A 241,999-nucleotide genomic window follows, 5' to 3' on the forward strand; every position below is an offset into this window, starting at 1 on the left:
GGGCATGTCAGGCAAAGCGCAGCTCTTTGCAGAGATCCCCCCACCCCCCGTCCTTGGGGCAAAAGAGGCCCCAGCGCCCTTTGCCCAGGCTCCGATGCTATCGGCTCTGCTCCCCTCCTGAGTTTTATGGCCGGGCAGCAGGAGCCGCTGATAAGGCCAGAGCCAGCCCAGGAACAGCTTCAAGCAGGGACCACAGCAAGGGAAGGGCAGTAAAAGGAACGTGACCAACCCCCCCTCCTCCCCCGGGGCAGCCTCTGCCCTGCCCTGTACACCCCACTCCCCTCCCCTCCCTGAGCCCCAGAACCCAGGAGTCCTGGCTCCCAGCCCCTGCTCTAACCACTAGCCCCCACTCCCCTCCCAGAGCTGGGAGAGAACCCAGGAGTCCTGGCTCCCAGCCCCTGCTCTAACCACTAGCCCCCACTCCCCTCCCAGAGCTGGGGAGAGAACCCAGGAGTCCTAGCACCCAGCCCCTGCTCTAACCACTAGCCCCCACTCCCCCCCCCAGAGCTGGGAGAGAACCCGGGAGTCCTGGCTCCCAGCCCCTGCTCTAACCACTAGACCCCACTCCCCTCCCAGAGCTGGGGAAAGAACCCAGGAGTCCTGGCTCCCAGCCCCTGCTCTAACCACTAGACCCCACTCCCCTCGGGGCTGCTGGCAGTAGGGGGGGACTGACTGTCGTGGTCCCCTGGAGCCCCGATACAGAGCTCAGTGTCTCCCCATCAGGGAACCCCAGCAGACTGGCTGCAGCTGGCTGGTCCCGCTCAGCCTGGTGTCTCCCTGGCCGCGGGCTCATGGGAACAGAAGTGAACTGAGAGAGGCATCTGGCCGTGGCGAGACGGGAGGGGGAACTGGGAGCCAGGACTCCTGGGTTCTCTCCCTTCCTGGCCCTCAAGTCACTGGCTCCCTCCCCCCCAGAGCACAAGAGCTGTTTCCCCCCCTGCCCAGCCCGGGGCACTGCCCTCCCTTCCTGCTCGAACTGCTCACCCACCCTGGGCAAACACGGGCGGCTGGTTGTCGGGGACCTGCCGGTTCTCACCTTCGGGGCCTTCCCCAGGGGAGGGGCAGCAAGTGGTGCCGAGAGCCCCGACCTCTCCAGCTCTTTGCAAACCTTGGGCCTGAGCCAGCACCCGCCCTGCCTAGGGCAGCAGCGGTTCCCCCGCCCAGAGCACAAGCAGCCCTCTGCCCCTTCCGCCGGGAGTCCACTTCCAGCCCTTCGCCAGCCTGCCAGCCCAGCTCGGCCCAGTCCCTGCATCTCCCTGGGCCTGAGGTCTGCACCGGGGAGCTCCCTGGGCATCTGCACCAAGCGCTGTGCGATGGGGCCCCGATCTCGGCTGGGGTCTGGCGGCGCCCGGCCCGACGGGGCCCCGATCTCGGCCGGGGTCTGGTGGCACCCGGCCCGACGGGGCCCTGAGATCTCCCTGGGTCTGTGCAGCGCCCAGTCCCGAGCCCCTGAACTGAGCTGGGTCGAGGCTGTGCCCAGCGTCATCGGGGCACTAGGCTCGGGGGGGGCTGTACGCCCCCCTTCAAAGCACTGATCGACCCCCCATTGCTCAGCTCCCACACACACACACAGCGGCTCCCGGGGGAGCTCCCACAGCGTTTGCACCAGGGAAAGAAACTTTATTGGTTCAAAACATTTAAAAAAAAAGAAAGAACAGATGGACGGACCCCTGGCTTTGCCCACGGTTATCACAACAGCAGTGACAACTCCCCCCCACACACACACCCCCACTGGGATCAGAAACCAGCAGCCCTGGGGCAGAGCTCGGGGCAGTTCTGGGGGTAAGGGGCAGTTCAGCAGCCCACCCCCTGCTTCCCCCCCCAGCTTTTGCTAACACCACTCCCCCCACCCTGGGGCCAACTGGACCATGCTGCTGGTGGGGCGACAGATCTCAGCCCCCTCTCTACACAGGGCAGCCAGGTTTCTGCACCCCCAAAGGGGATAAAATCGCCCATTTGCCCTTTGCCGGCTGCCCGCAGAGCCCGGAGCCCCCCACCCCACTCCCGGTGGGAGGGCACAGGACGCCCAAGGGCACGGCTGGCACGGAAGGGGTTAAGGCCTTGGGAGGGGGTGAAAGGGGGATTTGTCATGGGGTTCTCATGCCATGGGGTGGGAGGGGACCCTGGGCAAATCCCCCGTTCGGCCAGGGATATTTTTATACTAGTGCAAACATAGCAGCGGGTGGGGGAGGACCCCGAGCGGGCGCAGCCCCCCAGAGACCGACCCCCTCAGCCTACCGCACCCACAGGAAGCTCCGGTCCGCGGCTGCAGCTGGTTCTGACCCCGCCTAGAGACTGCGAGGGGGAGGGAGGGTCCGGCTGAGCCCCCCACCGTACGCCCCCCCCCCATGCCCCGGCCAGTCCCCTCCGCAAAGTGCCCAGCGAGGGGGAGGGTTTAAACCCAGGCGTGGGGCCGGGCCGGTTTGGGGGCGCTGGTTCTGCCCCTCCCCAGTCCAGCGGGGCGATCCTCCTGCAGCGGTTCCCTCCGTGCCCCACACAAACCAAAATCCTCTGCAAAAAGGGCTGTGCTGGGGGGGCTTGTGCCCCACCCTCAGCCGAGGCAGACTGTCCTGCAGGGAGGCAGCTGGAGGGATGAGATTCTGGAACCACCCCCTGCTCTGAATTTGGACCCCTTTGGGGGGGCCAGGCAGCCTGACAGCCCAGGAGCACAACCCACATGGGCCAGGGTGGGGGTGTCCGGAGCCCGGCACAGCCACCCGCAGGGCCCGGGGCCTGTCTCCATCCCGCCGGCAAACACCCGGAGGCTCTTGAATCCACACCTGGATCGAGTTGTCTGTTCTCAGCCTAGCCCCCCACGCTGCAGAGCGCCCTTCAGCCCCCAGGTGGAGGGTGCCCCATGGGACACTGAGGCGGGGGCGCCGGCTACCGCACACAGACGTACTTCTTCCACCAGGCCTTGGAGAGTGTCCGCACCTTGCTGGCCGTGCTGCGCGCCCGCCGGCCCCGGGCCTCGGCGTGCCGCAGCCCCGCCAGGATGGCCGTGTCAAACACCTCCTTGAGGTTCTGCTGGGTCAGCGCCGAGCACTCCACGTAGCCCACGGCCCCCACTTTCTGGGCCAGCGCCCGGGCCGCCGGCTCGGCCACCGGCTTCTCCCGGCGCCGGGCTAGCTGAATGAGCACCTGGACATCCTGGCGCAGGTCGCACTGGGTGCCCACCAGCAGCAGGGGGGCAGCGGGGCAGAGCCGGCACAGCTCCGGCACCCACTTCTCCCCCACGTTCTGGAAGGAGGCGGGGGCCACCACGCTGAAGCAGAGGAGGAAGACGTCTGCCTTGGTGTAGCAGAGCCGCCGCAGCGTGTCAAACTCGTCCTGGGGGGAAGGGGAGGGAGAGCCCGCAGTGAGTGCCTCCAGTCACCCTCAGCTGGGGAGGGGGGGTTGTCCCAGTGTCCCTGATGCGGGGGCTGGGACCCAGGGAGAGAACAAACTTCCTCAGGGCCGCACCAGGAGTCAGAGGTGGATCTGGAAATAGAACCCAGGTGTCCTGGCTCCCAGCCCCCCTGCTCTAACCACTAGACCCCACTCCCCTCCCAGAGCAGGGACAGAGCCCCAGTGCACAGGGGGCCACAGGGCGGAGCTCGGCAGGTTTGCTACCTTCCCCGGCACCTCCCGGGCTGACGTGCTCAGACGTGCCGGGGGTTTGAACAGCTGCTGGGAAAAGGTTAAAGGGAGCTCCCAGCTGGACTCTTACCTGCCCCGCCGTGTCACAGAGATGCAGCCTCACGGGGGCGCTGTCCACCTGCACCACGGCTGCAAGGGGAAGAGACTGTTACCCCTGTAGCCAGATGCTCCCCCCTCCCCCCAGCCCCAGGGACATTGCGCTTCTCAAAAGCAGGTCAGTGGCAGAGCTGGCAGAAACCCCCCCTCCTCCTCTAACCGCTATCCCCCCCCCCCCCTCCGCTTCCACTGCTGGGACACAACCCAAGAGTCCTGGCTCCCAGCCTCCCCTGCTCGAACCACTAGACCCCACTCCCCTCCCAGAGCTGGGGAGAGAACCCAGGAGTCCTGGCTCCCAGCGCCCCCCCCCCCACTCTAACCACTAGACCCCACTCCCCTCCCAGAGCTGGGGAGAGAACCCAGGAGTCCTGGCTCCCAGCCCCCCCCCCCCCCGCTCTAACCACTAGACCCCACTCCCCTCCCAGAGCTGGGGAGAGAAGCCAGGAGTCCTGGCTCCCAGACCCCTGACACTGGTCTCCAGGGGGAGTATAACGGGGGTCCCATTCAGGGCAGTGAGGGGGGCAGAGCACTCCCAGACCTCCGAGGGGATGTGGGGGGAAGGACCGAGCGCTCCAGGGAGTCCCGGGGGCCAGGCAGGGGGAGCGCGGCTGGAGAAGGGGCCCCCCGCGGGACCTACCCGAGAAGCGGTCCAGCGCCGTGGGCACGTAGCGCGCCGGGTACCCGTTGGCGCTGTAGCTGACCGCCAGGCTGGTCTTGCCCACGGCGCCGTCCCCCAGCAGGACGCACTGGAGCTCCAGCCCGGGCGGGGGCCGGTGCGGGGGCACCGGGGGCGCAGGCGGGTACCCGGGCAGCAGCTCCAGGGGGGGCATGGTCCGGCCCGGGCCGGGCCCCTTGCGGGAAGGGGGCGGAGGCGGGAGCCGCGGGGGGGTCTCCAGAACCGGCTGCGCCCCCGTGCGCCCTGCGCTCCAAGCCGCTGCGCCCTGCCCCGCGCGGGGGTTTATACCCCGGCTCCTTTCCATAGCCCCGCCCCCAGGGGGAGGAGACTAGTCGGGAGGACACGCCCTGCATGCTGGAGGAGGTGGGGCAAAAGGAGGGGGGAGGAAAATGGGCTAACGCGGGGGGGGTCCCTGCCCAGACCTTGGGAATCCAGCTGCCCCTGCCCGGGCACTCCAGGGACCCTGGCTGAGCTGGGCACATGCCGGGCACCTGGTGGGGTCTGGGCCCCGTGTCTCAGCCTGAGCCCTGATACTCCCCCCCCCCATGGCTCTGGGGCCCAAGCCCCAATGCTCCCCACCCCTCCCCCCTGGGTGTGGGGCCTGCCCCCCCTGGCTGATTCCGCAGCGTGAGACCATTTGTCAATGCTGCCCGGCCCTGAGCCGCAGGGGGGCTGCTCCCCAGCCCGGGGACACCCTCCACCCTGTTGAACGTTAATAGAAAATGGTTCCTCTCTGCCGAGGAGCGGGGGGGGGGGTTGTCTGTGCCGAGCCCCCCTCCCCCATGAGTTTGGGACACGGCCGCAGTGTGTCTATGGGGGCTTCACGCCTCCTCCATGCACCAGGAGCAAAACCAGGAAGAAGCCGGACGCGTGTGCAGAGAGCGGCACCTGTTATTGGGAACAGGATCCGGTGCCGGCGCGATTCCAGGGCCGGGTCAAAAGGGCTCCAGGCAGGGCCCTGGCTTCAGAGAGCTGCTTATCGGCTCTGCAGGTCCCATAACCAACCCGACAACCAGCTGCCAGAGACGGGGGGCAGGTCTCAGCCTCCAGGGGGCCACTTTCGGGGTGGGGGCCCTAGCTGCTACCGTCATACACACTAAATCTACAACTCCCCCCACCCCCATTTTTTGGATTCCTTCCAGATTTTGCAAGGTGAGACCCATGCGCTGGCCCACCCAAAGCCCCAGCAGCCCAGAGGCAGAGGAAAGGCACCAGCTGAAGGGAAACCCCCCACCTTTACCCCCAGTTCTCCAGGCTGCTCTTAGTCCCCGTGCCAAGACCCAAAGCGGGGACCTGCCGGCTTTGTTGCTGGCGGTGCAGACCGGAAAGGTTGCAGGGACATTCGCTAAGCCCCCAAGCCCCCCGGGGAATTAGCAGGGCAGGGGTTGACAGCCTCTGGCCCCAGCACCAGGGCAGCCCAAGGGAGACCCCCACGTGCCCCCTGCCATGAGCTAGAAGGGACCCTGCCTCCAGGTCTCCTTCAGGCATGGCCTCTGCTGAGCCTGCCAGGTAACCCAGCCTCTCCAGGGCCCCGGGGAGGGGGGGGGGGCACTCTCTTTTCTGCTTTCACTTTGAGCAGGCAGGTGATAAAGGAGCTGCACTCTGTCCCACAGCCCCACCCCAGGGAATCTGAAATCCCCCCCAGCCACACCCAGCCCTTGCTGCGGGGGGGTGGGCCACGGCGCGTGGCACGGGCAGGGCAGCAGAGAATCTGGGGCAGGGTGGATGAAGGAGATTTCTATTTCCAGCCCGCTGCTCCGGGGGGATGGCTCTGCAGCAGGGCCCCGGATCCGAGGGGGGAAGCCAGAGGGGCCAGGAACGTTCCCAAGTGCCCCCACCCCGCTGGACCCTGGGGGGGGGGGGGGGGGAGAACCTCCCCTTAAGCCCCGGGCTGCCCCCACCCAAGCCAGAAGGGACTCACTTTTCACACCAGTCAGGTGGACAGCTGCAGCCCCCCCCCGGAGATCTACTGCTCCTGCTTCCTCCCCAGGGAAAGACAGGGGCCAGCACGCTTGCTGCAGGGGGGCTTTATTTAGGATCGGCCCAGGCAGGGGGTGGGGAGGGTGAAGCTACCAGGGGCTGCCCCAGGACCAGAAGCCCCAGTGCAAAGGAGGAGGAGGGGGGGGGGGGGGGGGGGGGGGGAGTATTGCTACAGCAAAGGAAAGTCACGCCTGACCCCGGGGCTCGGGAACAGTACCACAGCCTGGTGCCAAGCACTAAGTCATGGGGCCCAGGTGGGTGTGCCGGGAGCCGGAGCGCTGGCAGCTGGGCCCGAGGCAGGACTCACTGGCAGGAGAAATCCCATTGCTGGAAGGGAAGAGAGAGTAGAGGGATCAGACACGGGCAAATGGGGGAGACAAGCTGAGGGGGTCCTAGACTGGGGGGCTGGGAGCCAGGACTCTGGGGAACGGGAACTAATGGGTAGAGCTGGGGGGCCAGGACTCCTGGGTTCTATCCCCAGATCTGCCACCCCTGCAGTCTCTACTCCCAGCTCGGTGCCCTAGGCATGGAGCAAAGATGCCAGCCACCCCAGGGCCAGTCGCTCTGCAAGCTGTGGTCTCTGGGTGGTGGCAGCCCCCCTGCGGTGTGGGGAGCCCTCCCCCCCAGCAATACTTGGGTGCCCACCTGCTGCGGCTTGGCTACTCACATCGGTTTTGACCTCCACCTTCCCCGGCTTGAGGTACTGGTTCTCCTGGACTACGCTGCTGGGGAAGAAGCCCAGGCGGGCGGGGTGCTCCCCGTAATAATCTCCCTGCACCTGCGGGGAGGAGATTAAGCTGGGGTGCCAAGACCCCTAACATCAGCCCTCCCCCACAGAGCTGCAGCCTGGGTGGGGCAACCCCCACCCCCTTGCCCATGGGGCCCCTCCCAGGACCGGAGACCCAGCAAATGTCACACAGGAGCCCACCAGGCTGAGATGGGATCTGGTGCTGGGGGGCTGGCACTGGTGATTTGGGGTTGCGGGGGTCAGGCCCAGCCCTCTGCGTGGCCCTGGGTCCCGCTCCACCAGGGGCATGATACCAGGATGGGAGCTGATGCCCCAGCAGAGTCAAGGGAAACCCCCCGCCCGCCTCCAGCCACTCACGCTGCCGCCCCAGAACAGTCGCCCGCGGCCCTTCAGCTTGGAGAAGACGTAGACGACTTGCCCGCGCTGGATGGGGACGAAGCGGCAGTCGGGGGCGATGTAATCCTGCACAGCCACCGCAATGGAGATCGGATCTGGGGGGGGTGGGTGACAGAGCGGGGGGGGGGGAGGGGTCATTCCCTGGGCCCAGGCCCTGCACCTCCACCAGCACCCCCCAGTCCCCCCAAGCATGGCCCTGCCCTATCCCACCGCCACACCATGGCCCTCAACCCCCATGCCTGCCCTGTGCCACCAGCCAGGCCCCCCAGCACCACCCCACATGCAGCCCCTCGTGCCCCCCACACACACACTTACGGCTGCAGTCGGCGTCTGCACACAGCTTCTTCTCGGCCAGCTTGCCCAGCCGCCGGTCCCCCTGCACCAGCCCCAGCAGGGCGCCCAGCAGAGCGGCCCGGGCCCACAGCCGGGTGGTAGCCATGGTGGGCGAAATGCAGCCGCCCCGGGCTCAGACTGCCCCCACAGGGAGGGCAGCCCGGCCCACCCCAGCTGTGTTTCTAGTCACCGCCCTGAGCCCTTTTCGGAGTTCCTGGAGCAGCCACCCCATTGGGCAGAGCAGGTGCCAATTCCTCCGGCAGGGGGCCCCTTGCCCCCATGGCGGCGCCGAGCCTTGGCTGGCATTAGGGGGCGCCCTTTCCTGAGGGAAGGCTGACCCCCACAGCTGCTGTAGGGGGCCGTGCTGCCGATGGGGGACCCCCGCGGCTGTTGGGGGGGCCATGCTACCAGGAGCAGGTGCCAGGTTTTGGATAGAATGTCGCCCCTGCGTCCTGACCATTCCCGCTCCCCCAGCCCTCGGGGATGCACGTCCCAGACACCAGCCGGGGCAAAGCCATTCTCTGGCCTTGGGGCTCTCCCGGGATAGGGCCGGTTGCCTCCGACCGCGTACTGCTGCTGCACGGCTGCTTCGGTCCAACCCAGAGGTGGCTGCATGTCCACAACAGACCAGGAGTCTTCATGCCAGCCCGCGCAAGAGGGGGGGGAGACAGAATCCCATCCCCCGGCAGTGGGGCATGGCCAAGTCACCAGCTCCGAATTCTCTGCCCCCTTCCACTCCGCTTTTTAAAATAATCCAGTGCCACAAACTCAAGCCGGGAGCGAGGGCGAGCGGGGCCGGCCGGCTCTCGGGTAACATACTGGGCCCATTGTCCCAAGGCTCACTACAGCTGAGGCCCACAGAGGGGTAGGACCCTGCAGAGAAGCTGCACTGTCAAAGCTCCCCCGCACCCCCAGCCCTGTGTGGGAGGGGGAGGCCCCTGAAGCCCCCCCCCACTTCAGAAGCTCCTTGTGGCAGCGGTAGGATCCCACTTTGAGGCAGATGGCACCAGGTCACTACGTGGCACAAGTACTAGCTGGTGCCAGCGCCAGTTTCCTGTGCTCTGTGACTCAACGCATCAGACCCCCCCCTCCCCCCCGCCAAGAGCTGGGGATGCGTCCCACCCACGGGGGGCTGCTAGGAAGTATCTGACCCCCAGCAACTGCAGGGCTCTTCTCAGGCAGCCGGGGGGGAATAGACTAGCTCTGAAGCCAATGGAGAGGTAGGCAGTCACCTCTGGGGGACGGGGGGGGCACCTCAGTAGTCAAACCCCAGCCCCTCTTCCGCACTGGGCGCATGACCCCTCCCAGGCACCCGCTTCACCATGTTCTCTCCCAGCATGCGATGCTCCATGCAGCCGTGCATCCTCGCATCTCTAGGCTCCGTGTTAAAGGCAGCAGGGACAAGCTGCTCGGACCAGACAAGCCCCCCCCCAAAGCCTTCTGGGATATTGGTGGGGTAAGCCCAGAATTCACCAATTTCACAATCACTGGGCTGGGAGTAATTCCCTTCAGCTCCCGCCCCTGCCTGAGGGCTTGGCTCAGAGCCATCTCTCAGGACAGGGGTTTAAGGGAATCAGACTCCCACACAGAGAATCCGGCAGGTCGATTTCACCCCACCCCACCGGGGAGCCCAGCGAGGAACGGGCCAGCCGCGGCACAGGGGGTCACAAAGGAGCTTTTATTACAGAACAGAGAGCGCCAGGTGCAATGTCTGAGCAGCAGACTCTGGGTACAATGCTTCAGGAGGGTAGTAGCCGCCCCCACCCCCTGTACCAACCATCCCGCCATGAACCAGCTCCAGGCTCGCCGCAGACATCACCAGCTGGGGGCGCTCCAGAGTCACTTACCCACTCTGAGCAGCAAGGCAGCATGGCGTGCAGGGGGGACACTTCCACACCATCAGTTCCAAGGCTCAGGGGAATGGGGGAGTTTGGGGCTGGTAATCTGGCTGGCCCTGAGGGCAGACTTACCTTCCAGGGAACTGATAAAAAACGGGGGGGGGGGGGGGGGGGGGGGACTGGTTCAGAACAGACTAACGGGGGAGTGGGGAGGGACAGTTCTGGGCCCAGGGGGCCGTTCTGGGCGGGGGGGGGGGGGGAACCACACGCTTCACTTCTTGGCAAAGGAAATCTTCATGGCATTGCTCTGTGTGATCTTGAAGCCCTGGAGGGCGTCGCGGGCAGCTCCGGCCTGCACCTCGTTATCGAACTCCACGAAAGCGATGTCGTGCCGCCCGGGCACCAGGCGCACCTCCTTGAACCCCGGGAACCTGGGGGAGGCAGGACCTGGCTGTTAGAGGGGACAGGCCCCCAGATCACTAGCACCCACCCCCCCTCTGCTGGCCTCACAAGCACCATGCTCCCTGCTCCCTTAGACCGCCCACTTCCACCCCCTGCCCTGGGACCATCCGCCCCCCCGCCCAGGACCATCTGCCCCCCACTCGGCCCTCCCGGCTCCCTCAGGCCCCACACTCACTGATTGAAGAGCATGGACAGCATCAGCTCGTTGGTCTCCTCGGGCAGGTTGGTGAGGAAGAGGATGTGATTGGGTGGGTTCTCCGAGAGCTGCGAGGGGGAGAGAGAGGGGTCAGGCTGGGAGCCCAGACACAGCAAGCGCCGCCTGGAGGGGAGGGCCGGGCCGAGACCCCTGCAGGGCAGCTCCAGCCAGACGCACGCAGCAGAGGCCGTGCCCAGGCCAGGCCGCCCTCCCCCCTGCTCTCCATGCAGAGGAATCCCCTGGGACTCAGCATCTCGGGCTTCTCGGCTGAGGCGAGCAACGAGGACTTACCCCCACACAAGCTCGCGAGTGCTCTTCCGCTCCCCACTGGAGCCAGTACCGTGGAGGGGAAAGGCCCGGTTACCCCAAGCCCCACCCCCAGAGGGAGGTTTGCCCCACACAGCTGAGTCCGCTCTGGAAAGGAGCTGGAGCCAGGCCAAGCTCTGTCATACTCACCTGCTGGGTAGGCGGCATCTGGCCAGGCATCATCTGCTGAGGGGGCATGGCCCCTGGCGCGAGTCCTCCCGGAGTCATGCCGGGTGGGGGGATCATACCCGGAGGGGGCATGTACGGAGGCTGGCCGGCCATGTGGTGCATCATGCGGGGGGCCTGGTTCATCGGCGGCATTCCCTACAGGGGAGAGAGAGCCCAGCTTCACAGCACGATCCTGGGCGCTGACCTGCCCCGGAGCCTTCGTGGGCTGCCTGGGCACAGCCCTGGCATCCGCATCAGAGTCCGCACTGGCCGCGGAGCCTGGTATTCCCGGACGCTAACCACAGCCAGCTGGGGCCAGACTCAGTCCACTCCTGAGAGCCGCCCGAGAGAGACCATGCCGGCTGCGCTGGGAAAGGCTCCCTCAGGCCCCGAGCGCCGGCTGCCAGCCAGCCACTGCCCTGCGTGAGACGCTGCGCACGTTACTCACGGGGACAGCTCCTTGCACTGCGGCTGCCACCGGCGCTGCTGCCCCAGGCATCTGTTTCTTGACCACGGGCGTCTCCGGGCCTTTGGGCTTCCTCTTCTCCCGCTTGCGGTCCCGCTCCACGTAGGTGCCTTTCATTTTCGAGATGATGTCGGAGTCCGACTTGGCGTACTGGATCCTCTGGGGGCGGAGAGAGCTCGTCAGGGGGAGCACGGCCAAGCAGCCGCTCGGGCAGTTCCAACGGCACCCGCCAGACGGCCGCCCCCAGCACTCACCATCGGCTTGTCGTAGAAGGGGAACCCCTGCATGGACCTCAAGGCGTTCGTGGCGCTGCTGATCTCCTTGAAGATGACAAAGGCTTGTCCCCTCATCTTCAGGCTCCGGGACACCAGGATATCCAGGATCTGGCCGAACTGGGAGAAGATGGCGTAGAGGGATTTCTTCAGCTCTAGGGGAGAGAACTGGAGCGTTAGGTACACGATCAGACAGACACGGATCTGGACGCCGACCGGGCGACTCCTACAGCCTCAGACAGAGGCTCTCACCCCCCGCGTCAGTCGCTTTTATCCCTCCTCAGTACCCAGTCCTTCTCGGCCAGACAGCAACAGGCGAGCAGGAGCGGGGCTGGGAGAGCAAGTCCTCCAGACACGCCCCGGCCTCTCCCCAAAGCGCTGGGCTCCGGTACCAGCCCCTTAGCCCAGCCACCCACATGGCCAGCTCCAGGCGAGAACTCCCCCGGGAGCTCGCTCACCATCCTTCTTGATCTTCTCATTGAGGTTGTTAATGTAGATGGTGTGATTGGGGCGGGTTTCCGGGACGGCCATCGCCCTCGGCACTTCGCAACAGCGGGGTCTGCGGAGAAGAGACGAGAGGCGGTAAATCGAGGCGAGCGCGCAATGGGGAAACCGGCTGCCGGCTCCCAAGACCACAGCAGCCACGTGACCCGGGGGGTCTCGCAGCCTCAGACGATCCCCACCCAGCGGGCGCTGCCGGGGCGGGGGCGAGACCAGTGCGAGGCGCTGGAGGCAGCGATCCCAGCAGCGCAGGACTGGGGTTAATCCCACCCCGGAGCACCGCCTCCGGCCAAGCCAGACGCCATGTTCGGGGGAGGGTCTGGGGCCAAGAGACCTGGCGGGGGTAGGGGGGCAGCCTGGGGTCTAGGGCCCCTCCCCCAGCACCAGGGGACCCCCCCAGGCCGGTCCCTGGGGGCTACCAGCACCCCCAGCTCCTGCCACGGCCTGGCCAGGCGCCCCCCTAGGCGGCAGAGAACAGGCCCCCTCCCCACCCCCAGGGGCGCCAGGCCCCGCCCCCAGGGACACCGCCCCGCCCCCAGTGGGGGGGAAGGGGATACAGGCTGCAGCCCTGAACCGGAAGTGGGGCTCAGGGGGCGGGGCCAGGATAAGCCCCGCCCCCCAGGACGGATCCGGTGGCTGCGGCCCCGCCGACCCCCCCCAGCCCGGCCATAGTGGGTCACACAGGCCGGGGGCTGCCCCCCGGCCCGATCCCCCCCGGCCCCGCGGCCCGATGGCGCCGCCCCGCCGCGGCCCCTCACCGATGGAGTCCGCAGGCCCAGGCCTCGCAGCGCCGCCCGCCGCCACAGGAGCCCGCCGAGAGACAACCCCGCCCACTCTCCGCGCGGGCCAATCACGACGAAGCAGCCTCGGACTTATGAGCCTATAAAAAGGCGCCTCGCCGGCGCCGGCCAATGAAAGGCGTACGGCCTCGTGTGTGGCAGGCCAATCAAAGCAGTGCCACGGTCTGCACAATGACCAATCAGGAGGCGGTTCTCCAGCGTTACCCCGCCCCCCTCAGGCAAGCCGCATTCGGATTTGGTGTTCGGCTCGGCAGTTCCCGCCTTCCGCACAAGAGCCGGCCATTGGCTGACTGGAGGTGTCAGTAACCGCTGTTCTCACATTCGATTGGCGGTATTTGTCACGCGACCCGGAAGGGGCGGCTGAGAGGAGGGAAGCGGGTGGCTGGTATCCAATCACGTGATCGGACTCACCCCGCCGCTGCCCGCTCCGCCGGCGGCCGCCATTTTAGGAGGGGCACGAGCCGGACGCGGGGCGGGCGGGGCCCTGAGCCGCCCCCAGCAGCGACCCTGGCCCCATGACCTCCGACCCCGCCGGGCCACGCCCCTACCCCGCTCACCGTGACCCCTGACCCCCGCGAGCTGACCTGTGACCCCTGACCTCTAACCTATGCCCTGGTGACCTTGGTTCCAGTCTGTGCCCTTTCACCTCCTGCTGCCCCCCAACCCCGGAGCCGGGGGGGGGATGGCCCACAGGGGGGGGATGCCCCCACCCCCTCCTGCCCCCCAGCAGGGCCCTGCCCCTCCCCCACCCCCACCTGCCCCACCTCCTCCCCCTCCCCCGCCCAGGCCGCTGCCCCCCTACGGGCTCGACAAGGCCAAGTTCTTCAAGGCGGCCCTGGAGCGAGCGGCCCCGGCGCCCGGCAGTGGGGACGACGTCCGGCACCTGCTGAGCCGCAGGAAATCCAGGTCGGGCCCCGGGCCGGGATCCCCGCGCCGCCCGCTGAGCGGGGCTGGGGCCGGGCCGGCGACGCGCCGGGCAGAACCCAGGGGCCGGGGGGCCCATGCTGCAAGGGGCGGCGGCAGCGGGGACGCTCTCCCCTGGCAGGCAGGGCTGGCCCCAGGGCGGCGCTAGGGGGTGCTGTGCTATGGGGCGGGGGGCTCAGCAGGGGGCGCTCTCCCCTCACAGTCAGCCCTGTCCCTAATCCTCAGGGTGACAGTAGAGGTCTCTGTGTTGCTGGAGGTGCCCATAATTAAAAAGAAACATAAAACCTAGTTCCTAGCCTCCGCTCTTTGCCTCAACGTCCAGGTGTGGTGAACCCAGGAGTCCTGGCCAGGCCTTAACTGAGCTAATTCCATTTTGCCTCCCTAAATTCCCTCTGCAGGGACAACTGGGTACAGGGCCGTGGGCCACTTCCTGTCCCATAGTGGGGCATTGCCGTGTGGCCATCAGACAGCCCAGAGGTAGCCGCAGTCCCAGAGGCAGCTGAAGTCAGCCCTCCGCTTAAAGAGAGCGTCTTATTCATTGTGCAGAGGAGGAAGTGCTGGCGGGCGGGGGCTGGACGGCAAATGGCCAGTAAGTGTTTGCTTGGTTCTGTCTTCCAGCTTTAGCGGGCATTTCAAGTGGCTCCTCTACAACAGGGCGGTGCCTTCCTTAATCCAAGAGGGGCCTCAGTGAGTATTGCAACCGCTTCCTCTCTGTCAGGGCAAACGCAGCCGGAGGCAGCTTTACCCCGGGGGCTGGGGCAGGGGTCTCAGTCCCATGGATCTACAGCTTCCCCTGCTTGGTCCCTCCCAAGCACTTGCCAAGAGCCGTGCGGATGTTTACGGGCAAGCGCACAAAGGGCCAGGGGAACGTTACTCACTGCGTCAGAGGGAAAAGGATCGTGAGCAGGTAGCACAAGGGCAGACAAGTTGGTCTAAACCTAACGTCCGACTCGGGATCTGCCTTTAAAAACCCCACACCTGGCCTTTTCCATCTTAAACAGGTGCCCCCAGGCAAAGCGGGAGCTCCCCCGAACTCCAGCCTGGGGGGGGAGGGGCATAGCCTCAGCGAGCCATACCCTCCTCTGGAGGAATGAAGGCCTTGCTGGAGCTAGCATCTGTGGCAAGACGGCCCATTCACTCATGTCACCTGATCTCCTGGATGTACCGACGTGTGAGCCCAGCGAGTTGAGTTCGAGCAAAGCATTTCAGTCCTCGGGGCTAAGCTCTGGTGAGCCCAGGCAGGGAACAGGAGCCACCGAGGTGCCGCCGCTGCCCCAGGCCCCTGTGATGGCAGGGAATCGACTGAGTGAGACGTGCCCAGATGAGCCCAGCCGGTGACCCGCGCCCCAGGCTGCAGCGGGAGGCCTAAGGACACAGGAACCCAGGGAAGTGTTCCAAGGCTTGCAGAGAAACTCCCGTCTCTGAACCCAGCGCCCTGGGAGGGGGACTGGCTGAGCTCAGCCCGTGGGACCCAGGCTCCCTGCAATGTCTCTTCTCTCCCCCGCTAGGTGCGGGCTGGTGGCACTGTGGATGGCGGGCTCCCTCCTCAGTCTGTCCCAGGACGTCTCCCTGGAGAGGATCGTGCAGGTGGCACTGGAGAGAGGCTACACCGCCCAAGGGGAAATGTTCTCAGGTCAGTGACTGAGGGGGGTTCAAAACTCCCTCCTTGCACTAGGCCCCGGGAGCTGGGCTGGGCGCCGGGGGGAGCCTCCAGGGCCCGGTCTGGGTTGTGACTGCGTGAGGACGTGCCCAGAGGCAGTACATAGCGCAGGGCATGAGGGCTTTGCTCCTGCCTTGCTGGAGTTCGGTCTCTGGCCCTTAGAGCGTTGCTCGGGACCGGACGCCTTCCTGGAGGGGCTCGATGCAGGGAGAGCTGGGTGTCTGGGCTGGAGAGGAGGTCAGACTAGATGGTCTAATTGTCCCTTCCAGCCTTATTCTCTGAACCCTTCTCTCTGCACGGCAGCAGCTCCCAACTCTGTGCCCCCCGCGGGATTAGTTTGCTTGAAAACTTGCAAGCTCCTTGATTTAGGTGAAAACCCCCCGCAGCTGAGCTGTTAATTTCCCGCGAGGAGTGAGCGCTTGGAGGTTTCTGTCCGAGGCAGAAGGTTCCTCTGGAAGCCAGGGCAAGCGGCGGGAGCCTCGCTAATGCCGGCCCTGAGTAGTCCGAGACCATGGCGTATACCAAGCACTTGGGGCTGGGGATTCACCTTTTCTCCACAGCCTGCAGGGCTGGACACTTGTATTTTCAATGAAAGGTGAGGATTTTGTGGAATCCCGGGACTCCAGGAGGTGGAGCTTTGTCAGGAAAAACACCAGCTCTCGTTGGGCTGCTGATCAAATCCTGAGTGCAGGTCCCAGTGAGCCCGGCCTGTATAAATGCCGCGGGGCCAGGGGCCAGCGTTGTGTGTTCTCTCACTGGGGGGAGTCTCAGGCCGGCAGTGACCATTGGGAGCAGCTGGTCCGACCTCCCGCAGAACACGGGCCTTGCCTGAATTCGCTCCCGTGTGAATAGGAGCTTTCTGAAAAACAGCCCAGCTTGATTTCAACGGCTCCAGTGCCGGAGAACCCGCCGCGGCCCTCGGGAAATCGTTCCAATGGTTCCTTCCCCTCCCTGTTACAAATCTGTGCCCGTTTCCTGTCTGAATTTGTCCAGCTTCACCTCCCAGGCGCTGGGTCGTGTCCGCCCGTTGCTAGGCAGTAGAGCCCATGGCGGATGGGCAGCGCGTCTTCGGAGCGCTGCTTTGGGGAGCCGGAAGCCAGGGGCCATGAGCCGAGCTCGGGCTGCGCTGCTGGGGGTGGGCCTCGGAGCAGCTTGAATTCCTGTCCCTGTCCATCCCAGCGGCTGACATGGCCCAGCTGGCCGAGGAGCTGTTCCAGTGCCGGGCCGAGCTGCTCTCGGGAGGTCTCGAGGGAGAGAACCGAGGCAGGATCCTTCGCCATCTGACCGCTGGCTGCCCCCTGCTACTGCCGTATCCTTCCCTGCGCGGTGACCCCATGGGATCCGCACCGCAGCCTGCACGCATGGGCAGGGCTGGCGCAGTTCTGATACCCCTGTAGAGCGGGCCTGGTGGGGTCATTTTAGAGGCAGATGCGGCCACTTCTGGGGTGGGATGTGGTCACATCTCTCATGTCTCCTCTTCCTGGCTGCAGTGGGGCGGGGGGGGAATGAATGTGGGGCAGGTGCCTTCTCCCTCCCAGTGGTTAAATGCCCCACCCACGCCTGCCCCCCTGTGCCCCACCCTTCCGAGGCAGCCTTGCGGTGGCGTCCAGAGCCCGCAGGTACGGAGAGCAGCAGATTTGATGCTCCAGCCCCTCTCTGGTTGGAGAGGTTTAGCGGCCCCATGTGTGCCCAGTCAGCGCTTGGGGGGAGCGCACTTTTCCAGGGGCAGGAGCCGGGTGCCTGGAGCTGGGGCGGCCTGCTCTCCGCACGTGCCCCTGCCTCGCCAACCGGCCCGCCACAGCTCCCTTGGCAAACCTTAACGGCCCTCCCAGCTACGACGAGGACTCCAACCACGAGCCCTGCAGGAGACGCGGCTACAAAGCCCACTGGGCCGTCGTCTCAGGTACGTCCGGGCGGGGGATGGGTTCTGGGGCTGCAGCGAACGGGGCTTCGACCCCTCCTGTCCAGGCCGTTTGCGCTACTCCCAGGCAGCTCCCTGCAGCCACCGCGACCTGCCCCGGTCCACCCCCAAACTCCCCAATGGAAGGGCCTGGGGCGCCCAGCATCCTAAGGCTGGGGCATGGGGACAACCCCACTCAGAGCCGGGCTTCCTGTGCCCGCCCCTTGGCACAGGGAGAAAGAAACCAGGAGGGCGAGTTGGCCTGGCTGCATTTCCAAGGCTCGCCACAAGGGGGCGGCAGCTGGCCAGGCACGGGCCGACTCTCAGGGACCCGTCCGGAGGGGCTGCCCCCCGCACTGGCCCGGTGATCGCAGGGGCGTGGCGGGGCTTGGACAGGATGGAACTGCCCTGGGGAGACTGGCTAGCTCCTCTCCTCCTGCAGGACTCCTGCTGGGCCTCAGGGGCGGCGCCCTCAGCCCGGCCTGCCAGGAGGACGGGGAGATCGCCGGCCTCTTCCACCCCAGCCCAGCCTGCCCCCCGCCTGCCCCGGAGGACGTGCTGGAGATCTACCTGCTCTCCAAGCAGGGCAAGAGCTGGCGCCCCCAGCTGTGGAGCTACCGGCAGGCACACGAGAGCAACGCCCAGCTGACCGACTTCTGCCCCAAGCGGGTGGGCGACGGCAAGGTCTACGTGGTGCCCGCGGGAGGCGTGAGGGCAGGGCTCTGCGGCAAGACCGTGCTGCTGCACCCGCGGACCGCACCGAGCGCCCTGCCCCAGCCAGCCGGGCCCCCCCCTGCTGCCGAGTGCTAGGCGCCACCGGAGCACCCGCCTGCTGCAAACTCCCTGCCCATGCTACAAGGGACAGCGGGGCCTAGTGGGTGGAGCACTGATCTGGGACTCAGTGGGGCATGGCTCTGCCGCTCTTCCCCTCTCTGTGCCTCAGTTTCCCCTCTGCAAAATGGGGCCAATGATCCTGCCCTCCTTTGCAGGCGCCTGGAGACGGAGCGGTGCACGGGGAGGGGCAGAGCGTAGCATACTCAGACCCACTGAGGAGACAGCCGCTGGGGTTAAAGTGCCGGGTGCGGCCCCGGCCCCTTTTTGCTGATGCCCGCCGGCCTGCGGCCGTGGGGGAGGAGCAGCTATTTCAGGCCCTCTCCAGAGGCACTACTGCTCTTCTACCCAGTGACGCTTTTCAGAATGTCCCAGATTCCTGGTTTGGGGCCACGGCGCCAGGAAACGGCAGGTACTTGTGGCCGGCTCTGAAAATAACTTAACGCTTCCTGTCTGCCACCCGCCACTGTTAGCTCTTGAGAGCAGGGACTGGCTCTCAGTCGGGGTCTGGGCAGCGCCCGGTCCGACGGGGCCCTGATCTCGGGCGGGGTCTGGGCAGCGCCCGGTCCGACGGGGCCCTGATCTCGGGCGGGGTCTGGGCAGCGCCCGGCGCAATGGTCTCGGATCTCTAGAGTTGCTGTCATACAGCGAACTTGGGAACTTTAACCCATGCCCAGCAAACATGCATTAAAGACAAAGGCTGTTTGGTTTCCACACCGGCAGGTTCTGTTTATTGTGACAGGTTCCGGCCCCGGAGGCCTAGCCGTGTTCCCGTCTCCAGAGGGGCGGCAGAGCCCCACGCAGGGGAATGGGCCAGGGACAACGCTCGGTCCTGAGAACGTCCTGCCTTAGCACCCCTCGCTCCACTGGCTGGAGGGGCTCCGCTACCACTGGGGGACCTGTTCAGACCCCCCCCTCCCCCGCAGGAGCTGACCCGCTCACAGCCTCGGGCAGCAAGGTCGCGTGGGTTAGGTGCTGACTCCTGGGTTCCATTCCCAGCTCTGCCACTGACCCCGGGCAAGCCTCTGCCCCACTCCGTGCCTCAGTTTCCCCTCCCCGCCTTTGTCTGGACTGTGAGCTCTTTGGGCAGGGACTGTCTCTCGCGGGGTGCGTGCAGGGCCCGGATCTCGGCTGGGGACTCTTGAGTGCCGCTGTCGGTTCTGCTGCGGGGCCCCGGGCTGGCCGGGAATGGCCGGCAGGGACTAGCACCTGTGGCAGCTGCTCTCCGAGGTTGGAATCAAAGGCTCGGAGCCGGTGGCTCAGCCGGGGCAGCCGCATTTCCAGCGCTTGGCCTCTGCCCTGCCGGTGCGACCCAGCGCTATTGAGGGCAGCCAGAACCCCTGGCGACTGGATTCGGAAGGGCCCGTCCCCGCTGGCCAGCTCCACGCTGCGCTCCTGAGCCCGAGGAGGGTCCCCTGAACCACGCCCACCTGCCCCCACAAGCTCGTGGGTGCAGTGAGTCCGTGCTCAGGCAGAGCTGAACCTGGCAGGGGCTGCAGAGCTGACCGGCTCCCACGCAGGGCGGCCACGGCTCAGGCAGCTCCCAGCAGGGCCCTTGGTCGTCTCTGCCACTAGGGTCGGGGCCCAATGCAGCCAGAGCTCCTGAATCCAGCCGTCCCTTGCGCCTTGGAAAAGGCTCCCCACTGGCCAGGCTTGAAGCTGGGACAGGTGGAAGCGACTCCCAGGGGGTTGGTTCTGCCCGTGAGATGCTCACGCAGACGCAGCGAGCGCTCAGGAAACGAGGCCCAGACCGCGGCAGAGCAAGAGGAACCCAGGCGCCTCACTCGGGCCCTTGTGAATCAGGTGCGACACGTGTGTTCCTCGGCCCGGGCCGGGACCCTGGCAGAGAAGTGGCCTGCGACTGGCCGTGGCAGCGCCCTGTGCGAAGGGTGAGAGCCCGCGGCGAGCCCAAGGCTGGCTAGGAGACCCACACACAGCTGGCAGAGGAGGTGGTGGGGCCAGGGCCCTGCGCGAAGGGCAAGAGCCCAAGGCTGGCTAGGAGACCCACACACAGCTGGCAGAGGAGGTACCCGGGCCAGGGCCCTGCGCGAAGGGCGAGAACCCAAGGCTGGCCTAGGAGACCCACACACAGCTGGCAGAGGAGGTGGCGTCCCGGTTGGTTCTCAAGGGGCCGAGACCCCTGTAAAGACAGGCTGAGCGTTCCAGCCCGGCTCACCCTCCAGCAGGGCCACGAATGCTTCAGGGGAAGGGACGAGAACCCTGTAGCCGCAGCTGGGGGTCGACCCGCCACCCGGGAGGCTTGCGTCAGAGCCCACAGCCGCCCGCCACACCAGGGCCCAGTCGCTGTTGCCAAAAAGTCTTTTAAAGTGTCTCGAATTTAACCTCCCATGAATCGGTAAGGTGGGGGCGCTGCTGCCCCGCCCACGGGCAGCTCCCTGCAGATCAGGTCCCCTGGAGCAGCCCGGTGGTGGGGCTGGAATCGGGGCTGGGAGGCCTCGCCCCCCCCCGGGCCCAGCTGTGAAATTAAGCAGAGCTGAAGGAAAATGGGCCGTGAACAGGCGAGGGGCCCGGAGGATCCGAACCCCCTTCGGTTCGGTTCCAGCCGGCGTCACTGCCGGGGCCTGGAGTGCAGGATCGCCGAGACAATGCCCTCCGAAACGCGGGTGTCTCCCGTCGAGCGCCCCGAAGCTCCAATCTCAGCCTTCCCAGGGTTCCCCCGGCTGGGCGGGAAACGGCTCCTCTCCGAGATGGGACCAGTTCTCGCCCCTTCCCGTTAGCTGGCGTAAACCGGGTCCTGTGACGTCTGCGTGACAGGCCGGGCACTGCACCTATCCTCTCCCCGGCGCGGGGCCGTCTGAGCCGAGCCGCCGGAAGCTGGCCCAGGCAGACGGGGCGCAATGGGCCCCAGCTCCGAGCGGGGCTGTAGCATATCTGGCTGTATAAATAAGAGGCAGGGAGGGCACCGCACGGCAGTGCCCAGCTATTGCACAGAGCCGGCGCCCGGCTCAGTCCTGCTCCATGGTGCTGAAGATGGCGATGAGATTGTCCAGCCCCCAGAGGTAGCCGTCCTCCCGGTTCCCCTCCACCCACGGCAGCCGGTGCGTCAGCGTCTGTCCCCCGGCCAGTGGCACCGTCTTGCCGAAGTCGATCATCCAGACCTTGGCCAGCCCCGTCCGGTCATGGACAAACAGTAGAGAGCTCCCCACCACCTGTCGGGGGGCAAACACAGAGCTCAGTGAGCGGGGGGCTGGGAGCCAAGACTCCTGGGTTCTCTCCCCGGCTCTGAAAGGTGAGTGGGGTCTAGTGGTTAGAGCAGGGGGGCTGGGAGCCCGGAGGATTAATTAATTGCTCTGGGATCCACAGGAGGAAGGCGCTGTAGAACCCAGCGCATCCAGGCGTGGCCAGAGGGGAGACGTGTTGCTTCCTACGGACCCGGGGCTGCCAGGGGGCAGGAGAACAGACCCTGCATCCTAGCGCATGTGCCCAGATCCCCAGGGCGAGGACCACTGGCTGGGCCCCCTGCTCGGCAGGGAGCGCCTCCCCCCGCAGGCCTGCCGCCTCCCTCAGCCCCACACCCAGCCAGAACCTACCTCGTGGGTCTTGAAGAACTCGGACTGCTCCAGCGCCGCCCGCAGCTCCTTCAAGCGGCCCAGGTAGTTAGTCTGGGGAGGAAGAGGGGAGGTGGACAGGTGAGGCCGAGGTAGCTGCGGGAGGCCAGCAGGGGGCGATGGCGCTGCGGGACCCACCTGAGCATTAGCCAGGCCCAGCCCGTCTGGGCCCTGGCAGGGAGGGGAATGCGGCTGGCCCGATCGGCAGGGGCTGGCACCACGGCAGTGTTGGGGGGCTGTGGGATGGGGGCTCAGCAGGGGGCGCTCTCCCCTGGCAGGCAGGACTGTCCCTAGGAGGCGCTGTGGGGTAGGGAGCGGGGCGGGGGCAGCAGGGGGCGCTGTCCCCTGGCAGGCAGGGCTGGCGCTAGGACAGCACTAGGGGGCGCTGTGCTGCCGCACGCTGGTTGAAACAAAAGTCACACACATACTAGCCAGCTGCTGTACTGTACCCCAGAGCTGGCTGCATCTTGGCAGCGAAAAGCCCAAGCTCTGGGCGATGCCCCCCCCAGCCAGGGCCAGCAGCACCACCGGGGAGCCCAGCCCCTCACCAGAATGGTTCTGTCGCCGTCCACGAAGTCGCCCAGTGCCTGCACCACCTGCTCGGGCAGCCGCGTCTTCTTGAAGTTGGTGCTGCAGGTGCCGTCAGCTTTCTGGGGACACAGAGACCTGTCAGGCCGGGGCATGGGGGGGGCGAGGGGGACGCACGTGCCCCAGTCAGACCCGCTGCCCCTAGAGCCAGCCCTGCCCCAGCCAGATGTGATCTCCCCTCCCCAGAGCCAGACGCCCCTGCCCCAGCCAGACGTGATCTCCCCTCCCCAGAGCCAGACGCCCCTGCCCCAGCCAGACGTGATCTCCCCTCCCCAGAGCCAGACGCCCCTGCCCCAGCCAGGCTAGCTCTGCCCCAGCCAGATGTGACCCCCCCAGCCAGGCCTGCTCCGCCCCAGCTCGTGGCCCCCACCTTGATGCCCTCGATGCGGAAGCCCAGCGTGGCGGTGGAGCTGAGCGACTCCCTCCACTGCATGTAGCGGGGCTTGAGCACGGCGCGCTGGGCGTGCTCCTCGGGCGTGGGCGCCCCCGGGTCCACCGCCACCATCTTCTCGTACATGTCACAGCGCAGCCGGGGCCGCTGGCGAGCTTGCTCCAGCTCTTCCTCCAGGTACGTCCTGCGGGGGGCAGAGCGGGGATCAGCTGGGGGCGCTCACCCCACGGCCCATGCCTCAGCCAGCCCTTGGCTCTGGCACTCCCAGAGCAGAGCTCCTGGGTTCTACCCCGGCTGTGGGGGCTAGTGGTTAGAGGAGGGGGCTGGGAGCCAGGACTCCTGGGTTCTCTCCTGGCTCTGGGAGGGGAGTGGGGGCTAGTGATTAGAGCAGGGGGGCTGGGAGCCAGGACTCCTGGGTTCTCTCGCTGAGGCAGCTTGCCTGTGCCCCGCAGCCAGGTTCTCACCTGACCCCCATCTTGCAGTCCATGATGGAGGGCGTCTCGAAGCTGGCCAGCAGATCCTCCATCTGGTTGTAGCGCTCGCCGTCCCGCTGCGCCAGCCCGAAGTAGGTGGGCACATGGGGGCGCAGTGAGTCCCGCATGAGGTGCTCCAGGCACTGCTGCTCCCGCGGGCAGAACTTCTTCATGATCCGCCCGTAGTCCCCGGCTTTGAAATTCCCTGCGGGGGAGGGAGGGGATGGCTGGGGTCAGGGGAGCGAGGACACACCCCGGCCCGTGCCCGGTGGGCATACGGTGCTGCCTTCGCCAGCCACCATCAGGGCTGGCTGCACCCCCCAGTAGAGCTCCCCTCCCCGCACGGGCTTACCGTGCCCCCCGTTCCCACGGCCCCTCTCACCCGCATGGCCGGCCAGCTGCACCCAGGGGTAGCGCTTCTTGAAGGACACCACGAAAGGCGACCAGTGGACCATGCTCTTGAGTTTCTTCCACGGCTTGTTCTACAGAGAAAGGCAGGGAGGGAGTTAGTGCCCAAGCCACCCCCCGTACTGTAGGAGGGTCCCAGCTGAGATCACACCCCCCCCAGTTCCAGTGTGCCAGGTGCTGCACAGACCCCAAGTGAGAGCCCCTACCTGCTCCGCACAGCTCACAGGAAGGATTGTTCTCCCCATGTTACAGGTGGGGAAACTGAGGCCCAGAATAACTGCGGGAGAGCTCAGAAAAGAACAAAAAGGGAGGGACTCCTCCCCCAACCCCTGCTCTAACCACTAGACCCTGCTCCTCTCCCAGAGCTGGGATAGAACCCAGGAGTCCTGGCTCCCTGCTCCCCCCCGCCCCGCTCTAACCACCAGACCCCACTCCCCTCCCAGAGCCGGGGAGAGAATCCAGGACTCCTGGCTCCCAGCCCCCCTGACCCCATGCATGCGGCTAGTTCAGAAGCTCGGCTGGGCCCGACCATTGGTTATGGGGCGTTCCCGCCCAGGTGAGCCTGTCGCCCGTCTGGGCCTTCGACACCTCCCCCTGGCAGGCACCCAGCCCCTGCGCCCTCCCCCAGCCCCCTCCGACCTCCGGCATTGCCCCCTCCTGCATCGGCCCAGTCAGCTGGGGTCTGGCCCTGCTAACTGCCGGGGGCCCGGAGCCGGTTGGCCGGAGCCCAGGTCAAGGCGGGCGCTGCCCCATGGAGAGACGCTGGCTTGGCACCGCCGCTCGGCGCAGATCAGAGTCCCCATCCCCGCCCCCTGCCTGGACTTTCACCCAGGGCACAGGTCGGTGCAGGGGGGCGGGGTCCCTACCACCTGCTGGCACCAGCTAGTCCGGGAGCTGCTGAGACTGGCCCCCGGGCTGTCCCCTCTGCTCAGGGGCAGGAGGTGGGAGGGCCAGGCCAAGGCCACCCCACCCCCACCCCCATATGGTCCCTGAGGGACAAGCCCATGTGGGCCTCATGTCTGGGAGCCAGGACTCCTGGGTTCTCTCCCCAGCTCTGCGAGGGGAGTGGGCTCTAGTGGTTAGAGTGCGGGGGGGGGGGGCTGGGAGCCCGGACGCCTGGGTTCTAGGGGTTTCTCAAGAACACAACACAGCCAGGAGCCTCAGCCATTGTTACCAAACCAGTTCACGGCTGCACCAGCTTCACCCTTTCAACAGACACTCCCTCCCCCCGCACCGCTCAGCACTTCCCCCAGAGCACTTCCCCGGGCCCCGGCCCCGGCCTGACGCACATTTTCCATCACAAGCGCCTCGCGGTTTCTTGCTGACTCTGTGCGAGGCGGCTGTGAGCTCCGAGCAGAAACCTGCTGGCGTGACCAGGGCCGAGGCACAACCAAGCTGGGGGGGGGAAACTGGTCGGCCAGCGGCGAGGGCCTGGGACTGGAGTCAGGACACCTGGCTCTGCCACTGATGTATGGGGCGGCCCTGGGCAACTCCTTGCATCTCCCCAGGCCTCAGTCCCCCAGCAGTGACATGGGGAGAACAGCCTGCCCTCTGTTGCTCTGGGTGGGCGCAGCGCCCAGCCCGGGTCTGGGCAGCGCCGGGACCAACGGGGCCCTGATCTCTGTCAGGGTCTGGGCAGCACCCGGCATGACGGGGCCCCCATCTCGTCTGGGGTCTGGGCAGCGCCTGGCGCGATGGGACCCTGATTTCTGTCAGGGTCTGGGCAGCGCCCGGCGCGACGGGACCCCGATCTCAGCTGGGGTCTGGGCAGCGCCCAGCGTGACGGGGCCCTGATCTCTGTCAGGGTCTGGGCAGCGCCCGGCGCGACGGGGCCCTGATCTCCGCTGGGGTCTGGGCAGTGCCCGGCGCGACGGGGCCCCCATCTCGGCTGGGGTCTGGGCAGCGCCCGGCGCGACGGGACCCTGATATCTGTCAGGGTCTGGGTGGCGCCTGGCACGACGGGGCCCCGATCTCGGCTGGGGTCTGGGCAGCGCCCGGCGCGACGGGGCCCTGATCTCCGCTGGGGTCTGGGCAGCGCCCGGCGCGACGGGGCCCTGATCTCGGCTGGGGTCTGGGCAGCACCCAGCACGACGGGGCCCTGATCTCGGTCAGGACATCAAGGCGCTCCCCTGCTAACAGCTGGGTCTCACTTACCCGGGAAAGCAGCTTTTAAGGAATCCCCCCTCTCGGGAAGCCAATTTTCGCTGGATCTCCAATCCCCGTCCCAAGCTGCCCCATCCAGTAATTGCCCAGACCCAGCCGCGGCAGCGTGGACCTGCCCCGTCCCGCCCCGCGTCTGGGTGGCATCGGGGGGGCAGGGCAGGAGTCAGAGACTTGTCATGGGAAAGCAGAGGCTGGGCCTTCAGGTTTTCCATCCCAACAGGTTTGTCTGCTCTGCACGTGACAGCCGGGGGGGGGGGGCGGGGGGGCAGGTGCGGTCGTCGCTCGGCGTCCCGGACCATTTCCTCTTCCCCTTCCAAAGCACCGTGAAGCCACCCGCGCCCCAGGGAGCATCAGCCGGGTGCTACAGGGGGGAATGGGGAAACTGAGGCACAGAGCAGGGCCAACCCCCCCACAAGCAGCCGTAGACTGAACCTGGGGTCCAGGGAGGCCGGCCTTGTGGAGGCCCCGGGCTGGAACCCAGGAGATCGGGGTCTGCCTGGAGTCACTGTGGCTCAGTTTCCCCACCTGCGAGGCAGGGGTAACCTGCTAACTAGCGAGCTGCAAACAATGCCCTGGCACCAGCGTCGCCCGGACGGCTGCGAGGCCCCCAAAGGGTGTGGGAACAGAACCCAGGAGTCCGGCTCTGAAGGCCCCAGGCTCCTTCCCCCATTCTCACCCCGTTTTCAGGCGGTTCCGAGAACCCCTTTCAGGCTCGGAAAACCGCGGCTCATTCCCGACAGCCGGGACCCACCGGCCATGGGGCAGCCCCCCAGGGGCACGGGGCTCCCGGTGAGCCCGACGCTGCACACCCAGCCGGGGCAGTGGCCAGACACAGGGGCAGTGGGGGGTGATTTATCCCACACTGGCGGAGCACAGAGGGCTGGAGGGGCCAACCCGATCCACTCCCAGCTCCCCCACGGCCCGGCGACCCCCCCTCCTGCAGCGCCCAGCCTCCCCAGGGAAACCAGGCCGAGGGTTTAACCAGCCGGCGGCCTGGGACGTGGGGGACATTTTCCCATGAGCACCAGGTGCATTCGCTCCACGAGGGGCCTGGGGGTCCCGCCACCCCCACCCCAAAGGCTGGGAGTCGGGCCGGGTTCTGGGCAGGGTGCGGGGGCCTGGCTCGTGGTGACCAGTTGGCAGCTTTCCACTCAAACGTCCCCTGGGGGCTGCAAGTGAGTCCCTGGCTTTGCCATGGCGTGTCAGCCGGGGGCAGGGATCACACACGGGCAAAGGGCCCCCACAGGGTAACAGCGCTCGAGAACCTCGCTCATCGCAAGAGCCAGGACACCTGGGTTCTATCCCCGGCTTGGGGACGAGGGGCTAGTGGTTAGTGCAGGGGGATGGGGGCCAGGACTCCTGGGTTCTCTCCCCGGCTCTGGGAGGGGAGTGGGGCCTGGTGGTTAGAGCAGGGGGCAGTCGCTGCTGGGGGGGGGGTCCCCAGCTGTGTAACCCCCCCTCTGCTCATGCTGCGGCACCGTCGGGGGGGCAGAGCTGAGCCACCAGGGGCAAAGAGCCCCCCTGGTCTGGCCCCTGGGCAGGCAGCCAACAGGGGGCGGGGGCTCTGGAGTCCCCCCCACCTCCATGGCCAGACAAAGCCCAGCGCCTGGGGCGAATCGCTATGGCAACACGCAGGGGAGCCATTGTCCTCTGGATAAAAGGGCAGGACGCCTGGGGGCGGGGGGAGCTGGGAGCCCGGACGCCTGGGTTCTATCCCCGGGGGGAGGGGTGGGGCCGGGCTGGCGGTCGAGGTGCCCGGTAACCTCTCAATGTCCCGGAGCCCCCGGGAGCTGGGTCAGCCCCCTCGTGCCCACCTGGGGAAGCTGAGGCACAGAGCAGACCGGGTCCCTGGGCCGAGCCCTGGACCCACCTCGGGTAACCCCACATCCTGCTATTCGGGGTTTGTCTTCTACAGACACCTCTCCCGCCCCCCCCCCCCGCCCCCCCAAAACCCCCAACGTGTCCTGCTCGGTTGCACCTGCCCCGTGCGCCCCGCGGGTACTTACCCGATGGGGGCTCCTGTCTCGCGGCTTCATGGCCCGCCAGCCCCACGGCCCCACGCTTCCCCTTGGCGCCAGCTCCCTCTTTGCAAGGCAGCCGGAGCCCTCCCCTCTGGCTGGCATCCAAGCCTGGGCGGGGGGGCCCGGGGGGGTGACGACGCCAGGGGGTTGCCAAGCAACCGGGCCATCTGGCAGAGAATTTTCCATGACAGCGACAGGAGACAGGCCCTGGCGCGGGCAGGGGGCAGCCACCCGGGGGCGCTCCGCCCACCCCATGGGGGGCAGGGCTCGGATACAGGACACCGGGGTTCAAGTCCTGGCTGGGCCCCGGACTTGCTGTGAGACCTCGGGCCAGACTCAGTTTCCCCATCTAGTGTCTGGTTGGAGTGGGGGCCCTTCGGGACAGGGACTGTCTCGCTGAGTCTGCGGTGGTGGGGCTGGGTTCATTTCCCCCCCGCATGGGGATTTTTGCTGCAGTGTATTTTTAAAGCCCACACGTGGGTGAGTTCACGTAGGAGTGTGCGTGGGGGGCGGGGCTGGTTACATCATCTGTGCCCCCAAGGCACAAGTCAGCCCCCCCCTCCCCCAGTGAGCTCCCCTCTGCCCTGGGGCAAACAGCAAAGCCGGGCATTTACCCCCATCTCCTGGCACAGCCCAGCCGGGTTCATCTGCACCCAGGCTATGGGAAGGAAGAGCCGGTGCCCACAGCCTCTCCCCGGCGGGCACACGCTGTCCTGCATCAGCCCGGGAGACAAGAACACAAACACGCCCTGTTTATCCCCAAACCAAGGCCAGGGCGGTAAATACCAGCAGCAACACCAGTCACGGGACAGCCTGTCCTCCTTGGGTGGGGTGAGACAGCCGGCTGCAACCCAGGTGTCCTGCTCCCAGCCCCCTGCTCTAACCACTAGACCCCCCTCCCCTCCCAGAGCCAGGGACAGAACCCAAGAGTCCTGGCTCCCATCCCCCTGCTCTAACCACTGACCCCACTCCCCTCTCAGAGCCGGGGAGAGAACCCAGGAGTCCTGGCTCCCAGCCCCCCTGCTCTAACCACTAGACCCCACTCCCCTCCCAGAGCCGGGAGAGAACCCAGGAGTCCTGGCTCCCATCCCCTCTGCTCTAACCACTGACCCCGCTCCCCTACCAGAGCCGGGGAGAGAACCCAGGAGTCCTGGCTCCCATCCCCCTGCTCTAACCACTGACCCCACTCCCCTCTCAGAGCCGGCGAGAGAACCCAGGACTCCTGTTTCCCATCCCCTCTGCTCTAACCACTAGACCCCCCTCCCCTCCCAGAGCTGGGGAGAGAACCCAGGAGTCCTGGCTCCCAGCCCCCCTGCTCTAACCACTAGACCCCACTCCCCTCCCAGAGCCGGGGAGAGAACCCAGGAGTCCTGGCTCCCATCCCCTCTGCTCTAACCACTGACCCCGCTCCCCTACCAGAGCCGGGGAGAGAACCCAGGAGTCCTGGCTCCCATCCCCCTGCTCTAACCACTGACCCCACTCCCCTCTCAGAGCCGGCGAGAGAACCCAGGACTCCTGGTTCCCATCCCCTCTGCTCTAACCACTAGACCCCACTCCCCTCCCAGAGCTGGGGAGAGAACCCAGGACTCCTGGCTCCCAGCCCCCTGCTCTAACCACTAGACCCCCCCCTCCCCTCCCCTCCCCGAGCCGGGGAGAGAACCCAGGAGTCCTGTTTCCCATCCCCTCTGCTCTAACCACTGACCCCACTCCCCTCCCAGTGTCAGGGATAGAACCCAGGAGCCCTGACAGCCAGTTCTCTGCACTCACCATGGGACAACACCTCCCTCGCTGAGCGGAGAAGAGAACCCAGGCGTCCGGACGCCACAGGCAGAGCTCTAACCACTCGACTGCAGCACCTTAGCCCTCGACAAGGCCTCAGCAGCGCTGGGAGGTCATTGTAACTAGGGGAGAACAGCCTCCAGCCCGTGGCTAAGGGCCGGTTGAGGACTGGGGGCCCCCTCCCTGCGATCTCTGCCCCACGGGGATGTTCTGATTTCCCCGGCAGCGTCTGCGGACGGCAGGGCAGAGTGGGGCAATCGGTGCAGCTTCGCATGAAGCGTTTTTCCTTTCCCCTGCTGCAAGCGCCCCTTGGAGGATTCCTGTAACTGACAGACACGGGGTGGGGGGGCGGTGTGTGTGTGGGGGGGATCAGCTCTTTTTCCAGCTGGCGGGGGGGATTTTGGCAGCGCTGTGTGTCAGTTTCACCGCTGCCCTCGCTGTTTTGTGTGGGTCTTTCAGGCATCCACGGGGGTGGAGGGGGGGGAAGAAAAGTGATTTGAACAAGGAAGCCGGAGGTGTAAAAGCACCAGACTTGGCGGGGGTGGGGGGAGGCTCAGGAGGGAAATGTGGAACTTTACCTGGACTCGATTTCCAGCTGCCGGCTTCGCCCTCGGCAAATCTGGGAGCGCAGGGGAACGGAATGACTGCAGGGTTTACGTGCAGCGCCGAGCGCAGTGGGGCCCTGGTCCATGGCTGGGGGAGGGGTCAGCGGGCTGTACCTGATCAATCATAATACAAAGACAAATCGCTCCCGGGAGGGGGTCAAAGCTCCCACGTCAGCACCGTGAGCGACGTCCCTGCTTTACGGGGGGAGAACTTGAGGCCTTTAGATCAGTCGAAGAGCTGGGAGTAGAGTCCTGACCCACAGCCTCCTGCTCTAACCACGACCCCACAGTCCTTCCCAGAGCCGGGGATAGAACCCAGGAGTCCTGGCTCCCAGACCCCCCTGCTCTAACCACGACCCCACAGTCCTTCCCAGAGCTGGGGAGAGAACCCAGGAGTCCTGGCTCCCAGCCCCCTGCTCTAACCACTACACCGCCCCATCTAACTTCTTTTCCAAACCAGATGGGAAGTCCTTTTAACGGCACAGAGCTGCGTTCCTCTCTCCCGGCTCCCGCCAGGTTCCAAGAGAACCACCGGATTCCTTCCCCTAGGCCGGATCCTGCCCTCAGATCCCTTCGGGCTAAGCTCAGGGCCTCACGTCACCGGCTCCCTTAACCTGACACGCAGAGCCAGGCGGGGGGTGGGGGGGTTATTGCCTGTAACCCAGATACACTGAATCCCCTGCTCCGCAACCCCCCCTCACGGGAAATAGCCCCTTGATTCCTCTTCAATTTCTATGGCTTGTTTACTTCTATCTGTTTCCACCTGTCAGCTCATCTGACACCAAGGGAGCCTGCACTGCTTTTTGTACAGCGCCTAGCGCCACCTGGTTCTCTCTGTGACGTTGCACACCATAACGTTTTATGGAAATATGCTAATGAGGGTGAATATGATGTAACTGGAATATGCTTCATGCAAAAGGTCTCTTGTAAGGTATCATTACAAAGCTTATAATCTACTGAGTGTGGTCATCCTATTTGTATGTATGTATCATTCTTGTCTCTGAAACTAGGAATATGACGTTAACTCTGAGTCCTGTTGTAATTATGCAAAGTGTGGGCCATTAATGGTGGCTTGGAAGCTTGATGGCTCCCATTGACTAGGACAATTGGTTGTAAATGGCTCTGTTTGCTTGTAAGCCGTCCTGTGAGTCAGGCTGGGAAGAATGGAGGGGGGGGGGTGTCTCACAGGACATGTGACCATGTCACCTGGGACTGGAATCCATCTTTAACCTGGGGCTTTTCCATTGAGAAGGAGGGGTGGGGACCCAGAAAGACAAAAGATTCCTGCCTTGTGCCAAAGCTATAAAAGGGGGTTGAACAGAACAAAGGGGGCTGCAGTCATGAGAAATCCCCTAACTACCACCTGATCTGGAAGAAGGACTGTACCAGGGGAAAGGATTGGGCCCAGACTAGGAAGGAGTCTAGCCTGTGAAAGTTTATTGGAACATCTCTGAGGGTGAGATTTACCTGCATTTAGTTTCCTACTGTATTAGGCTTAGACTTGCGTGTTTTGTTTTATTTTGCTTGGTAATTCACTTTGTTCTGTCTATTATTACTTGGAACCACTTAAATCCTACTTTTTATACTTAATAAAATCACTTTTTACTTATTAATTAACCCAGAACAAGTATTAATACCTGGGGGAGCAAACAGCTGTGCATATCTCTCTATCAGTGTTATAGAGGGCGGACAATATATGAGTTTACCCTGTATAAGCGTTATACCAGGTAAAACGGATTCATTGGGGGTTGGATCCCGTCGGGAGCTGGGTGTCTGGGCACTAGAGACAGGAGCACGTCTTAAGCTGTTTTCAGTTAACTCTGTAGCTTTGGGAGCGTGGACCAGACCTGGGTCTGTGTTGGAGCAGGCTGGCGTGTCTGGCTCCACCAGGCAGGGTTCTGGAGTCCCAAGCTGGCAGGGAAAACGGGCTCAGAGGTAATTCCAGCACGTCAGGTGACAGTCCCAAGGGGGTTTCTGTGACCGAACCCATCACATTTCCCATGAACACCAGCCCCAGGCTCTGGACACTGCCTGGTTTCCCCCCCACCGCACGGGACAAGCGAGCAGCGGTGTTTTAGGCTGAACCTGGCCCCTCCCTTCCCAAGGAAAATCCATCCCAACACAAGTATCTCTGCACCAGCAACCGGCCAGTGATGGCTACGGGCCCGTGGTTTACTTCCCGGCAAGCAATGAGCCCTGGTCAGTCTCGTCTCCTGACTCTTCCATGGGCAAATCAGGAAAAAAATCTTTCGGACAGCTGCCGAGGAAAGGGAGATGCCCGGACAGGCGCCGGTCGGGCCGAGGACTGAATCGCCCGGCCCAAGTTGCAACTGGCACCAGGTGTCACCTCTCGCCCAGTGACACTGCTGCCCTCCCCACCGCCCGCCCCGCAATGGCTGGCAGAGGGACCGCGGGGGAAGGAGACGGGCGGTGGCTCACGCTAGGCTGCGGGTGCTCCCCAGGAGTTACTGCATTGGGTAAGGAGAGCTGCCGGGGGCACGTTAGTCACCAAGCAATGGGTCGGGCGTCAGACGGGACACGGCCACGTCGAGATGAACCCCCTTGCTCAGCGGCCTGCATCAGCACTTCCACCAGCGGCATCAGCACTTCCACGCCATCCCGGGCTCGACCCTCCCAGCGATTCACACGGGCCCGGCACGAGACGGCATCACTTCTTCCTCATTCCGAGCGGCCGGGTGGGTGGGGGCTTGGCAGCGAGCCGGTCCCCACCCTCGCCAGCTTCGGCAAACGCGGCCAGAGGCTCTGCACTGATGCAATTTCCATGCCCCAAACTCTGGGCACACCCGATGCTGGGTTTTAAATCTCTCTCGTCAGGAAGAGCCGGGCGCTGGCCAGGACTTCCTCCCGCAAAGTCCCTGGTGTCGCGGTTCTGAAATCAGGGCCGCAAGAGCCAGGAAATGCGAAGTTCCCGGCGTTGGCTGCTTCTGTCACCGACCTGGCCTTCCCCACACGCGGTTTGTGCCCCGTGCCAGTGGGAGGGGCGGCTTGGGCTGGGTTTTAACCGATCGAAGCCTGGTCTGCAGTTAGCCCGGCGCCCAGGGCTGGGAGAAATCCACGCCCGTGAGCGCCGCTGTTAAGCCGACCCAGCGAGGTCGATGGACGATTTCTTCCGTAAACCAGCTCCCGTTTCTCGCAACAGGGATGGGAGGAAGCAGTTGCAACAGGGGGCTACCCCAGTCTCCAACCTCCAGGCTTCCGAGGGACACCCAGACAGACAGACAGACAGACAACCCGGGATCTTACGATCTGAACCGGCTGGGACAGTTAAAGCCGTGCAACCTGTGTGTGTCGAAAAGCCCTTCGCGTCTCACGTGGGACGCCATTCGCTGGAGAAACTCACGGCCGATTGTTTAAAAACCTGCTGTCGTCACAGGTAAGAGCAGAGCTTCCTAGAACCGGAGAGGAGGGGAAATCCCGCCAGATGTTTTTCTGGTCCAGGTGATTTTATTTTGTGCACTTTCATTACACAGGGGAAAGAGTGAAGCTGACGGCACGGTTAGTCACTTGCCCGTGTTTGTCTGGCTCTTTCGTGGGGGAAAGCGGCAGCGTGTCATTAAAACCAGCCCGCAAGTGTCATTGGCAAACCACAAAAAGTGGCCGGGGGCTTGGAGTTTATTTTTAACTCTTGTTTGTCTGTTCTTTTTAGACTGACCCTGACCCGCTCTCCGGTTTAAAGGCCAGAAGGCAGGAGAGGATCGGGGCAGGGGAAGCCTGGAGCCTGTTTTGCTGAGCTGGCGACAGGAAAAGGGGGGAAGAACAAAGAAAAATGCCAAGAGGTGCCAGGGGGTGAACAGCGCTCGGTACCACCGGGAGCCCGGACGCTGGGCTAGGTGGTCCCTAGCGGAGAATCTCTCGGCCTCCTGGTTGGGTCCAGTCCTGCCCCCCGGCTGTCCTGCCGGCCCCACTGCTCAGCACGCGCCGTCCTGTGGCCCGGAACTTACCCACGCACAGGAAATGCCGTCCCAATGGCCCTTCGCCTCATCGCAGCCAGTGCTGGGTCCCGGGCGTCGCTCAAGTCCCTGGCTTCGCTCTCTCCTGGGCCAGGGCCTCGCCCCCCACGACAGAGCAGGAAACTGACGCAAAGAGCGGGGGCAAGGACTTGCCCATGGGCAAACAGGGAGCCAGTGGCAAAGCCAGGAACTCAGGAGTCCGGGCGCCCAGCCCCCTCCTGCTCTTACTTCTGGACCCTGCTCCCCTCCCAGAGCTGGGAGAGAACCCAGGAGTCCTGGCTCCCACCCCTTATTACCCTCCCCATTCCCTTGAGTCCACTCTGGAGCAGAGAAATGGGACTTGACTTGGCTGGGATTTTCCTCGGCTGCAGCAGGGACCTGACGCCTTCCCCTGGCTTCCCCTCAGGCCAGAGCAGGCCGCTGGCTCCCAGCCCAGCCAATATCCCCTGACCATCGCCCCAGAGCAAAGGGATGGAGGCATCTAGCCGGGAATCGCCCAGCCCAGCCCGCACTGCTCGGCCTGTCTGGACTGTCGGCTCCTTTCCCCCTTCCCCACCCGCCCGGCTTTCATTTGTTTCTCACTTATGTGTCATTTCCCTGCAGTGTCCGCCGGGTCGGGCCCAGCCCAGAGCTGGCGCTAGGGGATCTGCCCCCCCCCAAGGGCACGCGGATGGAGCCAGGCCCCCCCAGGTCAGTGCTACATTGTGCCCCGGCCGCAGGGTGGGGATAGAGATGGGCCCTGGCCCTGGCTGCTTGGGGAAAATGATCAGGGTTGAGGGGATTGAAAGGGGATGCAGGCCAGGGACACAACACAGGCGTATACACACAGACACAGAGATAACACAAACACAGGCAGACACAACATAGAGACACACAACACAGACACAGAGACAACACACAGAGATCACACAAACACAGAGACAGAGACGACCCCCAGACGCAACACACAAACACAGACACAAAGACAACATACAGATAACACAAACACAGACACAATATACAGAGACAATACAGAGACAGGGACGACATGCAGACACACAACCCAGACACAGAGACGACACAAACGCAGACACAGCAGAGATGACACCCAGACACAATGCACAAACACAGACACAACACACAGACATCATGCACACCCAGAGACATAAAGACGACCTACGCACACAGACACAACCCGTACACAAAGACAGGCAGATATCCGATATCCCGGCTAGCCCAGCCAAGGGACCAGACACAACAAACAAGACCTAACAAACCCCAGGGGAGGGGGGGGGTGACATGGCAAACCAGGCCACAACCCTGAAGCTACAACAGAGCTCCCCCCACCCCGCAGACCATGGCAGGCTGGGATTGCTCCACCATCAATCTCCCAACGCTTCCGGACGTCACTTACGCCCTGGTCTTTCCAGCATCCCCACCCCCGAGTGCGCTGGGGCACCCAACATCACAGGAGTCTGTTTAAAATCCCGAGATTTCGTTTCACGAAGCACACGCCCAAATCCCGAGGCGTTGTAACCACGCGTCAGGCTCCCCAGTCTCATGAGATGGGCTTTCCAATCACCATGGTTCAAATGACTATTTGTGATTCTGGGGGGGTCCTGTTGATTTGCCTGCTGGTTTCCCAGCCTTTGGGTACCGCTGAAGTCCCGTTTCAAAGCCCTTTCCTCTAGCCGCTCGTGCAAGAAACAGGCTGGATTCCTGATCCTGCTGAAATCAGTGACAAACTCCGCTGCTTTCAAAGGGGCAGGTTCTACCCCTTCCTGACTGGAGACTCTCACATAACCCCTGACCACAGGAGCCGGGAATCCAAGGAAACCCCCAAATCGCACGAGACTTGGGACAAAATCCTGGGAGTTGGCCGCACTGTCTTTGATTCGTCTGCCTTCTCCGGCACAGAGCGGCCAACTCTTGCAATTTTCACACTTGTCTTCTACTAATTGGGGTCTCTCGTAAAGCCCCAGCACCTGGAGTCACGGGGCAATCCCTGAGTCTCTAGGCTTTAATAAAAAGGAAGTGGCTAGCCCCGGTGGGCGTGGAGAACGGCTTGTAAACATGAAGCGCCTGCAGGCTCCAGGCTCCGAAACCAGAACCACAAATAAGAAGATTCCAAAATATATTATTCAAAACCAAAATCTCATGATTGTTGTGTGTCATGCATTTCTTGGGATGTCTCCTGGGTTCTGTCCGCGGCTCTGGGAGGGGAGTGGGGTCTAGTGGTTAGAGTGTGTGGGGAGGAGGGCGGGGGGGGGGGGCTGGGAGCCAGGACTCCTGGGTTCTCTCCTGGCTCTGGGAGGAGAGTGGGGGCTGGTGGTTAGAGCAGGGGGGCTGAGAGCCAGGACTCCTGGGTTCTGTCTCTGGGAGGGGAGTGATGTCTAGTGGTTAGAGTGTGTGTGTGTGGCGGGGGGAGTGTTCCTGGGTCTGTCCAACAGCCTTAGGCCTTGTTTTCATTAGGAGGAAAGGTTGGGGGAGGGGTAATTATGGCCTAATTCCACACATCTGGAATGAAAGTCCAGCTGTTCCTCCCTACGCAGGTCCAATAACTCTGGTGTCATCTCTCTCACACACACAGAGAGTAGGGCTCAGCCCCTTCAGCAGGGACACACACACACACACACACACACACACACACACTCTACTAAGTTGCTTCTTTCAACCAAACTGAATTCAACTCCAAGCCAGGGTCTCCATTCCCACCCCAGGGGTTCACCCGGCCTCACAGTGTCTCGCACAAGGGTGATTGGAGAGTGTTTTGTCTCTTCTTGGGTCCTTGTCTTGCTTTGAGGTCCTCAGATGAGACACGGGGCGCTGTCTGTGTTCCCCCCCCACCCGCCGGGGTGTGTAGTTTTTAACCTTTCAGCCCAAACCGTGCTGGCGGGAGTGGGGGGCGGGCACATCCCAGCTCTGCACAGGCCTGAATCCAGCCACTGGCCCCGGGGCTGACCAAGAACCCATGGGCAGCATCATGGAGTGAACAAGGAGCTGTACAAGTGTGCAATAGGCCAGTGAGTGTGCAATGAACTGAGCAGTGTGTGATTAGTGTGCAATGGAATGAGTGTGCAATGAACGGGGGAGTGTGCAATTAGTGTGCAACCGGCCAGCGAGTGTGCAATGAATGGGGGAGTGTGTGATTAGTGTGCAACCGGCCAGCGAGTGTGCAAGGAACTGGGGAGTGTGCAATTAGTGTGCAACAGGCCAGCGAGTGTGCAATGACCATGCCCTGTTGCAGTGGGTGTGGAAGGGGCCATCAAGTGTGTGACGAGTGTGCAATGAGAGTGCAAGGGGCCGGCGAGTGTGCAAACGCGCGTGCATTGCACCGCCCCCAACACACGTGAGCGCTCCCAGACCCGGGCAGGAGGCGGGGCCTCGCCCCCTTCTCGCTCCTCCCATTGGCTGTCCGTGGCGGCAGTCACGCGGAGCAGGGCCCTGATTGGCTCCTCTTGGCCGGAGGGGGCGGGGCCCCGCTGAACCTGGAAGCGGACGCGGCAGCAGGAGCCGGCGCGGGGCGGCGGACCCGGGTGAGAACCGGGAGCGACCCCGCGGGAGGGGGAGGGGCCGGTCCGGGGGGGTCGTGGGGGAGGGGCCGGTCCGGGGTGGGGGAGGGGCCGTGGGGGAGGGGCTGCCCCTGGTGGGAGGGGCCGGTCCAGGGTGGGGGAGGGGCTGCCCCTGGGGGGAGGGGCCGGTCCAGGGTGGGGGAGGGGCTGCCCCTGGGGGGAGGGGCCGGTCCAGGGTGGGGGAGGGGCTGCCCCTGGGGGGAGGGGCCGATCCAGGGTGGGGGAGGGGCCGGTCCGGGGTGGGGGAGGGGCTGCCCCTGGGGGGAGGGGCCGGTCCAGGGTGGGGGAGGGGCTGCCCCTGGGGGGAGGGGCCGTGGGGGAGGGTGCGAGGCAGGGCCAGTGACCTTTGCCCCCCCGCAGGTGCAGCATGTGGCCGGAGCTGCGGGGGGCGCTGCGGGGCGCCGTGGGCGAGGTGCTGGGGGGGGCCCCGGCCCGACGCAGGGTGAGTGACCCGGGGGCTGCGGGGCCCGCCGGCCTGTCCCCCCCATGCAGCCCCCGGCCCCCCGTCTGTGCGGCCCCCTGTCCGTCTCCTTCCGTCCCCCCCCCGTCCATCTGTCCGGCCCCCGCCCGTCCATCTGTCCGGCCCCCTGTCCGTCTCCTTCCGTCCCCCCCCCCGTCCATCTGTCCGGCCCCCTGTCTGTCTCCTTCCGTCCCCCCCGTCCATCTGTCCGTCCCCCCCGTCCATCTGTCCGGCCCCCTGTCCGTCTCCTTCCGTCCCCCCCGTCCATCTGTCCGGCCCCCTGTCCGTCTCCTTCCGTCCCCCCCGTCCATCTGTCCGGCCCCCTGTCCGTCTCCTTCCGTCCCGTCCCCCCCGTCCATCTGTCCGGCCCCCGCCCGTCCATCTGACCGGCCCCCTGTCCGTCTCCTTCCGTCTCCCCCCCCGTCCATCTGTCCGGCCCCCTGTCCGTCTCCTTCCGTCCCCCCCCCGTCCATCTATCCGGCCCCCGCCCGTCCGTCCCCTCTCCCTACATCTGCTCCTGGCCTTCCCGGCTCCATCCGTCCCCCCGCCATCCCATCCCCATTCAGCCGCCCGTACCCTCCGTCTCTCCCTTCGCCATACGTCTCCATCCAGTTACAGCATGTCCACCCAGCTCTCTCGCTTTCATCTCCGGCCCGTGTCCAGCCATCCCGTCTCCATCCATCCATCCGTCCATCCGTCCCTCCCTTCCCGGTGTGTATCCACCTGTCCACCCCATCTCCAGCCATCCATCCTCCCATCCATCCATCCATCCGTGTCTCTCTCTACTCGTACGTCTCTGGCTCTCCGGTCCCGCGCTTGGTGCTGTATCTCCTTATACCCGTCCAGACCCTGTGAGGGCTGGCCCAGTAGCCGGTCCTCCTCCTCGCCCTGGGGGGTGACAGTCCACCAGTGTTTCCACCCCGGACGCCCTCACAGAGGGTGCGGTGGGACACTGGCTCTTTCCCGTCACCCTCCGGGTTTCCGCAAGGGAAAGGGTGGGTGGGTTGGTCCAGACAGTGCCCATGACCTGCCGGGTGCCATGGGGTCGTGTGAAGGGAATTCAGGGCAAGCTCCTCTCACACTCGCACGAACGCACACTCGCACACACTTGTGCACAGACGCACGCTTGTGCACAGACACGCAGACACATTCCTTGATTCTCCTGTTTCAGGCAGGAGTCCGGGGGCCCCAGGAGCTCGTCCCAAGAGAGAGAGGTGGCACATCAGGTCCAAACGGGGCCCCCAAGCAGCCCCCAGACATGTCTCTGTTAGGGGCCCCCCCCACAGCTGCGAGGGCTTCTGGCCACTCGGCTCCTCCCCCCCTGCCCACAGCACACACCGGCACCAGGGGCTCCGGGTGCCCTGGTCTCGGCCCTGGCCGGCTCTTCCACCGAGACGCGGCGCTGGGAGCCCTTGCAGCCGACGACATCCGCAGAGCCCGGGAGGCCAGGCGGAAGATGGGCCCGGAGGAGTCGGCTCGGGCACCTAGGCAGAAGGTGAGGAGGGGTCAGTGGGAGATGCCGGGGGGACGCAGGCACAGGGAGGGAGTGCTGTCGGGAGGGGTGGGGTGTCTTTTAATTAGACTCTTGGTGCAGGACAGCCAAAAGGGACTGGGGGGGTGGTGTGTGCTTGGGACACCTTAAAGGGGCCTCAGCACGTACTAAAATCCTGGGCATTGTTTCTAAATATTTGCTGTGTACAAAGCTCTGACTGCAGATCTCGAAGCCTGTTATTAGGTGCATTACGGTAGCCCGTGTAGACCCTCACCAAGATCAGGGCCCCCCCAGACACAGAGCGAGAACCAGCCCTTGCCCCAAGGAGTGCGCAGATTGACACGGGGTGGGGGGAGAGGGGAAACTGAGGCACGAGGCGGGGCAGGGACGTCCCCAGGGTCACTGGGCAGGGGCAGTGGTGGAGCTGGGAACAGAGCCCCCACGTCACAGACCTGCACTCTCCCCCACTGGACACGATGCCCCCCCCCCAGCCCTGCCCCTCTTCTCTTCCCACCAGCTCAGCGAGAGAGCCCGGGAACGGACGGTGCCTGCGTCGCGCGTGGGTCGGCTCGCCAGCTTCGGAGGTAGAGTCCGCAAGAGCCCAGGGCTGAGACTGGGGTGTCCGTGTCCCTGCTCTGGGGGGGGAGGGGGAGGTGTCTGTCTGTCTGCTTCCCTACTGCCCCTGCTCTGTCTGTGCGTGGTGTATCACTTGAGTAGCCAGCAAGGGGCTAGCGCGCCCCACGTCTCGGCCTGGCCGATGGCTCGCCCTATGCGGGATCCCTGGCCTCGCCCACTCTGTCCAGCCCCCCGAGCAGCAGCCCTCTGACCCGTGCCTCTCTCCCCAGGTCTGGCGGTGGGGCTGGGCATCGGGGCCCTGGCAGAGGTGGCCAAGAACTCGCTCAATGGGAAGACGAAGCCAAGGGGTAAGTGGGGGGCTGGCTCCTGCCTGGCTGTCGAAGGGGCAGCGCTGGAGACTGGATCCCCGTGGCCCATACGCCACTGGGGCAGGGGTTAGAGGGGGGTGGAGGGGGCTGGGTTGCTGGCCCATTGGTCTCCCATGGGGGCTGTTGAGATGTGGGTGTCAGCCCCCCGAGGAACTAGCCCTAGGACATCCCCCCCCCTCACTCCCTGCCCCCTTTGCGCAGACGGCAGCGGCTCCATCCTGGGCTCCAGCCCCTTCCTGTCGGAGGCCAACGCGGCGCGGATCGTGGACACGCTGTGCAAGGTGCGGGGCGCCGCCCTCAAGATCGGGCAGATGCTGAGTATCCAAGGTAAGTGCCCGGCCCTCACCGACACCCCCTCAGCCCTGGCCCCTCAGCCTTGGGGAAGGGCCCGTCCCTGGAGGGGCCGGGTATGCAGAGAGAGCCCCGCACGCCGGGCACATGAATGATAGGGGCTGGGCTGCCTCTCCCGGGGGCTGAGTCTGGCAGGTGTGGGGGCGCGTCGAGCCCAGGAGCACCCCGCTGATCAGTCCGCCTCTCCCCGCAGATAACAGCTTCCTCAACCCGCAGCTGCAGCGGATCTTCGCGCGAGTGCGGCAGAGCGCGGACTTCATGCCAGCCTGGCAGACCAGGGTGAGTGACGGCCGCCCCACAGCGTGTATCCCGGGGGGTCAGGGAGAGCCCTGAGGCGTCCTGCTGGCGATGGGACTGAGAGCCCCCAGGCCTGTGGAGCCGGTGCCCTAGAGACGAGACGCTCCGGCGTGTCCCCAGGGCAGGGCACTGGCTGAGCGTGTCTTTCCCCTGCCCTGGCGTTTCAGAGAGTGCTGGCAGAGGAACTGGGGCAGGACTGGCGGGAGAAGGTGGCCTCCTTCGAGGAGACGCCCTTCGCAGCGGCGTCCATTGGCCAGGTGCACCTTGGGGTGCTCCGCGACGGGATGGAGGTGGCCATGAAGATCCAGGTGAGCGGCACTTGCCCCCCAGCACCCATGGGTGGCAGCTTCAGGGTAGCTGGGGCCAATTACAGAGGGAGCATGAGGGAGGGGTTAGAACAGGGTGCTGGGAGCCAGGATTCCTGGGTTCTGTCCCTGGCTCTGGGAGGGGAGTGGGGTCTAGTGGTTAGAGCAGGGGGGGCTGGGAGCCAGGACTCCTGGGTTCTGTCCCTGGGTCTGGGAGGAGAGTGGGGTGTAGTGGTTAGAGCAGGGGAGGCCGGGAGCCAGGACTCCTGGGTTCTATTCCTAGTTCTGTTACTGCCTTGCTTTGTGACCTTAATCAGCTCCTTTCCCTTCTGGGTACCTCAGTTTCTCCTGAGTGGGGCAGTGGCCCTGGCTGTTCTCGCGGGCGGGGCTTAGGAAGGGCTCTGAGCTGGGGGGTGCTTGGCGCTCCCCCCTCAGTTCTCCAAGCCAGCGCCTCTCTCTCCCTCCCACAGTACCCGGGCATAGCCCAGAGTATCCGGAGTGACGTGGAGAACCTGCTGGCGCTGCTGAGGGTCAGCGCGGTGCTCCCGGCGGGTAAGGGCCTGCGCCGTGCCTGGGGGGAGAGAGGGGCTGTGTTACCCAGCGTCTCGCCTGCCCCCTCCCCTGGGCGTGGCTCGCTCTTCTGGGGCCCCCTTCTCTCGGGGGTTGCAGGGGAGATTCTCTACCCCCCCCCCCCCGCAGCCTCACCCCCCTGTGCCCTCCCCAGGCCTCTTCGCTGACAACACGCTGCAGGTGCTGCAGAGAGAGCTGGAGTGGGAGTGTGACTACCGGCGCGAGGCCGACTGCGCCCGGAGCTTCAGGTACCAACCGGGCCGGGCCCCCCGTGTGCTGGGCCTCCGGGGAGGGGCTGTGGGCTGGCAGCAGGGTCCTGGCCCCCCAGTCCCCATTCAGTGCAACAAGCACTGCTCCTGTGTTAGCGGGGGGGCCCCTGGGGACTTTGTGTCCCAGCATGCACTGCTCCTGTGTTAGTGGGGGGGGGACTCCGTGTCCCAGCATGCACTGCTCCTGTGTTAGCGGTGCGGGCCCTGGGGACTGCATGTCCCAGCATGCACTGCTCCAACTGAGCTAAGCCACCTATGGGTTACTCCTTGGCCCCACTCTAGCAGGCTGCCCAGCCCCCTAGAAGCAGCGTCCCGCCAGCTCAGAGCTGGGGACCTGGTGGCTTCCCACCCCTGGGGGTGGGGGGCTGGGGGCTCGTGGCTGGCAGAGCGGGGGTAGCCAGCGGTGTCCTGCTGACCCCCCCAGGCAGCTCCTGGCCGGCGACCCTTTCTTCGAGGTGCCCAGGGTGGTGGGCGAGCTGACGACGCGGCGGGTGCTGACCATGGAGCTGGGGAGCGGCGTCCCCCTGGATCAGTGCCAGGAGCTACCCCAGGACCTCCGGAACGAGGTGAGGGGCGGGCACACGCGGGGGCTCGGTCTGACGAGCATGGCAGCCGGGCTGCCCCCCTGGGGCGGTGGGGGCTAGTGGTTAGAGCAGGGACTGGGAGTCAGGACTCCTGGGTTCTGGCTCTGGGAGGGGAGTGGGGGCTAGTGGTTAGAGCGGGAGGCTGGGAGCCAGGACTCCTGGGTTCTGGGTTCTGGCTCTGTCCCTAAGCTGCTGCGTGACCTGGAGCCAGTCCCTGCGTCTCTGGGTCTGCTGTGCAGGGATTATGATCCGGTGGGCAGGGCCTGGCACGGCAGGGCCCCCGATCAAAGGTCCCATACTGCTGCTGAGAATGGGGGTCCCCAGGCACCGCCCGAATACCAGTAATTCCCCTCCTCTCCCCCGCTGCCCCCCCAGATCTGTCTCAACGTCCTGCACCTCTGCCTGCGGGAGCTCTTCCAATTCCGCTTCATGCAGACGGACCCCAACTGGGCCAACTTCTTCTACGATGCTGGCAAGCACCAGGTGGGGCTTGGGCCCCTGCTGGGGGTGGGGGGCGGCTGTGGGGAGGGCACGCTCTGCAGGGCGGCACCGGAGCCAGGGGGCTGCAGGAGAGCGGGCGAGTCCATGCCTGGGGGGAGCCCCCTTTCCACAGTTCTGCTGGCTTGGGGGGGGGGGGGCCTGAGTCACCACCATAATACACATAGTAATCGCCCCCAACCCAGGGACTACCATAATACACAGTGTAATTGCCCCCCAGGACCCTGGCCTCTAGGAGCTACCCTAATATATGTAATAGTTGCCCCCCCAACCCTGGCTTTTAGGGGCTACTGTAATATACATAGTAATCGCCCCGCTGGACCCTGGCCTTTAGAGGCTACCAGAATACACGTAGTAGTCACCCCGACCCCTCCCTTGCCTCTAGGGGCATGACAGCCTGGAGCCCATCCAGCGGCGCGGGGACGGCCAGGCGCCGTTCTCCGGCGTGTGCAGGTCAGACGGGCTGATCGCGAGGGGCCCGTGGGAAGCTGCCCCGCCCGTTGGCCCTGCCGGCTGAAATACAAACTCCCCCACACTGCGATCTTGCCGTGGGGAGCCCGGGGCCAGAGCTTCCCACTACACGTCCATCGGAGCTGTCTGCACTCGGGCACGGGGGCCAGGAGCACCTCAGCTTCTCCTCTGGCACTGTCCCAGCCTCCTCCTTTACCCTCGGGTGATTCCCTCGCCTCTCTGCCTCTCCATTTCCCCCTCCGTCCCACGGGGCGTATCGATCCCAATCTAACCCGTGCTCTGCGGCTGAATTATTCATCGGGTCCGCTCTCTAGCGAGGAGCTCGCAGATCCGCTCCGTGGCCTGGGCAATAAAAAACACATCAGCTAAAAACCCTTCTGGCCGAGCGCCAGCCGCTGGCAAAGGCCAGCTGAGTATGGAGCGTTCTCAGGGCCCAGCAGCAGTGAGTTCCACAGGTGTGCAGGGTGGGGCCCTGCTCGAAATCAGGCGCTCCTGGCATTTCCCGGAGCCGGCCTGAGCCGCAGCCCAATGCAGGCTGTGAGCCGCTCTGTCGTTTGTTCCAGGTCACCTTGCTGGATTTCGGAGCAAGCCGGCCCTTCAGCAGGGAGTTCACCCATCACTACATCGAGGTATGGGCGCGTTCGCCCGCCCGCCCACCACGCAGGAGCCTGCCTGTCTGTATCGGAGACAACCCGGCTGCTGCCTCGGAGCCCGCGGGGTTAGAGGCAGCGGGGGCTGGGGGCTAGGGCGCTGCGTTGATGGAACACCTGGATTCCCTTCCCAGCTCTGGGCAAGTCAGCGCCCCTCCCCAGGCCTCAGTTTCTCCTCCCACTCTGTCTGTTCAGACTGGAGCTCTTTGGGGCAGGGGCCGTCTCTTACTCTCTCTGCGGTGCCTGGTGCTAAGGGGCCCCGATCTCGGATGGGGTCTGGGCGGCGCCCAGCGCAACAGGGCCCCAATCTCAGTCAGGGTCTGGGCGGCGCCCAGCGCAACGGGGCCCCGATCTCAGATGGGGTCTGGGCGGCGCCCGGCGCGACGGGGCCCCGATCTCAGTCAGGGTCTGGGCGGCGCCCAGATACCAGCAGCTGGGTCCTGATGTTACACAATTGCATCGTTCTGTCTTTTCATCCATGGAGCTAATGGTTCTTTACTCAGGATCATCGTCCGCCTTTTACAGGTGGGAAACTGAGTCATGGGGCGGGGACTTGCCTGAGGCGAATGGCACAGCTGGGAATAGAACCCAGGACGCCTGAGTCCCCGGCCGGTGCCCAGCCCACTGGTCCAGGATGTCGTCTGGGGCGGTGCTGGGTGCCTCAGGGAATTGGGGTTTATGGGCAGCTAGGAATTGGGCACCCTTGGGGCATGTGACCCTTAGACCTTCCTTTGTGTGGGTATTTGTGGAAACTGGCACCTGAGCGGCCTGGTGCCACCTGGCCTGGATCCTGTGTCCCCCTCACAGCCTCCGCAGGGCTGGCCCAGGTCGGGGCCGGGGGGCAGACCCACATGGGAAATCCAGCCGGCAGGGGGAACAAGTGTGGCACTAGGGGGCGCTGTGATTCGGGGCAGGGACTCAGCAGGGGGCGCTCTCCCCTGGCAGGCAGTGCTGGCCTGAGGCCGTAGGGGGCACTGTGCCACAGGGGGTGGGGGCCAGCAGGGGGCGCTCTCCCCTGGCAGACAGTGCTGGCCTGAGGCCGTAGGGGGCGCTGTGATTTGGGGCAGGGATGCAGCAGGGGGCGCTCTCCCCTGGCAGACAGGACTGGCCTGAGGCCCTAGGGGGCGCTGCGTCACAGGGGCTGGGGGCCAGCAGGGGGCGCTCTGTCGGTGCTGGCCTGAGGCCCTAGGGGGCGCTGCGTCACAGGGGGTGGGGGCCAGCAGGGGGCGCTCTGTCGGTGCTGGCCTGAGGCCCTAGGGGGCACTGCGTCACAGGGGGTGGGGGCCAGCAGGGGGCGCTCTCAGTCGGTGCTGGCCTGAGGCCCTGGGGGCGCTGCGTCACAGGGGGTGGGGGCCAGCAGGGGGCGCTCTCAGTCGGTGCTGGCCTGAGGCCCTCGGGGGCGCTGCATCACAGGGGGTGGGGGCCAGCAGGGGGCGCTCTGTCGGTGCTGCCCTGAGGCCCTCGGGGGCGCTGCGTCACAGGGGGTGGGGGCCAGCAGGGGGCGCTCTCAGTCGGTGCTGGCCTGGGGGCGCTGCGTCACAGGGGGTGGGGGCCAGCAGGGGGCGCTCTGTCGGTGCTGGCCTGAGGCCCTGTGGGCGCTGCGTCACAGGGGGTGGGGGCCAGCAGGGGGCGCTCTCAGTCGGTGCTGGCCTGAGGCCCTGTGGGCGCTGCGTCACAGGGGGTGGGGGCCAGCAGGGGGCGCTCTCAGTCGGTGCTGGCCTGAGGCCCTGTGGGCGCTGCGTCACAGGGGGTGGGGGCCAGCAGGGGGCGCTCTGTCGGTGCTGGCCTGAGGCCCTGGGGGCGCTGCGTCACAGGGGGTGGGGGCCAGCAGGGGGCGCTCTGTCGGTGCTGGCCTGAGGCCCTCGGGGGCGCTGCATCACAGGGGGTGGGGGCCAGAAGGGGGCGCTCTGTTGGTGCTGCCCTGAGGCCCTCGGGGGCGCTGCGTCACAGGGGGTGGGGGCCAGCAGGGGGCGCTCTCAGTCGGTGCTGGCCTGAGGCCCTCGGGGCGCTGCATCACAGGGGGTGGGGGCCAGCAGGGGGCGCTCTCAGTCGGTGCTGCCCTGAGGCCCTGGGGGCGCTGCGTCACAGGGGGTGGGGGCCAGCAGGGGGCGCTCTCAGTCGGTGCTGGCCTGAGGCCCTGGGGGCGCTGCATCACAGGGGGTGGGGGCCAGCAGGGGGCGCTCTGTCGGTGCTGGCCTGAGGCCCTCGGGGGCGCTGCGTCACAGGGGGTGGGGGCCAGCAGGGGGCGCTCTCAGTCGGTGCTGGCCTGAGGCCCTCGGGGGCGCTGCGTCACAGGGGGTGGGGGCCAGCAGGGGGCGCTCTGTCGGTGCTGGCCTGAGGCCCTGGGGGCGCTGCGTCACAGGGGGTGGGGGCCAGCAGGGGGCGCTCTCAGTCGGTGCTGGCCTAAGGCCCTGGGGGCGCTGCGTCACAGGGGGTGGGGGCCAGCAGGGGGCGCTCTGTCGGTGCTGGCCTGAGGCCCTCGGGGGCGCTGCGTCACAGGGGGTGGGGGCCAGCAGGGGGCGCTCTCCCCTGGCAGACAGGACTGGCCTGAGGCCCTAGGGGGCGCTGCATCACAGGGGGTGGGGGCCAGCAGGGGGCGCTCTGTCGGTGCTGGCCTGAGGCCCTAGGGGGTGCTGCGTCACAGGGGGTGGGGGCCAGCAGGGGGCGCTCTGTCGGTGCTGGCCTGAGGCCCTAGGGGGCGCTGCGTCACAGGGGGTGGGGGCCAGCAGGGGGCGCTCTGTCGGTGCTGCCCTGAGGCCCTTGGGGGCGCTGCGTCACAGGGGGTGGGGGCCAGCAGGGGGCGCTCTCAGTCGGTGCTGGCCTGAGGCCCTCGGGGGCGCTGCGTCACAGGGGGTGGGGGCCAGCAGGGGGCGCTCTCAGTCGGTGCTGGCCTGAGGCCCTGGGGGCACTGTGTCACAGGGGGTGGGGGCCAGCAGGGGGCGCTCTCAGTCGGTGCTGGCCTGGGGGCGCTGCGTCACAGGGGGTGGGGGCCAGCAGGGGGCGCTCTCAGTCGGTGCTGGCCTGGGGGCGCTGCGTCACAGGGGGTGGGGGCCAGCAGGGGGCGCTCTGTCGGTGCTGGCCTGAGGCCCTGTGGGCGCTGCGTCACAGGGGGTGGGGGCCAGCAGGGGGCGCTCTCAGTCGGTGCTGGCCTGAGGCCCTGTGGGCGCTGCGTCACAGGGGGTGGGGGCCAGCAGGGGGCGCTCTGTCGGTGCTGGCCTGAGGCCCTGGGGGCGCTGCGTCACAGGGGGTGGGGGCCAGCAGGGGGCGCTCTCAGTCGGTGCTGGCCTGAGGCCCTGGGGGCGCTGTGTCACAGGGGGTGGGGGCCAGCAGGGGGCGCTCTCAGTCGGTGCTGGCCTGAGGCCCTGGGGGCGCTGCGTCACAGGGGGTGGGGGCCAGCAGGGGGCGCTCTCCCCTGGCAGGCAGGGCTGGCACTAGGGGTTGCCCTGTAGCTTGTTCTCACCTGGCCCCTCCCTGCCGCAGGTGGTGAAAGCTGCAGCCGAGGGGGACAGAGCCAAGGTGCTCCAAAAATCGAAAGACTTGAAGTTTGTGACTGGCTTCGAGACCAAGGTGAGCGGCTGGGCTGGGGATGTGCTGGGGGCCGAGCAGAGACCCCAGGCTGGGAGGGTGGGGGCTGCGGGTCGGGAGTGAGGGGCACTGGCAGAGCTGGGGGGGCCAGGGCTGGGCTAGCATTGGCTGCGGGTCGGGAGTGAGGGGCACCGACAGGGCTGGGGGGGGGGGGGGCTGGGCTGGCAGGGGCTGCGGGTCGGGAGTGAGGGGCACCGGCAGAGCTGGGGGGAGCCCAGGGCTGGGCTAGCAGGGGCTGCGGGTCAGGAGTGAGGGGCACCGGCAGAGCTGGGGGGGGGCAGGGCTGGGCTGGCAGGGGCTGTGGGTCGGGAGTGAGGGGCACCGGCAGAGCTGGGGGGGGCAGGGCTGAGCTAGCAGGGGCTGCGGGTCGGGAGTGAGGGGCACCGGCAGAGCTGGGGGGGGCCAGCACTGGGCTGGCAGGGGCTGCGGGTCGGGAGTGAGGGGCACCGGCAGAGCTGGGGGGGGGCAGGGCTGGGCTGGCAGGGGCTGTGGGTCGGGAGTGAGGGGCACCGGCAGAGCTGGGGGGGGCCAGCACTGGGCTGGCAGGGGCTGCGGGTCGGGAGTGAGGGACACCGGCAGAGCTGGGGGGAGCCCAGGGCTGGGCTAGCAGGGGCTGCGGGTCAGGAGTGAGGGGCACCGGCAGAGCTGGGGGGGGCAGGGCTGGGCTAGCAGGGGCTGCAGGTCGGGAGTGAGGGGCACCGGCAGAGCTGGGGGAGGCAGGGCTGGGCTAGCAGGGGCTGCGGGTCGGGAGTGAGGGGCACCGGCAGAGCTGGGGGGGGGGCAGGGCTGGGCTAGCAGGGGGCTGCGGGTCGGGAGTGAGGGGCACCGGCAGAGCTGGGGGGGCCAGCACTGGGCTGGCAGGGGCTGCGGGTCGGGAGTGAGGGACACCGGCAGAGCTGGGGGGGCAGGGCTGAGCTAGCAGGGGCTGCGGGTCGGGAGTGAGGGGCACCGGCAGAGCTGGGGGGGGCAGGGCTGAGCTAGCAGGGGCTGCGGGTCGGGAGTGAGGGACACCGGCAGAGCTGGGGGGTTCTGTGCAGGGGCTTGGCTGTTCCAGTCGCTGACCCCCGCCCGTGGCGCTAACTCCCCCCCCCCGCCCGTGCCCAGGAGTTCGAGGAGGCACACGTGGACACGGTGATGATCCTGGGGGAGGCTTTCTCCGCCCCGGGGCTCTTTGACTTCGGCGCCCAGAGCACCACGCGGCGCGTGCAGGCCCTGATCCCCGTCATGCTGCACCACCGGCTGACGCCGCCCCCCGAGGAGAGCTACGCCCTGCACCGCAAGTTGGCCGGCTGCTTCCTGCTCTGCGCCCGGCTGCGCGCCCGCATCCCCTGCCACGGCCTCTTCCAGGAGCTCTACGGGCAGTACTGGGCCCGGGAGCGGGGAGCCTAGCACCGGGCAGGGGCCTGGCACCCCAAACAGGACCTCCCTGCACCCCGACCTGGGGGATCTGAAGCGCCGAAGCGACCGCAGCCCTCGCTGCCGTGGGCTGGGAACTCGGCCGAGCTCCGGGGGCCGTCTGTGCCCGCGGCCCTGCCAGGCCGTGCCCGCCAGCGTCGCTGTCCTGTCGCCGGGCCATGTGCATTAAATCCTACACCTGCGTGGGCCTTGTCGATTTCTTCTCCCGACGCTCCCCCCTCCCCAAGTCGGAGGTCCCGATTCCACGTGCTCCCCCTTCGCCCCCGCTACTGCTGTCCCCACAGAGAGGGCTGCGGGGGGCAGGGGCTGGCCCAGCTGGAGGGAGACGGGGTGGCCCAGCTGGGTGCGAGGCACTTGGGGGGCAGAGTCTTGCAGCCCCCAGCTGGTTCCTGCAGAGCCAGGCAAAGACATAGACACAATTCCCATGTTAGGGTCCCCCCCCCGTTGGGCCCCCTGTCTTTGCAGCCCCTCCCCCCCGGTTCTGCACCATCCCAGTGTCCCAGATTCCGGCCCCGTGACAGCGGCAGGCGCTTTTGGTCTCTCCAAGGCTTTGATCTCCCGTCTTCAGCCCCCCCCCACCCCGCTGCAGCTTCACCCGCTGGGCCAATCCAGCCCCAGAGCAGGGAGCTGCCCAGTGCCCCAGCCAGCACCTCCCAGCGCCGCGAGGAGCCGATTCCGGGAACCGCCGCGGATCCCCAGGGAGCCCAGCCTGCCGGAGAGGAGTTCCCGGCCGTGGGCCCCCCCGGGAAACCAGCTCCTGCTGCCGTCTGCTGACTGCGGGAGCTGGCACTTTGCCCCGCCGGGCCCCAGGCAGACTCCTATGCTAGAGGGGGCAGCCCCGGGCCCTTCCCTGCCCCCCTGAGCCAGCCAGTCCCCGCCCTGGGGCCGGGTCGGAGCCAGCGCCCCCCAGAGGGGACAGGCCCCGTGGCCCCTTCCCCAAGAGTCACGCAGGGAGCAGGCAGCTGGTTTTAATCTGAGCGTTTGTTTCCGGCTAACGTCACGGCAGCTCCCAAGAACACGGCAGATTTTCCCACCGCAAGGACGTGCAGAACCCAGCTCCAGATGGTTCGCTCTCCGCAGCTCCACCCGGGCGGCCATGGCCAGACCTGAGTGTCTCGTGCTGAAATAATCCCTTAGGTCACAGTTCCAATTGTCGCCCCCGGGCGAGATTGGGTCCCGTCGGGCCGGGCGCTGCCCAGACCCCGGTCGAGATCGGGTCCCGTCGGGCCGGGCGCTGCCCAGACCCCAGCCGAGATCAGGGCCCCGTCGCCCGGGCGCTGCCCAGACCCCAGCCGAGATCAGGTCCCGTCACACCAGGCGCTGCCCAAACCCCAACCAAGATCTGGGCCACATGGCACCGGGCGCTGCCCAGACCCCAGCCGAGATCAGGGCCCCGTGGCCCGGGCGCTGCCCAAACCCCAGCCGAGATCAGGGCCCTGTCGCGCCAGGCGCTGCCCAAACCCCGGTCAAGATCAGGGCCCCGTCGCGCCAGGCGCTGCCCAGACCCCAGCCAAGATCTGGGCCACACGGCACGGGGCGCTGCCCAGACCCCGGGCGAGATCTGGGCCACATGGCACCAGGTGCTGCCCAGACCCCGGGTGAGATCAGGTCCCGTCGCGCCGGGTGCTGCCCAGACACGGGGTGGGATGAGCCCTGCCCCAAAGAGCTCACCGTCTAACCAAAGAAGCATCTCAGTTTTTCAGATGGGAAAACTGAGGCCCTGGCAGAGCTGGGCAGGAAACTCAGCCCCCCAGTGCCCGGCTCGCGTCTCTTGACTGGGCCAGCAGGATGGGGCGTCACCCCCTAACCGTTCCCTCCCCCACCGAGCCTGTGGGGCTGGGGGCGAGCTGGGAGCTGGCAGCTGCTTTCTGGCCACGGGGTCGTTCATTGCTCTTTATTGTTAGTGGGGTGCAGAGGGTCCCAGCATGGGGGGAGGGGGTGGAGCCAGGACTCTCGGATCCTATCCCCAGCTCTGGCACGTTCATCCCAGGGCCACAGCGACCTCCCATGCCGCGCGGTGGAGGGTTCGTAGCCCAACCCCCCTGGGCCAACTTCATTTAGTGCAGCTCACAACTGGTTATCGCCTGTCTGACGGATGGCCCCCGCAATCCAGATTCCTGGTCCCCCCGCTCTACCCACCAGACCCCACTCCCAGAGCCAGGGAGAGAACCCAGGAGTCCTGGCTCCCAGCCCCCCCTTTTCTAACCACTAAACCCCCCTCCCCTCTCAGAGCCAGGGACAGAACCCAGCAGTCCTGGCTCCCAGCCCCTCTGCCAGAGGTGGGGAGAGAACCCAGGTGTCCTGCCCCGTGTAGGCTATCACGGTGCTGCCCGGGGGGTTGGAACAATGCTCTGGCCAGGCAGTGTTTTCATTCCTGTGCGAGCAAACAGCCCCATCCCGGCTCACAGCTGTGCCCCCCGCTCCCCGCATGAAGTCGTCCCCCCCCATGACATCAGAGCTGGCAGTGCCACGCTGGTTTAGGGAGACCAGACAGCAAATGTGAAAAATCAGGATGGGCTGGGGGGGTAATAGGAGCCTATATAAGAAAAAGACCCCAAAATCGGGACTGTCCCTATAAAATCGGGACATCCGGTCACCCTGTGCTGGTTACGGCATCACAGGCGAGCGAGCCGGCTGAGCAGAGGAAGCCGGGAGCCGCCGAGGGCCGACCTGTGGGGTCAAAGCCCAGGCGGGGCGCGGAAGCAGCTGCCGCCAGCGTGGCTTCCAAGGAGCGCGGGGGACAGCTCGACCTCAGCCCGTTGGCGTGGCCCAGCTGCAGGCCCAGGCTGGACACGGGTGCCCCGGAGTCAAACCCTGGCACTGGGGGGGCCAGCCAGAGAAGTGGCAGCGGATGGACCGAGCTGGTGGCCGCGGGTGGCTCCGTCTAGCTCAGCTACCCTCCGGCAGGTCTGAACCGGTTTAAGGGCGTCCACACACACAAAGCCACCCCCCTCCGTATCGAACAGCGCCACTAGCAACACCGGGGGTCCTGGCCGGGCGAGGGGCCCGGTTCTGATCTGCGCTGGCAGCACCCCGAGGTGGGGCTTTTCTCTTTGCGGGCGACAACCCCGCCCAACTCTGGAGGGGCTCTGGGGGGCTAAGGGGTCAGGTGGGGAGGTCCATCTCTCACTTGCTCTGGGCAGGGGTCTCAATTGGTTGGGGTGAGATGGGGGGCGGGGATGGATGCGGTCTGGGGGGGTCTATTCGGAGGAAGGTGGCCAAGGGGTAAAGGGGTCACATGCCCCCCCCGCCTCTGAGCACCGGGCCCAGTCTGGGGGGTCAACCCTTGTGCCTATCAACGGATGGGTAGGTGTATTTGCATATGCATGAGCCTGGGGGCCAATGGGAGCAGGCAGAGGGACTCTTGCACCAAAAAAAAGGGGGTAAGGTCAGCGAAGGCCTATCTGCATATTCATGACACCACAGCCAATGGGAGGGGAGCTGAGAGGCGCTGAGCAAGGGGTGGCAATGGAGGGGGCGTGGCTCTCTTTGCATAGTGGTGAGGCGGGGGCGTGGCCAGCGGCTGGAATGCTCCCGGGGAGGCGAAGGCGGCGCGTGCGCGTCACTGCAACCAGGGGCCGGGGCCGGGGCCGGAGCCGGAGCCGGGGGCGGCCGGGGGGGCCGCTCGGTGCCTGCGGAGCCAGCCAGCGCCCGGGTAAGGGGGGCCCGGCCCGGCCCGGCCCGGGGCCCTGGGCGGGGGGTGCAGGGCTCCGATCCCCCCCCCCGCGCCTTGTGCACGTTGCAAATGCCCCCCCCCAGGGTGCAGCCCCCCCCTGCAAAAATGTCTCGGAAAGGGGGGGCTCAGCTCCGAAACCCAGCCCCCCCCGGGGCCGCCCCCCCCGAGTGGCGGCTGCACAGGGGCTGGGGGGGCTCTACAAAGCGGGACCCCCCTATCCTCTCCCCTTCTTGCATTTAGTACAGATCCCATCTCGGGGGGGGGGCATGGCTGCTCTCGGGGGGCACCGGATGGGTTTATTAGCTGCGGTCTGCAGCATGCTGGGGGGGGGGAGAGTTCTGGGGGTCCCCCCCCCAGCCCTGGTGCCGGGTCCGGGAGGGAGGGGAACTGCTGCCAAGCCTGGGCTGTGGGCCTCGCTTCCCCCCCCCCCCCGCCCCGATTATTTTCTCCAAAGCCACAGAAATGAGAGTGGGGTCTGTGCCCCCCCCGCCCCCCAGGGCCTTTGGGTCGCTCCCTTCCCTAGGCCTGTGGAAACGGGGGGTCTGGGCCTTGGGTCGGGATGGGGGATTTGACTGATTTTGCAGAGCTGAAGTGAGGGGGGAGTCAGTGCTGGGAAAAGGGAAATTCCCCCCCCCCCCCAAAAAAAAAAAAGGTGGGAGCCGCACGGGGGAGAAATGTGTCATTTATTTTTCTAGCGTTTTGCAGATCTGGCAGGACTGTGGTTCGGGGTCTTGGAAACCAAAGGCAGCCGCGGAGGGGGGGCTGAGCGCTGGCAGATGGCGCGGGCTGGGCGATCGATCCAAACCACGCTGGCGCGATTGATCGCCCCGGGGCGCCCCTTTGCACAGCGCCCGTCTGGCCCGCTTGACGCTGGCGGGTCGTGCGGGCTGGGCCCGCTGATCTGTGATGCTATCCACTGGGGGGCGTGTAAACTCTTGGGGTGCGGACGGAAGAGGAGCCGGCGTCCGGGAGAACGGATTTAGGGTCTCCCCACGGCCGTGCCCCCTTCGGCTGCAAAGAAACCACCCGAGATCGGCGCCGGTTACCCGCCCGGGGCGGTTTCTTTCAGACACAGGAGACCAGGGAGTGTGGACAAACGGGGGGATCCCAGGCCACCCCAGAACGGCCGGGGGAGCCTGGCACCCAGGGGAGCTGCTTGCATGGGCCTGTCTGTGGAGCGCGTGGCTGGGGAAGGGGCCGAAATGCCCACCCCTGAAAACAGCTACTTCTTGGGGGCGGCCACCACATCTGGGGGTGACCGATCTCTTGCGGGGTGTGCCAGCCCCGGCAGGGGAGGAGCGGATATTTGTCACACCCAAAGCAAGGGGGCTCGTCCCAGTGCAATCCCCCCTCCCCCTTCCCTGACCCCTCTGATCTCTGGCTTCTTGCCCCGTAATTCCCAGGCTGGGGCATGTTTGCTCTGGGAACAGGTGGCGGCTGCAGCCGGCCTGGGGATGTGACAGATTTTGCTGGGGAAGGAGGATGTGGCGTATCCCAGGCAATGATCAAAAGACTGAACCCCCCCCCCCCCCCCGCTTGCCTTAATCATGCGGCCCCTGGAAGCTCAGTGACTCAGGAGCCCGGGGAGGGGGGCAGGGGAGCCGATGGGTCTGTATTTTGCAGCCTAGTGTCTGGCAGACTGCTCCTGGGAGGCCTGCGCCCAGCGTCACTGACGGGTTGGCTGCTGCGATACGAATTATTCCCCCGCCGCGGGGAAAGGCCTGGCTGCCTGGGACCCGGGTGTCTGCGTCTGGCTCTGGGGAGGGGCTGGGTGCAGGGCCCAGCACGAGGGGGAGCAGTGGGGACTGGGGCTCTGCGGCTCGACTTCAGCTCTGGGCAGGCGGGTGGGTGGGGGACCCAGGCCTCCGGACTCCTGGGTTCGCTCCCTGGTGCTCCACAGGAAGGGCTTGGGGATGAGTGGCTCCCAGCTCTCCGGCCGCGGAGCAGGGCTGGCGTCTGGGAAGTGCTTTGAGGGAACGTTCGAGGGGTCACATTGTGGCGCTTGGTCCTTGCCACGCCAGGACCAGCAGGGGAGAGCTCCCTGCATAAACAACTGCCCCGCCCCAGAGGCGGCTGCATCTTGGCGCCGGGTCCCCGCGCCCCACCCCAGAGACGGCTGCGATTCATCCTGTCTCTAGTCTGTGCGGAGGCTGGGATCTCGCGGGGGCCCCAGGTGAACTAGCAGAATCCCCTGTTGCTTCCGCAGTGCTGAACTCGGGCTACTGCGATTGCTCAGTGCCTTAGTTTCCCTACGCAAATGGGGTGCGAATCCCTGGCTCTCTGCCGTGGAGCCCAACCGAGGAGGAGGGGGGATGGGCTTTGGGGTTCTGGGGACCTGGAGCAGACAATTGGCAGCGGGGCTGATGGGGCAGGCTGGGAAGCGCTCGCCGCGGGGGCGTGTGCAAGAAGCACTCCCATTCCCCTGCCCCTGGCAGAGACAACCGCCGAGTTCCCCAGGGCCGACCCAGCCGAGCTCAAGGGGTCCCAGACGCCAGCCGGGAGCCGACAGGAAGTTGGGAAACAATCTGGAATTATGAGCATCCGTTAGAGCCACGTCGGAGGCCAGCTGCTGCTGGAGCCTCCAGCCAAAGGGGAACAGCAGGACACCTGGGTTCTCCCCCGGCTCTGGGAGGGGAATGGGGGCTGGTGGGTTAGAGCGGGGGGGGGGGCTGGGAGCCGGGACTCCTGGGTTCTCTCCCTGGCTCTGAGAGGGGAGTAGGCTCTGGTGGGTTAGAGCCAGGACTCCTGGGTTCTCTCCCAGCTCTGGGAGGAGAGCGGGATCTATTGGTTGTGGGAGGAGAGAGCCAGGACTCCTGGGTTCTGTTCCAGGCTGTCAATGAGTCATTGTGGGGTAGGCCACGTCCCGTGACTCAGTTTCCCTGTGACAGGCATAGCTCCCTCCCAAAGTGGGTCAGGAGCTTTGGGTCGAAGCTGCTTTGGGCCCTGGCAGGTGCCCACAGAAATGCAGCTCCGCCCGGCCCGCCCTGCGTGGCCACATCTGGAGCGGATCAAGGAGGGGAACCGGCCCCTGGAGCTGCCCCCGCCGGCAGGGCTGCGTCCCAGGCCGGAGCAGGTCCCCAAGCTCGGCTCTGCTCTGGGGTCCCCGCAGGCCGCCCCCAGCACTGGGATACGTGAGTGCCAGGGCAGGGGGGGGGGCACATGTGGCTAGAAATCCCAGTGTGCCACCAGCGGCAACTGGCACGGGGGGTCTCCTGTGGGCGAGGGCAGACGACACCAGCGGCTTTGCCGCATGGATCCCCGGGCGAGACGTCCGCTTGGCTCCGCTCCATGGGAGCGGTCGGGGCTGGGTCCCCCCAGCTCCTCCCCCACTTCCCGCAGGGCTGGGAGCCGGGCACCAATGGGGGGAGGTGAATGGGGAATATTTATATCCCCCTCCCGGAGCTGGCCTAAGCTCTGGGGAGCTCAGCCCTTCAGGGGGTGGACAGGCTGGTCTGTTATTGTAGGGTCTCTGGGCGTGGCGGCTCCGGGGGCTGGTCTGTTATTGTAGGGTCTCTGGGCCCTGCGGCTCCGGGGGCTGGTCTGTTATTGTAGGGTCTCTGGGCCCTGTGGCTCCGGGGGCTGGTCTGTTAATGTAGGGTCTCTGGGGGCTGATCTGTTATTGTAGGGTCTCTGGGCCCTGCGGCTCCGGGGGCTGGTCTGTTATTGTAGGGTCTCTGGGGGCTGATCTGTTATTGTAGGGTCTCTGGGAGCTGCGGTTGGTCTGTTATTGATTTGATTCTTGTTAGTTTCACTTTGAAACTATTCCAGTCCGTGCGTCCGTCCCCCACCCCCCCGCCCAGACACTGTCCAGCCTGCTCTGGTTTGTCTGAGCCAGGACCCCCGCCCCCCCAGGCGAATTCTCCCTGCGCGTGATTTCGCCCAGACTGTTGGGTGTGGGGAGAGACCCCCCACATTCCCTTAGCCTGCTTGGGGGGGTCTCTCCCCCTCCCAAAGGCTCAACACCCCAGCTCCCAGTGCCGGACACCCCTGGGAAATCCGGCCCCACGCTTGGGGCAGGGGGCATTTAGGGGGAGGAGATCTGGCGTGCAGGGGGGTTGGGGGCTGGGCAGGGGGGGGGGGGAGCAGCTGAGGAAACAAACCCCCTTGGCCAAATGTTTGCCTGGCCCCGACCTCCCCGCTCGGCTCCAGCTGGTGGGGGGGGGACCAGCTGTCGGGAGCTCTGTGCTGATTGGGGGCAGCTGCCTCCCTCAGGGGGAGGGGGGTTACCATGGGGCTGGCCCCCCACCGCGGCCTTTTGTTCTGGCTGCCACTCGGTTGTCTGGGGCCGATTTTAAATCAAGGCCCCGACGCGGGCCTGGCCCCTTCCTCCCCATCTTCCCCCTGACCCGCCCACCTCCCACTACCAGCCACGGCCCCCCAATCTCCAGCCCCAACAATCTGCTGGGGGGTTCAGGCCCCTGCCCCAGGGCACAGTCCGTTTGATGCTGGGTTGGGGGGGGGGGTTTCCATCTGGGCCCCTTTTGTGCCCCTTGTTAGGAGCTGGGGGGCATTGTGTGGGGCACAGGCCAGCTCGGCGAAGGGGGGCCCACAGCAGATGCCCCCTGTGTGCCAGGGCCCCGCAGTTGGTGCCTCGGGCTCACACTGAACCTCGCTCCATTTCGGGGCACCGGGGGCTGTCTGATGAGTGGGGAGAACCCATCTTGGGCAGGGAGGGGGGGTGAACTGGGGGTGGGGGGCGGAGAAGGGGTGCCCCTTCCCCAGAGCCGCCATGGACTAGGGCTGGCTGGGCAGAGACCTCCCTGCCCCCCGTGAACGATTCTTGTGTCTGTCCACATGGGGAGCTCCTGGGGGCAGTTGGGCTCCCAGCCCCCCGGCTCTAACCACTAGCCTCCCGTCCCAGAACTGGGGAAAGAACCCAGGAGTCCTGGCTCCCAGCCCCCTGGCTCTAACCACCAGCCCCCACTCCCCTCCCAGAGCTGGGGAGAGACCCCAGGAGTCCTGGCTCTCAGCTCCCCTGGCTCTAACCACTAGCCCCCACTCCCCTCCCAGAGCTGGGGAGAGACCCCAGGAGTCCTGGCTCTCAGCTCCCCTGGCTCTAACCACTAGCCCCCACTCCCCTCCCAGAGCTGGGGAGAGAACCCAGGAGTCCTAGCTCCCAGCCCCCCCCCCCCCCCCCGCTCTAACCCACCAGCCCCCACTCCCCTCTCCTCTCCTCCCCGAGCTGCGCAAGAACCCAGGCGTCCTGGCCCCGGGCGTCCTGGCTCACCCCCGTGTCCCCCCAGGCCCCGGCGGCGGCGCCATGAACAAGCTACGGCAGAGCCTGCGGCGGAAGAAGCCGGCCTACGTGCCCGAGGCCAGCCGGCCCCACCAGTGGCAGGCCGACGAGGAGGCTGTGCGCCGGGGCAAGTGCAGCTTCCCCGTGCGGGTGAGTCAGACGGGGGGGGGGGGGGCTCACGCACGTTGGCACGAGAGCGGGTGAGTCCCACGGGCTGGCACGTCTGGCACGCCCTCCGCTTGCACACCTGTACACTAGTATCTTTCACACATGTGTCACGCACGGGCTCGGCTCAGCAGGGTGCACGCAGGTCCATGGGCAGGGCTTTACTCACTCGGGTCGCACAGCCTGCAGGGTTGCACACTCGGCACACGTGGGTCAGGGGGTTCCCCATTCTGCTCTCACAGGCCGGGGTGTGCACGCTTGCCTTGCACACATGGGTCAGTGGGCATCCTTAGGCTGGGGGGTTGCACGCTTGGCTTGCACACCCATGTTTGCAGTAGCTCCCCTGCGATGCACACACGTGTGCACGGGATTCGCACACCCCCATCCCACACACATGGGCCTGCTCAGCTCCTACCCCTCCCTGCAGGGAACCCAGGCGTCCTGCACCCAGGGGTGGGTAATGGGGCGCTGGGATCTTGCCGGGGGGAGGTGGCCTGGCTCTGACCTCTGCTCCCTGCAGTACCTGGGCCACGTGGAGGTGGAGGAGTCCCGGGGGATGCACGTGTGCGAAGAGGCTGTGAAGAAGCTGAAAACAGTGAGTGCAGCTGGCACAAGGGGGGGAGGGCAGGTCTAGGCCTGATGCTCCTGGTGCCCCCCACTGGGAACCCCCAGCACCTCCTCCTTCAACCCCCTTCTCCACCCCGAGTTCCCCAGCACCCCCCCACCCCAGCCACCCATCATCCCCCGTTATCTTCCCGGGGGGCTGATAGATTTTTCCAGTCTCTGAACTGGTTCCCCCCAGCCGTGGGGGAGAGGGCTCAGGAGTGAGGGATGGGCTGGGGGGGGGGGCGTTCTAGCATCCCCCACTGACACACTCCCCCCCCCCCCCATTGCAGAGCGGGCGCAAGTCGGTGAAGTCGGTTCTGTGGGTGTCGGCCGACGGGCTGCGGGTCGTGGACGACAAAACAAAGGTACGGGAGGAGGGTGTGGGGGGAGGGACTGGGGATTGTGGGGGGGTTATGGGGCAGTGGGGAGCCGTGGGGGGTGTCACGGAGTATTGGGGGACTCAGGGCCCTGCACCCCCGACTTCCTGCGATTCACCATGACTCTCAGCCAGCCAGTAAAGCAGAAGATTTATTTGGATGACAGGAATACAGTCCAAGACAGGTCTTGCAGGCACAGACAACAGGGCCCCCCCCTCAGTTAGGTCCAGCTTGGGGTCCCAGGGCATGCCAGCCCACCCCCCTTTGGGGGGTCAGAGCCATCTCTGCCTCCCAGCCATCTCTCCAGCCTCCTTCCAGCCCTCTGCCTTCAGCCACCCCTCCCACAGCCTTTTTCAGTTTCCCGGCTAAGGAGTCGCCTCGCCTTCAACCCCTTCCTGGGTTCTCATGTTACACACTCAGGTATGCGCCCTCGGGCAGATCCCATCCTGCAATGCAGACTATCCCAGCACACTCCCCTGTCAGCATTCACAGACCACAGTGAGAACAGTCCCAGTTCGTCACATCTCTCCCCCCTTCGAGACCGAACTGAGCAGGGTCACTTTAGCCAGTGACCTGGGGAAGTTCGAACCTACCCCCGTTCCCATGGATGCCCCCGCATCCCTCCCATTCCTTGGTGAGAATTACACCAGGCCCCTCCAGTTTCACGCTCCCCCTTAGGTTGGGGGTGCTTGATGGCACTCGCAGTTCGCATGTGGGAAGGTTTATGCGTCCTGTGCCCTTTTCCCATCCCCATACCTCTGGGGCTCCAACTGGGCTGTGGTCTTCTCCCAGCGCTCCAGTCTGGAGGTCTGTGCGTTGGGCTCTCTTGGTTCAGAGCCGCCCTTTTTACCTTGGCCACCCTCCGAAAAGGCTCCTCTATGCTGGGCAAGGGTCCTAAAGCTGTTTTCCCCTTGTCCCAGGCCTTCCTCCCCCTCTGACAGGGGTCACAGGATCCGCAGTACTGTCGGACAGTAGCAAAGACCCCAGGCCAGTAAAAGCTCCGTAGCAGCCTCTGCTGGGTACGCCAGGTTCCCTGGTGCCCTGAGAGGGGAATGTCATGGGCCCGGCACAGCAGCTGGCGGCGATACTTCTGGGGTACCACCAGCTGCCTCCTGATCCCCCCTGACTCCATTTTCCCTGGGGGAGCCCATTCTCGGTACAGGAACCCCTTCTCCCACAGGAATCCTTTCCGGCCACCTCGTCCCATGGTCTGTACCGCATTGAGGTCGGCCAGGTCCCTTATCTTCCGCAAGGAGGGATCTCTCTGCAACTCGGCCTGGAACTCAGCAGCTGGGACGGGGATGGCCACCTGCTCTTTCTCGCCCGCTGGGTCCGAAGCTGCAGCCTCCCTGAGCCGCGTCCCTGGGCGTTCCCTCCCCACCAGGTTAGGGTCCCGCGCCTCAGGCAAGGCACCCCCCCCAAGGCCAGGGCGCAGTGCCCCTCGCCGGCTCTGACCGCGGGTCACAACTAAGGCGGTCTGGGGGCTGCTGGGCCAGTCCTCTAGGTCCCCCCCCATCAACACCTCAGTGGGCAAATGGTGGTGCACTCCCACGTCCTTGGGGCCATCCTTGGCCCCCCATTTCAGGTGTACCCTCGCTACGGGAACCTTGAATGGGGTCCCGCCCACCCCGGTCAGGGTCAGGAAGGTGTTGGGCACCACCCGATCTGGGGCCACCACCTCGGGCTGGGCCAGTGTCACCTCTGCGCCCGTGTCCCAGTAACCATAAACTTCCTTCCCATCCACCTCCAGGGGAACAAGGCACTCGCTCCGCAGGGACAGCCCCGCGCCAACCCTGTAAACGGAGAACTTTGAATCCAGAGCATCTGGCCCCCCAGAGAAGCTGGCCTGGGGCTCTCCTCCCTCCTTAGCAGGTGGTACTCTGCCAGCCCCCCTTCCCTGGGAATGCTGCCTCTCGCCGGGCTGGGTCTCTACCCAGTCAACCCTCTGTGGGTTCGGCCTGCTCAGTCTGTCCCTGAGCCTGGGGCACTGGGCCCGTATGTGGCCCTTTTGGCCACAGTGGTAGCAGCCCATGTCCCATGGGTCCCCTTGAGTGGGTCGGATGGTCCTGATGCCGGATGTTCCCCTCTGATGGGGTTTTTCTGTATTTTCCCACGGGGAGGTCCCATGGTGACTCTCTCTCTGCGTTGTGGTGGGATTGCTCCTTTGGGACTCCTCCCTGCCACCCCCTGACCGGCTCTTTACAAACTCATCAGCCAGCTGCCCGGCGTGTCGCGGGTTCTCTGGCTTTCTGTCCACCAACCACAGCCTCAGGTCGGATGGGCACCGCTCATACAGTTGCTCCAGTACCAGCAGTTTAATCAGGTCCTCCTTCGTCTGGGCCCCACCAGCCCACTTGCTGGCGTATCTTTCCATGCGGGCGGCTAGTTGCAGATATGAGATCTCAGGGGTTTTATCCTGACTCCGGAACCTTTCCTGGTACATCTCAGGAGTCAGCCCAAACTCTCGTAGCAGGGCCTTTTTGAATAGTTCGTAGTCCCCTTTCTCTGCCTCTCCCAGTTGGCGGTACAATGCCACGGATTTGGGGTCCAGTAAGGGGGTAAGGACCCGGAGTCTGTCCGCGGGCTCCACCCGGTGCAGCTCGCAGGCCGTCTCAAAGGCCTCCAGGAAGTCATCCATGTCCTCCCCCTCCTTGTATGGGGCCATGATGCACTTATCAAAGCTCCGTGCAGTCCCGGGTCCCCCCTCACTCACCGCAGCCGGGGGTTCGCTGCCCTTCAATCTCGCCAGTTCCAGGTCATGCTGACGCTGTCTCTCATTCTCCTCCCGTTCCTGCTGACGCTGTCTCTCTTCACGCTGATGCCGTCTCTCTTTCTCCTCCCGTTCATGCTGACGCTGTCTCTCTTCATGCTGTCTCTGTTGTTCACGATCCTCCAGCTCCCTCAGTTTTAGCTCTTTCTCCCATTCCAGCCAATTCCGCTCCCCTGATGCCGAACGTCGCCGGGAGGATCCTCTGCTGGCCGGCGAGCTTCGCCGGGAGGACCCCCTGCTGGCCGGGGGGGTCACGGTGCCTTCGGTATTTGCTGGGCTCCTCCCCACCCTTCCCCTAGGCATAGGAAGGAGGGGTCTCGGGAAGCCCTCAGCAGCCGGCTGACCACTCCCAGCTGGGACAGACACTGGTGCCTGCGCTGCATTTGCCAGGCTGCTTCCCTGAGACACAGGGATCAGTTCATTCGCGCGATCTTCCGCCTCCAGCTGGGCAATGAGCTGTTCTTTGGTGAGCCTCCCAATGCGCAGCCGCCTCTGCTTGCACAGCTCCACCAGGTCGCTCTTAAGCCGCTTGGCATACATCTTCCTGCTGGCCACTCACCGGCCTGTGTGCTCACAGCTCCCCACAGTTCCCAGGGGGACCCCTAGTGTGCCAGCTCTTCTCGAGGTCACCACCTCTCTGCCAGGGTCGAGCTGCAGACTCCTCCGCCCCTGGGACCACTCGCTGCGATCCCCCCGGGGGATCCTGTTACTGCAAAAGTCCTTCTCGCTGGTCACACACTCCCACGGGTAATAACCGTCTCTCTCCCACTCTTCAGCCGGCCTGGTCCCCGTCAATCCCCCTTCGTTTTACTGCTCCCCAGTCACTTACTGCAGGAAGCGCCGTCCACGGGGTGCAGTAGATCCCACCGCTGCCACCAGTTGTCACGGAGTATTGGGGGACTCAGGGCCCTGCACCCCCGACTTCCTGCGATTCACCATGACTCTCAGCCAGCCAGTAAAGCAGAAGGTTTATTTGGATGACAGGAATACAGTCCAAGACAGGTCTTGCAGGCACAGACAACAGGGCCCCCCCCTCAGTTAGGTCCAGCTTGGGGTCCCAGGGCATGCCAGCCCACCCCCCTTTGGGGGGTCAGAGCCATCTCTGCCTCCCAGCCATCTCTCCAGCCTCCTTCCAGCCCTCTGCCTTCAGCCACCCCTCCCACAGCCTTTTTCAGTTTCCCGGCTAAGGAGTCGCCTCGCCTTCAACCCCTTCCTGGGTTCTCATGTTACACACTCAGGTATGCGCCCTCGGGCAGATCCCATCCTGCAATGCAGACTATCCCAGAACACTCCCCTGTCAGCATTCACAGACCACTGTGAGAACAGTCCCAGTTCGTCACAGGGGGGTCCTGCCATCCCCCCACCCCCCATGGACTCCGTGGGAGCCCCGCGGACGTGCAGAGTGTCCCCCTGGGCTGAGGCGGGGGGGGATGCGCTGCCCCCGTCTCATGCCCCCCCCCTCCCCTCAGGATCTCATCGTCGACCAGACCATTGAGAAGGTTTCGTTCTGCGCCCCCGACCGCAACTTCGACAAGGCCTTTTCCTACATCTGCCGCGACGGCACCACGCGCCGCTGGATCTGCCACTGCTTCCTGGCCCTCAAGGACTCGGTGCGTGGCCCCCGGGTGTGTGCCCGCCTCGCCCGCACGCCTCGCCCCCTCACCCACGTGCTGAACCTGGCACACCTCGCACGCACGCTGCGCCTCGCACGCTGCCCCTCGCACGCCTCGCCTGCACACCTCGCACCCTTGCCCGTGTGCTGAACCTCACACGCCCGCTGCACCTCGCACGCTGCGCCCTGCACGCTGCCCCTCGCACGCCTTGCACCCTTGCCCGCACGCCTCGCCCCCTCGCCCACGTGCTGAACCTGGCACACCTCGCACGCACGCTGCGCCTCGCACGCTGCCCCTCGCACGCCTCGCACCCTCGCCTGCACGCCTCGCACCCTGCGCCTCGCATGCCTCGCACCCTCGCCCATGTGCTGAACCTGGCACACCTTCCACACACCCTGCGCCTCGCACGCTGCCCCTCGCACGCTTCACCCCCGCGCCCACGTGCTGAACCTGGCATACCTTGCACGCACCCTGCGCCTCGCACGCTGCCCCTCGCATGCCTCGCACCCTCGCCCATGTGCTGAACCTGGCACTCCTTGCACGCACCCTGCGCCTCGCACGCTGCCCCTCGCACGCTTCACCCCCGCGCCCACGTGCTGAACCTGGCATACCTTGCACGCACCCTGCGCCTCGCACGCTGCCCCTCGCATGCCTCGCACCCTCGCCCATGTGCTGAACCTGGCACTCCTTGCACGCACCCTGCGCCTCGCACGCTGCCCCTCGCACGCTTCGCACCCTCACCCACATGCTGAACCTGGCATACCTTGCACGCACCCTGTGCCTCACACGCTCCCCCCGCATGCCTCACACCCTCGCCCACGTGCTGAACCTGGCATACCTTGCACGCACCCTGCACCTCGCACGCTGCCCCTTGCACGCCTCGCACCTTCACCCACGTGCTGAACCTGGCACACCTTGCACGCACCCTGCGCCTCGCATGCTGCCCCTTGCACACCTCGCACTCTCGCCTGCACACCTCGCACCCTGCACCTCACACGCTGCCCCTCGCCCGTGTGCTGAACCTGGCATGCCTCGCACGCCCGCTGCACCTTGCATGCCTTGCACCCTTGCCTGCATGCTGAACCTGGCACACCTGCCTCGCCCTCCCGCCTGCCCGCTGCACCTCGCACCCTCGCACGCTGCACCTCACACGCCTAGCACCCTCGCCCGTGTGCTGAACCTGGCATGCCCACCTTGCCGCATACCCGCTGCACCTCACATGCCTTGCACCCTTGCACGCGTGCTGAACCTGGCACACCTCGCACGCACACTGCACCTCGCACACTGCCCCTCACACGCCTTGGACCCTCACCCATGTGCTGAACCTCGCACGCCCGCTGCACCTCGCATGGCTTGCACGCATGCTGAACCTGGCATGCCTTGCACGCCCGCTGCACCTCGCACCCTGGCACGTGTGCTGAACCTGGCATGCCCGCTTCGCACGCCTGCTGCACCTCACACGCTTCGCACCTTCGCCTGTGTGCTGAACCTGGCACGCCCACCTCTCCCGCATGCTGAACCTGCTTTGCCCATGCACCACACCTCGCCCGCATGCTGCACCTCGCACGCCTCGCCCACATGCTGAACCTGGCATGCCTCGCACACCTCACACACATGCTATACATGGCACGCCTCGACCCACCTGCCTCACCCGCATGCTGAACCTGCCACACCCCGCCCGCCTCGCTGTGCACTGCCCCTGGTATGCCCGCCTCACCCGTGTGCTGAACATTGCACACCTCGTACCCTCGCCCATGTGCTGAACCTTGCACGCTCACCTCGCCTGCACACTGCACCTGGCACGCCTGCCTTGCCCGCACGCACCTCACTTGCACACCGGTGCTCATGCGCACACGCCTTGCACACGCAGCCTCTCTGCACCGCCACGCTCGCTGGTTCTTGCACGTGCCCCCGTGCACTCTGCTGTGCCACCGCAGCCACTCGTGCAGGTCCCTGTGCGAAGGGGCTCGCCCAGTTGGCTTCCCGTGCACGCCCCCCATGGCCCGTGCGAAGGCTGCTCGTGTCCTGACCCGGCTCTGCCCCCTGCCCGCAGGGCGAGCGCCTGAGTCACGCCGTGGGCTGCGCCTTCGCCGCCTGCCTGGAGCGCAAGCAGAAGCGGGAGAAGGAGTGTGGGGTGACGGCCTCTTTCGACGCCAACCGCACCAGCTTCGCCCGCGAGGGCTCCTTCCGCGCCCCGGCCGCCAGCCAGCCCGCCCAGCGCCAGCTCGTGCTGCGCCAGCTGCAGGACAGGAAGAAAGGTGAGCGGGACGCGCCCGGAGCCACCGCCCAGCTCCAGCCGCCCCCCCGTGTCCTCCTCCCGCCCCCCAATGCCCTCAGCCCCTGAGCATCTTCCCCCCCCCGTGTCGCCCCCATACTCTCAACTCCTGACCATCTCCCCCATCCCCCCCTCGCCTGCCCAGCTCCACCCCTCCAGGCACCCGCCCCCCCGTGCCACCCCCCCCGCCATTACCCTCAACTCCTGACCATCTCCGCCCCCCCTCGCCTGCCCAGCTCCACCCCCCACCCCTCCAGGCACCCGCCCCCCCGTGTCACCCTCCCCCGCCATTACCCTCAACTCCTGACCATCTCCGCCCCCCCTCACCTGCCCAGCTCCACCCCTCCAGGCACCCGCCCCCCCGTGTCCCCCCCGCCATTTCCCTCAACTCCTGACCATCTCTGCCCCCCCTCTCACCTGCCCAGCTCCACCCCTCCAGGCACCCGCCCTCCCGTGTCACCCCCCCCCGCCATTACCCTCAACTCCTGACCATCTCCGCCCCCCCTCGCCTGCCCAGCTCCACCCCCCACCCCTCCAGGTACCCGCCCCCCTGTGTCCCCCCGCCATTACCCTCAGCTCCTGACCATCTCCCCCATACCCCCTCGCCTGCTCAACTCCACCCCCCACCGCTTCGGGTACCCGCCCCCGTGTGTCCCCCACGCCCCGTACTCTCATGCCCTGCCCAGCCCACTCGTGCATGCTGGGAGGGGACACACTTGGTCTGAGGTGGGGGAGCTTGAATGTGTTGAGGGAGGGATGGAGGTTCCTGGGGGCGGGGGAAGAGGGCGCTTGGAGGGCAGGTGCCAGGAAAGGGGGCTGTCCTGGGGGGAGGGGCAGAGGGCGCTGGGGGGGTGGCGAGGGGAACTACGGGGGGGGTCTCACCCCGACTCTCTCTCCCAGCGGAGGCCGCCCCAGCCGCCGCCCCCTCGGCGCCCCCCGGCCCTGCCCAGCCGGGCAGTGTCTCCCCGCCGCAGGGGGCTACGTCGCCGGCGGAGAAGGGGGAGGGGGGCCCCCAACGCGCCATCCCACGCCGCCACGCGCCCCTGGAGCAGCTGGTCCGGCAGGGCTCCTTCCGCGGCTTCCCCGCCCTCAGCCAGAGGAACTCGCCCTTCAAACGCCAGCTCTCGCTGCGACTCAGCGACCTGCCCTCCACCCTGCAGCGCAAGGGGGACTGCCCGCCCGGGGGCGCCGGTGAGCCGGGCAGGGAGTCGGGCAAGGGGGAGTCGGGACCGGGGGGCAGGGAGCCGGGTAAGGGGGCGCCGGGGCAGGGAAGCAGGGACTGGGGGGGCAGGGGTGTGGGTGAGCTGGGCACACGTGGCAGCTGGGGGGGGTAGGGGCATGGGGGAACTGGGTGTGGGGGGCAGCAGGGGCCACGGGAGCTGGGGGGGCAGCTGGACCCTAGGGGGGTATCTTGGCTTCCAGCCCTTTAAGAGATGGGGGGGCGTATTAACCGGGGGCCACACTGGAAGGGGGTTGTTCACTCCGAGTTCGCCCCCCCCCCCCAGTGCCGGAGCTGGAGTCGACCCCGACCGGTGACAGCGACGGGATCAGCGCCCTCTGTAGCCAGATCGACGCCTCCTTCGCTCGCCCACCCGCCGACCCCTTCAGCCCCACGGCCGCCGACGGCACCGCCTCCCCCCCAGCAGGGCTCCCCCAAGGTACGGGCCCCGCAAACCCCCTCCCGTGCCCTGTGCCGCGTCCCCTGTGCCAGGCCCCCGGGAACCCCTCCCCCCCGTGCCCTGTACCACATCCCCACGCACCCCCCCATGTACTGCGCCACGTCCCCTGTGCCACGCCCCCGAGGTACGCCATGTGCACCCCCAGGGGTGTCACCCCCAACTAGGCCAGGCCCCCTGGGGGCTGTGCTGGGGGTGCCAGGCCCCTCTCCTGGGGATCACCCCCGGGCACACCCCGTACCCACACGGTGCCAAGGGCACACGGACAAGCTGTCGCCCAGAGGGAAAATCTCTGTATAACCAGCCCTGCCCCCGACCCCAGAGAAAGCCAATCTCTGCTCTGGGCAAGAGGTCCCTGGGTAGCCAGCCCACGTGCTCCACCCCAGAGGCAGCTGCATCTTCGTGCCAGGCAAGGGCTTCGTAGGTAGCCAGCCCTCCGCGCCCCGTCCTGGCATTGCCACTGGGGTGTCTCGCTCCTGACATTGTTTTTCTCCTTGCCCGCAGGGCCGGACGCCTGGGGAGAGCCTGGGGCGGGGGCCCATTCGCAGGCCCCCCCGTTCCAGCCCGGACACAAGAGGACCCCATCGGAGGCCGAGCGCTGGCTGGAGGAGGTGGCCCAGACGGCCAAGGCGCAGCAGATGGCCGTGCCCGCAGCCCTGCCTGCCACGCTGCCCCCCTACCCCATGAGCTACGACGCCGCGCCCGCCCCCGTGGGCATGTTCCTGCCGCCCCACATGCAGCCGGCCTACGTGCCCGTGGGGGCCTACCCGCCGGCCGGGCCCTTCGCAGCCCCCAGCGTCCCCGTGGTGGGCATCACCCCCTCCCAGATGGTGGCCAACGTCTTCTGCTCCGCCGCCCAGCTGCCGCCCTCGAACTTGGGGGGCAAGGCCAGCCCCTTCCCCCCTGCTCTGCTGGGCCCCGCGCTGCCCCCTCCCCCCCAGGCCCGACCCAAGTCCAGCAGCGCTGCCCCCTGGCCCCCGGAGTCGGGTCAGCCGGGGGCCATGGCCCCGCCGCTCGCCACCGCCCGCCCCGGGCCCAAGCCGGACCCCTTTGAGGCTCAATGGGCAGCGCTGGGGGCCAAGCCCCCCGGGGGGGCTGACCCGGTGAACCCCTTCGCTGGAGACCTGCAGAAAACCTTTGAGATCGAGCTGTGAGCTGGGGGGGAGCGATTGGGGGTCCCTGAGCCCCCCACTACGGAACGGACTGTGGGGCCAGGTAGAGGTGGGGGATGTATGGAGACCCCCCAACCCCAGCGGGATGTGGGTCACCACCTCCTTGTCAAACGGGGGGACAGGCTGGGGAGGGGCCCCCAGGGCTGCTGCCCCCCCCCCCAGCATCAGCTTTGAGGGCTTTGCCTGGGGGCCGATGGGGGGCTGAGCATGGGTCCCGGTCACTGGAGGTGGGGCTGGGGAATGTGGGGGTGAGGAACCTCCCCCCCCAGTGATGAAATGGTTAACAGGCCCCTGGCTGGCTGCAAACGGGGAGGGACCCTAGGCTGGACGTGTGGGGGGGCTGGATGGGGGCACCCCCCAGATCCAGGAGTGATCAGGACTAACCCCCCCCAGTCTAATGGTCAGGCCTGTGTCCCTGGGGGGAGGGTTGGGGGCAGGTTCTGGGGGGCTGAGCAGAGGGAAAATGGGGGGGTCTCGACCTGGATTGCTCTCCTGCACGGAGCTGCTGTGGGGGGGGGGCGGATTGGTTCTGGCCTTTTCACCCTGTAGCGGGAGTGGGGGTGTCATGGGGCACCAGCGCCTCCTGCTGGGGGGTGCTGTGCCCCCCCCCTGGGTCCCACAGTGTAGCCCAGATGGGGAGTCTGGGGGAAGGGGCGGTGCCAACCCATGGGAAAAAACACCCCGCGCTGGAGCTTCTCCTGGCTTGGGGGGTCTCAGGGGCCCTTGGCCAAGCGGGGCGGGGGGGGGGTTGTCCCTGGCTCTAATTTATTGTCTCTAATTTTTGGTTTGGGGACGGGGATGGCCGGGAAGGGTCCCGGTGAAGAGGGGAGAGGATGGACGAGCTCGCCTTGCCTCAGTTTACCCCCCTTCCCCATCTGATCCTGGCACAAATCAAAGCTTGCCCCCACTGGGCTGATGTAGGGGGGATGCTGTGGAAACTGGGGGGGGGCCTGGAGTGGGGGGACCAGAAACCCCTCCCCCGGCCTGTGTGGGGCCAGGGGCAGGGCCTGACCCCCCCTGGGGGGGGGGGACACCTGAGCCCTCTGATCTGCCCCACGGGGCCAGAGCAGCGTGGCCTGGATTCGCCCCCCCACGTGGGCACCGCCCGGAGGCCGCAGGGGGGCAGGGGCTGCGTGCGGGCCTCCGGGGGCGATGCCACAGGGCCTGGTGGATGCCACCCGGTGGGTGCAGGGCAGGAGGGGGGCGCCTGGGGGCAGGGGGGCCGTGCCCCGTTGTAGGTGCACAGAGCCCTGGGGCAGGTGCTGGGGGGCGGGGAGGGGCTGGTCCGTGCCCTGCGACGCTGGCCCCAGTGGGGGAGGAGGAGATTTTCTATCTATTTCCAAAAAAATTTTGTATCTAAAATACGCCCCCCCCCCTCCCCTTCCCCCGGTTTGTATGCTACAAATAACTGCCAATAAACCATCCTCGCCTACCGGCTGTGCCCTGCGCCGGGGGGCCCTGCAGCGGATCGGGGCCGTGTCAGGTGTCACAGCCCGGGGGGGCGCTGCAGCTGGAATTGCCCTGGGTCCAGGTGCAGGACCCCCCCCCCGGCCTGGCCCAATTCCAAGGCTGCTCCCCTCCAACATCCCCCTCCCAGGGGTGGGGGGCTGGGAGGGGGCTCCGTCACCTCTTGTCCTAAACTGCGGTAGTGGGGCATTGCCTGGGGATTGTTAAACACCCCCGCGCCCCACCCCAGAGGTGGCTGCATCTCAGCACTGGGCAAGCGGGCGCCGTATAACCAGCCCCCACCCCGTCCCAGAGGTGGCTGCATCTCAGCGCCAGGCACAGGGGACCCCTATAACCAGCCCCACCCCAATCCACAGCCTCTCCCCCCCCCCCCACCCTGCGGATACCCCACGAGACCACAGGCAGGGGCGAGCCCACACTGGGCTGCTCCTTTGGGGGGGGGGACACTCGGGAGAGATGGGACAGCTCATTTGCACTGCCCCCCCAGCACCTCCCTCTCCTGGGACCCCCAGCCACCCCCCTCCTCTCACTCCCTGCCCCCTCTCCTGGGACCCCCCCCAGCCACCCCTCTCCTCTCACTCCCTGCCCCCTTGCCCCTCTGCATACCCCAGCTCCTCCTCTCCTGGGACCCCCAGCCACCCCCCTCCTCCCACTCCCTGGCCCCTCCCCCCTCTCCATCCCCCAGCCATCCCCCTCTTCCCACTCCCTGGCCCCTCCCCCCTCTGCATCCCCCAGCTCCCCCTTCTCCTGGGAGCCCCAGCTACCCCCTCTTCCCACTCCCTATCCCCTCTCCTGGGACCCCCCAGCCACCCCCCTCCTCTCACTCCCTGCCCCCTCTCCTGGGACCCCCCCTCTGCATCCCCCATGTCCCCCTCTCCTGGGACCCCCCAGACACCCCCCCTCCTCCCACCCCCTGACCCCCTCACCCCTGGTCACACGTGCCGAATCTCCGGCTGCCCCACGGAGCCCTGGGGGTCCTGGCTCCTGAACCAGTGGCTGTGGTAGCGTCTGATGCCCGGCAGCAGCAGTGGGGCTGGGGTGCCACAGGGCAGTGCCCACGTGGTGCTGCGGGGGTGGGAGCTGGGCCGAGGGTCCCATGGGGCTCTGGGCGCCCCCACGGGGTTCCGCTACGCGGCACGTGGCAGGGGCTGGGGACGGAGGTGCCACCCCCGGGCAGCCTGCAGCCACGTGCCGCACAGGGCACCGTGTAGCTCGTGGGACACGGATGGTGCCAGGCGGGCACAGGCCGAGCTGCCTCGGCGCAGCACACGGCCCCCCCGAGGTGCTGGGGGGGTGGGACTGTTGCTATGGTAAATGCCCCCCAGCGAGTGCTTGGGACCCCACGGTGGAAGCCGCGGCCCAGAGGTGGGCACCTTGCGGGTGGCTTTGGGGCAGCTCTGCAGGGGGGGTGTCCCCCAACACCCTGCACCCCTGAACCAGCCCCTGCCCTGCCCCCCCCCAGCAGTCCCTAGGGGGCAGGGCCCTGTGCCCCATTCCCTGCCTCCCGACCCAGCCAGCCCTGCTTTGGGGCCCCTGGCACCCCCTAGAGGGGAAAGGTGGGTGGGGGTCAGGGGGCGGAGATGGGGGGCAGAGACAGATGGGGGGGAAGGGAGAGGAGGGGGGGTCTGTACTGGGAGAAGGGGGACTCCCGGAAGCTGGGGTCGGGTCCCTGGGGTGCTGGTGGGGGGAGCTGGGGGGGTCGTTCCTCTCCAGCAAGAGGAAACGCCCCACTTGCCCTCCCCCCGCCCCCACCTGGCCCCGACCTGGACACGGCTCCACTTCCACCACCGCCTCCACAATGCACCCCCCTCCCCGCAGGCCTGGGCTCCCCAGACTGCAGGTGCCCCTCACTCCCGACCCGCAGCCCCTGCTAACCCAGCCCTGCCCCCACCCCTGCTCTGCCGGTGCCCCTCACTCCCGTCCCGCAGCCCCTGCCAGCCCGGCCCTGTCCCCCCCCCAGCTCTGCCAGTGCCCCTCACTCCCGACCCGCAGCCCCTGCTACCCGGCCCTGGGCTCCCCCCAGCTCTGCCGGTGCCCCTCACTCCCGACCCGCAGCCCCTGCCAGCCCAGCCCTGTCCCCCCAGCTCTGCCGGTGCCCCTCACTCCCGACCCGCAGCCCCTGCTAGCCCAGCCCTGCCCCCCCCCAGCTCTGCCAGTGCCCCTCACTCCCGACCCGCAGCCCCTGCTAGCCTGGCCCTGCCCCCCCCCAGCCCTGCCGGTGCCCCTCACTCCCGACCCACAGCCCCTGCCAGCCCAGCCCTGTCCCCCCAGCTCTGCCGGTGCCCCTCACTCCCGACCCGCAGCCCCTGCTAGCCCAGCCCTGCCGGTGCCCCTCACTCCCAACCCGCAGCCCCTGCTAGCCCAGCCCCCCCCCCCAGCTCTGCCAGTGCCCCTCACTCCCGACCCGCAGCCCCTGCTAGCCCAGCCCCCCCCCCAGCTCTGCCAGTGCCCCTCACTCCCGACCCGCAGCCCCTGCCAGCCCAGCCCTGCCCCCCCCCAGCTCCGCTGGTGCCCCTCACTCCCGACCCGCAGCCCCTGCTACCCTGGCCCTGAAATCCAGAGGGTCACTGGGTGATAGAAGGAGTCCAACTGGTGTCAAATCCGTCCCCCGTGGGGGTACAGTCCTGGCAGCTACGGAGCAACCCCCCCCCAACCAGTGCCAGGGAGTCTTGGATCTGCCCCCAGAAAGCTCAGCGCTCCCCCCCCCCCCGGTTCCAGTTCCAGCTCCTCCCCCGCCAGACACGGGGAGCGTGTGGGGCGATTCCTGCCGGCTGGGCTGAGGCCGGACTGAACTCATTGCACAGAAGCCAGCGGTTGGGTGCGACCGGCGCCCCCTGGGGGCACGATCTGTCCCTGCCATCCAAGGGATTTTTCTCAGCGTACGAGCAAGTTTTGACTCTTGGGGAGACCGCTGCTGGCTGGGATCCCTGGGGGCTTCCTGGACTGGACTGGGCTACAGAGAGGAAACAAACATGTTAACACCCTGCGCTCGCCCAGCCTCTGCCTCGCTGACTCCCCTCCCGCCAGGATCCGCCCGCTCCTGCTCAGTAGGGGGTGACATTGGTGTCAGCAGTGGGATATGGGCAGTGCCCCATGAGGGCTCCATCACCCAGCCCCTCCTCCCACTGCAGGGTCATGGGCCAGCTCGCCGGTGGGTGCAAACCAGTGCACGGCCCCCTCCCCTCGCCGATTTCCCATCAGCCCCCGGAGCTGCGCCGGCTGCAGCGGGGGAGGGGAGACAGATAGATATATATATATTTGCCTTATCTCAAATAAGGAAATAGATCACTTGTGGTTGCTAAGGTAACCAGCAGCCGGAGATGCTCACCGGCTCTTAAAGGAGACGTGCCTCTTGGGGGGAGGGGGGGCAAGGCAGCTGTTTAACCGCCATGTGCAGCCCCACCATGTATCACAGGGGAGGCCCTGGACTGGGACTCAGGAGATCAACGTTCAGTTCCCACCGACTCCCCAAGTGACCGCGGCCAAGTCCGCGCATCTATCCTGTCTCAGCTTCCCCAGGGGGAAATGGTGATAAAAATCCCACCTGGGAGCCCTTGGGGGCAGGGTGTGTCTCCCTTTGGGTCTGGGCCCCAATCTCGGCCAGGGTCTGGGCAGCGCCCGGCCCGACGGGGCCTGATCTTGGCTGGGGTCTGGGCAGCGCCCGGCGCGACGGGGCCCTGATCTCGGCCTTGGTCTGGGCAGCGCCCGGCCCGACGGGGCCCTGATCTTGGCCGGGGTCTGGGCAGCGCCCGGCCCGACGGGGCCTGATCTCGGGCGGGGTCTGGGCAGCGCCCGGCCTGACGGGGCCCCTAACCCCGGCTGGGCACTGCTGTAATCCCAATGGCAGAGGCAGGGCTCCCATTGGCTGGCTGGGCTCCTGTGTCACGCCGGGCGTGGGGGTCTGGCAGCTCGTCTCCGAATGCCCCTGAAGGGCAGCGGGGGCTTGAGGAAGGCCAGGGCCATGGGGGTTGCTCTCGCTAGGTGGAGCTGGGGGCGCTCGGATGGGGAAAGGAGCTGCAGCAGAGGAAGGTTGGAGAATTTCCAACTCCTGGGATGCCCCAAGCGAACCCCCCAGCAGGGCCAGGGCTGGCAGGAGAAACCCCCACGCACCAGCCTGGGCCCCACCGGGCCTAAGACCAGCCCGGGACATTGCTCCAGTCACAACACCTGGCACTCGTATAGCACCTGTCAGCTAGAAGCCGGGGCACGGGGCTGGGTGCCAGGACTCCTGGGTTCTCTCCCCGGCTCTGGGAGGGGAGTGGGGGCTGGTGGTTACAGTGGGGGGGGCTGGGTGCCAGGACTCCTGGGTTTTCTCCCCGGTGCTGGGAGGGGAGTGGGGACTGGTGGTTAGAGCAGGGGGCGGGGGCGGCTGGGTGCCAGGACTCCTGGGTTCTGTTTCAAGCTGTGTCTTTGGGCACACGGAAAGGGCCAGCAGGTAACAATTCCCTCACGGGACCCCAGCGTGCCGGGCATGTGCCGGTGCCGGGGTCCCGTCCAGCTGTGACCGGGGCCTTCCGGCCCAGGCCGAGCTTGCAGCAGGGGACGTCTTGGGATAAGTCCCTTCCATCCAGCGAGGGAAGGGGGTTTGGTGTCGGGGTGGGGCTGGCCTGGGGGCTGGACATTGGCTGGGACCCAGGTGACGGGGCCCTGGTCTGGGCAGTGCCCGGCGCGACAGCCGTGCTTTGGGCTGGAGCATCCGTCTAGATGCTGCCCGTCTGGCATGTGTCCCCCCCTGAGCTCACCCCCCCCAATCTGCCATGACCCCCGCACCTGTGCCCCCTGCCCTGTCACGAGTCACCCCCAGCCGGTGCTCTGGGGACCCCCCCCCGCAGTGAAGCCCCCGGGGGGGGTAATTGCCTCCTCCCGGGGCGGGGGAGGGCGCACGGGCCCTGCCTGCCTCACCTGGGGGGGAGGGGCTGCAGGCGGGACTACATTTCCCAGGATGCACCTGGAGTTTTGGGAGGGCCCCTGATTGGCTGCCCCTGCCCCACATCAGCCCCGGAGAATGAATGAAATTGTACCGAGCTCCGCCGAGCCGAGCGGCGAGCCGGGCTGCGGGGATGGCCGCGGCGGTGCACAACCCGCTCAAGTCGTGAGTACCGGGCCGAGCCGAGCCGAGCCGGGCCGGGCCGGGCCAGGGGGAGCGGAGTGGGGCGGGAGGCGCCTCTATTGTGCAGCGGATGCCCCCCCAATAACCCCACCCCCAGCCCAGCCCCTCCTGCTGCCCCCCACCCCCCGTTTGAATCCCGTCCCGGGGGGCGCGCGGGGCCTCGGGGCTCGCTTGTGCCGGGGGGGGGCTGCAAATTCCATTGTGCGGCGGGGGGCGGGGGTGTCACCGCTGGCGCCGGATTCAGGCCGGGGGGCGGGGCCGAGCCCCCGGCCCAGACAGCGGTGAGGGGGGGGCGGCTCTCGCGGTGCCAGGGAGACAAAGTTCCTTTGGGGTCAGGGGCCTGGGGCAGAGCCAGCCCCATTTCCCGCCCCCCCCGGCGTGCCCCACTCCCCCCGACCCCCCATCCATCCCCACATCTTTCTGTGTGTCCGTCTCCAGCCAGTCCCGTCCCCCCTCCGGCTCCCTGGGTCCATCGCCAGCCCCCCCCCACGTATCTCCATCCCTCCTGCCCTGCACAACCGCCCCCCCCCCGTCTGTCCATCCCCAGACACACCCATCACCGCCGCCACTGTCCTTCCGCCCGCTCAGGAGAGGGGCATTGGGTTTGGCCCGGGCCTGGCTGATTGGCAATGCGGGGGGGTCACTGCTGCTCTCACGGGAGGAGGCATTTGGGGGGCTGAGGGGGGCAGTCCCAGCCCCTCCCCGCTTGGCCGGAGATGGCTCTGTCCTAAGCACCCCCCAGTGACGTGTTTAAGGGTACTCGGCTCCTGGGTCGGGGGAAACTGAGGCACAGTGAGGCAGGGACTTGCTAAAGGTCTGTAGCAGAGGTGGGGCTAGAACCCAGGAGTCCGGACTGCCCGTCTCCCCATCCTCGAACATTGGACCCCCATCCCAGTGCCAGGGTAAAACTGCTTAGCCAGGACTCCTGGGTGGTGGTGGTCTAGTGGTTAGAGCAGGGGGCTGGGGGCCAGGACTCCTGGGTTCTATCCCCAGCTGGGGGGGGTCCTAGTGGTTAGAGCAGGGGGCTGGGGGCCAGGACTCCTGGGTTCTATCCCCAGCTGGGGGGGGTCCTAGTGATTAGAGCAGGGGGCTGGGGGCCAGGACTCCTGGGTTCCAGCCCCTGATGTAACCACGCCCCGCGCGGGGGAGCCGGGAGCCGGGGCCCCGCCGGCGGCCGAAGGGTTAACCCCTCGCGAGCGAGCGAATGGAGATGCTCAGGTGCCTCATCAGGCAGACAGCAGGGCCCTCATTAGCATCTCATTATCCCCGCGCAGCCGCCTCCATCTTCCCCAGCCCCGCCCCCCGGGCCCCTGGACCTGGGGGATCTGCACCAGGCAGGGAGGTGCCCGCCCCGGCCCCGCCTTCCCAGCGGCCCCAGGCTCCAAGGAGAGGGGAGATTATCCTGCTCTGGGGGTCCCCTGTCCCAGGCGCTGCCCAGACCCGTCACGCCGGGCGCCACCCACACCTCGACTGAGACCAGGGCCCCGTCGCGCCGGGCACCACCCAGACCCCAGCCGAGACCAGGGCCCCGTCGCGCCGGGCACCGCCCAGACCCCGGCCGAGACCAGGGCCCCGTCGCGCCGGGCGCCGCCCAGACCCCGGCCGAGACCAGGGCCCCGTCGCGCCGGGCGCCGCCCAGACCCCGGCCGAGACCAGGGCCCCGTCGCGCCGGGCGCCGCCCAGACCCCGGCCGAGATCAGGCCCCGTCGGGCGCCGCCCAGACCCCGGCCGTGATCAGAGCCCTGTCATGCTGGGAGCTGCCCAGATCCCGACCGAGATCAGGGCCCCGTTGCACCGAGCGCCGCCCAGACCCCAGCCGAGAGCGAGGCCCCGTCGGGCCGGGCGCTGGCCTGACAGTGAGACGGTCCCTGTGCCCAGAGCTCGCAGCTTGAACAGAAAAGGACAGGATCATTATCCCCATGTTACAGATGGAAAACAGAGGCCCAAAGACAAAGTGCCCAATGTCACACAGGGAGCAGATTTCTGGGTTCTCTCCCTGGCTCTGGGAGGGGAGTGGGGTCTAGTGGTTAGAGCGGGGGGGCTGGGAGCCAGGACTCCTGGGTTCTCTCCCCAGCTCTGGGAGGGGAGTGGGGGCTGGTGGTTAGAGTGGGGGGGGGGGAGGGGGCTGGGAGCCAGGACTGCTGTCCCCCCAACCTCATGCCATCCAGTGAAGGAGGCTTCTCCGACTGCTGGAGACTCCAGATGCTACAAGCGGGTGGGGAGGTCAGAGGTGGGGTCTGTCCTGGACCTTGGGGACCCCGCCCCCTCCTCTGAGCTGGGGGGTGGTCAGTGGGGAAAGCGTCTTGCCTGGATCAGCCTGGCCCCCCAGTGTAACCTGGGCCCCCCACCCCCCGGCACCATCCCCCCAGCAGCCCCCCGCCCTGAGCCTGGGGGGCTGCAGTTGCAGGGGGGGGCAGGGAGGGGGCTCCGCTCACAACCCCCATCTCCCCTGGTACCCTCCAACCTCCTGGCCCTGAGTGGGGGCTGGGCCGGGATGCAGAGGGGGGCAGAGGGGGGCTGTGCCTCCGGCTCCGCCCCCTTCCCTGAGCCCCCCAGGCCCCTCCCTCACTGACTGACCCCCCCCTTCCCCAGGCCCAGCCAATCCGGCCCCTCGGGAGGCGGGCCTGCCAGCTGTCAAACGCGCGGCATGCTGGGAGCTGTAGTCCCTGCCCCCTTCCAGCTGTGACCCCCCCGTACGCCCCCCCTGCGCCCCCCCCCCGGCCCAGCGCCGCCTCGCGCAGCCCGGGAGGGGCCCCGGGGCAGGGCCGCAGCCAGGGGGGCGCGGGGGGTGGGGGGGGGGGCTGCATCTCCCAGCGTGCACCGGGGCGCGTTGGGGGGGCGCGATGGGCTCCCCCCGGCTGGGGAATGAATGAAACCGGCCGGAGTCCGGGGCCAGCGCGGGATGGGATCGGCCCTGCAGGAGCCGCTGCGGGGGTGAGTCCGAGCCGGCCCGGGGCCCCCCCGCAGCCGGACCCCCGGCCTGGCCCCCCCGCAGCCTGGCTCCCCCTCCCCCCCGCGCCCCCCCGCAGCCGGGCCCGGCCCCCCCGCATCCGGACCCCCCCCCACGCAGTCGGACCCCCGGCCTGGCCCCCCCCGCAGCCTGGCTCCCCCTCCCCCCCCGCGCCCCCCCCGCAGCCGGGCCCGGGGCCCCTCCGCAGCCGGACCCCCGGCCTGGCGCCCCCCCCGCAGCCGGACCCCCCACCCCACAGCCTGGCCACCCCAGCGATCACTACCCTGCCTGGAGCGTCGGTGCCCGGGGTTTGGACCCTTCGCCTGCCGCCGTCCTGGGCTGTGTCCGGGGGCATCGCCGGGGAGCGGGCGACGGTTCGGGCTGCGACGGGGGGTGAGGGGGGAGCTGGGCAGGGCACTGATGCTCCTATGTAGGTGGATGGGCAGCGCCCGGGTCGGGCTGGTGGCGCCGATGAGCCGCGTGCAGATGGGCAGCGCCCGGGTCGGGCTGGTGGCGCCGATGGGCCGCGTGCGGGTGGGCAGCGCCCGGGTCGGGCTGGCGGCGCCGATGGGCCGCGTGCGTCTGGGCAGCGCCCGGGACTGGCTGGTGACGCCGATGGGCCGCGTGCGGGTGGGCAGCGCCCGGGTGGGGCTGGCGGCGCCGTTGGGCCGCGTGCGTTTGGGCAGCGCCCGGGACTGGCTAGCGACGCCGATGGGCCGCGTGCGTCTGGGCAGCGCCCGGGACTGGCTGGTGGCGCCGATGGGCCGCGTGCGTCTGGGCAGCGCCCGGGACTGGCTGGTGACGCCGATGGGCTGCGTGCGGATGGGCAGCGCCCGGGTGGGGCTGGCGGCGCCGTTGGGCCTCGTGCGTTTGGGCAGCGCCCGGGTGGGGCTGGCGGCACCGATGGGCCGCGTGCGGGTGGGCAGCGCCCGGGACTGGCTGGTGGCGCCGATGGGCCGCGTGCGTCTGGGCAGCGCCCGGGACTGGCTGGTGGCGCCGATGGGCCGCGTGCGTCTGGGCAGCGCCCGGGTCGGGCTGGCGGCGCCGATGGGCCGTGTGCGGATGGGCAGCGCCCGGGTCGGGCTGGTGGCGCCGATGGGCCGCGTGCGGGTGGGCAGCGCCCGGAACTGGCTGGCGACGCCGATGGGCCGCGTGCGGGTGGGCAGCGCCCGGGTCGGGCTGCCGGCGCCGGTGGGCCGCGTGCGGGTGGGCAGCGCCCGGGACGGGCTGCCGGCGCCGATGGGTCGCGTGCGGGTGGGCAGCGCCCGGGTCGGGCTGGTGGCGCCGATGGGCCGCGTGCGGGTGGGCAGCGCCCGGGTCGGGCTGGTGGCGCCGATGGGCCGCGTGCGGGTGGGCAGCGCCCGGGTCGGGCTGGTGGCGCCGATGGGCCGCGTGCGGCTGGGAAGTGCCCGGGTCGGGCTGGTGGCGCCGATGGGCCGCGTGCGGGTGGGCAGCGCCCGGGTCGGGCTGGTGGCGCCGATGGGCCGCGTGTGTCTGGGCAGCGCCCGGGTCGGGCTGGTGACGCCGATGGGCCGCGTGCGGCTGGGAGATGGGGGGGCTGGAACAGGGGAGGGACTGGGAGGGGAATTATTTAGGGATTCTTCGAGCATGTGAGCAGCAAGATTAAGTACCACCCAGTAACCCCCCGCAAACCCCGCCCAGCCCAGCCGGTGCCCCTCACTCCCGACCCGCAGCCCCTGCCAGCCCAGCCCTGGCCCCCCCAGCTCTGCCGGTGCCCCTCACTCCCGACCCGCAGCCCCTGCCAGCCCAGCCCTGTCCCCCCCCCCCCCCCCAGCTCTGCCGGTGCCCCTCACTCCCGACCCGCAGCCCCTGCCAGCCCAGCCCTGGGCTCCCCCCAGCTCTGCCGGTGTCCCTCACTCCCGACCCACAGCCCCTGCTAGCCCAGCCCTGCCCCCCCCAGCTCTGCCGGTGCCCCTCACTCCCGACCCGCAGCCCCTGCTCGGCGCTGGTGTCTGGTGCTGCACCTGAACTGGTGGAGGGGAAAGGCTGGTGGTGGGGTGACCTGTGCTCGGGGTCCCTCAGTTCTGACCCACTGGGTCCTTCCCTCCCCATTAGCCATAGTAGGGGTGGTGGGGGGCTGAGTGTGGGTGACCCTCGTCCCGGTGTCCGTGCCCCCCACCCTGCCTGGGACTCGCTGCCCCGGATGTCTGGGTCCCCGTGGGCGGGGGCGGGGGGGGGGGGATGATCTGGTCTCATTAGGGGCTTGTGTGGCCCTGGGGCGGGGGGGAGATGCTGGGATTTGGGGGGTGCAGATGCTCAGGTGTGGGGGGCAGCATCGGGGGATTGGGGGAGGCTCTGGCGGTCGGGAGGGGGGGTCGGGCCGGCCTCAGCCCCCCTGACCCCTCCGACCCCCCCTGTCTCGCCAGCCTGGGGGAGGAGTTCTACCGCGAGGCCATCGAGCACTGTCGCAGCTACAATGCGCGGCTCTGCGCCGAGCGCAGCATGCGTCTGCCCTTCCTCGACTCGCAGACCGGCGTGGCCCAGAGCAACTGCTACATCTGGATGGAAAAGACCCACCGGGGGCCAGGTGAGCTCTGCCGGTGCCCCTCACTCCCGACCCGCAGCCCCTGCCAGCCCAGCCCTGCCGGTGCCCGCCACCCCGCTCTGCCAGCCCTGGGCTCCCGCCCCCCAGCCCTGCCAGCGCCCCTCACTCCCGACCCGCAGCCCCTGCCAGCCCGGCCCTGCCCCCCCAGCTCTGCCGGTGCCCCTCACTCCCGACCCACAGCCCCTGCCAGCCCAGCCCTGCCCCCCCCAGCTCTGCCGGTGCCCCTCACTCCTGACCCACAGCCCCTGCCAGCCCAGCCCTGCCCCCCCCAGCTCTGCCGGTGCCCCTCACTCCCGACCCGCAGCCCCCCCTTCTTGGCCAGCAGCCCCTGCAGCCGAGCCGTGGGGCTGTGAACACTGGGGGCTGGGGGGGGAATCTTGGGGCTCATGTCACATCCCCCTCCCCCCTCCTAGGCCTGGCCCCGGGGCAGATCTACACGTACCCGGCCCGCTGCTGGCGCAAGAAACGGCGACTGAACATCCTGGAGGATCCACGTCTGAGGCCTTGTGAGTTCAAGATTGGTAAGAACTGGGGGGGGGGGGGGACGGGGGTTGGGGGAGGGGGAGCGGGAGGAGGGGAACAGGGGATGGGGACATGAGGGACGGGGGGGGGAAGAGTTTCATCCTGGTGCTCTCAGCCCCTCCCTGTTGTGGCCCCCAGATCACCCCCTCCCCCACCAGGGGCTTTGGGGGGGCAGGGGCGGCTGGGGTTGGGGGCTCCGTTGGTTTCCATGGTAACGCTGAGGGAGATCGGAGCCGGGGGGTGGGGGGGCGCTATCGGGGTCTCTCCCAAGGTGTTGGCGCGCCGGGGAGCCTGTATTTGGGGGTCCGGCCCAGCCGCTCTAACGTACCGGCCCCCCCAGACTGCGAGGCCCCCCTGAAGAAGGAGGGGGGGCTCCCGGAGGGGCCAGTGCTGGAGGCTCTTCTCTGCGCCGAGACCGGGGACAAGAAAACGGAGCTGAAGGAGGAGGAGCTGGTGCTGGACTGTCAGGTGAGGACCCCCGCAGCCCCCACAATCCCTCCCAGGGGCGAGCCCTCCTCAGGTTTGGTCCCTGCCCCCATCCTATCCCTGGGGGGCTCCCTGGCGGGGCGGTGCCGTGGGATGGGGGAGCCAAGGCTCTCATCCCCCCCCCCAGCTCTGACCCCCCCGTGTGTGGCAGAAGCAGCAGGCGGGCGAGTTCCCCCACGACCTGGAGGGCGACGACCTGGAGGACGACATCCCCCGACGCAAGAACAAGGCCAAGGGCAAGGTGGGGCAGGGGGTCTATGGGGGAGGGGGAGCTGGGGGTCTATGGGGGAGTTGCAGAGAAGGGGGCAGGGGTGCGGGGTGTATGGGAGAGGAGGAGATGGTGGGAGCCCAGGCCCCCCTTGGGCGCTCCCACCCCCGTTGGCTCTGTGCTGGCCCTGGGGTGGGAGCTGGGGAGCCTGTTCGGCTGCATCTCACCCCATTCCCGGCCCCCCAGGCCTACGGGATCGGGGGCATGCGGAAGAGGCAGGACGCCACCTCACTGGAGGACCGTGACAAGCCTTACGTCTGCGACAGTGAGTGTGTGGGGATGGGACCCAGGCGTCCGGGACGGCAATGCAGGGCACTCACCACTAGGGGGCCCCACAGCTGTGTGTGGGGGAGGGAGGGGGCGGATGGGACCAGGGCGCAGGGCACTAGGGGGCCCCACACCTACGTGTGGGGGAGGGAAGGGGTGGATGGGACCCAGGCGTCCGGGACGCAAGGCAGGGCGCTGGGCACTAGGGGGCCCCACAGCTGTGTGGGGGGGAGGGAGGGGCGGATGGGACCCAGGCGTCCGGGACACAAGGCAGGGCGCTGGGCACTAGGGGGCCCCACAGCTGCGTGGGGGGGAAGGGAGGGGGCGGATGGGACCCAGGCGTCCGGGACGCAAGGCAGGGCGCACACCCTCAGCTCCCAGCCCAGGGGGATTGGCCGTGGGGGGGCTGGTTCTGGGGGCTCTGACCCTGTCCCCCCCTCCCCAGTCTGCGGGAAGCGCTACAAGAACCGCCCGGGGCTCAGCTATCACTACACCCACACCCACCTGGCGGAGGAGGAGGGCGAGGAGAACGCGGAGCGACACCCCCTGCCCCTGCATCGCAAGAACAACCACAAGCGTGAGCCCTGGGGGCCCCACAGCCGGGTCACTGTCGGGGGGTCAGGGGAGAGGCCTGCAGGGCCCCACGGCCGGGTCACTGTTGGGGGGGGAGCAGGACCCCACGGCCGGGTCACTGTTGGCGGGGGGAGCAGGGCCCCACGGCCGGGTCACTGTCAGTGGGGGGGGGGGGGGGACTGGTTTCCAATAATTCAGTGGGGGGCACTTTGGGGGTGACCAGCCCCCTGGGGGGCAGCAGGATGGGGAACCAGCCTGGCCCCAGTCTATCCCGTGCTCCATGCCCAGCCCCCCCTCGGAGGTCCCTGGGGGCTCGTAAGACAGTGCCCCTCCCTCCAGGGCCCACGCTCTTGTCAGGGGTGCCTAGGTGGGGTGGGGGGCTCCCCCCAATCATCGGCTGTTGGTGGGGGGTGGTCCTGGCCTGCCCCTGGGAGCGGGGCTGGGTTTAACCTCCTTCTCTGTCTGGTTTGTGCTGTTCCTGTCAGAGTTTTACAAAGAACTGAACTGGGTCCCCGAGAACCAGCGCAGACACACAGGTAACCCCCCCAAACCCCGGCGGGGGCAGAGCCCCCCCCCCCAGGGCAGGGCCTTGAACATGACCTGGAGAGGACGAAAGTGACTGGGGCATCGGGGCCAGCCCGGGCAGAACGCCCCCAGCGCCTCCCACCAACCCCCCGGCACGCAGTGCCCCCCACCTCCTGCTGAACCCTCCGCCCTGCTCCCTGCAGCCCAGCGCCCCCTGGGGCTGGGGGGGGGGGGGGGGGGGGCTGTGATCTGAGACACGAAGGAGCCAAATCCCATTTGCTGGGGGTGGTTTGGAGAACTCAGATTGGGGGCCTGGCCAGAGTGGCTCTCCTGGCCCCCCGCCCCGACGCCCCCCTGGAGCTGCCCATGTCGTGTGCGGCTGGGACCCTTCCGGGGCTGGCCCTGGGCCAAGGCTGGGCTGCCCCTTCCCAGCCGGAGAGGGGAGCAAAACGCACAAAGCCGGATCCCCGCAGCGGCTGGGGCGGCGTCAGGCTGCCAGGGCACTGTGCTGAGGAAGCTCGCAGCAGTGGGAAGCTTGTTGCGTAACCTGGGGCTTCCCCGTTGGAACCAGGCCGTGTCGGGCGCCCCAGGGCCGGGGGGGGGGGGGCTGCTGCACCCCCTTCATCTCCAAGTCCCCTTGCTGTTTTCCAGCTAAGAAAGCTCCGGACGGCTCCGTCATTCCCAACGGCTACTGTGATTTCTGCCTGGGCGGGGCCAAGAAAACCGGCTGCCCCGAGGACCTCATCTCCTGCGCCGACTGCGGGCGCTCGGGTAACGCCACCGGGGCCGGGGGGCAGAGCCGGGGCGTCCGGTCGCGCTGTCCCTGCAGGAGGGGCTGGGCCCTGCTCTGCAGGGGGGTGACGGGAGCTGCTCGGGGACGCCCGTGGCTGGTGCCCTGAGTTTGTTGAGTCTCAGCCTGGCCTGGCCCCGCCCCGGCGGGGGGGCGGGGAGAATCTCTCGCTCTGGGCCATCACCCCCACCCCCCCCGACTCTCCCTGCTCTGTCGCCCCTGCAGGTCACCCCTCGTGTCTACAGTTCACAGTGAACATGACAGCGGCCGTGCGCACCTACCGCTGGCAGTGCATCGAGTGCAAATCCTGCAGCCTCTGTGGTACCTCGGAGAACGACGTGAGCCCCCCGGCTCCCCACTCCCTGCACCCGCCAGCCCTGAGCCCCCACCCCCATGTCCCCTCACTCCCTGCACCCCTTTCAGCCCCGCATCCACCAGGCCCCGATTCCCCCCTCCCACTGCTCCCATCCATCCCCCTCTGCCCAGCCCCCCGCCCCGGGCTGGTGTCGCTGCTCCCCACTGACCTGCCTTTCCTGCCCCCCCCGGCAGGACCAGCTGCTGTTCTGTGACGACTGCGACCGGGGCTACCACATGTACTGCCTGAGCCCCCCCATGGCAGAGCCCCCCGAAGGTGAGCTGGGCAGGGGGCGGGGGCGGGGCCGGTGGGGGAGGCTGGGGGGCTAGGCTGACGCTCTCTCCGCCCCCCAGGGAGCTGGAGCTGCTATCTCTGTCTGCGGCAGCTGAAGGACAAGGCCTCGGCTTACATCACGCTTACCTAGAGCCGCCTGCTGGGGGGGGCACCGTGACCAGAGCGAGAGACCCCCCCCCCCCGACTCCAGCACCCCCGGGGGGGGGCCTCCTGTGCAACCCCTCAGCCAAAATCCTCCTCAAAGCCATAACCGCAGGTGGGGGGTGGGGCCAGTGCTAGGCCTGGGTGCTCCGGGGGGGGGCTGCTCCCCAGAGACCCCCCCCCCCGACTGGCTGGAGGGGGGTCTAGGGGAAGGGGTATTTGCATGATGTGAAAATAGAATTGTTTTTTTTCCTTCTCCCAGGGCTGGGGGAGGGGACAGTCACAGGGGGGGGGGAAGGGGGGGGGAAGAGCACTGCCCCCCCCAGCTGTTCCAGCACAGGCCCTTAGTGCTGGGGGGGGGGGGAATTAGCACATCCACTGCTGCTCCCCCATTCCAGCCCCCCCCCACCAGGGGGGTATTTATTTTAGTGCAAGAGGAACTGTGGGGGGGCAGTGCCCCGCCCAGAAGCTGTTTGATGTGGGTGTTTATTTTCTGTTGTTCCTGGTTCAAAAAAGGGGGGAGGGGAAGTGTAAAACCCCCAAAGCTGCTGGGGGCAGGAGATGGGCACTTCCAGCCCCCAGCACTGCCCCCCCCCCGGCTTTCCCTCCCCCTTTGTGTTCATGGTGTCGTTCTGGTGCTGCCGTCTGCAATGTGCTTGGATTGTTCTGTGCATTAAAACATGGTCAGTGGCCCGGCCTCAGCGTCTTTTCTCCCAGAGCTGGCACAAGAACCCAGGCGTCCTGGCTCCCAGCCCCCCCACCTTTCCCCTCCCAGAGCTGGCACGAGAACCCAGGCGTCCTGGCTGCAGGGACGGGGGTGGGGGGTGCATAAAGGGCATTTGGGGTGAGGCCCGCCCCAGGCATCACAGCAACCTGGGAGTCAGCTGCCGGATTTGCCCCCCCAGCCCTGGGGGGAGGCTGGTGGCAGCCTTCAGCTGTGACCTACTTTTTACCCTGATTATACCCCCAGCTGCCAGATTAATCTCTGCCCTCCCCTGGGGGGGGGACCAAGCACACAACCCCCCCCCCATCCCAAAGAGGACCAAGCAATCCCTTGGCTGGGCCTGCCCCCACCCAGGGCTCCGGTGGGGGTCGAGCGGCTAGAGCCAGGCTGTGGGTCGGTCCCAGAGGGGAGTGTGATGAGGCCCCTACCCCCCCCCCCCCCAGGGTTACAGGTTACATGTGTTAGGGGAGCAGGCCCTGCTGAGGTCACAGTGTGTGTGCGGGGGGGATTTAAAGGGGATTTTTGTCGCTCTGCAGCAGGGCCGAATGCAGGCCCCCTTTGCGCCCGTCATTTCACCCCGGGGGGGGGGGGGGGGGTCGTCTAAGGCCTCCCCGCAGAGGGCAGGTCCCTGCTGCTAGGGGCACCCGTCCCATGGCAGATTCCGGCCCTGCAGGCGAGGGGCTGGCTGGAGCCTGGGGAGGCGGGGGGGACAGGGCTGAGGGCTTGGTTCCAGCCCAGGGCGCATCCCCCCTCCCCGAGGGGACTCACCCCTCCTCTGCCCCAGGTGGCTGGAGCCTGGTAGCTGCTGCCAGCCCATGGTGGGGAGGTCAGATCCAACCCCAGCTCTCGGGGGGCGAGTGGCCCCGGGCCCTGCGAGGAGCTCCCGTCCTACACCCCCTACTGCTGCTCCTGCCGGCTGCAAGCCAGAGCCCCCTTCGTAGGGAAGGCTGAGCTCCTTGTAAGCCTCCGACCTGCTGGGGGGGAGAATCAAGCAGGGGCCGAAGGGGGAACAAAGGCATTTAAAAGGCGGCTTTTTCTATCAGCAAATTGTGAGGTTTTAATCTGCAAGGAGCTTATCCAACAACGCAGACAAGTTACACCCCCCCGCCCCCGCCCCGTGCAAGGCCAGGCCCGTGACCCCGCCGGCTCAGCCGAAGGGGGGCGCAGGCCTGCGCGACCCACAGGGAGGGGGAACTACCCCGTGAGATCTGACACCAGCCCCGGGCGCTACTTTGCTTTCCTGCCCAAACGAGGAGGGGTTGCTGGATCCTGCAGATGGGGCCCAGGGCCCAGGCACTTGGGGAGGGGCTCTGCTCTGCTCTGCCCAGCTTCGCCCGCTACCCCCTCAGCCAGCAGGGGGCAAGCAGGAGGCTGCACGGTCAAGCTGATTTGAAGCGCCGCGGAGCCAGGATGCGCCGCGCCGGCCGGTGACCTGGCCTGTGCTCAGCCCGCAGAGCGGGGACGCGCCGCGCCGGCTGGCTGAGGTACAAGAGGTTTCATGCACCGATATGAAATTAGCACCTTCCTGCTCCATGCGCCTGGTGACCGCTCGGGCGTGAAGGAAGTAAAGCAGCCAAGCACCGTATCCGTGCGAGCCGCCGGGAAAGCCTCCTGGAGCCCTGTGGTTAGCGCTGGGCTTGGCTCCCAGGGCCGAGCTGTAAAAGGCAGGGGAAGCGGCTGCCGGTTGGATTCTGGAGGCAGCTAGAAAAGGAAATTCAAAGGTCGCCCTGTGTCAATCCAGCAGTTTAGCAAACCAAACCCCAGAGGCGGCGCTCACACAGCCCTGCCTGGGGTGAAAGACTGACCCCAGTCCTACGACTCTCCCAGCCCCCGGCAAAGCAGCGCTCCCCAGCCGGGGGTCTCAGTGCATCCCCTGCCGTAAGAGCAGGTTCATTCCCTCCTGCCGCTGCACGCGCCTCCCCCCTTTGACCTCTCGGCTGGTGCGAGCGCTGCCCCTCGCGGCCTGGCGCTAGGCACAGAAATCTCAGAGAAAAGCCTTACAAACAGTCTCATTTATACAAATATAGTGTTTTATAAAGAACATTTCCAGTGCAATCAATTTGCACTTCCTGAGCCGCTCTCAGCATTGCATTCGCTAGAAAATAATTTAGCTTTGAGGAAGTGCTCTCCAGAGTCGGGGGCAATTTTTAAATTCTCTCCAGTACGGATACAGTCCCATTATAATTATTTTACACCAGAAAAACCACCGCAAGTTCTGAACAGAGCCATGGTTGGTGACAGCAGCCGAGCCTGCCCAGCTCCGTATTGCTCTCCTGGGAACTGGCCGTAAGATGCAGGCTGTGTGTCGTAGTGCAGAAGTCATTTCACAGGGATTGTTCCTGAATTCGTCGAGGTTCGCGCCCAGGAGCTGGGAGATGCAGGGTAAGAAGGCGCTGTCCTGGCCCGGGTGTCCAGCAGCGCCCTTTGCATGAGGTTTAACGGGATGCCACGGCTCGCACTGGCACCCCAAGAACATCCTGGTGGCAGGGCAGAGAACAGACACGGATCCCTGCCAGCGCAGGGAGGGATACGGAGCTGTAAATCCCTGTGTTTAGCCCCATATTGCTGGGGACATGGTGCAGGCGTGGAAGGGCCAGCAATGCACCTTCCAAGGACAGGCCCCTCCCGGCACATCAGCAGCTTCCCCAGCGCCCTGCGAGTTGCTCCAGCCAACTGCACGTCCCAGGTCTCTGCGGCTGCCCCCACCCAGCCAGCAGCCGGGGGGAACAGCGCTGGGTGAGCGTGGCACCTGGCGCCCGCGTGCTCACAGCTCCTTATCCACGGGGCTGGAGAAGATCTCGGCACAGCGCTGGGTGAGCGTGGCACCCGGCGCCCGAGTGCTCACAGCTCCTTATCCACGGGGCTGGAGAAGATCTCGGCACAGCGCTGGGTGAGTGTGGCACCTGGTGCCCGAGTGCTCACAGCTCCTTATCCACGGGGCTGGAGAAGATCTCGGCACAGCGCTGAGTGAGCGTGGCACCCGGCGCCCGAGTGCTCACAGCTCCTTATCCACGGGGCAGGAGAAGATCTCGGCACAGCGCTGAGTGAGCGTGGCACCTGGCGCCCGAGTGCTCACAGCTCCTTATCCACGGGGCTGGAGAAGATCTCGGCACAGCGCTGGGTGAGCGTGGCACCTGGCGCCCGAGTGCTCACAGCTCCTTATCCACGGGGCTGGAGAAGATCTCGGCACAGCGGTGAGTGAGCGTGGCACCCGGCGCCCGAGTGCTCACAGCTCCTTATCCACGGGGCAGGAGAAGATCTCGGCACAGCGCTGAGTGAGCGTGGCACCCGGCGCCCGCGTGCTCACAGCTCCTTATCCACGGGGCTGGAGAAGATCTCGGCACAGCGCTGGGTGAGCGTGGCACCCGGCGCCCGCGTGCTCACAGCTCCTTATCCACGGGGCTGGAGAAGATCTCGGCACAGCGCTGGGTGAGCGTGGCACCCGGCGCCCGAGTGCTCACAGCTCCTTATCCACGGGGCTGGAGAAGATCTCGGCACAGCGCTGGGTGAGCGTGGCACCTGGCGCCCGAGTGCTCACAGCTCCTTATCCACGGGGCTGGAGAAGATCTCGGCACAGCGCTGGGTGAGCGTGGCACCTGGCGCCCGAGTGCTCACAGCTCCTTATCCACGGGGCTGGAGAAGATCTCAGCACAGCGCTGGGTGAGCGTGGCACCCGGCGCCCGAGTGCTCACAGCTCCTTATCCACGGGGCTGGAGAAGATCTCGGCACAGCGCTGGGTGAGCGTGGCACCCGGCGCCCGAGTGCTCACAGCTCCTTATCCACGGGGCTGGAGAAGATCTCGGCGAACCTGCGCAGCTGCTCGTGGGCCGTCTGCGATTCCTCCTGCAGCTGCTGGTTGTTCTGGCGCAGATTGGCCACCTCCGCCTGCAGCACCACCTTGTCCTGCTTCTCCTGAGCGAGAGAGGGGGGGTGTTTGGAGAGCTCCCGGCTGCAGCCAGCCCCATCCCCAGCCGGGCCACCAGCCTTCTCACAGCTCCACAGCAAACGGGAGCAAGGAGTGAACCCAGGAGTCCTGGCTCCCAGCCCACCTGGCTCAACCCCGCTAGGCACCCCAGCCCCCGGGCACAGACACTCCTGCCCGATGGCACTTTCTGAGAGGCTGCCCAGTGGCAGAGAGAAGGGGGTGCCCGGTGGGGCCAACAGGAGGGGAAGGGGGCAGCCCCGATGCGAGCCCCTTACTTTCTGTAGGTCGCTGTGTAGCTGCTTCAGCATGGCCTCCAGCTGACACACCTTTCCCGTCAGGTCCACGGGCAGCTCCTCGCTGGCGGGGGGGGGAAAAACATGGGTCAGTGCGTCTCGCCGGCCTGCCGGGGGAGGGGAGCTGGCAGGGCTGCAGAGACCTGATGCAGCCCCTGGGGAGCGCAAGCCAGGGCAGCACCGGGGCAGGGGAACAGTCTCCCTGGCCAGGCTGTGGGTGTCAAATGGGGAAGGATGAAAGGCTAGCGCTGCCCTACAGACACACGCAGCTGTGATGGGGGCTCCCCAGGCTCTCCGCTCACTGGCAGACGGCTCCCACGGCGCCCTGCCCCGTGGCGCTCTGGCTGCAGCGCCAGCTCCATGGATAGCCATGCCAGGAGACACGCTGAAAGGTTGGCTGGGTTACTGTCACCAGGAAGAGGTGCTGGCTTGCCTGAGCCCCCGCCCGCAGCCCAGGCCTGCTGCTAGACACAACTGCCCGCCAGCCTCTGCCCGGCCCCCCCATTACAGAGAGGGGCAGGAGCCAGGCTCCCGCGGGCTCCCCGCTTACCTCATGGTGGGCGTGGTGCGGGGCGTGGGCTGTCTCTCCAGGCTGGGCGCCGGGGGGGCGTCAGGGCTCAGCGTGGAGTCGTTGAGGGAGAAGAGGGAGACGGCTCTCTGCACTGCAAGGCAAAGGGATGGCTGTGTTTTGCTGTGCCCATGCTGCCTGGAGGGACCCGCGCCGCCTGGGCCCTGCCCGCCTCAGCCCTCGCCGGAGCACGAAGCTGTTTGCGGAGCTGTGGCAGCCCCTGAGTCACTGCTGCGTGCCGGAGAGAAGCTCCTCCCGGAGCCCCGTTACCAGGCAGCGCCCCCGGCCTGACTCACGCCTGGCCCGCGCAGCCCTCCGTGGGCGTCAGGGGCTGCCAGCCCAGCATCTCAGCCCCAGAGGAGTCGCACACTGACTGCCCGTCCTGCAGCATTGCCGGCTGGCGGGTCCGCGGGCAGAGACCGGGCCAGCGGGACTCCTGCTGCGCGGCCATGGCTGTTTCCCAGGCAGGGTGACGTGCCATGGCCAAAAGGCCACGGGAAAGTCTGAACCACGTCAAATGCAGGTAGGGGGAAACGCCCATGGCACAAGCCCCGCCCCTCCCCCCCCGGCTAGGGGCGCCAGTCTCCACCGGGGCCCTTGCAGGACACCCCCGCCGAGCCCATGGACCCGCTGCCATGGCCCCTCCTCACACACCTGCAGCTCCTTACAGAGTTAACCCTGCTGCCCCGCGGCTCTCTGGCTCCACGCCTTTCTCTTCCAAGCGGAAATCCGGGGGTTGAACGGGCACGGTTAGAAACGGGAGGGGCGCGGGGCGGGTATTTGTGTGGGGCTGAAGCAGGGACCCACCCCCACAGATCGGGACATGTCAATGCAGGAAGGGGGGGAGGGGGATGGGAAGAGACAGGGCGGTGAGAATCCGCGGGGGCTCAGATCTCCAAGCGCTGGCCTCCCGCGGCACTCAGCTCCTCTCCACAGGCTAGCAGCCTTGCCCAAACAGGGGCTGTTTATTTTGCCACGTTGGCTGGGAGGCTCCCTGGGGAAATCCCAGGCGAGGTGACGGGCCGGACCCAGCGTTGTCCAGAGTCGGCAGCCAGGTACGGTGAGGAGCAGAGGTGCGGCTCGCCCCACAGCGCCCGGGGACCTGGGGGCTTTTCAACCTACTTTGGAGACTGCCGTCTGCACAGCCCGCGAGAGCTGGCGCAGGGGGGTGTTGCGGATTGTGGGGGAGTTAGGGCCCTGCACCCCTCTTCCCGAGATTCACTGCGACTCTCAACCAGCCAGTAAAGCAGAAGGTTTATTTAAGGACAGGGACACAGTCTCAAGCAGAGCGTGTAGGTACGACCAGACCCCCTCAATTAGGTCCCTCGGGGAGGTTCAGGGAGCTTAGACCCCAGCTTGGGGTTCCCTGCGTTGCACCACCCAGCCCAAACCGAAACTAAACTCCCAGCCCCTCCCGCTGCTCCTCTCCTTTGTCCAGTCTCCCAGGCAGAAGGTGTTAATTCTCCCCACCCCCGTTCCTGGCTCAGGTTACAGCTCAGGTAGCTTCCTTCAAGGGAAGTCCCACATCCCCCCTGCAACATTCCCAGGTCAAATCTGCCCTGCTCCCTGCTCCGTCACAGGGGGCACCTCACCAGCAAAGCCCCCCCGCCCCCAAGACGCTGGACGTGGGGAGGGGCAGCAGTGTGAGCTGATGGATACGCTGGGCCCTGCACACAGCGCTGGCCCTGCTCCCCACCTACCGCGGGCCCCCCCCCCCGCTCTCCCACGACCAGGCCCCATTGCTTCCTGGGGCCCAGCTCTGTGCTCTAACCACTAACGGCGCTGCCCCACGCCAGCAGGCCTCGGGGCTGGCGCAGCGCCAGGGGAACACGCCAGGTAGACCCCCTACCTGAGGAGGGGTCTCGGTCACAGCAGGGTGCTGGGCGCCCGTATTTCTCCCTGAGCCGCACGACAAGGGCTCCCGTGCGTCTCCTGGGGTGGGGCTCCCAGCCACGTGAGCGTGACGCACAGACAGGAGATTCGACAGGTCCGGACCCATTGTGGCTCGAGGGCGCTGGGCGGAGCCGGCCCAGACGGAGCCTTTCGCCAGGCACTGGCTCCCAGGGCAGCCGTAGCGCTGCTGGGGTTACGCCGGCTGGGAAGGGGGACGGGTTCTACTGGATCCCAGTGGAACGGGCAATAGCAAAGCCACCAGCCCCTTGCTCACCCCACCTGTGGCAGGACAGGTCTGGGGCAGAAACGAGGGAATCCGAGCAGCGAGCGGGGGCCCTGCTCACAGGGACCGTTGTGACCAGCTGCTCCAAGCTCCTGCAGCACCGCGCCCAGACCCGTCTCCTCCTCGCACGCCTAGTGCCACCCTACAGACACCCCATGGCCAAGAGCCCATCACCCGCCTGGGCAGCTGCGAAGAGACCCGACGGGGACACCCCTTGGAATCCGCTCCCGCTCTGGGGGCCCACCCCTCCCTCTGGAGGACACTGACCAAGTGCTGAGCTAGCAGGGGACAACGTGAGGGACTCTGCCCGGTCCCGCTGGCCTGGGGCTCCCTGGCTCCGAGTCGGAGCTAGGCGGGGTGGCAGAGATGGAGCGGAGGGACAACAGCTCTCACGGGGAGGAGACTCACGAACGGTGCACAAATGACTCATGTTAGCCACGTGGCTTTGAAACCCCCAATTCATACCCACTTCCCGTCACTGTCCCAGCAACCCCCATGGCACGTCCCGCCCTGCTGCCCCCAGCCCCGGGGCGCTGGACCAGTGTGTACCGTGTGGGGCTGGGAGCCATTGAACCCAACTGTAAACCCTAGATAGGATGGAAACCACTTCAAGCCAGGGGGTGCTGCAGCCCCCCCACACTCCTAGTTCCAGCACCTCCCCCAGTCCCCCTGGCTCCGTTCTCAGACCTCTACGGCCAATGAGGCCACAGTCAGTATCAATCACCGTCACCTCCTGCAAAAGGAGGTCGTGCCTCAGTTTCCCTCTCGCTGCCATTAACTGGGCAATACTTTCCCCATGCTGCAGATGTCTGGGCGCGGCTCGGCGAACTGGCAGCCAGCAGCACCCCCCACGCTGTCTGGGTGCGGCACAGCACGGCTCGCAAACTGGCAGCCAGCAGCACTCCCACACTGGCAGGCCACGGCTCGGCTCCCTGGCCGCGGGGAGCCAGTGTTCTGCAGACGCCGAGGCTCCTACCTTCATAGGCCTTCGCAGCGTTGACCAGGCTGGACCATTCCAGGCCAGCTGCCGTGTCGGGCAGGGGCATCAGCCCCGGGTCGAGGCGTCTGGGAGGCTTGTCCCGTGCGTCGCTCAGTGACAGCTCCGAGGCAGAGATGGTGGCTTTGGGGAGAGCAGAGGGGTCAGAGGACGCTCGGAGCGCCGGGAAGCAGGCCCAGCACCCCCCAGAGCAGCACGCTGCCCTGCTGCCAGCTCCCCCCCACTGCCCTGTGGTTATGCCGGGGCCAAGTGTAGCCTGGGGGTGAGCACCCCAGCTCGTGGGTCAACCAATCATCCCCATTAGCACATTGGGGCTGGTTTGCAGAATCCACATGCTCCAGCCCTTGGATCCAGCCCCACCCCAGCTCCTGGAACCGACGCTGGGGCCCCGCACACGCCCGCAGACCCCACCCCGCGTGGGGCCCTTCTCCAGCACCTAACTGGAGCCCGGGGCGATCTGCCAGTGGGGCCCTGCCTCACGGCCGCTGGCAAGAATCGGGCCAGCCGTGGGAGGAGGGACGACGTGCAATGACACGTCCAGGCAGAGGCATGTAGGAGAGAGGGAAGGAAGGGGCCGGTCCCGTGACGGTTCAAGGAGACCCGCCTGGGGCTGGATGGAGATGCCCTGGCTCTTCCCAGAGGGGGACCTGCACCCGCCCGCGGGGAGAACCAGCTCTCATCAGCTAACAAGCACACGTGCAGCGCCTGACATCTCTCTGCCAGGCAGGCCCCTGTGTGCACTCCTGACGGACCGGGATCACGGCAGCACCAACGTCACACGCTACCCTGCCTCTCTCTCACATTCGTCACCTAGGGACCCCCAACCACGGTACATCACCGCCCCTTTCACAGCAAGGGGAAGTGACGCAGCCGGAGTCACACGGCAGAGCCGGGGAGAGAACCCAGGAGTCCTGGCACCCAGCCCCCTGCTCTAACCACCAGCCCCCATTCCCCTCCCAGAGCCAGGAGAGAACCCAGGAGTCCTGGCTGCCAGCCCCCCGCTCTTACCGAGACCCGTGCCATACTCACATTTCTTCTCGGGGAGGCCGCCGCTGCCCGGCTGCGGATGCTGCCGCCGGGTGGGCAGCGTGTTGGACGGATAGGTGCTGGTGAAGAGGACGTCGCTGGCCAGGGACTGTTCAAAGCAGGTGGCGTTGGCGAAGCTGGCGTCTCTCCTCCCGCTGCACAGGCTCTCGTCTGATAACGTCCGCTGGAGAGTCTTCTGCGGAGACTGTCGCAGAAACAGTTACTTCCCACGATAACCCGGGGTCACTACTGGGGGTGTCACATCAGCACCGAGCAGCCTCATCGGGGACGGCACAGTGAGCGACTGTTCCTGCCCCAAAGAGCTCAGTGTGGGAGGGGAAACTGAGGCACAGAGAGGGGAAGGGATTCGCCCAAGGTCACACACTAGGTAAGTGACAGAGCTGGGGATGGAACCCAGGAGTCCTGGCTCCCCAGCCCCCACTCCCTGCCCAGAGCTGGGAACAGAACCCAAGAGTCCGGCCCACTGGAGCCTCAACACTGCTGTTAGATGGATGGGCAGGGAGCAGAGTTCCCCTTGTTAGTGGGGCCCACCCTGTCGGCCTGCACCCACCATGGCTCTCTCTGGCTCCGGGCCCAAGCCGTCCATAATGATGAGCTTCTTTAGGTCGTCCTCAATGGTGGACTTGTAGTTCTTGCGGGGGGAGCGCAGGTCCCGGAGTGACGCCCGCAGCCTGGGCTGCCCAAAGACGTTCTTGGTGTTCATGTCGATTTGCCTAGAGCAGCGTGGGAGGGGACGTGCTCAGAGACCGGCTCCCGGAGCAGCCCCCGTTAGCCAAGAGCACGGCAGGCCCGATGGTCAATGCCCGTAGGCAAGAGGGGTGTCTGCCTCCCAAAGCCCCTGGGTGTTTACAGCCCTTGTATCGGGCAGGCGAGCCCCCACCCCCTGCTCCTTTGAATCCTATGGAAAATTCTGTCTGCCCCGGTGCTCCGGCTGGATTCGGGCTTCACTCGTCAGCTTTCTGGGGCAGGAACAGAGACTCCATTTGTAAAGCATCGAGCCAACGCAGGAGCGATGGAAACCATTTTCCTCACAAACTTCTGCCCAGTGCGAGTTATTTGTAGGACAGCTGTGCCCACTGACCCCGGCTGAGATTGGGGCCCCGTCGCGCCGGGCGCTGACCGAGATCAGGGTCCGTTGTGCTGGGCGCCACCCAAACCCCGACCGAGATCCGGGCCCTGTTGGGCCGGGCGATGCCCAGACCCCGGCCGAGATCGGGGCCCCGTGCACAGGACCAGTAAGACAGTCCAAAGAGCACATGGTCTGGACAAACACAGAGATAGGCAGGGAAACTGAGGAACAGAGCTGTGACTTGCTAAAGGTACAGCAGGTGAGATGTGGGGTTACAACCCAGGAGTCCTCCCCACTGGGCATGTCTGATTAGGAGATTCACGGGTGGTGCGATTCGACAGCCCGAGCTGGGGCCCGGCAGAGATGGGCAGGAAAAGCTCTGCCCAGGCAGTGACTGGCCCAATCCTGGCTTTTCTGAAGTGGTTCTCATGCCCTGGCCGGCGCGGGAGCAGCAATGGATCCAGTGGGGCAGGTAAGACCAGGGGCTGCGCCGTTTATTAGCCTTTTTAGGAGGCAGGGGAACGACGGAGCCTGCGAGTGAGAAGGGCAGGCCCTAAACCCCAGGAACGGGGCCACGGCTTTGGTCTCCTTTTCATCCACCAGCCTTGCTAGGCGAAAGGCCGGGAGGCACGGCTCCCGGCTGCCTCTTGCAGAGATGCATTGCGGCAATGGCAGGCCCACAGCGCGTCTGGCCACGCAGCAAAGAGCTGTGGCCCTCTCTGGTGGGAGCGCCACGCTGGGCAGGAGTGGTCCGAGACATGGCCGCCATCCTCTCTGACCTCTGACTTTAACCCCTGTTGTGCTGGAGGGGTTTGCGTGCATCCTTGTGGGCACAGCTACCCATGCCGAGATGCCAGAGCCTTTCTCCGTGCCCTGTGAGAGGTGGCCCAGAGCAGGGGCCCTCCTGCCTTCCTGCGTGGGGGGGCGGCGGGGGGGCGGATTCAGACCCCTCGTTCCAGCTCCTCCCACCCTGCACTCAGGCCCACGTGCTGGCGGCAGCTGCAGACCTGCACTGGTGCCCACGGGGGGCTGCCTATGCCCACCTCCTCAGGTACCAAGCAAGAGCTGCCCGGGCTGGGGACTGGGGCACCGGTAGGAGTGAGCTCGGCTCAGAACTCACGGCCCGACGTGCACCGAGGCAGCGGACAAGAAGCTACTGAAGGCTATCGCTCGAGGACCACTGACTTGGCCAATCCCCATGGCAGAGATCTCGCACGCCTGGCGCTCTGCTCAGCCCAACCCACCAGCCGGCGGCCCAATGAGAAGCGCTTACTTCTTTGGGTCTGTGAAGGCCACAGGTCTCGTGGGGGTCTCCTCGGCTCTCTTCCACCCCAACGCGGGCTTGTTCCTGCTGGTCTGTTTGGAAAAGAAGGATTTGGGGACAGAGGCAGACAGCTGGAAGGAGCTGGACTGGGACATGTGTGGGGGCCTGGGATTCTCAGCCACGGGCGTTTTGTAACCCTGAGCAGGGCGGCCTTGTCGCAAACTGAAATTACTACAAAGTAAAACAAACAAACAAAAAACTAAATCAAATCAATTCCAGGTCAGGCGGAAATCCGATTTCACCCCCAGCACCAGTCCCCCCTGGCTGGGAACACGCCACTCTGGGGTGACCCCCTTTCCTCCCCCCTTTTAAAACACCACAACCGGTACAAAACCCGGGAGGTTTCTGGGTTGGGATTAAAAATCTGCTGCTCCGCGGCAGCGCTGGGTTTGGGCCAGAGACTAGCACGTGGCCCAGTCTCTGGGCTTCAGCGGGTCTGAGCATTTAAAGGGACACTGGCACTTTACAAACCAGCCCTGTCTGAGAACATCTGACCTGCTGGTTTTACAACGGGGCAAGATATGCAGCTGTGAGCAGGGACTGGAGACCCTGTAAAGGGCCGGGATTTGGCTGGGGTGGAAAGCCCGACCTGTGAACGGGGACCCGGGACAGGCACCCCCAAATCACTCCCGGAATTGTGACCCCCAGAAGTTCGTGTGTAAAGTCTATTTGGCTCGGAGTTTCCAGTTTGTGACTCTGAGAAGGGAACGGTGCTTTGAAGAGAATCACTTTCCCGGCTGCCCCTCTAGTTGGGGTGAGGAAATCAAGCAAACACAGGGGCTGTAAAATCCCAGAACCTGGCAGGGGAGTCGTGGCTGGGGCAGGAGCTGTAGCTGCATTTCACTGTTTCAGTGGAACAGATCCGGTGTCCCTTAAACACGGCTGAGATAGCAAACCTGGCGAGGGGGAGATGAGCACTAGCGGACAAGCAGGGTGTTGCCAACTCATGAGATTTGGGGCGTTTTTCCTTTAGGGCCCAGCTGCTGGAGTCATGTGATTAGGGGGTTCTGTGCCTTGGTGGTTACAAGAGAAAGGCCTGAAAGTGACACCCCAGGAGCTCCCCCAACCAACAGCCCCACAGCGGGGGGGAGCCAGATGTAACCCCTCCCCCAAGCTGGGCCACAGAGAGGGCTGCAGACTCTGTCCCCAGCACGAAAGCAGTGTCTTTGCAGTGGTACCGGGACATCACCCATCCGATCTGAGCTACGTTTACGCCAGGCCTCAGCCCTTCCCCCACCTACCTCTCGGCAGTTCCTGGGTATTTTGCTGCGTGCTCAGACCTCCCCGGCCAGCGTCTCTCACCCAGCCTGGCACAGCACGACCAGCTCCAAGCACCGGCGGAGGAAGGAAGTGGCTGGCCAGGGAACTGGCTTTTCCCCAGTTCCCGCCTCTGTCAGCCTCCCAGCAAGAACTCAAGCAGAGCCCTGGAGCCTTCCTATCACTGGTGGTGGGGGGGTTCCCCTGCTTCCCTCCCATCCCCACCCAGCGCTCCGGGCTGCGCAGGCCGGGTTACCTTGGCTGCTTGAAGAGCTCACTGCCATGGTTGGGGGCTGCGGCAGGCCCGGCCGCGCCGGCCCCTGTGCCATACAGCTTGGGCCGGTAGCCTCGGCTGTGGCTGCCTGCGCTGACGGCGGGCGAAGGCTCCCTCCTCTTGCTCCCGGGCCTGGCCCCACTCTCATGCAGGCTGGCGTAGTGGGCAGAGCCCGGCGGGGCTTTGGGCAGCTGGTCTCGCTGCGGCCCCAGGCGGGAGGGCTTGGCGTAGAGCGTGGTGTCAATGCCGCTGTCGCTGGAGCCCCCCTTGGAGACGGGGTCTGGCTCACCCTCGGCAGGCTCGGGCGTGTCAAACCAGCGCTCGTCACTGTGGCTGCTGGAGGCGTTGCTGGACAGCGTGTTGCTGCTGGAGTGGCTGGAGTACTGAGCCTCACCCTGCAAAGACAGCCCCTCCGCGGGTCACCGGAGAACGGCGCCCCGGACTCCCGCTGCGCGCCCACCACTGGGGGGCTGAGCCCCGCCCAGCCCAGCCTTCTCCAGCCGGGGAGCCTCCCGGGAGAGCCGTGGGGCTCCAGGTAACTCGGCAGGGCCGGGGCCCTTTCCAATTGCTGGGTCTGGGGAAGGCGGGTGCAGCCCAGCGGGTCGGTTGGGGCCACGCCTGAGGTCACTGGCACACAGACCAGCAGCGGTGTACTCGCTGGGGAGATCATGGGGACGGCGCGCTGTCACCGGGGCATTTGAAAGCATCACCCGCAGCAGGACGGCTGTGCCCAGCGGGTTAGACAACAGCCGTGCCCTGACTATGCTGCAGTGGAGGCCAGCCTGCTTTGGGGATGTGACGGAGCAGAGCTCTTGTACAACGCTGCCAAGCCAGGACAGCCGCCGAGTGGCTCCATTGCTCAGCCATGGGGCTTGCAGCACCTCTCCTGCTGACAAATGGGTCTAACTGGACCAGTGACTGGCTCTGCCCCGGCGCCAAATGCTCCCGGAGACGCGCTCAGGTGGGTATTGCTCTCAGGACATAGCACGGCCCTTCCTAAAGCACAGAGGCCTGGGAACCATGCTGAGCACACAACCTGGGGCAGCGCTTACTGCCTGGCCACCACCCCCAGAACAACAGCTCCCCTTCAACTGGGGGCAGACGCTGACACAGGGGCTCCGCTTCCCTGGGGTATCTGCCCCCGCGCGGTCGCCTCCCCACGGGCAAGGCCTCTGCACGAGACAAACCCTACGAACCGAGCCGCCTGCTTCTCACCAGGGGAGAGCCAGGACGGCCCCACGGCTCACAAGGGCTGGGGCGGAGGGGCTTGCGTGCTGTAACAGCGCCCATACGGCGCACAGCCCGGGGCCAGGTGCGGGGAGAAGCTCCACTCACTTTGGAAGGCCGGTTGGGAGAATCCTTTCCTGCCAGCTCCTGTCTGCTGGGCCGCTTGCTCATGCTGCTCCCCGTCGCAGCAGGGAGCCTGGACTGCACCGGCACGTGCCACAGGGGCTCTGCAACAATCCACCACCACGCCACATCAGGAACGACACGCACAGCAGGCCCCGTGGATCCCCGCCCCGCCCCGCGGTGAAAGGAGCGCAGTGCCACCGCACGGCAGCACAGCGCAGCTTTAGGGAGCTGGTAATTAGCCATGGCTAGAACGTCGGCTCCTGCAATCGCAGCCACTAGGGGACAGGGCACTGCTCCTCCCTTGCCCAGGCCAGCCCCCATTGACGCAGCGCTGGGCTCTCCCAGAAGGAAGAGCACCTCCCGCTCAACACCGACGCTACTTCCCAGCCGCACCTTAAGCCATACCGCTGGAGGGGACCCTCCCAAGGAGCGAGCACGCCAGGGCCGCAGCAGAGCCTGCTGGTGGGCGCTCCGAGCTGGTGCGCTCACAGCTGCGCTGCCCTAGCCAGATGGTGGCTGGTCAGAGGGATTTGGCGTTGTTCATAATCCCACCGAAGGAAATCGCCCGTTGCTGACACAGACCAGCCGTGTGCGGCTGCTCCCCGGTGTCTGCGCTAAGGGCTTGTCGCTGTCTCCCCTTCCCGCTGAGTGGGGCTATGGCCCCATTCCTGCAACCCCCCGGCCTCACTCACGTTAACCTGCTCCTTGCCTCACCACCTGAGGGCGGGGAAGAGCGGGGACACAGAGAGGGGAACATTTTCCTAAATCAAGAGCACGGCAGGCCTAAGTCGCATTTCCAAAACATGCAGGGAGGAGCCTAAGTCCCCTAGGCGCTTGGAAAATGTGCCCCGGAGAGATTGAGGCATACCATGACCCAGGGCTGACTGGCCAGTCTGAGACCCCTCAAAGGGGCCCACTGCTCACAAGGCAGCGCTTGGCACCTCCACCTGGTCCCCAAACCACCTGGGCATGCCCAGGGCCAGCCCAGCGCCTCCCCAAGAGAAGCAAGCCATGAGCAAAGGATTCAGCGAGGGGTAAACCATCTGCCACAAAACAGCCCCATCCAAGGGGGAACCAATCCAGTCCTAACTCCCTGTTAGTGACGGGCACATGGAGAACTCGAACAGCTCCAGTCCCTCGGGGGCAGCGTTCCTGCCAGCCAAAACAGCTGCTGAGTCCGGCTGCATCCCGTAGGTTCTGGGTGTCTGACTCTGGGAAGGAGCGGGGTGGGCCAGGCAGACAGGACACCTAGTCTCTACTCCTATCTCGGCCCATGACCTGCCTTGGGGGCTGCCTCTATGGGCTCTGTTCTCCTCCCGCTCTGTGAGGCAGGGACTGTTCATGGGCTCTGGGCAGTGCCCGGCACAACAGAGGCCCTGACCTCTGGTGATAACTGGGCCCACGCATTCCTGGGGAGCTCTCTGTAAGGAGCATGTGAAAGTTCACAAGAGGTCCCAATACCTGGAACTTTTGGCCTGCTGGAGAATGAACACTGGAATAACAAATGTTATGAACAAGGGCAAGAAAACCCGACAGACTGAGCCAGTGCAAACCGCCACCAGCACGAGTGACTCATGGCCTGGGTTAACAGCACCATCACCTGCTAAAAACAGACCACGTGGAGCTGGAAATTACTGCACCAAAATCGGGGCGTGGGATATTAGGCCTAATTGTCGGCCGGAATAACGAGGGATGAACTATGCCCCCGGATTTTCCCCTTTTGGGGGTTCTTAAAAAGAGACCGAGAGTCTCGGCAGCTCCGGTCTCAGCCCCCGAGGCTGAGGGAGCAGATTTCCGGCAGGCCTCACTCCCGTGTAAGGAGCTTGGTGTTTTATCTCAGCCCATGGTGGGGACAGCTACTTGTCACACCGCAGAACCAGAGCAGAGTCTGTTCCCTTCCCGTCCCTGTTGTGTTACGCTCTTCCCCACCATTTCTTTCCTCCTGTCCTGTCTCTCACTCTCTGCTTCTAATCGAAGCCTGAAGCCACCTAGACGGCCTCAGCACAGCCAGATGAGATGGCAGACGACGTCCCTGAATGGAATGCGAACCGGGGTCCAAGCACCAGCTGCCCCAGATGACCTACCAGCCATCCAGTGTCCCAGAGACAACACCCAAAGCCGCCTTTCCCCCCTTTGCCTCCCGGCCCTCCTCCACCTCGGGTCTGTCTGTTACCAACAGGAGCAGCGAATACTATCAGCGCGGAGTCAAATCACCCCTCTCCTCTGCACCAATGCATGGTTATTAATGAAAAAAGGAGACTGCGATAGTCTGCCTCCAAAGGCAGAGAGGCTTAAATAGGTTTCAATGAGGTTTATCTGGTATAATAACTCGAGTTCAGTTTCACTATAAATGCTCATTTGTGTTTGAGCAATAAACTTTCAGCTTTAGAACGAATGCCAGCCACCCGAGGAACCCTCCCCCTGATCCCTTTCAGCACTGTTCTAATGACGGACAGCGAGAGAGTTTATCGCACCTGTATCTCCTCTGACCCTTGAGGTGAATACACCAGGTCAGTAACTTGGCTGGCCAAGCACTGAGGCTCCTCTAGGGAAGATATCACAGGCCGGGAATTTTAACATCCCTTCTCTAATAGCTTTGAGTTTCTGCCATGGTGAGGCAGCCGCTCCCGCACGTGTTAATGGCAGCTCCAGGAGACAGGATCTGCCTGGGCTGTTGTATCAACGCCCCACCTTTGGGGCTCTCCCCGTAGAGCAGGCCCGTCAGCGCCCTCTGGAAACAGGATCTATAAAGAAATAGTCTCCCACTTCGCTGGCGAAACAGAAGTGAACTAGCAGTCACCAACCCACTGTGGGGCTGGGGCCAGATCAGCCCAGAGAAAAGGTGGGAGAAATCCAGCGTCTGCTTTTCAGCATGTTTCTATTCATTGATTTCTCCTCCTCTCGAAAACAGCCAATTGAGTGTGGAGAGAAGAAAGGCACAGACCCCTTCTACAGAGCTGATGGCAGACCTGATCCGCGGGACTCCCCGCTGCAGGCTATTACCGAGGCCAGGATCTCAGTCAAGATTTGTCAGAATGGCAGAGTGGACACAGCACCGGCCTGAGGGTCTGGAAACCTGGGTTCTATTCCCAGTTCTGCCACTGACTTGCCACGTGACCGTGGGCAATTACGTGCCTCAGTTTCCCCTCCCACCTGTGACGAAGTGGGGGGTTTTCTTGTTTTCTGTGGAGTTTTCAATGGTTTGCATGCGGAGGGGGTGGAACTCAGTTTCCCTGGGTGTTACTGGTTTAACAGAGGTGAGGGGAGAGGGAGTTTATTTTGCAGAGGACCGGAGAGAGGACGTGGGGACCCAGCCGATGGCCGGGAGGATGGATACCCCAGCGAGCGGTGACCTGGTGACCCGGAGGCCCAGTTGAGGAGACGCAGCCGGTTCTGGCCAGTGGGCGGACAATGGGCTGCAGAGTGAGGACCCGGTGACCTAGGCTGGTTAGGAGAGGCGGCGGGTTTAAGACCCTGTTTACCTGGAGGGAAGACAATGGACAGAGGCGGGGCCTGGGGCCGGTGATCTCAGATGCCCAGCTGGGGGCAGGGGGGCTCGGGGCTGGGGAGGGAGAGCAGGCGGAGGCCAGCTAGAGGCAGAGAGACTGGGATGTGCTGGGCTGAGGGAGGCCAGGCCAGGCCTGTGGCCCTGAGAGTTTCCTGTGCTGTGTTCAACTCTCAATAACTTTCCTGTTTTATGCTGGCTGAGAGTCGCTCCGGTCTAGAGAACAGGGGGCATCAACCCCTTTGGGGGTGGAGGCCCCGGGGGTCCAGAGCGCGTGGACTCCCCGAGGGGGCCCATGGCAGAGACAGGTGTGCTAAGGCTCCGAGAGGTGCGGCTCCAGGAGGTGGAGGGGCCTAACCCCGAGAGAGAGCGGACCCCCGAGAAGGGCTGTCTCACTAAAAGGGGCACCCCCCACAGACCGCAGAGTGGACATCCCCATCTGCCCCAACCCTAGCGACCCCTCACCACAGCCAGGCTGAGGAAGCGGAGAGACCCCTCAGCGGCAGGGCTGCCGGCATGCACCAGGCCGAGCAGGGACAGCCAGCGGCACAGGAGACAGAGGCACTTCCCCGGCCCCGCACCACGCAGCAGCCGGGCAGGGCTCAACACGCCAGTCTGGGGTGCACAGAGCACAGAGGCGGCTGGGGAGTTTAGCTCCCAAATCAAGAGAAGAGAGAGCTGCTCCGGAGCCGGCATCATGCCCCAGGCTCCATGCCGGCTTGCAGAGGCCTCACTCCTTGAAAGCAGGAAAACCTCTCAGGGAATCATTACGGAGCCTACGTGCCCAAGTCGTTCTGCTGTGTTCAAATGCTTCCCACCCCACGGGGAGTGCACGGGTCCCCCGCGCCGGTGTGAGGGAGCCTTACCCGGCTTGTGCCTCTCCATGGTGCTCTCCTGACTGGGGAGCCCCCCGGACGAGGAATCGCCGCTCGAGGTCACTTCGGGGCTGTAATGCTGTTCCAACGGCAGCACAGGCCGCTGAGAGGTTGCGTATCTGCGAACAGAACGGGAGGTGAGACAGCTGAAGCCGGCAAACTCAGGCTGTTAAAATAATCCTGTGTTCTCATTAGCAGGTTTTTTCAAACCCAGGATTCAGGCTGGGGGGGGGGGGGGTGGAGGGGAGGGGGAGGGAAAAGAGCTGTGAGATGAGTAAGAGGCAGAACGTGCAATGAAAACCCTTGGACGTCTTGCCGCTGAACGCAGGCACCAGGCAGACAGCCCAGGAGGACGCAACCAGAGCCTGGAGTTGCAGGCTAGGGGATCCGAACTCACCAGACATGGCCTGGGGGCAGCGTGCAGGAAGAAGCCAGGCAACGCACAGCTGGGGATTCGGAGAGAGCAATTGGACAAGGGACCCCCCAGTGCTCTCTGAGGAGCAGGGTGCAGCTGGGCCTTTCCCCACCACATGCCCACGCCCCTGGAGTCACATGTTCATTAGCCGGTTCATTAGCAGTCTGCTTAGTCAGGGCTCGAAGGTTAGAGAGTAGCTGTTCCCACTGGGAGCTCTGGGGCAGGGCTGGGTCTCCTGATGGGCCCTCGCTCTTGGTCAGGGGGTGTCTGTGCAGCGTCTGGCCTGACAGGGCCCCCCCCCACACTCTTGGTCAGGGGGTCTGTGCAGCGCCCGGCCTGATGGGGTCCCCCCTGCTCTTGACCAGGGGGTGTCCATGTGTGACAAAGTGGGGATTTTCTTGGGTTTTTTTGTATTTTCCAGTGGGTTGCATGCGGAGGGGGTGGGACTCAGTGTCCCTGGTGTTACTGGTTTAACAAGGGAGGGGAGAAGGAGTTTGTTGTTACAGCCCAGGCGACCCTGTTTACCTGGAGAGAAGACAATGAACAGAGGCGGGGCTTGGGGCCTGGGATCTCAGATGCCCAGCTGGGAGCAGGGGGGCTCTGGACTGGAGAGGGGGAGCAGGCAGAGCCCCCCTGGATGCAGGGGAGACTGGGACGTGCTGTGCTGAGGGAGGCCAGGCCTGAGGCCCTGAGAGTTTCCTGTGCTGGGGTCAGACGCTCAATAAACCCTCCTGTTTTATGCTGGCTGAGAGTCACTCCGGTCTAGAGAACAGGGGGCATCAACCCCTTTGGGGGTGGAGGCCCCGGGGGTCCGGAGTGAATGGATCCCTGAAGGGGCCCACGGCAGAGACAGACGTGCTAAGGCTCAGAGAGGTGCGGCTCCAGGAGGTGGAGGGGCCTAACCCCGGGAGAGAGTGGACCCCCGAGAAGGGCTGTCTCACTGAAAGGGGCTGCCCCCACGGACCACACGGGGCCAAGAGTGGGCATGACCTGGGAGTCCGTGACACCATGTAGCACCTGGCCCGACAGGGCCCTGATCTCAGCTGGAGGGGTGTGCAGCACCCTAACTTGGGACCTTTCGGAGCTCGTGTAGCGCAGACTGTGACTGACAATGGTTTGAACGGGCCGTGTCTCCCTGGGAGCTGGCCAACGCACAGGCCCTGCGGATCCACCGGGAAATCGTTACTGATTAGCCAGAAGAGCCCACACCAGCCCCAGCCAGCAGGGTTTTCTAGCCCTGCTGCAACAGCCCCCTCGCCCCTGGCTACCAGGACGGTGGGTTGGGTTCCCGGGCTGGCCTGCTGGCCGGGCAGTGCCCCCTGAGGGGCAGAGAGCGAGATGCCAAGCAGCCAGTGGCACCTCCCGACGTCACACGAGCCCACGGGGCCGGCCGATGCCAGGAGGCTGGAGATCACGGCACCCCCCACCGCACGGGGAGAGGTGATCATGTGTCTCTTGGTGTGTGTCTGGAGCCCGGGCTCCAGGAGCCTCGGGGTGGGAGCGTCTGAGCTGAGCCCTGCAGCCCCAGTCGGCAGGCACACACCATTCGGGGCCCAGAACTAAACGGGGGACATGGATGGTGCGGCGGAAGGAAGCCCCATGCCACTGGTGGGGGGCAGCCGGCCTAGTGCAGCCCCTATGGACTCCCCCATGGCATCACCACAAACCCTGCATCGCCAGTGACTCCTGCGCAGGAGGGGGCGCAGCACCAGCAGCCAAGCGTGGGTTCACGCCCGCTTAGCACGTGTTCTGCACAGGCACCAGTGACTGCACCAGGCTCCTCTGCGCTAATGGGGAACAATCTCCCCCTGGCCTCCAGCTGGGCTCAGCACGGGCAGGTCCTAGCTCCAGACAGCTCAGGGCTAACCCTGGTGCAGAACACGCCTGTTCCAGGAGACCCTGCGGCAGCCGGCTACAGGCCAACCTACACTGCAGGAATTCGCAGCACAGCCAGAAGGGGTGCGCTGGTGCAAGGGGGCCCGGCACTCGGGGGGCGAGGGTGTGACGTTATTGACATGAACTGGGACCATATAGATCATTGGTGCAACCAAGGTCCTGTAATGGCACCAAATCTTGTATAAAGGAGGCCAAATAAGGTGTCTAAGGCAAGGTTCTGGCTTGCTGGTTACGATTATGCTGTCTATATGTGTGTGTATCATTCTTGTAGTTGAAGTTATGAATATTGGCTCTACACTGTCTGTATTTCACACTTGTGCTGTGCTTCTGGGAGACACCCCAGACAAGTTGGTGTCAGCTCTGCCTAGCCTGCTTGATGGCCCATTAAGGCCCATCAGCTACAACTGACCCACTGAGAGAAGCAGATACACCTTGTGACTCAGCAAGGTATGCAGGGACCAGGGCCGGCTTTAAGCCGATTCAGCTGATTCCCTGGAATGGGGCCCCCGCGCCTAAGAGGGCCCCGCAACGTCCGGGGCTGCCGGCGGAGCGGAAAAAAAAAAAAAAGCCGCGTCCTGCTTCTCCCCCCTCCCTCCAGCGCTTGCGCCGCCATACAGCTGATCAGCGCAAGCCTGGGAGGGAGGGGTGAGGAGGAGGAATGTGGCGTGCTTGGGGAAGAGGCGGGGCCAGGACAGGGATTTGGGGAGGGATCCAATGGGGCAGGGAGGGGGCAGAGTCGGGGCGGGGGGGGGGGGGGGGCACAAGACAATTCGCATCCCAGCGTGTCTTCAATCCTGTTTCTCTGGAGGGACTTTGCTACGAATGGAAGCTCTGAACAAAGGACTGAGGACCCATCCCAGCTGGGGATGTTCCAGAGACTTGATTTGAACCTGCAGTTTATTTCATCACTGCTACAAGCCTGAACCAAGAACTTTGCCATTACTGTATGTAATTGATTCCATTTAACCGATTCTAACTCTCATCTCGATCTTTTTCCTTTTACGAATAAACCTTTAGATTTTAGATTCTAAAGGATTGGCAGCAGCGTGATTTGTGGGTAAGATCTGATTTGTATATTGACCTGGGTCTGGGGCTTGGTCCTTTGGGATTGGGAGAACCTCTTTTCTTTTACTGGGGGATTGGTTTTCATAACCGTTTGTCCCCATAACGATGGCGCTGGTGGGGATACGGGGAAGCTGGAGTGTCTGAGGGAATTGCTGGTGTGACGTGTGGGTAGCCAGTGGGGTGAGACCGAAGTCCTCTCTGGCTGGCTGGTTTGGTGCCTGGGTGTGCCAAGGACCCCAGCCTGGGGCTGGGACTGCCCTGCTCTGAGCGATCTGTCCTGGATTGGTGCTCTCCGCTGGGTCCCGCCAAGGGCAGCATCGATACAGGGGGCTCTGCTCCAGATGAGGGAATCAGCTCAGGCAAGGCCCTTGCAAGCCCCCCGTGCCTCCCCGGACATCCCTCGGGGCAGGCTGGCTCAGGGGTAACCGCTCCAGGAAGAGTTCTCTTCCCAGAGATGCTGCTCCCTCCAAGCCACCACACGCTCTCTCCTGAGGGTACCCAGCTCCGGCACTTCTCAGCACGCTCGCTCCTTCTGAGGCCGTGCAGGCAGCCTACAGCCTGGGCCACCTGGCTGGAGAGGGGAGGGGGAACCTATGCCGCACGCTCGCTCCGTTTGCTACCCCGGCCGAGGTTCACCAGAGGAGGGGAACGCTGTTCAGCTACTGCTGAGGGGGCCTCATGTTCAGAGTTGCTGCAGCTGTATCGAAGGGTCCCCAGGGCCCCTGACAGCCGACCCCGGGGCGTTTCCCCGGCTGGATCGAGGGGTCCCCAGGGCCCCTGACAGCCGACCCCGGGGCGTTTCCCCGGCTGGATCGAGGGGTCCCCAGGGCCCCTGACAGCCAACCCCGGGGCGTTTCCCCGGCTGGATCGAGGGGTCCCCAGGGCCCCTGACAGCCGACCCCGGGGCGTTTCCCTGGCTGGATCGAGGGGTCCCCAGGGCCCCTGACAGCCAACCCCGGGGCGTTTCCCCGGCTGGATCGAGGGGTCCCCGGGGCGTTTCCCCGGCTGGATCGAGGGGTCCCCGGGGCCCCTGACAGCCGACCCCGGGGCGTTTCCCCGGCTGGATCGAGGGGTCCCCAGCGCCGCTAGCCCAAGCGAATGCTCCCAGTGAGGTGGCTGGTGAGTGGCTCTGTGTGGGTGAGAGCAGCAAGCCCGAGCCCATTATAAACACCCCCTGCTCTTAGGCAGAGCCAGGGGTACGTGGCTCTGGTTTCAGAGCTCAGGTAAAGGCTGCCAGGGCTGGCCAGGCGGGCAGAGGGACAGGGACAGCCCAGAAAGGAAGGGTAACTCCTGTAACAGGCCAGTGCACAGCAGCCACCTCTGGGGCAGCTGCTCCCATCTTCCTGAATGCTTAATATTCTACAGCCCCCGGCCGCGGCTCCTGTCCCGGCCGCTGCACTACAGAGCGCCCAACGGGCTCCCGCTCACCCAGCACCGACAGGACTCTCTGGACTTTCAACCGGGAGCAGTTTTGCTGAGGCAGGGCAGAGTAAAAGCTGCAGTCCCCGGCCATGAGAATGTCGTGACGCCAGCCCTCTCACGCCTCCCCTCCTGCTGAAACAGAGATGCCACTTCCCGGCTTCCTTGGCCTGAGTACTCTGACCTGGCCAGGGCTCAGAGGGGAGGATGGAGGTGTTCATTGCTGGCAATGGAAGATCCCCTCTGTGCAATACGGGACATAGCGAAAAGGGGCACTCCCCCTGACATCGCTCCAGGCTTGCCGGCGCTTGGACGGGCTGTCAGACTCATGCAGCGGGGTGGAGAGGTTAGCACCTTCCCCTGTTCCTTAGCCTACCTTTCTGGGGATGGCTTGTAGCGGGTGTAAGCCGTTCCTCCTGAGCCTGGAGTCGAGAAGCTGCCCGACGGCTGCCGATATGGCTGGACTCTCTCCGCCCCCGCTGGGGAGGAAGCGGCGGTGTGCGGCGTCTCAGGGAAGCTAACCGGCCTGGGTCAAAGAGACGCACACAGAGAAAGAAAGTGCTTGGTCTGCCCTAAAGATTCCAACATCCCCCAGAAACCCAGCCCAGCGCGGTGAGAGAGCAGAACCATCAGCCCAGAAAGGGCAGAGACTCGGGCAAGGCAAATACTGACCAACGCGATGGGCCGTGGAGCCGGAGAACATGGACAGTGCAGAGCCCGGTCACTGGGGCGCGTGCGTGTACATGTGCGCGCACGTTCATTCTTCGGTGAATGGCAGGTGACACTTCCTCACACAGGAGAGTCCCTGGCGAGTGGCACTGGAGGCTACCGCTGGGGCTGTCCCGGCCCAGCCCCTCACTGCGCTGCTAGCCACCCTGTCTAACCACATCCACGGTTCCTGCTTCCCGTTCTCAGCTGGAGAGAACGAAACACTAATGCAAAGGGGTCCTCAGAGGACCCGATGTGCATCAAAGCCGGCTGGTGCGATGCCGCTGGGGAGCCGCTGGTCCATTTCAGTTCTCAGGAGTCCGCACTGAACAGACACCCGCCCCCCCGCACCGGAAGGGAGCTGGAATGCAAAAGGCAAATGGCTGATCGCCGCGAGGAGCCTGAAACCCCGCTGGCTCGGCTCAGGGCGTGGCTAACGCAGGCTGGGGACTGCGCACCGGAGGTGTCCCTCGGGAGCGAGATCAAAGGCTGCTGGTTCAATCTGCCCCCAACAGCTGGAATCCCAGCGTTCAGGACGGGCCGAAAGGAGCCCGCCGCACCCTGCGGTAACCACCTTGGAAGAGGCAGATTTCCACCATCTCTTGCAAGTGCACACGGTAAATTGGGAGTGTCAGCTGCTAGGCCCTGTTTTCCCAGCCTGCTGCACCCACCGCAGGACCCTGGCCCAGGCAGGAGGGCGAACCTGGCGGTCACCCAGCTGGGGGGCACCGCAGGGCTCAGATGTACACACAAGCCATTTCTGGAAGCCACACGTACTGACTAGCGTCAGCCTTGTGCGCCACGGCTCTCACTCGCTCGGCGCTGCACCGGTCAGTCTCCAGCCACAGGTCACCCCAGCCGCTACACCCCACGGACTGCCCCTCGGCCTCCGCCCCCCGCAGCTCAGCCTTACCTCTTGCTGTGCAGGGGCTGCGGCTCGCGGTACGGGATGACAGACGTCTGTTTGGGGGGCCTCGTGAGGGGCAGGGGCTCTGCCCACTTGGCTGCCTGCGAGGAGTGGTGGGAGGCAGGCCCGCTCCACTGCCATGCTGAGTTGCTGCGGTACGGCGGGCGATGCCCCGCGGGCACGCTCTCCAGCTCTGCCTTGTGCTCCATGCTGCTCATTTCGAAGGACTCGGCCCATCCCCTGAAAAGCAAACAGCACTCCTTGCTGCCGGCATGCGAGCGTCTCTGCATGAGCGACGGGGAGGGCAGCTAATGCCACCTCTTCCCCTGCCAAGGGGCGAAGGACACTGTGTGCCCCCCCCCGCCCGTGCAGCAGTGGGGGGCAGAGGCGTTGCTCCTTGGAGGTTGTGCAGCCTTCCCCACACGGGCTCAGCCCGTTTAATCGCACACCATTGTGTCAGTGGCAGCATCTCCCTGCTACTTGCTAGGACGACGCACAGGCAGCTGGAACGGAGGAGGTGACCTACTTAGCCACACGTGGAGAAAACCAGGACGTAGGAGCCTAAAGACGGGTGGACAAACCCCTGCCCGCTAGGGTTCTTCTCAGGCCAAGCTCCCTCGTGGCCCTTGGAGGGGAGTGCGTTGCGCCCCTCCCACCCACAGCCCCCTCTCCGCGCCGGAAAGGCACCAGATGCACCCAGGCTGGAATCCCACTGAGTCTGATTTACAGCCGTCTCGGTGCTCGTGGCCCCGGCCTTGGGAGAGCCCCTGCTTGGCTCGGTGCTTCATCGTCTTGCTGCCCCAGCCCCCGGCTCTGCACATCCCATTTGGTGCAAAACCGTGTCCGGAGCAATTCCTGCCGCTGCACTAGTTAGGCGGCAGCCGCAGGCTGCCAGAGGCCCGTGCAGGGCCCTCAGCAGCTGGCAACGGCTCGGCCTGGTGGAGAGAGGCCTGCACCGGCCCCTCATTGCTTCATTTCATTATGGGCAGCGAGGCAGCAGAACCTCCTCGCTTCGGGGCAGGGAAACAAGCTGGAGCAAGAAGGTGCTCCAGATTTCTTAGCGTTACTGGGAGCTTTTTGTTCAAAAGAGCCGAGGGGGAAACCCTGAAGGACACCGGCTTGGGGCTTGGCTGCCTACCGACAGGGAGCGAGAGCCATGCTTAGGCTCCTGGACGTCTGGCTTGATTTTCAGCGGTGAGGTAACAGCCCTTCCCACTGAAACCCGGCCACTGATGGGGCCGGTCGATGGATTTCGCACCCGCCATGGGAAGGTTGGGCCTAAGGGAAATGGCAACAGCTTTGGAGGAATCCATCTGTAACGGCCAACGGTCCTAACTCCGCTGCTGCCGTTAAGAACCGAGGTTACAAACGCTCCCTGCCAAAGGGAGCGACAGACGAGGTAACCAATGGCCAGGGAGCGAACGCGGGTGGCAAATTCCACTGCACTTTAGTTGGGCCCCTCGGCTTGCTGAGCAAAATCCCTCTCAGCACAAGCAGAAACGAGCGCTGGCGCTGCGAGGCGGCCCAGGTGCTGACACCCCTGGGAGCACGGCAGGGCCACGCCCGCTCTCCAGGTATGCTACGCTGGAGCGCTCTCCTGGGAAGCACTAAACAGCAGTGCGGACGTGTGGAGCTTTGAGAGCCCGTCCTTAGCACGTCTGCCTAGCCAGCGTAAACAGGCCCGAAGAGACTCGGGGTTCAAATCCCAGTGACTCCGCCCAGCCCAGGCTCCATGCTGTACATCTCCCCGCCCCTTAGCTGCAATCCAACAAGCCCCGATGCTCCGAAGCAGTTCCTCGGCCCTGCGGCTAACTGGGGCCTGCGGCACAGTAAGGTCATTGCACCGCCCTGGGCTGCGTGTCAGCGCACGAGCCAGCCCCTCGCTCCTAGCGCAGGAACCAGCCTTCCCACAACTCCCCTTTAGCTGTGGCCATTACGATACCTGCACCCTGCTCTAAGACATCAGCCATCTGGCTTCCGAGCAGAAAGCACGGCTCCCATCCCTGCCACACGCTGCCGCTCCAGGAGCCACCCTTGGCGTGCAGAGCTCGGTCCACGGCCGGGTTTGGGGTTTGATTTGGGAGGAGAAGCTGCCTACAAGTTTAATCACTGTCTGAACTTGCCCTGCAAAGCTGCGGAGCAGGCGTGGCTTAGACGTCAAAGCACAGAGAAAGCTGCAGGGGCCACATGCAAATCTGTTCATAAATGGGCCCAATTTAACCCTATCAAAGCCAGACAACTCTGAGCAACGCTCCCCCATCAGCTCTCATGCGTCAGGGGTTAGCCAGGCTCACGGCCCAGCCCTCTGCCAGCCATTGCCCCAGGGGGCGGAGCCAGATCGCTGTGGGCCCCCCGCTGTTTGCACTCCCCTCAATATACTTTCCCTTTTAATGAACACTTAACAGCAGTTCAGCTCCTGCCAAGCCGCGGGGGAGCGGCGGGCCCGGGGGAGCGAACGCCCTGGCACCACAGTGCCTTGCTAAGCGAGGCCCCTAGCACGTTTCTAACACCTCGATCAGCCCTTGGGGCAGAGCGCCGGCGCCGGCACGCGGGGGCAGTACCTGCGAGGGACGCCGTCCTCATGGGGCGGGATGATGACCACTTTCACCGTGACCGAGGTCCGCAATAAGTCGATCATCTGGTCGTGGGACAGCGTCACCACGGCGACTTTACAGATCTCCACCAGCCGGCTGCCCTGCCGGAGCCCCGCCTGCCACGCAAAGCCGTAGTCCTCCACCTCGGCCACCGTCCCGTCGTACTTCACATGGAAGCCGAGCTGGCCCAGCCCGTTTCGCCGCAGGGTCATGTCGACCGTCTCACAGCCCGAGGTCATGACCTGCGGAGGGAGCAGTCACCAAACTGACCCCCACTGGAGCTGTCTGTCTGGCAGGCAGCTTGGGGTGAGGCTAGCCTGCGGCATCTCATTTGGTACCGGCTTTCCCGACACACACACACACTTCAGGGACAGGCTCTGCACCCTCAGCCACAATACGGGTGCATTTGTACTGGTGTTTTTCACTGAACGCTGCCCTGTACCTTCCTCCCAGTCGCCAGGCTCGACAGAGAGCCGACAGCGAGCGCCCCTGGGAACCAGGCAGCCGCTTTGCTGCTGTTCGCGCCGTGGGGATCAGCTGGTTGTGGGCAGCCCCTCTGACATGGCGTGTGCGAACCCACGTCCTGCAGCGCTCGCGGCCGGCATTCAATGCCCTGCCAGCTCTGCGCACAGGGTGCTCCCCTCTGCTGGACTCCTGTGTGTTTCACCTCTGCCTGCCAACAGGGGCCTGCTGAGCTCCCCCTTGCACCCCAAGATCTTGGAGAGGAAAACCGGGCCCATGGAGATGAAGTCCCAGGCAGATGGCCTGACCCTGGGCTGACTGTGACTGGATCAGCTGCTGCTCACTGCCCAGGAACCGGGGTCTGCATACGGTGGGTGAATGAATACGAACGGCAGCACCACGACGAGACAGGCGCCCGAGACAGTCACTTGGAATCCCGCAGCCACCTGGTCCCATGTGAGACCCCACCACACCCACTTGCAGCTGGAAACATTCGGCCCACGCTACTGAGGAGGCAGTTTGACTAGTAGGCAGTCAGGACGCCTGGGTTCCATCCCCAGCTCTGGGAGGGGAGTGGGGTCGGGTGGGTTAGAACAGGGGGGTTGGGAGCCAGGACTCCTGGGTTCTCTCCCCGGCTCTCGGAGGGGAGTGGGGTCTGGTGGTTAGAGCGGGGGCTGGGAGCCAGGACTCCTGAGTTCTATCCCCAGCTGTGCCACTGATCTGGCGTGTGTCCCCTTGGACAGTCTCTACCTCCCCTCTCACCCCCTTCGTCGGTCTCATCTATTAGGAGTGGAGGCTCTCTGCGCAGCTCCCAGCACAACCGGGCCCCCGGGCGTGACACTAAGACACCAGCCAGCTTAGCTCCTACCTTGAGTCGCTGCACGATCTCCTTGATGTCCTCGGGGCTGCTGTCCGTGGCCTGGATGGAGACGTGGTCCCCTCTGCCGTAGAAGATCCGGAGGGTGCCGGGATCGGGAGTCCAGCCGATCACATCCCCACAGAAGCAGTTGAACACCACCTCCTTGGTGCCGAGGTCCAGCAGGACGATGAACTCGTTGGAGATGGCCAAGATGCACTCGATCTCCACCCCCTGGGCAAAGTCCTGGGCCAAGACGCGCCAGGCGATGGCCCCGCTGCTGTACTGCTCCGCCCCCATCCGCGCCTTCATCTTCTCCTTCTTCTTAGAAGTCAGGGAGATCAAGTTGAATTTCCCTGTGGAATCGATGGGCGTGTTAGTGACGCAGTTCTCTGCCAGGTCCTTCAGGTACTCCTGCCTGGTGCGTGTTGCCATGGTGTGGAACTTGTCGGACTTGTGCGCGGCGTTCTCGGCATTGATTACCTTGGCTAGTAAGAAGTCTCTAAAGATGTCAGACTTGCGGAAGGTGACGCCGCTGGGGATGGGGGGGCCGAAGGGTGGAGCATCTTTGGATCTGGTCACAGCCACGCTTAGGGAACAAAGGGGAGGAGAAAAAACGGTTAGATGAGCTGTCTCCTGCTAGCGCAGCTGCTTCAGGACACATGTGTCTACCCGCATCGGGCTAGGTGTGAAAACCAGCTAGGGATTTCTGTGTGCCCGAAGGAAGACACCTTTTGGGGGGCAGGTGCTCAGCACTGGCTGAAACACAGGCCCCTGAAAAGCACCTCCAAGTAGGGCACCAGCCCCCGTGGCCCCAGTCTACGGTTCCTGGCAGCAGCTCTCGGGATGCTAGGAGTTGTCACAGCTGCAACTCCTTTCCCAGAGCAGAACGGGAGGAGAAACATTAACTCAGGCCACCGACACCTCCCCCACCCAGTGACTGCCTGTAGAATTCATCCCACAGCCAACCAGGTCAACCTAACCTGAGAGCTTGGGTCAGCGCCTCGCCAGCGCAAACAGGCATCCTTCCACCCCAGCACCTGCGGCCAGTTGAGCGGAGGAGCCGACAGCACCGTCCGGGGTGCGGACGGTGACACAGAACACAAGCTGGCAGGTGGGTTAGCAGCAGGCGAGGCTTACCTATAGCAAACGTTATCAGTGCAAGGGCTGTGGACTCGGACAATAATAAAGACATGCTGGAAGTGGGAGCGGATATTCTGGGGGGTGAAAGGCAACGCTCCAGGCTCCTGGAAGATGATTGTGACTATGTCGTTTCCTATGTGCCGCTTCCTTAGTAGCTACCGAGGTAAGAACAAACACGTGTTAGTGCCCGGGTGCCGAGTACAGACAGCGGTAACAAGCAAACGTGGGCGAGGCAGATGACAAAGGCTCCGGGGGACCTCGCCATCCGGTCAGACGGCGAGAGGAGAAGCGGGCAGGAAAAGCAGGCCTGACCCAGCACAGAGACGTAGCCACAAGATCTGAAACGTTCAAGCGAATTCCATTTGGAGAGCCTGGGCCGCTGGCAGATGCATGGAGAGCGGGATTGCCCGGCACCTCCCACATTGCTGCTTTCTCCCTGCCAGAGCCACAATCACCGCTCACTTTGTGGGGAGCCCGGCAGACTGCTCTCGAGCCGAGCTCTCTGTGCCCACGGCACGGCTCCCTTGCAGACGGGGAAGGGTATCGAGACGCACAGGCCAGTTCCTGACAGCCAGGGCAGTCGGGCGTCTAGCTCCGATTACAAACCCAGATCGGCAGGATCCCAGGTGCTAGTCACCCCCAGCCCAGCACAGAGGAGGGATGGACCAGTGGGCAGGAGAGCCAGGTTCTTTTCCCAGCTCTGCCACAGACTCCCCACATGACCTTGGCCAAGTCATTCAGTCAGGCTGTGCGTCAGCTCCCGGCAGCACGTCCAGGAGGGACGACAGCACTGCCCCCCTCCCGGGGCGTGTGAGGATGAATCCACTGTAGAGTGTGCAACAGAGCATGGATGCTTCTCCTTCCTTACGCATCTGCAGGATCCTGACCCAGACCACCCTTAACATCCTCCGCCGCCCGGGAAGTTTGAAAACACATTTGCCCGGGAAGTGAGAGGAATGCTGGTTATCGGAACAGCTGGTGCGCGGCAGAACTCGACTCAGCATGCCGGAGACCCACAGGCTCTGCCAGCCGAAGGGCCGTTTACCTGCTGCCGGTTGTTGAGCGTGTAGGGGAGCATAGTGGAGACGTGGAACATGATCTCGTAGTCCTGATACGTGGTGTACAGAGAGTGGGTGCCGGTGGAGTCAGCTGCGAAGAAGAGCAAGAGAAGACACTCCGTGAGGGGAGAGCCAGCCGACGCGCTCTGCGTGCTGAACCCACAGCAGAGCTCTGCTGTGCCGGCGAGCTCCGCCCACACCCTGCAGCCACGGGTGCCGCTGCCCCCACCGCACGCACCAGGACTTACTCTTCGTGTCCAGCTGGGCAGCGTACTTGCTGAAGGCTTTCAGACAGACCTTCTCCCCGATGAGGGAGAGGAACTCTTCGAAGGCTGGCCCCGCCTCCTCGTTATTGTACATCTCCTCCTCGGAGCTCTGCCCTGCTTTGCAGTACAGGATTCCCACCTTGTGCTTCCTGCAGAGCTGCGGGGTGGGAAGGGGTGTGAGACGCTGCCTGCTCATTCACCAATCTCCCACGTCTGGCCGAGCTCAGCCCAGCCCAGAGGATGGAGTGCTCAAGAGGGCCTAGGTGACTTAGGAGCACGAGTCCCATCAAAAAGGGGATGGAGCCCCACCGCCTAGCTCTGCTCTGAGACCAGCTCTCTACCTTTGCAGACTGGCTGCGAATGGCTGCATGCTGTGCCCCTCTTCTACCCGAGCTCAATGCCGATCCCCGTTCCAGCTGGCAGCAGGACCCCCAGAGGGCCCGAAGCACAGCTCAGCACTGCCCGTCTGCCGCACACGACTCACCCCCTGCTCGTCGAGTTTCAGGAGCTGCTCTGTGACTTTCAGCGTGTTCATGGCAAGCCGCAGACAGTGGATGTTCAGCTCGGAGACCACGTACTCCAGTACATCCTTCAGGGGGAGGCCACGCACTGTCCCGTGCTTGGTGGTGGTGGGAGTCGCGTCCTCCAGGATGGTGCCTCGCAGGGTCACGAGCTGCACCAAACACATGGAAGTGGGGAGAGGAGAAGATGCGTTAGAATCCTGTTCTCTGGGAACCGGCGTGTCTCTGTGCAGACCTCCTGGCACAGGACGCCAGCCACCAGCTCGCCACAGAAATCCTGCGTAGAGAACTAAGAATGAGATGGCTTTGCGTCGGGAGGTCTAGCGCGGGCTGTGCTTGCAATCCGGCACGCCAGCGAGGGTCTTAGCCAACCTGCAGGGATGAGCTCCTCCTAGGAAAACACACTGTGCTTTCTAGCCTCAGGCACCACTGCAATGTTACCGTCTCCAAACATACAAGCCAATGTAAAAAGGAAGCCAAGTGTCAGCATATAGCACACTTATGATTTGTACAGAGGTAGCACCTAGAGCCCCCAACTGTGCCAGGCCCGCCCCAGACCCCGCCCCAGGCCCCGTCGGGCCAGGCCCCCGGCCCCGTCGGGCCAGGCCCCCCCCCGAACCCCGATCCCGCCCCAGACCCCGATCCCGCCCCAGGCCGGGGCCCCGTCGGGCCAGGCGCTGCCCAGACCCCGACAGAGACAGTCCCTGATTCAGAGGCTCCCAGTCTGAATAGACAAAACAGGTACCAAGTGGGAGAAAGGAAGGCTCCTCCCCCCCACCTCGCAGACTGGGGGAAACAGGCCCACAGAGATGCAGTCGTGCCCAAGGTCAGACAGGGTCTCTCTCCTGGGTTCCAGCCGAACCCCTTCACCGTGGAGCCCCCCTTCTTTTACAAGTACAAATAGAAGAGTGCCACCCCTCTTCGGGGTCTCCCGCAGCACTCTGCCTGCCTGTCGGAAAGGTGGCGAATCTCTGGAACCGACTGCAGGTGTACCTGGCCCTTCTTTCGAGCCTCACGCCTGGCCTGGGAACGAGTCACCTACGGCGGGGTCCTCAGCACCTGCTGTTGCAGAGGCCAGACCAGGAGAGCACCAGGAATGGGAGCCCCCAGCCACGCCGGGCGCTGCACAGGGCCGTGGCAGGAGCAGAAGGGCACGGCCGGTCGCGGGGATATCTGAACGCTGACATCGCTCGGGCTGCGGCTGCGTGAGCCGGCTGCTTGTCGAGCCGATGGCAAGCCACGGCGCCCTCTGCTGGGGGCCAATCAGATTTCAAGGGCTGCTCTAAAAGTCCCAGGGTTAGAGGACTCGAGTCAGCTGACCTGTGTTAGGGAACCTGCGTCTACACTTGAACCCTGGGTTTTCCAACCGGTGCTCGAAGCAGGGCTCTGGCATGCACACTGCAGTAACCACGTCCCAGAGTCCGGGCCCCCTAGGACCGCAGTGCTCGGGGGGAAACCTCCCTGACCCATCCGCGGCAAAGCACTTACACAGCTTCTAGTAGTGCTCTGCTGAGTCCAGGCCTGCTCCTCTAGCAGTTCGAGCCCTGCTGCCTGCCCCACACCTGCAGGGAGGGACCCGGAGCCACACTCCACGTACCAGAACCCTGCTTGTGCCCCACGGGACGAGACTGGGGGGCCCTCAGACGCAGGACCCACAGCCCTGGTTTTAAGAGGCTGTTTCAAAAGTCCCCCTATATCCGGAATACAGACCCGCACGCACTCTCTGGAGGCCGCCCCGGACAAGATGATGTACCTCGCTGGTCCGGAAGATAATCCTGTACTGATACTGGGGCCCGTAGTCCTTATGATCCTCCAACTTCTCTCTCCTGATGCTCACAGCCACCGGTCCCAGCTTCTCATCCACTCCAAAGTAGTTGGAATGCTCTGAAAACACAAGAGAGGCCTTGCCAGAGAAGAGGGCAGGCACTGCTCTCTCCCGAGCCGGACACCGGGGCTGTTCGAGCCAACGGCATCCCGGAGACGAGTCACTGACGTGCCACCAGCAGAGAGCAATGGGTCTGTCGGGGCGGAGCTCGCTGTTACGGAGCCCTGACACTACGCAGTAGCGTATGGAAGCTAGTTTTAGAGCACGCAGGAATATAAACCTTAGTACATGCCACGAGGGACATCCTAGTTCTGGTGCAATGCTCAGCACCGTCAAACTCGGTAGGACCAAACTCTGCCCTGCCCACGAGCTACCCTAGGAGACATGCAGACGCCCATCCGCCCCTGCAGGGCTATTGTTATAAAAGCCCCAAACCCCCAGACCCCCACTAAGATAAATTCCATAAGCCCAGCCCCACATTAGACCCCTTGGGAACAACCCTACAATAAGAAGCCAGGCTGTGGGCACAGAGTCACAACGACAAACACGGTAACATTTCAGCCCCCCGGTGATCAGCCAGAGCTGTTCACCCCTCGCCTGTGCCAACACAAGGCAGAACACGGAAGGCTGATACAGAAAGTGACTCTCTCTACACAATTAGCATGCGGAACTCATTGCCACAGGTATCACGGAGACCAAAAACGTAGCAGGGCTCCGGCTTGGGTATCTACATCGTTCCAAAGAATGCCCAGAGCAAGGCGTTAGCAGCCCAGGCCTGGGGGAGGGCACAGCTCAGTGGTTTGAGCATTGGCCTGCTAAATCCAGGGTTGAGAGCTCAATCCTTGAGGGGGCCATTTAGGGATCTGGGGATTGGTCCTGCTTTGAGCAGGGGGTTGGACTAGATACCTCCTGAGGTCCCTTCCACCCCTGAGATTCTATGATTAACTAGTGAGGGTTCGGAAGACCCCTTCTCAGGGGGGCAGGCAATCCCATCACTACGGGGTCTCTAGCACTTCCTGCAGGCGCTGGCCTGCGTTGGGAGCCAGGAGGCTGGGCTGGTCAGAGCCAGTCCAGTAACGCAGACGTTGCCTGACCTTGGGGAGCCGAGCGGGACGAGCGGGGCTGCAGGTGACTGCCCGAGGCGCTGCGGGGCTGCAGGTGACTGCCCGAGGCGCTGCGGGGACGTTACCTTTGCCGTGGAAATAGAGCTGGTAGTAGCGGGCCCCCAGGTCGACGTGCTCCACGTTGTAGCGGGTTAGCCGGTTGGGGCTCCTCTGCAGCTCCCTGGGGACCTCCAGCACGGAGATGCTGGCGTTGGTGCAGTAGGCATTGAGGGTGGGCTCCAGGAAGCCTCCCTCGCCCGCGGCCCCGCTGGGGGAGCCGGCCGACGCCCTGGAGAAGCTGACGTTGCGCTCGCACATGCCGCCCACCTCGTTGCGGAAGTGGGGGCAGCTGAGCAGAAGGTCGTTGCTGTTGTTGTCCCCGAGGTCGTGCTCCAGGTTCTCCTTGTAGTTGAGGTCCTCGGTGCTGGCGAAGGCCGGGTCCAGGCCCCCCAGCCCGTACGCCCGAGAGAGGGCAGCCGAGACGGCAGAGGCGGCAGAGGCGCCCGTCGTGGTATTCCTCCGCTGTGCCACCACCGCCCGGTTGGCTGCCACCTGGTTGAGGTTGAAGAGCAGGCTCTGCACGTCGTAGTGGGCAAAGCTCTTCTGGCAGACCCAGGCCTTGCCACCGTCCTCCTGCTCCACCAAGGCCCTCCCGGGCTCCCCATCGCTCCGGCTGCTCCGCAGCTTCTTGAAGATGGAGTCTCCCCCTGCCTCCCCCCTGGGGCCCTTCTTGCGGGGCTTCTCCTTCGGCTGAGAGGGGGAGTCCTCAGGGGGGAGCCCCAGGCCATTCCTCACGTCCGCCTTGGCGCTGCCAGCCACGTGCAGGCTGGAGGCTGTGCTGGTGTCGGCCCGCAGCAGGTCGCTCGGCTTCTCGGGTGCCAGGCGGCGCTGGGCCGGCTTCTCGGCGCGGAGCTCGCGGAGCATGTCGAACAAGCTCTGCTCCGAGATGCCCTGCACGTCTATGGAGGAGGTGCTCCCGTACTCGCGGAAGAGGGGCAGGCCGCTCCCCAGCTTGGCCCCACGGGGCTCCAGGGTCTCTTCCAAGTCACACTCGCTGAGGGTGATCTCGCTGTTACTCCTGTTGCGCAGCGGGACGAAGGCCCTGCCAGGCGATCGAGGCCAACCCTCCTGGAACTCCACGTCCTTGGATCTCCTCCTGGAGAGCCGGTGCAAGCCCCTGAACCCCGAGGAGCCCAGGCTGGTGGGAGGCGGCTGCTGCCCATTCTGAAAGCCCTTGGGTGAAAGAAAAGTCCTGCTGATGCCCGTCGATGCTTCCATGTCCCTCAAGGGGCTTGGAGCGGCCGGATCCTTCAGTGCGTCTCTCTTGGGGGGCCAGTCGGCGATCCTGGCGCGCACGCCCATCTTCGGCATGGCAGGTGTGGTGGTGGTGGGCCGTGGCCCGGGCAGACCGTCCCCAGCTGGCTGCGAGATGCTGCCATTCTGCGCCCAGAACCCTGGCGAGAAGTAATCGCCCCGCGTGCCAGCCAGACCTTCGCTCCCCTTCAGCGCCGGTCCGCCAACATCCACGCTTGCATGCGGAATGGGTCGATAGGATGTCATAGTCCAAGGTCAGCACTAAACCCTACTTCCAGGGGGAAAGTTCCACTCATCTCTGGTGCGCCGTGGGCCCCTCAGCCATTGCTGGGTGCAGCGGGGGCAGAGCGGAAAGGCCAGGGCTTGCCAGAGCCAGCGTTAGGACTTTCTGCCTGCTCGTCCCATGCTGCCATCCTCGCTCCTCGGGCGCCTGCAGGCCACAGATTGGACGTGGTCTGAGGGGAAAGTCACTGCTCAGCCCTCGCTCCCAGCTGGTGCTGCTCCAGGGACGATAACTCCAGCCGCAGGCCAGGTGGGTGCAGTACCATTTTCCAGGCCTCCTAAAACAGGGAGAATAAAGGGAAACATTAGCAAGATGCTGGAGAAAGATTGAGTTTGTAAGTTCTTTGCAATGCTACTCTCAGCAGCAGGCCTGCGGCTTTACAAAGGGCCTCACTTCTCCCCTGGAGCCCCCTCACGCAGACAGCGGCTGACTCCTCCCCATTTCACAGGGCTGTTGTGAGGCGTCTGCAGCAGAAGTGGGGATTGAACCCACAGCCAGTGGGTTTTCCAGGCTCCGGGGCAATCTGCCTTGCTCGCTGCTCGGCAGCCTGACACCCAGGTCTTTCGATTCGGAATCAAACCCAATTAACCCCCACCCCTGCCAATTTCCCCACAAACGGGAACCCGGCATTCTGACCCGCTGGCGCTTTAATCACAAGTCCAGTCCCCTTCGGTGTGACTGCCACAGGGAGCGACGCTAGTGCGGATTAGGGGACAGGACTGGCGGCTGCTAGACCAGGCAGTAGTCACAGGCACTGGTTTCTTAGGCTGCATGTAAAATCTTTGCAGGTTCGGTTCCTAGTTTTGTCCTGATCAGAAGTTTGTGTATTTGAAGCAAAGTGCCAAGTGTAAGTGTAACACGCGTGAAATGCAGAGGTAGTGACTGTACTGAGGGTGCAAAGAACGAGTGCCACTGAAATGCACAACTGTGTGTCACATGCTCTGTACTGATACCAGCTAACTGGAGATTCCCCTTGAGGTCCAGGAAGGTTAATTTGCCCACTTGACTGACTGATAACAGTTCAGTCCCACACTCCGGCTCCACCTGTCCCATTTCACCCAAAGACCCCTCCTCAGGGAAAAGCAGGTCAGACCTTTCCCCAGGGGTAGAACAGCTAGACTGGGTAGTGCTGCAAGTATCAGATAAGCCATAAGAAACTGAGCGACAGCTGCAGCACGAAATGGATTTAAACCCACCAAAGCAAGGAAAGCCTTGAGTTCAGACAATCTGCCCAGGCACCAAAATGGAAAGGAGGCCACTGTTGGCCCTGCCAACCCGGGCCAAGCAAAGAGACCGCCGAGCAGACTAAACATGAGAGGACCTTCCCTCTTGTCCCAGGACTGTTTCGTTTCCCTAAGAGCCTTTGGGGAGGGACCTTGTCAGGCTTTCTGAAAGGCCAAGTACACTAGCCACTGGATCCCCCTTGGCCACATGCTGGCTGATTCCCTGAGAGAACTCGAACGCATCGGCGAGGTGGGACTTCCCTTGACTCTTCCCCGACCTGTCGGGCTCATCTGTGCGTCTGAGAATTCTGTTCGGACTTTTCACTGCTGTTAGCCGTACAGTGAAATTAATCATTTGACCCATTTTTATATGGCAACAACATTTAAGATGAATAATAAATGCATCTAATACTGCAGCTGGAACACTCCCAAGTCTGTGGAAGGTGGGCAAAGGATCTCGCTGGCTAGAGACCAACTGAGGATTGTAGATGTGAATCACCAGTGGCCCTGTCTCCCTCCCCCCCAGCCTCAAATGTCTTCTGAAATACCAATTGGATCTTCTGTCTGCAGCTGCAGAGTGCGGCCCATTGGATCGCATGGTGAGCCTTCGGCAGACCTCCAGCCGAAGGGATGCTTCAGAGATGGCATGACACTTCCACTCTGAGCTCCCTTGCTGCACTCAAGCAGAGCAGAGGATTTCAGCCAGTCGGATCTGTCAGTGTTTGCAGAGCAAGGCCACTGAAAGTGGAAATGTTTCTGGATAAGAAAAATATAGCACAGCACTGTTCCCATCTGGCCCTTCTTTGAAGCCAAGTGATTTGCAGAGAATCTCTTACCTGTCCTCTGGTGGCACACACAAGCCCCCCGGTGCCAGAGCTGTATGGTGCCCCACTGAGGTAGGTGCTGCACAGCCGCAGAGAGAGGCAGTCCCTGCTCTGAAGAACTCGCAGACAAGACACTCCACCCCCCCCCCCCCCCACACACACACAGAGCTGCAGAGAGGGGGAGGGACTTGCCAACGGTCACCTAGCTGGGAGCAGAACCTACGGCTCCTGACTAGCAGCTCAGCGCCCTAACCCTCAGGCAACGCTGCCTCCTCCCAGTAGGCATTGAGCGCTTATCTGGGTGCTGGGCAGGGCAGGGGCCATAACCAAACCCAGAGGGACTGGGAGTGAGAGCTGCAACTGAGTGGGCACCGTGCAGGGGGAGTGTATAAATCCGAGGAGAGGAGCCCCAGAAATCCCTGTGGTGATTTTAGCCAGGCTATGAGAAGTCGGCCCTGGCCCACTGGTTCCAATCAGGCTCTTTGCACAAAAGGCCTTTTAGACACCACTCCCCCTGTCCCTTTCCCTTACAAACCCTGCCCCACCGCTGGCCACCCCACAACTGTAAAAGAGCTGGAGGCTGCAGACTGGATCGACAAGGCAGAGGGGAGGCTGGAGACAGGATACACTACAAGAGGAAATTCTTGCTTTATCAACCTCCCAGAATCATCTGCAGAGCGGCTGAGCAAAGAAGCCACTCCGCCAACCACAGAAACCCTAGAGGAAGCCAGCCCCAGGAACCCGCACTTTAAACAGCTCCAGCCTCCCTTCCTCTCCCTACACCACAAAACACTGGGAAAGTGCCTCGGTTTCACTGCAAACACGCAGCCGGGGGAGAGGAGACATCTATCTCAGAGGCCTGGGCAGCTGCTTGGCATCTTACAAGTTCCCGGCCTCGTCTCTTTTCCGTCAGCAGCTTCAAGCGAAGAACCTGCCTTTCCGCGTTCTCCGATAGAAAGGAAGAAATAGGTCAGCCACTTAGCTACACAGAAGGGCAGGAGACACTACACCACCCTAGGCACTGGAGATCAGATGCCAAACAGACTGCAGGGCCCTGCTGGAGACTCATACTAGCGAGCTGTTAACCTCCACCGAGAGGTTTTCGGCGCTGAAGGCTGAGAGCAGGCGCTGGGTAAGGAAGTACCCAGATAAGGTGAGGAGAGTGCTCTGAGGTATAGATTTGATCAGACAGAAGGTGGCAGAGTCACTGTCCAACCCCCACCCCACACACACACACTCCCCCCCAGTGGCACCGGGGCCCCAATCAGGGATCAGGGCCATTGGGCTAGGCACTGTACGCCACCCAGTACAGTTCTCCCTTGCGCTACCCCTGGGGCAGTCACTCACAGCAGCGTAAAGGGATTGCAAAGCGGTACCAGGCCCAAGCGAGCACAAAGCAGGCACAAGAGGGAATCAGGCCACGGAGTTTAAAGCCAGAAGGAAGCATTACAATACTATAGTCTGCCCTCCTGCATAGGGCAAGCTAGAGACACCGCATGCAGCCCAAGAACTAGCGACTGAGCCAGAGAGATTTCACGTCTCCGCGCCCCTTGGGAAACTGCTCCAGCACTCCTAGAGACACGACGGATGATCACAATTCACTCCCCGCACGCTTTGCTGCAGCAACGTGGCCAGAACCCAGACGGAGAAGGACAGGGAGAAATACAGCTAGATCTCCACCTCGTAACTTCTTCAAGCCCAGGAGAGGGAGTGGCTGGGTCATTACACAAATTGAATCTATTTCCCCATATTAAGTACCCTCATCCCTTTTTGTCAACTGTCTGGAATGCGCCATCTTGATTATCACTACAAAAGTTTTTTTTCTCCTGCTGCTAATAGCTCATCTTAATTAATTAGCTTCTTATAGTGGGTCGGGCAACGTCCACCTTTTCATGTTCTGTGTGTATATAGATCTCCTTACTGTATGTTCCAGTCTATGCATCCGAAGAAGTGGGCTGTAGCCCACGAAACCTTATGCTCAAATAAATGTGTTAGTCTCCAAGGTGCCACAAGTACTCCTGTTCAGTACCAAGAAAGGATCTCTAGGGGCAGGACGGCAGCTCAGTGGAGCCTCTTGAAGGACCCCAAGTGAAAGAAGATTGATGGCTGCATCTCAGAGCACTGCCCGGCGTCAAAGGGGGGCTCTGGGTGAGCGATGGCTCAGGCCGCCCAGGGGAAGCGTGCACCACTGGAATTAAGCCGATTGCCCAAGTTGTCAGTTTCTCAGCCCTGAAGCAATGAAACGGCTGCACTCTCCCGTTCTTTGGGAAAAGTGGGTATTTCTCGGTGTCTCAGTGATCCCCTAGCAGGGATCGGGTCTCTACTGCAATTAAATACCCGCAGCTGACTCGGGCTAAGGGCTGTTTATTTGCAGAGTAGCTGTTCTGGCTTGGGCTGGAGGCCAGGCTCTAGGCCCCTGTGAGCTGGGAGGGTCCCAGGGGCTCCAGTCCCACAATGAAGCAGGTCCACCAGCCGAGTTGGCTGGCCCAGGCCAGCCGCAGGGCTCTAGCTGCAGTGTAGACATACCTAAGTGCCTGGTATTCTAGGAGGAGCGTGCTTCCCGAACGGGGCTAGTTGCTACTGCCCCGGACCCCGCAACGCTCCGATGTGGGCGCCTGCACGAAGAGGCGATCAGAGCAGGAAGGTGGCACCAGGCAGCTCCGGGGCAGGGCTGAGCTATGGAGAAGGGGGGACTGGGTGCATTTCACCCCTCAAATGGATTCCTGTGCTCCCGGGGACAACAGTGCACATGCTCAGTGAGCACGTGGTGGGGTCCCTTTCCCTCCAGGCAGCTCTGGCCCTCTGGAAGTAGCCCCCAGCTGAGTGAGGAGCTGTTGCATCCTTTCCCCAAGCAGACAGGCTTTGAGGAGGGAGGAGCTCCACAGAGGAAGAGCAGCCTGTGGGAATGGCATTGACCTGGCTCAATTCCCAGCTCCGCCAGGGACTTCCTGCGCCACCTTGGGCCAGGGCAGGGAGTGGCGAGGTGCCCGGCATGCCAGGGCCCTGATCTCAGCGGCCCTGCTGACACTGCTGAAGTAGTGCACTGCTCAGGGCCCAGCCAGTTGGTTTCAAGGACACTTGGCTAGAGCTCTGGAACAGACTGTGGTTGAAGGATTAGTACGCCTGTGTGCTCCTGCTGTCAGGTCCCCGTCTCCCTCTCTCCTATTCCACTGCCGTCTTGTATAAAGCATGCACACAAGCCTGGACCTCTACATTAATCTAAACCAATTACAAGAGAAGCCTACTAAGATCACAGCTGTTGAGAGTGGATATTAAATCAATATCTGAAAGTCTTAATTAAATGCAAGACACGGAATCCTAACAAGAGGGCATCTGTCAAGGTAGCGCGCTACAAGCCGCCACTGCAGACACTGCACGCGGCGCTACGCCCCCCTTGCCCCACGATTGGCAGATTCTCAGCAGGAGTCTGGGGGGAGCCCAGGAGTTGCCATGCCAGGAGGCTCGCTGCAGAATCCATCTGCAAGCCCAGCGGTGAGAGAGGCGGCAGAAACCTCCAGTCTCTTTGAATACAGCCAGCAATATCCTGTAGCAATGAGTTCCACAGTCTAATCATGGACTGAGTTAGACCTTGTTTACACAGGGGACTTGCTCTGGTTTTGCCATTGGTGTATCAGAGAAAACCTCTAGCATAGATGGGCAAAGCCACGATTTGCACTGAGCTAACTGCCCTCAGGTTTAACCAGGGGTGAACTGAACTGGTACAAAGTGCAGCCCAGGGCAGCTCTGCCCGTTCACCGAGGTGGCTGGGATCCCTAGCGTAGAGAAGGCCAGAGACAAGCAGAGAAGCTATGTTGCACAAGCAGGATTCGCTCAGCTGACAAAGTCCCGCTTTGCATAAACTTTAGCTCAGCTTCTCTTTACCAAGTCTCAGCATGGGACGGATGCGCTGCCCACGGGTTTCATTTGTCAAGCGGCGGGGTCAGAAATCCAGCTGTGCTGCTTTGCAAAAGACAGCAGGCGGGGATCAAAAAAGTGTCACTTCCTAACAGCATCTATGCCCTGCCGGTGCAATCTAAATGGGAGTGCAGTGCGGCCTCGCACGGCTGGACCCAAGCTGCACCCCAGCCCGGCTGGGCCCCCCCTGCCCCGGGAAAAGCCAGGCTCTGGAGGCGTTCGCTCACATCACCCAGCAGAAGAGGAAAGAACTCACTTCAGGCGATGGCAGAATCAAGTTCGCTCTTCAGTCACCCTTGCTATTTCCTCCAGCTGAGGGACGCCGAGTGGTTTGTTCTGTGCCAGGGCGAGCGTGACCAGATGTCCCAATATTTGGGGCTTTTTCTTAGATAGGTGCCAATTACCCCCCAGCCCCGTCCCGATTTTTCACACGTACTATCTGGTCACCGTAAGCGTGACAGGGTAGCTGCGGGGAGGCAGGAACCACGGAGAACTCCCGTACAACCACTCTTCCAACATGAACGATGCTGGATGGGGAGCCAGGCTGCCCTGCTGAGACGCTCCAGGCCATTCCTCTAGCTCCAGAACACCGCCCCCAAGGCCCAGCGTGCCGGTCACTTCCCAAACACGGAGCGGGCGGCACAGCAAGGTGAAGGGACTTGCACAAGGCCACCACAAGTCAGTGGAAAGTCAGAACTAGAACCCAGGCGTCCTGACTCCCTGCTCCCACCACTAGAGCCCATTCTCCTTCCAGGGCTGAGAAAGAGAACCCAGGAGTCCTGCTTTCCAGCCCCTCCTGCTCTAAGCACTAGACACATTCCCTTTTGCCAGGGAACACCTGAGGTAACTCAGCATTGTTCCATTACACAAGTGCAGTAGAGGGAAGCCGCAGACTTCCCCTACAGGTGTAGGTGTTTTTTATAAAGGAAGAACACGAGACTGAGCTGTCGAGAGCCAAAGAACCACCTTAGTAAAGACCACTTCCCCCCGCGCCATGCGGTCGCTCCTTTGAACAAAGCAACGGAGCCAGAAGGGCGTCTATGGCCAGCCGCCCTCAAAGCAGATCACACACTAGTATTTCAAACAAGCATTCCCCAAAGTTCGAGCGCACTTCAACTGGCCCAAAAAACCCGCTAAACCACCCTAGCTTCGCTCGTGTAAATGCTGCGGAGGGAAAGCTCTTTGGGTCTACCTTCACCAGTCTGGACGAAGGGGCTGGAAAGACGCCAGTCCGTGGGTTTTACAAAGCCTCTTTGTTCAGGAAGCCTTTCTGGGGGTGGGAGGAGACACAGAACGGGCAGACGTTGAAAAAGGAAGCACAGCATCACACCCGCCTACCTCCTGCCGGGGGTGCCGCAGTTGCTGCCCCTCTGCACATGCCCCTAAATCTGGGCAAGGGGCAGCAAGAGAAGGCGGGAGGGTTCCCTTGCTCACCAAGCAAGGAGCTGCTCAGGGCAGATGAGCAGGGAAGAGGAGCTGTTTGCAGCAACAGGAAGATTAGATGAGGTTCAGCTTGGCTGTTTGGATGGCTGCCCCAAACACAGACAGCGTTACGCCGGGGGGTGCGTGGGACACATTCCTGGGCCCAGCAGACACTATGGCGGGGCAGCATTGGGGGAAGGGGGGATTACCCAGAAAACCCAGCATGCTGCAGCCCCTGCATCAAGGGCCTAGGGTGACTAGATGTCCCGATATTGGGACCGTCCTGATATTAGGGGCTTTGTCTTATATAGGCAACTATACCCCCCTGCTCAAAAACAAAAGGTCCCGATTTTTCACACTTGCTGGTCACCCTCCAGCTCCTTGGCTACAAACACCTCCGCGGGACCTGTTCCAAGCCCTCGCTGGCTGCAGTATTTCTTGGAGCAGAGGGGCCAGGGGCTTTCAGGGCAGCGGAAGCGGAGAGCCTTGCACACTGGCTGCTCTCACCCAGCGCAGCGGATCAGGCTTAGAATTCCCGGCGGTTTCACCTGGGAGCCCCCGGCACGGCCCAGGACCCTACGGTGCTAGGCACGGTGCAAACCCAGGACAAAGAGAAAGCTCACGTACCCAGCGCAGCTCCTCCAGTTCTTCCCCCACACACGCTCCGCAAAGCGCACGCCCTCCTGGAGAGCTTCTCACATGCCACCCTGAGGTGGGTGTCCCCGCCTGGAGTCACGACAGCCCGCCGGGAGCTGTGTTCAGGCACAGGCAAGTGAAACACAGCGGCTCACAACAGCACACGGGCAGGATCTGGCCCTTTGGTTTCTGTTACATGTGCAATCTGGGAAGCACTAACCCTAAGCAAACAACAAAAATGGCTGTTAGCTGCAGTTAGCAAACATGAGACTGGGGAGGGGAGGTGGGGAGCTGGTGACAGAGACGCTCAGAAGTCAGTAAATGGAGATTTCGCCCGCCGCAGCAGCGCGGTGCCAGCTTTCTACGCCCCCGAAGGCGTTTTCCCAACTGGCATATTTGCTAAGGGTGCAGTCCTTAGAGGAAACCATCCAAGTCAAGTTACCGTGGTCCCATCCGGAATGTTGTTTACAGGCAGTGCAAGGAACCTGTTCCTCAGAGCCACCCGGAGCTGGGTTGTTAACACTAGAATCTCCTTTCTGAAGGGGAAGCAGAGGAAAGAGTCCATTCACCAGGGGACAAGACATCCAGCGAGCAGCTTTCACGACGAGCGGAGACAGCTGCCCCAAAGTTCACCTGAATCAGAATGGACTCCCTGTCCATGCTGCAAGGAGGAGGGAACAGGCATTACTTCATCTAGTAACCAGCGAGAGCTGCGAATCAGAGCGCGCTCTGCACTAGCAGCTGTGGGAGCTTTGCAAAGCTCCTTTGCTAGGTTTGTTGGCAAACAGGAGCCTTGTAGCCGAGCAATCAGCCCCACTCTGGTAAAGTTTCACTCTCCCTGTCAGTGCTGAAAGCAGCTGCATTCAGTGCAAACAGGGAGTTCACGGAAAGGCTCCACTTTGGGGCACTATATTTTCCAATTTTACACCGTGCTGAACAACCACATCTGTTTAGCCTAGAAATCCTGGCGTCTCAGGGAGGAAACTGGAGACAATGCTGCCATGCCTGCAGCTGCTGTGACCGAATCGAGGGAGTCATTTCCAGAGCAGCACTATCGCAAGATCAAACAGGACTGTGAGCTCGGGAACGTCCCCTGGGCCCGAGGCCCCAGTTGGTCGCTCTCAGGTGCTCAAAGCCAGCAGTCACTGGCTTCACTTCTCGCAGAGCAGGCATGCTAGCGGGGCCTGGGAACCTCCCTTCTCTCACTGTCACCCCACCCTGGAAGCTGGATGTGTGCGTCTCTCTGCCCTCCAAGGCTGCGGGAGGGAGATGTGAGAGGTGCAGGAGGACGCTAGCTTGCAGCCCAATAGCCAAACTGAAGCCTTGAGGACAATGGCAGAGGAAAGGCACCGCACCACGGAAGGAGCAGCAGCTGCTGGAAGGGACAAGGCCTAATACAGCTCCCAAGTGACCAGAGATGGCCCCTGGTGGCCCCTGGGGGGTTCTTTTGATTTGCCTCCTGGCTTTTAGCCTGCAGCGGTCCCATTTGCATTCTTTTCACCCCATCCAGGCGGGCTAGAAACTTACTTTTCCTTGAAACACAAGCTGAGATTCTCCCATTCATATGACTCCAGGAGCTGGGGCTTTAAGGTTGACACCCAGCGTGGGTGGTTCTCAGTAGCTATGGGGGAGAGGATGGGGTCCCAGGTGCCCAGACATTCCCCCATGTGCCATGGATGCCTCTTGAGATTAGTGCTAAAATCACAAGAGGTGGCAGCATGGGTCAAGGCGGACAATGATTAAAAAAGCAGAGGGATGCTGTTAGAAATGCCCCAAGCTGGCTGGGGCCTGACTCGGTGCGGTCACTCAGAGCAGCGCAGAGCCGGTGTCTCAGCTCCAGAGCAGCACGCGGACGATTCACACTTGATTACGGTGCCAGGCCAAGGTCCTGTAATAACTGGTTAGCATTCACATAGCACTCGCCAGCTTCAGAGCTCTTTGCAGCATGAACTGACCTTCAGCCCCGAGGGGAAGTCACTTTATGATCCCAATTCTGCAATGGGCTAATAAAGGCAGGGAGGTGCAGTGAGAGCAGGGACGGCTAGTTCTGCCTCCCAGCATCTGCACAGATTTCAGATTCCCGGGGCCTGATCTGCTGCCATGCCCCCTGCGCAGCTACACACCCCACAGCAAGATGTAACATGCCCCAGACAGGGCCTGTTTGCCCCCTGCCACTCATGCACACGGCTGCACGACTCCGGCCTATGGATCCTAAGGGCTGACCGGACCCCCAACAAGCGACCACTTTCCACCTGGCCTCAGCCAAGCGGAGCCATTGGGACTACTCAATGCACAAAGCCAGCACACACCACTTGTGGGTCGGGGTGAGGCCGTTATTCAGACAGCGCGCTGCCCCTGCCCAGCCCAGCCCTCCGTCTGCAGTCACCCCCGTGGGGGGTGAGGCTGGCGCTCTGCAGTCTCTCTCCTGCCCAGGGAGATGGGAGGGGCAGGGCTGCATAGCTCTGCAAACGGCGCATGACGGCTGCTCCTGGCTCACCCAGCGCTCTGCATGCCCCTTCCTCTGGGCTGGCCCTGCCAGGGCGAGGGCCTGCAACTCCCACGGACGTCAGGGGGTGCCACAGTGCTCAGCATCTCCCTGGACCACACCCGCTGCCCGACGGCCACTTTCTGCCCCACGCAGGGCACTCGCGGGTCTGCAGTGCCACACCAGGTACAGATGGGTGCAATGCCTCAGGCCCGTCTTGTACCCTCTGCGTTTGCCACTGTCCGCCCCTCCCCCTCCTCCCACCACACACACACACACACACACACACACACACACACAGGAAACCAGACTGGTGTGCCTTCCAGTCCTGTGAACAGGAATCGGAACCCAAGCAGAGACGACAGATCGCCTAGATCCAGCCCGGGTTGGAGCACCGTCAGGCACTTGTACGGGTGGTTCCCTGTCACACGGGCACTGCCCTGCCCTTTCCCCACGGCCACAACAGTTGATGGGGGTGCTAAGCGCTGGTACGTGGTGGCAGGCTCTGCAGCAGGGCGAGGGCGGTCCAACTCTGCTCCCTTCCATCAATCACCACCACCTGCTACTCAAATATTCCTCTGCACAGCGAACAGGCTGCTTCCCCCGGCACAGCTCCGCCCACCCCAATGCTCCGCTCCCAGGACCAGCCGGTCAGCGGGGAACAGCCCCCAGTGAGCAGAGGAGCCCCTTGAAAGCACCACGCCAAGCTAAAGGAAGGGACCCGATGCAGAGATGGGCCCAGCCACTCACCTTGCTGGGCCCAGGCTTTGCCTACACTAGGGTAAGAGGGCTTGGCTGGCATGTTTACACTAGACTTTCAGAGCTGGGCTGGCTAACGTGTCCCAGCCACACCCTGCATCCCAAGCGAGGCAAGGCCCAGCTGCCACGGAAAAGCCCTGCTGACTGGCCAGATGGTGCCTGCAGAGCAGAAGCCTGCTCTTGTTTGCACCACTAAGAAATCCTCCAAGGCCAGCGAACACATCCCAGAGCGCACCGCTCTGAAATCCCAGAGCAGAGCACAGTGCTGGAACATCTCTGGTGCATCTCTGGCCTTCACACAAAGATTGCACAGGGTTAACTACAGCTGGGGGTCTGTGTCCTGCGTGGGCTCTCTGCTCTATTTAACCTGGACTTCTAGCCATTCAGCCTACATCGGCAAGGAACAGACAACCAGGTATAAAGCGACTGAAGAGTGCCTGCGCAAGGCTTGCACCAGTTTAAATCCATTTACAAAACACACCTTTCGTTAAACTGGTGCAACTGGGGGTAGACGAGGCCTCGCTGGGTGGATCAGAGCGTAGCAAGGCGAGACAGACATTTACATCTATCTATATCTTGGCCCCAGATTTTCCTGAGCTCTTTTAAATTTAAATGGGGATTGCTCATCTCTCATTTTTTATTTAATGCAGCTGGAGTTCTGGGACTCTTCCTGCTGGGATCAGTGCAGACAAACAAGCAAACATGGAAAAAGCCAAGAGCAAAATTAACCCCAAACAAACATGTTTTATAAAGAAAACCCTTAAAACATGGACTGCCAGGCTCTTAATCCACCATCTATTATCTGCTCCACATGGCCTCAGGCCTTTCTGATTCCAGACGCCTTACCACGCAGCCGGGCTGCACCACCACTCATGTTACCTCTAGGATATTACACAGGAAGCAGCAGCATGAACCTCCATCCAAACTTATTCCATCTGACGCCCCAGGAGCTGTCCTTCAGGATTAGGAAAACACAGGGAGAAGAAACTGAGAGCAGTAGCTGCCAGGAGCTCACTAGCAATCCTTCGCAAGCCAGCCTACTGGCAGATCGGGTTAGCTGAACAATTCTGCGTGACATATTTTCAGCAGTCGCTGCATTGCATTTGCATGCCACATCCTCCGCGCTTCAGTCACAGCTGTAGAGAACTTCTGACAACTTTTGAAAAGCAGCAACACAGAAATCCAATAATGAGACAATAGGATCCCTTGGAAGGGGAAGCGCAACAGAAAACAAGACACGGTCCAGTTCCCGGCTCTGCCACAGACACCCTGGGTGACCCTGGTCTCTGTGACATGGGGATAACAGCCCTGCACTCCCTCACCGGGGCGCTGGTAATGACTGCATAGTACGTTGCCCCAGTGACCCTAGCAGCTGAGCAAAGTACCTAAGAGGAGATCGAGGGGCAAAATCCAGATTTCAGAGTCAATGGAAGTTTTGCCACTGAAGTCAATGAGTCCAGGATTTCCCCTAGCGAGTTTTATGACCCACCTGACCCTAAAAAGCACAAACACCTTCTCCAGGCAGACCGCTGTAAGGTGGGTGTCACGGAGTATTGGGGAACTCAGGGCCCTGCACCCCCGGCTTCCCGCGATTCACCATGACTCTCAGCCAGCCAGTAAAGCAGAAGGTTTATTTGGATGACAGGAATACAGTCCAAGACAGGTCTTGCAGGCACAGACAACAGGGCCCCCCTCAGTTAGGTCCATCTCGGGGTCCCAGGGCATCCCAGCCCCCCTTGGGAGGTCAGAGCAATCTCTGCCTCCCAGCCATCTCACCACCCAGCTTCGAAGACTCTGCCTTCAGCGACCCCTCCCACACCCTTTGTTCAGTTTCCCGGGCCAAGGTGTCACCTGGCCCCCAACCCCTTCCTGGGTTCTCATGTTACACACTCAGGTATTCGCCTTCGGGCAGACTCCCATCCCCCAATGCAGACTATCCTAGCCACACTCCCCTGTCAGCATTTACACACCACAGTAAGAACAGTCCCAGTTCGTCACAGTGGGCTATGCCTCTCGGGGTTGTGGAGGAAGAGCAATGCTTCTAGAGGCTAGGAAAGCAGCATCAGGAGAAGGGGAGACCGGGCTGGGTAAGGCAGAACTTCAGACGCCCAGCTGAAGAGAGCCCTACCTTGCATTATTAATGGCAGCTGACCCATTCCTTGAACCCAGGTGGCAGAGCCTCCTTTAGGAGGCTGCAGAGAGAAAAGGATTCTGGTGATCGACTGGCCGTGTCGGCGCAGGAAGAGCCGATGGCAGAGCCTAGCATGAGAACAGCAGGATTAGGGAGAAGGGAAAACTCAGCCATGCTTGAGCATTCCCTCGGGGAATCTCCCTTTCAACTGGCTGTTTGTTTCCGAGCAGTCGCCCCGGGTTAAAGTGGGATGTTATCTATTCTGTGCAGCCTTTATTAAATACTTCTGCACAATCACTAAAGTCAACTGACAGGTCCCCTGGAAACGTGCCAAAGACCCCTTGAAGAAAGCAAGCAGCACCCTGGAAAATGATATTAACTGCAGGGATCTGAGACTGCAGAAGTGGGTGAAGTGTTACAGAGATAATTAGAGATGACAACCTTCATGCAAAATCATCCAACACTGCTCTGACCTATTTGCTACATCCCAAGTAAGGAAATCACAGCGTCACATTTAATTTGGGACTCAAACTAATAGTCAAAGGAATTTGTGGCTCCTGATCATTAGTGGGCAAAGTACGAAGAGGCCCAAAGAACTGCAAGGAAAGACGACGGTCTCTAAAAACCAAGTGGAAACGTTTGGAGCTTGCCGATAACAAATTCCATTCAAAACACAAGCCTCCTGCAACTCCGCTGTGATGTGCAATGGCAAATACGTTCACAGGCCACCTCCTGCTGCAGCGGGACAACAATGTCCCCCCAGGGTAACTGAGGTGTCCCTCACCTGCTCCAAATATCATGACAATGGAGGCAAGTGGTTCAGGGTCATCTGGAGGGGGACTAGGTGCTTTCCAGACATAAAGGAAGAGATGGCTCCTGCCTTGAGGAGCTCGGAGTCGAAGGGTGGGCAGACAGGTACGCAGAGGTCCCAGAAGGGGAACTACAAACAGGATGGTCTATACAGATCCAGGCAGCGTGGCAGAAAGAGGTTAGAGAGAACCTGAGCAGGAGAAGAAAGGCCTTGCAGAGGAGCTCAGGGGTGCACTGAGCTGAATGGCCCATCAGGACCCAGCAAGCAGCCAGCTGACTGATTAGTAAGGGTGACCACCTCTCCTTTGGCTAGCTCTGGTGCCAGCACACCCAGGTCTTCCAGACCTGAAGGCACAACACCTTCCTCCTCCAGCAGCATCCAAGCCGTCCTGCAGCGCTACATGGCAGGCAGTAACTGGCCAAACCCAGGCACTGTCTCCAGCTGCAGAATCACTAAACCCTAACTGGATTATGGATCACTGTGGGTTTAGTCTGGACATGTAACAGTTTAAATCAGAGCCCTACCTTTAGGGAAGGAAAATCCCATGCCCCATCTATGACACTACTGCCCACTGTATTACGCCTGTTATCCCAACTGCGAGCTGCTCGGTGAACCTCCCGGCAGCTGGCAGGGAGCTGTGCTTTTCTCAGGAGTGCTGGAAATCGCTTCCAAGTACCCAAGCCAGGAAAAGCTGGGGGAAGGAAGCTAATTCTTGGGGCTGTTTGCAGCCAGGTGGTGGGAGTCCTGTCAGCTTGGCTGACATCCTTCACAGCAACGGAAATTCAATACACGTCGATTTGCATCTCTGACCTTTGTGAAGGAGCATGTCAGAGAATGAATTTCCAATCACTAACAGGCTTCCCTCAGCAACCTGGGGGCTGGGAACAGCCCCTGATTTTATCACGGCTTCAGTGTTACCCAGGTGGCAGCGCCGAGTGGCGCTGGCGATCTGAAGTCCTCTCCTCAGTGGATCCATTTACTCAGGAAGGGCACAAATACACTCCGGACTGGCAGAATTATGGCTCTCACGAGACAGGAGCAGCCCCGGCTCTTTAAAATGCCACCCCAACCGCTGACGGGCCGGCCCAAGATTTATTGTGAACAAACCTAGGGGCCCCATGTTAAACCCCCCCATTCCTGGCTAGGCACAGATTCGCAGATCATAAAGCCGACCTCCTGGGTAACAGGCCGCAGGACTCCCTTGAGTTAACTCCTGTCTGAACTAGAGCAGAGCTTTTCGAAAAAGACCTCGTCTTGATTTAAAAATGGCCAGTTGTGGAGAATCCACCACACCCCTGGGGAAATCGTTCCACCGGTTAATTATCCTCCCTGTGGAAAATGTGTGCCCCTTGCCTGTCTGAATTCTCAAGCTTAGATTTTCAGCCACTGGGTCTCATTTGGCAAAGAGCCCACGTTTCTGTTCCCGGCGTTGGTCCTCGGAGACTGGGATCTAGTCACACGCTTTGCTAAGCTAAACAGAGTGGGCTCCTGGAGTGTTGCGCGATACGGCAGGTGTGCCGAACCTTTACTATTTCTCATCACTTGTGCTGAAGCCACCCCACTGGGAAGTAACCCAATTGCTCAGAAGTGCTGTGCACGCAGCAGTTCCCACAGAATCAGCATCTCAGCCCAGCTCCTGACCGGGGTGTGAAAACGTTGACAGCCTGTTCTCCTCTGTGTGAGCCATATGATCAAAAAAGTCATTGCAATCGCAAACGCTCTCTACGGTTCCAACGCATTTGTGCTGGTGTTCACTGGAGCTTTCATCGTCAGTGGAAGCTACATGGAGTCAAACTGTACTACCTTCCCCTCCTAATGCGAACTCTGTAATGACACCGTTTTCGTGGGAGAGGGAGGTCCCAGCACTAAATTCAGCGAGTGCTTTTAAACAAATGAACAAAAGATAGAGTGATCAGCCTCGTCTATAGCCAAGGATGCAAATGCAGCCCTCACTCGGCGATTACCATATCCCACTGCAACCTTTCTCCAAATGCATCAAACATTTAAGGCAGAGGTTTTACAACCTTTTCCAAACAGGTACCCTCTTTCCATTTAGCAATATGAGAAGGGCAAGTTGACAGCCACACCTATTTGCAACCCCATCCTGAGACCCTATGAATCAAGGGATTTTTTTTGGTCACATGGGTATAGGGGTGGGACGATGAGAGGAGAAAAATGGAGCTAACTCACATCATTGTAAATTTCGGCAACAGAGCAGTTTCCTGACTGGATTAGATTGGAGGCCCATCTAGCCCAGTGTCCTGTCTCAGACCATGGCCAGAAACAGATGTTTGAGAGGAAGGTGTGAGAACCTCACAGTAGCAGCTGTGGGATAATCTGTCCCCCGACATTAGGTCTCATCCTGATCTCTAATATCTAGAGATCAACATAAGCCTGGAAGCAGGAAGTTAATGTTAACAAAATTTGGAAGGGATATTAACTAACAACTCTAGATAGTCTTGTTATGCATATAAATGTCCAATCCCCTTTGAATGGTGCTAAATTCTTGGCCTGAATGACTTCTTGTGACAAGGAGTTCCATAGTCTGGCTATACTTTGTGTGGAAAAGTATTTCCCTTGATCAGTTTTGAATTTGCCACCTTTCCCTTTGTCTTTCCCTCTCTTGACCTCTCTAGTAATATACACATTCCTGGGGAAACACACACTTCTGCAGCAATGGCCTATTCTCTCCCCCACATTGGTGCATGCATCAGATGGCGAATAAAAAACCTAAGCGAGACGAGCATGCGGTGCAGCTCAGTTTGCTGTGCTGTGTACAACCAGATGTAATGAAACAGACGGAACTAATCAGGCACAGCAGAAATGTCTCCGTACTGATGAGAAAGAATGGCACGGAGAGCTCGATTGTTCCTTGGTGTGCGGAGAAAAATACAATGGAATCATTAAAAGCAGCAAATGTGATGCACATGACCTGACAGTTCAGCACTGCCCCTCCGGGCAGCCTAACCACAGACGTGCTGGAACGCCCTCGCTGCAGTCAGTGTGCCCAGACCTTTGCACTTTGCAAATCTCATCCTGGCCCTCAGAGGTGCCCAGAAGTGGTAACAGTTCACATTTGTCTAATCAGCCACGAGGCATGCCCTCCCCTCAGCTCACAGGCTGGCACCAAAGAGAAAACCACCACGCAAGAGGAACAATTCTAACCTTCCTTCGAGACAGTCTTCTTAGTTTGGTAGCATGTCTGCTCAAAATTTAGCCTCAGATTAACAACATTCTAGTCCTGGAGATCGGCATCATAACGGAGAGCAAGCCAACCCCCACACGCCAGCAGGGGCGAGATAAGGCAGGGTTGTTGGCTGAAAAGAGCTGCAGTATTAAGGGCTGGCAGCGGCTCAGCACGCAGTATTTGGGGGGTGGGGGTCTATGGATGAGGGGATGAACAGAAGGTGGGGCTGAAAGAAGAGGACACTTGTCTTACCTGCTGAGTGGCTTCTAAGCATTAGCTGCCCAGAGTGGGGATAGGCAGGGCCGAGTAATGGGCCGCTTGAAGAACGGGTGCAAAGTCACCCAGCACAGGGTTGCCTGATGCGACTCTTACACGGGGAGAAGATTTGGATGGCAGAGGGCTCTGTCCCAGCGGCCCTACCCAGGGCACAATGGCCCCTTCTGGCCATAGAAACCATCACACAGACAGCACCCAAAGGCTGCACCTCTGCATTTCCCACGCAGCTGTCCTGTCCCACGCGCCCGTGCTGTGCAGAACACCCAACCTGGATGAAAGCCTCGGCTCTCCTGCTGCCTCCCACAGAGACGGGCTATTACTTGGGCAGGGCTTGGCCTGTGAAGAGAGACTGCAGGAAGCCAGTGAGAGCGCGTTCCCTGCCTAAACAGCTCAGGCACTGGATGGATGTACTTCCTCTACTCTTTACAGGCTTCCAAGAGAGGCCGCAGGATCCGAGCCTGCGTCGAGCCCAGTAACTCGGGGATGAATTGCGTGGCTCTTCCAGAGATCCCCAGTGTTCAGGGAGAAAGCGAGGGGCAGGGAGCAGAGGTGACTTGCCCAAGATTACCCAGCAGGCCAGCGATAGAGCTTAACTTAGAAACTGCAGCAATACGCTTTGCTACGCTGGGCACCTGCCCCTTGAACACTCATGCCGCTGATTTACTGCATTGCCCTGCTGGGCAGACGGCTCCTAGTTCTCTGTGCCTGGGCAGCCACTCCAGCAGCCTGCTGCTCGTTTGGGCGTTAACCGTCGTTGGCACCCAAGTGAGATGACTACAGCTGGTAAGTGGAAGGAACACGTAGGTTCCAGATACAGGGCGGTTCAGCGTGGTGCAAATTAGCAGCAGCACAGACTCAAACAAAGCTGCAGGTGGTGCAGCCATCGGGCACGAAGCACGAGAAGGATCTGGCACTTTTGTCTTGGGTAAACAGCAAACCAATAACGAGTCCCATGCTCCATGCAAGGCTCACTGAACAGAGGGGTGGAGCCACTCAATTCCGCACCCGGAGACCTGGAGGCCAGAAATTTCCCTTTAAAGAGGCATCCAAAAAGTCTGCTAAAAATTCTTTGTTAAAGGCTGGCAGGCTTCATCCATTATGCCCAGCAGCAGGTAGGCGGTCAAGTTTTAATTTCTCTGTATTTCTTCCATAGATAGTTTGAACCCCAATAAAAAGAGAGAGGGGCCATATTTCGAAAGCATCACAAAGCCAGGTGCGGGAGACCTCATCTGACTCTCCTGAGATACAGGGCTTGAGAGATCTGCATGCGTTATTGCAGCACTGAATCATGAAACAGGACCGGGGGGCGGGGGAGGGGGGTATTTTTAGGTATTTAAGGCCCCTGCATATTGCATCAATAATACTTCCTATTCAGAGAGGCGCACAATTCAATTTGTACTCTTAGAATCTCTCTGCAGCACTGAACCAGCCTTCTCTCATCACACAGCCACCAAATTAAAATGCGTTCCTGTGCTCAGTGCCTTAGCAGGGGGCCAGTTTGAACACTAAGGCTCTTTGAACACTAAGGCTCTAAGCAGGATTCTCAAGCACCCAACAGCTCTCACTGAGCGCAGTGCAGAATCTCCCCCCCACGCTGAAAGCAATGGGACCTGCTGGGTGCTAAGCTCTCTTGAGGGTCTGGCCCACTGTCTCCTCTGTCAGCTCGAAAGAGGTCGCTGCTTGCTCCGACAGGGACAGAAGGTTCTGGACGTGAATGGGATTTCGTGTCTATTGTCCCTTTGCCATGCGATCCATGCATGGCGCTTTGATCCATTCCCGTGGGACTCAGACTCCCCGGTTAAATGGGATGAACTCAGACAGGCTGGACCGGCGTATGGTACTCGGAACGCGGCTTACGTCCCTTCAGGGGAACAAACGATGCATGAGCATGTGAGCCGAGTGCCTAGTGTCAGACCAATGGAGTGACTTATTCATGCTAAACTGCTTCTCTTCCGTGCAGCAACACACTCGAAGGAAGAGGAAAACAGATCTGCACTGTAGAGGTAGCTGGATTCCCCGGTTACAGAGCTGGAGAGTCTCCATTTAGCTCAGTACAGTCTCACCTCCCCCCCCGGACTCCGGGCACTTCTACACGCAGCTGCAGAAGAGACGAGAGGGGTGACCTGTAGTAGACAGTTAGGGGTTGCTCCAAGTTCCGGCGTTCCCCTGTACAAGTTAGCACAGCTTGGGCTCAGGGTGGTTTTACTTGTGCTCCTTCGTGTTGGCTTGAAGAACATCAGAGCTGCCAGGCTGGGTCAGAGCAGGCTCGTCTTGCCCAGTAGCCTGTCTCCAACAGCTGCCGGGACCAGAGGCTTGGGGTGTCCAGAACAGGGCAATTATGAAGTGAGCCACCTGTCTTCCACTCCTGGTTTCAGAGGTTTAGGGTCTGTGTCCCTGACCATCTTGGCTTAACAGACCCATTCTCCCTGAACTCATCCAGTTCTTTTTTGAACCCAATTCTACTCTGGGCCATCATAACACGGCCTGGCAATGAGTTCCTGGCTAGCTGTGCTAAAAAGTATTTCCTCTTGTTTGTATTCAACCTGCTGCCGGTTCATTTCACTGGGTGACCCCTGGCGTTTTTATCCCATGAAAAGATAAACACCGCTGCTCTGGTACCTTTTTCCGTCAGGATTTTATAGACCTTTTTCTAGCAGGTCCATGCCACCAGGAAGATGAAAATACCCACTGGCCATTAATTTGGCAAGAGGAGATCAGAACAAGCCCCTGGATCTAGTCAGGAGAAATAATTATGACAGCGAGATTAGGGTGACCAGTCCTGATTTTGGGTCTTTTTCTTATATAGACTCCTATTACACCCCACCCCCGTCCTCATTTTTCACCCCTACGTGAGATATCGGTCTCCCCTCTTGTACAGCTCACAGGCTATATGCATCCCACCCCAGGGCACGCGGAAACACTGGCAAAGTCATTATACATGGTTTGTGAAGGGTTAATAACATAGGTTTTAATAAATGGTGGTGCAATGACTAGAGATTGTCAGAATCCAACAAGTCAAGAGGTTGCTTATAACCAACCAGAACCCCTTCTAGTGTGGCACTTGTAATCATCTAGAACATGCTACTCGTGTCTCTGACAGGCTAGTCATCGCGAATAATCCTTTATTGATGGATTGGCGACCCCTCGATTCGAGGATGATCTCTACCATGGATTTACAGATGGGTCCTGAGATGACTCAGGAGTCCGATCCCTGGAACCACAGATCCGCCCGCAGTAGGTACAGACATTTCCTGGCCGGTCAGCTGCCTGCTAGGAGAAAGTTCTTTCTTTTTCCTTCCTTCTCTCTCTCTCTTTTCAGCTTCAAGGGCAAGGCGCTTCTCGAAGCAGGCCACTGCCTGATGGAGGATCTGGCTCCTCCTAGCTTATGATGTCCACATCAGTTTGCTTAAGATACACTTTCAGTGCGTCTTTGTAGCGTTTCCTTTGGCCACCCCGGGACCTCTGGCCATGGGTGAGCTGAGAGCAGAGGCCAGAGTCTGGCATCCACACACAACGTCCAGCCCAGCGAAGCTGGTGCATGAGGATCATTGCTTGGCGTCAGTGAGGATGCTGGCATTAGCGCGGCGATCTTGCCACTTGACGTGAAGGATCTTCCAGAGGCATTGCTTTTTAACCCTTTATAAGCCATGTATAAATGGCTGATCGGTATAAAGCGAGACTGAAAAACCACATGCACTTTTGATCTACCTTCATTTTTCTGTTCTCTGTAGCATGAAGGGCTCTAAGCATTGTCATTTCACTGAAGTGTACGTTATGGAGCCCCTGGCTGGAATTCCCGCAGAGTCAGGAAGGTTTTTCTGAAGGAGGAAGAACTTAGAAGTGGATCTGGGAATCCAACCCTCTGAAATATCCCTTAATCTGAACAGCCAGTTACCATGACGACCCGATGATTTGAAATCCCAGTGTTCTCTGGAAACGTAAGGGCTTTGATTAATCTACCCAAGTGTCTGCACAAAGCAAGGATTTATGGCAGCGCGCTAGGGAAGGGCTGCAAGAGTTTGCCCTGAGACTGAAAGTAGGTTCTCTCCTGGAGTCTGGGGCAGCTCATTCCAGCAGCACGTGTGACTGCGCCCCTTTTTCTAATGTTAATCCTGCCTTTCATACAATGAAATAGTGAGAAGGGACCATGCCCAGGTGGTCTGACCTCAGGGAGTCTCGTTAGAAGCAGCGCACGGTGGTGGTAGCTCCTGAAGAGAGCACCATCACCCCGGGCAGGATGAAACGGGGGTTAGATGCTGGTCAGGTCCACGGCAGAAATTCACAGAAAGCTCTGCCCCAGCGTCACCAAGGCTGCGGGAGCCCCTGGCTACAGAGCACAAGGCAGACTGAAGAACACGGCGCAGAGCATACAGGGCCACACAATCCGTCCAGGCCCTGAGCCTGCCAGCTCTCGTGCACGTGTTTAGTTAACCGCAATGACAGCTTACGGGCTTCACATTAAGCACGTGCTATTGGGGAAGGTTCTCAATGGCACAGATGGGAGTCAGGCACCCAACTCCCATGGGCTCGGGCTGGGATTTTCACATGTGCCTAAGGGCTTATCTTCCCTTCTGTTATAGCTCAAGCGTTCACACTGACACCGGCCCCACACTAACTCCCCCCTCTGTGCAGCCGTTCTAGTAACATGAGTTGGCCGGCATGGAAGCTGGGGAGGGTCAGGCCTAGGGGTCGGAGCCGGAGTCAGAACTAGACTCAGGAGTGCAGAGCCGGGCTGGAGCAGGCGAAGGCTTGTGGAGTGTCACCATGCTCAGGAGGGGACATTGGGCAGACTGGGCGGCTCACAGGCCAGCCCTGGGAGTCACCAGCCCGGCTCCTGGCCTGCGGATTGGCAAGAGCCCAGCACAGGAGTACTCGTTCCTGCATGCGGCTCTAGCTGAGAGACGACACATCACCTTAGAGGTAGCGGCTAGTGCCCACTCTGGACACAGGTTAGCTCTGCGATAACACGGGAGGGCCACAGTCCTGCAATGCCTTCCCACAATTCCCCCGAGGGAATCCCACGCTACGCTGCCTAGCTGCCCTTGGTGCCTTTGAAAAATCTCCCCCCTGCACTGGCAGGATCAGGGCCAGCGCTCCTGTCCCCATATCTAAAGCAGGTACTGTGACATGGGAGCCAGGGCGTACTGCCTACCGTCCTGCACCAAGCAGACCTCTAACTGGGTGTGAAGCATTGCAGCTTTATTCACGCAGGCAAGGCTAACACATCCTTAGGCGATTCGACGTCCCAAGGGGCTCCAAGGTAGTAGAGACAAGCTATCTAGGTCAGTGGTTTTCAAGCTGCGGGTTGCGACCCAGTACTGGGTCACGGAATGCAAGGCCCAGATCGTTACAGACCGTCGCACGTCCCATCGGCGGTGCTACCCGGCTAAGGAAGGCTGGTCCCTACCTGTTATGACACTGGCCAGCAGCAGGTCCGGCTCCTAGGCAGAGCGGCCCATGGGGCTCCACGCGCTGCCTCTGCCTCGAGCACTGGCTCTGCACTCCTATTGGCCGGTTCCTAGCCAATGGGAGCTGGGCCTGCAGGCAAGAGCTGTGTGGAGCTGCTTGCGCGCCTCTGCCTAGGAGCCGGACCTGCTGCTGGCCGCTTCCGGGGCGCAGCGTGGTCTGTGGTGCCAGGCCAGGCAGGAAGCCAGTCTCTGCACCCCCGCTGCACCGCTGGCTGGGAGCCACCCGAGGTAAGCCCGCGCCCCAACCCCCGCCCCAGCCCTTAGACCTCCACAAACCCAGAGCCCCTTCCTGCACCCCAAGCCCCTCAGCCCCAACTGGGACTGTGTTCCTGTCATCCCCCTTCGTTTTACTGCTCCCCAGTCACTTACTGCAGGAAGCGCCCTCCACGGGGTGCAGTAGATCCCGCCGCTGCCACCAGTTGTCACGGAGTATTGGGGGACTCAGGGCCCTGCACCCCCGGCTTCCTGCGATTCACCATGACTCTCAGCCAGCCAGTAAAGCAGAAGGTTTATTTGGATGACAGGAACACAGTCCAAGACAGGTCTTGCAGGCACAGACAACAGGGCCCCCCTCAGTTAGGTCCAGCTTGGGGTCCCAGGGCATGCCAGCCCACCCCCCTTTGGGGGGTCAGAGCCATCTCTGCCTCCCAGCCATCTCTCCAGCCTGCTTCCAGCACTCTCCCTTCAGCGACCCCTCCCACAGCCTTTGTTCAGTTTCCCGGGCCCCGGAGTCACCTGGCCTCCAACCCCTCTGGGTTCTCATGTTACAAGCTCAGGTATGTTCCCTCGGGCAGACTCCCATCCCCCGATGCAGACCATCCCAGTCACACTCCCCTGTCAGCATTCACACACCCCAGCAAGAACAGTCCCAGTTTGTCACACCTATCTGTAAATTTCAACCACCACCGATGGAAATCTTTTTTCATTAGTTTGTGTGTGGGGTGAAATCAATGTTTATCAACATTTACCATTAAAAAAATCGAATCCTTCCCAGCCTACGTATACACTGCTACACCGTGTTAAGACTCGCGACTTGGGCCGAAGGTCATTTAAGAGGCCTATGTAGTTTTAGGCACTCGATATCTGCATATCGAGGCTTTCCTGCTGAATTCACCAGGCTCAGAATGCATGTCAGGAATATGTTGGCCTCACAGTAAATACATCAGGGAATTTCAGACTGGTTATAACAAGAAAAAGATCTGCAGATTTTCTATATCATTAAAAAAATCCATTCCTTTTCATTCCTGCCCACTCCCAACAAAACTCCCGCTAAACTATTCAACAGCATAGTTCAACCCATTTAACTCTCCCTTGGCGTCTTGTCCCACCCAGTAAACTCCCAGCACAGAAAATCTCCTAAACATTGGGTACAATGGTGGCAACAGCAACATGATTGATTGCTTCTGGTATTGTATATATATTATATTTCAGATTCTATTCATACACCTATGCACTATCCCTCAATGCTGGTACCATCCCAATTAAAACAGGCATTTCCCCCAACGTTAAACAGAAGGCCAGATATAAATGTGATAGACCCACATTGCTTCTACAGAGAATCACTCCTAGTTCTCCACAACCCCAAAGAAGAGGTCTGTGTAAGTGGCAAGGCTTGTCTCTCTCACCAACGGAAGTTGGTCCAATAAAAGATAACACCGCACCCACCTGGTCTCTCTAGCAACACTAACAAGGCACAAGTGGCCCTAAACAACCCTTAAGCCACTAGACAGAATTCTGAGGAGGCAGCATGGTGATCCGGGAAGAAAAGATTTAACATAAAACCGCACCAGATACAGAAACTTGCACAGAAACCAGTCTCACAGACCACCACACTCCTGTGAAATACTCTGTTTTCTACAGTCCCTCCCTGTGTGTAAGTGACTTCGGAGCACAATGCTCAGTTAATTCGATGCTTTTGGAATTAACACAGAGCAGTTTTCCTCAAACTTAAATCAAAGGCACAATGGAAACCCAAGAAGCAGCAGCTTTGTCATCACTGGGAAAGGTGAGCCGGATGCCACATAGAAACCCACTAAGCTAGGAGCAACCGATCCCAGACTAGCGGACACTACCTGCACGTTGTCACACCAATAATTACTCAATTGAAAACCCTAAGCAACAGGTTTTCCTATAGTGCATCCGTGTCAGATGCATGAAACCAGCCAGCCAGGTTCCCAAGAGAAACCATTGTTGTTCAGCATTCAAGGGAAAAGAAGAGTTTTCCATGCCCTCTAGCCGGCACTGTCCCCTTGACCAGATGGCTGTCGAGCAAAGGGCAGGCTGTTTGGTCAGATGGGGGCCAGAAGAGCATCAGACGCTGACACAGTTAAAGCAGGTTGGAGGGCTGTTCGCCATGACAATACATAAAGAAAAGGGAGCCCGATTCTGGTCTCATACCAGCTTTACCGCAAAGCAAGTGACTCGGCAACCCCCATTAGCATCAGGCCCAGGCTTTAGAAAGGGGGATTTCAAAAGCTCCTAAAGAAATCAGGAGCACAAGCCACCCTGACTTTCCCTGGGACTTGTGCTCCTAACTCTCCTAAGTGAAAACCTCACCCCGCTTTCTTTATGAAAGAGTTATAGCAGATCAGAGTCAGATTTCCAAGTGGCATAAGGGAGATAAGCACCTAATGCCTACAGGCTCCTTTGAAATCCCAGCCAAACAAAATCTTGACTGGAAATCCCGGGGCCAGATGCATCATGGTGGAACCCCTCTTCTCTCGCTGCTTTGCTGTCCTCAGAGGAGCCGCCAGCCATACAGACACATGCAGCCCTAGAACTCACTGCTGGCCAAGGATTTAAGCCACCGTAGGTTTATGGCCAATAAGAACTTTCAGAGGCGTTTGCAGTTCCATTGTTAACAGCAGTGAGAACAGGCAGAGCACCCTAATGAGATGTTCCCCTAGGTAACAGGTTCTTGCACTTGGTTACATCGGATACAATATTTTGTTTACTTTACGGCTCAGTCTGAAAGAGGGCAAAATATTCCACCAGCAATGCTCAGAAGCTGCCCGCGGACGCTAGAAACCCTGAAATTGATCACAAAGACAAATGTCTGCCACATAAGGCAATCAGAGATGCATTCTGACTTCTCCATCATCATGCGCTCATTAAGTCTGAAGTGCGGACAATATTGCTATCTTCTGCTCCTGTGAAAGTCTGACCCACCCCCAGTTAAACAAAAGCTACGTTTTGCTGCAGGGGTCACGGGATATGCAACTCACCTCCTTCTGCCACAGTTCAGGGAAAACAAACAAACAGAGACTGTGTTTTAATTGGCAGCCAGCCCTAATTATTTACAGATTCACAATTTACAACTGTGACTGAGTGGAGTACTGAGGCCAACCACAGAAATCAGCTTGGAAACGAACAGAAGTCCAAAGAAATGCCTCCTAAACACAAGCAAGGAAGAAGCAGGCCAAGCAATTCATGAGCTAGCTAGCTTTCACGTACAATTGGATTCCGAGGGCACAGACACACCGGGAATCGTCGAGCGGTGCTCAGTTTCATTCCAGTGGCTTTGCTTGGGTTTAGGACTAAAAGAAACTGTGAACTCTGCGTTTGCATAAACCGAGCAGCATTTCCGCTCGGAGAAAACCCATGCAGAAGGCTTTGATTCCAATGTTACAAATATACATGCGTGCGCACGTACATACATACTTGTTGAAGAAAGCGGAGAAAAGTGAGAGTGCTTGAAAGACTGACTTCATTTTTTCTGGATAAAAGGGATGTTTACAGTGGAATAATTACACTGAATAAGAGCCATTCAGTCAGTCAATAAAAAGAGAGCAACAGATGGCCTGGCAGATATTAGCATAAATTATGCATACTATTGATATAGGTGATGCTCTTTGGAGCTGCCAAGCCAACACGGGTGGGAGAGGATGGCAACTGAAGTAAATATTATGAGGAAAGGTATTCTGCCTCCTGCAACACGATAAAAGTTGCATGAACAGCTGGTGTGTGATTTTAGAATTCAAGTGACTGCTTGAATCTAATTAATTCCCAGTATAATTTTTAAAGAGGTTTTTAAAATAAAAATAAATCGGGCACGTCTCACATTCTGAACTGTGCAGTAACTCACAGAGGGGAGGAGAGCTACTCTGGTCTGACAGGGCTTAGAAGATTTCATTACATGTAACTGATCATTTTAAGTGCCAGTACAAAAGTATGCGCCAATGTATCAACAGGGAAACCCTCTCTGCCTTTTAACATCCTTCTCTTTTGAGGAAGCCCCTAGCGCTTTAGAGACAGGAATACCCTCTTTGTGTGTTTCTATTACTGCAGTGCCCACAGGCCTCTACCACCATGAGGGCCCTGCTGGGCTAGGAGTTGTACATAAGCCTAGAAAGCAAGTCCTCGACCCCAAGAGCTCACAATTTGAGGCCCCAATCCTGCAAACAGTTATGCACGTGCTTAACTACTGGGTAGTGTCACTGATCTGAAATCCATTTACAGTGATAAAGCTAAGCACGGGAATCAGGAGTGGCAGGATTGGGGCTTAAACAGTCAAGACAAAGAGTGGGAGAAGAAAGGCAGCACCCCGTGTTACAGCTGGGCAAGTGACCCTTGCGCAGAGCAAAGGTCACACTGCAAGTCTGTGGGAGAGCCGAAACCAAACCCCGATCTCCCAAGTCCAGTCCAGAGCGTGAAGCACCTTAGTCTAGAAGGTGCCACAGGACTCTGTCGCTTTTTACAGATCCAGACTAACACGGCTACCCCTCTGATCCTTGAGCCACAAGAGCTTCTCTAAATGATACCAATCAAGTAGCCATTCGTCAGGATATCCTGACAATCTACCCCTCCACTTCCCCACGCGCTCCCTTCAACTCAACACTTCCAGCTTTCTAACGGGCATGTAGCAGTGACCCTTTGCAATACAAATATTTTCAACGCCCGAGCAGAGAGAGGGCCAAATCCATCCCAACAGAACTACACATGTTTAAACCAACAAAGGTACACCCTCCTTCAATCCAAGTGGGAAGGGGCTAACAATCTGAAGGTTCAAATTGTCACAGTCAAAATTCCCTGCTTTTAAATATAGACTTCAGCTATTGAAAGCAATTACCAGAAAGTCATCCTGTCCCCGCGCCAAATGATTCACAGACCAAGCATCTAAACGTTAATTTCATTTGCAGGATTTGTAGCAGAAAGCACCTCCTTTGACTTATTCAAATGTACTTCACAATCCATGGATAATGAATTCCATGCACATTCCACACAGCGTTATGTAGCGACATGCTTAAGCATTTCAAAGGGACACAAATATTTCTTTTCCATTCTGAAAGACTATTCAACCAAGAAAACAATTCTGCCGAGGCGAAGGCCGCGGGCTCCAGTCTGATTTACAAACCCACTGCTCCCCACCTGCGTTACCTACATCTTGAGGCTCTCCTACCCCCTCCGTAGCTCTTTCAAGTCATGTATTGCACCAATAAATTCAATGCCGGGCATGTTTTCCTTGGATCCCAGGAGGAAAGCTGTTCACATGCCTATTGGAGCCCAGGACAAAATGGGTATCAAGTTCCAAAATCTAATCTGCACCGTTTGGTAACTGTCACAAAAGCAGAACAAAATCAAACTAAAGCAGAAGTAACCCAAGCCGCACCATGCCATCTGATCCAGCCGGAGCATACTGCACGAACAAGTGCCAGAGGGTTACATTCCAAAGGAGTTCCTCAGCCGCATGCCATCCCGGTCTGGACTGTCAAAGGAAAGCTTTGGTAGGAATCCATGCAACCCAAAACAAAACACTTGTGTCATCTATATGTACCTCAAGGAATTGCAATGTCAATTGGAGGCATCTCCAGGAAGCACCGGGATAACCCTTTATCCCGCCCAGGAGCCCCTTTAGAGACAGAAGTAAGCAATGCACCTAGAGATAATCAGGTGGCTTTTCTTCTTTCATTGCCATGTTACAAACCGGGCAATTCGCAGGCTTTGAGGCTTGTGTTTCCTGGACCAGCAGTTAATCCGACTGAAGCAGGCAGCTCTGGGTTCACCCGTCAGTGGGATGAGCTCGACTCCTGAACTCTTGACTAAGCTGTGACTCCTGCTGAAGAAGAAAGGCCCAGATTTCCTCTGACTAATCTTTTCCTCGCCCATCTCCATGTTAACATGTCTTGGAGGCACTGAGGTCGCAAAGCCAAGGAAACTCACAGCATGTCATTTCTCAGTTACTCATGATTCTCTCTGCAACGCGTTTCCTCCAGGAAATGAGAAATCATCAGTAAGAGTGAAAGCGCTGGACAGCCCAGCCGCTCCGAACTAGCTGAGCGATGATGCGGTGTCCCCTAAGTAACATTCCTAAACAATGAGCCTCTGAAGATAACAAAGGTCAGCAGATTCTGCTCAGTTTCCCCACCAGGGAATACACTGAACATCTCTACATTGACTAGTTCTTTATAACAGCTGTTCTCGGAATAATGCAGCAGGCATATGACCAAGAGTTACCAAAGAATTATTCATTACAGACTACCTCCGGTGTAGTTATTAAGGTCATTCATCTATCTTCTACACATCCCTCAAGCCCTTGAGGAAAGGCCTTTCCCTTCAGTCTCCAGCACTGTGGCCAACATTCCCAAAGCCAGGCTTCCAAGGTTATTTTTGGGAACCATAATCATCAGTGGAGGCTGAAAGCAATGGGACCCAACCAGTGCGCAACATAGTCACAAAAAGCCAAGCCATTTATTTAGGTGTCTAAATGCAGATTTAGGAACTTAACGGTGGCCTGCCAGCTACAGAGGCGGGTTTTCCAAGGTACAAATGGCAGTTCAGTGCCTGACTCCCAGTGAACATCAAAGAGAGTTCGGTGTCTGGGTGCACCTTAGAAAGTCTTCCCCAAAGTCAAATCTTCCTACTCTAGGGGTGGTTATAAAGTTGAGATCCCCACACTTGAAACAATGGCAGGCAGACTAGTGCTGAAATACAAACCCAAGTGCATGGAGCAGACGAGCACTGGGAGAAACAAACGGGAGTTCACAGGCGCTTCTTCAAATGCAAGTTTCAGTCTCTTGCCAGCTAAGCAAACTCCGAGTAGCCGCCTTTATGTGCACTGAGGATTAGCAAGAGCAGAGTAAATATTTGGCCAGTATGAACGATAAGCCAGTTAAAATTTTGCTTTTTTTCCCACATAAAATCATCCCCCAAAAGCAGGTGGGAAGTTGCAGGTGTCTCCCCCAACAGCTGCATAATTACAAAGCCAGACATAGAATCAGAGAACCAGAGGGTGAGAAGGGACCACAAAGGCCAGCTAGTCTAAGCCCTGCCAAGATGCAGGATTTGTTGGGTCTAACCCATCCAAGATAGATGACTCCAGCCTCCTTTTGAAAACCTCCAGTGACTGTTATCCAAGGAAGGCCAGCAAAGGAGCGTCTCTAGGCAATGAAAGGCAACTGGTATATAAAGAAAATTCCTAGAAGTAAAACCATCACACTATGGGGCACAGCGAGGAGTGGGGGGCCAGGTCCAACCCCGGCTACGCAGTCTGGGCAGTTCTCTTCCAAACATGGAGCTGCCGGGCAGGGCTGCCCAGAGGATTCAGGGGGCCTGGGGCAAAGCGGGGGAGCTGCGGTGCTTGTACTCACCCGGACTGCCGCCGGGCCAGGGCTCGCAGGACCTGGGGCAAATTGCCCCACTTGCTCCTCCCCCTGGACGGCCCTGCTGCCGGGCTAGCTCCACTCAGCGGGAGCATCTCCAAGAGTGGCCAGGAGGGAGGTGCAGGAAACCCTGCAAAGGGCACTGACCCAGATTAGCCCAGGGAGCACACATCTAGAACGGACACCGACTAGCCACGGCCATGGGCAAAGCCCAGCCCGCCTGCCCTTTCCCAGGGAGCTGGGTGTTGTCATGGGACCCTACACTCCGAGCTCAGATTTTCACATCAGTCACTGGCTCAGACACATCTGAGGAACCGGAAGTCTCCTCTCCTCCTGCGTCAGCTGGAAGATGGGTAGGGGCACGGCTCTGCTGCGGATCCCGCTCCCTGCCCTGTGCACACACCCAGAGGCACGCCCACGGACCCCGCTGGAGCCGCAGGACTCCTTTCAGAGCTGCTGGCCTGAGAGCTTTTGTTTAGGCACTTTGGTCTTGCCCGGGATGCGCGACAGGTCACCTGCTGAGCACCCCTATCTCTTGGCCCACCCATGCCCCAGGGCCAGGCAACACAGGATATTTGTAGCTGGATTGGAGGCCAGAATAACAAAGCCGCCAGTGGTGTCAACAGATTTGTGAAGCCTTTGAAGAGGCAGAGCAAGGTACAAGCGTGCAAAGGCAGTAATTGTTCCCCATTACGACATCAGATGTCAGGGCAGATCAGCATCGCTGGACACAGCAAGGCAAGAGCTAACCTGGTCACAGAGGGCCCTGGCTCCCTGCTGCCCACTGCCCAGTGAGCCGCTCTCCCTGGGGGCAGGGGGCAGTTTTTACTCCTATCACTGCGGTGCGATTTTCTAAGGGACTGTCTCCCTGCAGCCCGCGGCTTTGGCGTCTGAGTCAGAACAGCAGCTGCTGCATCTCCCTGCTCCCGTTCGCATGGACGAGAAACCCTTCCCAAAATGGTTTTGTAAACAGTCAAGGCAAGAGATGGAAAGAGCAGTTGCCTTTCGTCAGGAGAGGCAGAGCTCCTTACACAGCTGCCGAAGTCTGTGGATTAACTGCCCGGTCCAGGAAATTATAGCGATAATGCTGGATTAAAACCATGCTAGGGAAATGGGAGCCGATATCTGACTCCTGGTGCTGGTCACTCGGCTCTCTCAGAACTACCAGGGACCAGCCATTAAACCCTGTAAAACTGGGGAGAAATTGGCAGGCAAACCCTTCCAAGGCCCAGTAGCATCAACCCTCAGCATCTGCAAACTCTGTGTACATACAAGGCCTAGCACAATGGGGCCCTGCTCCCAGCTGTAGCCTCTGGATGTTACTGTAATACAAATATTAAACTATGGTTAGACTAAGGTTAGGCGGAAAAGAGAATGTCCTTTAATTAACCCGACAAAACCGCCTGCTTTCTGCTGTACACGTCTCCTGAGTTCGCAGAGAACACTAACACAGTCCAACACTATGACTTAATGTTCTCTTTCCCCTTGGGAAAGTCACTGACTCTCTCTGTGGTCGCTGCCCCTCTGCAAAATGGGGACAGTAACCCTTCGTCTGTCTTGTCTGTTTAGATTGTGTGCTCTTCAAGCAGGCGCTGTCTCTCACCGCGTGTCTGTTCAGCACCTAGCATAATGGGGCTCCGACCTGCGGGGGCCCTCCAGTGCTACTGTAATATAAATAATACATGTTGACTCACTAAAAAAAAGGGCATTGAGAGGAAAGACTTTGGTCCCGCTCAGTAATGCCCCATTCGACTGGCTTTCTGCTAGCCACACCTGCACTACAAAATTCACACACAAACAGCCCACAACAGCCAGGAGTACAACTGAGCCAGAAATTCAGAGCAGGGCCTGAAATGTAGCCCACTGTGTCTAGAGAGTGCAGCCCAAGCAATACAGGTCATTCGCCACTAGACGAAGTCCTCCCAGGGAAAGGGAGGAGGCAGAGTTTGGCTTAAACCGGAAGAGCTGGAAAAGGAACACATTTGAAATGTAAGCAGTAACCCCTTTGCTCAACTGCATGCAGGTTAACACAAAAGTAAAGAAAGCAACTTACAACAAGTTGGCAAGTATCAGGGGGTAGCCGTGTTAGTCTGTATCTACAAAAACAACAAGGAGTCTGGTGGCACCTTAAAGACTAACAGATTTATTTGGGCATAAGCTTTCATGGGTAAAAACCTCACTTCTTCGGATACACAGAGTGAAAGTTACAGATGCAGGCATTATATCCTGACCCATGGAGAGCAGGGAGTTACTTCGCAAGTGGAGAACCAGTGTTGACAGGGCCAATTCAATCAGGGTGGATGTGGTCCACTCCCAATAATAGATGAGGAGGTGTCAATTCCAGGAAAGGAAAAGCTGCTTCTGTACTACATCCACCCTGAATGAATTGGCCCTGTCAACACTGGTTCTCCACTTGTGAAGTAACTCCCTGCTCTCCATGGGTCAGTATATGATGCCTGCATCTGTAACTTTCACTCTATGCATCCGAAGAAGTGAGGTTTTTACCCACGAAAGCTTATGCCCAAATAAATCTGTTAGTCTTTAAGGTGCCACCAGACTCCTTGTTGTTTTTGAACAAGTTGGCAGTTTTTCAAAGGGACACTATTAAGGGCCCAAAAGCAAGCTATTCCGCTGGGTAGGAAAGATAGAAAATGTGGCAAAAGACCACCTTGGCTTAACCACGAGATCTTGCATGATCTACAAAATAAAAAGGAGTCATATAAAAAATGGAAACTAGGACAGATTACAAAGGATGAATATAGGCAAACAACACAGAAATGCAGGGGCAAGATTAGAAAGGCAAAGGCACAAAATGAGCTCAAACTAGCTACAGGAATAAAGGGAAACAAGAAGACTTTATCAATACATTAGAAGCAAGAGGAAGACCAAAGACAGGGTAGGCCCACTGCTCAGTGAAGAGGGAGAAACAGTAACAGGAAACTTGGAAATGGCAGAGATGCTTAATGACTTCTTTGTTTCGGTCTTCACCGAGAAGTCTGAAGGAATGCCTAACATATTGAATGCTAATGGGAAGGGGGTAGGTTTAGAAGATAAAATAAAAAAAGAACAAGTTAAAAATCTCTTAGAAAAGTTAGATGCCTGCAAGTCACCAGGGCCTGATGAAATGCATCCTAGAATACTCAAGGAGCTAATAGAGGAGGTATCTGAGCCTCTAGCTATTATCTTTGGAAAATCACGGGAGACAGGAGAGATTCCAGAAGACTGGAAAAGGGCAAATATAGTGCCCATCTATAAAAAGGGAAATAAAAACAACCCAGGAAACTACAGACCAGTTAGTTTAACTTCTGTGCCAGGGAAGATAATGGAGCAAGTAATCAAGGAAATCATCTGCAAACACTTGGAAGGTGGTAAGGTGATAGGGAACAGCCAGCATGGATTTGTGAAGAACAAATCATGTCAAACCAATCTGATAGCTTTCTTTGATAGGATAACGAGTCTTGTGGATAAGGGAGAAGCTGTGGATGTGGTATACCTAGACTTTAGTAAGGCATTTGATACGGTCTCGCATGATATTCTTATCGATAAACTAGGCAAATACAATTTAGATGGGGCTACTATAAGGTGGGTGCATAACTGGCTGGATAACCGTACTCAGAGAGTTGTTATTAATGGTTCCCAATCCTGTTGGAAAGGTATAACAAGCGGGATTCCACAGGGGTCTGTCTTGGGACCGGCTCTGTTCAATACTTCATCAACAACTTAGATATTGGCATAGAAAGTACGCTTATTAAGTTTGCAGATGATACCAAACTGGGAGGGATTGCAACTGCTTTGGAGGACAGGGTCATAATTCAAAATGATCTGGACAAATTGGAGAAATGGTCTGAGGTAAACAGGATGAAGTTTAACAAAGATAAATGCAAAGTGCTCCACTTAGGAAGGAACAATCAGTTTCACACATACAGAATGGGAAGAGACGGTCTAGGAAGGAGTACGACAGAAAAGGATCTAGGGGTTATAGTGGACCACAAGCTAAATATGAGTCAACAGTGTGATACTGTTGCAAAAAAACCAAACATGATTCTGGGATGTATTAACAGGTGTGTTGTGAGCAAGACACAACAAGTCATTCTTCCGCTCTACTCTGCTCTGGTTAGGCCTCAACTGGAGTATTGTGTCCAGTTCTGGGCACCGCATTTCAAGAAAGATGTGGAGAAATTGGAGAGGGTCCAGAGAAGAGCAACAAGAATGATTAAAGATCTTAATGATTAAAGAACATGACCTATGAAGGAAGGCTGAAAGAATTGGGTTTGTTTAGTTTGGAAAAGAGAAGACTGAGAGGGGACATGATAGCAGTTTTCAGGTATCTGAAAGGGTGTCATAAGGAGGAGGGAGAAAACTTGTTCACCTTAGTCTCTAAGGATAGAACAAGAAGCGATGGGCTTAAACTGCAGCAAGGGAGGTTTAGGTTGGACATTAGGAAAAAGTTCCTAACTGTCAGGGTGGTTAAACACTGGAATAAATTGCCTAGGGAGGTTGTGGAATCTCCATCTCTGGAGATATTTAAGAGTAGGTTAGATAAATGTCTATCAGGGATGGTCTAGACAGTATTTGGTCCTGCCATAAGGGCAGGGGACTGGACTCGATGACCCCTCGAGGTCCCTTCCAGCCCTAGAATCTATGAATAAGGACAAAACTGAAACAAGGCAGATGCCCGTAGTAACGTGGCTGGCTCTTGTCAGCTACAATTCAAAACACCTACTTTTCTACCCGTTGTGAAAGGTCAGTGACCACGTTCCATGCAGGTCTGATTCCCAAGCCTGGAAACAAGGGCCATCCTGGGCAGCGCTGTGCTGGAGCCAGGACGGTCAGGAACAGCGTTCCTTCACAATTCCCACATTGTGAGCCAAAAGCACAATGCTGGGCTACCGCTGAAAACAGCCAGACAATACACACAGAAGAGCCCCGTTTGTCACTGATCAGTGGGGCGCTTCTGAACGCAGCAAAACAAGGACACCAGTCAACTCAATGAGCAAAACCAAATCAAAACCAAATTAAAGGCTCACAGAGAAACATTACCAATTAGACACAAAGGCAAGTCTGCTGCCTGGAGACAGCATGCTTCGCCCGCTGCATCTCTGTCGGGCCTGGAGTGCAGATGTTCTGGTGCTGAGTTCTCGGCTCGTCACGTGCGGATTTCAGTTCAGAATACTTCGCTATAACTAAAACCTGAGATTTTAACTGCATTGGTTAATTTCACTTTTCTGACTACCACAGAATGCTCGTGCAGCGCTGCTGCACAACCACTGACATCAGCTGGAGACGTGGGATACTCGCCACTTCTGAAAACATTCAAAGCCAAGGTGTCAAGTTGGGGACCCAAAAAATCACAGGCCCCTGAAAATAGGGGTCAAAGTAGCTGGCCCAAGTTCCTGAAGTGAGTCAGCAAGACAGCCAGCCCTGGAACGCAGGAGTTTCCAGCACTCCGGTCTCTGCTGTCTCCTTAGCCTTAGAGCCAAGTATAAGCACACACTGAATTTATTATAACCATCTTCTAACAGCTTCCAATTTTACTCCTGTTTATTTGAACAGCCGTTAAAACTCCAGAGGGAAATATTAACTCCTCCTGGGCTATGAACAACCTGTCAATTACTAACAAAGTTAGTTAAAAATGATCAACAACATCATTCCCCACAGTAGCTCCATGTTTAAATATTTTAGTCTGAAGCTTTACATTTCTCCTCATTGTAAGACAGATTCACTTGTATTAACCCCCCTAAAACCTTTGGCTGCAAGCCCAACAAAATCTCTCCCCTCAACAGAGCCAGAGCGGCAGGGGTTGGAATCCTTCAGGTGTTTGAGGGAAGAGCGGGGCCCACACCCATGGCTCAGGCTAGGACACCACGGAAGCATTACATAAACTTGCTCAAAACTTAAGATGCAACAGTTACCTCAACTATGTTGTATTATAATCCTCCATAATTAGGCCTTTCACTACATGCAGTTGAAAGGACCTGCATTCCGTTCTTTAGTCTCATGTGATGCAGAAGGGTGGAGATTTTACCTCTGCAGATACTAGAGCTTATAGCGTAATGCTGACAGAAAGGGCCTTAGCAGGTACATACAATATATGGCTTGTTGTAGCATGTCGTTCCCACCGGCCTCAGGAGCGTGGTCTCCGAAACTCAGGCTATGTGAGGAGGAGATGAGCCGTGGCAAGCTTCTGAAAGAGAAAGATGGATTGTGTGTAAAACTAGAGGCTAAAAGATTTAGGACTTGATCTTGCATGGCGCTTTGACGGCCTTTAGAGGATTGGGCTGTGAATCCCTACCCTGAAGCTACTATCAGAAGTAGCCTCATTGTTTGTAAACCGTATGAGCAAGTTACCCAAGGAAGCATATTGCGGGTTTTGCTCCCTAGGGCCATACTGCTAACAGGACAACTCCAAACTTCACAACAAGCGCAGACATCCACAAATAAATCTGTTAGTCTTTAAGGTGCCATTGGACTCCTCGTTGTTTTTGTGGATGCAGCCGAACACGGCTATCACTTTGCTCTCTGCTGGTCACAGCCAGCCCTTCATTCTGAGCCATTCAAGTCTCCACGTCGCAACGTGAGTAACCCAGCATCCTCCTGGAGAGCAGGTGCTAGTACGTAGGGCATGGAGGCCCAGCCAACTCAAACAGCCGCCAAGGCTGTGTACACAAGGACGGAGTGTGCAGGAACCTGACTGAAAGGAATGTGCACTGCGGCTTGTAGCTAATCCTTTCAGCAAGGAGCTTCTGCACACCCTCACCCCCGGTGCCAGACACCAGCGAAGACCTGCTTTCAGTCGAAAGAAACAAGACAAATGGCTTGGTAAAGAGAGGAGTTAAAGTGAGCTACTGTTGCTGTTTTAGAGAATTGACAAGGATTCCTATCAGGGGTAATAAAGTTATTACAAGGCAATGTACTTAAACACAGCCTGAAATGTATTAACCTTAGGGTGAGGCCTGAAGATCTGTTAATGATTATGTATGAACAGGTCCAATTTTCAACTCTAATTCCTCATAATTACTGACTCCCACATCTTGGTTCACACACCTAGGAGGAAAGGTTAGTGCTAATATTCCAAGATGATAAACACACACTCCTGTATCTACAGCTGCAAGATCAGCTGGAATCGACTAGCTCCGTGGCCGAACCCCCTGAACTGCAAACAGCAGCATTCCTGGAAATAAGAACTGCAACTGCTTCCTATGTTTCAATGTCTCAGGAGTACAGTATCATTTTTACATAAGCCTTATTCTTAACCCTTTTTAGTTACAAACTGACTTGCCATCTGAAAAAGCGATTTCTTTTTACTAATTTAAGAACTACCTCACATATCAACCCGGAAGCACCTTAGGAAATAAAACCAGGCAGATATTTATAATGCCAAGTACCTTTTTGAAGAAATATACAAGACCAGAACTATAAGACTTTAATCTTACTGCACCTTTAACACAGTCACAGTTGCCACCAAACCATAACCATAACCTGGATTGTGAAACAAACTTCTTTAATGGCTATATTCCTTCTAAAAAGGCATCTGAATGTTGGTCAAGGCAACACTGGTGCATGCGTGTGAAATGCACAGCCAATTTCAGACACTAAATTGTTTCGTTCTTTCTGAGACTGCTCATTTAGATTGTCAGAACAGTGCATCCTGTGCAAACCTTTCAGCGAGCCAGGAATTCTGTCTTGAACAGAAGTGAAACCAAACAATTCTATTTACCCAGATTTCATGCTTCAAATGAAACCTGAATGGTGGGGGGAATACTTTGGAGACCCTCACCAACCAGGTGTTCCAACACAGTTTAGTTTCCATCATGTATAAAAAAAAACCTGTTAGTCAAAAATCAATAACGTACAAGAATAACTGCTGCAAAGGGACAAATGAACAGACGAGAACTAACCCAGCAAAGAGGGGAAAACCCGACCAGCCTCTCTGTAACGGACCTGGAACACCTCAGTGATATTCTGCAGGGCACTTGACCAGCCAGCAGAACACCAGCAGATGAATCCTAACATTGGCAACATCTTTATTTCAAAACTGCTCTATTAGATAAGTGCATCCCTTCGATCAAACCTAAAATTCATCAGAATATTTCTTCCTTTTCTTCGCCTCTAGATTTTTATCGTGCCTTATGCTACCAGAACGTCAGACATTGATTGATAAATAGCAAATGTCTGACCACATAAGTGGAGGAAAACATGCAATCAAAATATTTTCTCATTACAGACAGAAAAAGGTGACCACTCATTTCACCCGAGAGCCGTTAGATAGACTAGGTGAGTTCCCACCCCACCAAATCTTCTCCTAGACCTACTTCCTAGAGATCCTTCTGCACATACTCTAGAGTAAAGCCCTGCAAGGGACTGTTCGTTAATCCTGCTCCCGCTACTATGGCGGCAGGCCCTGCAGGACTCATATAGACATGACCTGTGGACATGGAGCAACTGTTCACCGTGACCACTGGCATCCATCGGAGAGGAACAAATTAAGTAAAGCAACTCTACCAGCCCCATGAGATCTTGCAGGCAAGTCTGATGCACTTCCTGGTTGGCTCTGTCAAAGGGCTTTTGGGTAAAAAACAGATCTTAACCTAAGATCTTTTCTTCCATAGCCTTCCCACATAACTTGGGAAAGCCTCTTCAGCTTTGTGTAAAATGGGAACAGCCCTGTCTGAGCTCCCTCTCTGGTGTCGAGACCCTATGTTGGGACGTCTCTATGTCAAATTATTAATACACATTGTACAAAGTATGTTTAAGTAGTGTTACAACTGTGATAAAGCAAACAAAACCAAATAGATAATAAAGGCTGGAATGCTGGCCATGCCCTGTGCAGTGTTTGCCTATTTGTCAAGTTGAAGACACATAGTAGATTAATGTTCTGCCTAATTGTAATGGTCTCTTATTAGTTTGGAAAACCAGGAAGTTGTTCTACTAGAGCTAACAGAAGTGCTAAACTGGTCAAAAATATCTAGTGTTAAAAGTCTATGATGACAATGCACAAGTTTGCTGCCCTTCTTTTTATATAAAGACTATAATACAGTGGCAAGATTAACTTGGAAACTATTTAATGTAGCGCATTACCTGAATTGACCATGTTTAATTCAAATTTCATTCTCTGTTTATTCAGAGCCAAGATTCTCCTTGTATCACTTATGAGTTGCGACTCCGTAGCCTGGGGAACAATTAATGTGGTTACCGAGAGACACATGCAAAGTATCGCAGCTTCCCTTCGATTTGATTTTCAAGAGACTTCCCGATAGCTTTTGAAAATATCTTATTGCTGAGCAGCATGGTATTTTTCAAGCCTTCTATTCCAAAGCTCTACGTTACAGGTCACACCCCTCCTCCCTGAGTGTATATTTAGGAAACAAAACATTTTTATCCCAAAATAAATTGTTGATCAGGTGAAAACTGAAAGCTGGCTTCTGAATGGCATCCCTGGACTCGACAGCACAAGCTCACCAGCCTGTCTTTGGAAAGACCCTTTTTCCTACAAAAATAGTGACGTTTGTCCACCTACAGCTACGAGATCACCAAGGACAGGTGTTCCTTTCAGCACCAAACCTCAGATTCTATTGAGGGCAAACTACAACCTGAAGGTGGGTGTGTACCTCCCTACATGTGTCAATAAAGTCACACCCACACACCCATCCCATCACAATTCCAGCTTTAGAAAACAACAGCATGTCTAAGACACTGCTACAATGAAGGTATTACAGCTGCAGTTGGAATACAGTAGAACCCCTTTATCACTAAAGACAACTATCCCACTGCCAGAGAAAGCTTTATTGTGACGCGCACACAAGAGGGTCAGAGACCTGTGTCATTATTAAAACATGAAATGGCCATTAAGGGGCTTAGAACACACGAGGGAAACAGCACACAGCCCCAACCAACCAACCTGCCCTTGTGCTGCCTGTTTTAACCCTCCATTTCTCCCACTTCTCCAGACTCTCCCCGCTCTCAAGCTCATCTACACTCAGCCCCTGACAAGGTAAACAGGAACAGAGGGTCCTGTTAGTCTTAAAGGTGCCACAGGACTCTCTGTTGCTTTTTACAGATTCAGACTAACACGGCTACTCCTCTGATATAAGGTAAACAGGGAAACTCCAGCTGAACATGTTAATATTTTTAAAGTGTCCCTCCCTCCACCCACACCACCCTAACCCGCACCAAAACTCACTATCCACCTGCCTGCATCATGACTGGTGAGATGGAAGGAGCCTTTTCCAGCAGTCCTGTCAACTCTTTTGTCTTGGCTTCAAGAGAACTCAAGAGCCTGGCTTGGCAAGGACACCACTCCCGGCCTCATTCCCAGCCAGATGACTTTATTACAAGCGAGAACACTCCCTACACATTTAATGAACAGCGGCAGAAAAACACAGAGCAGCTTTAAACACTCTCCCACAGACACTCCTAGGTAAACTGGAGCGAGCATAAAAGATTTACAGCAGCATTAATTATTTATTTGGTAGTGATACATTCGTACGTGTGCTGGAGAAACTGGAAAAACCTCTCGGGAATTCGGCGGGTATTTGAATAGCGGCCTCGCCATGACGTGTCCATGTGAAACAACAGCATCTATGCTCCCCTGTTGTAGGAGTATGCACAATAGGCCAAATTCTGCAGACAATGGGACTGGCAGAGGGATTCAAGTCAGTGCAGAAATTAGCTCAGAACCAGCCACCTCGTTGTCCCACGCCAGACAGTCAGCCGTAGCACACCTAACAAAGGCCTGTCCACGCGTGGTTTTTTTAAGTATCCATTAGAAGCAGTGCAATCCAGTAGACAGGATACTGGGCTTCTATTCCCAGCTCTGCCACTGGCTTGCTGTGTGACCTTGGGCAAGTCACATGATTACTCTGTACCTCAGTTTCCCTTCCCCCACTCTTCCATCTGGTCTAGCACTCATTAAAGCACTTTTGGGCAGGGTCTGTATGAATATGTGCAGAGCCTAGCACAATGGGATCCCAATCCTGGTTGGAGGTCCGGGTGCTACTTTAACAAACTATTAACAACAGATCCCTTAGCATAGCAGGTACTTACAAAGATGTTTCTGCCATGAGCCATGTACTTAGCCAATGTGAAATCCATTTCGTAAGCTTCTGAAATTGTTTAAAGTCATCAGCCGGAGGAGGTGGGGGTGGGAATCTGAGGAGGGGTCTGCAGCACTGTCCCAAGGCAGGAGCACAGTGCAGAGGTGATGGTGTTTGTCTTCCTCACCCTGAAGGTCCTGGAGAAGTAGGGGCACCAGGGAAAGTCTCGGTGACCGAGTGGATCTAGGTACTGGCTGTTGTTCATTACAGTAACAATGGACCCTTTGGAGCACCTGAGACAAACAAGTCTTCAGAGAATCTAAATTCCTGCAGGACCAGATCGATCTGCACCCAAACTCAACAAACCTCTGCAAGAGGACCATGTCCGTGGTACGGACTTCTTCAACACAGGCTGTTTAGAGTCTCTGCTGGTGTGATCATGCTTAGATGGTGCTGAAGACTTCTTCAGTTCCAAGGCATGCTTTGTACCATGATTCTTCAAGGAGGTTAGTCTTCTACAGAGAGCTCCAAGGAAGACTGGGGCCTCAGCAGTACCCTTTCGGGAACATGAAGGCTCCAAAATAATCCATTTCTCTGGCGACTGAGGCTTTTCTGAGGCAGATTTTCTCTGAGAAGATCCAGAACTCCTCTTTGTGGAAGCACTGCTGGTATCCTCCATGTTTTTATCCCACAAAGATCTAAGCAAGCAGGGTACAGAGGTGGACGGGCCAGTATGCTCACATGGAGACCGATGAGGGGGGTATATGGGCCTGAATCTGAGCTGGCTGAAGGGAGCGCTCCATCATGAGGAGCCACGTTGAATCAGTATATTTTCTAGATCTGCTCTTGAAGGATGAGCAGGTCTTGCATTGCGATGGTACGTGCATGTCTCCCCGACAGCAGATACACTGGGAATGCCCGTCGCTGCCCGGGAGAGATTCCCCACAGGCGAGACACCACTTGAATTGCAGGGATCCCAGCACACCATGGAGACAACAATCCCTGAGTGAGAACCCCTCAAACAGGGGGAGGGAAGGAGAGTCTAACAGGAAAAATTACCCTGACACTAGGGGGGAAGACTTATAAAAACTATAAGCATCTAGACAAGACGCTGGGCTCTAACCTACTAATAGCGACTCTTTAGACGTCAGTGGGCCTGCTTCTCCTTTGCCTTGCCCCTCGACGTGCCAGTTTACTTAGTACTCCTGCGCCGCGCTGGGCAGCAGAGTCAGGCCCCTTGTTTCCCGAGGACGTTGGATTGGTCCACAGGCATTTTTTACAATGCGATGTTAACAAGGCTTGTCTGCTCGAAGTTGTTCTGCGCAGCGGTAGCTAGGCTGGTGCATTTAAATGTGCTGCCTCGATGTAAAAAATGATTTGTGTTGGTGCTGCTTGCACTCCTGCAGTGACGTTTGTGCAACAACAAACCTGTGTGGACAAGCACACAAAGAGACGCATAACCATGCTCCCGGCCCACCCCTGCATTTTAACCTACACCTCTAACACTCTGATCACCCCCGGAAATACACCGACCTACTAGAACCATCAAATGAGTTGGCATGTTGCATTAACACAAGGAGCACAAAAAGAAAGTGGAGTTTTTCATTTCCTACAAAATGCGCAGTGGAGGGCGTTTTCCCTTAGGTCTGTGGAAAGCTTGATTCAATCGTTTTAAAGAGCTCAAAATGAAACTAAGACGTATAGATTCATTGTGATTATGAATCCCACTCAGCGCAGAACCAGCCTGCTCTAGAAAGCTCTGAAAGACTCCAGACTTCAAAAGCTACCAGATTAGTTCTCCCAGAACTTAAGATCTCCACAGTGAGGTCACCTTCTCTGAAAAGGCTGTTTATTAAATTGTATTTCTTTATCTGCTTAAGGAAGTTGTCAGCCAAGGCACTCCCCTCCTTTCAGCACATAACTAGGAGTAAACCCCACCCAGTTTTCCGTCTCCAACACTCTCGCATGTGTGTATTCCAATTTCTCACTAGGAAGCATGTTAAAATGGACCTGTCCCCCCCATTGTGCGTTACACAGATAGGATTCCCAGTAAGGTTAAGTGGAGAAAATAAAGAACGTAGTCCGTGAGAAATTTCTCCCGCTATTTGCTCCGGAGTTGGTGGCAGCTGCAACTTCAAATCTGAAATCAGAATTTCTAGGTAAAGTACTAACTAAAAATGCACTAAGTTCAATTGGGAAAAAGCCTTGGGCAGGGGGAGGGAATATTCCGAGTGCAACAGCAAGCAAAGAGAGCAGGTATTTCTGCAAATACCCAGGACTGAAATGTGCATTTCAAAAACTATTCTAGTTTGGGGGGAAACATTTTAATTATTAACCACAGACCTTTTGATAAACAGTACTAGAATTTTTGATGCCTCTAACAGAAAGCTCTATGGAGTGCATGCAGAATATATTTTTAACCTTCCATTAGCCCTCAGTGGAAAAGTGCTTGTAGTCCAAATTAGAGTCAAGCCTTCTTCCTTTTTAAAAGTAAAAAGGGGAAAGGAGTAAACCCTTATCTAGGAATGAAAAAATTATTGTTCCTTTTTTGTGACATAAATTATCTCAATAAAAAGAAAAACCAGTCAATGTGGATCAACGTGATCCAGTCTCACAAAGAACGGCTTTTAGCAAACATGAATTGTAAAAATCAGTGTTGTAGAAAGAAAATACAGCCCTGTTTGAAGTATCAGTCATGTGGAAAACCTCAGCTGGCCACAGAAGGCCAACCCTATCAACAGTAAACTCAGATTATTACAGACTCTACTGCATCTCAGTTTAACAATTCATTCAGCCCCACAGGGATTCAGTCAACTGGCACAAGCCTCCAGGATGCCTTCCTTATGCTAGAGCTACTGTAGAGAGAGGGACTCCTTGGGATTAGCGTCAGCATCCCATGAAAATCGATCCTGGAGGTTTGTTTTCGTCCCCTGTGTAAAGTAAGCTGCAGCTAGCCCAGCTGGGGGGAAGAGAGCACAGAGAAGAACCACGTACCCTTTTGAATATTTAAAGAGCATTTACAGGGACAATGTCAGGGCTAGCGAGCTTAAAATTAGACCTGCCAACTTCATGTATCCCCCAGAGGTGCCTGTAACCCATTGCTCTGATCAGAAGGCTCCCTCTTCCCTTCTGAGCAACCAGGCGATGGAAATTCCCAAGAGTCCTGTCTGCAGACAGCAAAGTGGGATCAATTTTGCCACGAGAGGCAGGAGGGAGGGTTCAAGACCCACCCCTTGTGGCGGGGGGGAGTGGGAGAAGAGGTTGCTGGCATTTTAGATACTGCTACAGCCTTGGCTTGGGAAGAGGAGAGATTTCATTTTTTAAAGTAACAGGTTACACATGGAGATTCTCAGTACCCACAGACCCTTAGGTGAGGGAAATGGGCCCTGCTTCATTGACTTAAGCTGTGCCCATGTGCACCAGGTGAGGATCTGACCTGTGCCCCTCAAATGTATTGCTTGTGAACTACCAAACAATCCGAAGGCCGCACCAGAGCCCTCTAGAGCCCAAGATGCCTAGTTCTGATGGGACATCACTTTACTGGGGCAACAAATGGCTTCTGGGTACGTTCTCCACAAGTTCCACAAGGCGGACAGCTGCAGACAAATTACAACCGTCTGTTTAACTCCCAAGGAAAAGAAAGAGGCGCCTCTGCTCAGCACACTTACAAAGATAAGCCCTCAAATATCACGTATGGAAAGAACACAGTTGGTTTTAAAGACAAGGCCCAGGCTGTGATAATTGCTTCTTCTAGGATGAAATTATTCCACAGCAGAAACTCAACAAAGGAGAACAGCTGTTCTGCAAGGGGAAGGGTTTCTAATTTCACTAAGACCCAAATTCTGAACACATTATTGCAAAAAGCCTTATAAAACGTGTGCAGGTCTCTCCTGCACCTTCAGCTTTGCTTTGAACTTCTCTGCCTAGGAACATTTACAAGATATTTCTAGTCTGTTCATCTTAGTATCACGGTACTGGGGTCATAGACATAACTGAGCGCCGCATAGACTGTAATATACTTATCCTCACACTCATATCAGGCAGAGGAGTGCTATTATATCCCCATTGTACAGATGGGGGACCGAAACACAGAGAGGCTAGGTGAGCTGCCCACTGTCACAAAGTGAGTCGGTGGCGGAGCAGAGGATTTGAACCAGGTCTCAAGTCCAGGGTAGTGCTCTAACCACTGGGCCATCCTTCCTCTTAATCAGGGTGGCAGCCTAAAGACAGTCACTAGTGCCAACTTAGTGAATTCACACACACCCCTTATTCTAAATCAAACCGCCATTTCCCTCCTTTTAGCCAGGTCTAATGAACCAATCTCTAAAATATATTCCCAGCGTGAGTGTGACCTTGAACGCACCAAAAAGTCTGCTGTGCTTTCATGCCAGTGGCAAAGCAAGCAAAACACACTAGCAAATCCGAAGGCGGAGCTTTGTAACTCATACAAAGCGCAGGACAAGAGAGAATCAGCCCAGTTTTGTTGCCCCCACGACAGAGAGCAAAGGTCTTTTGGCAGGTTTGAACTGCCACTAGCAAACAATCACGCACCAACTTGGCGAACACACCTGACCTGTTTGTCCTTCCTGTTTTCCAAAGAGCATTTATGCAAAGCATCAACGTAAGTGAAGAGCTAGTTAATTAATAAGCATTCCCCCCTCCTCTCTGTGCTCTTCGCTCACGCTGAGGTTTAAATACATTACCTGGCACTAAAGACCTTAGAGACAAGATAATTCTGTGCTAGATCAGTACAATTAGGGCAAAAAGACTGAGGCAAGGGCACAAATACAGCCAACAACCCCCCAGGTACCGCAGCAGGAGCCATGCTTCAGACAGCTTTTACCCTAGGCACACGGTTTAATTCAGTTCCCGCTTAAGTAATCTTTTGAAAGAGGTCTCGCTCGAGCTTTAGGGGGTTGTTTAAAGAGGTATCAGTGACTTTAGTAAGTTGTTGCATTTCCTGAATCCATGCAATGACATGGTTACACCATTTTCACAAGCAGATTCAAGACCGAAGCTCTACAGATGCACTCCTGGGCTGGAGACGGACATCAAGGGTTTGTCGCTCACATCTGGCTACTCCTGCTGCTGCTGCTAATTCACCCCTGTATAAAGTAATACAAAAGGGGAGGGGTGGAATGGAGTATGTTCACAACAATGCTTCAATACAATGGCGCTCAACCTTTCCCACAATGGGCCCCCAACCCACCTAGCTGCGACCCTCATTTCTTCTATCCAGATGGGACGGGCAAGGCAGTTTGTGCCCCGCAGCGCTAATGGAAGTCAGAGTACACCAGCTAGGGCACTGCAAGGTCTCTTCTGCACAAGCATTTCCCATTATTGCACGAGCACCAGTGCAGCAAGAGTGTAGTCGGAACATCGTTAGCCACTCGTGTCGTACACCGTGTCATCCAGAGCTGTTCTGGGCAGGTCCAGACAGCACAACCACTGCAGCTGTGCTCTATGCTAGGGCTCCCATCGGCACTTATGCAGTGGTGGGAAAGTGCAGAGAAAAATGCACAGTCCAGGAGATTTTGCTGACATGGTAGCGTGCCACAAAACACTCCTCTCTCAGTCAGCAGAGAATGTGCATGCATCTCTGCCCCTGCCGGCCAAAGGAGCAGTTGGCCAGGGTTCGGGGAATGTCATGGCATCAGGGTACACATCAAACTAGTTTATCGTGCAGCTGTGATGAGAGGGCATCTGTACTGCAAGCCATGCCAACGCAGCAAAAGTAAGTGTGTGTGTGTGTGTGTGTGTGTGTGTGTGTGTGTGTGTGTGTGTCGGAGACAGGAGAAAGTTACACCTGACTGAACCAGGGTCTCCTCAATTCAGGTAGGTTGGGCCTAAAACAAATACAAGTACACCTCTACCTCGATAGAACGCTGTCCTCGGGAGCCAAAAAATCTTACCGCATTATTGGTGAAACCGAGTTCTAACGAACTTGCTTTGATCCACCAGAGTGCGCAGCCCCGCACCCCCAGAGCACTGCTTTACCACGTTATATCTGAATTTGTGTTATATCGGGTCGCGTTGTATCAGGGTAGAGGTGTATTCAGTTTGGTTAAAAAGGGGAGTTTTTTTAGCTTGTGGGGGGGTTTTGGATTTGTTTTTTTAAGGGTTGGCTCTGATTCTCTATCTCCTTGCGCCTTGTGCACTCATTTTCACTTATGCAAAATGGATGCAAACACTGGCATTCTGATTTGGTCGTGTTTCACACTCAATTTGCACGGGGTTAAATATACGCACAAGATGCAGGATGACAAAGAATCTGACACTTTGCGCTTCATTCTGTTGTAATTCTAGTGAAAGCGGTTTGTTTGAATTGAAACATATCCTTTGTAGCCTTTGCAACCCGGACAGTGCTGGGTCATGAGAACCTGAACGCTGTGACCCGGTTTGCACTGCCCAAGGCACGTGAAGTGCAGTAAGTAAAGAGAGTATGAATGGGGAAAAGAAAACTCAATTGTTTAAATTCTAAGACCTTTTAACAATCTCAAGTGTTCTTAGGAACAGCTCATAATAGATTACAAAGAAATGCCCTCCTTTTCCATCCACAGAACATCTCTGGAATTGATTTGCACAACTGGAATCCAGGACAAATTGCAATGTGAGTGGACAACATGAAAGTGACAAGTTTCATCTGTGTCCCCTGGGGATCTCCTGCCCATTTACTGCAAGGTTACCACACAGACGCACAGCAGCAGACTTCCCAAATAAATGCTCCGTGTCAACCCTGACAAGCATTTGCAAGATGGGCAGGTGGCAACATTTCAGGGGCATAGGGTCCACCTTAAAGACATGCCAAACACATCTTGATAAGAGCAACCAACCTCTGGTGCATGAGAATATCAAATTCATGTGTGCAGGATACATACATGTTTCAAACTACACAAAAGACAAATCAGATCATCTAGGAAGTTCTCGCTGAAAACGCACTGCCTTTGGAGTAAACACTGGGGCAGTTTTTAAAGTAAAAACTGATATGTGCAGCATCTGTCTTTATGAAAAGCAGCCCCCGCGCTCACTTTGGAAATCTAGGATAGATAAGCCTCTGCCATCCAGCAGAAATCAGATTACAAAATAATCACTTACATTTGTCAACTGTTTTGCCCTGTATTTTTCAGCTAGTAGCACTAACCTTTTTTTTTAAAAAACCACAACATCGGCATAATAAGCCATTTTGTTTCTTACATCTTTAAGAAGTTTGCTCCCATGCTGAGGCTTCCTAATTGTCAGCCTGCACCCAGAGAAATATTTTAAACCTGTGATAAAGCCATGTGTCAAGGTAGTGGTAAGAGAGCACCTCACACAATCTTAGCGCAACAAAACTATTCCCAGCTACTCTAAAGGACTAGCCCCTGGCCTGATAACGTTATGCAATTTCTTCCTACATCAAGGGTGGATGTTTCCAAGCACTTTGACCAATTGCCCTTCACATCTCCCCCGGCCCTTGTCACAAGAGCTCTTACTTTAATTTTAGTTTAAAGGCTCAGTTAACTTGCAGCATAGGAATGTCTGTACCACTCCTCTCCTATTAAAGACTTAGTGTTCATAATGGCATATTGAACGGAAGTGCTTAACCTCTGCTCTGGATACAGGGATGAATAGGCTCTTTATACATCCTCACAAGCCCAAGATGAGAGCAAGCACATTTCACGTTTATCCCACAAGCACTTGGTTCATTTATTTCTCACTATTGTCTTTCCCCAGAAAGCACCTTCATGTGCGGTTTATACAGGGAGAATGGGAGTTCCTATGCCCCCGTGCTAAAGAACAACTCGGAATAGGCACTGTTACTGCATTTCATAGGAGGAAAGAGTTTGTGCATCCAGAGTTGCTGCAAATAATATCCTCGATGCAATCAGGGTGGGGAGGCCAGGAGAGGAGGAGTTCATAGTCTAAAGGCTTATCTTTCCTGAGAGTAAAGGTTATTTACGATATTGATGTGCCAGCTACAGATGTAAATACCATTTAAAAGATTAAAAATATTTTCTTTAAATGGTTAACCGATTAAGCGGCTGGGGCTGATCCCACTGGCCAGCATGGCTTGGGATGGGCCCGGGCCCACTCGGGCTGGGCGGCACTGCTCCAGCTGGGTCCGCTCCGGCCAGGCGGCGTGGGGCCACTGGGGCCGGTGGGCTAATGGGTAAGACCTGTGCTTACCGGTTAACATTTTACATCCCTAGTGCCAGCCTCCTCCCAACTCAAGGTAACAGCTTCCTGATTTGAAAGAAGGAGTTCTTGTCGGGCTGGGAAAGGAAAGCCTGTACAGTGCAGTTCCTCATTCTGTCACTCCACACTGCAAATCTACAACGTGCTTCTCTTGGAACAGAGTCTCCAGGGAAGGAAAGAGATGCCATGAAACGGTCACAGGGTCAGCAGATCCACCCATAGAGACTCTAATGCTGATAATTTTACATCTAATTTGATTGCAGCTTCTATTTCAGAAAACTCGAGAGAGCTGGGTTCTGGCATAATAAAGAGCAATACTTATCTAGCTCACTGCTCTCAGGACTTGATCAAGTTTAGAGGAAAGAACGTAATTGTGTTTGTGAGCACAGCCACTTCATTTGCGGCCAAGAGGTCAGAGACACTTAGCTCTGCTTTGAATCTCAGACAGATATGGATAGTTAACTACAGCATGGCAGATTTTCTTAAGCAAACAGATTTTCAGGCCCACACCACACAGGATCCTAAAGCACTAGCCAATATTATGTCCCAATACCCGCAAAATAAATCAATAAATCAGTCAAAGAGGAGGAAGGGATCTTCACTTACAGTAATATTAGGAGATCTGGGTTAAATTCCCGGCTCCATCACAGACTGTGTCACCCTGGGTAAGTAACTGCTTCTCTCTAGGCCTCAGTTTCCCTTCTGTAAAATGGGGGTAATGACCCTTACTTTCTCCCAATGCCACTCTGCTATTTAGATTGCACGCTCCTGGGGCAGGGACTGTCTCTTAGTCTGGGTCTGTGCAGCCCCAGCACAACATGGCCCCAATCAGCCATCGGAATACAAATAATTTCTCCATGGTTTTCAGAAACCACTACCCCATTTTCATTCAAGATAGAATATCACAAAACTATCAGCTGTTGCCTCAAGTCCCTAAGTAGCAGCCAAGCTCTCTAACAGTCTAGTCCAGTCACTGACCAGAAAGACACTTCTGCCATCAATGCGACAATGCAGTGGCTGGCTATTTCTAAAAGAAGCCTTCTTAGACTCCTCTGAGTCACACCCAGCCAGCTCCGGACTGCTCTGAGGAGAGTCTGCCAGCCTGCAGATTGCCTAGCAGGAGAACTGTGCTAATGGCGCTGCAAAGCATCAAATGCTGCTGTGCTACAAGACAGGCTGAGTCAAATGGGCCGTCCTAAACCTTGTCAATTCCTTGGTCCTCTCCTCCCAAAGACGAAATCAGAAGACCAATCTAGACCACCACATTTCATCCCACTCCAAAAGTGGAAGAGATTCCCAGTTCATTCATGGCTTCCCCCATTTGCAGGCTACAGCTCATGCCCTGCATAAAGGTTACTTCAAATCCATTACATATCCTTATACAAAAGACAAACCTATGCAACGTATTCTCTCTCTCACACACACACACAGCCTCTCTGGAGACCAGTTTACAAATCTAACACCCGGACACATGTGAGTCAGGCTTAGTTTGTCACGAGAGCAACTGGGAAAGGAAAAGGCCAACGGCAACACCTGTTTTAATTTAAGCAAGAATAAGAACAATATGCAATGAACAACGAAGGCCAGCAAATGTTAAGTGGATGCTATGAACAGAATAGGATGTTTGCTGTGTGCGCATAGTAGATTTCCTTAGCAAAGCCCCAAAAGTCTCAGTGAGAAAGAAAGGTCCCACCAGAAGCTTTAGAAAGGAAGAGGGATCATGCAATGGGAAGACGAACACTGTTCACACATCAGCGGCAGAGCCAGAACCAGAACCGAGGTGCCTGACTCCAGTCCAACGCTTTAATCACTGCATCATGCCGGCATGGGGAGTGAGTCACCAGTTACCTTGTCTGCTGCCCTCTCCTGCACCACAGCACATAACGTGATTAAAGCACACGCTACCCTTAAACGTGCGCCATATGCTTTTCAAAGTAATGGGAGTCCCCCCATAGTCTTACCCAGGGGAATGGTGAGATGGGGCACAAAGGAACCAGACTGTCCGATTGCTTACTCAGCAGGTGTCTTTAGCAACCCAACCAAAGGCAGAGTAGGTTGCGGGATCAAGAGTTAAAGAGCTACACCATTTGCTACCTTTGCTAGCAAACACTCACTGAAACTTAGAGTCCAGTCTAAAGCATTTACAAAAGCACCATGGATATTTTTTCTGAAGGAGGGTGCCTCTAACTGGCTGGCTCGCGAGACAAATTACAGAATGAAAATTATCTGCATTGTCAGGAGATGGAAGCCCATGGGGAGACAGCCTATTACACAGTTTGATTTTCTGCCTCACTCTGTGTTTCCTCCTGCAACCTTTGCTAGCTCAGTGGCTCCTCTACGCAGCTTTGGCATAAAGGCCAAGCATTTCAAAATAGATCTCTTGCCTCTAATTCCCCATTACTTGACAAAGCGAGGAAGAATAAGCACGAGGCGACTGCAGTAGGAGTTTGGGTTAATCGTCGTCTAGTGGGACCCAGCAGCTGTACGTTCCATTGCTACGATCATCGTACCGAAGAGGAAGCACCTCACATTTTTGACACGGGGAATTCTTATTTCGGCAGGTCTGCACTAAAAGGGACCCACAAGGAGGCGGATGGCAGTGGGAGGTCTGTGCCTGGAAGAGGAGGGTTATTCTGGGGGCTGAGAGAAATTCACTCAGTGCTGATGGACATTCCGAATCCGAGCAAGAGATCGGACTGCTGTAACGTTCTACCTGGCGCCATGCAGCTACCACACCTGGGGCAGAATGCTGCACAGAGCTGCACATCGGGACCACATTAGACAAGTGCTCCGAGACAGGCATTGGCTTCCAATAAGCTTCCACGTGGAATGAAAGGTGCTGGTTTTTAGCCCTAAAGACTGATTACTAACCTTACCAAAAGCATGACTCTTCAAGCAGTGTTTCTATTCGTAGGCCACTCTCGCTGCATGTGAACCCGGCGCTCATGACCGGAATGGGGCTGCACCTACACCACCCTCGTACCCCCCCTCCCTGAGTACAAAGGGTGAAGCAGGCCCAATCGCCTCTCAGTTTCTTCGCCAACAGAGAATCCAGGTGTTATCAGAGGCCACAGTAGCAGGGAAGGAAGGTGGGTCCACTCTTAGTGACTCAAACAGTAACCTGACAGGTATGAGGTGGGCACACAGGCAAATCAGACAGTGATCGGAAGGCAGTTCTGCACAGACATCAGACCTAGAGGCCTCTGTGAGGGAAAAGTATTTCGAAAGTGTGTGTACCGATCCCCGGGTGGCTGCCCTACAAACTTCAGAGATGGCCACACGGATGTTGCCTGGGCGCTAGCTGAATGAGTTGTGGGCCTGCCTGGTGGTCTAGACACGCTAGCTGATACCAGTTTAGTGCAGTCAGTCAGTGGCCCATTTGGAAAGCCTTGGGAATGAAAAGCTCGACTCCTTTCCTTGTCCGCAAAGCAATAAACAATCTAGCAGAGGCCTTGAATCGTTTGATTCTACCAAGTAAAAGGAGAGAGCCCGGAGTGCACCTAAGGTCTGAAGCCTGACTCCCCTTGACTGGTGTGTGGTTTACGGAAGAACACTGGTAAATGTTCCATCTCTTTTAGATGGAAGTCAAAGATCCCATTAGGTAAAAATATTGGATGGGCTTGTATGGTAACTTTGTCCTATGGAAGACAAGGTATGGTGGGCCTGCCATGACATACTTGCCACTGAAACAAAACACAGAGTATCAGAACTGCTCCAGGAGTGGGGGAAGCCCTGGCTCTCAGATGAAGGAAGGAAGAACTGGGCACCCCTCTTCCTTTTTTTCTGGGGAATTAGAAAATGAGACTAAAAACCCTTACCCCTGAATGGAGGCAGAAACTCTTCTGTCACCCCAAGAGACAGAAGCGAGTCCACTTCCTGTTGCAACAGGGGCCTTGCAGGAGGACAAGGAAGAGAGTTGTCCCACCTCAATGATTTCCAGCACCCAGTGGCCCAGACAATAAAACAATCAGTCTCCAAATGAGGTAGAAAAGGGGGGGTTCAGAAGTGAGTCATGTGGTCCTCAACCACACTGTCCAATTGGCAAGGAAGAAGCTGAGGGGCTTCGTTTACGAAACTGCTGTTTCTATGAAATTCCAACAGCTTTTGAGGAACCTGCCTAGAACGTGTCTGCTGTCTACCCAGTCTTCTTCTAGGCTGTGGGGTCTAAATACCTAGAGAACTGAGAGGCCCAGGAATCCTTCAAGGAACACACCACCTCTTCCATTTTATTGCTGAAAGGTTAGCACCACCAGTTGTGCTCTGCACCTCCCCAGGGAGTCCCAAAGATTGCAGTCAAGGTGACCTCTCTCATTACAACAGAAGTTGCCACAGATCTTCCAATGAGATCAGAGGCATCAGTCGCTGCCTGGAGGGACATTCGTGCCACTAACTGCTCCTAGGCATTTATGCTCATCTCTAGATTCCTGATGGCGCTTGTTCGCAAACTCGCTCACCTTATGCCAGTGAAGATAGTCATACCTAGACAATAATGCCTGGTAGCTGGCAATTCTGAGCTGGAGTCTGGCAGGTGTAATCCTTTCTCCCGAACAAGTCCAGACATTTCAGTTCTTTCTCCGTAGGCTTGGCTCCCCGTTGTCTAGATCGGGGTAGGCAACCTATGGCACGCATGCCAAAGGCGGCACGCGAGCTGATTTTCAGTGGCATTCATACTGCTTGGGTCCTGGCCACCGGTCCGGGGGGCTCTGCATTTTAATTTAATTTTAAATGAAGCTTCTTAAACATTTTAAAAACCTTATTTACTTTACATACAACAATAGTTTAGTTATATATTATAGAGACCGTCTTTGTTAAAATGTATGACTGGCACGCGAAACCTTAAATTAGAGTGAATAAATGAAGAGTTAGCACAGCACTTCTGAAAGGTTGCCAACCCCTGCTCTAGATCCTACTTGTGTAGCTGTTGCAACCAGCGAACCAAGCACTGACCATGTGTAAAAACATTCAAAACTAGCTGAAGGCACCTGATACCACTTGTCGGCTTTCCTGAATGTTCAAGGAGCTGATGCTGGCATTTGCCACAGGTGATGCGCTTGGCCAGCAGAAGCTTATTGATTGGCATTGCCAACCTCTCTGGCATCAAGGAGTGGAGATTATCTAGAAGCTTGTGGGATTTCCACAGCATCTGCCAGCCTTCAAGGCAAGCCTTGAAGAGTTTTCTATTTGTCAGAAGGGGATGGAGTAGCAGGAGACACGACTTCACTGGGCCATGAAGGAGAGAGAGCAGCTGGAATGAGTTCTGCCAGCGGACGGTGGCAGTTGCTCAGACTTGGCGCAAGGCCTTTGGGGCAGAAGACAGTGCTGCACCCTACGGGATCTTATTGGAGCTACTCTAGAAGGAGCCATGGAGGAGGGTCTCTGTCAGGTATAACGCCAGGTATACAAGATCCAATCTGGCCAGGGTTGACAGCTCTAGGAGACAGGAGCAGGGGGCCACTGTGGGGTACTAAAGGGATTGTCTCTCTCAACACCCTTTGCCTGCAAGCGTAAAAGGACCTCGAACCCCTCTCAGATGACATGGAGCTATGAGCAGAATGGGATCCGGGACAGTATCCAGGAGCAGCTCTCCTGCTACCCTCAGAAGTGGAGTGGAAGACGTTATCTTTGAGTTTCTGTAGGAGTGGCTGGATGTGTTATAGGGAACTCCCTTATCTGTGCCTCAGACCCACTCAGCACCCGTGTCCGGCCAGCAGCTGCTATCAAAGGACAAACCCTCACTGTAGATGTTAGTAGCGGCCACTCAGGAAGCACCAACACCTTGAAGGCACTCGGTACCAAGAAGGTCGTTACTACGAATGGCCTGTGTGATGGGACGCCTGTCCCACACTAGGCTCTCGGGGGTTAATAGAGCCCTTGGGAGGCTGCCCGGGAGGTAGCCAATCAGAGAGGGGCTGCAAGGAGCAGCCAATCAGGGCTGGGCCAGCCCGTATAAGAAGGGCTGCAGAGCAGTTTCAGTCAGTCACTCCCTGGAGCCTGAGGAGGACGGGTTGTCTTGTAGACTGAAGGCAGCAAGCTCCCTGGACAGAGCAGTGCTGCAGGCAGAGACCCAGGGAGCTAAAGGCAGCTCCGGGCAGGCTGCAGAGATCTGCAGGCTGAGGCCCTGAGACAAGGGCAAAGAGAGTGCTGGGGCTGCGGGAAAGTGGCCCAGGGAGATCTACAGAGGAGTCTGAGGGGATGCCGCAAGTGGCGGCCATTTACAGGGTCCCTGAGCCGGGATCCGGAGTCGTGGGTGGGCCCGGGTCCCCCCCTCCCAAGTCACCACTGGGGAAGTAGCTGGACAGATATTGCAGAGCCCCCGGAAGCGGGGAACCCAGAGCATAACATGGCTGGAGGGCTGTGTCACTGAAGAGGTCCTGGGAGTGACGTGGGTCCCAGAGCAGAAGTGACGGCAGCAAGGCACCACCAGAAGAGGGTGCACTGGCGAGAAAAGCTAATCCCTGTGACAGCCAGCACCAGAGCGAGAGGCACAGCAGATGTAGGTATCGAGGTCAGTGCCAGCACTAGGAGCCCCGCTGACAGTACCGCAGTTCCCGATACAGATGCAGCTTGAAGCGGCTCCTTAGCTGGTACCGAAGCTCAGCGACCAGAGTCCTTCGGGTCTTTTGGTATTCTGGGGTATTTTATTCATGGGATGGGCACCCAGCAGATGGGGTGGATGCTTATAACTATACTTCAGAGTCCATAAAAACAGCAAATTCGCAGTTGATCGTAAAGATTATTATAATATCCATGAAGCACCAAGGGGCAGTTTCTTATAGGAACTTTTGGAACTGCTAAATCCAAGGAAGTTAGATGTGCCTGTCAGATTTAAAAGGCCCAGATTTACTCCTGCATTAAACACTATTGTAAAGACTTTATAGGAACATAAAGACTTTTCATCCTTGAATCTCAAAGTGCTTCTCAATGAAGCTACACAACCGACTCTAACATGGTTCTAGCCTCATTTTAAAGGGGGAGTGACGAGACTAAGAACTCAGGTGGCCTGAATCCCAGTCCTCTTTTGTCTGCAGTAGAGCTCCCATTCCATCCCTCGCCAGCTCAACCGTGTCCTGGGTTCACCCAGAGCTGGAGTACCTGGGGCAGTGCAGACCAGACATGCCAAGGAGGAAATTTGCCTGACAAAGCTCTTTTATATGCCTTTAATTTTTCTGGGTAGGAATACTGTTGCCTGGAGTCTGACCTGAGCTTTGCATACAGACAAGTGGGGAGGGGAGGGGGGAGGCGCACCAGCTGGAAAAAGTCAGATGCAGGTAAAAGCCAACCCAGAATAAAAACCACAGTCAACAGCTAACACTGCAGCCTCCAAACAGAGAATTAGCAAGGTAATTAAACTAAAAGGTTCACGATTTTGTGATTAATTAGGGTTGGTTAAGGCCAAATAATCCCCATTGCTGAGCAATCAGGATGCCATTAATTTTCTTATTATAAAAGAAAATACATCAAACAGATGGTTAAACATCAGAGCTGCAATATGGAAGAAAGCGATAATTCAGGCCCGTCACAAGAACACTGGGAAAGGACATCGCACCCACTCAGCAGAGAGGCACGACAGAGCCCAGATGCTATTCATTCACATTTATTCTCCAAACTGAGCCTGGGATTAGAAAACTAGACCTCCACCTATTTATCTGATGGAGACGGTGTAATTGGAGATAACGCAGCATTCATGCTGGGTGTCAAACGAAATTAACAACAACATATATCAACTGGTTGGTAACTGTGGGCAGATTCCGACTTGTCCAATTCTGGAGGCACCTCAGCTGGAATATCCAATTACTGTAATTTTAAGATTCCTTGAACAGCAGCTCTGGGCGCTGAAGGAGGAAATGCAGCAACTCATCTAGATGCCCAATAGGCTTTAGCCCGAGTTCTATAGATTTTCAAAGCCAAAAGGGACCATTCTGACCACCTACCCCGGCCTCCTGCATAACCCAGGCCAGAGACCTACACTCCCGGAGTCTTTCTACCCACCCATATGTTGAAGGTGAGCTAGAGCAAGTATTTTAGAAATATGAAGTTCAGCGGGAGTTAGGCCCATCAGCCATGCAGTTTGGGAGGAGTGAGGGGGCACACTGACCTCGCCTTGTTAAAGCCGGGGGAAACCTTCCCCGAGATATTTTTTTTCTTATTGGAGTCAACTGATGATGTCAGAAGACAGAAGCAGATGAGGAAATGTCTGCTATTAAATAACCTTGTTCCTCTAGTTCGCCATTTAATTAAAATCTGTCCATCTCCAGGATAAGAAATATTGCCTATTAAATTGTCAGCGAACTCTGAGCCGTGGGCTGCCTGCTAATGCCTACACTCCCGAGTGTACTTCCACTAACAGAATACCAATTGAGAGAGAGAGAGAGAGAGGCTGATACCCACTTCCTCCCCCACACACAACACATACACGTAGGAAAAAAGACTCTCGACCAACCTCATTGGTCTACATTAAACCGAACGCCATGGAAGGCAGAGTGCAGGCAGAGCTGTTTCATCGAGGTATCGCAGGAATTTCAAGAAAGCAAGGAGAGTCGAGTCTCTGGCTCAGCAAACAGCGGGAGCTGCAGCGCACAATGGGGCTAGTGAAGGATGAAGTGCAAGGTTTTGTTGATTTAAGGTTATGTTTATTACAGCTTCCTCATACCCCTCAGTCCTGAGGTGCTCTCCACGTGACAAGGCAATGCTGATGGAATTGCCAATCTGGTCGCAGAGGCATACAAGGCAGCAGTGGATGAACGGAACAGGCACACATACAAGTGAGTGGGAGCTTGTTCCAATCTCTTATTATTTGTATTAAAGTACTACCTACAGGCCCCAGCTGGGATCAGGCCCCATTATGCTAGGCATCATGTGTATACAAGGTAAGAGAGAGTCCCTGCTCAGAGAGCTTACAGTCTAAACAGACAAGTCAAAGAAAGAAAGAACTGTCATCCTCATTTTACAGATGGAGAGCTGAGACTCAGTGTGGTTAAGGGCCATGCCCAAGGGCACCCCATGGATCAGTTAGCAGAGCTGGGAATAGAACCCAGGTCTCCTGACTCCCAGTGCCCTGCCTACTAGACAGCACTGCCTGTCACGCATCCTGCGCTTGCAGAAAGCAAGCTCTTCAGAGCAGGGACCAATCACATTTGAGACTTCACCTCCTGTATACCAAGCCACTCTATAAATATACTGCGACTTCTGTTGATATAGCAGGTATGGGGTGTTGGAGGCTGATAAGACTAGCTGATCCATTATCCTAACACATTCTTATTGTGCAATAGGTACACTCAGGAAAACAGCAGTTGTTTGAACAGCAGCTTCCTCACAAAGTTTCATTTTTATATTTTAGCTTAGAAAGCAGCCTGTATGACAGAGTCAGTCTGAAAACCCCTTCAAAGGAACGACAAGCTATAAGCTCCCAAGTACATGAGAAAAGGGGTTTTGCTCCCCAGGCAGCGCAGCACCAGCCTCAACAGGGCATTTGTTAACATGTGGGCTCTCTGGGTGAGCCATGTACAGTATGTCTGTTACCAATTCCAATCAACAGAACACAGAGACCCCCAAAAACAGGTGTCCAAAGGCAGCTATTTCCAAAGGAACAGTGTCAAGTGATGGATTATAATCCTGGCGGTAACCCCAAATAACCGTTCCCGTTGAGGTTGTGACTATTCGGCAGGGATCAGCGTCTGAAAGTCTGAACAGGCAGAAAATTTCAGAGAAGAGCTTAAAAGGCAACAATGGCTTTTTCCTGGTAGGTGTGCTGGGGTATCGCACGTGGTAACAGCACGGCCTGGAAACTAAGCTAGAGAAGCCAGCGGAGAGAGCCTTTCACCTCCGCATTACCAAGGGTCCAAGTCCGAAGTGCTTGGAATGCACCTCCTTCAGTGGAATTGGCTCCATACAAACCTACACACCCCGGTTTTCCCCTGTAGCACTGTAATTGGCAAGGTTCTGGCAGCCTGTGATCTCCAGCAAAGAGCAGGAATTTCTAAATACAGCTTACACTCGGTAAGAAGCTATTCACACTCCTCTTTCAGCTGATGGGAGTTTTACTGCGTCAGACAGCTGACAAAAGGGGTCTCCTGAAACGCTCACTAAATGAATGTACAATAGTTACAGGAGTGCCATTGTCTGCTGGGTCAAAACTTGAGGGAACTCTGCATTCAAAGAAAAATAAAAACAAAACATAAGTTCATGGCAATGGGAAAAGATACGGGCCAGTTAGTTTTAGTGTAACAACATTAAACGGGGCGCTGGAAATATCAGAGTGTTCGGGAATGGTTAAGTAACCCCATCCAAGGACACCAAAGCACTGCATACAGAAAGAGTTTGGCCTCCCAACAACTGCCCAAAGTGGGTCCTGCTCCCCATGCAAAAGGCAGGAAAACTGAGTGTACATCTACAGCGCAAAAAACCACACAACAACAAACACCCTATAGCAGCCAGTCTCAGAACCAGGTCAACTGACTCAGGCTTGCTCAGGAAGGCTAAAGATAGCAGTGTAGACATTCCCACCCAAGCTGGAGGCCGGGCTCGGGAAGGGTGTTGTTGCTGAGCACGGGCTCCAGCCGGAGCACGAATGTTTACACTGCTATTTTCAGCCCCACAGCACAAGCCCGGCAAGCCCCAGGCACTTGACCCAGGCTCTGAGACTCGCCGCCTCAGGGTATTCTTGCAGTGTAGCCATACCCTGAGGCACAGAGACAGAAGGGCATGAAAAACCTGCCCCGAGTGACATAGTTATGCCAACATAACCACTCGTGTAGACAGTGCTAAGTCAACGAGAGAGCTTCTCCCACCGGCACAGCGACCACCTATCAGAGAGGTGGATTAACTAGGCTGACAGGAGCTGTGGGGGGCATTGCCCCCCCAAACTGGATACATCGCAGAGACAACGCCAGATTTCTCCCCCACACACACACAACAGAGAAATCAAACTACACCCATGGACGCAGTTCTAGCCATACAAAAGTGCTTATACCAGAATAGTTTATTCTCTGACGGGAAGGGGAATAAGATATAGCAGCGTAAGGTACCTTTATCCAGCTAGAACTTCACCCACACTGTGGGATGAATCCGTGTAACTACATTGGTAACGAAAGCCCCTCCCCAACCAAAATAGCTCTACCAGTTCAAACTGTGGGTGTAGAGCAGGCCTGGGTGTGTGTCCTGTGCCTCGCACACCAGGACACTGATCAAGGCACAGAAACAATTAAGACTAGTGGAAAGTATAGACTAACGGTAACGTCTATGCTGCCAGAGTAAAGGATCCTCCACACACCCATGAAGTCAACGGGGGCTGCAGGCGTAGAACTGACAGCAGAGTGACAACCCACTTCCATCAGCATTTCAGTAATACAGAGGCAGAATTCATTCAAATGGCTCAGGTTTTCCCCTTTCGTAGAACTGTAACAAAGATAGGAGCCTTTTTCCTTGCCAAGAACAAAACCCCTCAGCACATTCTCAGCCACCACCATCTGTAACAATATTAGTTAGTAAACAGCCGTGCTCAGTGTCGGGATTCTTGTGGGGCCTGCACAAATAGGTCAGTGGATGAGGCAAGTGTTGTTACGGAATTGAAACCAAGTCTGCCCCACAACAGTGCACCTCTGGAAGGGTTTCTGATGCAGCCTGTTGAAACAGAGCCCTGCAGAGAAAGGGGATAAGGCAGTGGGGCTGAATGGCATGTGTGAAAACAAGTATCAGCCCAATGTTCAAAACTGGGAGACAAGTGTGAACCCTGTCAGGACTAAACAAACAGTGCCCCAGCACATTAGCTGCCGCAGGTCAGATTCCTCCAGAACACTGCGCGGAGTATGGCACCAGCTGGACCATTATCATTTCAGCTCAGCCGGATTCACCAGGGGACATTTAGACTCCAGCAGTACGCTCACGTTCTGCAGGAATCTAACATTTAAGGAAGTACATATAGCCCTTTCCAAAAGTGTAATATTAAAGCAATTAGCTCATTACCAAAACAGGCTGTTGAGCACCACCCCACAGTCTCCAGGTCACTGATTCAGATCCAGCCAAGCAGAATTAACAACCAGAAGTCATTCATCATCCGATGGCTGTGCGAAACGAGTTGGGGGAAGTCCTAACCAATTCCTAGCAGGTTTGTGTCATGTCACCAAAACCACCGTGCAATGCTTGTCAGACTCAGCACACCAATATGATTTGCACTTTCATCCCAACGGATGGCTCTTCCAGCCAGAATGAGGCACAAGCATGCTAGCATGAGAGCAGCACGGTTCAAAACATCAGCTTGGCTTTGCCTACATGGTGGTACCTGTTCTATGGAGAGAGACGATCCACTCGTGAGCTGGGCACTTTTCCACTAGAGCCAAGTTCAGTGTAAAGATACCTTTGTTAGTGGAAGTGTGACTGCATGCAAGGAGAATGTATTTCCAGAAACTGTTTTCATCAAGTGGTTTTATGTTACCCCAGAATAAATCCTTAGAGGCAGCCATTTTTCACTGAAAGGGACACACTTTCCTACCTAAATTGCTCCCACTGCTCTAGATTACTAGAATACAAAGATTAAATTCTATTTACTGATTGCTTTGGACAATAGAAAACAAAGATGCAGGTTTCACTTTGAAGCGCTCTGGGCTGCAGTGTTTGGTCTGCAAACACTTCCGGGGAAGGGATGTTTGTTGGAAAACAACTGGTGGAAGCATTGGGAAGATTTTTTAAAATGTATAACACTTCCATTGGTCTCTGGATTTTTCTGAAAGCTGATTTTTTTTAAAGGTAATTTGGAGGACGATCTGATTTGATAGGACACCTTTCTTTACCTTTGATAGTACAATGAATAAATGAGACATTGATTTACAGCTGTTCCCATTAATGTTAATAAGAATTGCATATGTAAATCTACCAGCCATCAGTTGGAGAACAGAGTGCTCCCCATTTTGCAACTCCAAAATGCAAGACATAATTCCAGTTCCTGGCTATCCTCTATAGCCCTTTTATTTTCATGTGTAGATCTGAACAATCATTTTCTGGGAAAACAACACTGCTGCCTTTCTAGCATTACAGGGGAGTCGCATCTTTCACGGGGGTTAGGTTCTGAAGTCAGCGCGTAAGGCGAAAATCGTGTATAGTCAAACGCTCATTGAGTGGAATGGCGGGCGGAATCGCCCGCACTAAAGGTACAGTATTTAAATTGTTATTTTTCTCTTTTTTGTTTTGCCAGGTGCATATATTTAAAATCGCGTAAGTTAAATGCGTCTATGATGCGACTCCACTGTACCTGCACTTCTGAAACCTTCACTACTACTCTGGGAAGCTTTAAAAGAACCACACAGGTGTTTGAGTATCAGGATGGGTCAGATTGAAAGTTTCCAAAACAAAGGAAGTGAAATCCACCATCTGATGTTCCTCTTAGGGGAGGGATGGCTTCTGCTATAAATTCTGTTTGCAGAAACTGAGAAACTTTGTATTACTTAGGCATAAAGAATCATATCTTGATGCAGTGAGAGTATTTCTATTGATATCAATGGAAGCCAGTTCAGATCCTGACATACGAAGCTGACAACACATGTACAAGCTTTGATTTCTGCTGCAAGAAGTTGCAAAGTAGGGGCCCGATCATGAGGACACTTACTGGTCATGCTGCTTCCTACTTCAAATCTATAAAGACTGGACAGCAATTTCATCTCTGGTACTCTTTGATCTATATAGTTTCCATAAACACGTGAACGTCTTTCAGGACCTCTGCCTTGCATGGCTGCAAGCAGCACTCTATCAGGGCAGTTCCTTGGAACTGCAGGCTACCTTCAGATCTCATTTAATCCCCAGCTACGAGCTCTCATAGATAGCACTGGGAGAGCCACTTAACTCCCCCATGTGAGAGTCTGGAGGGCATGGACATGTCTGTAAAAACAAAAGGGTGATATTAAGCCTGCATCTGACAGCCCCCTGCCCCTAATACCGTAAATCCTGCTGCTGGATTATGCTGTCTGATCCCCCTCCCCGCTTTTATTCATATTGCAGCTGTTACTTATACAGTATAATGGAGCCAATACCTCCAGGCAAAGCTAGCAAGTTTAACATCTTCCTATTTAATGTCATTTTGTCTGTTCTGCTTCCCTTTCGCTGATTCAGCTCCTCTTACAACACTGGTCCTTTGATTCCTGTCACACGTGGAAAAGGATTTCAATTGCACAGGCAGGGCTATTTTTAAAAGAATGTCTAGCGAGACCAGTTACACCCCCCATCCCCAGAAAGTCAGGAGATGAAACTCTAACGTCATCTGGAAGGTGAGCATCTAATATGCACCCTCATTCAGACAGGGCTGAATAAAGCACTTGCTAATGTGAAATACATTCATGGTACTTTGGTCCACTTATATTATACCCCACTGACGTATCTGAGCCATTCAGTGTTACTCACATCACAGGGTTAAGCTACCACCAGCTCTTTCAAGCTAAGTTTAACCTGTGCTGTACACAGCAAGGCTCAGGCAAAACTGATGTGAAATAGGAAAGCACTTTAATTTCAGGGGAGAAGTTAATTCAGATAACTTGCCATTGCCTGGAAGCAGAGCCAACTCCTAGGAAGTCTATACCACGGCTAACCATCTGTGTGTCTGCCTCCCCAATCTGCATGCCAGTAACACACCTCTCCACAACACAGGAGTACAACTACCATTTGCATTTAGATTTGCATCGTGCAAGGCATAGCATTGTGCACCCCAGTCTTTCTCCAGCAGCTTTTTAAGTCATTCCCCTCGGACATCAGCACCGAGTTTAAAAAGCACAAACCACCAAAGACGTAACTCTGTATTTTCACAGGCAACATCCCCACTAGCTGAATAGTCAATTGTCTCCACAATTCTGAGTTAGGTCCAAGGACTCCTGCAGAGGCTACTAATGAATTGGGCAAACCCTGTAGCTGGAGAGATGGGGAGGGCTATGTCCCAAACTGGACAGTCTCATTGCTTTACTCCGGCCACCTTTGAAACGGTCCCGTGCCCCAGCCCCCGCAAACCCGAACCCGCCAGCTCAGCAGGGTCCAGCGAGGAGGGGGCTGCCTGGGAGACCCAGGGCAGCTCCCTGCTGGGCCACAGGCTCTGTCAGTGTGACTTGGGCAAACGCTGCGCTGCCCTGTGCTCAGCTCCCCATCTGCAACCCAGGGACGTGAGCTGCATGCCCCAGGCCCCCCCCCAAAGGCTCCTCAAGCAGTGTGCAATGACCCCCCCACTCCCACGCAGCACAGGAGCCCCCCCCACCCCAGGCCCCCCCAAAGGCTCCTCAAGCAGTGTGCAATGACCCCCCCACACTCCCACGCAGCACAGGAGCCGCCCCGCCCCCCAAGGCTCCTCAAGCAGTGTGCAATGACACCCCCCCCACCCCCACCCCCACGCAGCACAGGAGCCCCCCCCGCCCCAGGCCCCCCCAAAGGCTCCTCAAGCAGTGTGCAATGACCCCCCCGCCTGATGGGTCCCCGCCCAGGGGAGCCATAGCCCCCCACAGCCGTGGGCAGCCGAAGCCCCCGCCGCCCCCACTCCCGCCCGGGGCAGCCAGAGCCCCCCCCCTCCCGCACGACCCCCTCCCGCGGGGCAGCCGCCTGGCCGCGCGGGGGCTGCTGGGAGCTGTAGTCCGCTCGGCCGTCCAGCCCCGCTTTGCGCCACGGCCGCCCGAGCGTCCGAGGACTACAGCTCCCAGCAGCCCCCGCGCCGCTCCGCAGCTGCCCGCGGGGGGCTCAGGAAGCGGCTCGGAGCAGCGCCCGGGGCGGGGGGCGGTGAGGGGAGCCCCCCCCCGCGATGGACACACGGCCCCCCCCGCCCGGGGCAGCGCCCCCTCCCTCAGCCGCCGGCCCCGCGGGGCGGCGAAGCCCAACGGCCGCGGCGCGCGGGCACTCACCGGTCAGCAGCGGCGCGCGGCCAGGGGCCAATGGGAGTGGGCAGCGGCAGCGGCAGCGGCGCGCGGACACCCGGGACCTGAGCCGGCCGGCCGGGCGCGAGGACACTGCGGGGGAGGGGCTCTCACACGCCGCGTGGGCGGGGCCGGACGGGGAGTGGGCGGGGCCTGAGGGAGGGACCAGCTCCGCCCCCCCCCCAGCGCCTCCCACCGCTAGAGGGAGCTGCCCGACAGGAGGGAGATGGCCCCGCCCCTCTCAGGCCTTAAAGGGCCACGTACCCCATTGAGTCTCCCCCCCCACAGCGCAGGGTGGGCATCCCCATTGGGTATATGGGGAGATTGGAGGAGGGGTTAACCCCCAGTGATTACCTGGAACAAGTGGGGGAGGGGTTAACCCCCATTGGCTACGTGGGGAAAGCGGGGGAGGGGTTATCCCCCATTTTTTTCGTGGGGCGAGCGGGGGAGGGGTTAACCCCCATTGGGTACGTGGGGCAAGCAGGGGAGGGGTTATCCTCCATTGGGTACGTGGGGCAAGCGGGGGAGGGGTTATCCCCCATTGGGTACGTGGGGCAAGCAGGGGAGGGGTTATCCTCCATTGGGTACGTGGGGCAAGCGGGGGAGGGGTTATCCTCCATTGGGTACGTGGGGCGAGCGGGGGAGGGGTTAACCCCCATTGGGTACGTGGGGCAAGCGGGGGAGAGTTTAACCCACACCTGCGCACACACCAGTGCAAAGCGGGCAGGAAACGGGCCATTCTGATCCAGTTCTAGGGGGACCTTTGGTGACCGAATCCTGACCGAGCCATCGCTGTGGGTCCACAGGCCAAGTACCTCGGCTGAGAACCGGTTCCCGGGTGAGCCAGAGCCTGGAAAAGCGACAGAGCTGCAGCTGCTGGCAAAGCAGAGCCGGGCAACACTTTTTGGGCGAATAATAAATTGTGGCAATTGTATTTTTGTGTCTCTGAAACTATTAACAAATTTGAGCTGAATTCGGCAAATAGTGTGGAATGAAAAATCTGAGAGAAAAATTCTGAAGAGTCAAAATGCTTCAGTTCACCCATTTTGCAAAGAAACATCCCGACTTTTCGACAGCTTTTCATTTTGAAATTGAGCTGTAAAAACAACAAAAAGTGAAAAACACCCAAAGCCGACCCAAAATGAAAACAGGAGAAAAATTACAGGTTGAACAAAACATTTGGTTTGACCCAACAGACTTTTCTTGGTTCTGGTGAGAAAACCCGACCCATTCAAACCGTGGTTTGGTTTTCTGGGTTCAGGCCAAGCCGCTCAGCCCTCCGCGCCCTGCCGCTCTCCTTCAGCAGTGGGAAAGCACTTGCGGAACCCGTCGAATGGGATTTACGGTAGTCAGGAGCCAGGCGTCTGGGCTGTGGTTTGAACCTGGCAAGGGCATGCAGGGACACTGCAGCCTAGGAAGGGATCTGCGGTGTGGGGTTCCGCTGACCCCCCGCTGGGCTGGCTGGGATGATTTAGTTGGGGTTGGTCCTGCTTTGAGCAGGGGGTTGGACTAGATACCTCCTGAGGTTCCTTCCAACCCGGATAGTCTATGATTCTATGACCCCAGGCACAGGGACTGACACAGAGCCCAGGGTACCACTTGAGTCCTGCTGCAGCCCATAGGCATTGGCAATGTTGGTATTACTGGCACCCTCGTCGTGCCGGGTACTGCCCAGACCCCGACTGAGATCAGGGCTCCGTGGTGCCGGGCGCTGCCCAGACCCCGACTGAGATCAGGGCCCCGTGGTGCCGGGCGCTGCCCAGACCCCGACTGAGATCAGGGCCCCGTGGTGCCGGGCGCTGCCCAGACCCCGACTGAGATCAGGGCCCCGTGGTGCCGGGCGCTGCCCAGACCCCGACTGAGATCAGGGCCCCGTGGTGAAGGCACTGCACAGACACAGAGTGAGAAGAAGTCCCTGCCCTGAAGAACTCACAGCCGGAACGGACAAAGGGGAAACTGAGGCCCAGAGAGAGAAGGGGACTTGCCCAAGGTTACACAGGGACAGTGGCAGAGGCAGGAATAGACCCCAGGGGTCCTGAGGCCCATTGCCCCATCAACAAGACCACGCCACCTCCCCAAGCCGAGCAGATGGGTTGTCACAGGAAGGAATGATTCCACTACCAGGGCAGGGGCTGCGGTAAAAGCACCTGCATTTCGGCTGAGCAAAGCCCTTCGTCTCTGTGGGTCTCTGTGATTCGTCTCAATATCCCCCCTCCTTAAACTGGGGCAGCAGTTTGGTGTCTGGATTCCCCACAAAACTGGCGTCTCGGGGCCCTTCCCCACTTACCTCCCGGCAGGCCCACCACTCCTTCAACTCCAACTCATGCTTCCGCTGTTCTGCACGGTTCACCCGCCTCCGCTCCTCCAGCTCCAGCTCCTTCGCTTTCAGCTCTAGCTCCAGTCTCTGCAGCTCCTCCAGGGAGAAACCCTGTGCTGACTGGGGAGTTGTGTCTGACCCACTCCCGGCTGCTACACAGACTGCCCCCACGGCTACTCCCCGGCTCTCCGGGCACCCCGCGAGCCCCCCTGGGGTCTGGAGCCTGTTCCTCGGACGGGTCATTCTCTACAAGCTGAGCCATCAGCCGGTCCTTAGTGAGTCTCCCCATGCTCAGCCCCCTCTCCCTGCACAGACGGGCCGGGTCGCTCTGACGGAGCTGGTTCTAGGCCATTTCCAGGCTGGTTCCGTTCAATACCCTCGTTCTATCGCTGGCAGCCACTCACTGCAAAGCGCCTGCGCCCGCGGCCAACATCTACAGGGTGCATCCACGAAACATCCCACTGCTGCCACGTTGTCACGGACTCCCAGGTCATGCCCACTCTTGGCCCCGTGCAGTCCCTGGGGGGACCCCCTTCAGTGTGACAGCCCTTCTCGGGGGTCCACTCTCGGGGGTTAAACCCCTCCAACTCCTGGAGCCGCACCTCTCTGAGCCTTAGCACGTCTGTCTCTGCCGTGGGCCCCCTCAGGGAGTCCCCTCACTCTGGACCCCCGGGGCCTCCACTCCCAGAGGGAATAATGCAACCCTGATCTCTAGACCGGAGCGACTCTCAGCCAGCGTAAAACCGGAGGGTTAATTGAGCGTCTGAACCCAGCCGAGGAAACTCTCAGGGCCTCAGGCCTGGCCTCCCTCAGCACAGCACATCCCAGTCTCCCTGCATCCAGGTGGGCTCTGCCTGCTCCCCCTCTCCAGTCCCGAGCCCCCCTGCTCCCAGCTGGGCATCTGATACCCCCGGCCCCAGGCCCCGCCTCTGTCCATTGTCTTCTCTCCAGGTAAACAGGGTCGCCTGGGCCTCCCCTCCTGCTTCTGTCCTCTGGCTGGAACCGGCTGGTCAGGTCACCGGGGTCCTCTCTCCGCAGCCCATTGTCCTCCCACTGGCCAGAACCGGCTGCGACTCCTGAGCTGGGCGTCCGGGTCGTCAGGTCACCAGTCGCTGGGGTCTCCATTCTCCAGGCCATCGGCTGGGGTCCCAAGTTCCCTCGCCGGTCCTCTGTAACAACAAACTCCCTCTCCCCTCCCCTCGTTAAACCAGTAACACCCAGGGACACTGAGTCCCACCCCCTCCGCATGCAAACCATAGGAAAAACAAGGAAACCCCCCACTTCATCACACCCCCATCACACCCTGATCTGCCCTGGCTCCTGGGAGCAGGGCTGCCGGCTGTCCAGGTTTTCCTAGGATTGCCCCTATGTGGAGGCAGCTGTCCTGGGAACCTGTTGGGGTGCCCCGTGCACACTGCTAGCTGCCAGGTGGGTGCGCTCAATGCTCACCCCAGGTTTCTGTACCTCAGAGGTGGCAGCAGGGCCCACGTCCAGGGAGTCTCCAGTGGACGGTCCAGGCCACTTCGTGCTGTCTGAGTGCCGTAGCTGGTGCCTCCCTTGGGGCTAACAACATCGCCAGCGTCCCCTGGATTTTCCTACACCTCACCAAATGCCAAGGGAAGAGTTTACCCATAACCAGCTGTCCCTGGCCACGGCCTCCTACTCAACTGCATAACTGTCACCACCCACGCCATTTGGCTCCAGCGGTTTGAAAATTGTCCCTTGCCCTTTCTGGTGTACCTCAAAAAATACCCCCGGGGTGAGACACCAGCGAGCGATTGGCCAGGGAGAAATGTTGGCGAAATCGTGCGGAAAGAGGAGATTTTATGCACCTCAGGTGAATGTGGCCAGGCCTGAAAGACCCTGGGATGCAGTTCCTAGCCGGCTGTCACCAATGAGTGGATTGTTGTGACCCAGCGAATCTTTGGTATCCTCCCGGGGCTTCCTGGCAGAAATGGAGATGAAGAATGAAATCTCTTGTAGCTGCCGGGCGACTGCCTGCCCCTCGCTGGGGAAAGATAATCAGTCCGACTGCAGACGAACGGTTCCCCAAATACGGGTGGGGGCTGCGCCCCGGTGACATACCCAGCAAAGCAGACGGGACAGCTACTTCGAGATTTGGTTACCATTCATTCAGTACCCAAAACACACTCACCTGCAACAAGCCCCAGCTCCCCTGTAGGTGTCTCGCCACACCTGGCTTGTTAAATGGGTGAGCAGTGATTTCCCTCAGTCTAATAAAACCAGTAGAAATGCTCTATCCTGGGGCGGGTAAAGATGCTCACTTTGTGACCTGGCGACACCCTGCTAAGCAGAGATCCCACGATGACACCCGTGCAAAAAAGGTCCTGTCACCTGTTCACACAGAAAGACAGAGTTTAAAACCCCTCTGGGCATCCTCTGGAGGAGGGGGGAGAGCCTGGGAAGGGTTTTGAGGCTCCTGCCTCAGTTGCCCTGGTTCTGCTCTTGGGACGAGCCGGAAGACACGTGTAGCCGCGTTCACATGAGCGTGGAAAGAGGGCAGGAGATTGCCGTCTTTTAAAGCAGGTTGAAGATAAATGATGAATTTGCAAGCTCTTTGGCGCCAGGCCTTGTCTGGGCAGCCCCTGGCACAGTGAGGGTCCAGATCTTGGTCAGGGTCTGTGCAGCGCCTGGCACAATGGGGGGTCCTGATCTTGGAGGGGGGTGTGTGTCTTGCAGTCCTACTAGATTAAGATGTAAATTAACACAAGGTTTCAGCAAAAATGCTCTGTCCCCTTCCCCCGAGTGCAAAAAGCCCATTCATCAAATGAAGTAAAAGGGCAAACGACAACTAGTGACCCGGGTTGGGCTTTGTCCACGTGGCTGAAGGGGACGATGCACCCAAAGCCCATGGACCATCCTCAGCACCTAACTCCCTTTGGCTGCTCGGGAAGCATTTGTCCAGCACTTTGCAGCCACGCAACCCGTTATTAACCCATTGTGCAACCCCGGGGTCAGGGCCCGAGCGTCACCGGCGAGCTCTGTGCCGGTCTCAGCTCCGGCGCTGAGAAGCTGATGGATCCCCCCATTAAAGGATTGCAGAGGGGAGCCGTTGGTAATCGGCATGACCTGGTTAATCCGGGTCTGGCTCATCTGCCCGTCTGGGGCATGCAGCATGTGGTGCCCTGCTCCCCATCCCCGTGGTGCTGGAGGCCGATGGGGGGCAGGTTGGGGGGCATGGGGGAGTTTGGGGGACATGGGGGGGAGTTTGGCTGCTCTGATCCGATCCAGCCTAAGGAGAGACTGTGGTGCTAACCCCCCCCCCGCACACACACACACTAACACAGACAAACAGCTCAGACATCTCAGTCCTGCCCTCCCCTCCCGCTCAGGCCTTTACCCTGAGCCTAATCAGTAATTAGACTAAGGAAGGAGCCATCTGGGGGCTGCCCAGCAGTAATCCACCCACTAGAAGAAAAATTCCTAATTTACACCAAAGTGTGTGGGGGGGGGGGAGGCCAAACAGGGCAGAGCAGGATGGGCCTGTGCCCAGCTCTGCTGTCTGATGGCACGCCGCACGAGCGGGCAGGCGTGGCATGGAGTGAGTGCCCGGGGGGCGATGCCAGAACAGCGGGGAGATGGCGCATGGGAGACGAAGGGGGCTCCGGCATCTGACACTGGGTTCATTGCCTCCCTCTGCCTGTCCGTGTTCATGCTTCCTTCCCCGCCCGCCCCACACCCCCAAATGCAACAGCAGCTACTGGAGTATTCAGGAAATGTCTCTATTCCCCCACCCCCCATCGCTGTTCTGACCACTAGAACCCACTCCCCTCCCAGAGATGGGGAGAGAACCCAGGAGTCCTGGCTTCCAGCCCGCCACCTCCCACTAGCTCACTTTGCACAGCTGTAAACAATGGCTGTGTAAACTGTGACAGTGCAAATCACCGTGTCCTGGTGCAAACTGTGCCTCTACTAGGGCTTGGCACCACTGCCAGCGCAAACCCCAGAGGAGGTAGGGCCTGGATTCCTACCCCTGCAGCTACCCCAGGGGCCTGGCTGTGGGTGAGGAGGGGTGCAGCACCCCCTGCTGTTAATCTGCTTTAGCACAGGGTGGCTGGGCAGCCAGCGGTACCCCCAGTTGGGCCGTCCCTGTGCTGTGGCCAGGGAGATGCCCGGACAGGAGATGCCTGACTGCTCAGCGAGCGGATCTGTCTGGGGTGCAGAGGAGCTGGGGTGGAGGTGGGGTGTGAGACTTGCTGGGGAGTGGGGCCCAGAGATGGGACGGGATCGGGAATTGGGGGCAAGAGCGAGATGTCAGCAGCTGAACCCCAATCGATCCATCAGGCCAGGTATCCTGGTGGTGAGGGGCCAGCTACGGGACACGGCCCCCAGTGGAGGGGGCAGCCCCAGGCCTAACAGAGGGGTGTGTGCAAGGCCAGGCTGGGCAGGGCATCAGCGCCCGGTTCTCTGACCCCTGCCCCATGCAGGGCCATTTCCATCACCTCAGGGCGAGGCTGGGGAGACCCAGGTGCCAGGAAATGAACCGGAGTCTCTGTCCTGGTGCTGGCAGGAATGGGGAGCTGCGGGGGGGAGGATAAACGATTGTACTTAACATATAACTCCAGTCATTATTAATAGTTATTAATAGGGGTAGTATCTTGGTGCCTAGGAATCCCAGGCTCCCCACTGCGCCAGGCCCTGTACATTCCTATTGCTATTAGGTGTATTACGGTAGCACCACCCCAGCCCAGGGCCAGGCCCCCCCATTGCCCAGGCCCTGGACAGACACACATGCACCAGGAAACTGACAATCTAGCCCTTGCCCAATGATCCTAATTAAGTGCTAATTAGTACAGGGTGATGGTTGCTATTGCATTACATGATGATGTTGTTCACTGGTTTCTGGTGGGTGGGGGAGGGGAGAGGGACTATTTTCTCCTGTGGATGGACACGGCCACAGGCGCTTTGGCCGAAGCTGGGTGATGTCACAATGCTGCTCCTGACGTGGGCAGGTAAAGCTGGTGCCCCCCGAACCAGGCCTCCCCTCACGCGGCCGCCCATGGTGCCCATGGGGCCGCGGGGGTGGGATGAGCCCGCCCGTACACCCGGGAGCGAGGCCGGGGGCCCCCCGCAGCAGGCGGAAAAGGGGAGCGCCAGGCGGGCAGCCCCAGGCACGTGGGAACCTGACCCCAAAGGTCACAAGCCAGGGGGGCAGATGCCGCTGACCCCCCTAGAGTGCACTGTCCTCTCCTGCTGGGAGGGGCTTTCACCCCGCAAGCCACACTCCCCCCCCAACAGTATCACCCACAAAGAGCTCTGTGCCCTTGAGAGACCAGAATAAACGTCCCACGCTGAGAGCGCCCCGGGACTGGCTGGCTCTGGGGGCAGGGAATGGGATACGGGGGGCGCTGGGCCCAGGGCAGGGACTGTCTGGCTCTGGGGGCGGGGAATGGCGTACGGGGGGCGCCAGGCCCAGGGCAGGGACTGGCTGGTTCTGGGGGGTGAGGAATGGGGCATGGGGGGTGCCAGTCCAGGGCAGGGACTGGCTGGCTCTGGGGGTGGGGAATGGGGCACGGGGGGCGCCGGGCCCTAGGCAGGGTCTGGCTGGCTCTGGGGGTGGGGAATGGGGGCAGGAGCCTGTCCCCACACTGGCACACTGAACATGGAAGCTCTCTGGGCCGCATCTGCTCTCCAGCTAGAGAATCGAGCCTCCGGGACCCTCTCCTTCCCCCAGCAGGGAATTCGCACCGGCTCCCAGGCTGCTCAGAGCTGCTGCTTCTCCCCCGCGCGGGATAAGCCGCCCCCCCCCCAGCGCTGCGATGTCAGGAGCTGCCAGGATCGTCCCCGGATGGAGGAACTTAAAATCTCAGATCTGTCAAAAGCTGCAGATGCCAAAGGTAACGGTGTGAGGGCTGGGAGAAGCAGGGGCCCATTTACTGCTCCAAACGGCCGCTTTCCCGTAGAGATGGTCACATAGATCCCCAGGGGCCGGCCGAGGTACAGACGCCGCACCCTCCTTCCAGTGAGATTTGGCCCTTAGGTCCAGCGACGCTGCCTGGGTCTGCAGAGAGCCTGAGCCCATCACTCGGAGAAGGGAGAGCTGCCCTGAGCGTGACAGACGTGGCCGGGGTCTGCAGGGAGCTGGAGGGGGCAGGTGCTGCTCCACCCTCTGGGGCTCCATCGCTGGCAATAACCTGCACCCTCAGCCCCCAAGGTGGCAGCCCCATGCTGGTCGGAGCCGGCAGCACCTGCGGCCACAGGCACCAGGGCAAATCGCCCTCACTGTCCCTCCTTCCTGTGCAGGAGCTGCCCGAGGCGGTGCCAGGGACGCCGGTGCTGCTGAGCGACAGACCCTCCCTTGTGTACCGGGCCAGCCGCCACCCTCACCTCATGCCCCGCATCTGCTTCTACCCGACTCCCACCGCCAACGTCTTCGTCTGCTTCTCCTGGGGGGGCCCAGGGCTGAAACAGGACCAGGTGAGACCCCAGCTGAACTGTCCCCCAGGGATTGGTGCCCCTCACACCCTCCACCACAATCTGCCGCACTGGGGGGGCTGCGTCCTCCACCTCTTCCCCTTGCCCCAGGGAAAGCGGCTGGTGGAGCCTGAAATGCTCCCAGGCCCCCTGTTCTAATCCCACCGACTCCTCTCCCTGCCCCCAGCCAGGAGCAGAACCCAGGAGTCCTGACCCCCCTGCTCGGCCCACACTGGGAGTCAGACAACCTGCACTGACTGTCAGGAAGGCACTTCCCCTGTGCCTCAGTTTCCCCACTGGTCCTGTCCTCAGCGGAGCAGATGCATAGTTTTTCTCTCTCTTTCACTTCCCCGTCTCTGGCTCTGTGTTAGGGGAGCTGCTGGAAAGGATTTTGAACCAGGCGCATTTTCCATCAAACCTTCGGCTGCCCTGCTCACCCCAAATTGTTTTAGAAACGTTTCCTTCGTGGAAACCGCCCCCTCCAGTACGAACACGGTGGGGCGCACGACATAGAGACACCTGCGCTACCAATTGCGATAGGGGAAAAAATAAATGCAGAAAACTGTGCGAAAAAGGGAAAACGTCACCAATCCCGATCATTCCCCCCACTCACCCCAAAGTTTCACGTTTGGAAAAAAGCCAGTTTGGTGAAAAAAACTAAAACTTTGGGTGGAGAATTTCAAGCAGCAACATCGATTATTGATACTACCCCACCAAGTCTTGACTAGGACCTTGGGTTCCCAACGAGTGACACTCAGCGAGCCTGGGGCGGCGCTCGCCAGCGATGGCACCCAGCCGCCGTGGGCCAAAGACTCAGCACTGAGAACTGATCAGGGGCAGCCACCTGCTCTTATCGACAGGCGACTGGCAGTGGCTGGGCACCGATTGCTGGCTAGCGCCCGTCAGCCAGCACACACACGTGCTCGGCCCTGTACACACATGTACACATGCAGGGCCCCGTCGTGCGAGGTACTGTACACACATGTACACGTGCAGGGCCCCGTCGTGCGAGGTACTGTACACACATGTACACATGCAGGGCCCCGTCGTGCGAGGTACTGTACACACATGTACACGTGCAGGGCCCCGTTGTGCGAGGTGCTGTACACACATGTGCATGTGCAGGGCCCTGTCGTGCAAGGTGCTGTACACACACACACACACACACACACACGTGTACACGCACGCACGCCCTACCCGCTCTGCTCCCCTGCCCTGATGAACATGCCCCTGCAGGCCCGGATCTGGCTGCAGCACGGGGAGGATGAGAGCGCGGTGGTGGAGAAGGACATCCCCATGGCCCAGCGGGTGAAGGTGCTGCAGGTGTCCTACGTGCCCAGCCTGCACCTGCTGGCCACTTACTGCGACGACCTGCACCTGCGGCTCTTCGGGGACCACACTCAGGGCCTGCGGCTCCTCACAGCCGTCCGCTGTCCGCACTCCGTCACCAGCATGTGCTACAACCCGGAGACAGGTGAGCTGGTCACGGGGGCCATCGGCGCCATCAGCTTCTGGGCCTTCAGCCCGGGGCCCGCGCCAGGCCTGGGCATCTCGTGGGCGGTGAGCGTGGCCGGCGGAGAGTTCGTGCACTGCCTGAGCGTGGAGCGGGACGTGCGGGCGCTGGTGGCCCTGTGCGAGAGCACCATCCGGCTCTACGACTGCCAGCGCCGGGCCGAGACCCAGGCCTTCCAGCTTAGCCAGGGTGTCTCCCTCACCTGCTGCTCCGCCCACGGGCCCCAGGGCCACCTGTACGTGGGCGACCTGGCCGGGCACGTCAAGCTGTGGAGCCTGGAGACGGGACGCCAGGAGCAGCAGTTCAAGGCCCACCTGAGCGCCGTGACCAGCGTGGTGTGCCGTCCGGCCATGCACACCCTGCTGACGGCGTCGCTGGACGGGCTGCTCAAGGAGTGGGGCCTGGGCAGCTGCGAGTTGCTGCGCCGGCTGGACGTGGGCGAGCCGGTCTTCCAGCTGGGCTTTGTCACCGAGCGGATGTTCTACTGCCGCTCGCAGCACAGCTTCTCCCTCCGCACCCTGCGCAACTTCTACCAGCTCTTCAACGCCGCCGGCTCCGGCCTGCGCAGGCTGGCCCGCGTACCCTGCGGCCCCGGCAGAGCCCGCATCCTGGCCACCACCGAGGACGGGGTGACCCGCTTCCTCTCGTCTGTCACCGGGGAGCTGCTCCTCCTCACTTGGCCCTTCCACAGGCTGGAGAAGGCCCTGGACTACGCTTACGACCCGGAGCGGGAGGAGCTGGTGGTGACCGTGGGGACTGCCGACGTCTACGTCCTGGACACCACCATCTGCCCCAGCCCAGCCAAGTACGTCCTGTGCACCACGGAGAACCGAGACGACAAGGTGCTGTGCTTGGCCTTCTGCCGCCTGGGCCTAGGCACCCAGCCCTCCGGCTTCGTGTTCAGCGGGCACTGGAGCGGGCACGTGCGCCTGGTCTCCCAGCACGCCCACAGCCTGGCGGAGCGGCAGATCCACAAAGGGGGGGTGGGCGCCCTGTGTAGCCTGTCGGCCTGCGGGGACCTGTCCTACCGCTCCCCGGAGTCCAACTTCCTCTGCTCCTACGGCGCGGACGAGCGGATCGTGCTGTCCAACGTGGGCCTGACGGGCAGCGAGCTGGAGCTCCGGCCCCTGGTCGTCATCCCCAGCACCGGCTGCCGGATCCAGAGCCTCCTGCTTGTGCCAGGCTACCTCGGCGCCCTGACCGAGCAGAACCGGCTCAGGCTCTGGAGACAGGCCGCCCTGGTGCCCCGGAAGATCAACCCGTACTGGCTGGAGACCTGCCCCCTGCACTCCTGCTCCGTCACCTCCTTGGACTACTGCCACCCGCTGCAGCTGCTGCTGACGGGGGGCGCGGATGGCTCGGTGAGGGTGTGGTCCCTGACGGGCGTCCTGCTGGTGGACTTCGACACCAGCCTACAGTTCAGTCGCGTTTGCTTCGCCAGCCTCCGGGGCGACCTGCTGGTCGGCTGCGGCACCAACATCTACTTCATCTCCTGCCTCGAGTACCTGCCCCGCCGGCACCTCAAGGCGCTGGCTGCCTGGCAGGTGGAGGACGACGTGGTCGAGCACCCCCTGCCCTTCCTCCCCAACTTCCTCCTGTCCTTCGACACGGTCTTCGTACCCAGGTACCTCTGGGCGGGCGAGAAGTCCAAGTGCTTCCAAGGCATGGAGGCCCTCACCAGCCACCGGGAGGTTATGCTGGTCAAGAGAGTGGCCAGGGTGGTGACCAGTGCCAAGACAGAGAGAGGCCCCTCTCCCGGCCCAGAGGCCCCCGCCGGGGTGCCAGAGCTCGCTTTGGATTTCCGGCCCGCTCGGATACTCACCAAGAGGCTCCTGTCTTCTCCGGTGGAGCCGCCAGGCGGCGAGGAGCCCCAGGCTCCCGGGGAGCTAGTGCCGCGGCTCCAGAAGCATTTCCTCCCAGGGGGGCCGTGGCTCATCGGGCCGGATGGCTACATTCCCAACTCCATCATCAGGGCCCTGCTCTGGCCGCTGGGCACGCCCCCGCACCTCCAGTGCTCCCTCAAGGTGACCCCGCGCCGGCGGCTGCCGCCGCGGAAGCCAGTCCCGGTCCAGGAGCCGGCAGCGTCCCGGTGGTGGGAGGAGCCGGCAGAGAAGGGGAAGGCCAAGCGGAAGCCGCAGGACCAGCCCAGGTCCTTCGTGGACCCGGAGCTGCCCCGGGACGTGCTGGCCGAGATCGTGGCCAAGAACTGGCTGAGGCAGAGGCCCAGCGAGGTGACGCTGGAGTCCGTCCTGCGGTCCGTGTTGGGCCAGCTAGAAGACGGGCCGCTCTCCACGTACAGCCTGTGCACCACCGCCCTGGTGCAGATCTGCCAGGCCTACGTGCTGCCGCCCCCACTGCAGGCCGAGGCCGCCACCCGCCTCTACCAGGGCACCGCCAGCGAGAACGGCCGGACCCGGCAGGCGGCCTGGGAGACCCTGGGCGAGATGGAGCTACTGAGCCACAGGGACGTGGTGCCGCTGACCCGGGCCCTGCTGGACCCGGACTGGCAGGTGCGGGACCAGGCCCGCTCGCTCATCGCCTCCGTCGCCGGCATCACCGACAAGGGCGTCCTCCAGAAGGCGATCAAGAGGCACGTCACGCCCACCAAGGAGCAGCCGTGAGTGCCCCCCGCCCCGCCCTTCCCTCTCCGCCCCCCGGTTCTCAGTCACACTCGGGCCCCCCTGTGCCAAGCGCTGGCGGGACCGGCCCTGTGGGAATCCCCCTGCAGAACAGCCTCCCCAGGCGGTGTGGGGCTGGCATGAGGGCCCTGCTCCCGAGCCCCAGCGGAGGGGGTGGGTTGGGGATGCAGCTGGGTCACGCTGCATTGTGGCTATTCTCTGGCCCCCCTCTCCCCCTGGCTCATAGGGGGCAGATCAGGGCCGTAGCTGGGTCACGCTGCACTGTGACTATTCTCTGGCCCCCCTCTCCCCCTGGCTCATAGGGGGCAGATCAGGGCCGTAGCTGGGTCACGCTGCACTGTGACTATTCTCTGGCCCCCCTCTCCCCCTGGCTCATAGGGGGCAGATCAGGGCCGTAGCTGGGTCACGCTGCACTGTGACTATTCTCTGGCCCCACCTCTCCCCCTGGCTCATAGGGGGCAGATCAGGGCCGTAGCTGGGTCACGCTGCACTGTGACTATTCTCTGGCCCCCCTCTCCCCCTGGCTCATAGGGGGCAGATCAGGGCCGTAGCTGGGTCACGCTGCACCGTGGCGATTCTCTGCCCCCTCCAAGGACCGATGGGGTGATTGTGAGGCTGCTCTAAATGCCCACGGGGGCAGGACGGGGCCTGGAAGATGGGAAGCAGAACTGGAGCAGAAAGCCCTGACCCCAAGGGGCTAGACCCACCATCGAGTGACATCAGACGCCAGCCGGTGCTGTCTCCCCCCGCCGCGCCCCTCACCCGCTCTCTCCGCTCTGCCCCCCCAGGAGTGTCACCCTCAGCGGGACGTTTGTGCCGTACGGGCTGGGGCTACCAGGGCCTGAGGCAGAGAGGCCGGGGTGGGCGCCAGCCCGGCTCAGCATCACAGAACTGGAGATCCTCCTGGCTCAAGTGGAGACCAGGCTGACGGATGACCTGTACCTGGCGGAGGAGGGCCCGGAGCCAAGGGCCAGGGGCCAGGGGCCCGGCCTCAAATGGCCCAAGGCGTCAGAGCTGCTGGGCGCGGAGGCGGCCGGGGCGGAGCCGACCCAGGGCCAGGCCAAGAGGCTGCAGATCTTTGGACAGACCCAGCTGCCCAGGAGCTCTGGTACGTCCAGCTGGAGCCGGGGGGGGGGGGGGAATTCCCCTCTCTCCCCGCACTGGAGTCCCGGGGGGGGGAGGGCAAAGGGACTCTCCCTCACACTCACCACCAGCCCGAGGGGGGAGGGCAGCTCCTCTAGGGGGAGGGGGGCGCTGTTCCCCAGGGCAGGGCAGGTGTGTGGGCTGGGGCTGGCCCTGGGGAGGGGCTGAGTGTCGGGGTGCCCTCCCCTCGCTGCCAGCCTGACCCCGTCTCCGCCCCGCCCAGGTGCAGCCAAAGAGGCCCCTGGCACAAAGAACCAGAGACACTCGCAGGGCAAGCTGCCCCAGATCCAGCCGGGGGCCCAGCGCCTCACAGCCCCGGTTATGGTGCCGAGCGGCAAGGCGCTGGGCCCCGGCTCCGAGGCAGAGAGACGGCAGGACCCCGCCAGCGCCCCAGGCAGCCGCTCCTCCGAGGTGCCCAAGGTCCCGCTGCCCAAGGTGGGGCAGCCTCCCCTGAGCCCGCGCCCCCCGGACCCACGCACCAAGCGCTACCAGGAGACGCTGAAGAGGCAGATGCTGAAGAAGCAGCAGCCGGGCGAGCCACTGTCCTGGCAGCCGAGCCGGCCCTCGGCCCAGGCCATGCGCCCCGAGTCCTCCGACCCCTTCCTCATCGACCCCAGTCACCGGTACGGCGCCGACAGCGCCCGCTGGCGGGACGACATCTGCACGCTGCTCAACCTGCGCATCGCCCCCTCGGCCGACGACCGCAGCACCCTGGAGGAGCTGGTGGCGTCCACCCGCCTGGCCCTGGGCTCCTGGAGCCTCGGCAAGTCCAGCAGCACCGTCCTCCGGGGCCTGCACGAGAGAGACGCGGCTGCCGAGGAGCTGGTGGCCGAGCTGGGCACGCGCCTGGCCCAGGAGGCCTGGGCCAAAAGCGCAGAAGGGGGCCTGGCTGAGGGGGCCCCAGCTGAAGGGGGTCTGGCCGAGGGGGCCCCAGCTGAAGGGGGTCTGGCCGAGGGGGGCCCAGATGAAGGGGGCCTGGCCGAGGGGGCAGTCAGAGGCCTGGCCAAGGGGGGCCTGGCCGATGGGGCCCCAGATGAAGGGGGCCTGGCCAAGGGGGCAGTCAGAGGCCTGGCCAAGGGGGCCCCAGATGAAGGGGGCCTGGCCGAGGGGGCAGTCAGAGGCCTGCCCAAGGGGGCCCCAGCTGAAGGGGGCCTGGCCGAGGGGGCAGTCAGAGGCCTGCCCAAGGGGGCCCCAGCTGAAGGGGGCCTGGCCGAGGGGGCAGTCAGAGGCCTGGCCAAGGGGGGCCTGGCCGACGGGGCCCCAGATGAAGGGGGGCTGGCCGAGGGGGCAGTCAGAGGCCTGGCCAAGGGGGCCCCAGCTGAAGGGGGTCTGGCCGAGGGGGCAGTCAGAGGCCTGGCCAAGGGGGCCCCAGCTGAAGGGGGCCTGGCCGAGGGGGCAGTCAGAGGCCTGGCCAAGGGGGCAGTCAGAGGCCTGGCCAAGGGGGCAGTCAGAGGCCTGGCCAAGGGGGTCCCAGCTGAAGGGGGCCTGGCCGAGGGGGCAGTCAGAGGCCTGGCCAAGGGGGCCCCAGCTGAAGGGGGCCTGGCCGAGGGGGCAGTCAGAGGCCTGGCCGAGGGGGCAGTCAGAGGCCTGGCCAAGGGGGCCCCAGCTGAAGGGGGCCTGGCCGAGGGGGCAGTCAGAGGCCTGGCCGAGGGGGCAGTCAGAGGCCTGGCCGAGGGGGTCCCAGCTGAAGGGGGCCTGGCCGAGGAGGCAGTCAGAGGCCTGGCCGAGGGCGGCCTGGCCGAGGGGGCAGAGCAGGTGCTGGGTGGCAGGGCGTCCAAGGTCCCTGTGGCACGGCCAGAAGAGCTGGCCCCGGGCAGCCCGGGGGCGGTCGCTGGGGGGCTCGAGGGGCAGGTCTGGCAGAGAATCCAGCCGCTACTGGCGATACTGGCCGACCCGGCCCGGCTGGAGAGCACCGACACCGCCGAGCTGCTGGGCCGGCTCCCAGCCCTCGGGCAGTGCCCCTCCGTGGAGCACAGGGTGGCGCTGGAGTCCACGCTAGCCATGGCGGCCCGGGTGCTGGGAGAGGAGGACGCCGGCCTGGGCAGGGCAGTGTCGCTCTGCGCCCTCCTGGCCAGCCCCGGGCAACAGCCGCACGAGGCCACCGTGTCCACGGAGCTGCTCCAGGCCCAGCCCAGCCCCGAGCCCGGCCTGGCTAAGGAGCTGCTGGCGTCTGCCCAGGCCCGGCTGCAGGCCAGCGCCGAGAGGATGGGGCAGGAGTGGGCCTGGTGGGAGCAGGTGGCCCAGCCGGGGCGGCCCAGCCTGGAGCTGGCCGCGCTCCGGGAGGACGAGGCGGCCCGGCGGAAGACGCAGCCTCTGGCTTTATGGCTGGGCAGAGTCCGGGCCCAGCAGGGGAGGTTCCAGCAGCGTGAGCCCGGGGCCGGCGGGCCCAGGGAGCAGGAGGAGGCGGTGCCCGTGGACAGCCAGCGGCAGAAGGTCAACTTGTACCTGCCGGACCGGCTGCCGACTGCCAGCACCGGCTGGGCCGAGGTGGGAGCACATCAACTGCCCCGCGAGGACAAGTTCCTGGCGCTCTACCAGGTCCTGGTCACCCTCCAGCAGCGCCATGGGCCCTTCTCCCTGGCCTGGTGGGAGCAGTTCCACCGGCTCACCAAGCTCTACGGCCTCGGGCGGCCCCTGAGCCGCGCCTTGATCCAGCAGCTGGGGGCAGCCGACCGGCACAGCAGCAAATCCCTCCCAGGCATGGCCCCGGCCAGGGGGGAGGCACAGGAGCAGAGCGAGGCCACCCTGGGCCAGCGGATCCTCTACCAGATCCTGCATCGGGCCCCCCAGAAGCCGCCCGAGCCGCCCAGCTTCTGCGGCGTCATCCCCCTGAGCTACCAGAACAACGTGCACACGCTGCAGCCGCGGGGGGAGGCCCGGTACGGGGCCATGGCTCTGGCCTGGAGGACGGCGCAGCAGGACGGCCGGGGCCAGCAGCCCCAGCTGCACTTGGGGGTGGGATGAGGGGGCGGAAGGGCAGGGCTCTGAGCCACAGCAGAGCCCTTCTGGCGAGCTAGCGGCTCTCTCTTCAGCGCCACCCCAGCAGGGCCAGGGCCAGGGCCAGAGGGGCCCAGGGGATGGCTCAAGGTGGCCCCCATCCCTGCCCGGGGGGCCAGCTCCAGCCACCCCTCCCCTGCGTTCGGAGCTGCGTCTGTAATAAAGTTGGTGCCATGTCACGGCCCCAGGAGACGCTGCTGCTGTTTGACTCTCATGTTAGATACGTGCGGTGCCTGCCCGAGTGGGTGAGCTGCCTCCCGCAGCCAGGAATGGGGGCAGGGGGCCGCGGGGGCATCACAGCACCCCCCTCCTCCGGGTATGGGTACCCCGGCCGTGAGGCTGGCAGTGCCCAGAGACACAGGCAGAAGCCCATGGCTGGAGCTGTCCAGGCTCTGGGGATGGATGGATGGATGGATGGATGGATGGATACTGGTGCTGGGTGATGGCGGCTGGACTCTGGGGATGGATGGGGATGGATGGATGGATACTGGCGCTGGGTGACGGGGGCTGGACTCTGGGGATGGATGGATGGATACTGGCGCTGGTGACGGTGGCTGGACTCTGGGGATGGATGGATGGAAACTGGCTGGGTGATGGCAGCTGGACTCTGGGGATGGATGGGGATGGATGGATGGATACTGGCGCTGGGTGATGGCGGCTGGACTCTGGGGATGGATGGATACTGGCGCTGGGTGACGGGGGCTGGACTCTGGGGATTGATGGATGGATACTGGCGCTGGGTGACGGTGACTGGCGCTGGGTGACGGGGGCTGGACTCTGGGGATGGATGGGGATGGATGGATACTGGCGCTGGGTGATGGCGTCTGGACTCTGGGGATGGATGGGTAGATAAAAGAGTTTTCTCCCTAGACCCTTCTTTGAATATTGAGGTTGGATCGCTGGCTCTGGGCTGGTGGGTGCGCGTGGGTATGGCCGGCCCAGTGGGGCCCCAACTCAGCACGGGTTCCCCCACCCCTACCCCACAAGGTCCCATCCGCAGCCCCCTCATGGCTCAGCATGGCCTCCTCCCATTCCCCCAGCTGGAGCAGCTGGAGCCCAGGGGCAGGAAGCCGATTCCTTCCCTAGCCCACCCCATTGTGTGTGTCTGGGCTCCCCTGTGTCTGTCCCTCCAGCCCCAGACACCCCCAGTTGCTGCCCTCGGGCTCCCCTAGTTCCACCCCCCCATAACTTCTGCCCTCACAGTGCCACAGCTGGGAGCAGCCTCACCCCCATTGCTGGGTGCTGGGAACCAGCCGGCTGGAGCCGGCTGCTGGACCCGTCAGGCTGGTTTGCCATGGGCGGTGGCTGACAGGGAAACCGCCAGAGGGGGGGTTGGGTGGGAGCGAGGGACAGCTCCAGAGTCACGCCTGCCCGCCGCCCCCCCGCGTGCGCTCGGTGCCCCTGCCGTGACCTCCCTTGGGTGCCACCAGCCCTGGGGGCAGCCCTGCCGGGGAGAGCTTCCTCTGGGTGGTGGTAGCGCCAGCTAGGATGTGCCAGGGGGCCCAGGGCCTGCCCCAAAGAGCTGCCCATTTGAACAAGGGGAGGCCTGGGACCCAGGACGCCTGGGTTCCATCCCTGGTTCTGTTACTGACGCCCCATCCCCCTCCCCCACTCTCTGCACGGGCCGTAGCAGAGCTGGGACCAGCCCCCGGATCTCCCAGGCCCAGTGCCCTGCCAGCCTCCCACACCAGCTGGGTTCAGCGAGCTGCCCCTCCCGCGGGCGTCCCCAGGGCAGGGAAAGCAGGAGCTGGTGCCGCAGTGTGCCCAGTGCCGGCTTCCTCCGGACAAGCCCCAGGCCTCTCCCCTCCCCCCCCAACATCATCACCTGCTTCTCTAGGCCCGGCTGGCTCGGGCCCAGGCAGGTTGCTGTGTGCGTTGCCCTGGGACTACGTTTCCCAGAGCGCCGCGGGAGAGCCGGGGGTACCGCTGGGGGGCTAGGGAGACGGGACCAGAAGGCACCGGTGTAAAGAGCTCTCCTCGGCTGGGCTGGGAACAGATTGGGGGACAGGACGGCAGGACCCGGGACGCCCGTCTGGTCTCTGCGCTTGTGGCTGCGGTAACCTCCGCGTGCTGAGAACAATAATCCTGTAATCAGCACTTTGCTCTGCCTCGTTATTGCTAAGACCCCAGCAAATCGGCCGTGGAGTCGTGTTTCTCTAGCGCACGGGATACCGACGCGCTGAGCTGTTCAGGGCAGGGACCTCTCTCACCCTGTGCACCAACCTGCCCAACGGGGCGCCCCTCTGGGTGCTACCATCAGGCCCATAGGTAGTAACAACTTTCAAGATTAAACAATACAGCACTTTTCTCAGCCACCGCAATGCAGCCACCTCTGGGGTGGAACGTGGCAGCTGCTGGGGCAGCACTTACCGAGGGCTGAACTGCAGCTGCCTCTGAGTTGGCGAATAGCAGCTGTTGAAACAGGGATCCCTTGCCCAGCATCAAGATGCAGCCGCCTCTGGGGTGGGCTGTGAATGCTGTTGATCAGTGGTTTCTTTGCAGCGCTGGTGCTGAGCTGAGAGGACCCCAGGCCCACGCGTGACGTACGTCTGAGGAACCCGGCTGAGCGGGCCGGCGGGCCCAGACCGTTCTGGGGGATAACGCTCACGTCACGCCCTTGCCAGCTCCCTCGCTGTTATCCCGCCTCTCGGGATCTTTGCCGCCCGCAGCCGGGGCGTGGCAGGGCCTCGCTGCCCTCCTGCTGCTGGCACAAGGCGCCGGGGGAAAAGGCTTCGACGGCGCTGGCCGCAGCCGAGGAGCGCGGGACTGGGAGCTTGGCCGTTCCCGCGGGGCTGGGGGCCCGTCCTGGGGCCGGGAGCCTGTCCCGGGGCCAGCGAAGGCACCGGGCTCGCCCGGCCCGGAGCAGGGCACTTTGCCCCACCTGCCCCAGCCGGGCGCTGGGCTCCCCAGACGCCCCCCACATCCCCACCTCTGCCACAGGCCCGGAGAACTACAAGTCCCAGCCTGCACCGGGGCGGCTCGCCGGGTCCCTGGACACCCCGAGACCAGCTGACAGCCCCGGCGGAGCCCGGACACCATCCGCCGAGCCGGGGAGGGGCGCGGGGGGAGGCGCGCGCGATGCACTGAGGGGGGGGCTGCGTCCCCCCGGCCAGGACCCCCCCGCACCCCCGTCTCCGGCGGGGAGGAGGCGGCCGCTGCAGACCCAGCTGGCGGGGGGGTGACCCCCCGGCCCCCCGCCCCCGGGCGCTGCGGAGGAAGATGCCCGGGGCGGGCCCGGAGGTGGCAGCTCCCGGCGGCGCGGAGGCTGCGGGCACGACGGAGGCGAGCTGAGAAGGGAAGCGGAGCTCGCCGTGGGGTGCCCCCTGGCCCGCCAGCCGTGAGGGGCCGGGGGCTGGAGTCCCCTCAAACGCCAGCCAAGCCCGCCCCCCACCCCCGCCTGCTGCCCGGGGGGCAGAGACCTCGCCAGCCGGGCCGGGCGTGGGCGCAGCGGGCACCGGTGCCAGCCAGGAACAGGTGAGGCGGACGCTCTGCCAGCCGCTGGGTGCCAGGAGGTGGATGTGTCCCAGCCGGCACCGGGTCCCGTCCTGCCCCCTCGCGCCCTGCGCCCGGGGCACCCACCGCAAGCGCCCGCGGGCTGCTGGGCCCCTCCAGCCTCACAGAGCCGGACCCGAGCCGGGGAGAGACGAGGCGCCGAGCTGGTCCCTGGTGTAGCCGGGGCAACTGCGGTAGAGCCGCGGCTCCGGGCCCCAGGCCCTCGCTCCCTGTCCGCGCGGGGTGGCTCCTCGGCTATTTATCTGTCCTCGAAGAAAGCATAATGCCTCCTTTCTTCTGAGCGAATCCGCGGCCGCCGCGCAGCGCCAGGCCGGGCAGAGCCGGCGCCCGGACATGCAAAGGCTGGACACGCCGTCCCCTCGCGTCCAAGGGAAGTGGCACAATTGAGAGGTGCAGGGGGGCCCCTGCCAGGCTCCTGGGGGGTCGGACTCGCCGGCTGGGGAAGGCCCCGGCCCTCAGCTGCGCCTTGTGCTGCAGGGGTTCGTCCGTAGCGCCAGCCACCCTCCTGCGGCCCACGCCCGCCGGGCAGCAGCCGAGAGGCGACACGCTGGGAGTTCTGGATGTTGCTGCCGTGGTGGGAGCGTGCACCGGGGGCCAGTCCCTGGGCCAGCGAAGGCGGGCGGCTGTCCCCGCTCAGAGCACGGCAGCATGTCCCAGCAGCACTCAGCCATCTAGGCCGGCCGGCACCGCAGAGGGCCCAGGATGGAGGCCGGGCACAAGGCGCTGCCAGGCGAGGAGGCCGGGGACGGGCCGGAGGATGGCGGCGGGGGGTGGAACCACAAAACCAACCCCTTCTGGACGGCCGTCTTCGACTACGAGGCGGCGGCGGAAGAGGAGCTGACGCTGCGGCGTGGCGACCTGGTGGAGGTGCTCTCCCAGGACTCCACCGTGTCGGGAGACGAGGGCTGGTGGACGGGGAAAATCGAGGACAGGGTGGGCGTCTTCCCCTGTGACTACGTGGCCAGCGGCCCCCCGGGCGGCTCCTACCCTCTGCCGCTGGAGATCTCCTTCCAGGAGCTGCTGCTGGACGAGATCATCGGGGTGGGGGGCTTCGGGAAGGTCTACAAGGGCGTGTGGCGGGGGGAGGAGGTGGCGGTGAAGGCGGCGCGCCAGGACCCCGACGAGGACATCAGCACCACGGCCGAGAGCGTCCGGCAGGAGGCCCGGCTCTTCTGCATGCTGCGCCATCCCAACATCATCGCCCTGAAGGCCGTGTGCCTCCAGCCCCCCAACCTGTGCCTGGTGATGGAGTACGCCCGGGGCGGCGCCCTCAACCGAGCGCTGGCCGGCAGGAAGGTGCCGCCGCACGTGCTGGTGAACTGGGCCGTGCAGATCGCCCGCGGCATGAACTACCTGCACAACGAGGCCGTGGTGCCCATCATCCACCGCGACCTGAAATCCATCAACGGTGAGTGCCGGGGCCAGGGGGCGCCAGGGGGGCAGCGCCGGGACGGGGCCATGTGGGTGCCCCCGGGGTGCGGGTGGGGGCCACCCCACTGGGAAACCCTGAGACCTGCCAAGCTCACTTCACACATTGGACAGCTGCTGGCAGGAAAGCGGGTGTGCCAGGATGGGACTGGCATCCTAGAGGGGACAGGCCCCAGCCCCATTGCCTGCCCCCTGAGTCAGCCAGTCCCTGCCCCATTCCCTGCCCCCCTGAGCCAGCCAGTCCCTGCCCCATTCCCTGCCCCCCTGAGCCAGCCAGTCCCTGCCCTGGGGCCAGGTGGGAGCCGGCGCCCCCCAAGGGGACAGGCCCCTGCCCCATTCCCCACCCCCCTGAGCCAGCCAGTCCCTGCCCTGGGGCTGCTGGGAGCTGGCGCCCCCCAGAGGGGACAGGACCCTGCCCCATTCCCTGCCCCCCTGAGCCAGCCAGTCCCTGCCTCATTCCCCGCCCCCCTGAGCCAGCCAGTCCCTGCCCTGGGGCTGCTGGGAGCCGGCGCCCCCTAGAGGGGACAGGCCCCAGCCCCATTCCCTGCCCCCCTGAGCCAGCCAGTCCCTGCCCTGGGGCTGGAGGGGAGCCGGCGCCCCCTAGAGGGGGACAGGCCCCTGCCCCATAGCAGTCAGTCCATCCCTCTAGCGCAGGCTGCGCCCCAGCACCAAGCCCCTGTTCTCTGCCCCCCGCCGCTCCCCACATGGACACTGACTCCCCGCTCCAGCCCCAGGGATGTGCCCAGCAGCAGGCCTGAGCAGGGGCTGCATGGTCGCTATGGAGACGCATGAGCCCTGGTGTACCCCCCGATCCTGTGGCCTGGGCCCCAGCAGGGGTGCTGCTGGGTGGGCCGAGACCCCCTCCAGCCCCTGACCGGGCAAAGGAGGGGCGGTCAAGGGACATGGTAGCCTGGCACACTCCACTGGGGGGCAGCCGGGGGGGTACCCCGGGCCCCCTCCCCTTGGGTGCCCCCTCAAACCCCCTCACTCTCCTACCCCCCCAGTCCTGATCCTGGAGAAGATGGAGGACGGGGAGCTGGGCGGCCGCACGCTGAAGATCACGGACTTCGGGCTGGCGCGCGAGTGGCACAAGACCACCAAGATGAGCGCAGCCGGCACCTACGCTTGGATGGCGCCCGAAGTCATCCGGCTCTCGCGCTTCTCCAAGAGCAGCGACGTCTGGAGGTGCCGGGGCCGGGCAGAGCGGGGGCCCCCAGGGGATGGAGAGGGCTGGATCCCCCAGGGCTGGGGGGGGGTCCACAGCATGGTGGGATGGGGGGGGTCACCCCAACCCCCAGATCCATGCTCAACCCCCCCCAGCCCAGCCTGTCCCTGTGCTGCAGTTTCGGGGTGCTGCTGTGGGAGCTGCTGACCGGAGAGGTGCCGTACCGGGAGATCGACGCGCTGGCCGTAGCCTACGGTGTGGCCATGAACAAGCTGACGCTGCCCATTCCCTCCACCTGCCCTGAGCCCTTCGCCCGCCTGCTGGCAGGTGAGTGCCCGCTGGGGGGCTCTGGAGTGTCCCTGGGGGGCTCGCCAGAGGAGGTGGGGGCTCCAGGGGGATGGGGTGGGGGGGATGGGGTGGGGACTCTGGGGTGGCTCTCCCCAGGAGGTGGGGGCTCCGGGGATGCCCCTGGGCCCGGCTGACTCTCTCTTTCCCCCACAGAGTGCTGGGACCCCGACCCCCACGCCCGGCCGCCCTTCGGGAGCATCTTGGGGCGGCTGGTGGCCATCGAGCACTCGGCCATGTTCTCCATGGCCCTGGACGCCTTCCACTCGCTGCAGGACGACTGGAAGCGGGAGATCCAGCATATGTTCTGTGAGCTGCGCGCCAAGGAAAAGGTCAGCGGGACCCGCCCTGAAAACAGCCCCGCTTGGGTCGCCCCAAGCCTCCCACAAGTCCCCCGCTCCCTCCTGGGACCCTCCATGCCACCTGTGCATGGCACAGCCCCCCCTTGGGTCCCCCAGCTTCCCTGGCCCCCCCAGAACCTCCCATACCACCTGTGCATGGCACAGCCCCCCCCTTGGGCCCCCCACAGCTTCCCCAGGCACCAATCCCTCCTGGGACCCCCCCATACCACCTGTAGTGGCACAGCCCCCCCTTGGGTCCCCCAGCTTCCCTGGCCCCCCCAGAACTCCCCATACCACCTGTGCATGGCACAGCTCCCCTTGGGTCCCTGCAGCTCCCCTGGCCCTCAATCCCTCCTGGGACCCCCCCGTACCACCCGTGCATGGCACAGCCCCCTGCCCGCGCCCCACAGCTTCCCCGGGCACCAATCCCTCCTGGGACCCCCCCCCCGTACCACCCGTGCATGGCACAGCCCCCTGCCCGCGCCCCACAGCTTCCCCGGGCACCAATCCCTCCTGGGACCCCCCGTACCACCCGTGCATGGCACAGCCCCCTGCCCGCGCCCCACAGCTTCCCCGGGCACCAATCCCTCCTGGGACCCCCCGTACCACCCGTGCATGGCACAGCCCCCTGCCTGCGCCCCACGCTGTGCCCCCCATGCCCCAGGAGCTGCGGAGCCGGGAGGAGGAGCTGCTGCGGGCGGCACAGGAGCAGAAGACGCAGGAGGAGGAGCTGCGGCGGCGCGAGCAGGAGCTGGCCGCCCGCGAGATCGACATCGTCCAGCGCGAGCTGCACCTGCTCATGGACCAGCTGCACCAGGAGCGGCCCCGGGTCAAGGGGCGCAAGGGCCACTTCAAACGCAGCCGCCTCAAACTGCGCGACGGGAACCGCATCAGCCTGCCCTCAGGTACCCCCCTGCCGGCCCCCCGCCGGCCCCCCTGTGCCCCACACCCGCATCAGCCTGCCCTCAGGTACCCCCCTGCAGGCCCCCTGCACCCCACAACCGCATCAGCCTGCCCTCAGGTACCCCCCTGCAGGCCCCCCTGTGCCCCATAACCGCATCAGCCTGCCCTCAGGTACCCCCCTGCCGGCCCCCCGCCGGCCCCCCTGTGCCCCACACCCGCATCAGCCTGCCCTCAGGTACCCCCCTGCAGGCCCCCTGCACCCCACAACCGCATCAGCCTGCCCTCAGGTACCCCCCTGCAGGCCCCCCTGTGCCCCATAACCGCATCAACCTGCCTTCAGGTACCCCCCTGCAGGCCCCCCGCCGGCCCCCCTGCGCCCCACAACCGCATCAGCCTGCCCTCAGGTACCCCCCTGCAGGCCCCCCGCCGGCCCCCCTGTGCCCCACACCCGCATCAGCCTGCCCTCAGGTACCCCCCTGCAGGCCCCCCTGTGCCCCATAACCGCATCAGCCTGCCCTCAGGTACCCCCCTGCAGGCCCCCCTGTGCCCCCCTGTGCCCCACACCCGCATCAACCTGCCCTCAGGTACCCCCCTGCAGGCCCCCCTGTGCCCCATAACCGCATCAGCCTGCCCTCAGGTACCCCCCTGCAGGCCCCCTGCCGGCCCCCCTGTGCCCCACACCCGCATCAGCCTGCCCTCAGGTACCCCCCTGCAGGCCCCCCTGTGCCTCATAACCGCATCAGCCTGCCCTCGGGTACCCCCCTGCAGGCCCCCCGCCGGCCCCTCTGTGCCCCACAACCGCATCAACCTGCCTTCAGGTACCCCCCCTGCACCACACATCCCCCTGTGCCCCACAACCACATCAGCCTGCCCTCAGGTACCCCCCTGCAGGCCCCCCGCCAGCCCCTCTGTGCCCCACACCCGCATCAGCCTGCCCTCAGGTACCCCCCTGCAGGCCCCCCGCCGGCCCCCCTGCGCCCCACACCCGCATCAGCCTGCCCTCAGGTACCCCCCTGCAGGCCCCCCGCCGGCCCCCCTGTGCCCCACACCCGCATCAGCCTGCCCTCAGGTACCCCCCTGCAGGCCCCCCGCCGGCCCCCCTGCGCCCCACACCCGCATCAGCCTGCCCTCAGGTACCCCCCTGCAGGCCCCCCGCCGGCCCCCCACAACCGCATCAACCTGCCTTCAGGTACCCCCCTGCAGGCCCCCCACCAGCCCCCCTGCACCCCACAACCGCATCAGCCTGCCTTCAGGTACCCCCCTACACCACACATCCCCCTGTGCCCCACAACCGCATCAGCCTGCCCTCAGGTACCCCCCTGCAGGCCCCCCGCCAGCCCCTCTGTGCCCCACAACCACATCAACCTCCCTTCAGGTACCCCCTGCAGGCCCCCTGCCGGCCCCTCTGTTCCCCACAACCGCATCAACCTCCCTTCAGGTACCCCCCTGCAGGCCCCCCGCCGGCCCCCCTGCACCTCACACCCGCATCAGCCTGCCTTCAGGTACCCCCCTGCAGAACCCCCACCAGCCCCCCTGCACCTCACACCGGCATCAGCCTGCCCTCAGGTACCCCACTGCAGGTCCCCCACCAGCCCCCCTGCACCCCACACCCACTTCAGCCTGCCTTCAGGTACCCCCCTGAGTCCCCCACCAGTCCTCCTGTGCTCCACATCCCCTTGCACCCCACAACTGCTTCAGCCTGCCCTCAGGTACTCCCTGAGCCCCCCCCCCCCACCAGCCCCCCATCCCCCTGTACCCCACATCCCCCTCAGCCTGCCCTCAGGTACGCCGCATCTCCATGGGATTAGCTCCATGGGTTGGCATCCTGTCACCCAGTCGTGCCTTGCCCACGGTCACATCTGCTCCTGGACCCACCTCCTCTGTCAGAGCCCCCCAGCCCTGCCATGAGCCACAGCCCCCTTTCCAGGGGCAGGTGCTGCACCCCAGTTATCCCACCACATCCCCAGCGGTGACTGCAGCCAATTGTCCAGCCTCTTCCCCATGGCCCCAGCACCCTCTTCACCCTTTCTCAGCCTGCAAATCCCAGCTCCCCTGGTCCCTGCTAGCAGCTCGGCGCCATGCAGGATACTGGCGGCAGCAACTGCTTCTGCTTCCCCCTGCCAGTTCTCCCTCCTGCAGCTCCAGCAAGTAACTGACCCTACTCAGCCCTGCAACTCTTTATATGGGCCTGCCGGACCCTGATTGGCCGTTTCTCTCAGCCCCTCTCTAATTGGCTACCTCCTGCACAACCTCACTAGGGCTCTATTACCCCCTTAGAGGCCAGGGTGGGGCCAGCGCCCCATCACAGTGCATGTCTCTTGCTGGGGGGTGGGGGGTAGTTCTCTCGTTCGGTTCTGAACCAGGAGATTGGGGTGGGGGGGACCAACTCCCTGTTGGTGAGAGACACAAGCTGGCGAGCTTGGCAGAGCTCTGCTCCTGACGTCTCCTGCCCCCTCGTCTCTAACATCCGGGGAGCTGCCAGCTACGCCCCTGGGACTGACAGTCACCATCCTCTCTCTTGGGGGTCTCCCCTGGATCCCAGGGGGTGCTTGGCAGGGGGCGGGGGGGCTGCTCCCACCACAGCCGCCCCGAGAGCAGAAGCTCTTGTGTTCTGCCCCAGTGCCTCTGTCCTGGGCCCCAAACCGGCGACGGGTGGAACAATCCAGCCTCCTCCGTGTGTCCACCGGTTAGACCCAATTCCCGACACACAGTTTGGTCCCAGCACAGGCTCCGTCGCTCCCGCTTCGTTCCGGCCATTACACAGAATGGAGCAGAGGGAGCGTTCGCCAGCCTTGACCCCTCTCCTCCAGCGGCGCTTCGGTTGGGTACATTCGTAGGCCTGGCTATCTCGGCAACTCCCTGTACCGCCACCGTCCCCCTTGTATGCCCCATATCCCCCCATATGCCTCATAACTCCCCCGTATGCTCCATAACTCCCCCTTATGTCCCATAACCCCCCAGTATGCCCCTGTTACGGAGTATTGGGGGACTCAGGGCCCTGCACCCCCGACTTCCTGCGATTCACCATGACTCTCAGCCAGCCAGTAAAGCAAAAGGTTTATTTGGATGACAGGAATACAGTCCAAGACAGGTCTTGCAGGCACAGACAACAGGGCCCCCCTCAGTTAGGTCCAGCTTGGGGTCCCAGGGCATGCCAGCCCACCCCCCTTTGGGGGGTCAGAGCCATTTCTGCCTCCCAGCCATCTCTCCAGCCTCCCTCCAGCCTGCTTCCAGCCCTCTTCTTTTCGCGACCCCTCCCACAGCCTTTGTTCAGTTTTCCGGGCTAAGGAGTCCCCTCGCCTTCAACCCCTTCCTGGGTTCTCATGTTACACACTCAGGTATGCGCCCTCGGGCAGATCCCATCCTACAATGCAGACTATCCCAGCACACTCCCCTGTCAGCATTCACAGACCACAGTGAGAACAGGCCCAGTTCGTCACAGCCCCATATCCCCCCATATGCCTCATAACTCCCCCGTATGCCCCATACCTCCCCTGTATATCCCATAACTCCCCCGTATGCCCCATAACCCCCCATATGCCTCATAACTCCCCCTTATGTCCCATAACTCCCCCGTATGCCCCATGCCTCCCCTGTATGTCCCATAACTCCCCCGTATGCCCCATAACTCCCCTGTATGCCCCATATCCCCCAGTACATCCCATAACTGCGCCGTATGCCCCATAACCCCCCATATGCCTCATAACTCACCCGTACACCCCATAACTCCTCTGTATGCCCCATATCCCCCCGTACACCCCATAACTCCCCTGTATGCCCCATATCCCCCCGTACACCCCATAACTCCCCCATATGCCCCTACTGCGGCATAGCAACTGTGTCAGGCTGCCAGGAGGTCAGGGCGCCCGCGGCTGCCTTGAGGGGGTTCCGGGGGGCTGGGCTCCGGGGCTGATCCGGCCTCTCTCCCCCCAGGCTTCCAACACACGATCACGGTGCAGGCGTCGCCCACCCTGGACAAGCGGAAAGGCCCGGGATCCAACGGCACCAGCCCCCCCGCGAGCCCTGTCATCATCCCCCGCCTGCGGGCCATTCGCCGTGAGTACCCCTAGCCCCCCTAGCCCCCCCACTGCCCCCCATCGCTCCCCATCACCCCCACAGCCCCCTAGCCCGCCATCGCTCCCCATCACCCCCACAGCCACCCACCATGGGTACCCGGTAGCCCCCCCTAGCCCCCCATCACTCCCCATCACCCCCACAGCCACCCACCATGGGTACCCCATAGCCCCCATAGCCCCCCATCGCTCCCCATCACCCCCACAGCCCCCCAGGTCACCCTTGTGAATTTGCCCCCCAGCTCGGCCATGATTCCTCCCTCCCCTGGGGGTCTCTGCTGCCCCGGGCTCAGGCCAGGCCGCTGTGGGGCTGCCCCCGGGCTCAGGCCGGGCCGCTGTGGGGCTGCCCCGGGCTCAGGCCGGGCCGCTGTGGGGCTGCCCCGGAGGCAGGCCGGGGGCCTGGGCCCTGCTGGGCCGGGGATGGTTGTGGCTCCTGTGCCGGACCCAAGAACCGGGACCAGGACCAAGAACTGGCACATTATGAGCCAATGTCCCCCCGACCCCTCACCCGCCGGGGAAATGAGCCCCCCCGTCCATCCCCCCCGTCGATCTCCCCCCCCGATCCCCGCCCGTCCATCCCCCCCGTCCATCTCCCCCCCCTCCATCCCTCCCCCGTCCATCTTCCCCCATCCATCCCCCCCGTCCATCTCCCCCCGTCCATCGCTCCTGCCGGGAGGGGCACTGAGCCCAGAATTGTCGTCCCCCACCCTGCGCCCCACTGGCCTACAGTGCGGGAGGCTGGGCCAGGACGCAGGGGGTCCCGCTCACCCCCCCTTGTTGCAGTGACGCCCGTGGATGGCAGCCAGACGTGGGGCCGCAGCGCGGGGCTGAAGAAGGAGGAGCTGGCGGGGAACAAGAAGAAGGGGCGCACGTGGGGGCCCAGCTCCACGCTGCAGAAGGAGCGGCTCGGCGGGGAGGAGCGGTATGGGGCCAGGGCACCAGGCTGGGGGACCCCCTGGGGCTCCCGAGACCAGGGAGGTGGGGCAGGGCTTGGGGGTGGGTTCTGGGCCCAATTCGTTTAACTGCATATCCACAGGCCCAGGGCTGGGCTGGCAGGGGCTGCGGGTCGGGAGTGAGGGGCACCGGCAGAGCGGGGGGGGGCAGGGCTGGGCTAGCAGGGGCTGCAGGTCGGGAGTGAGGGGCACCAGCAGAGCTGGGGGGGAGCAGCGGGCTGCGGGTCAGGAGTGAAGGGCACCAGCAGGGCTGGGGGGAGGTCAGCGCGGGGGCTGCGGGTCGGGAGTGAAGGGCACCGGCAGGGCTGGGGGGAGGTCAGGGTGGGGGCTGCGGGTCAGGAGTGAGGGGCACCGGCAGGGGGCTCCAGAGCCGTCTCACCGTCTCTCCGGCGCAGGCTGAAGGCGCTGGGCGAGGGCAGCAAGCAGTGGTCGTCCAGCGCCCCCAACCTGGGCAAGTCCCCGAAACGTGCCCCCATGACTGGGGGCTTCGCCAGCCTGACGGAGATGGGTACGTGCTGCCCGCGCCTATGGGGGGGGCAGGTCTCGAGGCGGGGGGGGCATGTCCTGGGGGGGGCGGCGGGGCGGCTTGGTACCTCCAGCAGTGGGGCGAGGGTCTGTGTTAGCCACCCCCCAGACCAGCACCCTGGAGCCCGGCTGGCTTAGAGGCCTCAGGGCAAGGAGCCCAATGCCCTGCATGGGATCCCAGGGGCCCTGAAGCAGGGAGCTGGGGGGGGCCAAGGCCCGGCGGGAGGGGCCCCGAAGCAGGGAGCTGGGGGGCCAAGGCCTGGCGGGAGGGGCCCCAAAGCAGGGAGCTGGGGGGGCCAAGGCCCGGCGGGAGGGGCCCCGAAGCAGGGAGCTGGGGGGGGCCAAGGTCCGGCGGGAGGGGCCCCGAAGCAGGGAGATGGGGGGCCAAGGCCTGGCGGGAGGGGCCCCGAAGCAGGGAGATGGGGGGCCAAGGTCCGGCGGGAGGGGCCCCGAAGCAGGGAGCTGGGGGGCCAAGGCCTGGCGGGAGGGGCCCATGGGAAGGGCTGGGGGTCGCTGAGCCCCCCCCGGCGCTGACCCCTGTCCGTCTGTCTGTCTCTCCCCAGAGGAGTACGTGGAGGTGGAGGGCAGCACCCCCCAGTCCCCGGCTGAGCTGCCCCCCGGCAGGGCCGGGCCCCACAAGCGCAGCGCCTTGGCTCTCCTGGGCTGTGCCTCCGTCCTGGCCTCGGTGGCACTGGGCAGCGACCTGCTGGAGCTGGGCCGGGAGCAGGCGGGGGGGCCGTGCCCACGGGGGGGCCGCACCCAGGGGCCCCCCAGCTCCGTCACGCTGCTCTCGCTCTCCTCCCTCTCCGACTGCAACTCCACCAAGTCCCTGCTGCCCTCGGACGAGGAGCCGCCCGCCCCGGCCCCCGGCCCCCCGGCCTCCCCCCTCGGCGCCCCCCCCGCCCACAACCCCCTGCTGGACCTCCGGGCCGAGAGCTTCAAGAGGGACCCGCGCCAGTCGCTGACGCCCACCCACGTGACGGCCGCCCAGGCACTGCCCCGCGGGCACCGGCGAACGCCCTCGGACGGGGCCCTGCGCCCGCCCGGCCAGCAGGGGGCGCCCGGGGCAGGTGAGTGGGGGGACCGGGCCGCCCCCCCCAGCACAGGGTAACACCGGTGTCGCCCTCTCCTGCACCCCCCCCAGCTCTTCCCTGCACCAACCCGACCCCCCTCCTCCCCCACAGTCCCCCACAGCCCACCTGACCCCCCTCCTCACCCCACAGCCCCTCCCTGCTCCCACCTGATCCCCCTCCTCACCTGCGGCCCCCCCAGGCCAGGCCAGGCCAATCCCCTCCTCACCCCCAGCCCCTCCCTGATCCCCACCCCAACTCCCTCCTCCCCTCTCCCCAACCCCCTCCTCACCCCCCAGCCCCTCCCTGCCCCCGCACCCCAGCCCCCTCCTCACCCCAGCCCCTCCCTGACCCCATCCAACCTCTTCCTCACCCCCCCAGCCCTTTCCTGACCCCCATCCCCCTCTCTGACCTGCCCATCCCTGCATCTATCACACCCACTCCCCCACCACAGCCCACCCCACCTCACCAGCCTGTCGGAGTCCCCAGCTCCCACCTCCCAGGTCCTGGGGCTGTTCTGGGGTCCCTGGGCCCTCATTTCTCATCCCCCCCCAACCTCCTAGGCCCCACTCCCCCTGCCAGAGCCAGGGGTCGAACCCAGGAGTCCGGGCTCCCCGCTCCCCATAGAGGGCCTGGGGGGATGTCTGGGGAGTGGTGTGGGAGGAGGGGTGGAAGCTGTGTGAGAAGTTGGGGCTGTGAGGTGGAGGGAGGGGGGCCCATGGTTCAGGGAAACTTTCTGGCGGGGACTAGGGGGGAGGCTAATGGGCTGCAGTTGCCCAGGCCATCTAAGATGGTTTGTTCCCCCCTCCCCACAGGCTCCCAGGAGACCCTGGACCCCCCCGCGCTCTTCCCGCCCCCGTCGCGCCGCAGGCCCCCCGAGAAGGAACCGGCCGTGGAGCGCCCCAAGACCCTGGAGTTCGCGCCCCGGCCCCGCCCCTCTCCCGCCCGCTCCCGCATCGACCCCTGGAAACTCGTCTCCTTCGGACGGACTCACTGCTCGTCCCCGAGCAGCGTGTGCGAGACGCAGGGGGAGCTGGGCGGAGGCGGGGGGGAGCGGCCAGACCCCCCCAGCGCCCGCCAGACGCTGCTGGACATAGACATGGAGGGGCAGAGCAAGGACAGCACGGTGCCGCTCTGCGGGGGGGCACCGCACGCCGACAGCCTGGATGCCGACATGTCCCACTGACCCCCCAGAGCCCAGGGCACCTCCCATGAATGTACACCCCCCACAGCCGGCGGGGGGCACCAGGCCTACCTGTGGGGGGGCCCTCGTGGATGGACCAGCCTCTTTACTCTGCGCCTACCACCATCCCCCACCCTCAGCGGGCTGAGATCCCACCGCACCCACCAACCGCTCCACAGGCTCTGCTGTGGGAGAAGCTGCTGCCCCCGAGGAGCGGGGTTGGGAAGGGAATGGTGGGGGGAGGGGAGCATGTGTATTTATTGATGGGGCGGTTAAGGACCCCCCACCCCTATTTAAATTCCATGTGGTGTTTGTAAAAAAAAAAAGAAAAGAAAAGAAAGAAAGGTTTAAAAAAAATGAATCGTTCTGAGCCAGCAGGGGGCGCTTGTCCCCCGTGACGCATTCATTAACGCGGCATTTCCAGGGCCCGTTGTTCCTGCAGCTGAGACCGCAAATGCTTCCAGGGACCCCCCCTTCACCGGGCTGCAGCCACCTCTGGGGTGGGACTTGAGAGCTGTTTATCCAGGGACCCCCCTTCACAGGGCTGCAGCCACCTCTGGGGTGGGACTTGAGAGCTGTTTATCCAGGGACCCCCCTTCACCGGGCTGCAGCCACCTCTGGGGTGGGACTTGAGAGCTGTTTATCCAGGGACCCACCCCCCACCACCAGGCACTGAGCTGCAGCCACCTCTGGGGTCGGGCATGGGGCCTGTTCAGACAGGGACCCGGCTGGCCCATTCTCCCCTTCTGTACCTGCTGGCCCCCAGCGGTGGGAAGGGAACCCAGGAGTCCGGTGGCAGGGACTGAGGGGGGTGGCATGGGGGAGGGGGTTATGGCCCCCTCAGCTTTGCGGCTGGTGTTCAGAGGCTGGTTTGCGCACAGGGCAGGGAGCCTGATCCGGGGCGAGAGCAGGGTGAGGGGACCGCCTTTGACAACGTTCCCCCAGAGGGGCCGGGCTGGGACGCAGGACACCTGGGTTCAGTGCCCAGCGCTGCCCCGCACATCCTGTGCCAGCCCGTGCACCCAGGGGCCGTCACCGCCCTGATCCTGCACAGAGTGGGGCAGGGCCACCCAGAGGAGTCAGGGGGTCTGGGGCAAAGCAATTTCGGGGGCCCCTTCCATAAAAAGAAAGCTGCAATATTATAGAATACTATATTCTCGTGGGGGCCCCTGCGGGGCAAATTGCCCCTCGCTCTGGGCGGCCCTGGAGTGGGGCCTGACTAAACCCTGACGCCACCGGCACTGGGCCCAGGCCAGGGCAGCCGTGCCCCCAAAGCCCCAGTGCCACATGGCCCCGTGGGATCGGCCAGGAGAGCAGCCCCCCCTCGGGCGCTTGCTGCTGCGTCCTGGTTCCGGAGGGATCACCCCCAAGTCCTCCCCCCCCCCCCGACCCCAACAATTACCAGCGTCTGCGCCTGCTGCAGTACTGCCTATGCCCGCGAGGGGGGGCAGGGCCCCCACAATCCCACCTGCCGGTGAGGCCTGGCTCCCACTCTCCTCCCAGAGAACCCAGGAGTCCTGGCTCCCAGCCCCCCCCTGCTCTAACCACTAGAGCCCACTCCCCTCCCAGAGCTGGGGAGAGAACCCAGGCGTCCGGGCTCCCAGCACCCCCCCCCCCCCCGAGCTGGGGAGAGAACCCAGGAGTACTGGCTCCTGGCCCCTCCCTCCCCTCAGCTTATACCTGGGGGGCCAGGAGTCCATCTCAGCTGTGTTGCCATGGTTACCATAGTGTGACAACAGCATCGCAGCTGATTGGCTGGACACAGAATAGCTCCCGCCTCCCCTGTGTCTCCCCCCTCCCCAGTCCTCGCCCCAGGCTGGGCCCTGCTGGGAAATGCAGCATCTCCCCCTCCGCCCCCAGGGCCCGACCCCTCCCTTCTGGGGGGCTGCCATGGGGTAGGGGGGTGGGGCGGGGAGCCAGGACTCCTGGGTTCAACGCCTGGCTCTGCCCGGCTGCCCCACACGCTGGGGGCGGCTGCCCCTGGGCTGGCCTGTCTGGCAGTGCCCAGCCCCATGGGGACCTTTTCATTTCCCTAGGGTACGATTGGGAGCTGAGCTGCCCAGCCCTGGGACAGGGTCACCCCCCAGCTGCCCCCCGGCTCGGCTGGACCCCCCAGGGCTGCCCACCCCACACCTGGAGCCAGGCGCAGGGCGGGGCGAAGGAATCGAGGGCCTGAGGCCTGACCCACACACCCGCCCCCCGCAGCAGGCTCTCGGCAGACTCAGGCAAACTCCAGGCCAGCACCCTGGGGCCAAGGCCCACGACGGTGAGATGCTGCCAGCGTGGTGGGCAGGGGCATCTTCAGGGGGCCGCCAGCCACACCAGCACAGCAGCCCCCACCCCAGCCCTTCGGCTGCAGGAGCCCCCCGAACAGAAATAAAGGGACAAGAGAAAATCAACATAGTTTTTATAGCATCGACCTGGGGGGTCAGAGGGGGAGATAAATAAACCTTCAACAAGAAATCACAGTATCCCGCAAGGTGCCAGGGAGTCCACGCCCCCCCCCACTGCCTCCCCCCACATCGGTGCCCCCCCCCCAGGGCCCATGTCGCTCCCAGCAGGGGCCCAGCTGCTCTACACTGGTCCTTAGTCACAGTTGGGGGGCTGCTGGGAAGGGGGGGGCTCTTCTGTAGCCCCCGCCCCTGGGATCCCAACCAGCCCGTGTTGGGGGCGGGGGGCAGCCCTGACATGGAGCTGGTTCCCGAGCTGGGGGGGTGGAGGGGGGCAGGGAGGGAAACGAGTCCAGGGCCCCACGGCGTGCTGTGAAATTGGGGGGTTGCCCAAAGCCCCATGGAGGGGGCAGCAGCCAGCAGTGGGGGGGGGGCACAGCCGCTCTGCCCCCCCCCCAGGAAACCACAGGGGACAATTTGCTTGATGCTATGGGGTCAATTTATCCCCACACCAGAGTTGGGGGGGGGGGGGAGAGAAGCTGTCCCCCCCCCAGCGCTGGCTAGAGCAGGCCGCAGGCTGCTGCCGTGGGCCTGGGGGGGGGGTCACTCCAGCAGCTGGGGCAGGAACCCCCCCCCCCCGCATCACTGTGGGGGCTAGAAGTGGGCCGGGGTCATTGTGCGTGTAGGACTCACCCCCCCCCAGTGCTCCTCCCCAGCCACCTCCTCGCAAGGGGGAGGAAACGGCCTGAAAGGAGAAAGCTGGACAGCGAGCGTTGCCCCCGGGGGCTCGTGGGGGGCTCGTGGGGGGCTGGGGCCGGCGTGGGGGGAGCCCCCCGGCCCTACGCAATCAGCTCCTTGTAGCCGGCCCGCTGCCCACAGCGGAGAATCTTCAGCTCCGTCAGCTGGATGTAGCGCACCACGTTGGTGTCTGGGGAGAGGGCACAGGGTGAAACTCGCACCGAGCCCCACAGTGCCCCATCCTGCCCCACAGCGCCCCCTAGCGCCCCATCCTGCCCCACAGCACCCCATCCTGCCCTGCTCCCTGCCCCACAGCGCCCCCTAGCACCCCATCCTGCCCCACAGCGCCCCATCCTGCCCTGCTCCCGGCCCCACAGTGCCCCCTAGCGCCCCATCCTGCCCCACAGCACCCCATCCAGCACTGCTCCCTGCCCCACCTCGCCCCCTGCTGCCCCACAGCGCCCCCTAGTGCCCCATGGGGCCAGCTCTGCCTGCCAGGGGAGAGCGCACCCTGCCCCACAGTGCCCCCTGCTGCCTCCGCCCCGCTCCCTGCCCCACAGCACCCCCATCCTGCCCTGCTCCCTGCTCCACAGCGCCCCCCGCGCCCCATCCTGCCTCACAGCACCCCCTAGTGCCCCATCCTGCCCCACAGCACCCCATCCTGCCCCGCTCCCTACCCCACAGTGCCCCCTAGCACCCTATCCTGCTCCACAGCACCCCCTGCTGCCCCATTCTGCCCCACAGCACCCCATCCTGCCCTGCTCCCTGTCCCACAGCGCCCCCTAGCGCCCCATGGGGCCAGCCCTGCCTGCTGGGGGAGAGCGCCCCCTGCTGAGCCCCACCCCGCCCCGTGCAGCACAGCGCCCCCTGCTGTCCCATAGCACCCCCTGCTGCCCTGCTCCCTGCCCCACAGAGCCCCCTAGCGCCCCATGGGGCCAGCCCTGCCTGCCGGGAGAGAGCGCCCCCTGCTGCCCCCACCCCGCTCCCTGCCCCACAGCGCCCCCTGCTGCCCTGCTCCCTGCCCCACAGCGCCCCCTAGCACCACCCTGGGGCCAGCTCTGCCTGCTGGGGGAGAGCGCCCCCTGCTGAGCCCCACCCCGCCCCGTGCAGCACAGCGCCCCCTAGTGCCAAAGCAGGACATAGGCCATGCACGGCCCTTGCTCTGGCCCCTCGGCATGGGGCGAAGTCGCCTCTCACCTGCGGGCTCCCGGCTCTTGGCCTCCTTCAGGTAGAGCAGGGCGCGGGCGTAGTCGCCGAGGTGGTAGGAGGCGATGCCCGCACGGTACGTGGCTTTGAAGTTGCTGCGTTGTTTCTCCAGCACTTTCAGGCAGTATTCCCGCACCCGCTCGTAGTTCACCAGCTCCGACTGCAGCAGGCAGGCTGGGGGCAGAGGGGCCGTCAGTGGGGCTGGGGACGTGACGCCCACCCCCTGGCCGCTGCGCTGCAGGACCCAGGAGAGCCGGGCTCTGTTCGCTCACGTCCCCCCTGCACGCAGGAGGGCAGAGAGTTCAAGGGGCCGGCGTGGCGCTTTGAGATCCCTGGCGGGGCGGGGCTGCCCCCCCGCCACTCTCCTGCCCCACAGCTCTGCCCCCTGGTCTAGCTTTGGAGTTCAGCTTCCAACCCAGCAGCACGTGCGGGCACCTGCTGTGCCAGGCGCTGCCCAGCCCCGGGCCAAGACCAGCCCCTAACCCCCAACCTGCAGCCCCCTGCTTCCCCCGGCCTGGGCTCCCCCCCACAGCCCTGCCGGTGCCCCTCACTCCCGACCCGCAGCCCCTGCCCCCCACAGCCCTGCCCCCCACAGCCCTGCCGGTGCCCCTCACTCCTGACCCGCAGCCCCTGCTAGCCCAGCCCTGCCCCCCACAGCCCTGCCGGTGCCCCTCACTCCCGACCCACAGCCCCCTGCTTCCCCCGGCCTGGGCTCCCCCCCCCCCCACAGCCCTGCCGGTGCCCCTCACTCCCGACCCACAGCCCTGCCGGTGCCCCTCACTCCTGAACCGCAGCCCCTGCCCGCCCAGCCCTGCCCCCCACAGCCCTGCCGGTACCCCTCACTCCCGACCCGCAGCCCCTGCTAGCCCAGCCCTGCCCCCCACAGCCCTGCCGGTGCCCCTCACTCCCGACCCACAGCCCCCTGCTTCCCCCGGCCTGGGCTCCCCCCCCCCCCACAGCCCTGCCGGTGCCCCTCACTCCCGACCCACAGCCCCGTCGGTGCCCCTCACTCCTGAACCGCAGCCCCTGCCCGCCCAGCCCTGCCCCCCACAGCCCTGCCGGTGCCCCTCACTCCCGACCCACAGCCCCCTGCTTCCCCCGGCCTGGGCTCCCCCCCCCCCCAGCTCTGCCGGTGCCCCTCACTCCCGACCCGCAGCCCCTGCTAGCCCAGCCCTGCCCCCCACAGCCCTGCCGGTGCCCCTCACTCCCGACCCACAGCCCCCTGCTTCCCCCGGCCTGGGCTCCCCCCCCCCCCCCACAGCCCTGCCGGTGCCCCTCACTCCCGACCCACAGCCCCGTCGGTGCCCCTCACTCCTGAACCGCAGCCCCTGCCCGCCCAGCCCTGCCCCCCACAGCCCTGCCGGTGCCCCTCACTCCCGACCCACAGCCCCCTGCTTCCCCCGGCCTGGGCTCCCCCCCCCCACAGCTCTGCCGGTGCCCCTCACTCCCGACCCGCAGCCCCTGCTTCCCCCGTGTCATATGGACCCAATCCTCAGCCGGGCTCCAGGGCCACCTCCGGACTGACCCCAGCGGCACAGCCCTCACCTGGGCCCTGCCCTGCAATGTACAGTGCGTCTCAAAAGCACCAGGTACCAGCCCCACTGAGCAGCCCCCATTAACGCCACTGCTGCAGTGACACCCTAGCCCCATCACAGGCAGGAGTGACTCCGGATTGACCTCAGCGGGGGAGAGGGGTGGCTGGGATCGGAACCAGCCCTGACCCATCGCAAGCAGGAGTGACTCCGGATTGACCTGGGGCGGGGGCACTGGGATCTGAATCCGGCCCCATGTCTGCTGCCTGGCAGTGGGGGGGGGGTGTCCCCCCCCACACACAGATGGTGTCTCTGCCAAGTGACAGGCGAGGGAATGTAAATACACAGCCCCCCTCCCCCCCGCCGGCACCTACCCGTCAAGCTGTCGTAACACTCGACCTCGGTGCTCTCCACCAGCCGCAGCTGCTCCTCGGTCAGCGGGCAGCGCCCTGGGCCCGGCGGGCTCTGCTCCGGGCTGCCTGCCCCGGCCCGGCCCTGCACCCCCTTGAGCTGCAGTAGGGCGCGGTGGTATTTCCCGATGGCCTCCCGGAATTTCTTCTCCTTGTAGCAGCGGTTCCCCTCCACCTTGAACTCCACGGCCTTCTGGATCTCGCTCTCCGCGGCGGCCCCCTCGGCGCGGGCCCGGGGCCCCCCGCCAGCCCCCTGGCCCGGCTCCTCCATGGCCCCGCTCAGAGGCAGCGAGCCATGCGGGGCGGGGGGGGAAGCCGGGCTCCGCAGGCAGAGCCGAGCATAGAGCGGTCGGGGCGCTGGGGGGGCCCTGGCCAGGCCGCGACTCAGGCGGGGGTGGGGGGAGCAGCGAGGAGGACGCGCTGGCTGGCTCTGCAGCAACAGCACCGGGAAAGCTTCCCCAGATGCATTGTGGGAATATCCCGCCGCATCGCAGCAGCACTGACCTTAAATGTCTCCGTTAAAAAGCCAGGAGTCCCTTTCGGTGGGGGGGGGGGGGGGGGGGGGGAGAGGGCGTGATCAGGGAACTAATCTGTCCCACCCCCCTTTGCAAACCCTCCCCCACCGGGAATTGTTCCCAGGACACCTGAGTCACAGACTGCAGCCCCTCCAGGCTCCCCCAAAGCACCTCTGGGGCGGGGGGGGACAGAGAGAGCACGTGTGCGCATGGGGGGGGCACCTTGCACAACGGGGCCCTGTGTGCATGTGCATCCACCCCCCCAATTCACCACCAGCCCAGCTCTGGGCCCCCCCCCAGCTCTGCCAGTGCCCCTCACTCCCGACCTGCAGCCCCTGCCAGCCCAGCCCTGCCCCCCCTCACAGCTCCGCTGGTGCCCCTCACTCCCGACCCGCAGCCCCGGGCACCCCAGTACCTCAGGCTGGACCCCGCCATGGTCTGAGCCACCGCCAGCGATGACCCAACCATTCCTTGGGGGGGCAGAGTCCCCCTCACCCAGGGAAACCACCAGAAACCTGCCCCCTGCTGGCAGCCTGGGCCAAGAGTTGAGCAGCCAGAGCTGGGGGGGCCTCTCCGGGGCAGCCCCCCCTCCCAGTCACACCCCGCGAGCAGCCGGCACCAGGGTGATTAAAACACACTTTATTTGACACACGTGCACGGCCTGTTTCTCATCACACCAACTTTTTTTTTTTTTTTTTGAGGCCCGTGCGGGGGGGCGAGAGCCCCCCCCCCGATCACAGCCCCTCAGGGCCGCCGCAGGCCCATGGCCCAGCCCCCTGCACCCAGAGCCAAGGGGCGGGGGGCACAGAGGGAGACGGGCGGGGGGCACCAACAGGCTTAGAGAAAATCCCCCATCCCCGAGCCCCCCTTTCCCCATCCCTGTCGATCTGCCCCCCAGTTGTGCAACTGCCCCTTGCCCGCCCGGCAATCAGGGGGGCAATCGCCACTCACAGGCGGGGGGGACACACAGACACCCCCCCCCGAGCAGCTGGGAATCCGTGGGGTTGCCGTGGAGATGGCCAGGCCCGCCTCCCCCGTGGGCTCAGGGCGCCGGGCTCCAGCAGCGGGCGAGGTAGTCGGAGCCGGCGATGGCCGGGCTGGTGCTGGCCCCCAGCTTCTGGGGCCGCGAGTATTTCAGGAAAACGGCCTGGAGGGTGGAGCTGCCGGCCCGGAGCGCGGCCCTGGCCATGAAGCGATGCACAGCGCCTAGCGCCTCTTCGCTGCAACGAGAGTGGGGGCAGGGAGTCACCGGCATGGGGGGGAAAACCCCCAGCCCACTGCCCGGCACGGGACCCCCCCCCACCCAGTGAACCCCCCACTCCACTGCCCGGCGCGGGACCCCCCATCCAGCGAACCCCCCACCCCACTGCCCGGCGCGGGACCCCCCCACCCCCAACCCCACTGCCCAGCACAGGGACCCCCCCACCCAGTGAACCCCCCACCCCACTGCCCGGCATGGGGGCTGCGGCTCCATGGCCCACCCGGGCCCCAGCCCGCTGGAGCGAGAACCCTGAAGAGCAGCGCCGCCTGCCGGCCGCGTTTCAGGGACCCCCCCCCCGCCTGCACCCACCTGTACAGGCAGAGCTGCGTGGAGCCCCCCAGCCCGGCGCCCGAGCCCCCGGCGCCCGCCTCCTGCTGCACCCGCTGCGCCAGGCCCAGGGCGGCCGCGGCCAGCTGGGCCGGCTCAAACACCGCACAATCCGCCTCCATCAGACACAGCTCCATGAAGTACATGGCCAGGTGATGGACCTGGGGGGGGGGGGCGCGGCGCACGGGTCAGACCGGTCCACAGCCCCCACCCCCACCCCCGCCACCGGGAAACCCAGCACCCCTCACCCACCCCTAGACCCCACTCCCCTCCCAGAGCCAGGGATAGAACCCAGGAGTCCTGGCTCCCAGCCCCCCCTGCTCTAACCACTAGACCCCACTCCCCTCCCAGAGCCGGGGAGAGAACCCAGGAGTCCTGGCTCCCAGGGCCCAGCGTGGGGCTGCACCGAGGCCCCGGGGCAGGGCGCTCACCTCTGGGGCACAGCGGCCCAGGGCGCCCAGCAGCTGCAGCAGGTGCAGGGGGTTGGTGTACTGCAGCTGGAAGTTGAGGCGGGACAGCACCTTGCGCTCCATTCGCAGCAGCTCCCGGCGGCTGAACGAGTCCTCGGTCATGAAACACAGCTCGGCCGGCTGCAAGGAGCCGGGGCCGGGAGGGGAGAGTTGGGGGGCGACAGGGGGCCCCTCCCAGCCCTCCATGTCACCCCCCCGACTCTCCGCTCCTGGCCCCCCGTGTCACCCCCCGCCCTCCAAATGCTGCCCCCCAACTCTCACCTCCCGCCCCCCGTGTGACCCCCTGGTCCACCAACGCTGCCCCACGACTCTCCCCTCCTGGCGCCCCAACTCTCACCTCCCACCCCCCAACGGCTCAAAGGTGACTGCAGCTCCTGCCACCTGGAACAGCGGCCAGCCTCCCCCCAGTCCTTCCTAGAGACAACAGAACCCAGGCGCCCAGCCCCCCTGCTCTGACCACCAGACCCCACTCCCCTCCCAGACCGGGGAGAGAACCCAGGAGTCCTGGCTCCCAGCCCCCCCCCTGCTCTGACCACCAGACCCCACTCCCCTCCCAGACCGGGGAGAGAACCCAGGAGTCCTGGCTCCCAGCCCCCCCCCCGCTCTAACCACCAGACCCCACTCCCCTCCCAGACCCGGGGAGGAACCCAGGCGTCCGGGCGCCCTGCTTTACCTCGGGGACGGTGCACTCCTCCACTTTGCAGGCCACGAAGAGGCAGGTGACACCCAGCAGCTGCAGGGCCGGGACCCTCACTCGCGCCACCTTCATGTAGGCGTTCATCAGGTACACGGCCAGGTAGAGCGTGTCGTCCGCCAGGCCCAGGTACTCCTGGGGGGACCGGGTCACCAGGGCAACCGTCACCAGAGCAACCGGTCACCAGGGCAACTGGTGTGTGTGGGGGGGGCACTAAGTGCTGTCTTTTTATCCTGGGGGAGGGGGAATTATTGTCCATTTTATAGAGGGGGAAACTGAGGCACCACAAGGCAGGGGAGAGACTTGCCCAACCATCCTCCACGGGGGTAGAACCCAGGAGTCCTAGGCTGCCCCTCCCCCTCAGAGGGAGACTCAGCCCAACCCCCTCGTCATCTTGTGATCCCAGAGGCTCCATGCCCAGGGACCCAGCCAGGGCCAGGGCCAGGGCTGGGGGGGGGGGGCAGGGAGTCGGTCTCTGCCTGGGGGGGGCCGGGGCCGTCAGGGGCAGAGGTCTCACAGATACCTACGTGCACCTGCACGAGCCAGTCGACGACGAGCGCCCGCATCTCGGCCGTCAGGGCGCGCGGCACATCCCAGCTCCGGAAGATGTAGCTGGATTGTTTCCTCTGGGGACGGGAGCGAAACGTGGGGACGGGGCAGCGGCTGAGCCCAGGCCCAGAAGGGACACGCCACAGAGCTGGGGAGAGAACCCAGGAGTCCTGGCTCCCAACCCCCCCCCCACTCTAACAACCAGACACCCCATTCCCCTCCCAGAGCCGGGGAGAGAACCCAGGAGTCAGCCGGGGCCTTGGAGTTGCTCCTGCCAGGTGTGACGAACTGGGCCTGTTCTTACTGTGGTCTGTGAATGCTGACAGGGGAGTGTGGCTAGGACAGTCTGCATTGTAGGATGGGATCTGCCCGAGGGCGCATACCTGAGTGTGTAACATGAGAACCCAGGAAGGGGTTGGGGGCCAGGTGACACCTTGGCCCGGGAAACTGAACAAAGGGTGTGGGAGGGGTCGCTGAAGGCAGAGTGTTGGAAGCGGGTTGGAGAGATAGCTGGGAGGCAGAGATTGCTCTGACCCCCCCAAAGGGGGAGGGGGCTGGGATGCCCTGGGACCCCAAGCTGGACCTAACTGAGGGGGGCCCTGTTGTCTGTGCCTGCAAGACCTGTCTTGGACTGTATTCCTGTCATCCAAATAAACCTTCTGCTTTACTGGCTGGCTGAGAGTCATGGTGAATCGCAGGAAGCCGGGGGTGCAGGGCCCAGAGTCCCCCGATACTCCGTGACAACTGGTGGCAGCGGTGGGATCTACTGCACCCCGTGGACGGCGCTTCCTGCAGTGAGTGACTGGGGAACAGTAAAACGAAGGGGGATTGACGGGGACCAGGCGTGCTGAAGAGTGAGAGAGAGACGGTTATTACCCCTGGGAGTGTGTGACCAGCGAGAAGGACTTTTGCAGTAACAGGGTCCCCCGGGGGCATCGCAGCGAGTGGTCCCAGGGGCGGAGGAGTCTGCAGCTCGACCCTGGCAGAGAGGTGGTGACCTCGAGAAGGGCTGGCACACTAGGGGTCCCCCTGGGAACTGTGGGGAGCTGTGAGCACACAGGCCGGTGAGTGGCCAGCAGGAAGATGTATGCCAAGCGGCTTAAGAGCGACCTGGTGGAGCTGTGCAAGCAGAGGGGGCTGCGCAGTGGGAGGCTCACCAAAGAACAGCTCATTGCCCAGCTGGAGGCGGAAGATCGCGCGAATGAACTGATCCCTGTGTCTCAGGGAAGCAGCCTGGCAAAGGCAGCGCAGGCACCAGTGTCTGTCCCAGCTGGGAGTGGTCAGCCGGCTGCTGAGGGCTTCCCGAGACCCCTCCTTCCTATGCCTAGGGGAAGGGTGGGGAGGAGCCCAGTAAATACCGAGGGCGCCGGGAACACCCCGGCCAGCAGGGGGTCCCCCCGGCGAAGCCCACCGGCCAGCAGAGGATCCTCCCGGCGACGTTCGGCATCCGTGGAGCGGAATTGGCTGGAATGCGAGAAAGAGCTAAAACTGAGAGAGCTGGAGGATCGTGAACAACAGAGACAGCATGAAGAGAGACAGCGTCAGCATGAACGGGAGGAGAATGAGAGACAGAGACAGGAGAATGAGAGACAGCATCAGCATGAGCTGGAGCTGGCAAGGCTGAGGGGCCGCGAGTCCCCAGCTGCGGTGAGTGAGGGGGGACCCAGAACTGCACGGAGCTTTAATAAGTGCATCCTGGCCCCACGCAAGGAGGGGGAGGACATGGATGACTTCCTGGAGGCCTTTGAGACGGCCTGCGAGCTGCACCGGGTTGATCCCGCGGACAGACTCCGGGTCCTTACCCCCTTACTGGACCCCAAAGCCGTGGCATTGTACCGCCAACTGGGAGAGGCAGAGAAAGGGGACTACGAACTATTCAAAAAGGCCCTGCTACGTGAGTTTGGGCTGACTCCTGAGATGTACCGGGAAAGGTTCCGGAGTCAAGATAAAACCCGAGATCTCATATCTGCAACTAGCCGTCCGCATGGAGGGATACGCCAGCAAGTGGGCTGATGGGGCCCAGACGAAGGAGGACCTGGTCAAACTGCTGGTACTGGAGCAACTGTATGAGCGGTGCCCATCCGACCTGAGGCTGTGGTTGGTGGACAGAAAGCCAGAGAACCCGCGACATGCAGGCCGGCTGGCCGATGAGTTTGTAAAGAGCCGGTCAGGAGATAACAGGGAGGAGTCCCAAAGGAACAGTCCCACCACAACGCAGAGAGAGAGTCACCATGGGACCTCCCCGTGGGAAAATACAGAAAAACCCCATCAGAGGGGAACATCCGGCATCAGGGCCATCCGACCCACTCAAGGGGACCCATGGGACATGGGCTGCTACCACTGTGGCCAAAAAGGCCACATACGGGCCCAGTGCCCCAGGCTCAGGGACAGACTGAGCAGACCGAACCCACAGAGGGTTGACTGGGTAGAGACCCAGCCCGGCGAGAGGCAGCATTCCCAGGGAAGGGGGGCTGGCAGAGTACCACCTGCTAAGGAGGGAGGAGAGCTCCAGGCCAGCTCCTCTAGGGGGCTGGATGCTCCAGACTCAGGGTTTTTGGTTTATACGGTGGGCGCGGGGCTGTCCCTCCGGAGAGAGTACCTTGTTCCCCTGGAGGTGGATGGGAGGAAGGTCAATGGATACTGGGATACGGGCGCAGAGGTGACGCTGGCCCGGCCCGAGGTGGTGGCCCCAGATCAGGTGGTGCCCAACACCTACCTGACCCTGACGGGGGTGGGCGGAACACCAGTCAAAGTGCCCGTGGCAAGGGTACACCTGAAGTGGGGGGCCAAGGAGGGCCCCAAGGATGTGGGGGTACACCCGTATTTGCCCACTGAGGTATTGATGGGGGGGGACCTGGAGAACTGGCCAAGCAACCCCCAAAAGGCACTGGTTGTGACCCGCAGTCAGAGCTGGCGAGGGGCCCTGCGCCCTGGCCTTGGGGGGGGTGCCTTGCCTGAGGCGCAGGACCCTAACCTGGTGGGGAGGGAACGCCCAGGGACACGGCTCAGGGAGGCTGCAGCTTCAGACCCAGCGGGCGAGAAAGAGCAGGTGGCCATCCCCGTCCCAGCTGCTGAGTTCCAGGCCGAGTTGCAGAGAGATCCCTCCTTGCGGAAGATAAGGGACCTGGCCGACCTCAATGCGGTACAGACCATGTGGCCGGAAAAGGTTCCTGTGGGAGAAGGGGTTCCTGTACCGAGAATGGGCTCCCCCAGGGAAAATGGAGTCAGGGGGGATCAGGAGGCAGCTGGTGGTACCCCAGAAGTATCGCCGCCAGCTGCTGTGCCGGGCCCATGACATTCCCCTCGCAGGGCACCAGGGAACCTGGCGTACCCAGCAGAGGCTGCTACGGAGCTTTTACTGGCCTGGGGTCTTTGTTACTGTCCGACAGTACTGCGGATCCTGTGACCCCTGTCAGAGGGGGAGGAAGGCCTGGGACAAGGGGAAAACAGCTTTAGGACCCTTGCCCAGCATAAAGGATCCTTTCCAGAGGGTGGCCAAGGTTAAAAGGGCGGCTCTAAACCAAGAGAGCCCAAAGCACAGACCTCCAGACTGGAGCGCTGGGAGAAGACCACAGCCCAGTTGGAACCCCAGAGGTATGGGGGTGGGAAAAGGGCACAGGCCGCATAAACCTTCCCACATGCGAACTGCGAGGGCCATCAAGCACCCCGACCTAAGGGGGGGCGTGAAACTGGAGGGGCCTGGTGTAATTCTCACCAAGGAATGGGAGGGATGTGGGGGCATCAATGGGAACGGGGGTAGGTTTGAACTTCCCCGGGTCACTGGCTAAAGTGACCCTGCTCAGTTCGGTCTCGAAGGGGGGAGATGTGACGAACTGGGCCTGTTCTTGCTGGGGTGTGGGAATGCTGACAGGGGAGTGTGGCTAGGATAGTCTGCATTGGGGGATGGGATCTGCCCGAAGGCGAATACCTGGGCATGTAACATGAGAACCCAGGAAGGGGTTGGAGGCCAGGTGACACCTTGGCCCGGGAAACTGAACAAAGGCTGTGGGAGGGGTCACTGAAGGCAGAGGGCTGGAAGCGGGCTGGAGAGATGGCTGGGAGGCAGAGATGGCTCTGACCTCCCAAGGGGGGCTGGGATGCCCTGGGACCCCAAGCTGGACCTAACTGAGGGGGGCCCTGTTGCCTGTGCCTGCAAGACCTGTCTTGGACTGTATTCCTGTCATCCAAATAAACCTTCTGCTTTACTGGCTGGCTGGCTGAGTCATGGTGAATCGCAGGAAGCTGGGGGTGCAGGGCCCTGAGTCCCCCAATACTCCCTGACACCAGGGCTGTGGGGGGATCCCCATTTTTTATCATGGGGGTAGTCGGGGGGGGGGCTGGTCCTGATCTGTCCAACCCCCCAGAAAGCTGCTCCCCCCACCCAGGGACATCAGCCATGGGGCAGCCGGGGAGCCACTGTCACGTGACCTTTAACCCCCCCACTGGCCATGCTGCCCCCCCCCCACGCACCATCATGCTGGTGAAGATGTCCCAGGCGTACTCCTGCTCCAGGGCCATGCCCACGCTGACCAGTGCCTGGGCCAGCTCCTCGGCCAGCGCCTCGGGGACACAGAGCAGCGCCTGGCCCCCCCCGGGCAGCCCCCCGTCGGGGACCCCTGCGGGGAGAGACGGGGTCACCAGCCACGCTCCCCCAGTGCCTCGGGGACACAGAGCAGCGCCTGGCTCCCCCCCCGGGCAGCCCCCCGTCGGGGACCCCTGCGGGGAGAGACGGGGTTACCAGCCACGCTCCCCCCGTGCCCCAGGCACGCAGAGCAGCGCCTGGCTCCCCCCGAGCAGCCCCCCATCGGGGACCCCTGCGGGGAGAGACGGGGTCACCAGCCACGCTCCCCCAGTGCCTCGGGGACGCAGAGCAGCACCTGGCCCCCCCCCCCCCGGGCAGCCCCCCGTCGGGGACCCCTGCAGGGAGAGACGGGGTCACCAGCCACGCTCCCCCAGTGCCCTGGACACGCAGAGCAGCGCCTGGCCCCCCCCCGGGCAGCCCCCCGTCGGGGACCCCTGCGGGGAGAGACGGGGTCACCAGCCACGCTCCCCCCGTGCCCCGGGCACGCAGAGCAGCGCCTGGCTCCCCCCGGGGCAGCCCCCCTGTGGGGAGAGACGGGGTCACCAGCCACGGGCACAGGCAGAACCGGGCAGGGGCTAACGACTCCTCAGGCCCTAGGCTCCTTCCCTCGGGGGTCCTGGCCCCTTGATCCCACTGCTGTGGGGCTCCCCAACAGCCCCTCCACCCCAGAGGCAGGCGCATTGTGGGCTGCCTGGTGTGCAGCTCCCGTGGCTGTGGGGCTGGCACTGGATGGTTGCACCCTGGGCCCCCAGCCTCCCGCCCCACAGCCCAACCCCTCCGGCCAGGCCCCTACCTCTCTGCGGGATGGGGTTCGCCGGGACCCTGGGGCAAACGGCTGCCGCTTTCTCTAGCGCCGCCTCTCGGACCCGGCTGCCCTGCGGCTTCTTCTGCAAGAGAGAGGGTGTGGGCGGGGAGCTGGCGCCGGCCCCGCACCCCCAAACAGCCCACCGGGGGAGGGGCCCCTCTGGGGCTGGCAGCCCCCAGGGACAGGGGGCCCTGGGCGGAGAGCTGAGAACACCCCCGCGCCCGTCAGTGCCCAGCTGCCACAGGGGGAACCAGCCACCCTAGGATGACGGGTCTGGGACACCGTGCCCCCCGCCTCCGGAGCCTGGCACCCCTACTCCCACCTGGCAGCCCCACACAGAGCCAGGCCCCTCAGCCCCGGTGGAGGGGAGCGGTGAGCACTGGGGGCGTTAGGAGAAGGACCCCAGCGTCCTGGCCGACACCCCAAGACACTGCCGGGATTCACCCCCTCGGCGCGGCCCAGGCCTCGACATCCGCCCCCCAGGAGCGCAGCAACTGGCCAGAGACACACGCCCCCAGTCCCTGCTGTCCCCTACGGCTGGGCTGGCCCAACTGGGGGCCTCCCTAGACACTTCCTCCTGCCCCCCATGGGGGACCCCTCCAAGCCGCTGTGACCCGTTCCTGCACGGTCCGAGATTGGACAATGCCTGGCTATTAGGTGCATTATGGTAGCGCTGCTCAGACCCCGACCAAGATCAGGGCCCTGCCCCACAGAGCTCCCAGTCTGCACAGGCAGAGGAAGGCTCCTTCTTCCCATGGGACAGGTGGGGAAACCGAGGCACAGATGTGGGGCAGGTCCAGGGCGGCAGTAGCAGAGCTGGGAGCCACGCTCAGTCACCTCAGGGCCCGTCCGGCTGCTCTCAAGGCTACAGGCCTCAGGGCAGTGGGTGCCGGGCGCTGTACAGACAGTGAAGGGGCCCCCCCACCGCCCCAGGGCTCCAAACTCACCTTCCTGGACCCCTTGTCCCCGCCAGGGCCCTTGTTCTTGCTTTTCAGCGGCTCCCGTTTCTCTTCTGCCTGCAACTGCTGAGAGACTTGGGGGTCAGGGGGTGACCCCATCATGGGGGGGAATTCCTGGACCCCACAATGCCCCCTAGGGGAGCGCCATGGGGCCTGGGAGCCGGAGTTTGGCCTGGAGGTCCGCTGCCTCCACAGGCACCTGCACCCCACAGTGCAGCCCCAGGAGAAGGCCGGCTCAGGACTCCTGGGTTCCAGACCCAGCTTTTGGGGGGGGAGCTTGTTATGGGCCCAGGCTGCCCCCACCCCAGCAAGTGCTCAGGACCCAGGCGTCTGGGCCCAGAAAACCTGGAATGGGCAAGGAGGGGTGGGACATTCTGTGGGGCTAGGCCAAGAGCCCAGCCTGACTCACTGGGGAGGGAGACCCCCTCCCCCATGTACCAACCCCCACCTGGCCCCACAGGGCTACTGGAGAAGGAATTTCCCAGGGGTGGGTCCTGGGGTACCAAGGGAGCCCCCCAAGAGCAGGGGGGCAGCTGGAGCTCAGGGGCCTTTAGCAGCCCCCCAGGCTGGTCCCGTGGGGGCCTTGTCCCGGTACCATTCTCTGCTGGGGGGGCCAGGCTCTCAGCTCATGGTACTTGGGGGGTTGGCCCAGTGCAGCCCACATCATCCTGCCTGAGAGAGGCCCCGGCACAGCTGGGGACAGGGGGGGAAAGGCACCAGCTAAGGGCTGTGGGCCTGGCCTGGCCCTGCTAATTAACGCTTCGTTAGGGGCCAGGTGGGGGCCTCAGGCGCTATTGGTGCATCTCAGACCAGGTTAGTGCCAGCCATTGGCTCAGGCCGGGGGCGGGGCGGGATTGAGCCAGGCTGGGGCCCATCAGAGCTCACCCCCCCCAGACGGCTGAAGGGAGGGGGATGCGGGGAGAGGAGGGTCCCTTCTGTTGCGGATTGTGGGGGAGTCAGGGCCCTGCACCCCTCTTCCCGAGATTCACTGCGACTCTCAACCAGCCAGTAAAGCAGAAGGTTTATTTAAGGACAGGAACACAGTCTCAAGCAGAGCGTGTAGGTACGACCAGACCCCCTCAATTAGGTCCCTCTGGGAGGTTCAGGGAGCTTAGACCCCAGCTTGGGGTTCCCTGCGTTGCACCACCCAGCCCCAACCGAAACTAAACTCCCAGCCCCTCCCGCTGCTCCTCTCCTTTGTTCAGTCTCCCGGGCAGAAGGTGTTAATTCTCACCACCCCCGTTCCTGGCTCAGGTTACAGCTCAGGTAGCTTCCTTCAAGGGAAGTCCCACATCCCCACTGCAACCCCCCTGCAACATTCCCAGGTCAAATCTGCCCTGCTCCCTGCTCCGTCACACCTTCCCAGAGGCTGAATCTGTTCATTGCACCCCAGGAGGGGCCACAAGGTCCTGGGATGCGGCAGGGTTGGGAAAAGCCCATGGCCCGGCCCAGCCCAGCGCAGTCCAGCGGGGCGCGTTTCTCCCCTTTGCAGAGTCCCCTTTGCACCCGGCCGTTCCAGCCCGAACAAGGGCAGACCCATGAATAAAATGAGGGGCTGCGGGTCGGGAGTGAGGGGCACCGGCAGAGCAGGGCTGGGCTAGCAGGGGGCTGCGGGTCGTGAGTGAGGGGCAGAAATCCTTGAGAACAGTATTTGTGGGTGTGATGATGTGACAAACTGGGCCTGTTCTTACTGTGGTCTGTGAATGCTGACAGGGGAGTGTGACTAGGATGGTCTGCATTGGGGGATGGGAGACATCCCGAAGGCGCATACCTGAGCTTGTAACATGAGAACCCAGGAAGGGGTTGGAGGCCAGGTGACACCTGGGCCCGGGAAACTGAACAAAGGCTGTGGGAGGGGTCGCTGAAGGAGAGTGCGGGAAGCAGGCTGGAGAGATGGCTGGGAGGCAGAGATGGCTCTGACCCCCCAAAGGGGGGTGGTCTGGGATGCCCTGGGACCCCAAGCTGGACCTAACTGAGGGGGGCCCTGTTGTCTGTGCCTGCAAGACCTGTCTTGGACTGTATTCCTGTCATCCAAATAAACCTTCTGCTTTACTGGCTGGCTGAGAGTCATGGTGAATCGCAGGAAGCCGGGGGTGCAGGGCCCTGAGTCCCCCAGTACTCCGTGACAGATGAAGTGAGGGGTTTCCGTGTTTTCCAGTGGGTTGCATGCGGAGGGGGTGGGACTCAGTTTCCCTGGGTGTTACTGGTTTAACGAGGTGAGGGGAGAGGGAGTGTGTTTTGGAGAGGACCAGGGAGAGGACTTGGGGACCCAGCCGATGGCCGGGAGGATGAATACCCCAGCGACCGGTGACCTGGCGACCTGGTGACCCGGAGGCCCAGCTGAGGAGACGCAGCCGGTTCTGGCCAGTGGGCGGACAATGGGCTGCAGAGTGAGGACCCAGTGACCTAACCAGCCGGTTCCAGCCAGAGGGAGAAGCAGGAGGGGAGGCCCCGGTTTACGACCCTGTTTACCTGGAGAGAAGACAATGGACAGAGGCGGGGCCTGGGGCCGGAGATCTCAGATGCCCAGCTGGGAGCAGGGGGTCTCTGGGCTGGAGAGGGGAAGCAGGCAGAGCCCACCTGGATGCAGAGAGACTGGGATGTGCTGGGCTGAGGGAGGCCAGGCCTGAGGCCCTGAGTTTCCTGTGCTGTGTTCAACTCTCAATAAACCCTCCTGTTTTATGCTGGCTGAGAGTCGCTCCGGTCTAGAGAACAGGCTGGTGGGCGCAGGGGGGGGCATTGTCCCCTCTGGGAGTGGAGGCCCCAGGGGTCCAGAGTGAGGGGACTCCCTGAGGGGGCCCACGGCAGAGACAGACGTGCTAAGGCTCAGAGAGGTGCGGCTCCAGGAGGTGGAGGGGCCTAACCCCGGGAGAGAGCGGACCCCCGAGAAGGGCTGTCTCACTGAAAGGGGCACCCCCCACGGACCAAGAGTGGGCATGACCTGGGAGTCTGTGATGGGTGAAGCAGCCCCAGGGCAGCAGGTGTCCCGCATCTGCAGCCAGAGCGAGGGGGGCAGCAGGGCCGGGGGGGAAGGTGCTGTGCTGAGACTCAGGGGAGTTGGACTCTGTTCCCACCTCTGCCATAAAGTCCCTGGGTGGCCTTGGGTCCGTCTCCACCACCCCCTGGGCCTCAGTTTCCCTAGCTGTAAAATGGGGATAATGATCCTCCCTTGTCTCTTTAGACTGAGATCGTAGGGCCAGGGACTGTCTCATGCTCAGGGTCTGGGCAGCCCCCGGTGCCCTGATCTTGGCTGGCATCTGGGCAGCGCCCAGGCCAAGGGGCCCTGATCTTGGCCGGGGTCTGGGCGGCACCCGGCCCGACGGGGCCTGATCTCGGCTGGGGTCTGGGTGGCGCCTGGAGTGTCGGGGCGCTGATCTTGGCCGGGGTTTCTAGCAGCTGCTCTAATTAGGGTGACCAGATGTCCCAATTTTATAGGGACAATCCCGCTTTGTGGGTCTTTTTCTTATATAGGCTCCTATTACCCCCCACCCCCATCCTGATTTTTCACACTTGCTGTCTGGTCACCCTAGCTCTAGTGCACCTAGTGAACTCTGTCTCGTTCGCTGCCTCGTGCAGCTCTGCTTGGCGCTGCCTGTGCTCTCGCACGTGACGGGGCCGTGGGAGGGGGGCGGGCGGCTCTGACACCCCATCAAGCAGGAATTTATTCCAGGCTAAAACGCAGAACAAATGCGGCTGTGCCGGGGGAGCCGCTGAGGCCCAGGTGTCGATTGTGATGCGAGGGCAGCAGGCTCTAGCCCCAGGACAGCGTGGCTGGGGGCCCTCGGGACAAGCCGGACAGGCGCCAAGGGCATATGGGGTCTCAGGAGAGAACTGAGGGCAGGGAGGGGGCGTGGCTGCAAAACTCCCTCTGCCTCCGGCCCACTCCCCCAAATCCCACAGCCTGTTTTGCAAAAGGTGTGTGTGTGGGGGAGGGTTTAAAACCTGACGTCCAAGCGAAAATCCAACCCGGGCAATAATTCCCTTCGGCCTCCCTAAACCGCCCCTAGCTTCATCTGAATGCTTCCTTGCAGCCGTTCCATGCTGCTGTTGAACGGTTGCAGTGTTTCACGCCAGAGATGGCTGCATATCAGGGCTGGTCAAGGGATCCCCGTATAAACAGCGCCTGCACCGCACCCCACCCCAGAGGGGGCTGCATCTCAGCACAGCACAACAGCTCCCTGCCCCAAGCTCACCCCAGAGACAGCTGCATTCCTCGAGGCAGACATTGTGTATGTGTGTATTTGGGGATCGGGTCCCGTTGGGTTGAGAGGCCCAGAGAAAGGGAGTGAAAGGGCCACGCTGCAGCCCCACGTGCTGTGGGAGGGGGTGAGGAAGCGGCGTTCAAGCTTTGGCACAGTCTCCCCAGACACTTATGAGTCAGGTCCCTGCCTCTCTGTAGCCTCAGCTCCCCCTCGGTAATATGGGGGAAGGGATCCACCATGTGTGTAGACTGGGACCTCAGAGGGGCCCAGACTATCTCACTGTATCTGGGCGGCGCCCG

The 241,999-nt window shown here is 61.7% G+C and overlaps 12 protein-coding genes across 25 annotated transcripts; 5 read left to right on the plus strand and 7 right to left on the minus strand.

Moving 5' to 3' along the window:
* Positions 1 to 1,599: 1,599 nt before the first annotated feature.
* LOC128826437 (rho-related GTP-binding protein RhoU-like) lies at positions 1,600 to 4,760 on the minus strand. The gene is made up of 3 exons (XM_054009708.1): positions 4,373 to 4,760; positions 3,710 to 3,768; positions 1,600 to 3,330 (listed from the first exon to the last, which is right to left on the minus strand). Exons 1-3 carry the CDS (start codon positions 4,713 to 4,715, stop codon positions 2,884 to 2,886), a joined length of 849 nt encoding a protein of 282 aa, XP_053865683.1. The 5' UTR covers positions 4,716 to 4,760; the 3' UTR covers positions 1,600 to 2,883.
* A 1,773-nt stretch (positions 4,761 to 6,533) lies between these two features.
* Positions 6,534 to 9,869, minus strand: MIA (MIA SH3 domain containing). Its single transcript, XM_054009715.1, has 4 exons — positions 7,851 to 9,869; positions 7,497 to 7,630; positions 7,059 to 7,169; positions 6,534 to 6,718 (listed from the first exon to the last, which is right to left on the minus strand). The coding sequence occupies exons 1-4, from the start codon at positions 7,972 to 7,974 to the stop codon at positions 6,695 to 6,697; spliced, it is 393 nt and encodes a 130-aa protein (XP_053865690.1). The 5' UTR covers positions 7,975 to 9,869; the 3' UTR covers positions 6,534 to 6,694.
* A 67-nt stretch (positions 9,870 to 9,936) lies between these two features.
* Positions 9,937 to 12,913, minus strand: SNRPA (small nuclear ribonucleoprotein polypeptide A). The gene is made up of 7 exons (XM_054009709.1): positions 12,836 to 12,913; positions 12,035 to 12,135; positions 11,559 to 11,731; positions 11,287 to 11,463; positions 10,821 to 10,994; positions 10,344 to 10,432; positions 9,937 to 10,137 (listed from the first exon to the last, which is right to left on the minus strand). The coding sequence occupies exons 2-7, from the start codon at positions 12,105 to 12,107 to the stop codon at positions 9,978 to 9,980; spliced, it is 846 nt and encodes a 281-aa protein (XP_053865684.1). The 5' UTR covers positions 12,108 to 12,135; positions 12,836 to 12,913; the 3' UTR covers positions 9,937 to 9,977.
* A 733-nt stretch (positions 12,914 to 13,646) lies between these two features.
* On the plus strand, positions 13,647 to 18,908 carry ACTMAP (actin maturation protease). Of its 3 annotated transcripts, XM_054009712.1 has the most exons (6): positions 13,647 to 13,783; positions 14,420 to 14,488; positions 15,310 to 15,434; positions 16,641 to 16,770; positions 17,294 to 17,364; positions 17,804 to 18,908. In XM_054009712.1, the coding sequence occupies exons 3-6, from the start codon at positions 15,332 to 15,334 to the stop codon at positions 18,169 to 18,171; spliced, it is 672 nt and encodes a 223-aa protein (XP_053865687.1). In that variant the 5' UTR covers positions 13,647 to 13,783; positions 14,420 to 14,488; positions 15,310 to 15,331; the 3' UTR covers positions 18,172 to 18,908. The 3 variants fall into 3 exon arrangements, with proteins under 3 accessions (XP_053865687.1, XP_053865685.1, XP_053865686.1); XM_054009710.1 differs by lacking the exons at positions 13,647 to 13,783; positions 14,420 to 14,488 and adding an exon at positions 14,568 to 14,708; XM_054009711.1 differs by lacking the exons at positions 13,647 to 13,783; positions 14,420 to 14,488 and having other exon boundaries at positions 15,364 to 15,434; positions 16,455 to 16,770.
* Positions 18,902 to 27,876, minus strand: ITPKC (inositol-trisphosphate 3-kinase C). The gene is made up of 7 exons (XM_054009707.1): positions 27,791 to 27,876; positions 23,596 to 23,695; positions 23,205 to 23,418; positions 22,720 to 22,924; positions 22,310 to 22,411; positions 21,744 to 21,815; positions 18,902 to 21,362 (listed from the first exon to the last, which is right to left on the minus strand). The coding sequence occupies exons 1-7, from the start codon at positions 27,818 to 27,820 to the stop codon at positions 21,159 to 21,161; spliced, it is 927 nt and encodes a 308-aa protein (XP_053865682.1). The 5' UTR covers positions 27,821 to 27,876; the 3' UTR covers positions 18,902 to 21,158.
* Positions 27,877 to 37,611: 9,735 nt separating this feature from the next.
* Positions 37,612 to 49,786, plus strand: COQ8B (coenzyme Q8B). Its single transcript, XM_054009678.1, has 15 exons — positions 37,612 to 37,675; positions 38,072 to 38,153; positions 39,343 to 39,666; positions 40,181 to 40,247; positions 40,509 to 40,586; positions 40,809 to 40,934; positions 41,152 to 41,237; positions 41,423 to 41,563; positions 42,031 to 42,112; positions 42,285 to 42,378; positions 42,824 to 42,965; positions 43,359 to 43,466; positions 44,516 to 44,581; positions 48,083 to 48,169; positions 49,292 to 49,786. The coding sequence occupies exons 2-15, from the start codon at positions 38,079 to 38,081 to the stop codon at positions 49,574 to 49,576; spliced, it is 1,761 nt and encodes a 586-aa protein (XP_053865653.1). The 5' UTR covers positions 37,612 to 37,675; positions 38,072 to 38,078; the 3' UTR covers positions 49,577 to 49,786.
* Positions 49,787 to 53,178: 3,392 nt separating this feature from the next.
* Positions 53,179 to 70,601, plus strand: NUMBL (NUMB like endocytic adaptor protein). The gene is made up of 9 exons (XM_054009679.1): positions 53,179 to 53,258; positions 58,523 to 58,665; positions 59,201 to 59,275; positions 59,577 to 59,651; positions 63,903 to 64,043; positions 66,100 to 66,304; positions 67,222 to 67,512; positions 67,827 to 67,979; positions 68,502 to 70,601. The coding sequence occupies exons 2-9, from the start codon at positions 58,540 to 58,542 to the stop codon at positions 69,149 to 69,151; spliced, it is 1,716 nt and encodes a 571-aa protein (XP_053865654.1). The 5' UTR covers positions 53,179 to 53,258; positions 58,523 to 58,539; the 3' UTR covers positions 69,152 to 70,601.
* A 5,044-nt stretch (positions 70,602 to 75,645) lies between these two features.
* On the plus strand, positions 75,646 to 85,663 carry DPF1 (double PHD fingers 1). 6 transcript variants are annotated; one of them, XM_054009700.1, is made up of 12 exons: positions 75,646 to 75,728; positions 81,084 to 81,244; positions 81,676 to 81,783; positions 82,125 to 82,252; positions 82,422 to 82,511; positions 82,725 to 82,803; positions 83,251 to 83,382; positions 83,864 to 83,914; positions 84,555 to 84,674; positions 84,919 to 85,031; positions 85,243 to 85,324; positions 85,402 to 85,661. In XM_054009700.1, exons 1-12 carry the CDS (start codon positions 75,646 to 75,648, stop codon positions 85,470 to 85,472), a joined length of 1,218 nt encoding a protein of 405 aa, XP_053865675.1. In that variant the 3' UTR covers positions 85,473 to 85,661. The 6 variants fall into 6 exon arrangements, with proteins under 6 accessions (XP_053865675.1, XP_053865679.1, XP_053865681.1 ...); XM_054009704.1 differs by having other exon boundaries at positions 75,653 to 75,728; positions 82,428 to 82,511; positions 85,402 to 85,663; XM_054009706.1 differs by having other exon boundaries at positions 75,653 to 75,728; positions 81,676 to 81,768.
* A 2,553-nt stretch (positions 85,664 to 88,216) lies between these two features.
* SIPA1L3 (signal induced proliferation associated 1 like 3) lies at positions 88,217 to 188,559 on the minus strand. 6 transcript variants are annotated; one of them, XM_054009673.1, is made up of 23 exons: positions 188,506 to 188,559; positions 159,527 to 159,624; positions 130,717 to 130,946; positions 121,195 to 122,982; positions 119,934 to 120,064; positions 118,144 to 118,332; positions 117,642 to 117,816; positions 117,381 to 117,484; positions 116,333 to 116,490; positions 115,205 to 115,781; positions 113,842 to 114,116; positions 111,287 to 111,520; positions 110,042 to 110,191; positions 104,862 to 104,989; positions 100,473 to 100,591; positions 99,120 to 99,532; positions 97,556 to 97,777; positions 95,764 to 95,926; positions 95,196 to 95,397; positions 94,146 to 94,289; positions 90,976 to 91,087; positions 90,408 to 90,489; positions 88,217 to 90,119 (listed from the first exon to the last, which is right to left on the minus strand). In XM_054009673.1, the coding sequence occupies exons 4-23, from the start codon at positions 122,666 to 122,668 to the stop codon at positions 89,973 to 89,975; spliced, it is 5,199 nt and encodes a 1,732-aa protein (XP_053865648.1). In that variant the 5' UTR covers positions 122,669 to 122,982; positions 130,717 to 130,946; positions 159,527 to 159,624; positions 188,506 to 188,559; the 3' UTR covers positions 88,217 to 89,972. The 6 variants fall into 6 exon arrangements, with proteins under 6 accessions (XP_053865648.1, XP_053865647.1, XP_053865650.1 ...); XM_054009672.1 differs by lacking the exon at positions 130,717 to 130,946; XM_054009675.1 differs by lacking the exons at positions 130,717 to 130,946; positions 188,506 to 188,559 and adding an exon at positions 181,089 to 181,106.
* Positions 188,560 to 208,928: 20,369 nt separating this feature from the next.
* Positions 208,929 to 222,280, plus strand: MAP3K10 (mitogen-activated protein kinase kinase kinase 10). 2 transcript variants are annotated; one of them, XM_054010061.1, is made up of 10 exons: positions 208,929 to 210,482; positions 211,507 to 211,687; positions 211,846 to 211,994; positions 212,169 to 212,344; positions 213,018 to 213,258; positions 217,190 to 217,312; positions 218,059 to 218,251; positions 218,678 to 218,790; positions 219,371 to 219,877; positions 220,693 to 222,280. In XM_054010061.1, exons 1-10 carry the CDS (start codon positions 209,777 to 209,779, stop codon positions 221,061 to 221,063), a joined length of 2,760 nt encoding a protein of 919 aa, XP_053866036.1. In that variant the 5' UTR covers positions 208,929 to 209,776; the 3' UTR covers positions 221,064 to 222,280. The 2 variants fall into 2 exon arrangements, with proteins under 2 accessions (XP_053866036.1, XP_053866037.1); XM_054010062.1 differs by having other exon boundaries at positions 208,939 to 210,482; positions 218,113 to 218,251; positions 220,693 to 222,279.
* A 449-nt stretch (positions 222,281 to 222,729) lies between these two features.
* CCNP (cyclin P) lies at positions 222,730 to 235,957 on the minus strand. Its single transcript, XM_054009757.1, has 8 exons — positions 235,891 to 235,957; positions 235,621 to 235,768; positions 231,131 to 231,227; positions 230,583 to 230,738; positions 229,871 to 230,029; positions 229,422 to 229,600; positions 228,907 to 229,071; positions 222,730 to 222,781 (listed from the first exon to the last, which is right to left on the minus strand). The coding sequence occupies exons 1-8, from the start codon at positions 235,955 to 235,957 to the stop codon at positions 222,730 to 222,732; spliced, it is 1,023 nt and encodes a 340-aa protein (XP_053865732.1).
* Positions 223,453 to 227,814, minus strand: TTC9B (tetratricopeptide repeat domain 9B). The gene is made up of 3 exons (XM_054009873.1): positions 227,301 to 227,814; positions 225,386 to 225,568; positions 223,453 to 224,378 (listed from the first exon to the last, which is right to left on the minus strand). Exons 1-3 carry the CDS (start codon positions 227,605 to 227,607, stop codon positions 224,290 to 224,292), a joined length of 579 nt encoding a protein of 192 aa, XP_053865848.1. The 5' UTR covers positions 227,608 to 227,814; the 3' UTR covers positions 223,453 to 224,289.
* Positions 235,958 to 241,999: the final 6,042 nt, after the last annotated feature.

The sequence above is a fragment of the Malaclemys terrapin genome, chromosome 20, assembly GCF_027887155.1.
Source record: "Malaclemys terrapin pileata isolate rMalTer1 chromosome 20, rMalTer1.hap1, whole genome shotgun sequence".
Lineage (NCBI taxonomy): Eukaryota > Metazoa > Chordata > Testudines > Emydidae > Malaclemys > Malaclemys terrapin.

Bases quoted from the DNA above. Each gene is read 5' to 3' on its own strand.
- TTC9B (XM_054009873.1), bottom strand. From the start codon at position 227,607: ATGGAGGAGCCGGGCCAGGGGGCTGGCGGGGGGCCCCGGGCCCGCGCC. The intron at 225,569-227,300 runs GTAGGTGCCGGC...CTCTGCCCCCAG, and splicing joins GTGTTACGACAGCTTGACGG to CCTGCCTGCTGCAGTCGGAG. The intron at 224,379-225,385 runs GTGAGAGGCGAC...CCCTCTCCCCAG, and splicing joins CAAGAGCCGGGAGCCCGCAG to ACACCAACGTGGTGCGCTAC.
- NUMBL (XM_054009679.1), top strand. From the start codon at position 58,540: ATGAACAAGCTACGGCAGAGCCTGCGGCGGAAGAAGCCGGCCTACGTG. The intron at 59,652-63,902 runs GTACGGGAGGAG...CCCTCCCCTCAG, and splicing joins TCGTGGACGACAAAACAAAG to GATCTCATCGTCGACCAGAC. The intron at 67,980-68,501 runs GTACGGGCCCCG...CCTTGCCCGCAG, and splicing joins CCCAGCAGGGCTCCCCCAAG to GGCCGGACGCCTGGGGAGAG.
- COQ8B (XM_054009678.1), top strand. From the start codon at position 38,079: ATGTGGCCGGAGCTGCGGGGGGCGCTGCGGGGCGCCGTGGGCGAGGTG. The intron at 40,935-41,151 runs GTAAGTGCCCGG...CTCTCCCCGCAG, and splicing joins GCAGATGCTGAGTATCCAAG to ATAACAGCTTCCTCAACCCG. The intron at 42,113-42,284 runs GTAAGGGCCTGC...TGCCCTCCCCAG, and splicing joins CAGCGCGGTGCTCCCGGCGG to GCCTCTTCGCTGACAACACG.
- MAP3K10 (XM_054010061.1), top strand. From the start codon at position 209,777: ATGGAGGCCGGGCACAAGGCGCTGCCAGGCGAGGAGGCCGGGGACGGG. The intron at 211,688-211,845 runs GTGCCGGGGCCG...CCTGTGCTGCAG, and splicing joins AAGAGCAGCGACGTCTGGAG to TTTCGGGGTGCTGCTGTGGG. The intron at 218,252-218,677 runs GTATGGGGCCAG...TCTCCGGCGCAG, and splicing joins CGGCTCGGCGGGGAGGAGCG to GCTGAAGGCGCTGGGCGAGG.
- DPF1 (XM_054009700.1), top strand. From the start codon at position 75,646: ATGAAATTGTACCGAGCTCCGCCGAGCCGAGCGGCGAGCCGGGCTGCG. The intron at 81,784-82,124 runs GTAAGAACTGGG...CGGCCCCCCCAG, and splicing joins GCCTTGTGAGTTCAAGATTG to ACTGCGAGGCCCCCCTGAAG. The intron at 82,512-82,724 runs GTGGGGCAGGGG...CCGGCCCCCCAG, and splicing joins AGAACAAGGCCAAGGGCAAG to GCCTACGGGATCGGGGGCAT.
- LOC128826437 (XM_054009708.1), bottom strand. From the start codon at position 4,715: ATGGAAAGGAGCCGGGGTATAAACCCCCGCGCGGGGCAGGGCGCAGCG. The intron at 3,769-4,372 runs GTAGGTCCCGCG...TTCCCCTTGCAG, and splicing joins GGCGCTGGACCGCTTCTCGG to CCGTGGTGCAGGTGGACAGC. The intron at 3,331-3,709 runs GTAAGAGTCCAG...CCTTCCCCCCAG, and splicing joins TCTGTGACACGGCGGGGCAG to GACGAGTTTGACACGCTGCG.
- ITPKC (XM_054009707.1), bottom strand. From the start codon at position 27,820: ATGAAGCCGCGAGACAGGAGCCCCCATCGG. The intron at 23,696-27,790 runs GTAAGTACCCGC...CTTTCTCTGTAG, and splicing joins GAGACAGGAGCCCCCATCGG to AACAAGCCGTGGAAGAAACT. The intron at 22,412-22,719 runs GTGGGGGCCACG...CTGTGTCCCCAG, and splicing joins TCCGCATCGAGGGCATCAAG to AAAGCTGACGGCACCTGCAG.
- SIPA1L3 (XM_054009672.1), bottom strand. From the start codon at position 122,668: ATGACATCCTATCGACCCATTCCGCATGCAAGCGTGGATGTTGGCGGA. The intron at 118,333-119,933 runs GTACATCATCTT...TGTTTGGTGCAG, and splicing joins TTATCTTCCGGACCAGCGAG to CTCGTGACCCTGCGAGGCAC. The intron at 95,927-97,555 runs GTAAGCGCTTCT...ACGCTGCTCTAG, and splicing joins GCCTTCACAGACCCAAAGAA to GCAAATCGACATGAACACCA.
- ACTMAP (XM_054009710.1), top strand. From the start codon at position 14,635: ATGTTTACGGGCAAGCGCACAAAGGGCCAGGGGAACGTTACTCACTGC. The intron at 14,709-15,309 runs GTAGCACAAGGG...CTCCCCCGCTAG, and splicing joins GGGAAAAGGATCGTGAGCAG to GTGCGGGCTGGTGGCACTGT. The intron at 17,365-17,803 runs GTACGTCCGGGC...CTCCTCCTGCAG, and splicing joins CCACTGGGCCGTCGTCTCAG to GACTCCTGCTGGGCCTCAGG.
- CCNP (XM_054009757.1), bottom strand. From the start codon at position 235,957: ATGGGGGGCTGCTCGGGGGGAGCCAGGCGCTGCTCTGCGTGCCTGGGG. The intron at 230,030-230,582 runs GTAAAGCAGGGC...GGCTCCTTGCAG, and splicing joins AGGAGTGCACCGTCCCCGAG to CCGGCCGAGCTGTGTTTCAT. The intron at 229,072-229,421 runs GTGGGTGCAGGC...CTCTCGTTGCAG, and splicing joins ACGCAGCTCTGCCTGTACAG to CGAAGAGGCGCTAGGCGCTG.
- MIA (XM_054009715.1), bottom strand. From the start codon at position 7,974: ATGGCTACCACCCGGCTGTGGGCCCGGGCCGCTCTGCTGGGCGCCCTG. The intron at 7,631-7,850 runs GTAAGTGTGTGT...CACCCCCCCCAG, and splicing joins TGCAGACGCCGACTGCAGCC to ATCCGATCTCCATTGCGGTG. The intron at 6,719-7,058 runs GTGAGTAGCCAA...CTTCCCTTCCAG, and splicing joins AGGTGGAGGTCAAAACCGAT to CAATGGGATTTCTCCTGCCA.
- SNRPA (XM_054009709.1), bottom strand. From the start codon at position 12,107: ATGGCCGTCCCGGAAACCCGCCCCAATCACACCATCTACATTAACAAC. The intron at 11,464-11,558 runs GTGAGTGCTGGG...CTCCGCCCCCAG, and splicing joins CCTTCTACGACAAGCCGATG to AGGATCCAGTACGCCAAGTC. The intron at 10,433-10,820 runs GTGAGTATGACA...TCCCCCTCGCAG, and splicing joins AGATGCCGCCTACCCAGCAG to CTCTCGGAGAACCCACCCAA.